Here is a 281,859-nt window from a genome sequence, read left to right as displayed (position 1 = left end):
GAGAAGAAGAATGGTGAGAACAGTCAAGGACAATCCACAGACCACCTCCAAAGAGCTGCAGCATCATCTTGCTGCAGATGGTGTCACTGTGCATCGGTCAACTATACAGCGCACTTTGCACAAATAGAAGCTGTATGGGAGAGTGATGAGAAAGAAGCCGTTTCTGCACGTACGCCACAAATAGAGTTGCCTGAGGTATGAAAAAGCACATTTGGACAAGGCAGCTTCATTTTGGAAACAAAAATTGAGTTGTTTGGTTATAAAAAAAGGCGTTATGCATGGCGTCCAAAAAGAAACAGCATTCCAAGAAAAACACATGCTACCCACTGTAAAATTTGGTGGAGGTTCCATCATGCTTTGGGGCTGTGTGGCCAATGCCGGCATCGGGAATCTTGTTAAAGTTGAGGGTCGCATGGATTCCACTCAGTATCAGCAGATTCTTGAGAATAATGTTCAAGAATCAGTGACGAAGTTGAAGTTACGCCGGGGATGGATATTTCAGCAAGACAATGATCCAAAACACTGCTCCAAATCAACTCAGGCATTCATGCAGAGGAACAATTACAATGTTCTGGAATGGCCATCCCAGTCCCCAGACCTGAATATCATTGAACATCTGTGGGATGATTTGAAGCGGGCTGTCCATGCTCGGCGACCATCTAACTTAACTGAACTTGAATTGTTTGTCCAAAATACCTTTATCCAGGATCCAGGAACTGATTAAAAGCTACAGGAAGCGACTAGAGGCTGTTATCTTTGCAAAAGGAGGATCTACTAAATATTAATGTCACTTTTCTGTTGAGGTGCCCATACTTTTGCACCGGTCAAATTTTGGTTTAATGCATATTGCACATTTTCTGTTAGTACAATAAACCTCATTTCAATCCTGAAATATTACTGTGTCCATCAGTTATTAGATATATCAAACTGAAATGGCTGTTATAAACACCAAAATATTTAGAACTAAAAATGATTAAGATTAATAGGGGTGCCCAAATTTTTTCATAGGACTGTATATATATATATATATATATATATATATATATATATATATATATATATATATATTTCAAATGCAGTTTTATTGTACAATACTGGCAAAGCATAAAAAACTATACAAAATAGGCATCACATCATAATCATACTGATCCACAGAATATAGAAAAAAAATTCATAAATGTAAGTACGCCTTAAAATGGTCCCATCCCAAATACAACTCCCTGATCCGTTAACCAAAAAGAATAAGGGGTGCTGGACAGTATGACGGGCAGTTAATATGGCTAAGCTGTTGTTTGTGACTTATATGGTTGCTTCAGGATTTTTGAGGGGTGATTTGTTTTTATCCATATCGCTGTAGCTTTTTCCCTATCAGTATGTCTTTGGAGTATGGGAGGAAATCCACACAAACACGGAGAGAACATACAAACTCATTGCAGATGTTGTCCTTGGCAGGATTTGAACCCAGGACTCCAGCACTGCAAGGGTGCAGTGGTAACCACTGAGCCACCATGTTGCCCTGGTAACCACTTTTGAAGCGGATTGGGTCTCTGTTTTTCGAGTCCCCAAGTGGATCCAAAGAACGGAAACCCCACTATTTGTAAATTATTGCGCCGTTTAGGTAACTTTGTGTGTGGTTATTGTACCGCACTATGTCACGGCCAATCAGTACTGTAGAAAGAGCGTCTCCAGCGCCACGCAGTGGTGATATGCCGCCCTTCTCTCCTTATTAAGAATACCCACTAATAAAGGTCATACCTGTCTGAAACGTCTGGAGGCCATACTCAGTGTGAATATTTTCGATATCTACGGCCTGGATGATAAATAGAGATGAGCGAACACTGTTAGGATCAGACGATCCGAACAGCACGCTCCCATAGAAATGAATGGAAGCACCTGGTACGTACACTTTGCCGGCGGCCGGTCGCTGTGCCAGGTGCTTCCATTCATTTCTATGGGTGCGTGCTGTTCGGATTGGCTGATCCGAACAGTGTTCGCTCATCTCTAATGATAAACTTTGTTTCTAACATTTGTCTTCAATACACACATCATTGCACTGAATTGTGTGCCGTGAATCTGTTCAGGTAACTTTATTCTTACTATATATGAGGCAGGGGCCCTACATAGCGTAAACGCTGTTTTATGGTACCTGCAAAGTGGATGAGATTCTGGCTATTCCCATCCACACATTGTAGAAAAATATCCGCAGTGGAAATGCTACGATTATAAAAAAAAAAAAAGGTCATGATAGTCTATCTCTATGGTTATTATATTTAAAAGTTACATTAAAGGGTTTACTGGAGAGTTCATATTGCAGGAGGTCATGGATATGGTATCAGTAGGGGTCCAACACCAGGCACCCCACTGATCAGTCAGTATTTGCACAGTATATGGCGCTATTTGCTTAGGCTCCATACCATACAAATAACTGATGGAGTGCTGCTTCTCTATTCCCCGCTGGCCCCATAGTAAGGAGTGATGTTATCAATTGAACTTTAAGATTACCCTTTTAGGCCACGTTGTGTAAAAGCTGCTTTTTTGTTGCAGATTTTGCTGTGGTTTTTTTTGAGCCAAAGCCAGGAGTGGATTGAGCAGAAGATATAAGTATAAAACCTTCCTTTATCCTAATCCCCTTCCTTCTGTAGCCACAACTAAGTTTGGATCAAAAACCGCAGCAACATCTGCAAGAATAAAAAGCAGCGTTTCCGCAACGTGAGACCTTAGCCTTAAACTTTACTCTGGATATGATGTGAAGACAGGGGAAAACCCGGATATTTTTGGACTCTGCTCTTCCATCTATATATATCTTTATTACATAGACATGTGTCCATAAACTGGCAGCGATATACTGCAAACACATAATAAGTTTACATTGCAATTGATGGAAATTAGGGACAGTAACAATTTGTGGAGGGAGATGGAAGTCGCTTGTACATACGTGCTGCATTTCCACCCTACTTCGCTATTATTAGCAGCACTCTCTCATGTGTTATGAATGGACAGGGCGGAGGACACAGTGAGAAAAACAAATAACAAGAAGCTTCACTGGGACACGTACAAGTTACTTTTGAATGGCCTAATATTAACCCCTTCCCACCACAGCCAATATTGAATGTTTTATTTTTGTTTTTTTTCCATTCTGCCTTTTTTTGATGCCGCTATTTAATGTTCTATACAATTTATTGTGAAAAGGTAAAAACATGATTTGCAGGATAAAGTGGGGAGAAAATACAAGAGATTGCTTACATAGCGCCATCATATTCTGCAGCACTTTACAGATGCCGTCATGACATAGTAACTTTATTATATATATATCAGTAGCATCATAATAATACCAAATGGATATTGTTCTTGTTATACTATACCACTTATTAATAAAAAAATACGTAACGCATCACGTTTTTTCCCGAAGTTCTTGGTTAACCCTATTGCTCTTTTTGGATTGTTGTTATACTTGTACAACCACTTATTTGACAGTAGTTTTTGGACTATCACCATATAATGACACTCATAACTTTATGGAACTGTGTAAGCAGGGTCGGACTGGCCCGCCGGAGCACCGGGGAATCCCCCAGTGGGCCCCAGGCCCCGACTATATATTGCTGCATGTTTTAAGAAAAAGCATAGGCAGGAGAAGCACTGGTCAGGGGCCCGATCAGGATGTCAGGGGCTGGTTCGGGCCCCTGTCCAGTGCATTTGCATGGATAAACTGAGCGCTGCTAGTGGCAGGGGCTGGATCAGTAAGCTCGGGGCCCCAGGCTGCTGGCAGCGCTGTAATGAATAAAGAAGCACGGCTGCCGTCAGTTTCCCAGGGCCCCGACACTTACACAGAGGGGCCTCCTGCCAGTGCAATCTTAGGAAGCGATCTCTCTGCAAGCCGGGACTTTCCCCCCTCCCCCTCCACTTCAGAGTGAGTCATCGCTTACATCGGCCTGTGTGGGGACAGAGGAGTCTGCTGCTGCTGCTGCTTCACAAATGTGAGTATATTTTTTTCTTTTTTTTTGGTAAAATGTAATATTTAATATGTATGTGTGTATATTTGTTTAACCCTTAAGTGCTATCATGGTGTCTATCATACACCACTATCACACACACATCATTATGATAGACGCCATGATAGTACTTAAGGGTTAAAGCATGTGTCTTGTATACTGTGTGAGGACTGTATGTTTGTATACAGGTATGTGTGCGTGTATACAGTATGCTATAATAATGTGTGAGTGTATGTATATATGTTAGTATATATGGTATATGAATGTATATAAATGTGTATATGCTAGATATATATATATATATATATATATATATATTATTATTGTTTATTTATAATAATAATAATAATAATAATATATATATATATCTAGCATATACACATTTATATACATTCATATACCATATATACCATATATACTAACATATATACACATATATACATATAGATAGATAGATAGATATATACTGTATATATATGTGTGTATGTGTGTGAGTATATATGAATGTATATGTGTGTGTGTGCGTGTGAATATATATGAATGTATATGTATGAGTGTGTAGGTAAATGTTGCAGTTTTTGGAAATCGCAGCACTTATACCTACGGAAACACCTACAGTGTCCCTATAGGTATAATGGAAGCAGAAAGTCCACAGAGGAAACCTCTGTGGAGTTTCTGCAAAAAGCGCTGCAAGAAAACTGATGTGTTGCCGCCGGGGGTTTTCCTGCAGAGCTTTTTGGCTGTCGGACGCTGTGTTAGGTCTTATCCTTATAGTGTGATGTACAGTATATTGAGATGTTAAGGAGGACCTTTCACCTCCTGGGGCACATGCGGTTTTATATACCGCTAGAAAGCTGACAGTGCGCTGAATTCAGTGCAGCTTTCCCATTCTGTGCCCCCGGTGAAGAGCTATATGTCCCGGTACCGTAGCTCTTCAATGTCAGAAGGGCGTTTCTCACAGTCAGTCAGGAACGTCCTTCTTCCCAGCAGCGCCTATTGTGCTGTACTATGAGATCGGGGAGGAACGCCCACTCCCCTCCTGATAATGTTTGTCCATAGACGTGTACTGGGGGTGGTAGCGTTCCTCACCGCTCAACGTCATCACTAGGCGGTAAGCAAAGCCCCCTCACACAGTACAGCGCAATAGACGCTACTGTGAGGAAGGGCGTTACTGATTGACTGTCAGACACGCCTTCTGACAGTGAAGAGCTATGGTACCGGCACCGATAGCTCTTCACCTGGGGCACAGAACGTGAAAGCTGCACTGAATTCAGCGCACTGTCCGCTTTCTAGCGGTGTATTAAACCGCATGTGCCCCAAATGGTGAAAGGTCCTCTTTAAGGATTAGGCGCAACAGAGAGACGCAGTGTTTTTCATTGAGCGTTTGTCCCCAGCACCCCGTTATCCTCCTGCCTGTGTCTGTTCAGTCTCATGGCCTTATTTCTGGAAATCCTGTATCTAATTGGTTTCAGTGGTCCCATGAGGTGCAGGACTCCCAGCAAGGAGGCGCCGGCATGAGACTAAATGGACACTGGCGGCGGACAATGGAGCAATGGGAACAGGTGAAGGCACTTTTTATTTTTTTATTTTACACCTCCCGCCAGGCAAATGGGTTGATCCAATTCCTGGACAAATCTTTAAAGGATTTATCCAACTTTATAATATTGATGGTCTGTCCTTAGGATAGGCCATCAATATTACATCTGTGATGATACAACAGCCAGGACCTCTGCAGATCAGCTCTTCCAGGACAGCGCGGCTACAGGTAATGGTAACATTTCTAGGAGCCGCGTTGTTCACTTTCCATACAGAGTGTAGCAGTAGGTTTAGGTAGTATGTTGTTGCACATTGTATGGCAGATGAGCAACATGGCTCCCGAGATGGTATTACCTTTAGCTGCCCTGTCTCGGCATCGCTGGTCTGCAGGGTCCTGGTGGTGGGCCCCTAGAAACAATTCCACTGGCGGGCCCTAGACACCCCAGTCCGACCCTGTGTGTAAGGCCTCGTTTTTCGTGGGAAAAGTTTGGTTTTTTTATTAGTACAATTTTAGTACACTTTTAGATAATTATTTAATTCTTACTTGGGCACAGCAGGGAGCATTGGAGCGAAAGCAATACGGAATCAGGGAGAAGAGAGTAACATTTTATTATAGGGTCCCCATGTTTACATGTTTTAGGCTGGGGCCCCACATAGCGTAAATGCTGCAATTTTGTAAATCGTAGCATGTCAATTACACTTACGCAAACGCTGCCATTTTCCTGTATGGGTATAATAGAAAAGTTGAAAGTCCGTAGGGGAAAACTCTGCAGAAAAACGCTGCTGGAAAAAACATGGTCTCCGATGCATTTTTTTCCATAGTGCATTTTGCCTACGATTCGCTATATAGGACCTTAGCCTTCAGGTTTTGTTTTTTTTTTTCCACTGGAAACCCTTTTTAAATCTTGTCTGACAGAATATGCTGGGAAATGAAGTTTGATTCCCAATGGAAAGAGCCAAAAATTTTTTCTTTTTTTTCGCCTATATATTTTATGTCCTATGTCAAATCTAGCGAATACGAGTTAGGCTCTGTTCACATCTGCAGTGAAGGTTTGGTTAAAAATCATAGCTGTAAAAGGAATAGAGAAAGTCCTGCATGGAGAATACTAAGTGCACACTCAGTGGCCCCCTTTATAGGCAATAGGGTCGATCGGTCTCTGTGGGGAACCTCCATTTTAACGGTCCAGCTATCCGTCGTTCGGTTTCCCTTGGCAAACCCATCTGAAAGAGACCATAGTGCAGATGTGAACTTATCCTAAGCGAAATCTGATAGACCACACTATCGTCAATGGGGTCCATAGGGATCAGTTTGTTTCCATCATTTGGCAAATCCAACCACAGTTTAGTTTTTCTGTTCCTATAGTGAGACAGAACTGAAATCCCAAAGAAGATGCGAACAGAATGTTATCGGGGACTAATTCCAACTCTGCAATGTACAAAAAAAACAAGTAGAAGCTGCAAATGATATAGAAAATGTGTGCTGTACAATGCTGACATATGACGTCCATTAGGGTATGCATCTAGTATTTCACATACAATGTAATCTATGATATCTTCAAAAGGGAAAAGGGCCACTATACAAATATATCCCTACCAACTGCTGATAAAAACTTCATTAACTGTTATAGTTAGTATTAATCCCTGGAGTTCACTGTGAGCGCACATGACTACACAGATACGTATCAGAACCTTACAGTGCATATGGAAGTTGAGCAATGTTGTGTCCCCTCCTCCTAAAAATGTGACCTCTTTCACCTCTTTTTAATTCTATACATAATATGGTTTGTATGACGTTCATGCTGCTCTGAAACGTTACGTAGTTCTATCTGCAATAGTAGCAGAGACAATGCGTCAAGCCTTCTATTTTTGGAGAATTGGGGAAATTCACTGATACCAATAAATAGTCCATACTTAAGGCTAAGGCCCCAGGGGGCATCCCGCAGCAAAAAAATGCTATGGGAAAACCACGGCAGCAACGTATCGCTGTTCTTCCCGCATCGCTTTAAACAGAAAGTCCGCTGAGTTTTCCTCTGTAGATGCAATGTTACAATTATAACTATGGGGAGACCGCCGGCGTATCCGTAGGTATAATTGACATACTGCGATTTCCAAAACCGTCCCGGCTGTGTAAATCGCGGAGTGTCCGCATGGCGGATTTTACCGCAAAGTGGGCAGGAGATTTGGTAGAATCCCATCCACTTTGCCCGTACTGTAAAACACTCGCCACGTGTGGGGTAAAAAAGTGTGTAAATGGAAAAGGGCGTGACGTCAGATTCCTGGTGTAAATGATGCCTGAAATCTATGCCAGTTATGAGCCCTGCGAGAGGATGAGCCTAATTTATGACAAGGCACCCGCTATACTGTACCACATAACATACACTGATCCGCAGTAGAGATGAGTGATTTGTAATACAGGCATGTAAGTCAGGTTTAGGGCCTCATGAGAGGTATGTACCAGGATGGTGCAGTAATGTAGCCAAACAGTATGGAGTGTATTTAGGGTTTGTGGCAACAAGCCTTGAGGTGACAGAGGTCTTACAAGAAGCAGGATTCTTGGCAGTTATTAACAGTCTGAGAGGGCACAGGCTTTACAGTAACATGTCTTTACAGAGGCACTGTTCTTAGTGGGTTCATCTTTACAGAGGCTCAGAGCTTGAGATAACGCCTCTATCATATAATTATTTTTAAAACAATTTTTTTATGTATATTTTGGGCCCCATATAGGGCTCACAATGTACATTTTTTTCCTATAAGTATGTCTTTGTAGAATGGGAGGAAATCCACACAAACACAGGGAGAACATACAAACTCCTTGCAGATGTTGTTCCTGGCAGGATTTGAACCCAGGACTCCAGTGCTGCAAGGCTGCAGTGCTAACCACTGAGCCAGTGCATTGCCCCTTATCATATAATTCTATACAGTAACAGCATACAGTTCAATAATAGCCCACCTGGCTGGCACAGTTTGCACATATACTGAGCGCTTTCAGCTCTGAAGCATGCTGTAATGTAAATGCAACTCTAAAGAATTTAAATCTAAACCGGTCAGGAACTGGCTTCTATTTCCTATATAAGGCCTGGTTCACATCTGCGTTCAGTATTCCATTCGGGGAGTCTGCATGGGGATCCCCTGAAAGGAATACCGAACACATTGACAAGCAGTGAGCTTATGAAAGCACACGGATCCCATAGACTATGATAGGGTCCGTGTGTTTTCCATACGGTGTCCGCACGGTACATGCAGAGAGAAAAGTACTTCATTTCCTACTTTCCACATGAGTCGTGCGGACACCGTGCGGAAAACACACAGACCCCATTATAGTCTATAGGGTCTGTGTGCTTTCACTGCTCACTGCTTGTCAATGGCTTCAGTATTCCGTTCAGGGGGTTCTCATGCGGACTCCCCGAATGGAATACCGAATGCAGATGTGAACGAGGCCTAACTCACATCAGAAAAGTTGTGTAAGTTCTAGGTCAGGGGTGCTCACACTTTTTCAGCATGTGAGCTACTTTATTAGCTGACCAAGGCAAAAGATCTACGAGGGCGGGGCCAGGGCGGGCCTGTGGGTGGGACTGGGTATGTCTGTGGGTGGGGCCGAGCATGTGGGCGGGGCCAAGCGGATCGTGAGCTCAGGAGATAGCGGCGTTCTGTGGCCACCCAGGGATCCCCGGTGTCTGTTTGTTCATAGCGCAGGCTGAGAGTTATCTCTGGACACTGGCAGGCTGGGGCTGCGGCAGCCCCGCCTGCCAGTATCTGGAGATAACTCTCAGCCTGCACTGTGAACAAGCAGACACCGGGGATCCCTGCATCCCGCGATCGACCCATATGTCCTTTGCGATCTACCAGTAGATCACAATCGACGTATTGGGCACCCCTGCTCTAGGTAATATGATGGCTTGAGGTTTTAAAAGAAAGGGTCCTGTGCCACATTATCATTATCTATGCCAGAAAACTGCTGAAAAGGCATTCCCCCATTGTGTCTAGTAATTATTGGGAAAACCCATTTCAAGTACCTATTAGGGAATTCTGATTTTATAGAGGGGAGGTCCTCTGTCCTGGACATTAATTGATTTATGGAGGACTCATTGATCTACCAATTTCATTGGAAACTGCGTAATACCCCACTTCACCTGCAGTGGTGCTACAGGCAGATTGAAAGCTTACTGCATCTTACCTATACAGATCAGCTGATCACTGAGGGTCCTGGCAGCAGGACACCCTTTGATCAAAGGACCCTGATCGCAAATATGAATTTTTCAAAAGCAGACTATGACTACAGGCTGCATCTCCACATTTAGGTTTTCCATGTGGTTTTATGGATTGTGCTACTCTTCCTCCTTTTTCCCAGTCCATTCCTGGTTTTGGTTTTAAAACTGCAGACAAAAACCTGAATGTGTAACTGCACCCCTGAATGGGCCTTGAGTCATTTACTTTCATAAACCTCATATGTATAACAGACGTCATAGACGGTTGCCATCCAGCTTCCTTAATTTCCTTGCACAAGACCCTGGAAGTTTGAGATACTTCCTATATTCTGTGGGTGGTGATAGTTAGTCAGCGGTTACAGAGATAATACTGATGAGACATCTTACCACTATCCAAGTCAAATGTCTGAGCTTATAGAAATCTCCACCAAAACCTATTCACAATACACATGACTAATGCAAATGTATGAATAACAGGGATGAAGAAAGGCACCTGCCAAATGTCTGCCCTTTCTTTGCCCTCAGTTCAACAAGGATTTTCTTCTTTTTTTTCTAGTTTCTAAGTAAACTATGACAGATCAATTACTAGGACTGTACTGTCAGATGTTTCTAGGCTGAATCCATAGAAACCGGTGTATCTCATATTACTCAAAATAGAGATGGGCGAATCGGTTTGCAACGAACTTGATTCGACCCGAATATTCCAAATTGTTTGGTTTTTAATAAAAATGAACAATTTAAGATTCGTCTCGGACCACCGCCGGTAAATGATATACTATACTCTGAAGAGACTCCATTGTATAATAATTTCTCTTCCAATTGAGTTTCAACACAAGAAAAAATGTATCATGGCGCCTCGGGAAATGGTGCTAGGATGAAGTATGGAGCACCCAATGGTATACCAGTTACGGAGACGGCTGCTACACATCCCAGGGACCGACCAACATCAAGCTGATGGAATTACAATAGACACAGGCATATGTGGAAAAAAATGGGATATAGATGAGTGCGCTGCTGAGGTTGTGGATAGAAGGCACAGGGAATAGAACGATTATACAATAATAATCCTTTATTGCTTCATATAAACTGTCAACGCGCTTCAACGCTCAACTGGCATCTTCCTCAGACCATCCAATAGGATGGAGGAATATAAAATTCAATTTCTCTTCCAGTTCTATCTGGACAAGTTCGGACTAAACTGGACTAGGGTTTCGCTTCATTGGAACACAGGACAAAAGAAATCTGAGGTTCGCCCATTTTTACTCTTACATTTAAAGTACAACACGTATGTATATATTGGTAAACATTTGCAAATTTTACCAAATTCCGAAACCCGTACAAATATTCTGTAACAAAATTGTAGAACAAACATTGCGGAGGATAGCATTGTCAGTAAAAAGTGATATGTTACAGTATGCCTGCAAGTAGTAAAAAATTTTTTTTAAAAAAGTAAAGTAACAAACAACAACAAACACAGTTAGTTCACCAAGATATAAGAATAAAAGCAGGTAGAATTAGGTTAGATCCAAAACGGGAGAGGAGAGACGGGACGTTCGCCAGCAATTCCATTCTTCCTGGAATTTAGATTGTTTGTGTTGCCTACACGTGTACATGTATTCATAGTGCTTATTTCTATTAATTCTTTGTATTATGTAGCTTTCCAGTGAAATATTAATTGATTTTCAGTTTTGGGTAAATATGTGGCAAAGAACTGTTCGGAATGTTTTTGGAAAAATCCTGTGTCCAGTTTGGCTAATTCTGGTGTAAGAGATCTCATGCAATGGGTTATTTTTTATACTATACTAGCCTCTGCCCGCGACTTTGTCAGTGTGTTGTTGGTGTTGATGATCCGCCTATATTCAGCAATTTTCTGCTGTGGATGATCCGCCTACACCAGCATTTTGGCAGCTCTCAAGCTGGCCTACCGCTGAACTTGTTGTCTCTGATTGTTGCGGCATCTAAGCAGCTCGCTGTGCCACCATATAATGATTGTGTTGCTGGCGTCGATGATTCCCCGGCTCCGGCGTTTCGGCAGCTCTCAAGGCGCTGAATCCTCCTCAGCTCCGCTTGAGCAAAAATCTGTTGACTTCTGGCTATCTTCATAGCTCTGTTTTTTTGGGAAATTTGTGACAAATTCAATTTTCGTTTCCTCGGCATGTTTAAAATTGGGAAACTGCCAATTTGTATTAAAGGTGTTTTCTCAAGTCAGTTTCTGAACACACTGCCTCCAGAGTTTGCTTCTGACTTTCTGTATTTGTGTCTCCCCCTCCTCCCTCTGGCTCAACTGGACACAGAAGAATTACTTATGCAGAGTCTTCTGTTATTAGCTGTGTGTATACACAGAAAGATAACAGAACTGGCTTTATCAGAACCTGAGATAAGCTACTGCAAGAGCAGTGTAATATAGTACATGAACATAAATTCATAACAGTCATTTACCGGGATAAAAAGTAGCCTATATGTTAATCGAGGTTACAATCTATCTATGTGCCAAATTTCATTCAAATTCATTCAGCCGTTTTTGCGTGATTGAATAACAAACCCACAAACTTTCACTTTTATAATATTAGTAGAAAGGAGTTTGGATGGAATGCCATAGAGGTTTTAATAATGTGTGTTCCCAACATATATGTAATAAGGTTCCAATTTGGTCACACTTGCTCCAGCATTGGGCTGGATTTGTTGGGTACTTTTTAGATAATACGTAAGGTGTCATATACCTTCTATGAAGTTCTTTTATAGTATAATTTGTGATGCTTCAGTGAAAAAAATGGATTCATTGGTCTTTCATTTTTGACCCAACCAACTGCTCTATTTTTTAATGGATGTAAAATGGATGTCAGTCTGTTAAAAACATATCCATTGATCACTATTGGGTCCGTGTGTCTGTGAAAATGGACAGAGATAATGCATATTAGTTTTTTGATAGTCTTTTCTGAGTTCGTATTTGGTCTTGTAGATAGAAGAATATTATTTTATGTATAATTAGAAATGGATAAAGAAGTTTTATTTGTATAGGGCAAATATACAGAAATCTATCAAATTCTTTTTTGCTTATATTACATTTGTGAGCGATATCTGAGAAACAGCTTATGTGAGTTTTGTTTTATATGTCATTGATATAAAATATTCCCATCTCTTTCCAAGGAGAGATTTTGATACATGGCGATATCGTTTCAATTTAGTGTATTGATATTTTTACTTTCTTCTAGTGTAGGCTATGGTTGGTTTTCTTTATCATTTGATTCCATGCTTTTATATTATTAAAAATTGTCCACCAAATATCTCAAACGCGCCTTTGGCAATATACAAATACGTCTTGAACATTCGGGCACTCCCTATAGCATAAGGTAGAGAGTAGAGACCTCTTGGTAAATTCAGTGTAGCCTGGCTAGAACCATATATGTTTTATGTAATACTTTTAAGGATGTTTCCATAAGCGATACCTGCCAACTTCCTTTACTGATATGGGTGCAACACTTTTGTCTTTAGTCCAACAACAGATTGGACTCTAAGTTGGTCTCCCAACCATTCAATAAAGCCAGCTTAACAGTCTGAGATGGGGCGTTGAATAAGCTATATATTAAATAGAGTGGCCCTCTGTCCAAGGCCCTATATAAGCAGAGATCCCCGAAGCTCGGAAGCACTGCATATATTTAGCATGGACAACATTTTGATATTGTTGTTACCATTCTGGAACATTATACTGGTCATTAAAGTAGGCTGTATCATCTTACTGCGACTTAATGTGTAGGAGTCGCCATCACCATCTCACCACATGGCCTGGGCAGCCGAAGAAATGCAGAGTAATACCCTAGCACCCCCTTCCCCATAGAAGGTATAGATTGAAATTTCTCTCATATCAAAAGTCCAAGATATGCCATATTTATTAATAGTCATGCTACTCTTAAAGGGGTTGTACCAACTTTTCCTAGAAGGCTGTCTAACCATTAGAACCCCCACTCAGGGATGTAAATTGAGGGGGGTGCAGATGCACCAGGGCCCAGGAGCTTTAGGGGCCCCATAGTGCCCATATAGACTGGCATCATTATTGAGATTGCAGCTTCCTTCTGGCCAAGGAGACCCACAGATTACCCTAACCACACTAAAATTCCTTAGCTCCCATAACCATCACTATCACTGTAGGGATGAGATAGTGTCCCCAGACAAAAGACTGCAGAGGGGCCCACAAGACTTTAGTTGCGCCACTGCCCCCACTGATCCTGATTATGAGGGTCTGGTTTTCTTCTGCTGATGGAGTAAAAGGTTGAGCAGATCCCCTACTGCTCCATTCATTCTCTATTGGAGTTCTGGAGATAGTTCGGCACTGTACTTGGCTTTCTCCTGTGCTCCCATAGCATATGAATAGTGCTGCAGGCAGCATGATCGACCTGCCGCTCCATCAGGATAAGGGAACTAGACATTGCTCTTTGGATCGGTGGGCTTTCCAGTGGTTGGTCTTCTACCAGTCATGAAGTTATCCCCTACCCTATCAATAATGGATAATGTCAAAAGTTGCTATAACCTGTTTAATAAATTTGATGCATCTTACTCCCACATATTGGTTTCAGTCTATGATATGAAATGCCATCCGTAATGAATCCCTCTCATAATAAGCAACGGATACTGATTTTACAGCATATTTGTGGCAAAGTCCATGGTGTTAAAAGTCTACTTGTGGAAGTCTTCTCCTATTGTGGAGAAATCTGATACTATACTACTATGCAGACCTGAATATCTTAAAAAATTGTAGTTTTTCCAGACAGTTCATACATTAGAAGGGAAGGGGCAAATATCAAGATGGGCCCTTAGTGTAGTTCTGGTGATTATTTAACCCTACGTGCCCTTTTGATGACCCTTGAGCCAATTCCCCTTGGCCAATTTGCTAACAATACAGTTCCTTTAGACAAGGGGGCCCTGCAGTGGTTCTTGCTACCTAAAAGCAACACAGACTGACCCCCCCTCCAAAATGTCTTCCTGTATAGTATGTATACCTTTGATGTCCAAATAATAGAGATGAGTGAGTAGTATTCGATCGAATACTACGGTATTCAAAATACTTGTACTCGATCGAGTACCACTCGCTATTCGAATGTAAAAGTCCGATGCAGAACCAGCATTGATTGGCCGAATGCTATACACTCGGCCAATCAACGCTGGTTCTTCTCCTACCTTTAGAAGTCTTCTCCGTGCAGCTTCCCCGCGGCGTCTTCCGACTCTGAATTCACTCTGCCAGGCATCGGGCCTGGACAGAGCCGACTGCACATGTCCGCTTGTAGTACGGGCATGCGCAGTCGGTTCTGCCCAGGCCCGATGCCTGGCAGAGTGAATTCAGAGCTGGAAGATGCCGCAGGGACGCTGCAAGGAGAAGACTTCTCGAAGGATCCAGCCCGACCCTCACTGGTGGACTTGGTAAGTATAATTTGATCGAACGTTGCCTACCCCTGAAACGAGCATTTTCCCCCCATAGACTATAATGGGGTTCGATATTCGATTCGAGTAGTCGAATATTGAGGGTCTACTCGAAACGAATATCGAACCTCGAACATTTTACTGTTCGCTCATCTCTACCAAATAACCCTTAGATTTACAAAAGTTATCATTTGGGCATTTATTGACAACGCGTCTTAAACCCTATCTTGGCCAATTATACTTCGTTCCGAGGCTTTTGGGTCCTTACCCCTTGTTTTATTCAGAGAAAAATAGAGAAAATACATTGAATTTATTACTTATGACACTCTCGCAGATGGGGCCCCTTTTTCGATCTGGCATTAATTAGGGGATTTTTTTTTTTTTGTATATTTCACAATTCAGAAGGTATGAGCTGTCCATGATGTCAGTGAAGGTGGTGCGGACAGAATGTGCGTATCTCTGTGAGTTCTAGGCACCCCCTAAGTAATTAGAATCATCACTTTGCTGGCTGCACGGGGCTGGACCTCATTCCTTGTATTTCTTAAATGACCTCATGTTTCCTGTAACTCTATATGCATTTAACCCCGTGTGTATTTCTTTGGGATCTTCAGCAAACTGCTTTGTGTATTGCGCTGTGCTCTCATAATTGAAAGCATACATGCATACATTATCACTGACCCCAAGGCTGCGGGAGACATGTGGGCTATGTAGTTAATGAAGTGGCTGTCATATGTTATCAACTTTATTATTTGTTCACTTTATCTTTTTTTTTCTCTAGCCGGATTAACGGAAAGATTTCAACAGTGATGATTAACATTTAAGCAAAAAAAAAAAAGAGGAAAATGTTCTACGAATGTCTGGCCTGTTTATGTAATAGTGATGATATTATGGTTGCCTGGTCACTAGTACTTTGGTGTGTACCCACCCTCTTGGGATCAAGGCTAAGGATGATTAAGACCTGCCTATTCTAAGAATACAGCTCTCCTTGTCACAAGATGTACAAAATACTTCAATGACAGTTTACAAGTGTAAGAAAGTTTCAGACTGGTCTTTCTGGATTTTTTGCATATTCGGTATCTTCATACGCAGTGGCGTAAGTAGCAAAGACTGGGCCCTCCAGCAAAGTTTTTACTTGGGGCCCCCCCAAGGCATAGAGCCCCCTTTCCTGGCCCCCACACAGTATAACACCCCATTTACACACACTATATTGTCCCAAAGTGTGCTCCAGACAATATAATGTCCCATAGGGGCCCCTCCACACAGTATAATGTTCTATGTATAATGACGCAGGCCTGGCCCATGTGACGTCTGGGACGTCATCAAAGGGCCCAAAGATTGCTTTAGCATAGGAGAGATAAGTAATAGTGTTTTTATATTCCCTCACCTGCCCTTCATTATAATCCGGGGTCTGAAAAGACCCCAGAGTATAATGAAAGCAATGTTTGTTGGAGTTCGCGGGCCTGTGGCGTCACTTACTGATCCACGCTCCTGATCACAGCCGTCTCTGCTACCCATGAACAAGAGCAGGGATTGGTAAGGAGATGGGGCCTACTGGGATTCTTCGGCCTATTAACAAAAAAGCAAAAAATAAATAAATCAGGGACCCGTCGGGCCCCTTATTGCCTAGGCTCTATGGCAGTGGCAAACGCTGTACCCCGGTATTTATGCCACTGTTGATATGCATAACAATAACAATAAATTCCACATGGTGATATTGCATTGTAACTGTATTCCTTCTAGAGTTCAAATATATCAAGAGCAAGTTTAGATGCCCCTAAAAATGATTCCTAATAATCTATTCCTTACTCTAGATTAACATTAGTGTTGCTTCTCTGTTGACCTGATTCTTCGGGAGACCCGAACAATAGAGATGTGGACCGCTAAAACAGCAACACTGAGCCTGGCAAATCCCATTGATTATAATGGGATCCATTGGGTATCCGTCATTTTTAAACTGATAATGGTGCTTTTCAGTCGAGACTGCAACGGATAATCTGGTGCAAATATGAATCTAGTCTTAGCCTGAAGACATAAGATTTCAAAGAGCAATAAAGACTTACAAATAAAAGAGTTATGGTACTTAAGGCATTTGTCTGTGTCCTTAAGGGGGTTACCTAAATATTTTTTAAAAACCTTTCTAAATATTTCTACAAAATTTGATCAGATTTTAAAGAGGACCTTTCATCAGATTGGGCACAGGCAGTTCCATATACTGCTGGAAAGCTGACAGTGTGCTGAATTCAGCGCACTATTGGCTTTCCCGATCTGTGCCCCGGGTAAAGCGCTATCGGTCCCGGTACTGTAGCGTTTTACTGTCAGAAGGGCGTTCCTGACACTCTGTCAGGAACGTCCTTCTCCACAGCAGCGCCTATTACACTGTACAGTGTGAGCGGGGAGGAACGCCCCCTCCCCTCCTGATAATACTCGTCTATGGACGAGCACTATGAGCAGAGGCAGGGGGCGTTCCTCCCCGCTCACACTGTGCAGCGCGATAGACTCTGCCGTGGAGAAGGACGTTCCTGACAGACGATCAGGAATGCCCTTCTGACTGTAAAGCACTACGGTACCGGAACTGATAGCTCTTTACACCGGGCACAGATCGGGAAAGCCGATAGTGTGCTGAATTCAGCACACTGTCAGATTTCCAGCAGTATATAGAACTGCCTGTGCCCAATCTGATGAAAGGCCCTCTTTAAGGATTATATCAAAGCCATCAAAAGTAAACTTGAGCATGATAATCCAGATATAGTGAGGCTGAGGCCCCACATTGAGGAAATGCATTTTTTGTTGCAGATTTTGCTGTATTTTTTTGAGCCAAAATCAGGAGTGGCTTGAAAAGAAATGGAAACTTAGACATTTCCCTTCTGTTTAATTCACTCCTGACTTTGGCTAAAAAAAAAAATGCAGGGAAATCTGCAACAAAAAAACCTTGTTAAGCTGAGGGCCCATGTTGTGGAAACGCAGCTTTTTTTTTTTATTGCAAATCCTGTTGCGGTTTTTTGAGTCAAAGCCAAGAATGGTTACAAAAGGAATGGGAAATATTTAGGAAGGGTTTATACTTCCACCTTCTGCTCAATCCACTCCTGACTTTGGGTCAAAAAACCGCAACAAAATCTGCAACAAAAAAAGCTGCTTTTCCGCAACATGGGGCCTTAGCCTAAGGGTCCATTCACATGGAGGAAAATGATGAGGAATTTGGTGTGGAATTTCAGTGCTGAAAAAAAGTCTCCCATTGACTTCAGTGGATTCCTTTTTCTGAAGTCAATGGGAGGCTTTTTTTTCAGCGCTGAAATTCCACACCAAATTCCTCACCATTTTCCTCCATGGAATGAACCCTTAATGACTGTTGCTGCAGGAAAAATCAAAGAAATTCTTGTAAACTTCAAAAATTAAAGGGATCCTATCACTCAGACATGATTTTTTCTAAGTATCACATAGGAATAGCCTTAAGAAAGGCTATTCTTTTCCTGCCTTTCGTCATCTTCTCCGCGCTGCCGTTTGCCTACAATACCGATTTTTCTCTATATGCAAATTAGCTCTCTCGCAGCACTGGGGGCAGGACCCAGTTGCCAGACAGCACTGGGGGTGTCCCCAATGCTGTGAGAGAACTCTCTCCATGTTCGTCAGCAGCGTCCTCTTCAGCCTCTTCTTCCAGCGGTGGCTTGTAACTTCTAGGCCTTGTGCCTTGGGCAGAGCAGACTGCGCATGCCCACAGGCCACGGGAAAATGGCCGCTTGCATAGTATTGTAAGCGGCCATTTTCAGTGTGCCCGTGCTCCAATAAACTGGTGTAAATTATATTAAATGTAGCACAACACCCATGCCATGAACGTGGCATTGGAGGTGCAAAGATGCCAGTTGCAACAATTATTGTTGTAACTATTGCTTAAAAAGTTGCAAATTTCAAAATTGCTAATTTTTTTAACGTCATATATTCATAATAATGAATTCAGAAGGTAAAGGGGATCTTCTAGATGTCCGTGAGGGTGGAATAATAGCTTATTTGACTTTCTTCAGTGAGGGCCTGTACATTTAAATATTCTAAAAACTTGGATCATGTGTCATCAATCTGCTGCTTTTTCACATATGTAAAACACTAGGATTAAACAAAGCAAAGTATACACCCCCCAAAAATCAGCTCAGATTAATAGATTCTGACTATTAGTTCTTTAAATGATATAACTGAATTTATTTACATAATTTAGGAAACACAACTCATATATTTCTACTTTTCTGTGATACCATTGTGTCCCCTAAAGCTAGAAGGAGGTAAGAGAAAGGTTCTCATTATCTACAAGGACCATTTCAATTTGCCTCAATGATTTCCAAATGGGCCATCTAATGACACAAGGGACTACACCCATCCGGCAGGATGTGACAAGCGATGCCCTCATCTTATATACACACATTATCTCACTATGCGGCAGGTCAGCCGTCTACATTACACCAAGGACTATCCTGTTGCCTATGGAATTTTTTAACCCTTTACAAAAATCTTGGGTGGACTATAAGTTAATTCACTCACAACCTTGACTTTGGCAGAAGGCCCACATCATTTCTCCACTTTAACATTAAAACGTGCAGTATGTGTTTCTGATCCCGACATTTACCACCTTCAAATGGTACACAAGATCAATAGCCTCAGATGACGCCTTCCAGCAAAAAAGCTAGTGTGCACCAGAACTGCACCGTGCACCGTTCATTGGACTCTATGCCAATTAGAATTGGATTTTGTCATATAGACATGTTCACTAGGCACTAAACTGATCATTATAACACTTATATGGATTCACTCAACAAGACTTATTGAAGAAGGAGACTCCATCTCAAGATGATTTTTCATGTCTTAAAAAGTAAAGGTAGCCATTCTCCACTCGGTCTCATTGATGTGCTGCTCAGTCGTACACATGCGTCGGTTCGCATACCCCTATCCAATGTCAATATTTTGTAGACTTCCCAATGTTCTTCCCACAGTGCTCTCCTTCAGAGCTATAGCATTTTTTGCATTTCCATCAGTTCATTGCTCTTTCCCAACCCAACTAGTTGATTTGATCACATCTTCTTGTCCGTTGCCCCTCCTGACCTCTGCCCCTTGATGAGATTTAGGGTGAATGACTCACAATCCCTTACAATCTTCTCCCTGGTTTAGCTTTATGATTAAATGCTGGCACCCCAATGGGTCCACATTCACCCCCTTGGTCAATGTTGTTGCCAAGCTGGAAATACGTTCCGTACAATGAACTTGGTGCTGTCGTAATGTAAATAGATCTTGGGTTAGAAATCGCAACTCACCGCTGCATGGAAAACTTTCTGTTTCTGTATCATTTGCTCTTTCTTTTTACTCTTTATGTACCTTTTTTTTTTTTCTCCTGCCCCTTTTTATTGCAGAAATATTTTTATGTAATTTTCAAAGACGGTTCACATTGCGTTCAAGTCTTCCTTTGGAAGTACCGTATATATTGGAAAGACTTCTCGACAGTCACAAAGAAAACAATGTACATCCTCTTTGAATTCCATTGTTTCATGTATCAGGACACAAAAATCTAGTCTTTAAAAGGTCTTAATATTAAGTAAGTGCAACCTCAGATGAACAACAACGCGTGAAAAATTACATCTTGTCTAGAGATGAGCGAACACTGTTCGGAACAGCCGTTCCGAACAGCACGCTCACAGCGCGCTCCCATAGAAATGAATGGAAACGGCCGGCACACGGGGGTTAAGTCTGCGTGCCAGGTGCTTCCATTCATTTCTATGGGAGCGTGCTGTTCGGATCGGCTGATCCGAACAGTGTTCGCTCATCTCTAATCTTGTCATTTTTTATTTAGCAAAAACTAGACCATAATGCAGAAGCCGTGTGTGACAAATTGCAGACACCCTTACTGCTGCCATAGGAATTAAGAGAGTAAGTAGTAGCTGGGTGCTGTGAATCAGATACCCTAGATTAATTGGTCACCAGATATGACCTCCTCTATGTATGCACATATATATATGCTAGCCATACCCGCGACTTTGTCCGCGGCCCCCTCGCCCCTTGTGTGCCCCATCTGCAGTGCCTCCCCGCCTTTGCCTTGTGGGCTCAGGTATCAGGTGTGTGTTAACACAATGTTAAGGAGGAAAGATGTCAGCAATGATCTTAGAGAAGCAATTGTTCCTGCTCATCTATCTGGGAAAAGCTATAAGGTCATTTCCAAACAATTTGAAATCCATCATTGTACAGTGAGAAAGATTATTCACAAATGGAAACATTTAAAGGGGTTGTCCCATAACAAGGATCCTATCTATACTGCTAGTTTATGTGGATATAAGACTTTTCCTAAATACATTGCTTTATCAAAATTGCTTTGTTTGGCCGCTATCTTAATTTATTCACTTCATTGTTGACACTGGCCCTTGGGATTATCTACTCATTTGTCAAGTGACATAGCTGCCTGCTCTCAAGGGGGAGGGAGGGGCTGACAATCAATGGATCTCCTCATATAGGGGAGGGGGAAGGTGAGAGCTCTGGGATTATTGTGCTGTCTATCTTCAGCTTTTCCACTTATCAGCCGGTTTAATTGAATTTGGCTGATAAGGGCTGAGATAAGGAGTCCGGTACCTCTGTATGTAATACAAGCTGACTCAAATCCAGCTCTGCTACATCAGTTTCCACATCAGCGTCATACTGTGGATCATAGCAGATAGCAGAGCAAGTGAAACCCCACCCACCAATGTGCGAGAAATCCAGGAAGTGAAGAGAGTACAGAGCCTTCAGGCTGACAGAACAAGAGTTATGGGAATACCCCTTTAAGACAGTTGACAATCTTCCCAGCAGTGGAGATCCCAGCAAATTCACTCACAGGTCAGACTATGCAATGGCAAACTCCCCAAGAGCTACATGTAAGACTCTACAAGCCCAGTTAGCATGTTAAATAGTCAAGTTCACGACAGTAGAATTAGAAAGAAAGTGAACAAATATGGCTTTTGTAAAAAGGTTGCCAGGTGAAAGTTTCTTCTTTCTAAAATGAACATGGCAGCACAGCTTCATATTCTGAAAAGTTCTCAAGACTTTTGTAAGAACAAACACTTCATGCTTACTTACGATCAAGCAAAGTGAGAGATACTTCAGGCTTGTTTTGCAGCCACAGGACCTGGGTACTCTGTGGTCATTGAGTTGACGATAAATTCCATGTATACTAATGTTTTCTAGAGTAACATGAGGAGTAGGGTTGAGCCAATCTTGAGATTTCAGGATCAATTTTAAAATCTGATTTCCGATCATTTTCCAGCCGATCGTGAAATTTGCTTGCTCGACGATTGGAATCCGATCTTTTCTGATCCCTCAACCCTAATGAGTAGTCATCTATCCAACAGCTAAAGCTTGGCTTAAATTGGACCAACAGGACTATCACCCGGAGCACAGCAGCAAATCTGCAACAGAATGGCTGAAAATGATAGGAATCAAATATGTTGCAATGGCCTACTCAGAATCCAGACCTCAACAAAGCGGAAATGTTGTGGTGGGACCATATGGAGCAGTGCATAAACAAAAAGCAATGAACCGAAGCAACATTGTAAAGAAGAGTGGGCCAAAATTCTTCCAGAACAATGTGAGACACTGATAAAGTCATACAGATTACTATTACTTTATGTTATTGCTGCTAAAGGTGATTCTACGAGCAATGTATGGGGTGCACTTAATTTTTCACATGTGCTTTTTTACATTTTGGCTTAATTCATGTTAAATAAATAACAACAACATCATTACGCACAGGCCAAACTTGTGGATGGAGTGGGGTTTATTACATATATATCTAAACATATAGATATACATACACATTTATATAAAGACATAAGCAGAGACCCTGATTACCCCCCCTTCCAGCGACCGATGATGGGTGTGTCACCCTGAGTGCCAGCCACCGCCTCCAGGTGGGCATGCGTTGAATGTTCCTCTGGTGGTGACCCGTCAGTAGTCTTCATCGTTGAAGAGGGTTTCCCCGCCCAGCGCCGACCTGGATATAGCTTGGAGGGGGCCTACTGGGAGGAGGCTTCGCCCCCTACCCGTCACCAGCCAATCGATCGGCTGGCGAAGGGGAAAGGGGAGCCAAATCATGGCCACTCAATATCCAGCAGGTTTATGCAGCCTGGCCAGCTTGCAAACTTCAAGACTTCCTAAGTACTATATGTTTTTTTTAATTTTGTCCTGCAACTGCGTAGCTATACCGTGCTATATGCTGCCAATGCCGGCTCCTATGTTTAAAAAGTATATGCCATATTGTGTACTATTTTTGTAGGATGTCCCTATGAAGAAAAGCATAATCTGCTCTGCTATTCTATGGAATTTACTAGCAGATGTCAACCTAGCGTAGACCAGTACACTCTTTAGGCCATTGCTGGGCGAATGGCAGCTTGAACACCAATGTGTCCAGATACAGTTATTTAGATGTTTCAGTCTGGACTCTGAGGATAAGTTCACACAGAGGAGGCCGCCTCAGGTTCCGATCCAAAAGCCGGGTAGCCACAACTGAAAGCCGGTGCATTGCACTGGTATCCAGCCGTGCACTCCGCTCCGTTATAGGAGTTGCTTTACTGTATTCCACACTTGGCTAATATGCCTATAAACATGTTTTGTAGTTAGATGACGGCTTTGTCATCACATGTACTATTGGGCCTCTACATTCTTGATTTCCCTATAAACATTTCCTTTCTGGAATATGTTCCCTATTCTTTGAATTCCTATACAATGTGTGACTATCATTCTTCTTGATACACAAATCGTACATAAAAGCATATGCTTGGGAAATGTACGCCCTCCACAGCCTAGCATACTTTGTTTTGTTCTGAACTAACCGGATTGGTATATTTTTCTCCTTTCTCCGTAGAGCTTTGAGTGCTTGTATATGTTCCCAGGGGGTGTAAAGTAATATGCGGAAAGTTTATATTTTGCTGTTAACATGTTGATAGGTGACTCTTTTATACTGTGCATGAATTCAAGAGAATTCCTCATCTTTCAACTACAGTGTTGGCCAAAAGTATTGGCACCCCTGCAATTCTGTCAGATAATACTCAGTTTCTTCCAGAAAATAATTGCAATCACAAATACTTTGGTATTATTATCATCATTTAATTTGTCTTCAATGGAAAACCACAAAAAGAATTGTCAAAAAGCCAAATTGGATATAATTCCACAGCAAACATAAAAAGGGGGTGGACAAAAGTATTGGCAATGTTTGAAAAATCATGTGATGCTTCTCTAATTTGTGTAATTAATAGCACCTGTTACTTACCTGAGGCACCTAACAGGTGGTGGCAATAACTAAATCACACTTGCAGCCAGTTGAAATGGATTAAAGTTGACTCAACCTCTGTCCTGTGTCCTTGTGTGTACCACATTGAGCAAGGAGAAAAGAAAGAAGACCAAAGAACTGTCTGGGGACTCGAGAAGCAAAATTGTGAGGACGTATGAGCAATCTCAAGGCTACAAGGCCATCTCCAAAGACCTGAATGTTCCTGTGTCTACCATGCGCAGTGTCATCAAGAAGTTTAATGCCCATGGCACTGTGGCTAACCTCCCTAGATGTGGACGGAAAAGAAAAATTGACGAGAAATTTCAATGCAAGATTGTGCGGATGGTGGATAAAGAACTTCGACTAACATCCAAACAAGCTCAAGCTGCTCTGCAGTCCGAGGGTACAACAGTGTCACCCTGTACTATCCATCAGCGTCTGAATGAAAAGGGACTGTATGGTAGGATACCAAGGAAGACCCCACTTCTTACCCAGAGACATAAAAAAGCCAGGCTGGAGTTTGCCAAAACTTACCTGAGAAAGCCAAAAACGTTTTGGAAGAATGTTCTCTGGTCAGAAGAGACAAAAGTAGAACTTTTTGGGAAACGGCATCAACATAGAGTTTACAGGAAAAAAAAAAAAAAGAGGCCTTCAAAGAAAAGAACACGGTCCCTACAGTCAAACATGGCGGAGGTTCCCTGATGTTTTGGGGTTGCTTTGCTGCCTCTGGCACTGGACTGCTTGACTGTGTGCATGGCATTATGAAGTCTGAAGACTACCAACAAATTTTGCAGCATAATGTAGGGCCCAGTGTGAGAAAGCTGGGTCTCTCCAGAGGTCATGGGTCTTCCAGTAGGACAATTACCCAAAACACACTTCAAAAAGCACTAGAAAATGGTTTGAGAGAAAGCACTGGAGACTTGTAAAGTGGCAGCAATGAGTCCAGACCTGAACCCCATAGAACACCTGTGGGGGAGAGATCTCTTGATGGCAGTTTGGAGAAGGCCCCCTTCACATCTCAGGGACCTGGAGCAGTTTGCCAAAGAAGAATGGTCTAAAATTCCAGCAGAGCCTTGTAAGAAACTCATTGCTGGTTACCGGAAGCGGTTGTGCGCAGTTATTGTGTCTAAAGGTTGTGCTACCAAGTATTAGGCTGAGGGGACCAATACTTTTGTCTGGCCCATTTTTGGAGTTTTGTGTAAAACGATCAATGATTTGACTTTTTTTCATTCTCTTTTGTGTTTTTTTCATTGCAAGCAAAATAAATGAAGATATTACCAAAGAGTTTGTGCTTGCAATCATTTTCTGGAATACGTTTGGCCATCATTGTAAATTTATTGGTCAATAAATGTGTTTATTTTCAGTTTTCTGCGTGACATTTTATTGATGGAAACCACCTAAAATAATAAAGTATAAAAAAAAAAAATCTGTGTATCAAACTGAGAAGGGTATGGAGTAAAGCGGATCACTAGGATAATGTCACCCAAACAGCATTTTTTGCTGCCGCATATACTGCCAACTATCAAAAATAAATTCCTTTATTGAATACACACATATAGTAAAACCTAAAATAAAACCAAACCAGGGTCCCCTAAGTAACAATATAGCAGCGCTGGAGTCCTGGGTTCAAATCCTGCTAAAGACCTCTGCAAGGAGGTTGTATGTTCTCCACGTGTTTGTGTGGATTTCCTCCCACACTCCAAAAGACATACTGATAGGGAATGTAGAATTCTTCTTCTACCTTTAGATGTCTCCTCCGCGCCGCCGTTCGGTAGAAATCCCATTTTTTCTTCGGTATGAAAATGAGTTCTCTCTCAGCAATGGGGGCGGTCCTCAGCGCTCAAACAGCACTGTGGGCGTCCGTAAAGTTTCGAGAGAAATCTCCAGCGCTGCCTCTATTTTCAACTGGAACGGCCTCTCCCTACGTCTTCTTCCGGCGCTGGCTTCAAACTTCTAGGCATACGTAGTTGGCTATGCCGTTGGGCCTCGGGCAGAGCCAACTGCGCATGTCCATGGCAATTTTCCTGTGTAAGTGGCCATTTTCTTGTATCTACTTGCACAGTAAGCTGGGAATGCGGGTTTAGCTTAAGTCACTTGGGAATATTTGGGGGATATATTGATTTTTTGGGGATTCCTTTGGGTATACAATTGCTTATTTTTTCTGAAGGTGTAAATTTTCCTAAGTGTTGTATGTTAATTCTGAGTTACAATGGTCCATAAAATACCATTGTGTGCTGAAAACACTGTATCCTGAGGCCACTGTCACTGGAATAACCACTGTAATTGCGTTTGGAGAATGATAGGGAAAATCCTAGCTACACAATTCTTACAAAGAGACACCTAACAACAAAGAATTCTTCAATTTACATACAAAGGTAATTATTTTGGCTCAGATGTAAGGTAAAAAGTTTATCTAATGTCTTTCTACATACTAGTACACAGGTGTGTCTTAATCCTTTTATGCACACGGATCATTTACTGAAGCCATCATTTCCTCCTTCATGGTGTCTGTTTTACAGCTGGAGAATGACTTTTTATTTTGCTGAATATCTGGAGCTATTGTCTAGTCTTAAACTGACCATAGGTAGATTTTGAGAAGATTGTGGTGAAGAGATGATCCGCAAACACTCCAGGAGCCGCTGGTAAAATTTCCAATGCTTTATTCCATTAAAGTTAAAAATGACAGCGTACAAAAATAGGTAGGAAGACACACATAGTGACTAAAAGAATCGCTTACGCGTTTCGGGGTTACCCCCTTAATCATAGCATGTTGTATGTTAGAAAGTACGAGATATATATATGCTAAACACAGGTGTTCCTGTTCATTACTCAGTCACGTGCAGTGTTCGTTATTTTGGAGAACAATAAATTGTTGGAGTGATTGCGGATCATCTCTTCACCACAATCTTCTCACGATTTCCCTCACAGTCCGGAGGAAAGGTCTTGCATCTCCAGAGGAAGCCCAAGGATGTGGTAGGACTTAACCCATACTACTTCTTTTCACAATAGGTAGATTTTACTTATACGTTACATCATGTTCACAGTAGTGATGGCCTTTTTGTTCTTTTGGTCTGTCAGAGGACCATAACATCCGATAGGTAGACCGCGACAATAGTTGTCATATATGGAGTCCATGAACTATAATGGGGTTTGTTCTTTAAAACTGAAAACATCGGACTTGCTGGAATTTTTTTGTCTGGCGATTTTGGAAACACACTACAATGGAGTCCAGAATGCAGATGTCAATGTAGCCTTAGTCAGGATATAATTTTAATCTTGTCATGGACATCACACGCTCGTAAAAACCCCTGCTGGTGGGCCCCTACAGTGGCTTAACTAGGAATGGTGGGGCCCTGTGGCGAACTTTTGACATTGCCCGCACCCCCCCTCCCCCCGACCGACGCCCGCCGAAGACCCCAACCGCCCTCCCCGCACATTCCTGCACTTTCTATTATGCCCCATAGTGGTCCCTGCACACATTGTTATGCCTCATAGTGGTCCATGTACACAGTATTATACCCCATAGTGGCCCCTGCACATAATATTATGCCCCATAGTGGCCCCTACACACAGTATTATGCCCCACAGTGGAGACTCCAGAGTATAATAATTGGAGATTGAAGGGGGGTACCAACATAAACCATGTTACTTACCTATCTCCGACTCTGCTGCAGTCCTCGGTGGTGTTGGCCATCTTCAATGATGTCCAGGACGTCACATGACCCAGGACGCAGGCCCCAGTCATGTGATGTCAGGGAGAGTCACAGAAGTAGGCTCGAACCCTGCCCAGAGAGGTAAGTAACACGTTTTTTTATGTTACCTTACTGCCCCTGGACCTCTGATCATTATACTTGGGGGTCTAAAAAGACCCCTGAGTATAATAATGATGTTTGTGGGGCCCGTGGCGTCACTTACAAGTAAATAGGGCCTGTTATCTAACGTCCTATTAAGAAAAGAAAAAAAATGCAGTGGTAGCGGCTGTCACCGGGCCCCTAATGTCCCGGGCCCTGTGACAGCCGCTACCTCTGCTAGCCTGGTAGTTACGTCACTGGCCCCCTATCAAAAAGGTTTGAGAAAGTTCCTGAGACTGTATAACTAAAACGCTGGTGAAGATGTTGTGTAGACACTAGATATTGACAGCCATGAGGAGGAGTGCAAGTTGTTCTTGTTTGTGACTTTGTATGGAAACTTCTTATAGATAACTCCCTGAATAGGTGATGAATCTACAGGATAGGTGATAAGTGTCTCTATACTGTATGCCTGTCCATTGGATTTCCCTCCACAATCACAAGAACATAGCTGCAGTCTGCCCCATTTACATGCACGCCATAAGACTGCCACAGATATCCAAGCACTAGTTCAAAGTATAACTTGCCCAAGATAGCTGAACGTCCCGTGTTTAGTTTACGCCAGGTTCACACTAGCTCAGCATCTCCGTTGTTCAGGTCTGTCGAGAGTTTCAAACCAGAACTAGAACAGCGGTCACATTCGGAGCCCGGCGAACCCCGTTGACTCTAATTTCTTTAAAATGAAAATGGCAGAGAAAAATGTCCTCCATGTAAGACTTTTACCTCCTCTGATTTTCAGCTGACTCTGCAATGGAAACTGTGAACATAGCCTTAGAGTTGTACTGCGAGTATAATTGGCGATACGCTGTGCAGCATGATAAAAAAATCTGTTTTGGTGACATAGAGCATTTAGTCATAGTCTCAGATCACTAGCCTATGTCACTTTATTGGTTTTATGTCATCTTATTTTGACTTAATGGCTCTTAATGGCTTATGAGATGTTCATTTCCCAGTTTCTGCCCAGTGACCTTTTTGCTCCTAATGCAATAGGAAAACAACTTGATAAAATTCATGTTAACAGTTCACTGGGCACCTGGCTCTACTGCCAAAATCTTAAACTAGAGTTGCAGTCACAGAATTAAAGCCCCACTGTAAGGATATATTTTAGTTTTTAGCCCTGTAGTACGGGATATACTGATATGCAGTGAGTGATGCTGGCACTAACTCTCTGCATCATTCACAGGCAGTTCTATATACTGCTGGAAAGCCGACAGTGCGCTGAATTTCCCATTCTGTGCCCTGGGTGAAGAGCTATTGGTGCCGGTACTGTAGCTCTTCACAGTCAGAATGGCGTTCCTGACATTCAGTCCTTCACAGCAGAGCCTATAGCGCTGTATAGAGTGAGAGGGGCGGAACGCCCCCTCCCCTCCTGATAGTGCTCGTCCATAGTACTTATTCCCTCTGACAATATAACGCTACAGACAGACTGTCAGGAGGGACATTCCCAGTTAGACTGTCAGAAACACCCTTCTGATAGTGAAGAGATACAGTACCGGCACCGATAGCTCTTCACCGGGGGCAGACTGATGTGCCGATTCCCACACAAGCCGAAAGCCATGTTTTCTGTGTTACACTACATTCATACCTGTGTTCCAGTTCCCATTCGGGGGGTCTGCTCGGGGACCCTCTGAACCTACAACTAATCCACTTAAAAAAAACTTTTACCTGTGGAAACTTACAGACCCCATAGACTATAATGGGGTTCGCCAGAGTTCCGCATGAAGAAGGCGAAAAATATTGAGAGAAAATTCTGCTTGTAACGGAACGGAATCCCCGACGCTGGTGTGAACCCAGCCTTAAGCTACATTCACTTTACTGTACGTTGCTTCAGAGTCTCCATTCAGAGCTTCCTACGCAAAGTCTGTCTAAAATCATAAAAGAAAAAATCCTGCAAGCCCATTTTTTTCATTTGGCGATGTCATGGAGAAAACACCACATAGCCACGGACTCCATTAGAGGTTGTTGTCTCTATTAAAACAGATCTTTAATAGTTAATCCGTTCTTCTGTTCCCACTACAGAGTAGATTAAACCTTGCAAGTGTGAATGCACCTTAAGTCTATTAGAACCTGGATGTTACACTCTCTTAGATCTACACTAGCATCTGCCCGCGACTTCCTCCGCGTGCTGCTTGTTGACGCGACCCATGTGTACGTATGAAATGGGTGCTGGCAATAATCTGCCTGGGTTTGCGTCCTAGTTCTGCAACATCTAAGTATATGCGCAGTATCCGCAGGTGCGGCCCGGCTCCCCCAATTCCTCCCGCCACCTGCGCACGCGCGACACCCACTTCTCGTGCATTCTCGGCGGCCCCCACAACCACCCTGCTGCGTCCCCACATTTCAAAGCGCACCCCCCCCAGCGGACTCTCACCCCCACCTCTCCCCCCTCCAGAAAAACTACAAGACCCCTCCCCCCTCTCCAGCAGGCTCCCGGCACCCCCCCTCTCTAGCAGTCTCCCGGCACCAAACCCCCCCCCTATCTAGCAGACTCCCGGCACCCCCCCTCCAGCCGTCTCCCGGCAATAAACCCTGCTCCTTTAGCAGGCTCCCGGCATACCATTAACCCCCCCCATGCTGTCGGCTGAAGAGGCGCTACCCCCGTCGTACTCAACGTACTCACACAGTATGTGGAGCCGAGGCGTGCCGCCGGCATTTCTGCTACTGTCACTCCCCGCCGGCAGAGGCTGAATAGTGAGGAGGCACGCCGTGCGCATACAGCCGACAGACGCCGCGGAGTCACACACCAAGGCTGCATGGCGGCAGCAGCTCGGAGTATCGCGACGCCATATTCCTGAGCCCGCACACTACTATATAGTGCCGCCCAAACACTTGCGCGATCCTATGGGTGAAGGGCCTGAGATGACGTCATCTTGGGTCCTTTAGCTCAGTATGAACATGAATTCGGCGACTACGGTAGCGAGGTACGGGCATTTAGCCGCATAAGTAGCCTATGTTTCCTTCGCAGTTCCACTGTATGTGTGTGCCAATTGTGAGGCTAATCCGTGCAGGCGTATTGGCGTGGTTGAGGAACAAACATCCAAACTTATAAACATCCAAACATCATAACATCCAAACACACAAGCTTTCACATCATATTAGTAGGATAGAAATCAGGCACTTCCAGCTGGGGTGTGAATCGGCAGGTCAGTCCAGTCTGCCATGACATGACCAGGACCCTTTCAATAACGTGAAAGATGACGTGGGTAGGTGCAGCATCATTGACTACATATCTGTGCCCTGGAAAAAGAACAAAATATCTAGCCGGGGTGGAGCTTTAATATTTGATTTAGTGACGCCTGTCAAGTGTATTGTTTGATGTAGACATTGCCGTCTATTACTTCATACTCCTGGAGAATGTGCAATAGACAGATCACAGTTTTATCACTATCATTGTATTGGTAACAGTTTCTACCAATGCTAAGGTGACGTTACAGAGAATATCTAGTCTTACTAATATAAAACGCACCTTGGAGTGAGCAGATGCTTTGTTTAAGGTGCATTACTTGGTAAAATAATACTTGGTGCGAAGACATTTCCTGTAATATACTCCATGGAGGATAATGTGGCGTGGCGTGCCAGTCCTAATCCCTTTGTGTTCTGGCGCCATAATTATTAAGAGGCTCCAACATGCCGGACCGTGACAGAAATGGACACCACCTCTAGTTTGGGACTGCTAGAACTTTCGCCAGTTTTCTAGGGTAAGATCTAGTAAATTTGGTGCACTGAGGCATCCCTGCCTTCATCTTAGGCCTGTGGAGTGGGAGTCGGAGTCAGTCGACGAAAAATAAAGGTGTCAAAGTCAGGCTGTGGAAAACTGACTCCACTGGGCCCCATCCCACTCTGCAGCCAATTGCAAATGCGCTCCTTTGGAATTGACGTCCAATTTACTCCTTTTAGTCATGATTGACCTTCTCAGCCTCCGTCTACATCCGGACCCTCCTCCGATGCACTTGAGGCTGATTTGCATATTAATAAGACAATGATTATCTTTGTATTGCTTTGTTATTTTGTGTATTTTCCGGTTCCTAATAAAGCATACTTGTCAACTTTGGAGGACAATATGGCGGACTTAGTGTACTGCCCAATTTTTTTGGGGGTGGTCCCTTCTGGGAATGTTCCATACCATTTTTCGTGATAACTTGATGCCATGCATAGAACAAGAGAGGGCCCCGCAGATTTACGAGCAGCTCATTGACTCCTGGATGTGACACTTTATTTCAGGAGACTGCTAGACACATGGGGAAGGTTGGCAACAGTGGTGTAACTACTGGGGTAGCGGCTGCCACAGGGCCCCGGACATTAGGGGCCCGGCGACAGCCGCTACCGCTGCGTTTTTTTTTCTTAACAGGCTGTTACTCCAGCTGGTAACGGGCCCTATTTACTTACCGATCCTGGTCTGAAAAGACCCCAGAGTATGATAATTGTTCATGGGTGTTCATTATGGGGCAATAATAGTGTGTGCAGGGGCCACAAAGGGGCATAATACTGTGTGTAGGGGCCACTATGGGGCATAATAGAGTGTGCAGGAACGCGTGTGTGTGGGGGGTAATTGGTCGAGGTCTTCGGCGATGGTCAGGGGGCCCCCCCATGTCAAAAGTTGGCCACAGGGCCCCACCATTCCTAGTTACGCCACTGTATGTATAAAAGACCCCTACATGGCACTAGTACTGGTTTGGGAGGTATGGGGCACCTAATAGACCCCTCGTTACCACGGCTTAGGGATACTATGTTCCTGTAATCTAACTGGTCAGCTTTTGTCAGCTCATTAACCTTTGACTGTTTGCTGCATAATATGTCCGACCTATTGCCCAGCATCAGTGTCAGACCGTAATCAAGGTTATTCATTCCTCCTCTCAGAGGTTTTAATGTTATGGCTAGGCAGTCCTTGCATGATGTCAGTGACTACCTGGGGCAGAGATATAGGGGGTGCAGTGGTAGCGATTGCTACTGGGCCTTGGAGCCTGAGGAGGGCCCAAAGGCCTCTCTGCAACATAAGAAGATAGCAGTATTCTAGATAGCACATGGGGGCCCCATGACATATTTTGCATTGGGGCCCACGAGCTACCAGTTACACCTCACTTCATCCTATGTAATAACAAGTTTCCAGGTTACAGGCTTTTGCCATCAGACGCCCCCTACAGACAGGTCTCGTGTATGACTAGCACCCTCACAGTCTCGAGACTACAATCCCCTTCTCATCTCTTCTCGGAACGCGCGAAAGGGTTAACACTCGGCACTCCCCGTCCCCATGACGTAAAATCCCCGCCCATCCTCTCCCTTTCGGCCCCGCCCATCCTCCCCCTTTCGGCCCCGCCCACTCTGCGGAGTCACCGCTCGATCGTGGCTTCACAGTGTTGGATCCGGCCACGTCACTCCTGCCAACAGCAAGCCACGCCTTTCCACCACTTTCACCAATCAGCGCTAGAATCCGCCATGGAGGCGGGAAGAACGTTAGGGGAGTGCCCAATGGGAAGGCTTACTGTGATTGACCGGCATGGAGGCGACCAATAGGAAGAATCAGGTTGTTGTAATGACGTCAAAGGCACGGTTTGTGGTCCTTATGTAGGGTCGGTGAGGCTGTACTAGCTGCAGACTGAGTGTGAGATTGTGACATCTATTAGTGAGCGGCAGGCAGAGGAAGAACCAGCATGTGTGGTGAGTATGAGGGCACTTCCTGGTGGGCTGCCATTCATCAGGGGCATCAGTGTGGGAGCCTTGTGAGTGTGCCCGGCATCATGAGGCTCCTGGGCATCTAACACTGCCCATATCATGCACATGATGGTTTGTTGCTCGTGTGCAGATCATTTCCTCATCCTGATGATCATTTCTGTGCCATTTACACCCCCAAATGGTTCTTGTCTATTATTATTGACATTGTCGCTTTTACCGTCAGCCGATCAAATCTTGTCTTTCCAGTTATCTGTCTGATGTGATTGTGATGAGATTCGCTCTTGGCCGTAAGGGTCTAGTCACATGTGCAGGTTTTTTTCCATGCAGTTTTTGAAGCTAATCTCAGATGACAAGCAGTATTGTCCCTGTGATCATCTGCAACCGATTCAGACTCCAAAAAAAACCTGATCACGATCTGCTGGTGTGAATAGATCCGAACATTCAGCTGATTGACAGAACCTTTGTCTTTAATATAGGATTCTTTTGTCATTGGTGCCCCCATGTATTTCAGTTCACTGTTGGTACTACCGTGATGCCTCGCAGGTGCATTGGCATCTCTGTATAACCCGGTTGGTGTTGTATGACGCTGTTACGTGTTGCCTTCCCTTGTATACACTTGATGCATGTATGTATATTGTCTTGTCACATTGTATCATCTACTCTTCCCAGGGTTGTCGGTGTTGTTATACAATCAGGTGACCTAGACAGGGAGCGCTTTATTGATCTATTGTGTAATAATTTCCTTTACAATCTAATTACCTTCATTAACTTAATAGTCCGGTATGATTAGAACATAAGTGGATACAATTATCTGTAAAATTCCAAAAAAGGTCACAAAAATGGTCCTTTAAGTAAGTCTGTCCTAGTGTTTTTCTTGTTCTACTCCATTTATTGGCGTAAAACAATAAAAAATAAAGAAACACTGGATCCTCTGCATGATGGATGTGAACAGCGCCCACTAGACCCCATTGACTATAATGGGGACTGAAGGGTTGCTATAATAGAACCAGGTAGTTCCAGTGAAATGGATGTGATTTATAGGCTGGTCTTACACGGCCGTAATGCTTTTACGGTCTGCAAGTTGCTGATCAGCAACATAGACTCCGCAGATGCCCGTATACTGCCGCACTCACCCATAGAGTTCTATGGGTGAGTCCGTGCAGTGCCGTGAATTACGGCTGTTCTATAAAGTGCGGACCTTGGTTGCAGCCCGACACACCACGGATAAAATATCCGGTGGTATAAGAGGCCGCACTAATTATAATGTGTCAATTGAAAACCCACAATTGCGGACCATTTGCGGTCTTAAACTACGGTCGTGTAAGAGCAGCCTTAGTATAGAGGGCAATGATATTCCAACATGAGACATTATATTTTTCTGTCTCAGAGAATATGGGTTGTCTACATCCCTTCTCCCCATTATTAGTATCCACATAGTCCTAGAATTGGGTAACATCTTCCCTACTTGAGAATTTGGAAGTTACCCAGTAGCTCAGAGGTTAGCACTGCAGCTTTGCAGCGCTGGAGCTCTGGGTTTGAATCTAGCCAAGAACAACATTTGCAAGGAGTTTGTAAGTTCTGTTTGTGTAGGTTTCTTCCCACACTCCTAAGATATACTGATAGGGAATGTAGATTGTGAGACCTATATGGGACAATGTGCTTCATTGTTTGTAGAAGCGCTGCTGAATAGGTTGGCGCTATATAAGTAAGCAAAATAAATAAGACAGTCTGGGACATGTTTGTAGGATACAAGTCTTTGGTAGGTAAGGCAGAGACTTGGTTGCTTCTTATCTAGATCCTGTTTTCCAGGATGTGGGGCTAGTCCTATTTATCCAGCTACAGCCAGGTCTCATTGACCTAATAGAGTGGATTTTCATGTTGTGGGGCCCCATGGGGAGGTAAATAATGCCCTCCTATTGTTGACTTTGCTAATTTGTGTCATTTAACCCTATTTTGTTTTTCAGAAGGCTTTTTAGTGTTGATAGTGATGCAAATGGGACTTATCAGGATCTAAGTCAGATGGACTTGTCTCTGTTCTTTGTCAGGTCCCAGTAGGTGGTGTCCAGGTCTCTGGTCACCCTACTATTGTGGTGGTGTTTATTTTGTCTGGTCATTGTCACTGCAATGGTGACATTGTAACGTGTGGGTGTCACATTAATCAGGACGAAGCCTTAATGTTTTTGGGAATACTTTAGGTCTTGTGAAATTGGGTTTTGTTTGATGATAGGGATCTCTTGGCTGATCTTTTGGACAACCTATGTACAGAGAAATTTTTGATATGTGATCAGTGTTAGATACTCCGAAAGTATTACAAGTGATATGTTCTGAGGTTTATCCTTATTTGGGGGCTGTTTTTGAAAATACCTTTACATGGTCCCATAAGCAACGTGTGTGTGTGTGTGTGTGTGTGTGTGTATATATATATATATATATATATATATATATATATGTATATATGTATGTATGTGTCAGGATTCAGCCAGAAAACCTGAACATGTGAACTCCTTATGTGGACCAGCCATTCTCTGAGATGGGTATAGTGAAATCATCTGGTGACAACCAACCCATTTGATATTGGGGGCAAGGGCCATTGGCATTGCACTAATCTCATAGAGGGGGCGCGCTCAGAGCGATTCCTTCCCTTACATCTGGGAGCTGCAAATCAACATTACTGTTAATGACCTGCGACTCCTTAACATAGAGTCAATGTGACCCATAGGATGCTGTTACCATGGCTAGTTGCAAAACATCAAGAATTGCTCAGATTAGTTATTTTTTTCCCAGCTAGAAGCATCTTCTGTTGCAAGGCGACTCCATTTCACCAAAATCACCATCTAACCCCAACTATTAGGGTTTATGGTCCTGATGGGACTTTCCCTTTCACTATAATAGTTGTCCAGCCTAACATGACTACCAGTTGTAGGAATGCAAGTTGTGCCACCTTGGCATTCAGATATTTACTCCATGTACAGTAATGTGTTATTGTGTAAAACAGGAGTTCAGAGGTTCTTGGAAGCCTTTAATATCTGGGTGGGAGACTTGAGTCAGATTGCGCTTAAGTGCAAGGATTTTGTTTTCTTATGAGCAGATTTCCCCGAAACTACAAAGTTGCTAAACTGGAACAAATCTATAGTTGCCTTTTGTAACGAATGCTGGATGGATAATGTTATGTTAGTGTTAACCATCTGTTGGTCAAGGTTGCCATAAACATGGCAACAATCCAATGTTGGGTTACTGAACTGGGCTTGGATCTTTAGGTCAGGAAATTGTCAAAGAACCGCTTATCTGGCTGACTACTCTATCTCCTAACCACTTGACCAAACCACCATAGGTCTAAGAAGTATTAAGATGTCCTTAGTAGATGGGGGGGAGATACGCCGTTGCCAGATGACACTGGCATTGGCTTATCTCTTGAGGATTGGCATGCTCAAATCCAACAGAGTTTGGATACCTCCATAGACGTGACAGTCCTCTTGAAATTCGTCACCCTGATAGACATTCACCTAAATGCGTGACCACCTTCATAATGGAATTTGACGCTTCCACTACTCTAGTTTTAGTAAATCTCTTCTTGGTTTACTATAGACGTTATACTTTGGGCTTATTTTGAGCCCCTTTAAATGCTGCGTTCATAGCTTCGACCATGCATTGGGCCTAGACCTCAGTTATGTATCAATACTTGGATGGTTCCATATCTGTGACCCCTTTAATATTACGCCCTTTTATTATTTCGCCCTTCGGCGTCTCTAGTGAACTTTGGCCCTGGCGATAGAGTCAATAGGTGTGTGTGACTATTCCCTCAGCACAAGCATCTGAAACCAGGAAGAGCTGATAGAGATTTTTACGACACCTATTTCCGTCATAGTGAGGAGACGATACTTGTGGCCACCTCGCAATCACGACTTGTTCACTATGTAACGTGACCCTTCTCGGCCGGCCACATCAATCGGCCCTATTCAGCTAGGTTTCTGCGTTTCTGCCTTTCATTATACAGGCACGTACATTCTTTTTCTGCAGACCATTAAGCTTTGCACCCATACAGGGACCTCATTGTACCCTGCTCAGAAAAAAAAAAATCTGCATTTCTTAATCCTCGGGATGTTTTATGACTGATAACACGACACATATTGGTAAACCATACACTTGTTGAGGAATAAGTTTAACCTGAGTTTCTTAAGACTCTTATTAAGCTACTCAGCTATTATACACCCATAGATATCATATTTCTATATGAATGCAAGGCATTGCATGTGTGCGTGCCATGTCATATGTCTGTGCTATTGCGATTGCAAAAAATCTAAGTGTTGGAGTATTTGCAGTAATTCCATAAGAACTATTGGTTACATTTACCACACTTGCGCTAGGTTCACAACTGTGTTTGGGGGGTTCGTTCGCTTGTAAAATCTGCAACAAAAAAAGCAGTTTTTCCACAAAACGGGGCCTTAGATTCAAGTGGATCTCTGGCCCCAAATTGGGCGTCCGACACCTGGACCCTGCACCAAAAAGCGGTTGCAGAAGCCTCCAGGTACTGTAAGCATCTGGTGGACGAGCTACACATGCAGCAATGCTACTGTTCAAGCATGCAGGGGACAAACATGGCTGTGTGAACTTGTCCTCAGTGCATATAAGTAGATTCCACCTCAAAATGTGCTCCAAAGATTGTTCAGATTCTGCCACTCATTGCTTTCAAAGGGAAGTAAGGATGGACAAATTCAGAAAAGGATTCAGTAGGAAGAAGTATAAATCTGGCCATACATGTTAGGGTTGGCCCTAATTGGCGTATGTGTTCCATCCGGTTAGAGTCTGCATGGAGACCCCCCAGTCGGAATACAATCGCAATAGCAAGCAATGTGTTGTAAAAGCACACGGATCCCATAGATTATAATGGGGTCCGTGTGCTTTTACAGCACAGCGCTTGCAATTGCAATTGTATTTCGTACAGGGGGGGTCTCCATGCAGACTCTAAAGGTAAGTTCACACAGGGATTTTTGGTCAGGATTTTGAGGCCGTATCCGCCTCAAAATCCTTATCAAAAAGATGGCTCTCATTGAAATCAATCAGGTCATTTTTTTCAGGAGCCGTTTTTTTCCTCCGCCTCAGGTTCCAGACCAAAAAACCCTGTGAACTTACCCTAACCGGACGGAACACATACACTAATGTGAACCAGGGTCAGATGGGGTCAGCAGGGCCTGTCATGTTTGATGGAACTTGATGACCAGGTAATGTGTATGGGGTCTCCCAACGTTCCCCTTCAGCAGATGTTGTGGAGATGAAACCCTTTTCTGGGGGACGTATGCAGAAGTGTCTCCCATCCTGAGTTCAGTATACACACATAGCTTCACCGAGCATGCATGTATATGGGTAAGTTGAGTGAAATAGCTTTCAATTGAGTTTGTGTTCTCATGACAGCTATCTAAAGTGCGGTATATGGATGACCTTAAGGTTCATGCTCACAATAGTATGTGCAGCCTGAGGGCTTCCGACTTTTAATGGAAAAAGTCAGACGACACTTGGATAACATCTAAATGACTTCCATGGTTCAGATTCACTTTCACAGATCTGGATAGGACATGTTCTATGTGCTCTTGGAATGGACCATCGGAAACCCCTTGAAACGACGATCACTTGTCATGTTCATGAAGCCTAATTCAGCACTCTGCATCAAAAACTGCCTGTGTGATTTTGGCCTATTACTGTCCATCAGAGATGTGAAGTGTGTTCCTAATCTACAGCCACCCTGAGCTGCTTGTAGAACTCCTTCCAGATTTCTCCAGCTGTTGGCTCCTTCATGGTCATCATTCAAGTATTTAGTATTACAGATACATGTTTTTGGAAGTCTCCACACTTTTCACATCTGTGTATGGAAGTTAAGATATACTAAAGGCTTCTTGGAAAAATGACTAGAAAATCCTTGCATCACATTGACATGCATCTGTTGCATCGTCTCTTGGATTGTCAATATTGTATTCCTTAAAGAGGTTTTCCCTAAGGAAATAAGGATTGCACTCACACGAATGCTGCAGCCTCTTCAAACAGCTGATTGGGCAGGGGCCCCCCGGGGTTGGACCTGTACTAATCTTTAGTGGATGACCTATGGGATGACTGATGTTGCAGTCCAGACCTATTGAAGTTAATGGGGCTGTGTTGCAATACCACACACAACCTGTGGGCAAGTGTGGCATAGTTTGTGGAATAAATCAGCTATTTTTATCTAATCCAGGTTTAATAACCCTTAATTGTACTGTAAAAGTATTATAGACTTGTAGCTATTAATAAGGAAATCCTAGTAGCTTGTGATAGTAAAGGTCAGTGTGACGCTAGCATCGCTTATGATGCAGGTAATTATTATTCAGCATGCTATGACGGAGGAATGCCGAGTCCTTGCACTGTCTGTATATGCAGGGACACACCTGTTTTTGTCCTCGGGCACTCTTGCTTCACGTTTTTCTTGTTTCTGTCACCTTGGTGAAAATGACAGGTGTACGTCTAGTTTATTGAGGGTTTTACAAGGATATGTATATGTAAAATGTATGTCCTATAAAGCGGAGGAAATGTATGTCTGGTCGCCTTTCTTTGCCTATAGGAATTATGTAGTTGTTTCTGCGTGTGCTCATTGCGGTTTTATTTATTTAAGGACAATCGGTATGTATGGGTCATCCACAGCGACCTATAGCATGTGATCGGGTAGACTTTCTTGTCGGCACGGTACCGGAGCACAATGTCTATGGAGTCGTCTGAAACGCTTGTGACCATTTTACAGGAATGTATAAAGGACTGGGAATTGGAGGAAATTGATTAGAAAGGGGGGTTCGCCAAAGAATATATAAACACTTACTACTTCCGGGGTTTTATATGCAACAAACCATGGGGTTCCGGGTTGGTTCGAGTTCACGGGATCAGTACTAGCACTTGCTGCCTGAGTGCTTCACCTCCTGCATTCATTGCTAGTTACCTGTATCTGGAAAGGGAAGGGGGGTAGCTGAATTTATTATTATAATAGTAAATCCAGCCCCCAAGGTACAGGTAACATGGGAGAGTACAGAGGAAGAGGAGCGATTTGCTGGTTCTGATGACATGACCCGAGGTCTTAACCAGCCCCCAGTTTTGTCATATACAAAACCCTGGAGCAAGTAAGTGATAGAATCCCCTTTAAAAACGAAAGCACCAGGTATAATAAGGGCTAGTTCACACAAGGCACGGGACCGCGTATTTTGGTCCTGATTTTGATGCGGGAAACCGCCCCAGAATAGGACCAAAATGTGCCTGTCGCGGCTTCTGACAGTCACGGCTTCCCGCTCCGGAGTAGGCCCAAATGAATGGGCCTAGTCCGGAGGGTGACGTTGGCGGTCTACATAGACCTCTATTGTGAGGCGGTGGATTCAGCGTCAGAATCCACCCCGTGTGAACGAGTGTCGCATTGCTGTAATATTAAAGTCATGCCCAGGATTAATTCTGTTACTTCCAATAGAGAAGACTATTGTCATTATTAATTGTACAGAATGGTTTGCGGTAATGACATTGTGTGGTTACCCTCTAAATGCCAAGTGATCAGTGTCTTCGCCGTCTAATGTCTCTAATTGACAGATTAGACGGGCGTTCCCTTGGAGAAAGTGAAGTCATTATTTTGATAGCGGGCCACAGTGTAAGTGATCTGTGAAACAGGGGCCTTTCCCAGGGGAGTCCAGTCATCCTATATCCCTGTCCGGCTGGAAACTTTCCCATAACTTGTCTCTGACTACTGTAGAGAAGAGACAAATAGGATGAGTGAGATAAATAAAGGGAACACTTCATCATTTTAAGGGTCTGTTTACACAGAGCAGATTGGTTGTATACATTGCTGTGACTTATACGTCTGAATAGGGTTTGCAGAGTTGAAGTCTAAATTTATGACCGTATATCCATGTATCTGCTGATCCAGGACTCTCTTCGGTCCGGGGAGTCCGGTGGTTGTGGTCTTATGGGCATATGGGGTACATGGCAACCAAAAAGTTGTGAGCCAATGTCTGACTAAAATATATGGCCAAGAATATTGTGGGATGGGGGTCCTGCTTCTGTGGAGACCTCTTGAGGCACCCTCTGATGGATACGTAGTCACAGGAACTCCATAAGTCCCTATACAGTCTTCAGTCTTTTTGGATTCTCAATGAAGTCCCAAAGGGCCGAGTATAAATGGATGCCTGGTGGATATCGGCCTGTTATGGCTGCTCTGCAGTGTAGACTGTTGAGCTCTATGTATATACAGTTGCCTCTGGGTAGCTTCTATATGTCTCTATGTATTACAGTGATCGAACTCTATGACGTTACATTAGCCGACAGCATTACCCTCTGACAAGTTCATGCCTGGACTGTTTTTGGATCTCGTGCTCTTGCATTGCCAGATCTTTTGTGCCTGAAGTTGACAGATGACAGAATTCATTGTATCATGGGGATTTAATAACCGGCTAGTCTTGTTTACCCTGATGGGTAACTGTCCTCCCCCGGGGCGGGCGTGCGTCCACGTCCAAGCACAGGAATGGCGTTGTCAGAGTTCAGGGCCTAACTGTGCATCTTCTATAGCTAAGTCCATGGATGGAATATCACTAGGATATGTCATTACTTTGTGGGGATCTGACCCATGGGGTCCCCACAGATCCTGAGAATGAAGGAGTCAGATCTCCACTATCCTTGTCATATGGAAATGTGTATGCAGACCTTAGAATTTCATGTAGTACAAGAAGCACTTGAAGGTGTTGGGAGAAGCCTTAGTATTTTCCCCTGTAAAAGGCGTCCTGTGTTCTGAGCGGCTCGGCCTCTTGTGAATAGCGTTTTAGTCCGGGATGTGAAGTGAATAGTCTTGGCCTGGCAGCGATCCACGTTTGCTATAAAGATTACTTTTCAGTCCTGGAAACCACATGTCCCACACAGACAACGGTCCATAGAGCGTTCCTGGTGTCTGCACCCTGGCAGAATGAGTACCTGGGTTATGCCGTGATTCCTGAAGGCCAAAGAGCCGACATTTTTAATTTAATTCCAGCACGTAGCATGCTCAGAATGTGCTTTACGTGGAATTTATGACCGTATAGACTTTATATAGGGGTAAGTTTAGTGTTACATTGTAGCTGTTACTTTGCACATTAACCAATTGCTTGACCTCCATTGTAGTGTGGTTGTGCGACCATGACCCATGAGAAAACCCCTTTATAACATAAAGTAATGCAGTGCATTCTTTCCCCTTAAATTTTTTTTTTTTTTTTTTACTGTATATAAAATAATCCGGTGGTTTTTCTGCAGAACCTCTGTGGCTTTCAACCTATGCACTGCTTATGGATGAAATTTAGTTTAAAGGGGTCTTCCAGTTTTGGCAAATAAATGTTATGATTATTTGTGTGGCGAAAAGTTGTAGAATATTCCAATATACTATCCATATCAATTAACCTCCACTTTAAGTAAGTGGAATGAATGACAGCAAGCAAAGACTGAGGAATTGATACAGGAAGGATATTGGGGGGGGGGGGGGGGGATACATAACTTTCCATTATGCAAACAATAACATTTATTTGCTAAAAATGGAAAACTCCTTTAGATGTCACCCAGAGCTCAGCTACTGTAGGTCGCAGCCAGTTTGTGGCCGCCTGTGATCATGTGCTGTAGGGTCCCAGCCTTAAGCATCAATGTTTCCTGTAACTGAATAGTATAAATCGTGATAAGATATTTTGGTACAGGATAATGCCACTTGTAGACTCCACTCCTTTTTCTGCTTCCTGGTAAAATCTGTCTTGATAAGAAGAGACAAGACAGATTATCCTCGCTGAGGGATCAGGTTACAGTTGCTGCCCATAGAAGCTTATGGAAAGGGGAAGGAGGAGGAAAGAGAGGGCAACAGGCAAACAGAAGCTGCTGCTTGCAGTAAGTGTTTTACATCTGAGATGGGTACTTGTTTATGGTGTCCTCTGTGTTGTTGCTGCTGTGAGAGAGATGCAGGAGCAAGATCTCCTCTGGGGGACTACAGTACATAGGAGATAGTCTATGACTACTGTGGAACTCGGCTTAGGTACAATTGTGAATTATAGCTGCTGATATAATAATAATAATAATAATAAGTTGTATTTATATAGCGCCAACATATTCCGCAGTGCTGTACAATTTGTAGGGTTCAAATACAGACAGATACATAACAAAGAAATAGTCACTTCACACAATGGGACTGAGGGCCCTGCTCGCAAGAGCTTACAATCTATGAGGTAGAGGGGGTGACAAGAGGTAGCAGGGGCGGTATTGCTTATGCAGAGGTCAGACAATGAGAGGTGACTGTCATTACACAAACATAAAACTCTGAGCCATCACTAGTGGTGTCCTTTTACATGTGAATGGAGCTTGGACATATAAAGTTAGCCTGAAATGGCATCATATCATGTGGGGAAATGTGGGAGCGGGGGCAGAGGAGGGTTAGATTTTGGGGATTCTAATGACGGTACGGAAGGGTTTACATTAGGAATTGTGATAGGCCTGTCTGAAAAGATGTGTCTTTAGGTTGCGCTTGAAGCTGTAGAAATTGGGAGTTAATCTGATTGTCCGGGGTAGAGCATTCCATATATGTCATCCACTGTATAGTAGTGGGTGTGTACACACACGACACCCTGTCCCGGAGTCACCTGAAATGACAGGTATGCCAAGTACCAAATACATAGGATAATGTCATGTAAATTCCCTCCTGGCCTCATTTTTCACATAGTTCACCTTTTAAATAGAACTGTAAATTGCTAAAAAAAAAGTTCTCACTCCTGAAGAAATTATGTCAGACAGTGTGTAGCTGATGGCATTGTGTATATTGTGTCACCTGCCATGGCGGAGCTTGTAGCCTGTAGCATTTAGGCCAGGTCTGCAGCCTCTCTGCATGCTCTTATGTGTTGTGCTTGTGTTCACACCTGAGATACGCAGTGCACATATGTGTGTATGCTCACACTGGTCCATATGGTAACAGGTAGATGGCCCAGTGGGGGCTAGTGGGATCCTAGACCCATAACCCCTACAAGAGTGGCGCTTAGCAATCGCAGCACTGCATACAGATAGCATCTCACCTATGTGCCCATATAATAAACTGGGTAGAATATTTAACAATTTACATAGTTTGTTATATATGCATTGGATGGCTGAGATTACACCTGGGCACAGAGTATGGCCAACCTCTGGCATCCCTCCTGGGCCCCGTCTACCTTCTGGCACTGTGGGCCCCCATCACTAGTGCTCACAGAGCTAAGGGGGCCCGAGTTTAAGGTAAGCGCAAGTCCGCAGGCTACTGAGAGGGCCGCAGGACATAAAAGGCCCATGGTAAGGACTAGCTAGCCAGACTATACAGAACAATGTGTGTAGGTACAGTTTGATGAATTGGTAGGCAACTAATATTTGTGATCGGCAGGTTATATTTACACTTAGCTGTACAGTGGGCCCCAGAATTGAATCTACTGGTGGATCCTAGGCACCCCCGTCTGACACTGCCGCTGTGCCATGTCACCACTTGGCTCCAGCCTTGCTTAGGGCTTCAGTATACCTGGGGTACCGTGTCCTAAATGCTAAATATGTTTATTCAGAGCATGCTCACAATGTGGGCTTTGGGCAAAAAAAATTTGGGTACCCCGTCCTGTATTCTATCTATCTATCTATCTATCTATCTATCTATCTATCTATGTTATAACTATAGATAAATCATGATTTAAAACCTAAATCTTTTGGGGATGAATTCTTTAGTTCAGCTTTTGTATTCTCGTGGATGAGTAACCTGTAGCTCCAGGGACACAATCCAACATCTGTAACAGGGCACCCACCTCTTAGACCAGAGGTGTATCTATAGGGGGAACACATTAGGCAATCACACCCAGGTCTTGATACCCGAGGAGACCCCTCTAACACAAAGACACCAATATATATATACACCAATGATATACATTGGTGTCTTTGTGTTAGAGGGGTCTCCTCGGGTATCAAGACCTGGGTGTGATTGCCTAATGTGTTCCCCCTATAGATACACCTCTGAATAAAATCCTAGTAAAACAGGCTAAGTAGACGGGTTTGCAGAATTGGGTTATAAAAGCCATTTGTGATCATTGCAGCTGCCTCTTGTGTCCGACTACAGCTGATCTCCCCCAACAACAGAACTATTGTCTGACAGTAATGGGTATAAGTACACCTGCATCAGATGGACGGAGACAGATCATGGCCATGAATTGACTTGCATTGAGGCCGTACACTGCTGGGGAAAAAGGCGTTTTACAGTCTCATTTCATTTAATCTCATCCACACATTGTAGAAACTTCATCGTGTCAACTCTTACCTTTTCAAGATGCTAGACTTACACGTGGGGAGGCAAAAATGCAAAATGAAGCATAAAAGTAGAGAAAAACGTGCCACATTCTTGTTTTTTTGGTATTCCCCAAACTTCTGCAATTGGTTAAACTTCTGCAATGTGATCTTATCACAGAAGACTCCAAAAACCAATGAAAAATAAATAAAATTTTTTTTAGTGTCTTGTTGCAGAAGTTGGGGTTAACTCTGCTACATGCGTCCTGCTTCAGATTATGATTGTGCTGTGGCACCCCTAGTGGTGACAGAGTATATTTGTAATCTGATTTATTAAATTAAGATTAGATGTTATAATAATATGCTGTCTAGCAACTGCTAATGTTAGATCTGTAACCAGTCAGACCGCCGCTAGGATTAATGATAATTGTGCAAGATGTAATGTGATGGTAAGAAGCGCCTCATGTATATGAGAAAATTAAATTAAAATAATTTATTTTAATAAAATGTAATCTTATATATAATGTATGTATATTGGAGTCAATCATTGATCTGTTCTGTATAATACGTGCTGGCCTTCTGCTTCTTACCGCAGTCTATATTTCGGTACGTTTATTAACCTCTTCCATGGCCTGGACTTCTTATCTATACGTTTGGATTTGGCCAGACCCAGAAGCCATGGAGGTGTTTCTGCCGGGCCGGCTAATCTCGGTCTTTGACCTATTTACAGACCGGAATAGCTATTTATAACGAGGCGGTATAGCGGCGGGATGGCGACGACGTGTAAGCTGTTAATTAGAAGCTGTCAGTGACAGAACGTGACAGTATCTGCCCTCGTGGCAAGGAAGTCATTGTAAGATCTAATTTAAGTATAAGGTTTTTCAGTCTAGTTATAACTGTTAGTTTTCTGTGTTGCGGTACAGGTACAGTATATCATATACTGATGACGACATATTTTCTGTTCCAGGAATATTTGCATACCTCAACTACCACGTGCCTCGCACCAGGCGGGAAATCCTTGAGAGACTGATCAAAGGTCTTCAGAGATTGGAGTACAGAGGATATGATTCTGCAGGTAAGTTACATGGAATTATGTACACCGCCATGTTATATGTGCTGAATGGTCAGTAAAATATTATAATGAACGAAAGAAAAATCTAATGTATATGTACACACTATAAGTGGCTCTCATCCAAAAGGCTGGACAGACCCTTATACAGTGTCTATACACTACCAAGACCATGACATGTATGGTTTGCCATGTAAATGGTTATGGCCTACACCTGTACCCAAGCTACAATCACTTATAAAGGGGGTTGTGTCACTATTAACGCTTGTCCCCTAGACACAGATTAGGTCGGTAAGGGTCTGAATGTTGGGGCTGTCACCGTAGTCCTGTAGCTGTTGACTTCAATGGAGTACCACAGACATGCAGCGTCCATCACACCATTCAAGTCAGTTGGGTTGCTGGAGATAGCCAAGAGCTATTACTTGGCTATCTAATGCTTGTGTATCCATCACATGGCTACAGCACCTCTCTTGTGCAGATTGGGTGGGGGTCAATGGCGGCACAACCCCTTTTCAGCTTAGATTCTTGGGAGGATCTGACATGGTCTACAGTTCTTTCTGCCTCTCCCTCATACTTTACACTGTCAGTAAACCGCCACAAATATACTGGTGTCTACAAGCCACAATACAATAAATCTCTGGGATATGCTTTGCAGTCTTGTTAGTTTTACCTGAAGATGTGTAAGCTGGCCACATATATGGGATAGCCACCAAATGGCTATTTTAGGTTGTGTTCAAGCTGCACTGGAACGTCTTTCGCAGGTTCCATCAAAAATGCCCAACCCCATTATAGTAAATTGGGTACCATTATGTAAGGGATCCAACAATGCTGTCATTTTGACATGATGGGAATCTGCAACACAGATGTGAACAGAGCCCCAGCTTAGTTCCTCCATGCAGGATTTATAGAATTTCAATATAATATTCTGTCTGTCTTAGGTGTTGGAATCGATGGCGGAAATGAAAAGAACTGGGAGAACAACGCTAACCAGATCCAGCTTATCAAGAAGAAGGGGAAAGTCAAGGCCTTGGATGAAGAGATAAACAGTATGTAGTTCTTATGTTTGTGAATGCAGATGGGTGAAGGGCTGAGGTCTGTGTCCTGGTTAAGATTGGGTCTTTGCCAATTCTGGTTTTGGTCTCCTACACTTGTAGGTTAGGAGTTCCATACTTGGCTGTCTTTATCTGTCCTGTAGACTGCAGTGCTCAGTACGTAACTGCAGATTCACTCTAAAGGTTGTCACAGACCCCTGTTCTTGACAGTGAGGGTCTCTGTGATCTTTTAGACCATAGCCCATAGAAGCGGAACGGCAATACGTCTGCCCGACCACATCTCAATCAGACTAAGATGGGGGTTCTCATGATAGGTGTAGGTCCCAGCAGTCCAACAACCACCCGTCTGCAACTTATCCTTGTCCTTTAGAATGGGGATAAGTTGCATTGGGAGGTAACCCATTTAAGCCTTACGACTATTCATGACTTTTCTCCTACAATATGCCCCGTTGTCTCCTATGAGGTGTACAGGAGATGGCGACATAGTAGAGAACGTGGCATCTTTACATAGTCTATACCGGTGACTGTGCTGCCACCTTCACACTGTAGGAAAGAAGATTCAGGGAGCAAACAGTTAAAATAAAAGCAAAATAAAAATCTGGACAATCCCTTTAAATCTATTCCTGATTGTATACATCTGCCAGGAGGTAATGTTCCTCTTCTGTATATGTGATCCCCTCTGGAATCTGGCAGCAGAGCCGCCTTATGATTTATTCTTCCCCTGTCTACGTTTCCCTGAAAAGTTTTCGTCTCCTGCTGGGCCACAATATGGAGTGTACACATGACTTTAATAAGATCCTCTCCTCCTTGTTGCCCCCCTGGATTTATTTTCTTAGTACATTGTTCAGTACATATGAGTACCTGGGGTCTTAAGATGGCTGCTCCCAGTGGCCATATACTATATTTAGTAGTCATGTACTAGGAATTTTTTTAAAAAATTTCCATTAAAAAAGTGAATTGGTTAGCAGGAATCCTGTGTGATGAGACCGGAGGGGTTAATGTTCACCCTTCGGGAACTCAAACGTGATCAGTTAAAGGGTTACTCCACCCAGTCATCTGCATACGTGGAGCCTTAATGGACGTACAATGGCAAGGTTTCTGTCGAGTCTCTTAATGACATGAAACCTAACACGCTGTAAGCCTTTCGCTGGGCCCAAGTCTCCTGCCAGATATTTGTTTTCCAACAAAAACAGTTTCAGGAAAATGTCATTTATTCACATTACTCCCCCCTTACCCCCCAGCTCCCCTGCCGCTCCAGCCCCCCCACTAAACTTAGGGCCTGCCAGAGGATTTCATAATGGAATCACGCGTTTAAGTAAATCCAAATCCATGGAGAATTCCAGGAAATCCAACCTATACAGGGTAAATAACACATTTTGCTTGCAGAGCTGGATTCTCCTCCTATACTAGTTTCTGCAGTATAATCCAGCTTTCTTGTGCTGGAATTGCTTTAAGATCATTTTTCTCACATTAAAGGTAAAACTCAGTAAATTCTTCTATTTAGGTGTCAGAAATACTACTCCATATTTTTCCATTTGGGAAAGTTGACTGACCGTGGGGTATAGCTTATGTAGATATGTTTGATTGCTGACTGAAGTTGTCACCCAGCTTTCCCAAATATGGCCGGTTAGGAAGTCTATCTATTCTATCAGAGTGACCGGTACTGTTATTGCCATCTAGATGACGAAAATCATGCCGGAGCTTTGAAGTACACCGGTATAATCTAATGGTAGCTGGTAAACAATGGGTTCAATTTAGCGTTGCATCTTCCATCTTCAAAGGAAGCCATGGAGCATGAGGAATGCTTAAAGGGTTTTCCCAGGCTAAAATTATTGGTGACTTATCCAAAGAATAGGTTATTAATCAGATCAATGGCGGTCTGGCATCTAGAACCCCCACTGACCAGCTGTTCTGGGAAGCTGATACACAGAGAATGGAGCAGAAAGCAGACAGCACTGTTCCCTATGTGGTGGCAATCCAAGTTACTGCAGCTTGGCTCCCATTCACTTCAATGGGATCCAAGACAACATTGCTGTCTGCTTCCTATTCCATTTTCTGTGCTGAAAATATATTTTTGGGGGTGTCTGGTGTCCGATCCCCAACAATCTGATGCTGATCAACTATCATTATGATAAGTCATCAATATTTTTAACCTGAAAAATTCCTGGTCATGCATTCAAGGTTTGATGAGGTTTTTAGTGCAGAATCCTTATCAAAGCCATTACATGCAAGTAGGATTTAGTAACCTCGATTTGTATTGTAGGAACACAATCTGGGCATACGGTAGTCACAATTGTATTGTAGGGACACAATCTGGGTATATTGTAGTCACAATTGTATTGTAGGGACACAATCTGGATATATTGTAGTCACAATTGTATTGTAGGAACACAAAGCCAGTGGTTTAGCCCCTTTGACGGTGGCTAATCCTCATGCAGATCCTTGGCACATCAAGAGTCAACTTTAAGATCCTCTTATGTGTGAACATACCCTAAGAAATTCCAATGTCGAATTTTTTTGAAACCGCTGAATTGAGTAGGAAACCAGTGCGACTACATAGCACAATGTGGGTCATTACCTATAACCGTAAATGAATGCTCCTGATTGGAAGTCATTACCAACCTTAGATGTGGGTATTTTACTTGGACGACTTCTCCTCCCTCACATTATCGCTAAAGAAAAGCAAATCCGACATCACCCCCCTGTCAGGAATTCTTCAGCATTACAAAATGTTAACACATGAACCTATCCCCCGCATTGTAATAGTAACCTATACTTAACCCTCCTTTCCTGCCTTCTGTTCTCCTTTCTAACCCCCCCTGACTCGAGGGAGATGAAAATGGTAACAGATCATTTTGGTTTTGTTAAATTAAAAACATTCGCAGTTCGTGAACACAATGGCCAGTAAAATATCTGCACGTAAAAGAGACTTTACCTACGGACCCCTGTAAAGAATAGACCAGGGGATACATACCGTAGCAATTCCATATGATAAAAAAATTTTTTGTCAAAGTTATTCACACAAACAATCTTTGCTACATTTAAGATCTTCCATTAATTATAGGAAATTGGAAATTTTTGGGCAGTTTCTGGTATATAATAGTGTAAATGCGGGACCTTCAGAGAAGGTAAGTTGCTAGGTCAATCAGACGGAGGCAAGGATATCAGCTCTCAGTTGTAGTCAGTTTATTGGAGGCAGTTCACACAGTCCACAGAATGTAAATCAAAAACCGCTTTCTTCAGCAAAAGGATAACACAAAGGAGCTTTCTTCAGCAGGGTACAAAAATGAAACAACAAAACAGTCCTTACTTCAGGATGTAAAGAAGGTAAGTCTTCAGGCTTTCCTCACCCACACACAAGGTGAATTTTAAGGTTTTATCCTCCAGACACACACACAGGGCAGTGTGTACAACAGGTTTCTCCTCCAAGAGACGACCACACCCCCACTTCCCTTGAGCAGCCTCAGCTCTTTTACAGCTGATCCTTGGGTCACCTACCAAACCAGGACTGGAGTATAGGCCTGGGTCTACAACAATTCCTAAATCCTGGACCCATACTCCAGGTAGTCACCATGTGGACACCAGCCACCTCAGTGGAAGATACCTGCCATCTACCACTTTTCCATCTGCCTGTTTACAATAGATATAATGCCCATGATAGCTGTGTAGGTGTAGCCTCAGTTCATTGTTGCCCTAGGTAGGTGGGTACAAAGCAGCCATGCACATTAAATTACTGTTCGCTGAACTCAATGTTTTTGGTAACACTGGACAGCCATATAACTTGTATGGAGAGTGTCCAATTTTTCCCAACAACAGATGACCGGGGAGAGAAGGAGCGGGTTGGTGGATTTCAACATGCCTGATCATTTTGTTCTCTGCCACCACCAGAGCAGCGTTACAACAGATTATTCCCTTTTTCCCATTCTGAACACATGCACCCTCGCTCAATATGAGAAAGGGGGTCGTGATGAATAACCATCAGCCAAAAGGGTGTTTGGCCCATAACTGCTAAAGTGTATGGCCAGACCTGGCAGTGCCGTAACAGGGTGCTGTATCAAGTACCATGAGTTTTGCCAGATTATTGATTTTATTTATTAATTTTTATGTATTTATTTTTTTACAGAGCAAGAAAACCTTGATCTAGACATTGAATTTGATGTTCACATAGGAATTGCACACACCCGTTGGGCCACCCATGGAGAGCCCAGCCCCACAAACAGTCACCCACAGCGTTCTGACAAAAACAACGGTATGTAAGCTTTGTATTATAAATTATATTGTGATTTTTGAAGCTAATTGTGAATTGCATATATCATTCATAATTCTACTAGTTACTATTGCAAACAGTCAGCAAGCTTGTTGTCAGACTCTCCTGTCTGCTTAGCTGAGCTCCTATGATATTACAGGAGAATACGTTTTCCCTACATCACATTGCTGTACACTTCCAGTGCGAAATCTGTGAAGACATTCATCGATGTTAGGCGATTTCAGCTCTGAAGCCTACAGACTTGTAAATGCAGCGCTGCATAATAAAAAGGCTGTAAGGCCTGGTTCACATCCGCGTTTGGTATTCCATTCGGAGGGTCCCCATGTGAATACCGAACGCATTGACAAGCGGTGAGCTTATGAAAGTATAATGAAAGTATAATGGGATCAATGTGTTTTCCACGTGATGTCCGCACGAGTCATGTGGACAGAACCGTACTTCATGAACTACTTTCCTCTCCACATGCCTCGTGTGGAGACCGCGTGGAAATCACACGGACCTGATTACAATCTATGGGGTCCGAGTGCTTTCATAAACTCGCCGCTTGTCAATGCGTTTGGTATTCCGTTTGGGAGGTCTTCAAGCAGAATACCGAATGCAGAGGTGAATCAGGCCGTAACTCTGTATCGCTGCAACATGAGTAGCCCTATATATGTACTATGTTACATGTAGTTTGATTCTATGTGTATAGTAGACATATAATTTATAGGTCTCCACAAGTAGTTTATTCTGTATCAGGGGTAATCATGTTTAGGGATTTATTGCTTCCAGTCCTGCTACTTTCCCTCTCCAGTGTTTCCTGGCATCAATTACGTGACATGCCTCCCTGCAGGGGTTAACAGATGTGCAGAAGTGTTCAGTTTGTAGCATCAGGACGCTATACACAGAGGATTTGTGACTCTCGTACATTAAATGAACGGTAACGCTTTGGGTTAACATAAATATACTGTATGTTCCTCACATGTGGCCTCCAGATTTCTCTGGTTCAGATCTTTCATCATGGCTTGTTTTTTTTACTTTAGCGTCAGGAAATGATGTCATTTTTCTCTCTTTCCTTCTAGAGTTCATAGTTATCCACAACGGAATCATCACAAACTATAAGGACCTGAAGAAGTTTTTGGTGAGTGGCTTTGTGTAAGGACCATCTGGGTCTAAGCACCTCTAGTATCATAGAAGGTCCATATGGAGATGGCAGGGGTGCCCACTAGGTCTGAAACCCCGATGATCTATATCATCCGATAGGTGCTTGACTCTGACTAGTTTGGGGTTTATCCAAATCTATTCCGCCATTCCAAAGATAGAAGCCCTTTTAGTATTGATGTAAATTGGAATATACTAGCCAAGTGGGCTAGCATGTCAGTGGACTTTTTAGACCTGGTGACTTCTACTTCTCATGAGGTAACATTTCGTGAGAATCCTTTCTTTGACCTCTATATTCTACCGTAACTCTCTTATTCCTCCTATAAACTTGTGTATAAAAATTGGCATGAATTACATGGTGGTGGTATTATTGTTCTGCAGGAGAGCAAGGGCTATGAGTTTGAATCTGAGACTGACACGGAAACCATTGCCAAGCTCGCCAAGTATATGTACGACAATCGGGAGAAAGATGGCATCAGCTTTGCCACCCTTGTGGAGAGAGTCATCCAGCAGCTGGTAAGTATAGCCCACTCCCCTATTCACTTACCTACGGGTTAGGGGTGAAGGTAATCCCCTTAGGGGCTGGGCATGTTGGATTATATAATGCTCAAACCTGTATTCCATGGAAGGTGAGCCACTTTCATACCCCCATATCATGGTTATATTTCTTGCTTTAGCATCATCTGATTTTTGGAAAACTGGTTGACCATCATAATGGCCCCCATTACACGACCACAAGGGTTGCCCTTTCTCCATAAAGCAAACCTGTGTAATTGCCAACCTATATGTCCATGGCCACCCTATTGGGGCATAGTGATATCTGACATTCAGGACTTCGGACACCACCTGCGTAGACCCCGTAATGAAGACCATCTTGGCTGGATATAGCTTTCAATAACCTCTTCCATATCGCTTTCCTATACCTTTTCTTTATTATAACCATGTTCCTCCATCTTTCTTTTGCAGGAAGGTGCGTTCGCCTTAGTATTTAAGAGCGTGCACTATCCCGGCCAGGCTGTTGGGACCAGGTAACCTCATGTGTGACCCCCGCCCCCCAGTCCCCATAAAGAATAGTTGTATTATCAGTTTGTCATTCTAATGCTATTGTCTATGTGTTCTTATCCTGTAATTGCCTAATAGGAGGGGCAGCCCACTTCTGATGGGTGTACGGAGCGAACACAAGCTGTCTACTGACCACATCCCAGTTCTCTACCGCTCAGGTAAATATACTTGGCTGAACCAGTGCCAGGCTGTACAGGGACCTATGGCCTTGGCATCATTCACGTTAGCAGCCTTGGCATGAATAACCTAGGTAACATTGTCAGAATGGCTGCCGCCATGAGCTGTATTGAAGCGATATATACCCTACTGTTTGATTTCATAGCAGGCCTGGCTTTTGCTAAGCATGTCTAGATCTAGCTTCCTATTGATATGTCTATTATCACATAGATCACCAGTGAAATGTAAGAATTGTGCTAGGCATACTATGATGGAGAGGGAGGGGGAATTATTAAATTGTATATTGTCTTTATTAATTATTACTGATTATTCACGATTTTCTATAAACCGCAGTCCAGTTACAATTGCCATTGTGTCATTGTAACACATACGTCCTCTATCAGTCTGCTCCTATCATGTGTTTAGCTGCTTGGCATACCTAGGTGACCCTGGTCGGCGTATGTGAGATATGCATTTCAGAGTACTGCAATGCATAGTTTGCCCTTGTCTTTGACTTATTGTCTGATTCGTGCTGTCGCATTTCTCATTGTCATTTTCAGTGTCACAAAGCTACGATTATCCACTAGAGGGACTGGCCATTGTAGTGGATGAAGGTGCCTGTCCAGCCTCGTATTACATTATATACCTTCTCTTAGAAAGAGACTATATTCATATTATCGGTTTCTGGTACTGTTCTCCATGCAGGTCAATCTGTGTGCCATCCAATAATAAATAATACCGCACTATAGCCAACCAAGTTTCAAAGTTTCATCATACAATTTTTACTTTGTGGTTATTTCTTATCTGGTAATAACCAGATACTAACAAATATCATAAAACCCAATGATTTCTGATACATTGAGTAGAGTAGAATCCAAATTAAAAAAAAAATAAAAAAAAAAATTATATATATTTTTTATTACAATTATAATAGGGTTTTTTTGTTTTGTTTTGTTTTTTTTTTACTTTGGGCAGTTCACTTTTTGCACAGCAGGTGGTGCTCTTTACTCAGAAATTGAAATTTTTTTACTGAAAAAATTTGAAAATTAAGTGACTGCCATGAATTACCCCACCACATTTAAGATCAGTTTTTCTTACTGGATTTCAGGAAAAAAAAATTTCTATAATTTTTTTTTTTTTTTTTTTTTTTTTTTTTTTAGTATAGGAGTGTCCTATAGCATAGATTCTGCCCCTACATTACTGGAAACCGTACCAGAACAAGAAACAAATGCTCCTTACCTTTTCTATCCCTCTCGGGGCATGTGAAATGAGATCATGTTATTTTCTTCTTCATTGCTTATATTTCAGGGTATTTTTGCATTTGCTAAATTAATGGAGGACCTTTATATGGGGAACTAATCACAGAATGCTGCGAACTACAAGCTTTCATAACCCCTGCCATTTCTTATGTTGTGGATTGGCTCCGCTGCCAGGCTTTGACCAACTTGGCATCCAGCTGGTACATTATGGGTATAGTTGTACATTTCCTTTGGCCAACCTTTATGAAGGGTCCATTCAAATGATATAGTTCAGAAAGGCAATAGACACATTGATTTCTGTGTGTTATTGTCTGAATAGTAATTCTGCAATTGTGTTTAATTACGATTTTTGGATCGTTTTGTCTTCTGCAGCTTGCCTGTATCACAATACATAGCAAGCTGCAGAATGCCATTCTGTGCAAAATCCAATAGACATGCCGTGATGGCGCCAAATGACGAGTCTTAATGCCCATAACCGTCTATAGATATGGCAGCTCTGCTAGTACCAGACTGTCAGCTCTATACCCTGTGTACCAATCTGGGGTAGACGCCTTTCCCACAACTTAAACTGAATGCTCGAATGCTTTCCGTAACAGACTCTGCATTTTTTTCCTGCTACAAGCTGCATTTCCTCCGGTTGGGCTGAATCTCAGACTAAGGACTCTTCTTGCCCTTCTATCACTATCTTCATCTACAAACACTAACAGGGGAAAAAACTTTGTTATGTTCACTTTTGCAGGTTTGGAAAAGAAAGGAAGTTGCTCCCTGACCAGAGTGGACAGCACCACCTGCCTGTTCCCCGTGGATGAAAAGGCCGTGGAATATTACTTTGCCTCCGATGCCAGGTTAGGAGTGTACAGTGTTATCCGGGCGGGCTTATACTGTGCCAATGGGATAATATAGGCTGTATTTGCGTTATATACTGTGTGTCACGTGCCCATGCCATGGTCCATAGGACCTCCATGGTGAAATAGAATCCTTACGTTGGTGGATACATGATTTCTTCCTATGTAGATTTCAGTGTAACACCCTTTGGGGATCCCTTCATAATAAATTTTGATGTTGATGATCCCAATAGTATTGGGTAAGAGTACGTGTAGTAAGCCCACACAATCCTTTGTCTTGTAGTGCCGTCATTGAGCACACCAACAGAGTGATCTTCCTTGAAGATGATGATGTGGCTGCTGTTGTGGATGGGCGTCTCTCTATCCACCGCATCAAGAGAAATGCCGGAGATCACCCTGCACGTGCCATTCAGACTCTACAGATGGAGCTGCAGCAGATCATGAAGGGTACGTGCCAGGCTCATGCTGTTTAGGTGGACAAACAAGGTTCTCCTCCATATCTTGGATTTCTGCGTCTTCTTAAGAGACACAAATCTAAGACTTTGCTAAGGAGCATATGAAACTCATGTTGTTCACGGTGTATGTTCTAAAGTGTTAAAGGGGATGTCCAGGGTCATAGAAGCAAAGGCAAGCAATAGGGGGAACTAAAAAAATTAAAAATAAATTCATACTTGCATCCTCCTCTCCATTCCTGCGCTGGGCCAGCTGTCAATGCCTCTACTGTGTTTGCATACAGAATGGCTGCAGTCACTCGCTTTTCTTGGCAGTATATTGATGAGAGTGGTGTCATACATGTGACATATAAGTGAAGGTGACAAGGCTTGAAGGTGAAGATGTATGAACATATGATCTTTAAGGTGGTAACGCTTGTCAGATGCTGAGGAGAGAAGGATTGGGCATGCCAATCCTTTATCCCTAGAGGCAGTGACTTCTGTGCACCTTCCCATTGAGAGCATGTGCACCATCATCTTAGCCGAGCCTGGACTTATATAGGGGAGTGCTCCCAAGCACTTATAACTTAAAGGTTAACAAAACAGGAATGACTAATCGTTGCATCACTCTCTAGAATTCTCCTATAGAACAAGTACTATAGACATGAGGTAGAGCTACGTAGACAAAGGTCTCCTCGAAAGGAGGTGTGTCTTAAAGGGAACTATTGTTATATACCTGGGAGGGTCTGTAGATGCAAGAATGAGGTGCAGCCACATGGGGTGTGTTGTCAAACCTATAAGACTAGAATAGAGTACAGTAGGTGTCACTACTTATTGTGCGGAGGACGGTCTGGTGTCAGTTTGCAGGTCCGGGGATTCATTCATCACTCTAAAGGTAAATGTCGAATGTATAAATGGACATGGAGGTTGCTGAAGATGGAATGGAAAGCCGCAGAAGACATGTTACGTGTTGCTTAGAGATCGTGATGGCTTCTGGTTTACATTCTCTCTCGTTTGCTCGGCAGGCAACTTCAGCTCCTTCATGCAGAAAGAAATCTTTGAGCAACCGGAATCGGTTGTCAACACCATGAGGGGTCGTGTAAACTTTGATGACCTAACAGGTAAAACCCACCGGCCCTTATAGATTTACTTGCTACCTGATAAACTGGTTCTCAGGTCTTTATCCTCATATATGTGACTTCTCATTTATATGAAGACTTACTACTGATGTCCTCTGCTGTTTGTTACATGGACAATACCGATTCTGTTTTTACAGTGAACTTGGGAGGTTTGAAGGATCACCTCAAAGAAATCCAGAGATGTCGGCGACTAATCCTCATTGCTTGTGGGACGAGTTACCATGCTGGAGTGGCTGTGAGTATTGCGCCATGATGATCTATGTATATACACATGTCTATTAACTGGGGATTATTTTTATTATATTGAAAAATTTCAGCATTTTAATCTCGAATGAACTTGAAATCCTCATGGCTGGGGTCTAGGGGAGGGTAGCTGGTAAGACAAGTATCCTTGGTGTGTTGGTCTGCTTATTTAGGTACAAGGCTAGGGTAGGAAATAAAAGCTTTTCCTGGGGTTAAGGGCATCCTACCTATTACACTGCATTTTGGCGTGCTACCCTTTTTACAAGTTATCCAATGGCCTGTATGATAACTTGTGCTAGACTTTATTTTTAAGCCATCTCTGGCCATGTGTATGCAATGCAGCAGTCAGTAAGGGGCTAGGAAGGCCTATCATAACAGAGGGACTGTGGGATTGCTAACGGTTAACACCCCCCTCCCATATAATTGCAATACATGGTCCTGATGCTCACATGTGGGGTACCCTGCATGACATTAGAACACATGTAACTGCCTATTAGACAGTTCAGTCTTCTTCGTGGCATAAAACCATAGACCTTTATGTCTATGACCTTTATGTCTATGGGTAGAGTCACGGAAAAAGTTGCTCTGCTTTGTTGAAAATATTCCATATTGGCGGCCGGCTGAGTTTCGCGGTCAGTTTCCACCCTACACTAATTCTTTCAATTTGGTAATGAGAAAGTGCTTTGTTATTCTGCTTATAGCATCCAGCGTCTATATACTGCCTGTAAACTTTATGGTTTCTTCCCCTGCTATCCTTCTGCACAGTTTTATTGCATTTCTATGTGGAAATACAATTTGTCTTTGCTTTATTTTTTCCGAGCATCCCCTCTGGGTCTGTTCATACTGGTGTCATGGTTTGAAGTATAATGGGGGAACCAATGAGGTCACTATTACTCTTACTACAGGAAGACCATTGCATGATGCCATATTCTTGTTGTGCAAAGTGCCTGACCGTATGCCTTTTTAAAAAATTTTTTATTTCCATAGACACGCCAAATTTTAGAAGAGCTGACAGAACTGCCCGTCATGGTGGAGCTGGCTAGCGACTTTTTGGACAGGAACACCCCTGTCTTCAGAGATGATGTATGCTTTTTCATCAGCCAGTCAGGTAAGTTGATCACCCATATTGGTTTTTCTAATATGCCTTGTTTCCCAATTTATGCCACTCTATACCCAAACTGTGGCATCCACTGGCCACAGAGGTTAGAAAAAATGGTATTCCATTGTGGGCCACTTTTGTCCCCCATCAGGTAAATGGGGCTGTATGGCAATATTCAACATTTACGCCATGTGCTCTCCTATCACCTACACCAAACATGTCCACCGCTGTAAATAACATTCTTCATGGTCCCCATCCTCTGAGACTTGCAATCTTTTTTTCCAGGAGAGACAGCAGACACCTTACTCGCCCTGCGTTACTGCAAAGAACGCGGCGCCCTGACCGTAGGGATTACAAACACTGTTGGCAGTTCCATTTCCCGAGAGACAGATTGTGGGGTTCACATTAATGCCGGACCCGAGATTGGTGTTGCCAGCACCAAGGTAAGTGCTGACCTGCGGAGCTACTGAGCATATTACATTGTGTCTTCTTCTATTTAGTGTAATGGTCAATCTATTCTAGTATTATAACACCAGTGTTCTCTTTCTAGGCCTACACAAGTCAGTTTGTGGCACTTGTCATGTTTGCCCTCATGGTTTGTGATGATCGCATATCTATGCAGGACAGACGTAAGCAGATCCTACATGGTCTGAAGATTTTACCAGGTAAGATAGTCCTTTGTGTAGTGTTTGTTACATATTGTTCCTGGAATACAACTGCCTACTCTTATCTCGCCTGACATCTGTTGTTGGAGAAGAATCAGATGTACGCTGTACACATTAGATAACAGCAAGTTTCCACTGCAGTATCATAACAGAGGAAATGAAGCATTACATAGTTTCCATTGAAATCAATGGGGTCCTGCAGATCAAGAACACTACTTGTAGCTTGTAAATAATGGTCCTCTATTAACCCAACTTTCCTATAGGGACTGGAAAATGGCATTTTCTGGGTAAAAATATTGATGAAATATCCTGAAAATAAGCCATCAACATCCATACTAAGACCCTGCATCCCACCAATCAGCTGTTCTCAGCAGATGATACACAGAGAACGGAGCGGGAAGCAGACAGCTGTGCTTTCTATGTAATGGCCATGTATGGGAACACATCTGCAGTAACCTGGTCTGACCACTAGGTGGAGAACAGATCTGTCTGCTTCCTGCTCCATTCTTTGTGCTTCAGCTACTAAGAAAAGTTAATCGATGGGACCCTTAGGTGGCAGACCCCTACCAATCTCTTGTTGATGACTTATTGTTTGGATCAGTCATCAAAATCTTTTTAGCCCGGAAAACTCTTACGAAAAGCTAACCTTATTTAAAATTGTAAGCAAGTAAGAACATTTTTGTATATATAAATAATTAAAAACTTTGCAGAGTTTTATAGATTTTCTCTGTTCATCTTCATGGCGACATCTTTTTTTTCTTGATCTGTTGCCAATGGACATGACCATCAATGCAGAAACGTTCTTTATTCTGAAGTCCAGCCATGGTGTCCTTATTGTGTCCTGGGTATATTCTCATACATGTAGTGTCCCTGTCTGATAACCTGTCCACAATGAAGACATCATGGCTGGGTTTCGTACAGGAATTGTGATGCTGACAGCGTGATAACACCTGAACAGTTTTATGCACTTTCTTGGAGGTAACGTCTCTTTTTCGTCGGTTTTGACAGATAACATTAAAGAAGTCCTGAGCCTGGATGATGAGATACAGAAGCTGGCGGCCGAGCTGTACCAGCAGAAATCCGTCCTCATTATGGGTCGTGGATATCACTATGCAACCTGCTTGGAAGGAGCCCTGGTAAGTGGAGTCACGTTGCCGGCTAATATTCTGAGACGGCGACACGATAACAGATGAAGTCTTGCTTACAGACAATACATTTGACAATGATGCCCATTAGAGCAACCCTTAGAAGACTGATCTTGAGGGGGATAAAGAATCCTTGGATAGGAGGATTTTCTACATCACTCCTTTTATAAGGATGGTTTGTATGTTGACCAGTCCTTAGAATAGGCTAACCATATGTGCATGATGGGATCCAACATCCAGGAACCCTACAGATCAGTTTGTTGAAGAGGCTGCAATGCTTGGGTGAGTACTGCAGCCTCTTCACTAAATAGCAGGCCCAATACCATACATATCGTAGGATATGTATTCAGTATTGCACATGATTGGGACTGAGCTGTTCCTGTACCATATGACTAATGTATGTGATATTATTGACACAATAAAGAGCCTACGTTGCTTGTGAGTGCTCCGGCCTCTTGAAACAGATGATCGGTGGGACAGCGGGTGTACTAGGAACAGGTCATGTAGCGTTGTATTCACCCCAGCTGTAGTTAGACACTTGTACTCTGGGTCTTTCTCTTCACTTTCATAGTATATCTTTATATAATATGTTTCTTTTTCCTGCAGAAAATTAAGGAAATCACATACATGCATTCGGAAGGCATCTTGGCTGGAGAACTGAAGCATGGTCCATTGGCTCTGGTAGACAAACTCATGCCAGTTATAATGATCATCATGAGAGATCACGCCTACACCAAATGCCAAAATGCATTGCAGCAAGTGGTGGCAAGACAGGTAGGTCCTAAACGTGACCCTTGCAGAGTGCGAGTGATCCTTGTATTATTTTCAAGTTTTTACATATTTGTTCCATTCCCCAGGGTCGGCCAGTAGTAATCTGTGACAAAGAGGATACAGAAACCATTAACACAATCAAACGTACAATAAAGGTGCCTCACACAGTGGACTGTCTGCAAGGAATCCTGAGCGTCATCCCCTTGCAGCTCCTTGCCTTCCATCTTGCTGTGCTTAGAGGATATGATGTGAGTTTTATATGTATAAATTTTATTTAGTTTTTGTTAGGAAATTGTGGGTATACTTAAAGGACCTCTTGGTCTGTACACAGTATTTTAGAAGATCTGCATGTTCTGACCTGGACATCATTATTGGCTTCCTATAACCCTCTCCTTCTTTTTCTCTTAGGTGGATTGTCCTAGAAACTTAGCCAAGTCAGTGACCGTGGAATAAGCTGAGGCTGTCGCACCGCAAGACACTATTTCTACATTAATTTTTTTTTTATCCCAATTTTTACTTTTGTATTTATGTTTCTGTGTTTTTTGTTTTTTTTCTTTTGTTGTTTAGATCCTTTTGCAGTTCATTTTGGCTGCACCTTGTAAATGATGAAGGGCAGAATATTGTACAATCGTAGTTTCTATGGTAATCACATGATCTTGTAGAGTAGCCATTTCCTTCAGCTGCAGTAACCTTGACAGAGGTCTAGTGATTTGGGAATGACCCCCCCCCCCCCCCCCCGACATGCCAAATCCAGCACTTTATAACTCTGTCTGTTTACTCTCCGGCCACCCCAGTATAGACATGGCCTGTCCACCTAGGAATATGTGCCAAGAAGTTGTCTCGTGTCCTTGCACGTAGGCAGGCCATGCGACGCTTGTCTCCTTATTCCTAACATGAATTGAAGCAATCCTTTAGCATTCTAATACCATGACACAAGCACAAGTGGTTATGTCGGACGCCTGGCGGCAGATCTTGTATGGACGCATTTGGGCCAACCTGTGCTGTTTTGATCTGTTAGTAAGTCGCCGTGTTACAATAATAGAAAAAGCTCCTCCTCTCATGGACCCACAGTCCTGAATTCCCAGGAGGCCGGGACTGCACATTCCATATAGGTTCAGACAATCGGTCTGGTTCATATTCCTGCCATATTGTTTTTATGTTTCTTTTGGCTTCATGTTTGTCCTTGTGCAGTTGCATGGCCTCCTCCAAGGCTCCCTTAGTCTTGCCGCGAAGGCTGCAACACTACTTGCTACTTTACCTCCTGGTGACATAGGATAGAGATTCTCCATAGATAATGGTTTTTCTATATTTTTTTGCAGGTACTAGATATTTCCTTCTTGTTTTAGCAGTTGCACATTTGATCCTCATGTTTTTAATACGTTCGGCCCTAATAATTGGCATTTTATCTTGACCTGTACGGTTGCTATTTATATGCCTAAGTGCATACTAAAAACTACTTTTTCACACCTTCAGTTTACGCTTTATTATGGGCTTGTCCTTGAGCCACCATAGAAATCTGGAATCGACTAACTGTGAAATTGTCCTGTTAAGGTCTCTGGTTCTGAAGCCATTTGTAAGGGTGCAATGAGGCACCCAATGGGTGCCAGTACTGGGCATCATCTTGCAAAGGCTATTTCAATACAGCACATCATTGTCTCACGTGTGGAATATTGCTGTGCTTTTCCAAGACACATTAAAGGGGTCATATAGGAATGGGAAAAATAATCTATTATATAATATATATATTTTCTTTTCTATACCGCCCTTGTCTTTGGGTTGTGTCGGATATTGCAGCCCATTGAAATGAATGGAGTCAAGTTGCAATACCTGATGCAATGTATGGGCAACGGGTGACTTTTCTGAATAAAATCCCTTTTTCTTGGGGCAACCCCTTTAACAATCCTCCCAACAGACAGACTCCATACGATATGAAATGAAGGCTTTCTGAGACCTCTACATGCACTACTAGCGATGAAGATTTATAGGAAAGACAATGTGACTTATTACGTTCTCGCGTCCCTTGTATTTTTTTTTCCTTTATCTATTTTGTATTCTATATAAGATGTTGGTACTTTAATGTTTGATTATGTATTGTCTATTATTTTCTGTTTTAACTGGAAGAAAGTGTAAAAGTTTCCATTAGATGGAAAGATGCTGTTCTATTAATGTAAAAGAAGTTTACAAAGGACCAAAGATGCGTACAGTGCTTGTAAAAACACTTGGATTCTGTGAAACAATAAAGATTTGGACATGTACATGCATTTAGCTATCGCTCGGTCTGTGTGGATTTCATTATTACAAGTATGAGGTTCGAAAAAATTGCATAAAAATTAAGATTATGACATGAATCCAAGTGGTTATGGCTGCTGTGGGTTGGTGAAGGGGTTACGTATGGTATTTATGTAATAACTAGAGATGCGCGAACAGTGATATATTCGATATTCGTTTTTAGTAGAGCCTCAATATTCGACTACTCGATCGAATATCGAATCCTATTATAGTCTATGGGAAAAAAAATGCTTGTTTCAGGGGAAACCACAATTTGACTAAAGGAGAGTCACCAAGTCCATGAGTAGCAGGAGGAGAGTGTTTAGGAGGAGCACTGTGCAGTTAAAGCACATGGACCCCATTATAGTCTATGGGGTCCGTGCACTTTAACTGCACAGCACTTGCAGTTGCGCTGATAAAAAGTAAGCTCCCTCGTAACCGCAAGCTGTCTGCTCCTAGTAAGGACAAGCCTGCTGCAGAACCAGCGTTGATTTGCCGAATGCTATACACTGGGAGGGGAATCAAATTTTTAGTGAGTTTGCCACGTGGTGTTCAACTGGAATTGAACATCACAAACAGCCTGATATCCGATCGAACACGTACTCGGTCGAACGCTGTTCGCTCATCTCTAGTAATAACCAATTTTATTATCCCCATAATCTGGTCTCTCAGCCTCTCACTTAAACCATATCAATTCTCTCTATGCTGAGCTGATGAAAGTCCAAAGAGACAGAAACAGTGCCGTCCGTAGCTGAGAAATTGATTTGGTTATAACCTCGCATCATGCAGTGAAGACTTCTGGGAAGTCGGGCATGTTGTTCAGGGTGCTTGCTATAGAGGGCAGCATAACGAGGCACTGTCTCCCTGTTTACATCTTGGGAGACAGATTTGCATATTCTTCCCATGTTCCCTTGCAGTGGAGCAACTATGGCTGTATAAGTCTCCACACACCTGAGAAGGTGGTCTCTCCCTAAGGATAGACATTATCCCCACAATTTTATTAAAATCATTCTGCAGTTCCTCATTGTAGGCTGTAGGTGGCACTGTTGGTATTGAAGTGTTGGTAGAGCTTATAGACTTATTGGCAACTGACTGCAAATAACAACAATTGCATCATCCTGCATGCCTCATGCGAAAGCGACTGCATAAACCTACAGGCTATTTTATATCCGAAGTACTATGTAGGCTAATGAATCTATTAATCCCTGTTATCAGCCATGTCCGAGCATACTGAATGTAGAGGTTGCACTTGCACATGGGACCCAGCGGTCTTTCCAAGGAGCCCATTACTATAAAGTGCTTTCATACAAACGATCAATTCTGCAGATTAGAAAACAGACGTACATCCCATATATATATGGGATGTATGTATATATGATATATGTGATATGTGTATGTATATGTTACTGCATTGCGACCCTGGTCTCAAGTTGTCCCTTTAGAACATAGGTTACAAAAAATGGGAATGTTGAAGCAAGCAGATCTCCATCAACTGGATATAAATGGTATCCATCTTTATATGGAACAGATAAGCAAAAATTGTGCACATGTGTCAGGTCTGTGGTGAAAATGCACAAATAGCAGATTTGATATTTGTTTTGAGTAGAGCCTCGATATTCGACTACTCGATCGAATATGGAATCCCATTATAGTCTATGGGAAAAAATGCTTGTTTCAGGGGAAACCACTATTCGACTAAAGGAGAGTCACCAAGTCCACGAATAGCAGGAGGAGAGTGTTTAGAAGGAGCACTGTGCATTCTAGTGTATGGGGTTCGTGCGCTTTAACTGCACAGCACTTGCAGTTGCGCTGATAAAAAGTAAGCTCCCTCGTAACCGCAAGCTGCCAGCTCTCCCGCCAAGCAAAGACGAGCCTGCGGCAAATCAACGCTGGTTCTGCAGCAGGCTCGTCCTTGCTAGTCAGGAGAGTTGACAGCTTTTAAACCTTTTTAAAGGCTATTCATGCATATGTGGGGCTTGATCAGCATAATTTTGATGATAGAGCCTCTTTAATAAACATGACACATTCTCAATGAATTTTTTTTTTTAGGGAAAAAAAAGTATTGCTGATAGAGCCGCTTTAATGTAATGCCTTTTGAAGATAATTTTATCTTCAATTCACTTAATTGTTCACAATAACAGTCACTTTGTCCAGGGGTGTCCAAACTTTTGCAAGCCACTGTACTGTATATTGCAAAATTTGTTCCCTTCACCTGTACTATAGATTTATAAAATAAAAAAATTAAAAAAATAAAGTTTACGCCTTACGCTTTAAATGTTATGCCTTTGGATAATCCTTCTTGTTCTAGAACATTCCAGATTATCAGGATTCTATTGTACTTTGTCTTTTTGTTGCATTTATTTGTGTAATGTTATCAGCTCATGGGACAGGAAAGAGTGGTGTAGTGAATGTTAAAGCCCAGATGGGTTTTATTTGGTGATGACAAGTGTCTATAAAATCCGATTTTTTTTTTTTTTTATTTTTTATTTTTTTTCCCCTTAGATCTGACCTAAATCTCGGAGCAGACAGTCTGTAATAAATACCTTTCCCTGCTTGTATAAAATACGTTTTACCTTAATGTCCTGATATTACCTTTCAAGCTGTAGAACTTGGCAGGCTTTCTACAGAGAGACTTGAAAAGACTTCCGGAGTTGAACCAGGTTAGCAGAGCCATATACTGCACATAAATTCTACACACCAGTAAGATTAATGTACCATGACAATACTAAATGCGTAAGTCTACGGTTTGGAGGAACAGTGCATGGTTCTGGTAGCTATCCAGATTTCTCATCATCGGATACGTTCGGATAAGTTATATGACCAGATGGCCGCCGGGGCGTTGCTTGTTGTAAAAGCGAGCATTGTTCTAGCACGGCGCAGATGAAGTAATAGCCAACAAGGATGTGATTTGTGTTTCAGGTAACTTAACTTGTGCCATTGAATTCAGTCAAGATGTAAGACCAATATGCTGGATTGCTGGGTGAATTAGTAGAACATGATGTTGAAGATTGAAAAAAAAACTATAGCTAATGAGGCTAAGCTGCAGTATCGCACACAACCTGTAGACATGTGTGGTGCTGTTTGAGGTAGAAAGCAGCAGTGTTATTCTAAGGGTGAATTCACACTGAGTAAACGCTAGCTTATTCTGAACGTAAAACACGTTCAGAATAAGCGGCGTCTAAAGCAGCTCCATTCATTTCTATGGGAGCGGGGATACGAGCGCTCCCCATAGAAATGAATGGGCTGCTTCTTTCACTCCGTGCAGTCCCATTGAAGTGAATGGGGAGTGCCGGCGTATACGGCAAGCTCTGCTCATGCCGGAGCGTACACGCCGGCACTCCCCATTCACTTCAATGGGACTGCACGGAGTGAAAGAAGCAGCCCATTCATTTCTATGGGGAGCGCTCGTATCCCCGCTCCCATAGAAATGAATGGAGCTGCTTTAGACGCCGCTTATTCTGAACGTGTTTTACGTTCAGAATAAGCTAGCGTTTACTCAGTGTGAATGCACCCTAATCCTGTACAGATTCTTTAAAGGGATCCTATCATTCAGACATTTTTTCTAAGTAACACGTCAGAATAGCCTTAAGAAAGGCTATTTGTCTCCTATCTTTTGTCGTCTTCTCCACGTTGCCGTTCGTCTACAATCTCAGTTTTTCTCGGTATGCAAATTAGCTCTCTCGCAGCACTGGGGGCGGGCCCCAGCGCTCAGACAGCACTGGGGGCGTTCCCAATGCTGCGAGAGAATTCTCTCCAGCGCCGCCTCCATCTTCTTCAGGAACGGCCTCTTCATCCTCTTCTTCCGGTGATGTCTTCTTACTTCTAGGCCTCGGGCAGAGCATACTGTGCATGCCCATAGGCCCTGAGAAAATGGACACTTACAGTACTGTGCAAGCGGCCATTTTCTCGTGGCCTATGGGCATGCGCAGTCTGCTCTGCCCGAGGCCTAGAAGTAAGAAGACACTGCCGGAAGAAGAGGATGAAGAGGACGCTGCTGACGAAGATGGAGGCGGCGCTGGAGAGAGTTCTCTCACAGCATTGGGGAAGCCCCCAAAGCTGTCTGAGCGCTGGGGCCCACCTCGAGTGCTGCGAGAGAGCTAATTTGCATACCGAGAAAAACCGGGATTGTAGGTGAACAGCGGCGCGAAGACGATGAAAGGTAGGAGACAAATAGCCTTTCTTAAGGTTATTCCGACGTGGTACTTAGAAAAAAATGTCGTCTGAATGATAGGATCCCTTTAATTCTTTCCATTCACTGCCATACAATTACAGTATATTGTGCTGAACGTATAGTTAGAGGGAATGTAGCAGTAGCAATCGCTACCTGGCCCCATAACACATAAAATATACCACTATTATAAAGGGCACAAGATAAGCAAGGCGCCCCATTAAGGATTTTGCACTGAGGCTCAAGAACATCAAGCTACGTCTCCATAATGATTCTCCATAATGGAATAGTACAGCACTAGAATGTAGCAGACAACAAAGCAGTACCTGCTGCATATCTGCTGGTTTCTGGCGGTATTATACAGACAGGACCCGGCATTTTCATGGACTTGAACTACCATTCCGGCAGATTACCCACGTTTTTGCTATGATTAGTGACTTTAGTATCTAAGGGTAAATTCACACTGAGTTTTTTGGTCAGGGTTTTGAGGCCGCATTCACCTCAAAACCCTGACCAAAAAGACGACTCCCATTGAAATCAATGGGAGCCACTTAAGTCTCTTTTCCGGGAGCCGTTTCTTCCGGCTCCTGGAAAAAAGAAGCAAGATGCTCATTCTTCAGGCTGAGTTGCCTCGCGATTCGGCCTGAAGACACTCCCTCCTCTGGACTAGGCCCATTCATTGGGCCTAATCCGGAGCATAATGCGGGGCTGGATGCTGATGCAGTGCACTGGCTTTCAGTTGCAGCTACCCAGTTTTTGGATTGGAACCTGAGGCGGCCTCCGGCTCAGGTCCGATCTAGATTCTAGAAGGACAACCGAGTTGTTGATTTAAAGGGAGTCTGTCAGCAGAACCCAGTATATCCACACTGCTTGCAGATAGGGTAGGGTTAACTGAATAAAACAGTGTTTTTCTATTGTGAATTGGGGGCTCCATTGCTAACATATTGCCATTTTTGGGAATGTGGTTTAATATTGTTATATGGGATTTGGATATATGTAACTGTGCCCTTTTATAAAGGCCATGCCCCTTAATAAGCCCACTTGCACTTTTGCCACGACTTGCCATTCGCAAATCACCCTAGGAAGGGCTCTTCCAAGTTGACATCTCTGGCTTTAGCCCTACGTAGGCCTTTGTCAATGAGACTGTGTGTCATGTGGGTGTCTGGAAGTAACACTATGCAGGGAAAAAACTGCTAAATCTGGACTGCTTGGGGCAGGCATTAATGTTTTGTATTGGGGGAACCTAAACGAATCCTTGCCCTGGCTGAAGGAATGTCTAGCAACATCTCTGCTTTGATGCACACAGTAGTTTATTGGTCCGCCATGTTGATACGTGGCACTCCGGACAGTTACCTGTTTTTCTATATAATAAATACCCCTTCAATTATTTTTGGCTGCCTTATGTATCTTTTTATTAACCTGGCCGAACCATCAAAAGTGATTTCCCACGTCAGTCAGTGAACCTGGAAGAATGTATTTACATTCATGCGTCAGAAGACAATGAGAGATACCTGAAGGTTCCTTGAGCAGAGATGTCCAATGATGTTTGATGAAGGACCTATTGTCAGGCAGCTGTTCCAAGGTGACATTTAAAATCGGGCGTGTATATGAGCGTATGAACGTACAGGTGTATACAAGGACTGAAGCTGAACAGAGGACATTGCGTAGATACACACCTGCTTCTTCTGAAGTTCCTTGATACATCATACAAACTTCAAAAAGAAATAAAAAATATAATATCTATTTATCTATGATGTCCACACAGGTTGGTGGTGCAGTATAGTCAAAAAAAACATCCAACTAGTCATATACCTTTATTAGACTTTAATGTTGAATGATGACATATTATGGCATACACAACATTCAGCTCTTGAAAAGACAGGAGAATTCCTTTTATATAGCGTCTTCGCATTGGCATAACCTAAGCTCCAGCCAAGGACTGCCCAAGGACAAGCCAAATGTACCTATCAAGACAAGACAGCAACCAACACATTCTATTAGTTTAGCTGTATACAGTACATCTATACGATGATCAAATCTATCTATCTATCTATCTATCTATCTATCTATCTATCTATCTATCTATCTATCTATCTATCTCCTATCTATCTATCTATCTATCTATCTATCTCCTATCTCTCTCTCTCATATCTATCTATCTCCTATCTCTCTCTCTCTCTCTCTCTCTCTCTCTCTCATATCTATCTATCTATCTATCTATCTATCTCCTATCTCATATCTATCTATCTCCTATCTCTCTCTCTCTCTCATATCTATCTATCTATCTATCTATCTATCTATCTATCTATCTCCTATCTATCTATCTATCTATCTATCTATCTATCTCCTATCTATCTATCTATCTATCTATCTATCTATCTATCTATCTCATATCTATCTATCTCCTATCTATCTATCTATCTATCTATCTATCTCATATCTATCTATCTATCTGTCTGTCTGTCTGTCTGTCTGTCTGTCTGTCTGTCTGTCTCTATCATTTATCTTTGTCATTGGTAAGCCAAGTTTCTGGTCCTGCACTGTCCACCCTAGATCTTCACGAGGACCTCTAATCTTCTGTCCCGATACTTTTTTTTGCAATAAGCTTATACTAGACTTGGGTTTCTTGTGAAGTTTCTGTAATGTACAAGTCTTATCTCTTCTACGCTGAGTTCACTTATAGTCCACATCTGTTTCGACTTACACTTTAATTATCATACAGTATTTAGAGCGTGTTTACTTCATCTGCAATAAGGATCAATTTCAGATGTTGGAATCGGGTAAAGGATAACTTCAGGCAACAATGTCATTCTGGGACTTGATTTTTCATCTGTCACCATATTGTGAAGAGGTCATCTGGAGCAGATTCCCTACATTGCCACTAATCCATGAAGGAAATGAACTGTAGTGGGAATATATACCTTCTGATATACCAGGGGTCCCCATAAGAGAACTTGGAAGTCACTACTGAATCTGCACATATTCTTCATGTGTTAGAGACTTTGGAGCAGATTGAAGTAATAACTAGATCATTACTACTGAGAAGGACAATTTGCTCAACAAGATGTGAATGGAGCCAACAAAAATAATAAATCATATTGCTGAGGTCCAGTAAATAGGATGGGAGATACACAACCTGCAGGGACTATATACATATGTTCTACTACAGGCCTCTCTCATTGGTTTAGAAACACATATCTATGAATTGACAGCTTTAATGGGGATTCAGATAGACATGCAGATACATGTACATTTCTGAAGATACCTGTAACAACTGTGAGAAGGTGACCGGTGAGATTCTGGAAGGTCGCTATATCTCCCCCAGATTCCTCACTTGTGTGGCAAGTCGGGCTACAATTCAGGTAACACCTTAGCTATGAGATGGCTCTTTCTGTTAACTACTTCTTGTCCTACTAGGGAGGAGCCTTCAAACAAAGATGGGATCTGGGCCTCATTAAAGGCCTATAAAAGGTTGCCAAGACCTCAGTCCTGGGCAGTTCCTGGGGGAGAGAGGAGGAGGTGGGTCCTGTCCTAACTCACTATAATCTGGTGAGAGTCCAGTCTGAACTATTGCCATTACTGTGCTCTGTGTTGACCGTGTGGCTGAAGCAAGCCACATGTAAATTTAGGGTTTTTGATTTATACATTTAGTTAGTAGCTCAGACGAGCAGGATTTCTGTTATTGTTCTGCCTAAAGTCAAGGCTTAGTCTGTTTTGCCGTTTTTGCAAAATAAATGTACAGGGTAAAACCTGTTTGTACCTGAATTTTTGTGTCCGTCTCTGACTGTCTGGGTTCACTACTGCTACCACTGAGTCTTTCCTCCCACACAACCTTTTGTGGCGGTCCACATGTATCAGCCGTGGTAAAGAGAAGTACAGCATGTAGCATTGGAGCAGAGACAGGTAAGTACATACTTAACATCTGTCCCAAATGTGACACATTCCCTAATTTTCAGGAACATTCCTGACAATGACAATTGGGAAAATGGCCTAAAAACCCAAATTCTGTTTGTTTAGACCAGACCCAGCAGTGAATGTTCATAAGACTCATTGGACCCATCTATGTGTATAAAAACCCCTTTTTGGTGACTATTCACTAACAATAAAGACCATCAGAAACTTAAGTGTGGTATAAGTGGGGTAGGCCACAGCTTTATTTATACCTGATAACAGAAGGTAAATAAAAACCTCATAACGGGAACCAAAAGATAGACCGTCCATGCCCGCCTCCAGCTCTTCTTCTTCCTGTCTTCTTAATTCGCCCTGAATGCTCCGCTGCGATCCAGCGAGCATGTAGGTTACCATACTTCAAATTGGGCATGGACACCCCCGCCAGCTGTGACAACGAACCTGAAAGAAAAAGAAGACGAAACAACAAAAGAAAAAACCAGTCCACAAAACCAAAGCCAGAAGGGCAGGGTGGGCGGGTGTTCCTCTCACCACGCGTCCTGGTAGAAGGTGAGTGACCCGCCTACGTGCCCCCTTTTTATGGACTAATACTAAAAACGTCACCAATATTTTGTAAATAGAATAAGAAAACCAGCCAATGAGTCCAAAGCCCTTTCCTTAAACAGTCTAGGGCTATCTAGACTCATTGGACCCATCTATGTGTATAAAAACCCCTTTTTGGTGACTATTCACTAACAATAAAGACCATCAGAAACTTAAGTGTGGTATAAGTGGGGTAGGCCACAGCTTTATTTGTACCTGATAACAGAAGGTAAATAAAAACCTCATAACGGGAACCAAAAGATAGACCGTCCATGCCCGCCTCCAGCTCTTCTTCTTCCTGTCTTCTTAATTCGCCCTGAATGCTCCGCTGCGATCCAGCGAGCATGTAGGTTACCATACTTCAAATTGGGCATGGACACCCCCGCCACACAACAGGCAGTGTACCGCTCCCTCCCTACACCTGCCTGTTGGCCCCCCCACCCAAAAGAACCAGGGCCCTCTCAAGCCCATCCTGCAGCCCAGAAAGAAAAATATCAGACCCTATGGGGTTGAGATGCACCCCGTCCCTCATTAACAACTTCTCGTTATCACCCTCCAAATCCAAGTGTCGTATGGTTACCCCACCCAAAGACCTAACAAATTTGGAGACCCGGATGTTCAGCACCCGCCGAGCCCTATCGATCGCGGCGACATCTCGCGCGCCTCTCCAACAAAGGCGAGGCACAACCTCCGACCACACCAGGACCACCTTACCGAAAAAGTCATATACTCGGCGGAGATCCTGCTTTACCATGGTAATGAGTTCGGCTAACTTCACATGACCCAGATCATTACCTCCGGCATGGACTAAAATAATTGCAGGACCTGCCGTCAAACGGCTTGCGGCCACAATTTCGGGCAGAACCTGCCTCCACTGCAGACCTCGACAACCTCTCCAACGAACGTCCACTCCGTCCAGGCCGAAATGTAGACCCCCAGGCCGAACCGCCGCTCTCCTCTCCGCCCAATACAGGAAAGAGTGGCCTATGAGCCACACCACCACCGGAACAGCCTCTACAGAGAAAACAGAGAACAACGGCACAAGACATAGAAGAAAAATGCAAGAAAAAGACATAAAGGCCCAGATCAGCACCCCATCGCACTCAGCGGACGCCGAGGCTTAGGGAGTCATCAGGTCGGGCCGAATGTAAGACCGGAAGCAGTCGGATCTCCAGCGCCCCAATCGTTTTACCGCCTCATCGCCCAAACCACAAGCATCGGCCGTCGTGGCGGCTCCGATGCGGAAGGAATGGGTGCCGAAGTCCCGAGGCTCCAGCCCCACAGCAACTAAACATGCACGAAAAACAGACAGGAATTGGAAACGAGTGAGAGGTGAACCAGATTCATGCAATAAGAGGACGTCCCCTGCGGGACGCCTAGCACAATAATCCCGAATCAAAACCACGGGGCAAAACTCAGACCCCGTGCGACCAATGGTAATCCACGTACCCCGCCCGAAAACATCCGTTTTCGAGCGGCGAAGACAAATTTTAACCTCTGCATCGGAAACAACCACATCACCCGCGCCCAAACCCCCGGGCCTAGTTTTACTGGGACTGACTAACTCCCCAATACGGAGGGCCGCGAAAAAGGCTAAAGCGAAAGCGGCCCTCAGCAAAACCAACTCAAAACCATCCGGACACACGACCTCCAGAACCCCAAACAAGCGAGTTAACAAACCAAAAGAGACCGGCCGCCGCCGATCCCCCCCACACTTCTCCTTCCTCCATCCCTTCAGAACCTGTCGGATAGCAAAGTGCTTTGTAACATCCAAACGACCAAATAACTTGAGCATAAATGCAACCCCAGCTAACCTTTTAACAACCGCGCAATAGGACAGCCCCTGGCTCCTCAGTTTGACTAAAAATTCCAAAGAAACATCTAACAACATCTGAGCGTCCGCGGGTACTGAACCGCCAGACACGGACAACCAAAGGACCCAGGCACTGTGGTGGCTCTTCCACGTAGACGCAGATACCGACCCCCGAATGAGCTCTAGCAGCTGTTCCCTACCAGGCTCCACAAGGAATCGGGGCAACTCCAACCCTCTGTCTTCGCCGACGGATGCAGGGCACGGAAGACCTGAAAACGTGAGCGAGACAAAGCATCAGCAATCCTATTCCGCACCCCAGGCACATGGCGCGCTTTAAACCAAATGTTACGCTGCAAACAAACCAGAACTAAATGCCGAAGCAGCGCCAGCACCGGGGGTGAGGAGGAAGACTGACTATTTATAACCTGCACTACCGAAAGGTTATCACACCAAAAAACTATCCTACGGTTGGACATCCCATCACCCCAAAGCTCTATCGCGGCCACAATCGGGAAAAATTCCAACAGGGCCATGTTCTTAACCAAGCCCAATTCAACCCACTGCGGAGGCCAAGACCCCCTGCACCACTCATCCCCGAAGACAGCCGCGAAACCGTCGCCCCCAGCCGCGTCCGTAAACAAAGATAGCTCTGCATTTGTAACCTCCTCCTGCTGACAAACCGCCCGACCGTTAAACTGAGAAAGAAAAACGCTCCAAACACGCAAATCCTCCTTCAGTGTACGCGTAATGCGAATAAAATGGTCGGGGTGGAGCACGCCCTTCGTAGCCAGCGACAGCCGGCGACAAAAGGCGCGCCCCATGGGCAGAACCCGGCATGCGAATGTCAGCAGGCCGAGGAGACACTGCATCTGGTGCAACGTAACTTTTTTGGCGAGAAGGAAATCCCCAATCATACCCATCAAACGGTCGAGCTTGTCAGGCGGGAGCCTGAACACCATGTCGACCGAGTCTATCTCGATGCCGAGAAAGGACAGCCGCGTACACGGGCCCTCCGTCTTCTCGGCAGAAAGGGGAACACCCAGCCGGGACATCAAGGACCTAAAGGTAGCTATCAAATATGCGCAAACAGGCGAACCGCCCGGACCAACAAACAAGAAATCGTCGAGATAGTGCAAAACTGATGGGATGCCCGATTCATAACGCAAAGACCACTCCAAAAAGGAGCTAAAAAGCTCGAAATAATAGCATGAAATAGAGCACCCCATAGGCAAGCACATGTCGACGAAAAAACTGTCCTTAACCCTACAACCTAACAAGTGGAAACAGTCGGGGTGCACCGGAAGCAGCCGGAAAGCCGACTCAATGTCGGACTTAGCCAACAGAGCCCCCGGCCCAGCCCTACCAACCAGAAAAACAGCCTTGTCGAAAGAGGTGTACGACACTGCCGCATCCTCTTTCGAAATGCCGTCGTTAACCGACGACCCAGGAGGGTAAGAGAGATGATGAATGAGCCGGAATTTGCCCGTCTCCTTCTTGGGCACCAGGCCCAAAGGGGAGACCCGTAAATTCAACAGCGGGGGATCCGAAAAGGGGCCGGCCATCCGGCCCAACATCACCTCCTTCATGACCTTCTCCCACGCCATCTCCTCATTATCCCTGACAGACTTCAAATTAGAGGAAAGAAACATAACCGAAGAAGGGGCGTGGGGAATATAAAAACCGTTGTAGAAACCCTCAAGAAGCAGGCTTGCCTCCCGCCTCCTGGGGTAGAGGGCGAGCCACCGTTCCAGCAGCCGCACGTTCACCGGCGTTCTCTGTGGTGCCGGTAGCACCCAGCTTGCCGCCTTGCCGATTACGGCGGAAGCAGCGCAAGGCAGAGTGCGACCCGCCACAGATCGAACACTCGTGCTTGAAGCGGCAGGAAGAGTGAAATCTGCAGTGGCCCTCATTGTAGAGCCAGCAGGTTCCACTCTGACGCTGTGCCGTCGCTGCGGGCTGCTGCCCCGCACCGGCGGCACCTGGCTGAAAAGGCCGCTGGGGGCGTTGGGAAAGGATCAACTGGATCCAAACGTCGGTAGCCTTAGAGGCCCAACCGACGGAGGGGGTCAGAGCCAGACGGCGACGGTACTCCTCATCGTACCGCCACCAGGCCGAACCCCCATGCAATTTATACGCACTGTAAACTGTATCCATATAAACGAAGAGCTCAGGGCCCTTCATCGGAGAAGCCTGACACGTAATATAAGCAAGAGTGGCGAAGGCCTGTAACCAGTTGCCAAAAGTTTTCGCCACTCTCTGCTTACGTTCCGAACCTTTTTCAAAAGTCCGCTCCTTATCGACGGCAATATGGTCTGCCGACAACAAGGACCAGATGTCTATGAACTCTCCCTTGACAATCTTCTCCCTAAGCTCCGCTGGGACGTGTGTCCCCAGTGGAGCGACTCCGCAGAACATAGTGTCCCGGAGCATGCAACTCGATGCCAAATCCGCGACCGGGGCAGGAGCAGCCCCCCCGGGTGCAGCGGCGGACACCGGGTCCGCCCTAACCTGAGAACTACCTGAAACTTCTAACAAATGCTTAATGAAGGAGGAAAGATCCTGGCCAGGTGCAAGTGTCGGTGTGGGTGTCGTGGTGTGAGGTGCCCAAGCCGTGCGGCAGGCGTACTCACCGGGTTGCGGCCCCGAATGGACCGGAAGAGGAGCCTGGACAGGAGCGGTCGGTAGAGGCTGTGCGTCTTGAAGTCGTAGTCCAGCCGCAGAAGATGTAGCCCTCTCCGGACGGCCGTCCACTGCAGAACCCCGACGACTCTCCCGATGCGAAGAGGCACGATGCGACCCGTCCCGCAGCCTTCGGTCTGAACGACTGTAGCTCCGCCTTGACCTGGAGGACGAACGACTGCGCGGGGTGCGATGTCTTGTACGGCTCCTGCGACTACGAGAACTCCTCCGGCTGCTGTGTCTTCGCGATGCATCCAAGTGACGCCCACTTCCGCGGCGGTACCTGTCGTCTTCTGATGAAGACTCAGAGAAAGACGAAATGTTAGAGCGATGACGCGAGCCCCTGCCCTCCCGCACCCAGTCCCCTACACCCGCAGACGCCCCGCTGCGAAGGAGGGCCGACCGAACCCCTCGGGTGACCACTTGACCCCTGTGACCTGCGGGACCCTCCCCCACCGCCGCAGAACGCGCCACCCCCACCGCACCGTCGGCCGCAACATCATGTAGGCCCGCCCCCCCGCCGACCCCGGAAGCCCCGCCCCCATGGCCCGCGCCATCCACACCCACCTGAACAATAGGAGCAGAGCCCGCAGGACGAGGAGGATCCATGCCGCCGCCCGAGGGGCCTGCGGCAGCAGCTGTGGCAGAAAAAACAGCCGGAGCTGCGTCTCCAGCAGCTCCGGCGAGGGAAACGCTAAGCCCCGCCCCTTCCGCCCCGTCATTTCCGGCCGCTTCGGCGACGCGCGCCAGGGGCACGCCCCCCGGCGACGCGTCATCAAAGAGCAGGGGGGAAGCACCACCCACAGCAGCCGCGGCAGCGACCGTTGCTTCAGGCCGCGTGGCAGCGGCCATATTGGCATCAGAGGAGGCGCGCAGAGGCAACGCTGGGGACCCTCCCCCACCCCCCCACCCGGGCACGCATAGAAGGTCTCCCGGAACGCTCACCTGTGCTGCCGCTGCCAGAGGCTGACTGCCGACCACGAACCCCGGCCTCCCTTCTCTGCCTCACAGCGCCGACACCCCCGCGCGCCGGCGGGCTGGGACTCAGCCGAGATGGAGGGCGAGATACCCTCAGCGGCCGCCCGTCCGCCCTGAAAGCCGATCCGCTGGCCCCCGACTCGCATGACCGCTGAAGGAGGCTAAGCAACCAGCCAGGGCCCTGGCTGGCCACCCTCTCCTGGATCAGTTGCTCCAAAGAGTCCGCCATCTGCAGGTCCTGTTCCTCTCACCACGCGTCCTGGTAGAAGGTGAGTGACCCGCCTACGTGCCCCCTTTTTATGGACTAATACTAAAAACGTCACCAATATTTTGTAAATAGAATAAGAAAACCAGCCAATGAGTCCAAAGCCCTTTCCTTAAACAGTCTAGGGCTATCTAGGAGACAGGCAACATAACTTTTATTAAAGAAGAGGGGGAGGCAGTAGAGGTGAGGGGTCATAAGCAATATCATTATATTTATTGAAGATGCAAGAAGTGGAGGCGACATAAAGAGCAATATAACCTTTATTAAATTTGAACATGGCCTTTAAGGGGTGGGGTCGCAAGTGTCCCTAGTTTACTTAGGAATGTGGGGTACAATGAAGCAAAATACTCTTTGTTAAAGAATTAAGGGGGGCAGTTGAAAGATTGGAGGGCACAAATGTTGCAATTATGCTTATTGAAGATGTGGAGGGGTCATAGGGGGAGATTTGGGATTAGTGGACAGGGGGCTATATGGGCCCATTATTGAAGATGCAGATGGAAGGGGGAAGAGTGATCATGTGATGGGGAGTGAAGATTGGGGAGCTGTTTGCATATTGTGTGCTTGTACTGTATGCTGGTGGGGTGGGCTGGGACTGGTGACAATTTTTTAAAAGTCTATAGATGAGTTTTTTTAATCAATTATTCGCGACAAAAAAACCAAAAAAAACCAACCAGATAGAAATATCAGACTGCTGTAAGAGTCTGCATGCACATACTTGTCAGGCAGACATGTAAAATACTACAGGTATGGTGTGGGTAGACACTGGGGGTTGCTACAAGGGACCTGAGTGTGCTTTCCCTGCTGCCCCATAAAAAGGCACACAGTGGGTACTTTTGGGTAGTGTAACTTTTGGTGAAAAATCGCTAAATGATAGATATGCCTCTGTGACACACTCAAAGACATTTTGCTCAATTGACTTTGATAGTGGCGTATCATTGGACTGAGAGAAGCATGATGAATGGTTTGATGAATTGCCTGCCATCTAGCTGTTAGAAAGTGTTAGAGTAATGGTTACGCGAAGACACAAAGATGGCGAATAGGTTCTTCACTGCTCATATAGACCACCAGTAGGGAGGATTGTTTGATCCACCCACAAGCATGAATAGCTAACATAAATGGCACCATCAATACATATCCAAGTCTATGCCTGGACCATCATTTCCAGGTGCTCATTAGAAGGAAATTTGATGTCCTGGTGCCCATTATGTGTTCCTACATTGACATTGCCTTAATTTGCAGTGGTGTTGTTCCAGGACTGCTATGGACTGGAACTATATCATCTTTAGTACTGAATCCAGGTTCTGTTTGGTTCAAATGATGATGGGTCAGTTTGGTTCAGATAAGATAAGATATTCCTTTAATAGTCCCACAATGGGGAAATTTCAGTGATACAGTTTCATAGATGGTACAGTAGTATATAACAAGAGAGAAACACATAGAAGCTCATGGCAGATAGAGAAATCCTAGGAATCAGAGCAAGTAAAAAGAAAGAAACACAGACACACTGCAGGATCATTTAGTTCTCTGTGCGGATTGATGTTAATAATAATAATAATAATAATAATAATAATAATAATACAGCCGACTTGGTTGTAGGACACGAGGAGGGGGGTCACAGCATGTAGATATAACAAGCAGAACTTTTTGCAGAGGTGGGGGACATAGTCAGCTATTATGATAACATGTGGTAGTTCTTGGTAGGTAGTGAGATCTCCTGCTCACAGCTGATAGTTCGGTATCTTGTATCAGCACTATTGTCCTTTAACCACAAAAAAAAAAAATAATGGGTCAGCATGTTCAGTCTGTAACCCCTAATAGTGATATGAGGGACACCATATTAGTAGGACATCCTGCAACCACACGTGTTGTTTCTTATGGCAGGACAGACAACTGGTATTTTTCAGAAGCATTAGGGCTTCCCAGGAATATCTCTGCCAGATTGCAACACTTCCTTGGCTTGCCTGGTTGGCAGATTTATTCACACAGTTTTGTTCTATTCCAAAAACTTCTTCTTGGTGCGTTATTTTTGTCATTGAGTGTATGAGGACTGCTCTGGGGTCTATATACAGGAGGAAATGGTGTGGGACCTGTAAACAATGGAGTGCTGGCTAACAATGTTGTCCTTCAAGGTCTGAATGCGGTGTCTGTCATTTTGATAGAAATAGTGGCACTGCTTGTTGCATTCTTCTTTCCATCAGGTAATAGTGCCTTAAGGTGGACATAAACCTTAAGTAGCTGTCAGTTGAATGCTTGCTTGGACAGCGTGTATTCCACCTGAAGCTGTATATGTTTTCTCAGTAGGGCAAAGGCAATGAGCAGCTGTCAGATGAGCAGCTTATCTCCTGTGCGAACAAAGAATTGGGTGTGTTAAAATCCAACACACCTAATCCTTCTTCCAATTTTTTGTAAGAAGACTCCATATGATAAGGGAATGTCCATTGTGGACATATGGTGGGTACAACAACAGACACCTGGTGGCTGTGGCACCTGCTCAGTTCCAAAGGGGATGCCATATTTAACTTAACTGCATTACTGTCTCTTTGGCTTGGCTTACTTACAAGTCGAAAAATAATTCCTATTGTAGCCTTGATTTTCCTCTGAGGAAAATGGTGAGGAATTTGGTGTAGAATTTCAGTGCTGAAAAAAAGCCTCCCATTGACTTCAATGGGTTCCTTTTTCTGCTATCACCTGTGCTCTGACGCATAAGGACCCAAGCTTGGCCCAAGTGACGTCACCAAATAGGCCTGAAGCCTTCTGGAGAGCAGGAGAGGTAAGTAGCAGTGTTTTTTTATGCTCTCTCACCTCTCCTAGCCCTCAGATCATTATACTTGGGGGTCTGAAAAGACTCGGAGTATAATGATAGCAGCGTTTGTGGGGTTTGCGGGCCAGTGACCTTACTTACCAATCCCTTCTCCTGATCACAGCCGCCTCCACGGAAGTGAGGATCAGTCAGTAAATAGGGCCTGTTACCTATTTACATATGTCCCGGGGCCCTGTGGCAGTGGCTACAGCTGCTACCCCAGTAGTTATGCCCCTGCGTGACGTATATCTAGAATTACATATTTGCATGAAGTGCACTTGTAGTGCACTTGCACTCACTGTCTATTGGTTGAGAGACTGTCAGATGTTACTATCACATAATGTGAGTCCCTGCACATATGACATTGTCTGCTTTGTATTTTCAGGTCTAACATGAGGCAGAGGCCATTTTTGTTCATGAGAAATAAAACGCCATTTCCGCAGTTTCGTAAAAAAACTAACAATTTGGAATAGTTGGAACAAACCCAACTTAGACAGAGCCAATTCGCTCATCTCTACTCACAATATAGGACCTTTCTCAGGACCAAGTATATGTACTGTATAATATGACAAGTATATATACTGTATATATAAGGTAGAATTAGGCAAACACATTAATTGATAGTCAGGTTAATGATACAAACAAATACAAAAAATATAATATATAAATACAATATATGTAACCAATTGCATTAATTTGGCTTACGAAAGTGCAAGTTATTACCTCACCTTATCAGGACTAGCCCCCACTGTAAGGACTGCTTTTATCACAGGAGGAGTCCCAACATCTCATACAATACACTGTGATATGCATATTAATTGGGGGCGGAGCTAGTGCACTCATACATTATACCATGTTTGCATCTCAGTAATGTAAATTCAGGTTGCAATGAATGTGCATGGTCACACATGTGCAGTTACAACCTGTGAAGCTGCAGCCACCATATTTGAAAGGGAACACATTACCCTATTAGTGAATAAAGCGCCATATAAAAAACAAAATAAAAGTAAATTGAGGTATTGAAAGAACTGGCAATGAGTCTTTCACATCTCTATGGAGGAATGTTAACCCACTCTTCTTCTCTTCAGAATTGTTTGAATTTAATACCATTTAAGCATATAAAATATACTCAATGTCAGTTGTAAAATGTCCTCTTTGAATGTACCATCATCTGATCTCACATTTCAAGAAAAACAGCTTGTCTATTGAAGTTCACCAAACTGCAATGATAACCCCTCTGCAACAATGTATCACTCATATAGTCCAATTGGTTACACAACTGAGTAACAACACTCACACTTCTCATTGGCTCTTCCTATGGACTTTCTTGATGATTGACCATGAATGAATAAATGTCTAGACAATCACACATTGACGAGGGGAACCTTCGTGCTACCGGATAATGGTGGTAGTAGTTCAGTTGCAGAGGGGTCCTCTCTTACCCTGAGCTGGCATGATGATATTTGGAAGGGCCCTAATGGTAACAGCAGGAATGTCAGGAGGCAGCAGTGCAGAAACAGGATCATCTTTACTGTGGCACCTGTAAACCTGTACAGCATCCTGATGGGGTTAGTAGTCTCCCAAGCGTTTGATATGCCCAGACTTAGCAATGAGGGATGCCCAGAGCTGATGTACTTCACTACAACAAATCTCTCAGTATCTTAGCCTTAGGCAGTAGATGGTTCTGGGAGCTGTTAATAAGAAAGTCCTTTCTGGGCACAGTAACCCTATGAGGTGGGCAGACAGTACTTCTTCTCTCCTCCTGGCAGTGTTTCTGATAGAAAAAGCTGCAAAAAAATAAAATACATAAAACACATGATATAACCAGCGGTCACGAGGGGTACATAGCAGCGTAACTAGGAGTGGTGGGGCCCCGTGGTGAACTTTTGACATGGGCCCCCCCACCGACCGACACCGACGTCGAAGACCTCGACCGGCTCCCTCCTACGCATTCCTACGCCCCATAGTGGCCCCGGCACACAGTATTATGTCCCTTAATGGCCCCTGCACACAGTATTATGTCCCTCAGTGGCCTCTCCACACAGTATTATCCCCCACAGTGGCCCCTCCACACAGTATTATCCCCCATAGTGGCCCCTGTACACAGTATTATGTCCCTTAGTGACCCCTACACACAGTATTATGTCCCATAGTGGCCCCTGTACACAGTATTATGCCCCATAGTGGCCCCTGCACACAGTATTATATCCCACTGTGAACACCCATAAACAATTATTATACTCTGGGGTCTTTTCAGTCATTAACCAAAAAACCCTATACATATATACCATATACTCTGTTCCTAGGGGAGGCCTCTTTCGCATTATCTCTCAATCACACTGCCACCATGCTTTCAGTGTAGATAGCAGGGCAGATTTTCTGGGTTCTGATGCCGGCCATGACTCCCTGACTGCTTATGGCAGCGGTGCAGGGATCTACAGCAAAAATAACATATTACTGTGCTCTGGGGCAGGGAATACAGACCTGGGAGGCAGCTTGTGGCAATTTTGAGTAAAATTTAAGGGGTATAGCATAGGGAGACTATTTTGGCCAGATTTATTGACCTGGTAATAGGGTGCAGTTCCTGTAAACATGAGGCGTGGCCTAAACATATTAAGTAAGGACACCCCCACATATAACTTTGCTTGGGGCCCCAGAGATGCCAACTCAGTAACCTGCACATTACCCAGACTGTATAAACCGATTGGAGATTTGCAGGACTGATGTTGTCCATTACAGCCAATCAGATTGCAGCTTTCACTATTGCAATACAGTTTTAAAAGCAGTGATCTGATTGGTTGCCATGGTTAGCTATGGTACGTCTTGTCTCTAGGCATAAGCCCCGCCCCCTCGTTCTTTTCCAACTGCCATCTCTTCTGGCCAACACCGGTTTGGAGAAAAGAAAATACAAGAGCAGCAGAGCCCGGCCTGAGCCAGCAAGAAACAGGGCCCAAAGCCTGACAACATGGAGGTAAGGTCAGCTCTGACACTGGGGGGTTCCTTCAGGGCGGCGAAATAATCATATGGGTAAGGGGAGTGGCTAAATGATGATGCAGGGCGTCAGTGGGTGGAGCTAAAAGGGGGAGACAAGGGGTTAATGACAATAGCTTTGTATCCTCTCACAATCACAGACAAGACTGTGGCTGGGGGTGCGTGTCCAGCAAACCCCAAAACTATGCCCCTATCTAAGGGTAAAATATACCTAATGCTACTACTGAAGCCACAGGACAGTCATAGGGACAGTGTAGGCATTATATGGGGGGCAGTGGTGTGCTGGTTGCAATGTGGAAAATGTAGAGTTTATTCCAGGATTATACAAGGGGCTCAATATCACATCAATGACCCTGATGGCAACTGTAAATAGTAAAATAACTGAAGAATGCACCCCCTGTAGTCAGCTTAGGTAACTGCAGAGTATCAGTGTTGGCCATAATGGCTGATAATAATAATAATAATAATAATAATAATAATAATGATAATAATAAGTAATACACCTCTGTCCACACATCTTATAATAGCGGATACTTCCCATGATGCATCGTCTCCCACCATTTCTTTCAGTCTTTTCCAGTCTGGGCAAAGCTTAAGTTTCTCAAGACAATAGAGAAGAAGAACCTGTAAGGAGGAGAAGAGTCCTGATCGCCATCACTATGGAATACCAACATGGCTGCCACAATGAAGAATCCCCAACACAAGCTAATATATGGAGCATAAGATTGTAACCACGTAAAGGTAAGGTCAGATTTGGGACTGAATGAAGAATAACTGTAAGGTGGGTCAGCGGGAGCTCTAAGAGGGTGAGAGAGGTGAGGGGTCAGGAGGGCACTCTGTTACCCAAATGTACACAGAAATAGTCTGTCCATGCTCCCAAACATTGTAGATCAGGACATTCATAGGGACAGTTTAGGCATTATATGGAACTATATCTCCATTGTTGCACTGGTCGCTATGGTATTGGCAGCCATTTGAGATAGTTGGAGGGAGTCTAAGTAATAGGAAGGAATCTGGAATATATTTAGCCCAATATACAGTCCTATGAAAAAGTTTGGGCACCCCTATTAATCTTAATCATTTTTAGTTCTAAATATTTTGGTGTTTGCAACAGCCATTTCAGTTTGATATATCTAATAACTGATGGACACAGTAATATTTCAGGATTGAAATGAGGTTTATTGTACTAACAGAAAATGCGCAATATGCATTAAACCAAAATTTGACCGGTGCAAAAATATGGGAACCTCAACAGAAAAGTGACATTAATATTTAGTACATCCTCCTTTTGCAAAGATAACAGCCTCTAGTCGCTTCCTGTAGCTTTTAATCAGTTCCTGGATCCTGGATGAAGGTATTTTGGACCATTTCTTTCTACAAAACAATTCAAGTTCAGTTAAGTTTGATGGTCGCCGAACATGGACAGCCCGCTCTCAAATGATCTGAAAACAAAGATTGTTCAACATAGTTGTTCAGGGGAAGGATACAAAAAGTTGTCTCAGAGATTTAACCTGTCAGTTTCCACTGTGAGGAACATAGTAAGGAAATGGAAGACCACAGGGACAGTTCTTGTTAAGCCCAGAAGTGGCAGGCCAAGAAAAATATCAGAAAGGCAGAGAAGAAGAATGGTGAGAACAGTCAAGGACAATCCACAGACCACCTCCAAAGAGCTGCAGCATCATCTTGCTGCAGATGGTGTCACTGTGCATCGGTCAACTATACAGCGCACTTTGCACAAATAGAAGCTGTATGGGAGAGTGATGAGAAAGAAGCCGTTTCTGCACGTACGCCACAAATAGAGTTGCCTGAGGTATGAAAAAGCACATTTGGACAAGGCAGCTTCATTTTGGAAACAAAAATTGAGTTGTTTGGTTATAAAAAAAGGCGTTATGCATGGCGTCCAAAAAGAAACAGCATTCCAAGAAAAACACATGCTACCCACTGTAAAATTTGGTGGAGGTTCCATCATGCTTTGGGGCTGTGTGGCCAATGCCGGCACCGGGAATCTTGTTAAAGTTGAGGGTCGCATGGATTCCACTCAGTATCAGCAGATTCTTGAGAATAATGTTCAAGAATCAGTGACGAAGTTGAAGTTACGCCGGGGATGGATATTTCAGCAAGACAATGATCCAAAACACCGCTCCAAATCCTCAGGCATTCATGCAGAGGAACAATTACAATGTTCTGGAATGGCCATCCCAGTCCCCAGACCTGAATATCATTGAACATCTGTGGGATGATTTGAAGCGGGCTGTCCATGCTCGGCGACCATCTAACTTAACTGAACTTGAATTGTTTGTCCAAAATACCTTTATCCAGGATCCAGGAACTGATTAAAAGCTACAGGAAGCGACTAGAGGCTGTTATCTTTGCAAAAGGAGGATGTACTAAATATTAATGTCACTTTTCTGTTGAGGTGCCCATACTTTTGCACCGGTCAAATTTTGGTTTAATGCATATTGCACATTTTCTGTTAGTACAATAAACCTCATTTCAATCCTGAAATATTACTGTGTCCATCAGTTATTAGATATATCAAACTGAAATGGCTGTTGCAAATACCAAAATATTTAGAACTAAAAATGATTAAGATTAATAGGGGTGCCCAAACTTTTTCATAGGACTGTACTTAGCAGTGCTGTACAATGTATGGCAGAGCTTAATGTAATGGACCCCTACACAGACTGACCACTGCTAGGTGGATCCATACACAGGTGGCTGCAGCCGAACAGACCTGCACACAAGGAAGTCTGTCACCCCATCCCAGTATATCAGCCCAGCCCTGCACATAGATAGGCTATGACTAAGTTGTTTCTTTGTATTGTACCAATGAAGTGTTTGCTGGGTATTGTAGTCCGCCTGTGCTAATACTGAGGACTAGGACTTTGTTGTGGTGATGTTTTTCTTTCTGATTCATTTCTAGATTGTGAAGTGTGAGAGGAGCGATACTAGGATCCATAGAAGACAGCTGCTTGTACTATGGAGACCACAGTCACTACAGACCTGCAAACATGGACCTGACCCTAGACTGAGAAGAACTCTACCTCACTACAGCCGGAGTCCTGATCCTCAGCAGCGAGCGACAACCCCAAGACACTTGGGCTCCGACCAGAGGAAGGACTCTCACATCTCCTGGTGTTAGGTCTCCATTATCGTATGGCATTATATATTGTAGATTGGTACATGTGCACATGACTTGTTTGACAACACTTTTAAGCAACTTAATTGTTGCTTGAAATAGTTGTCATGGATTTAAAGGCAAACTGTCACCTATATTATGCGTTGTATCCGCTCACTAACACCCCACAGTGCTCTTAAAAGGGAATGTGTCACCAAATGAATGTAAATTAATTAGTATGTATTTATATATATTTAGGATTCTTTGGAATTTTTTTTTATTTTTCAGGAAATAGTAAAAATAATAACATAATCTTTGAATATTTCCCAGGGTTTGCCCCTAGAGAGAGCATCATCTCTGTACTGTGCTAATGGGGTTGTCTCAGGCGCTATGTATATTGGATAGTGATGAACTGTCCGCAGGATAGGTCATAGGTATCAGAATGGTGGAGGCCCAACACAGAGACCCTGCAATAAACAACTGAATATATGGTATACAGGTGGCAGCAGCTCTACCACTATTCAAGTGCAGTTCCACAGCTCCACCACTACAGTGTACGGTTCAGTGGCAGTGTTGCTGTAGAACTGCAGCTCTGTTGCCATTCACTTGCATAGAAGACGAGCAGCTTCTGGCAGTATAGCATGTATACAGCTTCTGGTGCTCTGATACAGGTGGATCAGCAGATCAGTGTGGGGTTTGGGCATGAGACCCCCACCTATCAGGTACTGATGGCCGATTCTGTAGCTGTGGTGTGTATGTGTTGTACATGTCGTTGGGCTGTGTTTATAATGCAGCCCTGACACAAGCACACACAGCAGGACTTATCCTATCCTCTAATCATGGCGTCACCAGAGGTCCTATAGCAACTAGAGATAATCTATGTACTGTGTGGTGCATTGGCACAGTACACACGATGCTTCCCTTTAGTGACCAATAATGGGAAAGATTAAAAACTATTATATAGATTTCCTGAAATGTGAAAAAATAAATATACTAAATATCCTAAAATTAATAATCTGCACAATATATATAACAGCTTCCTAGTCATGTTAGGTCAAAATTAATTTTACTGTAGAAACAAAACTCTTTTCTTGAATATACCAATTCCCCATCTAGTCAATGGGGCGGGTCTGTTGCATCAAACAGTCCTGGTGTCAGAATTCCACGTCCATTGTGGTATGATTGACAAGGAAGTTCAGAGCACAACATCTTAAAGAGGACCTTTCATGTCGTCAGACACATGCGGTTTTATATACCGCATGCAGTGTCGGCTTTCCTGTTATGTGCCCTGGGGCTGGAGATATCGGTGCTGTTACAATGGCAGCAATCTCTGCCCACCGTCAGAAAGGCGCTCATGACAGTCTAGCTGGGCTGTGAGGAACGTCCCCACCCTCAGACAGAATTCATCCATAGCCCTATACCGTCAGAGGAGGCGTTATATACCGCCCAGGGATGATGCTAAGCTGTGAGGAACTTCAGTCCGACTGTCCTCATCCATAGGCTAGGAAGAAACACTGGTAGACAAATCCATGGCCAGTGAGAGAGCAAAGGACATAGTGATAGTAGAGATAATTTATTCAATGCAAAGAATGGTTATGCTCAATCAGGATGTCGGTAGCAAATATCATAGCGGTAAAAGGTCAGTTATCCCAAATACTAGCTACCGTATTTTCCGGACTATAAGCCGCACATAAAAACCTACGATTTCCTCAGAAATCGTAAGTGCGCCTTATAGTCCGGTGCGCCTTATATATGGATGGAAGCGGCGGCAAAGACTGCGTGTCGCTTCCATACATACATAAAAGGCACTGTAAGGGTGCATTCACACTACGGAACGCCAGCGTGTATCACAGCCGTACACGCCGGCGTTACAGCACGGCTGCCGGACACTTCCCATTCATTTCTATGGGAGCCGGCATGTGAGCGCTCCCCATAGAAATGAATGGAAAAAAGCAGTCCATTCATTTCTATGGGGAGCGCTCGCATGCCGGCTCCCATAGAAATGAATGGGAAGTGTCCGGCAGCCCTGCTGTAACGCCGGCGTGTACGGCTGTGATACACGCTGGCGTTCCGTAGTGTGAATGCACCCTTAAAAGTTATATTAAACTACCCCCCCGTTTTAAAATAAAACCCTGAAACAGAATGTGAAACTTACCGAACGGTGCAGGGTGGGCGGGCATTCAGGCCTCCTCTTCCTCCGATGTCCTGACCACTTCCTCCGGCACTCGCGAACTGATAACGGCCTGGGCGCATGCGCAATATCATAATGCTTCTACTAGAGCTACTGCGCATGCGCCCAGGCCATTATCAGTTCGCGAGCGCCGGAGGAGGACGGAACATTGGAGGAAGAGGAGGCCTGAATGCCCGCCCACCCTGCACCACTCGGTAAGTTTCACATTCTGTTTCAGGGTTTTATTTTAAAACGGGGGGGGGGGGGGGGGAGGGGGTAGTTTAATATAACTTTTACGGTTGGGCTCTATCAGCATGATTTTGCTGATAGAGCCCCTCCTCGCCTGCCGAGCGGCTGGCACGCGGGGGGTTAAGTAGCCGCTGGCAAAGTCTGCGTGCCGCCGCTTTCAATAACATATAATGCGCACCGGACTGCGCCTTATAGTCCGGTGCGCCTTATATATGACCCGAGACGGACTATAAGGCGCTCATGGGCAATGCGCCTTATAGTCCAGTGCGCCTTATAGTCCGTAAAATACGTATATATATATATATATATATATATATATATATATATATTGTCCAGGAATAAACAGATGACGCAAATATAATATAGAGGTAAGTACAAGGAAAGGACATGTATAATAGATGGATAGAGCACAAAATTTCACAGATGCTGCAACTGGAACTGGTAAGTATAGCAATATAATACCAATTGGCAAGTAATCGCAAAACATTGAGCACAAAAGGAATCGTAGCCAAAGTGAAGGAGATCAAATAGACTTATAAAAGGTCAAGAAGTTATACTGGCCAAATAGAGCAGCATATAGACATCTAAACATACCCATCATATAGCAATGGTGTCCACGTCTCAGTCACAGAGCCCACCCTGACGCGCGTTTTGGCTTTAGTGCCTTTATCAGAGGGTAGCGCCACAGTGTAGGAACAAGAAGTTAAATAACAAGAGTGGACCAATACAGAGATAGATAGCAGTCACATGGGGAGTGATACCCACGCAAAGAAACCGGATGGCCACAACCGAAAGTGATGTAAAGATCATGTGATACCATCTCCTATTGACACAGGCCACGGTATCACATGACAAGAAGTCACATGACCACGCCAGAGAGCAGGCCGCACAACTCGGCCTGTTAAAACTTGAGTCACATGATCATATTATTCATTTAGACCCACTTTATTTTCATCAAAATTTATCCTCATGAGGTTCGGTTATGTCTAGCTCTGATGCCATGACTGTTTGATGCTGCGGTCCTGTCCCAATGGGGTATCAAGCATATTGAATAAAAAAATTTTTGCACTAATGCTTTTTCACTTGATTTAGGCAATCACATGATTAGGAAGCTACAAAAGAGCCTTCTAGCAGTATGGTGGGGATTATAATGCAGAATTCAGGTGACAGGTTCCCTGTATAAAACGCTGTGGTTCTCTATTTTACTAATCACCATTGAAGTGTGTAGCCATGTAGCTTTAATCTACAGTGTCCTATATCTATTAGTATCACTGGAGAAAGTTATTATTGCTGAAGGCTAGTTATATAAAATGCCATACAAACCGTACAGGAGACAACAATTCATGTAAATTAATGCTTATTAGTTTTAGGATTGTTTAACATTTTATTTTTTTCCACAGCTTTTATGAAATATTTTAAAAATACAGGATTAAGACAACCGCCTGTGGCTTTGGCCCGACTGCCCCTTTCTTTGAGTGGCCCCTCAATGTTTTGGAAATGGGTGGAGGACATTGTCTTCATTAGAATGGGCCCCCATGAGGTGCTGATGCAGTTTGGACTCTGCCACGACATGAAGGTTTAGAGGAATGGTGATTTCCCAGACCCTAGAACCCGATGTGGACTCTGTGCATTAGCACCGCATGGGCAAACTGTATTTAGAAGTTTAGATTGTGAGCCCTAATAGGGAGAGAGACTTATTTGAGTAATGAATATCTGTACAGTGCTGTATAATACTTTGATAAAATAACTTTGATAAAATACATTTTGGTTTGTATTTTGTTTAGATTGTGAGCCCTAAAAGGGACAGGAACTTATTTGAATTATGACAATGTACAGTCCTGCCAAATGTACTATCTGTGCTAGCATTTGAAACTAAATTGTATTTAGGACAATAACTTTCAACTTAAAGGGGTTTTCCGGGATTTTTTTTTAAAAGTCTGTTAGTGCTATTTATGGGTTAATCAGTGCAGCCATATAACTTTAGGGGTGATTTTAGTCATTTCTGGGTTTCTCTGGCAGTATCTAGCATCTTCTGCAGATATTTGCATGATGTAGCTTCCTGCTGCAATGCATTCCGGTAGCTGTAGGCTCTCATACTATCTTCCTCTCACTCCTCCCCCTCTCCCTAACACTCCCTCCCTGTCTCCCTAGTTATTCCTCCCACTGCTAGCCCTTCCCAACTATCTCAGCGCACCCCCTACCCTATTATACTTTACCTGTCTTCTTTCTGACTTCCCTCTGCGGGGAACGTGCAGCACTGTGCTGTAACCTTCAGTACATCTCTATTGCACAGACGCCCGTGCTTGCGCAATATAGATGTACTGTCGGCTTCAGCGCTAAGCCAGGACTCTGGCTCTGTTGTGCACGCATGTGCCAACGTCGAGGAAGGAGGAGGGCCGTTCCTCGGGGAAGGAAGCCTAGACAGGAAGAAGATAGGTAAGTATGATGGAGTGGATTGGGTGGGGGGAGTAATAGTGACAATCCATTTCTGGAAACGGGGAAATGAATTGTCACCGGATAAATGTACCTGGGGTAGTCACCTGACCGCACCAGGGATATGGGTAAATATACATTTTTGATTAATAATGTAATTTAGAAAGTAGGATGGGGAGGATGTTTAGATTAGTGTAGGATTTTATAGTTATCCAGGATATCCCCTTTAAAGAGTTTATCCACTTTCTGCAATCCTTAGGATAGGCCATTAGATTGGTGGGGGTCTGACATCCAGGACCCATTATATCAGCAGTGCTACTCACTTGCTATACAAACTCTAGTGGCAAGTGTAGGCACGGTAGCACTGCCCGATTGAAGTCTATAGTACAGCACTGCAGTACCTTCATTCGGTGATACAGATTTTAGGGCATGTGAACAGCATGGCAAGAGCTGCTCTGTCTTGATACTGGTGATGTGTGAGGGTTCTGGGTGTTGGACCCTTGCAGATCTGATATTGATGGCCTATCCTAGGGATAGGCCATAAAATGCAAAAAGTGGATAACCTCAGTCATGTATATTAGGATTCTATAACATTTAAATTTTTCTTTACAGATTTTAGAACTAAGAATTATAAAATATAATTAAAAAATACAGGATGAAGACAACCGCCTGTGGCTTTGGCCCGACTGTCCCTTTCTTTGAGTGGCCCCTCAATGTTTTGGAAATGGGTGGAGGACATTGTCTTCATTAGAATGGGCTCCCCTGAGGTGCTGATGAAGTTTGGACTCTGCCACGACATGAAGGTTTAGAGGAATGGTGTTTTCCCAGACCCTAGAACCCGGTGTGGACTCTGTGTATCAGCATCGCATGGGCAAACTGTATTTTGTTTAGATTGTGAGCCCTAATGGGGACAGGATCTGATGTGACTCATTATAATGTACTGTGCTGCAGAATGAAATGTGCATTGAAACTCACAGCAAATTGTATTTAGGTCAATAAGTTTCAACTTAAGAAAACCTTGCTAAAAAGTAATAGGATTATTTAACATTTTATTTCTTTTCAGATTTACATAAAATAGATTATAAAAATACAGGATGAAGACAAACGTCTGTGGCTTCGGTCCGACTGCCCCTTTCTTTGAGTGGCCCCTCAATGTTTTGGAAACATTGTTTGGAGGACATTGTCTTCATTAGAATGGGCTCCCCTGAAGTGCTGATGCAGTTTGGACTCTGCCACGACATGAAGGTTTAGAGGAATGGTGATTTCCCAGACCCTAGAACCCGGTGTGGACTCTGTGCATTAGCACCGCATGGGCAAACTGTATTTAGAAGTTTAGATTGTGAGCCCTAATAGGGAGAGAGACTTATTTGAGTAATGAATATCTGTACAGTGCTGTATAATACTTTGATAAAATAACTTTGATAAAATACATTTTTGGTTTGTATGTGAGTCAACAAGGGTTGGACCTTCATTGTTATTGACTTACAATGTAAATGAGAAATGATATATTCCTAAATAAAAGTTATATTGTAACTTCTTGTATCTGAACTCTTTATGAACACTCATGTGTTTTGAAATTACACCACACTCATTGTACAGTGATATGATTTAGTATGGCTTAGATGTAGTGACCTCTAAGGGGATAAACTACAGAGTAATTTGCCTCCGGCAGCTGCAGCAGGAACCTAGCTTTATATGTCTGCTGGGCTCCTAACGGCTAGTTCACACTGAGTGTTTTGGCAGCAGATTTTGACACAGAATCCGCCTCAAAATCTGATGCCAAAAACGGCTCCAATTGACTTCAATGGGAGCCGCTCACTTCGTTCTTCCGCTAGCTAGTAGTGGCATGCCCCTTCTTCCCGCGGATTTCGCGGCTGACTCAGCCGAGGAGTAAATCTCTTTCCCGATTAGGCCCATTCATTCGGACCTAATCTGGAGCCGAATGCCGCGACGGGATGTCAGTGCCCTGCATTGGCATTCCATCGTGGCTAGCCTCGCGATAAGTTCACACGCGGAATTTATTTTCCACCGTGTGAACATACCTAACAAAGAACATGCAGGTTCAACGGCAGTGACATCATAGAGCATTATCTGACCCTGGCTCATGATGGATATATCCGTCATGCAGAATTAAGGGTATATTCACACAATGGAAAAGCTAAAAATTTCAGCTTCAGGTATTTAAATCAGAATTTTTCTGCTTGATCTAATTCCAACTTGTCATTCACAAATTTCACATTGGCCAGACAGTATATTTCTACCTTCTATTTATTTCCAGATAAGTTATCAGGTGGAATCTGCCTAAAGATCGAGTGGAGGCTTATTTTTTCCCGCTAGCTGAAAAACTAAGAGTAAAAAAAACAGCATTTATTTTAACTTAATGAAATTAATAGGAGACAGATTTCAGGTGGAATCAGGAGCTGATTTTGAAGCAAAATCCAACTCAAATTCAGCCATGTGAATATAACACGATGATTTATACAATATTTGTATATTTTAAATCCTTTAGTGGAGAGAATTTGGTGATATAGTAGTCGCCACACATACTCTAGTGGTGAGTGTAGGTACTGCAGCTTTGCACCAGTGAAGTCTATGGGACAAAGAAAAACTCCTTGATTAATTGTGTGTTATAATACTTTGAAATTGCCTATATTTCTTCTGAGAATTTCTAAACTAGAGATACACATGGCAGGACACCTCTGGTCTGTAGGCAATTTGGCCAAAATATCAGGGATTATAAAGTGAACTCTCTCTTAATACTGTACTTAGCTATCTGGTAAATTGCCTCTACTGCCGGTAAATACAATAACATGGCTATAGCCATAAACGCTCATTGGCTTGTATGTTTAGTTCAGCTCCCTGTGCATTAGGAAGAGGGATATATGTGGAATTAGAACAGTCTGTCAGCGGAGAATATTTGTATCGGACAGTCAGGAAGCCCCCAGCCCCCATGTTTAGTGTGCAGACACAGTACGATCGCCTAGTACTTCAATTCTTCTATCTTCAGCTGGTTGTGTAATTGGAATAGCGCTACATAATCACGTATTATATATATGATATAAATAATATATACCATATAGTGGTAGTGCGGTAGAGGAGGCAAGAGACAAGCCTGGAGACTTCTTGTGATACTGTCCCTCCACCCCCAGCATCACCATACATTTTGGTGGCTTTGCATTGTGGCTATTGGCCTCATATTTACAGATTTATTCAATGGAAAAAACCCACAGGGCCAATAACTGCATTACAAAATGACAGCGAATTATGGTAAAACATATACAAGGATTTTTTACCACATGGGACATGTGGTTAAGAACGACGTGTGAAGCAGATTAGGTGGCGGATCAGGACTTGAGGTGCACGTTTGGTGCAAGAAAGGGCCTTGTGCCATATGTGAGACTCCATATCATCCCTCTATCATTCATTTATTCCTATGATTTGGTGAGTGTACCTTCACCGTAACTTTCATATGGAGGGAGGATCAGGGGTTCATCATTTTGCTATAGGGCCTATAACTTTTACGGTTATGTATCTACAGTTACGTCATGGTTTTTGCAAACATGTAAGCCCTGACACCAGGTATACTGGGAAACTACAGGCTCAAGTTCTTACCGCCTCTTACTTATTTTTGAGAGACACAAGAGTTGACCCTTTTCTGATTCACTCATCTCTAGAATTGTACCAGGATAATGGGTCCGTAGAGAAGTAGTAACAGAAAAGACCTATTGGCTCCCATTCGGAGGGTCAAGTTCTGCAGATAGTCTCTATGTGAGAGAGGTAAAGGTTAACCAAGGACAAAGAATAAGCCACAATACTGAAGATGACAAAAGATTTAATACTGCTTTTAAAAGAACTTTGATATAAGAGAGACATGTCCCATGGGCACTGCTAACATGGAGGGATAGGAGGGCACTGTTATCACCATAAATAAATTGGTGCAGCTTCCCCCTCGTACTGTATATAAATTGTGAGGTGACAAGCAGAGTGCTGGAGTCTCAGTATATCTCCCCCAGGTTTCTGACATATGTGTCGCCCAGTGCGGGTCTTGAGTAGACCTCAGCCCAGCCCATAAAAGGCTGCAAAGCCTGCACTTCAGGGCTGATTCTGGAAGCGAGAAGAAACGCCTGGGCCTGCCCTGAAATACTGAGAGTCTGGTGAGATTGTACTATGCTATTTTGTTTGTTCATGTAGTTGATAATAAACTACACATATAGTTAGCTTTTTACTGTTTAGTTAGTGCTCAGACGAGCAGGGTTTTCTTTGACGTTTTGCCTAAAGTTAAGGCTGTATTTATTTTGCTTGTTCTGTACTTGGAGTGAAAGTATATTTGTATATTTGTTTTGCTGTTTATCCAAATAAACCTTTTGCATCCGACATTGTGTCGCTGTCTCTGACTGGTTGGGTCCGCACCATTTCTGCTACGGAGCTACCTTTCCCACTATATATATATATATATATACACTCACCGGCCACTTTATTAGGTACACCTGTCCAACTGCTCGTTAACACTTAATTTCTAATCAGCCAATCACATGGCGGCAACTCAGTGCATTTAGGCATGTAGACATGGTCAAGACAATCTCCTGCAGTTCAAACCGAGCATCAGTATGGGGAAGAAAGGTGATTTGAGTGCCTTTGAACGTGGCATGGTTGTTGGTGCCAGAAGGGCTGGTCTGAGTATTTCAGAAACTGCTGATCTACTGGGATTTTCACGCACAACCATCTCTAGGGTTTACAGAGAATGGTCCGAAAAAGAAAAAACATCCAGTGAGCGGCAGTTCTGTGGGCGGAAATGCGTTGTTGATGCCAGAGGTCAGAGGAGAATGGCCAGACTGGTTCGAGCTGATAGAAAGGCAACAGTGACTCAAATAGCCACCCGTTACAACCAAGGTAGCCAGAAGAGCATCTCTGAATGCACAGTACGTCGAACTTTGAGGCAGATGGGCTACAGCAGCAGAAGACCACACCGGGTGCCACTCCTTTCAGCTAAGAACAGGAAACTGAGGCTACAATTTGCGCAAGCTCATCGAAATTGGACAATTGAAGATTGGAAAAACGTTGCCTGGTCTGATGAGTCTCGATTTCTGCTGCGACATTCGGAGGGTAGGGTCAGAATTTGGCGCCAACAACATGAAAGCATGGATCCATCCTGCCTTGTATCAACGGTTCAGGCTGGTGGTGGTGTCATGGTGTGGGGAATATTTTCTTGGCACTCTTTGGGCCCCTTGGTACCAATTGAGCATCGTTGCAATGCCAAAGCCTACCTGAGTATTGTTGCTGACCATGTCCATCCCTTTATGACCACAATGTACCCAACATCTGATGGCTACTTTCAGCAGGATAATGCAATGCCATGTCATAAAGCTGGAATCATGTCAGACTGGTTTCTTGAACATGACAATGAGTTCACTGTACTCCAATGGCCTTCACAGTCACCAGATCTCAATCCAATAGAGCATCTTTGGGATGTGGTGGAACGGGAGATTCGCATCATGGATGTGCAGCCGACAAATCTGCGGCAACTGTGTGATGCCATCATGTCAATATGGATCAAAATCTCTGAGGAATGCTTCCAGCACCTTGTTGAATCTATGCCACGAAGAATTGAGGCAGTGCTGAAGGCAAAAGGGGGTCCAACCCGTTACTAGCATGGTGTACCTAATAAAGTGGCCGGTGAGTGTGTATATATATATATATATATATATATGCCCCTGTTGCTTGTATGGCACTCTCATCTTGTCCTTCTAACTTAAAATAGGAAGGGTCCATTGGTCGTGATGCACCTTTGGCTTCTGATTGCGTGAGCATGTGGTAATGGTTCAGCAGAAAACTTCCATCTTTCTCTCTCTGGATCTGCATTCCCAGATAATACGTCGCATTTACAAGATCCTTTGTTTCAGAATCTTGGTTCAGAACTTTACTTAACTTTGTAATTTCTGTCTGTTCTTGCTGAGCTTTTATCACATCATCAACATAGAGAAGAATGTACGTGCACCTCTCAGCTGCACATTATGTATATAAACATGGATTAGCTTGACTTCCCATAAATCCCTCTTCTAACAAAACTTTGTCCGCCTTAGTGTTCCATGCTCTCAACAACTGTTTTAGGCCATAAGGAGATTTTTGCAATTTACAAACAAGGTGCTCTATCCCCTTTTTAAAGGGATCCAATCATTGGATTCCATTTTTTCTTCCTAACACGTAGGAATAGCCTTTAGAAAGGCTATTTTTCTCCTACCTTTAGAAGTCTCCATTCGGTCGAAATCTCAGTTTTTCCAGTTTACCATTCGGTAGAAATCCCAGTTTTCTTCTGTATGCAAATGAGTTCTCTTGCAGCACTGGGGGCAGTCCCCAGCGCTGAAACAGCACTGGGGGCGTCCTCAATGCTGTGAGAGAACTCTTCAGTGATGCCTCTATCTTCGTTTGAAACACCTCTCCTTGCGTCTTCTTCTGGTGGTGCGTTTCAAACTTCTAGGCATGCACAGTCAGCTCTTCCATTGGGCCTTGGGCAGAGCCTACTGCGCATGCCTGCGGCCATTTTCTTGTGGCCACTTACACAGTAATGGTCTTTCTTAAGGCTATTCCTACATGTTAAGGAGAAAAAAAGGGATCCAATGATTAGATCCCTTTAATATAACCTTCCGATTGGGACATATACAACTCTTCTTCAATGTCACCATTTAATAAGGCCATTTTAATGTCAGAATGTCTCAGTCATCTTTGGCAAAGCTGATCCGGCCATTAAAGTCCTCAATGTTATTTATTGCCAGGCATATTGAATTTCATCTCATAACTGCAATTAATCTCACCTTAAATCTGTGAACTTCACCTTCAGGGTCATACTTGGTGAGCTTCCTTATTTGAAGTTGGTGAAGGGACTTCATCTCTTGTGCAGCTTTCATCACAGGTATTTTGCTACTCCTCCCATAGCGGTAGCCCTGGTAGCTGGGATGCAGTCGTATAACTTCAAGGGCTGCCCAGAAACTAAGGGGGCCATGAAGGATAGGAGGATAAGTCATGTCGGGAGACCAAGCTGAATTTTTGTACCAGGACCTGCGAGACTTGAGTTATGCCCCTGGTGGGATGCCTTTGTCTCTAGGTGCCTTTGACTCTGGTACTATTACCTCTTCTTTAGTGGTTGGAGAACCCACCCAAACTTCAGTGTCTTCTTCATTGTTATGAATTTATTGTCATGAATGTTATATCTCTGACCTAATCTCACGCTACCTGCCCACACGTAACCAGGACCACACCATGGAATTAATATAATAATATACATCACCAATGGAAAATATCTCCCCTTTCCAGGTGTTTGAGTATTTATTAGTCCAAATACATCAATTAGCTCTGCAGGGCTGGTGCAGTGAAGAGAGGACCTGCAGTGTGGAGCTTCATGGTTGTAGGATTCCCTGGAACCTGAACCTGCGGTGAGCCTCCCTGAGCCTGATGGTGTTTGGAGTGCCCTTGATGGTGTGTGCAGGATGGAAGACTCAGGAGACAATGTTTTGTAAAGTGGTAAATCACAATTTTACTTGTAGAAAATGGGCAATAAATAGAGATGAGCTAGTACTATTCGAAACGGCCGTTTTTCGAATAGCACACACCCATAGGAATGAATGGAAGTGGCCGGCAAACCGACTTTGCCGGCTGTCGGCCGCTTAACCCCCTGCGTGTCGGCTGCGTCCATTCATTCCTACGGGTACGTGCTATTCCTCCCCGCTCACACTCTACAGTGCGATAGGCGCTGCTGTGGAGAAGGACGTTCCTGACTGTCAGAAACGCCCTTCTGACTGTAAAGCGCTACGGTACCGGGACCGATAGCGCTTTACCTGGGGCACAGATCGGGAAAGCCGATAGTGCGTTGAACTCAGCGCACTGTCGGCTTTCCAGCAGTATATAGAACTGCCTGTGCCCAATCTGATGAAAGGTCCTGGGGTTAGTGGCACATATATGCAATTATGCAGTCTTACTTCCATTGCTGCCACTGGAATACCAAACAGTGATTTCTTTGTCAATTTTGCCTTTTGTCAAGGGCTGTGTTAGGCAGAGGGTGTGATTCAGATCTCCATTCAGAGACAGCCAGTGTCAGAGCTCAGAATAATTCCCCCTGCCTGATACTGACAGTATAGATCCTAAGTAGCACCAAAATCAAAATTAGCAGCAGCACTGATTGCTCCAGAATGGTGGGTGCTAGAGAAAAAAATTCAGTTGTGTCAGAATCAGTGGGGTGGCAGCTATTAATTGATGTAAAGCGCTGGACTTGGTGGAGGAGGTGAAAGGTCCTCTTTAAAACTTCAATAGATTTCCACAATACAGTTAGGAGAGTGCATTCCCAATGTATATAGAATAATATTCTACCCTGGCCACATCCTCTCCAGCATATTTCAGGGACATTTGTATACATTTAATATTTAAAAGACTCCTATCATTCAATCACTTTTTTTCTAACACGTCGGAATAGCCTTAAGAAAGGCTATTCGTCTCCTACCTTTCGTCGTCTTTTCCGCACCGCCGTTCGCCTAAAATACTATTTTTTCTCGGTATGTAAATGAGTTCTTTCGCAGCACTGGGGGCGGGCCCCAGTGATCAGACAGTACTGGGGGCGGCCCCAATGATGCGAAAAAACTCTCTCCAGCGCCGCCTCCTCTTGTTCTGCAGTGAGGTCTTCACCACATCTTCTTCCGGGGCGGCTTGTAACTTCTAGGCCTCGGGTCTAGGGCAAGCTGACTACGCATGCTCGCAGCCACAACAAAAATGGCCGCTTGCATAGTATTGTAGGTGGCCATTTTCTCATGGCTGGCGGGCATGCGCAGTCGGCTTGCCCTAGGTGCCCTTGGCTGGCTAAATCAGTATTATTATTATTTCAGTATTATTATTATTGCTGCTGTTGCTAGCAGTAATAATGATAATAATAATAATAATAATAATAATCATGCTGGGACTTGGGTGTGTTAGATGCCCCCAGAAATGCTTCCCCTGCTGTCCCAGTTGCATTCCAGAGGTGTTGGCATCATTTCCTGAGCTGTCATTGTGGACATGGTGACTCCAATTGGTCGAATTTTGGTTTCTCTGAAATGAGCATGTTATTCCCATAGACTATAATGGGATTCGATATTCGAACGAATAGTCTGAGGTCTACTCGAATCGAATTTCTGAATATTTCACTACTCGCTCATCTCTAGCTAAGATGACGGCTTTGGTTGAGGATGGAGAAGAAGTTCCATACCATGCCATACCATACCATACCATACCGCAGCTTCATTTTAACTTTATAGCACTTTTAGCCTTTTGATCATTACCTTTTTCTTTTTCAGCTGATTCATTTCAGCTTTCCAGACTCTGCAATCCTCCTCTATGTGGCTAGGTTTCTTGCATACAAAACAATTATGTGTTTCCCTTGGATGACCTTTAAAATCCTGTGTTTTTAATGCAGATTCTGCTCTGGACACATCACTGCTGCTTGCACTCTTTGTTTTTCACTTATACTGTACTCTTTTACTTTAGCATATTCTAAGGTGAGTTTATCATCTGGTTGTACATCTTGTGCAGTCACAAACAGTGGTGTAACTAAAGTCTTGTGGGCCCTGGTGCAATCTTGTGTCCAGAGCCCCCTACCTCATCCCTACAGTGAAATCTTGATAGTGATGGTTACGGGTGATAAGGAGTTTAATCCACCTTAGTGTGGTTAGGGCAATCTGTGGGTCTCCTTGGTTTATGGGCCAGATGGATGCCAGTGCTTATGGGCCCCCTAAGGCTCCTGGGCCCTGGTGCGACTGCACCCTCTCAAGTTACGCCACTAGTCACAAGTCTGTCATAGCTCAGAGGCGTCGCCTGAGGCTCCTTGGTCCCAATGAAGAATATACAATGGGGCCTCTACCTACCTTGTGCCATATAGAATGATGCTATATTTTAAATGGCAGAGGGATCTTTGGGGCCTCCTCAGGGTCCTGGTCTTGGCAGTGACCATGAGATCTACTACATTCTGCCTTCTCACCCCCTTTACAATGATAGGAAAAGCTTTAAAGATATGATGTTAGAGGTCAGACCATGCAGTTGATGCATGGAGAGAAGTACTAAGTTGTCACCCAGCACTATGCGTGATTTGTTAGCTTGCTGTTGAGGGTAAGTGATGTGTAGCATGCGCCACCCTTAGGGTTTAGTTAGTCACAGCAGAACCCAACCATTGTGACAGACTGTGGGAAAGAGAGGCCGAACACTGGTGTGAGATCTGTTCGTGGACAGTCACTAGCCACAGATAGAGAGATACGGAGTATGTGAGGCCCCATATGTCGGTGCAAGAGAGATAAGCCACATCAGACTGGGGTATAAGCTTACATTCCTCAAGTGAAATATCCCCCCAAAGAAGGTGAGGCCACACCAGAAATGTTGCATGACTGAATGCCCAAATGTGAAGGCACTGCTTTTTACCATGAGGGTAGGCCGCAGCTGCACAACTACTACCTTGACTACTCAAGATATTGCTTGCCCTTAAAGGTGAACATCAACAGGGACTACACTGTGACCCAGTACCAGGGACTGGAGTCTACATTAAATTGCATGGTTGGACTGAATTTACTTTACATCGTACATTGAACCGCTGCATATTATTTTGTGTCACATAAGAACAGAAACTGTTACAAGCATGTTGCTACTCGAACACCACCAATTCAAGATGTCTCCTTATGAGTAAAGTTTCCTTGAACTGTCATTGGAGGACATCTCCATACGTATTAGAAGGTTGGTGGGTATGGCCAATGCTCGCCTTTTGTTTTTGGCTACCTTTCAAATGCTCCCCTAGTAGTCTATAATTGACTGTTAGTCCAGGTTCTCCATTGTTCTGCTCTGTTGGACAACCAGAACAATGAAGAGGCAGAGCACTAAAATAGTCTGATGGACACCATTGACTATAGTGAGATCCACTGGGTGTCCAACATCAGGTGACCATCGGAGTTTCTGGTACCAATGTGAGTGTAGCCTTACAGCAGCTATGGCTGTGCACTGTCTTGCTGTGACGAAGGACATAGGAAAAGTGCGCTCTCAGAATCTTACAATTTCTTGAGTTGAGCTTTAACTCTATGGGCTAGTTCACACGTAAAAACCTCCTGGCTTATTTTGGTCCTGAAAAAAACCGCTTCCTAATTAGGAAGCTTTTTTTTGACATTGCCAGGCTTTTTTTGGAGCTTTTTTTTGTAAAAACCGCTTCCAAAAAAAGCCAGGCTGTTTTCCCCTCCCATAGAAGTGAATGGGCTAAAAAAAACCGCTAGCGGTTTTTTCCGCGTGGTTTTTTGCAAAAAAAACCGCGCTGAAAAAAACCTGCGCTGTTTTTGCCTCCCATTCACTTCTATTGCTTTCTTCAGGCGGAAAACGCCTGAAGAAAGGTCATGTCGCTTCTTTTTTCTGCTAGCTGAAAAATAACTAGCAGAAAAAAAAAGCTAGTGGAAAAAAAAGCTAGCGGAAAAAAAAAGCTAGCTGTTCACATAGGGCTCCATTGTAAAGGGGCTGATTTTGAAGCGAAATCCGCTGTCAAAAAACTCCCCTTTGCCCACGTGTGAACTAGCCCATATCACTACCATAACTTTAGAATAAATCTCTTCCCCATGAGCGCCCATACTGTACGACACAGTTTTAAGTCTGCAATTTTAATTTCCGAATTCCATATTTTTGGCAGATAATAAATAGGAAAAAAATGCCAGGAAATAAACTATATGAACTGGGCGTTGGCTGTAGGAAAGTAATCTATAGCGCAGTTGCTGTGGCACTTTGTTTTGGATAAATAGAAAACGTCAATGCTTAGAAATTCGTCTTCCACTTTCTTTGTCCTAAAATACAATTTTTTTTTTACAGCCAGGGTGATGAAAGCCATAAAGCAGGTGTTTCATGGCTGCTCTGCCCCATAAAACTATTCAATTCTGGCTCTATATGAAAAGAAGAGAATTCCAGTGAAGATTCATACGTCGCTCTTATACCATGCTTAGAAAAACAAGCTTGTGGCTACATGCAGAGGTGTAACGTGAAGCTCCTGGGTCCCAATACAAAATCTGTAACCGGACCCCGAATACCATTTAATATCTTCCTATATTGTAAAGAGGCTTTAAGGCCCCCCTTAGAGTCCAGGGCCCCGTTAGCAATGTCTACCACTACATCCCCTACAGCTACATCTCTGATTTATAAAATGCAACTTTTACTACATTTGCAAATTTGTTTGGGCCCGACGGCACCCTTCATTGTGATAAATGTAAATTGTAAGGGTTTGCATTCTTAGTTCCTGGGGAGATATGTGATTTGATAAGAATTTATTTTGTGTTCCCTTCTATTGAATGCACAGAAACATTACTATAGAAATATCATAACCAAGACTGACAGACATGAAGAAAGGAATTAGGAAGCTGGAAGGTTTGCATAGGGAAGGCTTTGTACGTATAATTTGGTGGCAGGTTTGGTGACGGGGTAACTAGAAAACTCACCTTTATAAGTCCAGATTGGCATCCTCGGCCTACATCTTTTTGATCACAGTTCCAGTAAACTGAGGAGGTTCTGTGCGCATTAGAGACTATGTGAGGTATCATGAGATTACATAAGAGATCTATGGAGGCAACAACTTATGGATGGCTTTGGAAGTCACAGTTTCATGGTTTATCCACCTTTTAAAAATTGATGAAAAGCCATCCATTTTAGGTTAGAGGGGTTCACACCTGCACCCGATCTCCGCTTTGCAGGTTTCCGTCTTCTGCCCGAGAAACTGGACAGGAGACGGAAACCCGGCGGTCAGTTTTCAAACTCATTCACTTGACCGCCCATGAGTGTCTCGTTCCTCTTCGCAGCAAAACTGTTTTTTTTAACTGGACACAAAGTCGGACATGCAGGGCTTTGTGTCCAGTTAAAAAAAAACCAGTTTTGCCATGGACAGGCCCAAGACGCTCATGGGCGGTCACTTTGCAAACCCATTCACGTGAATGGGTTTGAAACTGACCGCCGGGTTTCCGTCCCCTGTCCAGTTTCTCGGACAGAAGACGGAAACCTGCAAAGCGGAGACCGGGTGCAGGGGTGAACCCGCCTTCAACTGTATATATACAGTCCTATGAAAAAGTTTGGGCACCCCTATTAATCTTAATCATTTTTAGTTCTAAATATTTTGGTGTTTGCAGCAGCCATTTCAGTTTGATATATCTAATAACTGATGGACACAGTAATATTTCAGGATTGAAATGAGGTTTATTGCACTAAAAGAAAATGCGCAATATGCATTAAACCAAAATTTGACCGGTGCAAAAGTATGGGCACCTCAACAGAAAAGTGACATTAATATTTAGTAGATCCTCCTTTTGCAAAGATAACAGCCTCTAGTCGCTTCCTGTAGCTTTTAATCAGTTCCTGGATCCTGGATGAAGGTATTTTGGACCATTTCTTTCTACAAAACAATTCAAGTTCAGTTAAGTTTGATGGTCGCCGAACATGGACAGCCCGCTCTCAAATGATCTGAAAACAAAGATTGTTCAACATAGTTGTTCAGGGGAAGGATACAAAACGTCTCAGAGATTTAACCTGTCAGTTTCCACTGTGAGGAACATAGTAATGGAAATGGAAGACCACAGGGACAGTTCTTGTTAAGCCCAGAAGTGGCAGGCCAAGAAAAATATCAGAAAGGCAGAGAAGAATGGTGAGAACAGTCAAGGACAATCCACAGACCACCTCCAAAGAGCTGCAGCATCATCTTGCTGCAGATGGTGTTACTGTGCATCGGTCAACTATACAGCGCACTTTGCACAAGGAGAAGCTGTATGGGAGAGTGATGAGAAAGAAGCCGTTTCTGCACGTACGCCACAAATAGAGTTGCCTGAGGTATGAAAAAGCACATTTGGACAAGGTAGCTTCATTTTGGAAACAAAAATTGAGTTGTTTGGTTATAAAAAAAAGGCGTTATGCATGGCGTCCAAAAAGAAACAGCATTCCAAGAAAAACACATGCTACCCACTGTAAAATTTGGTGGAGGTTCCATCATGCTTTGGGGCTGTGTGGCCAATGCCGGCATCGGGAATCTTGTTAAAGTTGAGGGTCACATGGATTCCACTCAGTATCAGCAGATTCTTGAGAATAATGTTCAAGAATCAGTGACGAAGTTGAAGTTACGCCGGGGATGGATATTTCAGCAAGACAATGATCCAAAACACCGCTCCAAATCAACTCAGGCATTCATGCAGAGGAACAATTACAATGTTCTGGAATGGCCATCCCAGTCCCCAGACCTGAATATCATTGAACATCTGTGGGATGTTTTGAAGCGGGCTGTCCATGCTCGGCGACCATCTAACTTAACTGAACTTGAATTGTTTGTCCAAAATACCTTCATCCAGGATCCAGGAACTGATTAAAAGCTACAGGAAGCGACTAGAGGCTGTTATCTTTGCAAAAGGAGGATCTACTAAATATTAATGTCACTTTTCTGTTGAGGTGCCCATACTTTTGCACCGGTCAAATTTTGGTTTAATGCATATTGCACATTTTCTGTTAGTACAATAAACCTAATTTCAATCCTGAAATATTACTGTGTCCATCAGTTATTAGATATATCAAACTGAAATGGCTGCTGCAAACACCAAAATGATTAAGATTAATAGGGGTGCCCAAACTTTTTCATAGGACTGTATATATATATATATATATATATATATATATATATATATATATATATATATATAATGGAATGAAAGCAGTTCCAAATAATTTTAGAAACTATGAATCAAAATACATGTCACCACAGTGGGAGTGTTACTCTTACTTGATGAGACACGAGGCACCTCCTTGCGTCAATATGTGTAGCCTTTAAAGATCATCAGGCACACGCCTGTGTATGTGACGTCTTCTAATATGACATTAGTTTAGTACATGACAGGAAGGAGTGGAGACACAATGTCACATGACTGCACCTTGTTGCTTTTTGTATTTTTGTATTAATAAAACATTTTCTGCTCTCAGGTAAATAACAGATTACTATACCGTACGTAGACATTCCTGAGTCATGTTACACCCATAAGCTCTCACACAGGGTGGTAAAGCTAGATGTGGAACAGGTCTGAGTGTCACACCTGCTAAGATTGTCATTTAATTTTCACACAGAATTCTACATTTACAGTCCTATGAAAAAGTTTGTGCCCCCCTATTAATCTTAATCATTTTTAGTTCTAAATATTTTGGTGTTTGCAACAGCCATTTCACTTTGATATATCTAATAACTGATGGACACAGGAATATTTCAGGATTGAAATGAGGTTTCTTGTACTAACATATAATGTGCAATATGCATTAAACCAAAATTTGACCGATGCAAAAGTATGGGCACCTCAACAGAAAAGTGACATTAATATTTAGTAGATCCTCCTTTTGCCTCTAGTCGCTGCCTGTAGCTTTTAATCAGTTCCTGGATCCTGGATGAAGGTATTTTGGACAATTCCTCTTTACAAAACAATTCAAGTTCAGTTAAGTTTGATGGTCGCCGAGCATGGACAGCCCGCTTCAAATCATCCCATAGATGTTCAATGATATTCAGGTCTGGGGACTGGGATGGCCATTCCAGAACATTGTAATTGTTCCTCTGCATGAATGCCTGAGTCGATTTGGAGCGGTGTTTTGGATCATTGTCTTGCTGAAATATCCATCCCCGGCGTAACTTCAACTTTGTCACTGATTCTTGAACATTATTCCCAAGAATCTGCTGATACTGAGTGGAATCCATGTGACCCTCAACTTTAACAAGATTCCCGATGCCGGCATTGGCCACACAGCCCCAAAGCATGATGGAACCTCCACCAAATTTTACAGTGGGTAGCAAGTGTTTTTCTTGGAATGCTGTTTTTTTTGGACGCCATGCATAACGCCTTTTTGTATGACCAAACAACTCAATCTTTGTTTCATCAGTCCATAGGACCTTCTTCCAAAATGAAGCTGGCTCGTCCAAATGTGCTTTTACATACCTCAGGAGACTCTGTTTGTAGCATGCTTGCAGAAACGGCTTCTTTCTCATCACTCTCCCATACAGCTTCTCCTTGTGCAAAGTGCGCTGTATAGTTGACCGATGCACAGTGACACCATCTGAAGCAAGATGATGCTGCAGCTCTTTGGAGGTGGTCTGTGGTTTGTCCTTGACTGTTCTCACCATTCTTCTCTGCCTTTCTGATATTTTTCTTGGCCTGCCACTTCTGGGCTTAACAGGAACTGTCCCTGTGGTCTTCCATTTCCTTACTATGTTCCTCACAGTGGAAACTGACAGGTTAAATATCTGAGACAACTTTTTGTATCCTTCCCCTGAACAACTATGTTGAACAATCTTTGTTTTCAGATCATTTGAGAGCGGGCTGTCCATGCTCGGCGACCATCAAACTTAACTGAACTTGAATTGTTTTGTAAAGAGGAATGGTCCAAAATACCTTCATCCAGGATCCAGGAACTGATTAAAAGCTACAGGAAGCGACTAGAGGCAAAATATTATTGTCACTTTTCTGTTGAGGTGTCCATACTTTTGCATCGGTCAAATTTTGGTTTAATGCATATTGCACATTTTCTGTTAGTACAATAAACCTCATTTCAATCCTGAAATATTACTGTGTCCATCAGTTATTAGATATATCAAACTGAAATGGCTGTTGCAAACACCAAAATATTTAGAACTAAAAATGATTAAGATTAATAGGGGTGCCCAAACTTTTTCATAGGACTGTATTTTTTGCTGTATAAACTTCAAGATTAAGCAAAGTTATTACTCATCACACATATTACTTATCATACTCGTCTTATATGTCATCATATAATCCTAGGGCCACTCTATTAGACATATTGGAGAGCAAATAACACATGTATTATATGGTCAGCCATTCAGTTACATGGACAACATGTAATGCCACATCTCACCTGTAGTGGCCACTGCAGGACAATTACATGAAAGGAAATAGGTTTCCCTGGTAGTAACTGGCAATGATTGCCAAGTCAGCAGTGATTTCTGGGTTGGCTTCATTTTTAATAGTGGTATTCTAGATAAGAACAGTATTTTAGGTAGGGGGTTCCCCTGTACATCAACCGTGGGCACAGTACCCACTGCTGAAATCTCCCACATGATCAGCCCTTCACTATAGTCATGTGACAGAATTGCCTGAATAGTAATTATTTAAGGTATATACTGTTATATATACTATTGTATGTCATTCAAGAAAGAGACTAATGGAGATCTAGCAACAGTCTTTATTGCACTATTTTTTGCTGTCAAGAGTTATGGAAGCCTATTTGCAACAAGAAGCAGGGATGTTGTATGGACAACAGATTTGGGACATAAGCCATAGACGTTTTGCCTAGGGTCCCAAATGTCCTTGTCCATATAATCAACTATGTCGGCTTTCGCTGATACAGCCAATAACTGCAGCCTTTTTTTTTTTTTTTAGGCGCCGCCCCCCTGAGAGGCTGGCTGCCTTGATGCAGTGCTCCAAGCTGGGAGCAAACTTTTCTTTCCTTTTTCACTCTTTTTCTCTGTAACTTCAAGAATCCGGTAACCAAGCAATCTAGCACTATGAATTTAGCAACTATAAATCGAATGGAAGACCCTGTGGAGTTTTTTGTTCCTTTTGTTTCCATTGTAAAGCATGGACTCAAGACCTGGTTCAGCTGGTTTCCACATGTGCCTGTTACCATCCCCCCAGCTAGGACAGCATGGCTCAACATGCGGCATGGAAGAGAAACCTACATGGAAATGCGGACTTCTTCCTTCAAGGAGATGATTTCTGGCGTCAATTGCTGTTGTTTGAAGATGCTACAGCTGACTGGTATTTCTTTCTATTACTGTGGACACGTGGGACACTGTTACAACCTGGGAACCTACAATCACCCACCTACCCCAGGAGTTATGGAAGCTTGGCAAGAGAGCAGCACCATGTATACCTGGATGGTCTCTGACTTCCTTGGGGCAGTAGAACACTGTGGTAAGGAGGAGGAGGAGGAGGGCTTGTGATGAAGGACATTTGGGGCATTTTTTGTGGTTAAAAGGACAATAGTGCTGATACAAGATACCGAACTATCAGCTGTGAGCAGGAGATCTCACCACCTACCAAAGGAACTACCACATGTTATCATGATAGCTGCATATGTCCCCCACCTCTGCAAAATTTCTGCTTGTTATATCCACATGCTGTGACCCCCCTCCTCGTGTCCTACAACCAAGTCGGCTGTATTATTATTATTATTATAATTATTATTATTAACATCACTCCGCACAGAGAACTAAATGATCCTGCAGTGTGTCTGTGTTTCTTTCTTTTTTTTTAGTTGCTATGATTCCTAGGATTTCTCTATCTGCCATGAGCTTCTATGTGTTTCTCTCTTGTTATATACTACTGTACCATCTATGAAACTGTATCACTGAAATTTCCCCATTGTGGGACTATTAAAGGAATATCTTATCTTATCTTATCTTATGAGGTAGCACATCACTGGGAGTCCGCGCAATGACATCATCACGCCACCAGACCAGGCCGTGACAGACAGGCCAAAGGCTGGAAGAGACCTGAAGCTTGTATTGCAGGGCACATACATAAGGAAATAAGAGTGAAGTTAATATTTCTTATTTTTATATTTTGTGCGGGCCAATAAGGGGCATTATACTGTGTGTAGGACAGCTGAAGGGCATTATACTATATATGGGCCACTGAGAGAGCCTTATACTGTGTGGGGGTGGGGGAGGAACTGAGGAGCAAGATACAGTGTGATGATCACTGAGAGGGCATTATACTATATGGGGGCCACTGAGAGGGCATTATACTGTGTGAGGGCCACTGAGAGGGCATTATACTGTGTGAGGGCCACTGAGAGGGCATTATACTGTGTGGGGGCCACTGAGAGGGCATTATACTGTGTGGGGACCACTGAGAGGGCATTATACTGTGTGGGGACCACTGAGAGGGCATTACACTGTGTGGGGGTGGGGGAGGAACTGCAGAGCAAGATACAGTGTGGGGACCACTGAGAGGGCATTATACTATATGGGGGCCACTGAGAGGGCATTATACTGTGTGGGGACCACTGAAAGGGCATTATACTATATGGGGGCCACTGAGAGGGCATTACACTGTGTGAGGGTGGGAGAGGAACTGCAGAGCAAGATACAGTGTGGGGACCACTGAGAGGGCATTATACTATATGGGGGCCACTGAGAGGACATTATACTGTGTGGGGACTACTGAGAGGGCATTATATTGTGTGGGAGGGGAACTGAGGAGCATGATACTGTGTGGGGGCAAGTCACATCCCCAAAGCACTTCCCCATTGTGTCTCGCCCATATATATTCTTTTGCTTCTAGTATCCCAATGGCATGACAGAACTGCTTTATATCCCCTGCTGTTTTGACAGCCCACTGGTTCCTCATCGGTGTGTGGTTACATTCTGGTACTATCATGTGATTGTCCCTGTCATTCAACGGCCGTATTGATCATATCAATATTTCACTCTTCAGTCAGTAAATCAGAGCTCAATCTCCTGACAATGAATAACACGACACGTTACATGTAAGATATTTCTGTGGAAACAAATAAAGGTTATTAAACTGTGAAATAACTTCTAAGTACAGTCCAAAAAATCCCCCAAAACATCAACTTTAAAGACACTTGCTGTAACTTAATAAAATTTTAAATAGCACAATGGCAGCACTTTCTTGGCATTTAGCTGGCTCCGTTCTGTTAGGTTTTGTTGGCCGAGTCCTCCCTTGGCCCCGCCATCATTTTCTTTGGCTTGTGTTTTCCATCTGATATTACTGGGAATATTTAACAATTCTGACTAATGTTTGTTCGCTCGGGGAGAGATCTTGCCATTCCTTAACTTTTCCCTTTCATATCTTCCTTGAACGTATTTTGATGAGTGAAGTTCTGAAGACGTGCCCTTGAATAGTCTATAGCATAGACCCCAGTATAGTGTCAAGTTTTAAGCCCCCTGTCAATGAATATAAGCATCAGAATATTCCGTTCCATGTCCACAAGACCCGACAGGCTTTCATAGGCCCAACCTTGAAATTTTTTGGAAAATATTTTCTAAAACGGTTGATAAATCTGTTCTGATTTATTCATTAAAGCTGCTAAACTGTCATGTCATATACAGTAAACGGTTCATATCCTTATCATGTACCAAGCTCTTCAATAGGGATTAGAGAACCAATTTGTTTAGAATCTGATGTGATATGAAATTTGCAAAAGGGTTAGGTTTGCACCAATCTGAAATTTTTGGGATTCATCACCGACAAAACTCTCTTATACTCTGAGGTCTACTTAGACCCCATAGTATAGTAAGTGGAGGCCCAGGGTAGGTGAAGGAAAATAACAAACACTTATATTCATCTTACCTCACTTCTGCAGTATCTGAGAGGTTTCTTGTCATCCTCTTCAGGCCTCTGGCGGGGTCACGGCAGAGTCCTGTGATTTGGCATCTGCAGTCGAGTGGGGCACGTCAATGTTACAATGTTAGGGCTTGTTCACACGGGGGGGGAGGATTTTGACCATATTTTGACTTGGGGAGCCAAGTCAAAATATGGTCAAAACCCGCCTGCCACGATGTCGCGGTCGTGGCTTTCCCCACCCCGGAGTCGGCTCAAATGAATGGACCGACGCCAGAGGTTGTGGCTGCCGGTGGAAGCCACGGCTCAGCGAACCGCGAAAGCCGCCTGAAGAAAGGGCAGATCACTTCTTTTTTTCCGCTATCGGCAACTGCTAGAACACTAGTGGTCACCATAGACCACCATTGTAAAGGGGCGGATTATGACGTGGATTCCGCTGTTAAAATCCGCCCCTTCGGCCCCGTGTGAACTAGCCCTTGGACTTGTGATGTGGAAATTCCCCACTTGACCTTCAAAGATGCCCTCGGGAGGTGAGGCAAGTAGCATGGCAGTATAGCTGAGGACACTTCCTCGCCACTTAGGTGACAGAGTGGGAAGGAGACTGATTTTTTTTTTAATGTAGATTGTGGGCCCCATATAGGGATCACAATGTACATTTTTTTTCCTATTAGTATGTCTTTTGTAGACTGGGAGGACATCCAAGCAAACACGGGGAGAATATACAAAACCATTGCTGACTTTGTACCGGGCAGGATTTGAACTTAGGACTCCAGCGCTGCAAGGCTGCAGTGCAAACCACTGAGCCACTATGTTGCCCCTGGAAGGAGACTGATTTTGGCCAGAGCCTCCAGTAACACATATTATCAGCAGCACCAATGGTGGACAAAAGGAAGCCAAAAATAATGAAAAAGGTATTGTTTTTGTGCTAGAAACAGTGTAAATTTCTTTAAACAACTTCACCGGACTTTGGTATGATAATAATTGACTGGTCACTCCTTTAAGGAATGTACCTTGTATACCAGTGTTCTTCAATCGAGAACACTAAAACCCAACACAAAATAAGTGGTTTGCCCCAATAGAAATTGACTGACTTCTTATCAAAATCTTGAACTCCAGCAATTGCTCTGTTACTTCAGGCTAGTTTTACATCTCATGTATATCTATGTATTGTATAGTTAGACTGTATATGTTGATGTCATGTTTACTACATGTTCTCTGCATTATAGCTCCACCTTGTGGTATACCTTGGTTGTACAATAGGTGGTTAGCCTGGAATGAAAGGTGAAAATTACAAAAATTAAATATGGTGGTTGACCCAAGTAGTTTGCAGATATCTCCAGGGAGTTGTCGATCACAACTTATAGAAATAGGCACGCCATTATGTGATAGTGGATTATACAAAAAGGAACAGAATAAAATAAACAATATACTAGATCATATATAGAGTTAAAAGAGAAAAGGGATCATTGCAGCCATATTGTTAATAACTAATAAAGGCCTAAGGGCTCGTTCACACCTGCGCCCAATAGTCTGTTCTGCAGATTTCCGTTTCCTGCACAAAACTGGACAGGAGATGGAAACCTGCAGACATCTTTCAAACCCATTCATTGGAATGGGTTTGAAAAGTGTCTGGCCGTGAGCGCCGGTGAGCGTTTTATGCTCTCCGCGGTGAAACCATTTTTTAAAAATCGGACACAGAGTCGGACATGCAGTACTCTGTGTCTGGTTTAAAAAAAACGGTTTGGCTGCGGAGAGCATAAAATGCCCACCGGCGCTCACAGCCGGACTCGATATGACAGATTTCCGTCTTCTGCATGCAGAAGACGGAAACCTGAGAATGGAGATCAAACGCTGGTGTGAACCTAGCGTAAGCAGAACATAACAGAATTGGATTTACAGGATATTTCCCAGGGATTTCAGTGGGAATATTTCTAACTGCTGCATGGGAACTCATCAAACTAAAGACTTGAGATGTAATAAATTTCCATACATATCCATCCAAGTGCGACTCTGGTGCAGTTACAGAATTTTGTCATTTATAATGTTTTTAGACCCCCCTCCCCAGCCTCTTAGACCGATCCCTATCATCCATCAGACTAATGACTGTATAATTATTGCCGCTCATAACTACAGTTACGTGAGATATTGTACATGTATGGAAATAAGAACATTTTTACAACCCTAGAAAGAGTAAGAGAACATTCCAGTTACTGTTACATACTAGTGTAGCCATTATAGGGACTGTACCGTAACATTTATATTCCATCTCATAGATAAATGGGCTCTCAGTTTCTCTTTGTAAGAGATACTTACACAGAGTTTTTCTCTGGACATTCAGCCCCAAGTCTACCTATATGGAAACCACCAGTGTATCCGCCGGTATAATTGACATGCTGCGATATACAAAAATGTGACGGCTTTTGAAAACGCAGCTGCTCAGTTGCGGTTATTTTTCTGCAATGTATGGATGAGATTAGCCAGAATCCCATACACTTTGCAGGTACTGTAAAATGTCGCGGTTTTGGTTGCGACGTTTCTGCTGTGGTGTAAAATAGCTATTTGCACTGGGCCCGCCTATACAATGGGGCCACTTTTACAATTTTTCGAGGGCCACTTTCAGGTCCCAGTTGGCCCTTGCACTTCACTGTACTGACCTGAGAGACATTTCCACTTGAAGCTTTGTAGCAATAACTGGAAATACAGTTTTGTATAAAGAAAATATCCAAATCTCATAAGTGCGTTTTCCATGATGTCACTTTATTTAACTTTGGCAGGACGCATCCCACAAGTCCTGTATCCCTCGCATTCCTTACATGTCTCTGTAGACCCACCTATCATTCTTCCCTGGAGTCTCCTAGGACTTGTCACAGTTCGGTTACACTCTGTTCTGTCTGTGTGACGTTTGGCTCAGTGTCACGTATTACACAGTGTGTATTAGCCCCATATGAAATGCAGCATCCAGAATTGATGGTGCGTTGCCTGGTGCAATCAGTTCTGTTTGTTCCTTTACAGGAGGATCATAATGTGACATAAACGCTGGGACACAAAGGGAATTTTGTCTGTACAATTTCCATCTTATCAAGCCTAGAGAAAATGTTCCATTGCTTAGCGTGTCCAATAGAAGATAAACTATACAACATGGGCAAAAAATTATTTAATGCACTTTTGCAAAGAAAAATGTTCACAAGTTAAAAATAGTGTAGGCTAGAGCAATATGGCTGACACTGGGGGAGAGTTACTTTGCATAATCCAGAGTACTGGGTAAATTGGCACCAAAACTTTCATATTTGGGCCATAGCTTGGAATGCAAGATGGGCTGAAACTGTGCCAAAATTCAGTCCATTAGAATGAAAAAAACCATTACTAGTCGCCAGACAACAGGAGTCACCATAACTGACTGACACCTCGGAATCTCCAGGCAATGGCATTCAATACAGAGTCGAAGCAGAGGCATAATTTGAAGTTTCTGTCCCGGGGCTCAGGAGCCTTAGAGGCCCATAAATATTGACATCAGTATTGAGATTGCAGCTTCCATCTGGCCCATAAACCAAGGAGAGCCACAGATTACCCGAACCACACTAAGGGGGATTAAACTCCTTATCACCCATAACCATCACTATCAAGAATTCGCTGTAGGGATGATGTAGGGGCCCCGGATAAAAGATTGCACCTGAGCCCACAAGATTTTAGTTACGCCACTGCCCTGAGGTTCCTGGTCCTGGGAGTGATGATCCTGCACTCCCCTATAGGTACCCCCCTGAGCAGAAGTGATGGTAGAAGATATTTATTTATGATTGATGCTAGCTTTTCAATCCAATGTTTATCACTTGGGAAGATGACCATAGGCCATTGCCACTGCATTGTTGTTACATAATTGCCTTATTGCCTGCACAGTTGCATCATGGCACTTTAGGAACTTAGTGCGCAATGTGAAACTACGCTTCTATTGTGTCAGCACGAGGCTGGTCAGTCCATTGGAGGGCCATGATGCAGGCGCAGTTATACATGTGAATATACGTGAGTCGCCCCGGCTCGGTCTCTGTGGATGCACGGCGCGAGCAGGCCTGACACCAGGGCGGCAGCGCCTTGAAAAAGGGGAGTTTTAAGCAAAAATGGATTAAAGAAAAATAAAGAAAAAATAAAAATAAAAGTTTGTCGTGACACCAGTTGGGGTTTCGGCTTGGAGTGAAGCCGGGCACTGTAGACAGGGCCTCTGGGAATAGGTGGTGATGCAGTGCCAGATGTTATACCCTCCCCAACCAGGGCAGGTCCCAGGGCCAGATGATATAGGTGAGAAGGGGTGATTTACAGGAGGAGTAACAGAGGGATGATCAGTAAAGGAATACAGTCCAGACAGGGGTTAACCAAACACAGTTTACTTCTGTAGTCAGCAGGAGGTAACAGATGTTACAGGAGGATTCACCTTGCTCCAGTATAGTGAGATGCCAGTCTTCCCTTTTACCACTAGTATGATTCAGCCTTCCTCTGCTGCTCACACTCTCTAATAGATTTCCTCTGGTCCTGGAGCTCAGAAGTTAAGGGGGCTCTATCAGCAAAATTATGCTAATAGAGCCCCACATATGCGTGAATAGCCTTTAAAAAGGCTATTCAGGCACCGTAAATGTTACATTAAATCCCGATCCCGTTTTTAAATAAAAGTATTAAAACATATATGCAAAACTTACCTATCGTGCACCATGGGCGGGGATAAACGATGCAACGTCAGCTTCGGGCACGCCTGCCTCTTCTGTCTTCTTGGAGCGACGCCCTCTGGTTCTGTGTCTTCTGGCTTCTTCTCTTTAGATCCCGCACCTGCGTAGTAGCGCTTCCCTCCGAAGCGCCATTAAGTAAAATGGCGAGTGAGCCTGCGCTGTAGTGCTTCGGAGGGAAGTGCTACTACGCAGGCGCGGGATTTAATGAGAAGAAGCCGGAAGACACGGAACCAGAGGGCATTGCTCCAAGAAGACAGAAGAGGTAGGCGTGCCCGAAGCTGACGTTGCATCGATTATCCCCGCCTATCGTGCATCGATAGGTAAGTTTTGCATATATGTTTTAATACTTTTATTTAAAAACGGGACCGGGATTTAATATAACATTTACGGTGCCTGAATAGCCTTTTTAAAGGCTATTCACGCATATGTGGGTCTCTATTAGCACAATTTTGCTGATAGAGCCCCTTTAAATACAACTGGGTAGATCCCCCTTCTGGACAGCAGGTAACGCAAGTTCTTTGGGATTCTGCATGCACACACTCACCCCAACTCTGTTACTGAGCCTCCAGGAATCCTGCATTCACTAGGCCTTGGTCCAGTGAGTTTCTCAATTCTCTAAGTGTTTCTCACACTAGTTAGGAATTGCTGGTCCTATGACTGCAGCTCTGTCCCTGCAAGGTCTTGTCCCACCTCTGCAGGTCTCCGGCCTCCTGTGCTGTGCACACCATGCGGCTGCAGCACACACTGCACCTTCACACACCTCTCCTCTCTCCTGCACTCTCTGACCTGGAACTCAAAGAGAGGCTCCAGTCTGTAGTTCCTAAAGGGGCAGTGTCTGTGGAACTGTGTATGCTAACAGGTTGCCTGGATCTCACTATACCTTCACAGTACACAGTGTAGATCACATACACATACGCATGCGCTGTCTGATTCCTTGCGTAGGCTCTTATGTATTTTTGGCACTTAGTCTTTTGTTATTGACTATATGTGTCCTTAATATCACTAACCCTTTAATTTTCAATTTATGTATTTTTGGGGTTTTACCGGGAATTTAGATATTAATGACCTATCCTTTGGACAGGTCACCAATATAAAAGTGTTAGTGGCCTGACACCTAGCAACAGAATTGGCTGAAGAAGCCAAAGAGCTGCAACCTCTTAAGTACTTACCAATTATATCGGCTGTGCGTGGTATGGTAGCAGAGCCATATTCACTTGAATGAGACTGAGCTACAGACAGATCATAGGACCAATGAACATGACTATGCTCACCCAAGCTGATATGTGGGGGTTCTAATATTGACGCCTATCCTAAGGATTCAGCAAAACGCCTTACAAAACTAGGGCTGTTCGGAGCTAACTAATGGTCCAGGCAGTGCGGTCCAGATAATAGGTGCAGAACAGATGAATGAGAGGATGTAATGAAGGCGGATGAGCGTTGTGGCTCATTAGCTGAGTGAAATGCACAAGCGGGTTGAATGAGTATTATATACACCACATTTCTGCTGTCAATGCCATGTTGTGGCACTCAGCGACGTGCCAGCAGGTCCTATAAACTGTCCGCTCCCAGCTGCTTACATTTTTCACCCTATTAATGACAATGTATTAATGAACACTCACTTCATTCCCACTCCAGAGACGGCAGCATGCTTCAATTGTCCTTATATTATTGCAAGAGGAAAAATGAAGACAAAAAAAGTTTCCCTTCCAGGGAATATGCGGACTTTCATCCATGGCTTAAGCACATTTCCATGGCAGCTCGTTTCTACATGGCTGTAATGAGGCACAGAAGATTTTTGGCTTCTCCCTGGGTCTCTGCTGAATGAATTGAGAAGGTCTTCTGTTAAATGCTTAGTTAGCGGCGTCCAATTTTTATATGGAATCTCAGTCGCTGACAAGAAGCAGCTGTTCCGGGAGCCAGAGGAGAAGCAATATTGTGTAATTGCATTATATGGGAGGATCCTGAGTGTTATAGAGCATTTCCCTCCTTCTATGTTTTATCTGTTCAGGGAAAAGTTGGGTGGCTGACAATATGACCCTATAAAACTTATCCCCCAGTTTTCAAAGGGTCCTTAAAATGCAAATACGTCCAATTGGGCCCCCAACTCACGTATACCAATCTTATCACTATATGGTGACTGTATAATGGTATATACCGGCTCTGCAGATAACTTAGGTGAATACAGTACAGGAAACATTTTGGGACATCTCTGACTATAATCATTCACATTCCGTCTCCTTCTGGACTGGACTGCCATGATCACTTCTTACAGCTTTTACTTGTCTCTGTAAAATTTGCAACACAGACATCTTTGGCTCCTTTTCCAATAAAAAAAATATATGAAGTTCCGACACCCGGGAACCCCACTGAACAGCTGTTTGAATGGGAACAAAGCACTTGTGCAAGAGCCATGAGCCCTTCTCTATGTATATTGTAATGTTCGTTTCATATTGGCCATGCAGTGTAACTGCAGCCTCGTCCTATACGTTTCTATAGGACGAGGCTGATTGGGTCACAGGGGCCACATTGGCATCATTATGCGTAATGATGCTGGCCGTGACGCCTGAGGCCCTATCAGTGGTCAGAAGCGCCAAAGAGAACAGAGCAGGGAAGGTAAGTAACAATGTTTTTTTTCTATGTTTCATCACCTCCCCTGGGTCTGAAGAAACCCCAGAGTATAATAATAGCAGTTTCTGTTCGGTCGTGTGTGATCCCATCGAAACAGCTAGGCGAAGACTCGTTCTGTCCATGCCAGGGAAATGAACCTAGCCTGTCACTCTTGGGGGTTGCTGACCCCTGGTCTATGGGGTTTGTGGGTATGTGTATGTAACCGCTTTTTAACCAATTCAGTAGCGGGCCAATTTGTGGTGTAGGACCAGACACATTTTAGGTTTATTTTGTATGTGCGGTGTTGAGGTCTGTAACATTTTTCTCATACGTCTCAGTCAATTAATTTTTGCGTCTTTTTTTCGGGGACACATAGGGCTTTATTTTTATGTTGTTTTTTATTTTTGAATGTGTTTTAATTTTTTTTTTTATATCCGGGAAAATAGAAACATAATAGGAGGGATATTGTGTCTGGATTTTACTTTATTTATTTTTATTTAATAACACAAAACGCTACTAAAAAACTTTATAAAATAGTTTTTCCTCTCCGTTACGGTAATTTTTATTTTGTATGGTGTTGTCGGGGGCGGGGCTATAACCTTTAATAACGGCTTTTTATTAGCGTATTATTTTATTTATTTATTTTTAACTTTTTTTATTATATTTTATTTTTTAAGATTGTGTCCCCATAATGTCATAAGAGACCTTTAGGGACATCTGATCACTTATTTTTTTGTACTGGAGGCTGATTTCTCCTATAACTGGGGCTGGTACATTTAGCCCCAGTTGCAGGAGGAATCCAGCCTCCTGTACACTGTTCTTTAGACTTACAGAGCTGATCTGGGTCCTGTAGGACCCAGCAGCTCTTATAAGACACTGCTCCCGGCGGATCACGTGACCGCCGGGTCAGAGGGCGGCCGCAAGATGGCGGCGCCCATAGCCGTGTATACAGCGCCTATTGAGCGCTGTATACACAGCAATCAAGAAGACAGGGAAGGGAATAAACCTTCCCTGTCATCTCTCTGGGAGCTCCAGCTGAAGTTACAGCCGGCTCCCAGTATCAGCAGCTGCACGATCTCCGTGCAGCTGCTGTGTTCTAATTTGACGTACCGGTACGTCCTGTCAGAACTAGGCAACCACTTCCCGGACGTATATAGTCTATGGGCGGTCCGGAAGTGGTTAAGCAGATGGGGTTTCCATCTTATGGATCCCCATGTGGACCCGAAGGACAGAATCCCGAATTCTAGTGTGAGCCTATCATAAATCAGTCAATGGTCGTAACAAGCAAAGACGCTTCCTGCAAAAGTGACCAGTGATAGACGATGGTTATAATTATATTTTGTACAAAATAATTCAGTAAACGTGATTTGTTAACATTTTTTAATATAAAAAAAAACACAATAGATGAGATTTAAAATGTGACAACATATTGCAGCACAGAACTTCTAGAAAGTTCCAACTATGTCCTGGGGTTCAATAATCGAATGTATCATCCAGCATTCTTGTGGGGAGGGATGGAAGATAAAAAGTAAGTGAAAGTAATGTACCATACAGAGTACCAAATAAAACAAGGCCCTCTGCTCATTGTAACATAGAGACAGTAGATCTAAGCTAAATGCCCTCAGAGGACCATGACAGGGGTATTACTATTACAGAGTTGGTGTTCCCATTACGTCAGAGTCTTCTTGGTACACATACGTGTTTAAACACAATGCTTTGTTACTTATCTGATTGACAAGGCATAATAGGGATTGACAAAATGGCTGCCATTTACTAGTCTTGTAAATTAAAGGGAAATTCCACTTTTGCACAAAATCATTAAAATTCACCATTTTAAAGGGGTTTTCCAAGAGTCATCTGTTTGCTATCCTTCACTAAAAATCAAGCACAGCGCCCACAATGCATAGGGGCTGTGCTTGGTATTGCAGGTCAGCTCTATTTTGTTGAACAGGGCTGATGAACATGATGCCATTGGAACAGGGAAGAGGGCCCAGTGCTTATGAGGGCCATAGCCTCTTCAAACAGCTGATGGGCAGGGGTCCAGGGTGTTGGACCCCCATCAAACTAATATTAATATAAACCTTTTTATATCAGTCCTGAAAAACCCTTTTAAAATGCTGAAATCTTTGTAAATTCTTTGCTTTAGTTCTGCTTTTCAATTATATAATATTCCAGTCTCAATTTAGACACAACACTACACTGAAGGTTCTGGAAGCGTCTTGCAAACAGAGATCAGACTTAACACTGCAAAACTTTGACATAAAAAATCCAGGAGGAAAAGAGTCGTCTGCTTGCCCTTTATGCTTTGGAAAGGAATCCCCTGAACCAGGGTGAGCCCCTGACCCTTGACCACCCCCTGCACCCAATCTCCCATATACAGATAGGCAACATTCCAACCAGCCTATGTGTCAATATAAGTGTAATGTCCCGGTACTGCTCATCCCAATCCCTTTAATAGTCCTTGCAGACCGAGATGGTATGGACATTTGCATATAAGGTAAAGAGTTTCCTCCCCCTTCATTCCTTCTATATATTACCAGAGCCAGCACACAGGGGGTCTATTAATGCGCCATCTAGTGGATGTTTCTGTGAACTACACCTGCCTATACTTACCATTGTAATTTGAGTTGGCACTGTAAATGAGTGTCCAGTATGATCAGGTGACCTTCAGGACCCATCAAGCTCCCTTGACTGGCCTGGAGGAGGAGGAGTTACAGCCCCCTCTAGGGGGGTTGGGGACCTTTTGTCTGAGTCCTTTGTGTGAAGACAGCTGTAGAGCAGCACATGGAGAGCTGAAAATGGCAGCCAAGTCTGAGAGCACCTCCAACAGAGATGGCTTTTCCTCTGTACTCAGAATTCTCCTCAGAGTGTTTTCCTCTGAAGCTCCAAGCCTACAAGCACTAAAGTTGACGGACCTGGTTATCCATACATCTGGGACCTCACACGTATCTCTCTATTCAAGTAAGTCTTTGGGACAGATCTATATTTAAGAAGCCCATAGCTAGTCTGGCAGAATTCGAGGGTCTGACACCCCTGTATTTTCTCTTCTACATACATGTACCCAGTTTGTTGAGGACTAACCCCCTGGATACAGGCCATCTTTACAAGTATATACAAGTTTAACTACCCAAGCAACTACTAATTAAACTATCCAAAGCATTCCTGCTCCAAACTCTATCACCTGCTCAATTGGACACTACCTACAAAGATCGCTGTATTGTATGTGAAGAATTACTCCATATGTACATTTGTATTACCTTGTCCTGCTAGTAAAAGAGCAACGGCTACCCCCGAAACCTGGTTGTCTGTTGTCATAGTCAGATATCACGTGGGGGTTGGTAGTCGGGGACATCAAAAAGGAGATTTTGTGCACATTTGGGACCCAGGGACCCCCTGAAAGCCGGCCACAACTGATATATTACCCGTGATACCAGCCCTGGCCCTCCTGAGTGTTACATAAGTCATTGGGTGGATTATTAACAACCACTGTATAGGTGTACCAGGTGTCTGAGATGACATCAAGGCACATGGGTAGCTCACTATTGTAGCCCTCTCAGGCCTACAACCATCTTGCAGTATATCAGGTCTTCTTGTGTGTAAGCATATATCAAATATCAGGTAACATTTTCATGTAGCTTTCCATGGGGTCCCAGAATGAATTTTACTGCTTGGCCCTAAACATGCCATACCAACATTGATAGGGTAAAATCAGTAGCCAAAATCTGCTCAACTTTTTGCACTAATTTAATCTATGAGGACAATAAAATGTAGAAATTTAGGGATCTTGGACACACCAGTAGTATCTCTCTCTATTATATGGACCCATAATATGGTGCTAACGCTTTTTTAAGGACCATGTATACTACTTTTTCTTATATAAAGTTCATGGATGAAGTTCTCCTCTAGAAGCTTTGTCTTGTGGGTTATTATGGCCCATGAGGCCTTGTAGGGGCATGTGTATTTTACTGGAGACGGTCAAAGAAATACAGAGCTAAATTCAGTGATGTCCTTAATCAGTTTTCTGACTCAACAGATCTATATAAGAAATAAAAACACTACTCTCCTTGTCCTCTGTTTCCAGTTACCTCAGTTCTTGTCTTCTGTTTACAGGTCCCCAGGCTGAGGTCGGCACTGATGCACCGTTTGTGCCAGGTGACCACTGCAACCAGTCATAGGATTCAGCAGTGACCTCATCACAAATGGCATGTGATTGACAGTGACGTGTAAAAAAGTCACCATTGAGGCCTGTGATTGGTTGCAGTAGTCAATTAGCACAAACAGAACGGCTCTGCTAATGTCAGCCTAGGGACCTGTAAACGGAAGGCAGGACTTCTCACCACTGGAAAGGTGGACTGAGTGGTGGTGTGTAATGGTGTTTTATTATACTGACCCTGTCAGCAGGGCCACTTTAACTATAGACGCCCTGGGCGCTTTGGTTGCAGGAGCCTCCTCAACTGCTCCAGATCGAGAGGGACAGTCCCACATTTTGGGTGCTGTCCCGCTGTTCTGCACGGCAGACAGTGATTTCAGGTTGAGCTATTAGCTCCATGTTCCATTATTCAGCCTTTGGCTGATACTATCTGTGGCAGGGAAGCACAATGAGCACCAATCTACAGACATTACAGTCGGGGCCTGCATTTCTACGTGAATAAAGTTTGGTGAGTATTCATTTATTTATTTATTTTAAATGTAACATTGGTGCTTCTTAGTAAAGCGCCTTGCTGGAATATCATGAACTCTCTTTTTCCCAACCTGAATACCTATTTTGAAGTTGCATTCCTAGGACACAACCCATAAAGACTAGCAGAATCTTGAGTGTGGCCACTACAGATGCATTTCAGTATCATGAGAGCTTCTTGCATTAGTTAAGATGACTTGAAGCTGCTGTGACAGGTCTCTTCAGCTATAATGCATAATTTATAGGACTGGTCTTTCTATATGGGGAAGAGACCTTTGGGTCCTGCAAGACTTTACGGACTGATACGATTTCAGCATCCTTGTTCTTGATAGTTACACCCTGGATGAAATCGGAGCAGGACCAATAGAAGTGATCAGTATTATGTCATTGGCATCACTAGTTGTCATATATAATCAAACCAGTTACAAAGTACAGCATGGGAGTAGCTAAAAGTTCATGGGCCCAGGTACAAAAGCACATCTTGGTCCCCTCTGCACACCCTCATCTGATGGCTGTCTTTCACTATTTGAATCTAGATCACCCTGAAGACATATTTGCAACGTGCCTCTGCACAAAATCTCCCTAATATTCCTTTTTGGTGCCCCCCCCTTCCCCACATAATAATCATGCCCTCTTTTGTGCAATAATACTCACAAGACTCGCACAGAGTAATAGCTGGTTACATGTTTTTCCTAAACCCATGGCAAGAAAGACATCTTTCTGTTTCAAGACTACCAAACTTCCTGCTCCTACTGTGCACGGCTATCTTTAAAACCTTTTGTGCCAGTGACCATGCAGTTTCAGTTTCCCGTGTAGTAAATCCTGAGACACATTGGCTCACACTTACTAATAGTTAGAAAGAGTAAACTTAGTCTGAGAATTCACCAGATTTATCACAGTGACCGATGCCGGATGATAAATCTGGCGGCGTATCTTTCGGCTGTTTAATCTACGTTTTTCCACCTTTTAATTTGAGCCAGAATTTTATGATACAATCTTGGCGCATTGTAGAACATTTAAGCCGGGCATGGATTTTTTTGAGAATCCACACCCACACATGAGAAATTTCAGCCCAAACAAGGTGCGCCAAAAATGCACCACACTGTGCCAAAGACGCGTGACATTTACGTCCGTGTCTAGTTGTAACCATAATAATAAATGTGGGCCATTACCTAATATAGCATATGAAAGGGGTTGTCCAGAATTTATAAAAAAGATGTACCATATACAGTAACTGAGATTTCAGAGGTGCAGTCAGCCTCTCTACCTTTGATATTTGAAAGCTTCCCCCCCATCAGTATGCAAACACAGGGTAAACATCCATTGTAGATGTTGCCCTTGAGAGGATTCGAACCCAGGACTCCAGCTCTGCAAGGCCAACCACTGAGCCACCATGCTGCCCAAGCATTGTGATATACCTCTACAAAGTCCAAGTAGCATTTTCTGAAAATCTGTGCCTGTGTGTAAGCATACACATAGTGAAAACCATTCCCAGAATATACTCTTAGGGCTAGTTCACACGAGGGCACCATTGTATGAAGGCAGATTTTGAGGCGAAATCCGTTGTCAAAATCCGCCTTCATACAATGGTGGTCTATGGAGACTACTAGCGTTCTTTTTTCCGCTAGCGGCATGTTGCCGCTAGCAGAAAAAAGAAGCGAGCTGCCCTTTCTTCAGGCGGATTCCGCGGCTCGCTTAGTCGCAGCTTCCGCCTAGCGGCAGCAACTTTCGGTGTCAGCTCATTCGTTTGAGCCGACTCCAGAGGGGGAACCTGTGACCACGACGGTCGTGGCTGGCGGGTTTTGACCTGAGAGTGACGCGGCTCCCTGCGTCACTCTTTGTGCCAAAATCCACCCCACCGCCCCCCTGTGTGAATGAGCCCTTAGTGGTGTATTGGGCACCATGATGTAAAGCTGTGAGTTAGACTCCAATGAAAAAGAAATTAAAAACTTATTTATAAAGATTTCTTTGGCATCATAAAATATTTCATTAAAGGTCTCCGGCCAGGAAAGTTATGGTGATGTAACAGTTTATTGTGTATAGACAGATGTTTGTCAGTACAAGGATAGTGAATACTCTAACAATTTCCAGTAATAGGGAAACTTGTATGACAATATTCCATACGACAAGTCCCGCTTGGGCGCAAAAATATCTTACATCTGCTATCCAGACAGGTATGAAGTAATATCAGTTATAGGAGCAATGTATACTATATACAGCAGAGACACAAGTACACAAAATAGGTTTCAAATTGTTGCACTGGAAAACTTTGTATGGACAGACAGATCAAGGTCATCATTCATGGCAGACATCCATTAGTTATTACGTAGTGATCCCACACAATTTTAATCACTGGTCCGTCTGATAAGTAAGTGATGTAAGTTGTAATGAAGGTGATCTTCTTACTGGCGGCTGAATTTGTGATTTATGCATTCCCAAGCGGTCCTGAGCTTTGTCACATGACCGCCATTCTGACTACAACTAACATGGTGTATTATCTGCAGCCAGGAAGTCAGTTTCTTAAGTCATCCCTTGAGACTCAGGCCTCGTTCACATCTGTGTCAGTAATCCGTTCGGGGGAATCAGCATGGGGACTCCCCGCTGAACGGGCTACCGAATGCATATGCAAGCGGTGTGCAGTCAAAGCACATGGATAACCATAGACTATAATGGGGTCCATGTGCTTGCTGCGAAATCTCCACATTGAACATGCAGACAGGAAAGTACTTTACAATCTACTTTCCTGTCCGCATGACTCGTGCAGAGATCTCTCGGCAAGCACACAGACCCCATTATAGTCTATGGGGTCCATGTGCTTTCACTGGCACGCTGCTTGCAAATACGTTCGGTAGTCTGTTCAGGGGGTCCCCATGCGGGCTCTCCGAACGGATTACCAAACGGTAACCAATGTAACCAAGGGTCACATTGAGGTTCTTATAGATATGGTAAATTAAATTCCTATGTACAAATGAGATTGTGTGTCACTTGAAGAGTCTTAATACTGGTCACATGATACATCTGAGGACCAATGCTAAGTGGATTACTCACAAATACAGCCACTGCTAAGAAGATTCCCTCTACTACAGTTTATATCAGGGGTAGGGAATGTACGGCTCTCCAGCTGTTGCAAAACTACAACTTCCAGCATGCATACTTGTTCTTCTGTTCTTGGAACTCCCATGGAAGTGAATGGAGCATGTTGGGAGTTGTAGTTTCACAGCAGCTGGAGAGCCGAAGGTTCCCTACCCCTGGTTTATATCATGTACCTTTCTAACTGGTCAGAGAATATTTTTTATGGGAGTTCTACATCAATATTCAATATGCTTTGAATAATTCAGAAGGAAAAAGTTATGTGGTTCCTATAACACAGACTACAGTTTTTACTTGCACTACAAATTCACTTTTAGGCACTTTAAGGGCTGCATATCACTACATCATAGAAACAAAGGGTTATATATCGCTCCGGCTCTGGCTTGTGGGAAATACTACATAAACATACATAAGAGCTCATGCACACACCTGTGTACATATCACCTTCTCCAAGAATCAGGGGACATTTTGGAATTTTTTTTTTGGCACCTGTTTTCACGTATTTTCACTCACTGACTTGAGTCTATTAAGTGATCTGTGAAAACAACCAAATAGGACCTAAATATTTGGTGGCCTTCTAAAATAAACATATTCATGTGAATAATCCCAACCGTCTGACAGATGATAAAAATAAAACTTAATGACGGGTGAACAGAACCTTAAAGAGTGCCCAAAATCTCTTGTCAACTGCCAATCGCCATCTTGGGCAGTATCTTACAAGATTGGGCCCTATTGCACAGTATTCCATTAAATATAGCACATACATATTATATTATCCCTGTTTCTCACTTCATAGAAGCCTCCATTCAATAAAAAAGTACCCTCTATTCCCAGTACCCACCAAGTCTACAAGATAGGGTATAACTTAGAAAGGGACACATCTGAAGGAATCTATTGGGTTCTGAAGCAACATATGTGTTCCGTCTTGGAGTCAGGACCAAGCGATAAATAACCAATTGTTATGTCTACGAATTTGTAAACTTCCCTGCGGCCAGAAGTAATATTTTATAGCGTTTGTTCCCAATTGTCTATATAGATCTGAAAATGTTTACTCCAAATTTTTTGGTCTCATGGCGGCTTTTCAAGCAATGTCCAATATTCTGGCATCAATCTAGATCCATCTCATGTTGCTTCATCCAAGTATCAAAAGAACAAAACCCAAAAGGTAAAAACACATCTGAAAACAAAGTTTAATTGTTGTCCAGAGTAACCGCCAAAAGCTGCAACATTTGCAAACCTGCTCGGGAATTACTAACGCTGGGGTCCGCCTAGTTCCTAAGGGCACCATTGGCACTTTATTTTTTATCACCGTATTTCACATCCATTTTAAAAGGTGACAGTAAGCTGTAGGTTCACCGAAAAAAACATATAAAAATTTTCACATGTAAACTAAAAAAGCCAATAAAAATGTAAAATAAACAGCCTGACTGAGTAGTCTAGATTTGCCCCCATGACAGCGGTCTGACTGTGTAGTCTGGACTGCCCCCTGTAAAGGACGTAGTTTGGCTTTGTAGTGTGGACCTTCCCCTGAAATAGCAGTCTGGCTGTGTAGTCTGGCCCTGTTCCGATGACAGCTGTCTGCCTGTATGGTCTGGACCTACCCCCTCCCCTGATAACAGATTGGTCATTACATTGGCAATAAATAAGTCCAGTTTACACAACCAGACTGGTGTTTTAAGGGGTGTCCCAGACTACAAAGCCAAATAAGTGAATAAGGAAGCGGTCCAGACTGCTTAAAGAGGTAGTCCAGACAAAATGGGCTGTGGGGATGTGAAAAATTAAAAAAAAAAAATCACACTCATCTGTCCCTGGTGCTCTGCTGTCCTCCCAGTGTGGTATGGTCCTGCTGATATGGCGTCTTTTCAAAGTGGAACTGCTCATGTCTGTGACGTCGCAGATCCCTTCCACCAAAGCCACTGATTCAGCAGGTACGTGACTGCTGAGGCCAATCAGTGGCCTCAGCAAGAGACCCGTGTTGTCACAGGTAGTGACATCTCAAGCCCTTTGCTGAGGCCTATGATTGGGATCAGCGGTCACGTGTGGCTGGGACTTCCGCCACATGTCAACATTGGACCGAGAATACCAGACCGCACTGGGAGGTACCAAAGCATCAGAAAGAGAGGAGAGTATAATTTTTTAAAACATTTTTTCACTGACCTCGGCCTATTTGAATAGTTTAATGTCCAGTTTTGCCTGGATAACTCCTTTAACCTGACATTATATTTGTGTACACTCAAGACTGCTGTTACAAGATTTCAATACATTATTAAGGACACGTTGATCCAAGTTTTTTATACTGACTGCCAGATTGGAGTCAGGAATGATTTTTTTCCCTGAAATGGGGCAATTGGACATCAGCCCCTCTGGATCAACACTGTAGGGATTGTAGGGTTATAGGTTGGACTTGATGGACTAATGTCTTCATCCAACCTCATCTACTATGTAACTATGTATTATGGACAGGTAGCCATTATAGTCAAGGCTACGCATTAAGATTGCCATTACTGATATGTAATAAGACTTGTGTTCTGGGGAAATCCAAACTTAAAAGTCAGACTAGACTTCTACTTCTGCAGCTGGTATACTATTATAGAGAGAGATTTAGACTTCACAGTCTGACTACTGCTATAAGGGTATTCCAGACTACTGTTATAGGCAGCGCTCCAGATTTCACACCTGCACTACTGTTATAGGAGGCGTATAAAATATAATGGAAATCATGCATCCAATATGGTGGACAAAAGTGTCTATGTTGCCCTTAGAAATCAGTTTCTAGCTTTAATTTCACATGTAATTAACATAAAACAGATTAATATTAATTTCCATGCATGAGAGGGCACCACCTGTAGGCTACACAGCAGTTTAAATAGTGTTGAACATGAAGGTTGGGGTCCTTGTACACCTACGCCACATGATCGCCTAGACTATCTAGTGTTTGGAGGAGCACTAAACCAAAGCCAGCAGCAGCTTAAAGCTTACGAAACCGCTTCTGGGTTACATATCTATCATTTTAGAATTTTTTAGAAACTGATCAGCATTGACTATGTTGGAAGTCTTTAGGTTTAGTGTACCTTTAAGGATGTGCAACGCATAATAAATCCAATGGCTAAACAGATCTCTTATAAAGACAATAGTTACATAGTACTACTATCTGTGAGAAATTACGAGATAGCGGGTTGAAAAAGTCCCTACAGTATATGTTGTCAGTATGTTTCCGTCTGTTTTATGTTCCATTTTCCGTTCCACTTACACTTTCCGCTGTCACCAGTCACCACTTTGCATACCAGACAGCAATTATTAACAACACCATCACTTTTACTCTCTTCCTTCTACATTTCCCTCTTTTCTTTTCCAGATTCACTCCATTGCACATTGCTCGTATACCGCCATGTAACGCCCAAATAACTTAAACGCACTGGTAGCCATTACTGTAGTAAAACCAGTCACCGTGTAATAATGCAAAATGTGTTCCACATAGGAAGCAGATGATAGACAAGACATGACCCCTATAAGCAATGCCCAGTGCCCCATATACTACAATAAGCAATACCTTCTACATTACAGCTATTTCAAAAAGACAATGCAAGTGTATACATAATATTGGTTAACCCATGATTCCTCTGTGGCAGAGGCCCCAGCAACGCGTCGCGAAGCTCTAAAGTAATCTTTCATAGAATCTGCTATAGCAGTTTTTTTTCTCTTTTCATTGCAAAGGTCCAGCCTTCCGCTGATCTCATAAATTTCCATATGGAATATAATCCCTTTCTCTGGTGGGATTTAATACTTTTCACTTTATATTTCCATTGAAAGCCCAACAGAAACCCATTAAGAAGATGACAATCTGTGAATCTTCCATGTTGGTAAAACACGTGTACACCTATAGATGGCAAAGCCATTTATTAAGAAGGACTCAGGTTTGTCCAAAGCTCATTGTGATCCACCAGGAAACCAATGAGGTCTTCTGCAGTCTAGATAATTTTGTAGAAATTGGCCAGTAGGTGCTGTCATTTCTTGGTTTTTCGTGCGAGGAACATCTTGAATATATTAAAATAGCATACTCAATGTATCAAATGGCAGAATTCGCTTGATCTTGAGCATGTCTTCAAAACTGTCCCATCAATCCATAGTGGTCAATAGTTGATGCAGTTTTTTGGCAATTAAATAGTTTCATACTTTCTTTTGTATGAAAACCACCCTAGATATTTTAGTAAGAAGTTGCATCAACGCATTTCATAAGGTGACTTTCTATGTGACTCTTCAATTACAGCAAACTTCTCAATTTGCTCCCTCGAAGATTACTTTAAGATGATGAGACTTTCTTACACTTATCGAATTAGATTTGTTGTCCATTGGATCCATTGTCTCACTCTAGTCAAGTTTCTTCTTCGCTACCAATTTGCTAAAGTAGAGAACTTTAATGATTTTTTTTGGTGGTGGGGTGGGGGAAAATTCAGTTTCATCTTCTTTAGTCAACCCAATTCTTCAATGGTTTCCACAGTTGACCAAATATACAACGATGGCAATTAGTCTAAGTATGGATCCACAAATCAAGATGGTTAAAATCTAGGAGTGGTTAGATAAGTGGTTTTGGTCAAAGGTGCTCCAATGAACATCCATTCAAGATGAAGAGCTTCTCAAAATGTATCCCCAGGGGTACAGGAGAAAAAAGGCTGCACAGATCTTCTATAGTGAAGGTCGAGGTGGTGGCCTACTGGGTGGTGGAGCTCTACATGGAGGTGAAGCCAAAGGTGGAGGTGGAAGACAGATGGTTGGAGATGGAACAGGTGGGGGAGAATGTGTTGGTTGAGGAGGTGGCGTTATTGGAGGTGGAGGGGTATAAATTGGGCTATGAGGTGGTGTGTAGATTGGACTAGATGATGGCGTATTATGAGAAGCATTATTTAATGGGTATCTTGGCGGCATTGATTTCTTTTCTCTTGTGAAATTGATGCATCTTCCCTGAAATCATAAAAAGTAGAGAGAAATGAATACATTTGTTAGAAACAAAGCAAAGTAACTTGTATTCCAAGTGGCCGATAAAGCATGCAAAGCATGAACTGTGACATAACATTGCAACATCAGGTAATGTCATTTGTCAAGCCATAAAACTATTAATACAATGAACAGCATAGAAAGGGTTAGGCTTTCCTGCTAGCCGGACTTGCCTTGTAGCTACTTTCCAAAAATGACACAACTGCCTCAAACACTTAAACCAGCTGCTGGAACCGAGAGGCTAAATAGAGCCCAAATAAATTGCACTGAGATTTGAAAATATGTGAATTATATGGCAGATTCTTTGGCTGCACTCGGGGTGGAAATCTGTCAGCTGAGGGTCATGTAAGGATATTAACTCACTATAGCAAGTTCTGCAACATTTCAACTGGCCTGTCCTAACATTTATCTGATTCTAGGATGGTTTTCTAATGGCACGGGACTTGGAACGCTATGGATTCAATTTCTTCCCCTTCTCAGCAAAATGTTACTCTATGAGTGATGGGCCTGGTCTCCAAATGTGTTCCTCATGGTGAAGGTGTTAAACAATTCCCTTGGAGTTTTGAAGAGCATGTCTGGAAAGTATTATGTAAGTGGTTCTTGTAGGAATGCATTAATGTGCCATCTAATAAACACAGTTGTCGATTCAGGCCCTGACAAATTCAGTCATGCCCCTAACCCCACCCTTTTCTCTTTGTGCCCTCCACACAGTAATAGTGCATTTTTCAATGTATCACACAGTATAATGCCCCCTTAGTAACCCCCGTACATTTCAATGCTCCATAAGTGGCTTACACACTGTTTAAAGCCCTCTTAGAGGCCCCCACGTAGTGAGATAGCCCTGAATGAACTCCCTTATTGCCCCTCACACAGTATAATGCTTCCTTAATGTCCTCTTCATGGTTTGATGCAACCTTAGTGAACCCCACTCAATATAATACTTCCATAGTACATTCCTCAATAGTAAAAATGCTCTTTAAAGGGATTCTACCATTAAAACTTTTTTTTTTTTTGTGGATAAGATGTCGGAATAGCCTTTAGAAAGGCTATTCGTCTCTTACCTTTAGATGTGGTCTCCGCTCCACCGTTCCTCAGAAATACCGTTTTTTACTGGTATGCAAATGAGTTCCCTCACAGTGATGGGGGTGGGCCCCAGAGCTCAAACAGTGATGAGGGCGTCCCCACCGCTGCCAGAGAAGTGTCTCCAAGCGCCTCCTTCTTCGTCCGTCGCGTCATGTTCAATTTCTTCTTCCGGCGCAGGCTCGTAATCTAGCAGAGCAGAGCAGACTGTGCAGGCGCACAGGCCACTGGAAAATGGACGCTAACAATACTGTGCAAGCGGCCATTTTCCTGTGACGTGTGCACCTGCGCAGTCTGCTCTGCTCTGCTAGAAGTTACGAGTCTGCGCTGGAAGACATTGAAGATGACACGGCAGACGAAGAAGGAGGCGGCGCTTGGAGACACTTCTCTGGCAGCGGTGGGGATGCTCTCATCGCTGTTTGAGCGCTGTGGCCCGCCCCCATCGTGGCGGGAGAACTCATTTGCACACCGGTAAAAAACGGTATTTCTAAGGAACGGCGCGGCGGAGACCACATCTAAAGGTAAGAGACAAATAGCCTTTCTAAAGGCTATTCCGACATCTTATCCACAAAATTTTTTTTTAATGGTAGAATCCCTTTAAGAGAAGAAGTATTGCCATAAAAAAATATGCCAAGTATACCAAATATATTATATACCAGAAGAGAACTGATGACGCTCTTTCACCATTGTATTCAGCTTTATCTACATCCTGAGGATGCAGATAGTGTTGAAGTTGAAATATCTAGAATGCATAGGTTTGAGGCTCAGTGGGGGGCAGCAGGACAGCCCTGGTCTGTAATATTGGACTGTGAGAAATCTAGCAGGAGATGAAAAGGTGTGGATTTAACTGTGAAACTCTCCCCTTATAGGATAATGTCAGTATTTCTATGGCATAGTGTGCTAGGCATTATATAAGATACAGTTCTTAGTTCTCATGTGGCACTAAATTGGCGCTGAATCCCTTCAAACCCAACCAGCATCACCAATGCATACAGTGAGTCCTCTGCTTACTCCTTATACAAAGACTGATTGACCACTTTCTCTGATCAGTGTCTATTGATGTGGCTGTCAATCATCTTGTGTGGGCGAGATAATCAGAACTCTCACTGTCTCTCCTAGGAGTCCTGCACCAAATGTCTCTGCCTCTCCTTCTCCATCATACAATACTGTAAGACAGGGTAATAGAAATCACCTGACAGGTTTTAGGCAATGCGACAGTAGATTGAAAATCATTACTGCCACCATTGCATGACCTCAATATTACTCTAGGGGAAAATATTGTTTCAGTAATTGCAAAAATTCCCACCATGTTTCTCAATTGTCACTTGACTTTTCACCCCATTTTATTGTAACTTTAAACACTACTTTGGAGTGGCCAATATCATAACGAATTAGAAAACATATCAAAGCCAAATAACGTAGCGCTGTATGCAGAATGCGCGTTTACATGACTAAACCATCCATAATTTCCTGCCATTACAGGTTATTTCTAGAAATCATACAAAACTTAACCTTAAAATGGTTTTCCAGGATAAATGAAAAATCCAGGGTAGTGGGACGTGGTGTAATTTTTTTTTAAAAAAAAGGCAATATTCACCTACCCAGGTCTTCTATTTGGGTGGGGTATTCTCTGTTGTCTCTATGGTCTTTGGACTGGCCAGGCTGGAAGTCATGCTCATGTAACTGCTGAGATTAGTGATTGGCCAAAGTGGTCACATGAGCCTTAGCACTTCTGGCCCTGCACGTAAAAGCACTGGAGGGATTAAAGAACATGACCCCCAAATGGAAGCCACCCATGGATTTCTTATTTATCTTGCAAAACCCCTTTAATACATTGCACATAGTAAGAAAACAGTATGGTAAGTTTTTAAGCTTTCACTATTGGATGCTTCTGGCAGCTAGATGTTTATCATGTAAAGTATATGTGTCACCAATTTTGCCCCCTCCCTCAAAGCACCATGACCACTAGATAGATGGTAAAAATAAGTGTAAAGATGCCTATGACGCCCATCATGTGCCTCACATAACTGGGAAAATAACATTTTAATTGCTCGCTTACGTAGATGCCAAGTGTCCAGGAGTTAGATATTGTCCTGGCTTCCCTGACCAATTCCACCGCTCTACTCTTAAGTGATGGATCTAGCAGATTTCTACATCATGGCAAACTATTGGCTATCGACATGGCTGAACTTTACATATGCGGATAACCTGTCCTGAGTTTTTTTCTTGTGTATGCATATAAAAATAAAATTGTACACACAAGTAAATGTGTGAAAGGTCTTAACAACCTGAAGAATTACAGCGTTTCTCAATATCTGTCAGTAATGCCAGGTACTCGCTTGACTTCCAGGAATCGGTCAATGACGACATTAAGCCATAATCTTCCACCGAAGAAAATGTTATTTAATAGTCAGAAGGACAGGTCTTGGCATCGGTCGTGTTCACTGGGCCTTCCTGCAGCTGCTCATAAACTACAAGAGCTATTTTCCCCTAAAACTTGAACCATGTACACTACACTATACACATCTGCTTCTTCTTGTTTAACTCATTCATGGTGTTTGAATGGTGGAACTAAGACACATACCGTAGATGCACAGAGATGCAGACTGATATTAAGTTTCTGCCAATGTGGCCTCTTACACCACCGGATATTTTATCCGTGGTGTGCTGGGCCGCAACCGAGGTCTGCAATTTTTAGAACATGTCCGTAATGGCTGCAATTCACGGCACTGCACGGACTCGCCCATAGAATTCGGCATAGAGTGCAGCAGTTTACGGGCATCTGTGGAGTCTATGTTGCTGATCAGCAACATGTGGACCGTAAAAGTATTACGGTCGTGTAAGACCAGCCTAAGAGAACTCAAAGCGTACCTCCAATTCTAAAACTACTTTCCATAAATGAATAGTACAGGAGAATATAAGAAACTTTGTAATATATCTTATGAAAGAAATCTGTTTCCTTCTCCACTTAAGCTGCTCTCCTTCTCCTTATCTTCACTCAGACTCTGTTTACACAGAGCTTGTCATTGTATTCATTTCAGACACAGAAGTCTATGGAGAGGGGACGATGAGGCTGTTAATTGATTTACTCCCTCATTCTGTGCAGCAGTAGGCTTCTATGATAAAGCATAACAGGGTTAAATGAGTTCTCTCACAGATTAGCAGAGTGTAGCAGCTATAGTTATTTATATGTCTTTCACAGCAGCCACGTCCTCCTCCTTCCTCTCTCCATAGACCACTGTGTCTGAGATGAATACAATGACAGGCTCTGTGTAAACAGAGACTAATATGTAAAAGGTAACTCAGCCTGATAAATGGAGAAATAAAATATACCGGGGTTTCCTGGACTCCTTGAATGGAATACCGAACGCAGATGTAAACCTGGCCTAACTTAGGCTGGCCAAACACATTAGTCATGGCTAGGCCAAGCATGTGTTCTCAAGAGGCAGAAGGGGAAGCCAATGCCAGACATCTCCAGTAGTGGCTTATATCGCTTGTGAACAAAAGGATTGGGCATGATGAAATCCAAAAAAGCCTGATTCTTAGGGCCCTTTCACACGGCGTAAGCACTCGGCTCATTCCGAGTCGTACACACGAGTGCTTCTAAACACTTCCCATTCACTTCAATGGGAGAGCTTGTAAAGCCGACTTTACGCGCGCTCCAATTGAAGTGAATGGGAAGTGTTTAGAAGTGCTCGCGTGTACAGCTCAGAATGAGCCGAGCGCTTACGCCGTGTGAAAGGGCCCTAATCTGCCATGTGGTCTTGGTCTCTTTCTGCTGTCTATTTCTCTCTGTTTCTATATAGATAGCAATGAATGTAGATTCACATGCATTACATAGCTGTCCTTTAGCTACTCTTCCCAATGCACATACACTTGGTGCTGGGTTGAACATGCACGTGTGTGCAATAAGGAAAGGGGAGACATTTCTAGTAGCTGATTATTTTGAGTATAAAAGGATTGGGCAGGTTGAAATCCAACAGCCTGATCCTAATCTCCATTAACATCTTCTCCCACTCACATAACATAATTGACAAATCCTGCTAAAATCTGTGGCTTCAGACAATATTGGTCCGATTTACATAGCTTGGTTAACTATACCTATTGAGATCTCTGGGGGTGAGAGGCTTGAGTGACTGCCGAAAACCCCATGGTCTGCTCATCTGTCCGCGAAACTGGGCAGTAGACAGAAACCCGGCGGTCAGCTTTCAAACCTATTCACCTAAATGGTTTTGCAAAAGTGACTTCCCGTGTGCATCTTCTGCCTGTCCACGGGGAAACAGTTTTTTTTTTAACTGGACACAAAGTCCTGCATGTCAGACTTTGTGTCCGGCGAAAAAAAATGGTTTCCCTGCGCACAGGCAGAAGATGCACACGGGCAGTCACTTTTGCACACCCATTCAAGTGAATGGTTTTGTAAGCTGACCGCCGGGTTTCCGCCTCCTGTCCAGTTTCGTGGGGCAGAAGATGAAAATCGGCTGATCCGGAGACCGGGCACAGATGTGAACCCACCCTTACATCTTGTGTTTTCCTCCGCTTTGCAGACCTATATGTCTCCATGGTTAAAGACTACAAACAAACCCTGTGTGTGGTCAGATCTGAAAGTTACTCCCTTCTGCCCCACTCTTCTTGCCAACAGTCATAAACAGGTTGCAGAGGGAATAGAGTACCCATATATGCTGGATTGGATTATATGCAGGTATATAGGTCAAGATAGAAGCTGCATACACAAAATAGGAAGCTGTAGGTTAGATGCACTGGTGCAATAGAGACAGGGGTTGCAAATATACACCTAGCCTTAAACTGTGGCATTTCACAGATTTGGAGAATAGTCGAGTTCGCATAGTAAAGTTGGAGAAAAACTCAAAGAAAGAAGCAGAGGTGTAGTATTTGGATCTGGATCTTGGCTTCTGTGACTGCTATGGATTCTGGCAGCTAAAATCTTGAAATGAAGTGTAAAATGTAATATTAATATTTATAGTGATTTAACTTCAATTCACCAAAATATACCATGTTTTCTCAGGAAGAAGTTTCTTCACTGCTAAACTGTAGAGAAGTAGCTGAGCATTGCGGTGGAGCTGAAGTGTCACCTCCAAATCTGGAACAGTCTAGAGGTAGACGTATGAGTATAAATGGCCATAGGCCAACCCGGACCTGGATTTAGACTAACAAAGCCAATCTAAGTTGAACTTGGCAAACTGACCGAGACTGCCGCCAAGTCTATTATATAGGATAGAAACAGTTTCACATACTATGGAAGTGTCAGTAAAGTCAGAGAGAAGCTTTAGACTTTGTAGGAAGACTTTATGGGCTATGCTGTATAAATCTGGCATAGAGTGCAAGGAAACAAAGGGTTAACTTTTACTTCATGCGACAGATTGTGACGGTTTTCTTATCTAGTTGCATAAAACCAGGATAAGTAGCCTTTGAAGATGTTGTTCATCGCAGTTTCCTACCCTTCTGTAGTTAAATCATTGTAAAAATACTCCATTAATGATGTAGGAGAATGGAGAATGTCGAGCTTCCGAACATGTGAGAAAACCGCAGGAATCCCCATGTGACCTGCGCTCAGATGTTATTGGAAGCAGCTGGGACTGATAATGACCTATAACAACCCCCTTCTCCCTCTTGCTGCAGGCAACGGAATAACAGAGCGGACTTTTGTTTTTTAATCGTATTGGTTATGTCTCTCCAACAGGGGGCGTTGTGGTCTTAAAATAACAGGATTTGTTCAATGACAGCTCTCATTTCCAGTAAGGTTAGGTAGCTGTATGGAAAAAATAAGTATGGAGCAATCGACAGCATCATCATTAGAAGCTAACAACTTACACCGAGTATTTTTTCGGAGACCATTCGCCAATACACTGCAGTATTACAACTGGGTTTTGTATACATTACAGTTTAGAGTGAGTTCACTATTGTTATATCCAGACAAGCAATATAACAAAGGAATAAATCCCTCAAACTGCTGCCTACAAATTGGGGTCCATTTTTTTGGAGGAGACTAAAATCCCCAATCATGTTTCAAGGTTCTTTAACGGACCAAGTGTGTTATCTATAGGTGGCACTAGAGAAAGGTTCTTGTTTTTTTGGAGGAGGGCTTATAAGCATAGATTTCCTAGGAAGCATTGTTAGTAAGTAGAGATGAGCGAACACTGTTCGGATCAGCCGTTCCGAACAGCACGCTCCCATAGAAATGAATGGAAGCACCTGGTACGTACACTTTGCCGGCATCGGGTCGCCGTGCCAGGTGCTTCCATTCATTTCTATGGGAGCGTGCTGTTCGGAACGGCTGATCCGAACAGTGTTCGCTCATCTCTATTAGTAAGATTATAAGACTGCCAACACTAGCTAGCATCTGTACAATGACTAACAGACCCCACAGAAAATATTGCAAAAACACGGCTCCCTTAGGCTCCATACTTGCTTCTGTCACCAAAACAGTGCCATCCCAATGGACCAAGACTGTCATCAAAACACTTGCCACACTTTCATTTCCCCTATTTCTACCGTGCCTTACTTACTATGGGCGGGTTCACACCCACACCCAGTCTTCGCTTTGTGGGTTTCCATCTTCTGCCCGAGAACCTGGACAGGAGATGGAAACCCGGCAGTCAGTGAGTGCCCATGAGCGTCTTTTGGTCTCCGCGGTGAAACCATTATTTTTTAACTGGACACAAAGTCCTGCATGCCCGACTTTGTGCCCGGTTAAAGAAAACGAAGAGACAGAAGACGCCCACGGGCGGACACTTTGCAAACCCATTCATATAAATGGGTTTGAAAACTGACTGCTGGTTTCTGTTTCCTGTCCAGTTTCTCGGGCAGAAGATGGAAACTTGCAAAACGGAGACCGGGCACAGGTGTGAACCCGCCCTAAGCAAAATTTGACAGAATTATGGTATAATTTGCAAAAAAACTGTCTTGTTAGACACTTTTATGACTTCTAGAAAAAGGGACAGGACTTATCAGGGCTTAGCTACCAAAAAATGCACCAGAATTTTGGTAAATTTGGTGTAAACTAAGCCAATTTATAGGCAGTACAAAGTCAGACTAGGAAGTCTAATAATGTGACAGGTGTATTTATCTATGATAAATCAGGCGCATCTTAAGATTATCTAGTCTAACTTTTATACAGTATAAGTAACTCTGCGCCAATGTTTGTAAATGCGTGGATTAAAAGAATATTTTTTGGACTGGGGCTATCTCCCATATCCGTTTCTGTCTTCCTAGGTAGGTAGGCATCTTTCTCTCATTTTTTTGTGACCAAGACAGTAAAATTAGTTAGGCGGAAACTAGACTCTTACCACTGAGACAGGAAGTGATGTCATTGGATTGAAAGATACAAGACAGGAGGATATGTCCTTTTTGGACAGAAGGAAAATAACTGCCATGATGTTGCACGACATATTATATCTGGTACACAAGTCACAAGTTGTTTTGTCACTGAACTTTAGGAAACAGGCATTTTGCAATACCTTATGTTTTGAGTTACAGGACATTAAAAGATTCTACAGACCATAAGACACATGAAAAATTGGAAAGCGTAAAAAAGGAAAAAAACTAAATATTGTGTAATATTGCTTTCAGGTAATATGCTGTGCTGGGAAATATAACAGTAGACACGGAAATCTTCTTAACGAAAAGGGACTTGATAAGAACGTTTTTTTCAAATCAGTTAAAGGGGCTCTATCATTGGCTCTAGTGACTTTTAACTAAGCATATATTTGCATAGCCTTTAGAAAGGCTATTCCAGACATACCTTCTGTTTAGTAATCCTCTCAGCCATTTTTGAACAAGCCTGCTTTTATTGATATGCTAATTAACCAGCACGGAGCCCCAGAAGTTCAATGAGCACTGTCTGATGTGTATAAACAGGAGGAGGTGAGAGCAAGGAGGTTGATGGGTCATCATCATCATCATCATCAGCAGCAGCAGCAGCCTCCCTGCTCTCACTTTCCCCAGTGTACACACATCAGACAGTGCTCACTGAACTTCCGGTGCTCTATGCTGGTTAATTAGCATATCAATAAAAGTGGGCTAATTCAAAAGCGTCTGGGAGGATTAACAAACAAAAGGTATGTTTGGAATAGCCTTTCTAAAGGCTATGCAAATATATGCTTAGTCAAAAATCACTAGAGCAATGATAGAATCCCTTTAAAAGACATGGGTAACTAGGATTGTTCCCTATTTCTTCTTGGGGCATCTGCAGCAAAAAAACCATGGCAAATTATTGACAACATTAAAGAGGACCTTTCATCAGATTGGGCACAGGCAGTTCCATATACTGCTGGAAAACCGACAGTGCGCTGAATTCAGCGCACTATCGGCTTTCCCGATCTGTGCCCCGGGTAAAGAGCTTTCGGTCCCGGTACCGTAGCACTTTACAGTCAGAAGGGCGTTTCTGACAGTCAGTCATGAACGTCCGTCTCCACAGCAGCGCCTATCGCGGTGTACAGTGTGAGTGGGGAGGAACGCGATAGGCGCTGCTGTGGAGAAGGATGTCCCTGACTGACTGTCAGGAGCGCCCTTCTGACTGTAAAGAGCTACGGTACCGGGACCGATAGCGCTTTACACGGGGCACAGATCGGGAAAGCCGATAGTGAATTCAGCGCACTGTCGGCTTTGCAGCAGTATATGGAACTGCCTGTGCCCAATCTGATGAAAGGTCCTCTTTAAGAGAATATCTTAGCTCCCTCTTCACCCTTTCAATTGTCCCTTGTCCCCTTGTATCCTTAGCTACCATAATACTACAAACACAATACATGAACAGCACAGGCAAAATACTTCTTTCTCCTCTTTTCAGGCTATATCCCTTCTCTACCTTCCTTTGTTTACATGACTTTCCATCTGGAAACTCTGGTATATTCATCTGTCAATGAGCTGCATGTCACAAGAGAAGAGAGCACAGGAAGAGAGACAGCAGCAGCAATACAAGTTTTATGTGATGCTGGAGCTAAATAGGAGCTTTCTATCACAAACAAAGTACTTTGTTCACACCAGTACAGGTTAGTACTTCTATATAAACATTGTTCATGATCCTGGGGTTGTGTGTGCAAGAGTGAGTTACGGAACAGATTCTCCTCTACTTACTGTGCACAGTATATAGCAGCTAGCTTCCACCCATTAGTTCAGAAAATAATACTAACAACATATATAGCTTGCAGAGTGGGGCACTGCTAATAACTTCTTAATACAAGTCATAGTTTTAGTCCTAATGTACACATACATAACACCTTATCCTAAAAAGTCATGCTTCTCGCTCACGTACCATTTTCTGTACCATACCTACATCACGTTTACTAATAAGACAAAGACAAACTCAATGTAAAAAACGCTAAAGACCATCATGACAATGAAGACCACTCCACAAAATATCTCTTGGTTGTAGCTCATGTAGTTTTACTTTCACAATTTATGAGTCAACCTTCCAAAGAAAGCATCCCCCATTCCCCCGGCTACCGATCTGTTCCAGGACTGTTGAAGGTTCCAAGATTTGAGAATTAAATGTAATTTTTTTTCTACCACATAAATTTAAGCATGACCTCATGTTAAGATTCCTCAGCGATAGCCGCAAACAAAAGAGAAATAATTGAGACTCCAGCTCATTGCCAGGAGTTTCGTAACTCTACTTCATTACTTCATTGTAGATAACAACCCTTACGGAGATGAACCTTTGGAATTATGTAGATTTTGGAATTTTATTCTATTTGCTTCATGTCGGAACAATATTCCAAATTACTTCCTTTTATAAAGAGTATGCAGGGTAGCTAGATGAGGCTGCAATCACAATGGGTCCATAAAAGCAGAATTATAGGAAGGTGGTGCGATGATTTCTAAATTGACAATGGAATCTTCTCAGATGGCTCTATGGTTACCTTAAAATGTATGTTCTGTCATTATTATGTGTCTACCACAGGGCTCCCAAACATATACCAGACTCAGGGACCTCTGAAGAGTGTTTGCAATACTGTGTAAGTACTGGAGATACTACTATACGCCATTGTGAAGATCTGCCTTGACCTCCTTTCATGTATGATGCCTGACTAGACTTCATAAGTATCTGCCATCAGTTGTAAGTAGATATGGTGGGGATACTGTCGACTACCAAAAATAAGTACAACCGTTTATTTTTCCTGAAACAATTTTCTGGGTGTTCTGTGTTCAGGCGACCAACTGGGCATTGCAGGGCCTTGGCAATTTCCAGGGTTTGCCCTTCTTTAGTAATGGCCTTGTGTTGACATATAGGTGGAGAGCCCATGTATAGATTTTGCACCAGGAAACCATCTGAGCTACAATTCTGGATAAGGTCCACTCTTTTCATTTTTCTTACCCTCCTGTCCCAGGCCATTAAAACCAATATTATGCAAAAATTTAAGATAAGACCATCCTGTATACCATAAAGATGAGCCCTATTGCCGTGGTCCATGGCTTATACATAATCACCATGATAATCAATAGGAGAAATGACTAGGGCATTAGACAAGGGTAGAGTGGTCATTCTCTAGAAAAACTGACTTTCCAGTCCTTAGTAGGGACTGACTTTAAGTCAATTTTTTGTACCAATCATATAACATTTTTCTTCAATTTAGGGAATATATTTCGGAAATAACAAGTCGAAACAGTGAATTCACTGCAGAATCGGAGTTCAGAAACTTCTAGCACTCTGCAGATCTAATAATCAGGATGTCGAGGTACTGTCATCTGTATGAGCAAGGCTTCTTATCCAGAGCAAGTTTTTATATTCCCCCCAAATCCTTTAGTGTAGAAATGATAGCAGATAACCTTACCTTATCTCCAGGTTGTGGCCTCATTACTGACACTCGACTGTAGCCCTTCCTTAGGAGAACCCACAAAGCATCAAGTTTACCCTGAATTAACAGAAACATCTTTATTAGTATTGTATGAATGATCAACAAATGGAGAAAAGAACATAACATCGCACAAATAAAATAACACAGCAAAGCGACTGACAACAGTAAAAGATGGGCTACTTGTGTCCAAAATTAGCCAAAGTGTAGTCATTGATGGATAAAACTCATCTGTCTCTCAATGACCCATGGAAGCAATGGGTGGATCTATTGGACTGTTGGGTAAAGGGGAACTAACTATTATCATAGCAGCTTTTACTGGACCCGACACAAAATACCCTAACAACACCCTAGCAGTAGCCAGGTCCTGTTGCTGACCATGGTTAGGAGATTTGGTGGCAATGCTGGTGCTAGGTGTTTCAGTAATGCTGGAAGTCAAGTGGACCAAGAAGACCCCTGATAATGAGACTGGTAAGAAAACTGGGGTCTGGTCTGACGTATGATAATAACTTATTATCATAAGGTGCTCTAGTCGGATGTCTTATAAGTAACGGGTCTAGTATTGGGTTTGGTAGTGTGGGGTCTGGTCTGGATTCTGAAATGTTCCACACCTTATAATTAAACAGTCTGGTGTCAGGTCTGATCAGAAGGTGCTCTAGCTTGAGGACTTATGAATAATGGGTCCAGTAGGGGATCTGATAGTTTAGGGTCTGGTTTGAGATCTGATTTTGGGCACCTAAACTATCAAACCCCTGAATTATCATATGCTAGATCAGGTCTTTAAAATAGAGATCCAATAATTTAAGGTTCAGATACATTTGAAAGTACTTTCTAATAATTTAGGTGTGTGGTTTTGGTTCTGAGTAAGTGCTTAAATTTTGTTATGCTCTTCCTAAACCTGAGGTTAAGGGTACACTTCAATCTTTTTTAATGAGACTTGGTGGGAAAGTGGGGATTTTTTGCCTTAACTCCCACATAGAGCTTGTAGACATTCACACTCGTGAGAGGCGCTTTAAAATTTTGCTATGGACCCGACTATTTTTAGAAATTCCCCTGGTTGATTAGATCTTCTCAGAAGAATCCGTTACATCAATCCTTGATCCAAGAAAGCAATAAAGAGTAGAACAAACTGTGTCATCCAAAAAATCAAGATGAGGGTAAGGAACTACTTAATAACAACTTACTGTAGAAATATCCAATATAGTAAAGAAAGCCTGTGTTTAGTACAAATCCTCCAGTCCCACCATAATCCGTAGAATAGTAGAATACAACCAGCATTGTCAATGAAAAATGGAAATGTTTCTATAGATTTATCCAGACATTTTCCCAGGATTTCTTATGATTGATGCTAGGTTCACATTAGCTTTTGGCTTTGTGTTCTTCTGGTCCACTTGGGGACTCAAATAATGGAATCCTAACCAGATTAAAACCTGTGAAGCCCATACACTATAATGGGGTCTGCCGGGTTTCCGCCCAGTTTCCACCTGGAAAATGCATTGTTCAAGCCGAACGGATTTTGAAAGCTGGTGTGAATCCAGCCTTAGGGTAAGTTCACACGGAGTAACGTGCCGCGTGATGTGGCACGTATTTAGCGTGTGAGACTTTGAGCGCCATATACGCTCCCGCAAAATCACGGCTGCAAAATAACGCCGCGTATACGATCCCAGCTCCTATTGAAATCAATGGGAGCGTATACGGCGCTCAAATCTCACACGGCGTATACGTGCCAGGTCACGCGGGAATGCACCCTAAGGTGTTTGAAGTCAGAACAAACTTCTCAAGCTTTACTTGGTGCTCCTAGGCAGACATGGCAGATTGCGTCTTCATCTGTATGCATCACAATATAATTTTCTAATTCTAAATCTACTCAGAAAATCTAATGTTATAGCAGGCCTATCAGAATGTATAGCAGTATACGGCTGGTCGTACACCTCATATAGCTTTTGGTCTAATACTCAATAATTCAGCCAACAGCAATTTCCCCTTTTGTCCTGAATGGGTAGAAGGGAGAAAATCATTGCCAGACTCTTCTGGCAGTGGACAACCTGTTTGAGAACAAAGGGATCAGATAGTTGAAATTCAGGTGCCCGATCTTTACTTCCCCATTCATTTCATATGATCGGCCTCATTGATTGAAATTGGTGGGATCTATCAATACACGTAATGTGTATGGCCAGTTTAAGGATTCCATACAAACTTCATGCAGATGTTGCACTTTAGAATTGGATTTGAACCCAGGACCCCAGCGCTACAGGGCAACAGTCCTAACCACAATTTTATTTTCTCAAGCAAGTACACTTCATACAGCCCATGCTGTTTAATTATATTCTGCTTTTATGTTTGGCTGACAAATTCTGGGAGTAGAGGATCCTGGGAATTCACAAAGCAGAATGGAAACTTACTGGACTAAGGCCTAATATTTCCCTTTCCCGCTGTGCAAACTGGAGAAGTCTTTCCTTGGCAGATGGATGAACATCTAATACAGGGAAAATATTTTGTGAGTGCTCCCTTCTCAATTTTCATGACAGATTATTTTCATGACAAAGAAATCTAGAGACTTGTAGTTGTAGAGGATTGGTTTTCTGGCTACTAGATATAGGAAAACTACAATCTGTGTTTTCAGTCTTGAAATAAGAAGCTTCTATACCTTCTTTCTAGCAGATTTATTTAGATTTCGATTATGATCCCCACTTGGGATAGTGATGACAATATCTGTAAAGCGCTGCGGAATGTGATGTCTCTATATACATAAGCAAAGTATATAAATCTATTCATGTAGTGCTGGGCTATGGGACTAATCTACTGAGGAATCTCCAACATAGATGTGAATGTAACCTCAGAGGGTACATGATATCTGACATTACAATGTGGCAAAGAAATGAACATATCGAACAATAGTTGTGAAAAATGGACACAAACGGATCACTATACTTTGGGAATCCATTTATGTCTGCCTTCCATAGCTCTCAGTGTGAAAAAAATGGATTCATTGCGGTCTGTCGTGTTTCCTTATTCCTTATACACAGATAGAAATACTCCAAACAAACACCTACAAATGGTCTTCAAAACCTATTGAAATCAATGGGCTTTTTTTATAATTGACCCATTCTAATCAGTTTCTATGATCTTTTGACAAATTGCAGAAACAGATTCCATGTAGAGAGGCCAACGTTGATGTGAACCTAGCCTAAGGTGATCCAAACAGCTTTATGAGGTCCATTCACTTTATGGTATCAGATCTATGTCCTAGTCATCTAAATAGGTTCAGATTTCTTTTGAGGGTATACAACTCTGTTTTTCTAATCCCTTACCCCCTGTTTCCCTTTACACAAGTATTAAAATTAAAAGGGTTACCCACAAAAAAGATTTATTACCTATATAGGGGATCACTAGAATTTGGGTCCCAAGCCCCTCGTTCTTCCTTACTACATGATAACAGTAATACCTTACCTAGCACTGCCAGCCCTATAGATTGAGCTAAATCTTTATATATTTTCTGTTATTTAGTATATCTGGCATATACCATTTAATTCGCCCTGTGGTCTCTATAACTCATTTATTTTATGACATCACTGATGAATTGTGTGATATCACTAGTGAGTTATGAACGTTATAAGGACCCACCACATACAAGTAGCAGGTAGGGTTGAGCCGATCTTGACTTTTCAGGATCGATTTTAAAATACGATTTCGGATAATTTTTCATTCGAACCCGATCTCGATCCCAATTCCGATCCCAATGCAAGTCAATGGGATTTTTTTATTAATTGTCCTATTCACTATACAGCATGAAATCTAACAATTGAACACTTTAATTGTTAGAATCCACGCTGTGTAGTGAATCACTAAGTAGCCAGAGGATTTTTTTTTCAATCCTCTGGCTACTTAGTCCCCCCTGGTGTCCACTTACCTGCAGAGATCGCTGCTCCGGTGCCTGGTGTTCTTCTTTGCCTCGCTGCCACTCCACGCTGCTCTTCTCGCCTCGTTGCCTCCTGCCTCCCAGATTAGGAGAGTGTGGGCGGGTTAGGAGAGTGTGGGCGGGTACTAGGAGGGGAGACGTCTCCTAAGCCACAAGCCCCGCCTTCCTAGCTCTTTAAAGAGTAATCTAGGAGGTGGTGGCAGCGAGGCGAGAAGAGCAGCATGGAGCAGCAGCGAGGCGAAGAAGAAGGAGAACACCGAGTACCGGAGCAGCCATCTCTGGAGGTAAGTAGCTACTAGAGATGTTAGTTTAGTCTCCCATTAGAATGAATGGAGGCAGCAGGCGCGCAGGGGGTTAAGGCTGTGTGCCGGCTGCTTCCATTCATTCCTATGGAACCGCAGCGGAGTCTTCACACTGAGTATACACTCCACTCAGAATGAGCGGAGCGTATACTCAGTGTGAAGGCTAAGCAAAGCATTGTGGGAAATAGTACCGATCTAGATCCCACCTAAAAAGATCGTTTTCGGAATTCGCTCAACCCTAGTAGCAGGCAATTTCTTTTGGTACAGGAATATCAGCATTTCTTATTTCCACATTGAAGAGACAGTTGTCGTCCTGTGACTTGTCATGCTAGATTTATTAACAAAGACTAGCAGAAGTGTTGGCTCTGTTGAGCCTGCATGTGTTCTGAATAGGGAAATGGGACTAAGCAGCTGCCAAACACATCTGACTGTGGCTTATCTTCTCTGGGAACAAAAGGATCAGGCATATTGAAATTCAGCAAAACCAACCTGATCTTTGGTGTTGCGGAGGGGTGGGACACTGCCATATGCATTATATAGGTCTCTGTCCCACCTACAGTATACCGAGGAACGGGATTAGGCAGGTGGGGAAATAACGCTGCAAAGCAAGAATGCTTTCAAAAGCAAAATCCTATTAATATTTAGTGTGATCACCCTTTGCCTTCCATTACTTCTCCTCGGTACACTTGCAGACAGTTTTTCAAGGAACTCATTGAGGGGTTGTCCAAAGCATCTTGGACTATTAAGCATAGATCCTCTGGAACTAGGCTTGCTCCAATCCTTCTGTCTCTTCATGTAATCCCAGACAGACTGAATGATGTTGAGATGAGAGCTCTGTGGGGTCCATATCATCACTTCCAGGACTCCTGGATTATGTCCACCTTAACTGTTTTACTCTTCTTAAAAAGTGGAAGACTGGGTAAACTGGGTGCCTAATGATTTCAATGGGTGTATATCAGTTTACCTGCAATTTCCAATCTTGGAATCTCCAAGGACCAATCTTTGAGAAATAAAAAACCTAAATTGCAAACTAAACTTCTTATAACGTATTAGATATCCAAAATGCTAGTAAAGTAACAACTTCTAAACATACAACCTGATACAAAAATCCAAATAAGGGCGGGTTCACCCCTGTGCTCAGTGTCTGGTTTAGCAAGTCCTGTATGTGTCCAGTAACAAAAAACGGTTTCGCCATGGACAGGTGGAAGACGCACACAGGCGGTCACTTTGCAAACCCGTTCAAGTGAATGGGTTTGAAAACTGACCGCCGGGTTTCCGTCCCCTGTCCACTTTCTCGGGGCAGAAGACAAAAAACCACCGCATTGCCTAAGCGGAGACCGGGCGCAGATGTGAACCCGCCCTAACAGTTTGTACTCTTTTGGCATCCATATATGATCAGTGAGGGTCGGGTGTTGGACCTCCACCCTAATCTCATATTGCTACCTATTCTGAGCATCAGCCATCACCGTAGAATCTTCCCTAACTCCATTAAGTTCATTATTATTTTTACGTAACTTTTCTTGATATTTTTTGCAAATGTTATTACTAGACAGAACTTTTCTTTTAATGAGAACCAATACACAAGATTCAAATATGGAAAATCGAGGCTCTTAGTAACTTTGAGAACAGCATTGGACAGCAGCACTGAAAATACAGAGTTAATCTAACGCATCATCTTCTTATAATCAGATAAAGATCTTCTTCTGAAGGATGAAGATGCTGTATACGTTACAAAAAACTGTCTTACAGTCTATAAACATTTTCCATTTCTAAAAATCCTTGTTGTCAACTGTAGAATTTCCTGTTTCTGGAAAGTTATGGTACGTTCCATAACTTCCTCTTGGCATAGGACCCAATAGTGTCCATAACATGTTTTGCTCACGTTTCCAAGGAGGAGAAAACACATTTCAGGTTCACATGATCCAAAGTCTGCTGCCAAGCTGCAGTCTGGAGGGGCTGAGCTTGATGTCAACAATGAGGAACATATGGTTCATATCAAATGGCAGAATGTTGGGAGGTCTGAGGCATCCTTGTCGTGGGCATTGCATCAGAGCCTATTCTCAGAATCAGGGTCGTACTTATTGGAGGAGTGGAAGTCAAACCTAAGCCCAAGGACCCCTCTGCCATATAAGATGACGCCAGTATTATAAATGCCACATGGTATAAGGGGTTCCATTCTAAGACACTGTTATTAATAAAGCTCAATTGCTTCTTCCACGTGATAATAAATTATTATTTCTATAAACATAATATGCAGTACATTACACATCATAGGGTTCGTGTACAGACAAAATAAGACAGGGTAATCTATCAATTCAGACAGTAGGAGTGAGGGCCCAGCTCGTGAGCTAACCACAAACTAAAACCTAGATGGGTCTTAAGAACTGCCTTATTGACCTTATGTATGTTGGACAGAAATCTTCAGTCTCTGACATCAGACTTAAGACTTTTTGTTTTACTTATTGGTAGAAGAAATCCTTTAACAAAACTGTATTCCTCTGCCCTGCCGGTTTGTTCATGCAATTGTTTATAGGAGATATTGGACAGATCTATGTCTCTGCTAAGTCTCTGGAATTAGCATCTTGAGGTGCTCATAACATCTTAATTTTATGAGACCACGTTATTCCATGAAGCTTTCACTTGGATGTTACTGCATCCAGTTCCATTTGTTATATTGCAAGTCATTGTTGTAGGTTACAGCTTTATAATGCATTTTCCAAGGTCCTTTGTCAGCCATTAAGCATGGGTTTCCATCATTAACGTGTCCTTGACTGTGTCAATAAAGCTTGTTTTGCATTCCCGTGGATTTAATACAACTTCAGTTTTCTCTCAAGGGTTCTAGTTTGTATAGCTGCCATTATGAATAACATTTTCTATCATGGAAGTCGTGACCTTACAATATCAATTGAGCAACTCAGAAATTCAACGCGAACATCGAATGGTCAATACGTTGAGTGGCAAATTGTTCAATTCCTAAGTTATATTCACAGTGCCACATGGCAAAAATGGAAGAGGACTTCTTTTTGAGACTTCCTCCTCAAATTTCTCTTCCATTTCCGCTACCCTGGCTTCCTGCTTTAACCTCAGTTTCCAGTTGACAATAATGGAAGTCAGGTTCGGTTGGTGACCAATTCACCTCGTAATCTGCTGTGTGAATGGATGTACAAAAATAAATATTATATACTGTTTTGAGAACAATTAGAAATTATGAAGCCAATGGGTAGAGGTTGAGGAATTGCTAGTGGGGTATGGTGGGCAATACAACCTGCTGAGGACCCCTGTGCAAGAACAGTCTTGGGTCTTGTTTTCCAATATCTCAGCACCCCATTCCATCTCTCTAGTAAGTAGTTGTTTTCCATAACATTTATTAACTTAGGTATTTACCTGCAATCTAATAGACCACATAAAGCTGCTGGTACAGTGTTAGGACCCGCCTGACCTCCTGGGCCACTGTGCAGTTACAATGGTATGTCCGCACCTGGTTATGGCATCAGCAAGGTATGCAACTTGGTACTTGATACCAAGGGATCACTGACAAATCACTCTTTGTTGACATGGAGAATGAAATCCAAAATGAATTCTTGCCCCATGAGAAAACCTTGCTAAAACTTTGGCGTAAGAGACCTGGAAACAGCTTGAATTGAGTCCTGGTCAGAAAAAGCAGGTACTGACAAAATTCATGGCTCTCTCTAAATGTACATTCTCAGTTGAGCTGAGTGATTCAAGACAGACTGGTTGCTAGACACATGTTTCCGGACAACATAGAATGATTGTGGTTGTTAGGCAGCGTGTCCCTTAGAAACCACACATGACGCTGCTTCACAGCTTAAAGGGGTTGTCCAGGATAAATTAATCTTCGTAATCTATGCTAAACACTGTCCCCCTCCCCCACCTACCTTCTAAATTACCTAGGTTGCCGGGGAGGTCATATGACTACCCCAAGATACACTTTCTGGTTTTACGGTGACGTTCCTTTTGTGGAAGGGGAAGGGGGGAATATAACATCACCTATACTAACCTTCCACCCCCACCCCATTAGACTTACCTGTCTTCTGGTCCGGATCTTCTATGCACGGGACGTCACTTCTTCTAGGCGTCCAGCAGCACCTCCTCTTCTTGATGTCTGCTGGCCAGCCACGCCTGTGCAATAGAGCTGGAGTGTCGTAATGTGCCCAGAAGAAGTGACATCTCATGCCCAGTTGTGGACCAGAAGACAGGTAAGTATGATGGGGTAGAGGGGGAGGAGTTGAGTTAGCTAGGGAAACAGGGAGGGGGAGGGAGTGAGAGAGGGAGGTAGTGTGAGTCAGCTCTGAGTGAAGCCCAAGTTATCATGGTAGTTGTAGGAAAACACAGACCGTGAAGACTCCTAAGTAAACAAATGCCGAAGATACTAGGAGCTCACATAGAAACCCAGAAATCACTCAAAACACTGCTAAAGGTATTTTGGTGCACATATTAACCTATTAATAGCACTAACAGACCTTTTTTGAAAAACTATTTTTTGCCCGGAAAACCCTTTAATGTTTCATTGGCACTGTGCCAACAGCAGGGAAGAGGAAAACCAGTCTTATTCCAGTTAGGCCATTAGTGAATCCACACGTAGAAGATTTGTTGTAGAAATTTCTGCAATTAGGAATGAAGTTTGCAACAATACATAACCAAATTATTTTTATCTGCAGAAATATCAGTGACAAATCTACTCCATGTGAAAATTCTAATTTTCCACCTCTTTTACAGCGCAAACACCTGCCTATGTGATAAATATGCAAATAAAGCCCGTAGCTATGAGATTTTTTGAGCAAAAAAACACATTCCAAATCTGCATATAATGCATAAAAAATTGTAACATAAAATGTACAAAATCTGTCAAATTCCATAAAAGGTAATAAAATATTTTTTTGTGATGTCTAAACATAAATCACTCACATTGTAATAACAAGTCAATTGTGTAATAGAAAAAAATGTTCCGAGTATTGGCCCTATTTCATGAGCACATTGAAGAATTTAAATGTTTGCAAGTTGTGTGTGTTCCCAATGGCTCCGTTATTAGCAGCGTTGTGGTTTTAGGTTTAATTTCCATTTACAATAACAATGTTGTAAGAGTTAGAAGACCTGTAATGTTTTGTGTGTATTCTAAATTGTTTACGCATGTCTCTGAGCGTGTGTTGTGTTGCCTTGTTGTCCGGCTTAATGAATTAACGGGAAATTTTACACAAAAACAAAACAAATATACAAAGATGGACAATACTTGTAAATATAAGACATATAAGAACTTAAGTAAGAACTTTATTAGTAATGGCACTGGAAAAACCTATACTAACAGAGGATTTATCAACTGTACCACTACAGGAGTTATCTATCTAGCCACGTGCACCGCATGCAAAACACAATACGTCGGCAAAACCTCACGCGAATTCCGCAGAAGGATTAGAGAGCATGTTCTTGACATAGAGCATGTGGCTGATACCTCAATTGCGCGTCATTTTTGTACCCATCATGAAGGGGATACATCCCTATTGAGATTTCAGGGAATTGAAAAAGTATGGCCATCACCCAGAGGGGGTAATTTTGATCAACGTCTATTACAGAGAGAGGCGCGATGGACCTTTTTGTTAAGGACGTACAAACCATGGGGCCTTAATGATACAATTTCTTATGCATGTTTTATTTCAATCTTTTTGAGATTCATGTATCTCTATTATCATCTAGTGGTATCCTCTATAATATTCAATAACCTTCACAACACCGAGTTTATAAAATCTATTATATGAGAAGTCTATGGTATGCGGGATCTACTTATTATCAATTGACTGTATGATGCTATTTTACATTCATATAACATCTCTTCTATAATAGGTTGATCTGTTCACCTTAGAGTGCATACTGAAATATTGACTATATCTCCGGTGATTTACCTATATAGGGTTGCAGTATATATGCACTTTTGTGGTTTTGATTTTGAGCTTTGGCTTGGTGGTTAGGGTTAATCTTGCTTCGTGTAATCCTAATCAAAAAATATCTCTTCTATAATAGGTTGATCTTTTCACCTCATAGTGCATACTGATATATTGGCTAGATTTCCAGTGATTTACTTATGTAGGGTTGCATTATATATGCACTTATATGGTTTTGATTTTTAACTTTGGCTTGGTGGTTAGGGTTAATCTTGCTTCATGGAATCCTTCCTGTATAATCTGCTTATTATATCATCTCTGTTTTTGAACGTAGCTAGGGCTGGATACTTACCTGCACAGGCATTCCTCCCTCTATTGGATCAGCAGCTTTATCATTGCTGGTCATAATGTAACCTCAAAGTACAAGGTTGTGTAGTTTAGGAGCTGCCCCTTGTTTACTTTGTGTGATGGGCGCTGTCTCCTACAGTGGCATCTATTGGTTAAGCTTGAGGGGTGGGCGTGGCCTAAGTTGGTAACGTTAGATATCCCCTTTCCAGAAACTATTGGCCAGTTTATGGAGCATGTGCTCTGATGTTTTCTCCACCCCACGCCCCCCCCCCCCCCCTTCTAACATCAGCTGTGAACAATTCCAGCTACTGGTGGTGACCAGTATTTTGGTGTCTCTAGGGGTGGAGTTTATTGTTTAAAACATCAAAACCCTGGTGGCGGCCCATACGGCCATACATCAGTGCCGGCAGGGCTGCATGGGGGAACTATGTTTGACTTAGAAAGATAATATCTGAGCAGTCAATACCCATCTTACTAATAGCCTCTGATGAATCTGTCTCACATACTAGTGTAGATAGAGGAAACGTGTCAGGCTAATCTGAGCAGTCAGTGAAGACTAGCAAAGTGTAGATAAGGGGCTACAATTGAACCAGTGTACTATGGAGTACTACAGTGTACTACTAGGCATGGTGTGATAAGGAAAGCAGATAAGCAATACAGCAGTCTATAGGAATCAGCACCTAGCCCCTAGATAATGCTCTGAGCAGGTAAATCTCTAGTAGGCAGAGCATTGCACCAATGACACTGGCAGTTTTAATGGACTGAGGGAATTTTCTGATAGAGTCTATTGCTCCTTAGTCATAGTATTTAGTGACTTTCTATATGAGCAGAGGAGAAAAATTCTCTCTTTTGTTGGACTGAATTAGTTTTTCTGTGGGTTTTAAAATATTCCCACAGAAGTGAAACCATGAATTATTCAGTCCTTTTTCCTTCCCCTTTTTGTTTTGGAAATTGAAGACTTGGGTGGTTGTTTTTTTGTTTTGTTTTTTTGAATGATTTACTTTTAATAGATACTAATAAAGTTTCAAGTTTTAATACGTCCAAATAATAGACTACTCATCTATTTCTACAATTAAATATAGGACATGTTACATTTTATATAGTTTGTATAAAATGAGAGTAACAGCGAAATCCTTACATATTTATAGCGTGCACTACTTTATTAACATTAAAAACGCTGCTTGTTCTCCAGGGTGGCCGAGTAAGATCAGGTTCCTTGTGCTATTTAACCGGATTCAAAACATTCCTGCCGTCCAACACCCTCATGTAATTTTTTGGATTCTGTATCTTTGGGAGCATTCACACGGCGTAACATCCCGCGAGATTTGGCACGTGTACGCCGCGTGACCCTTTGCGTGCCGTACGGCACGCAAAGGGTCACGCGGCGTACACGTGCCAAATCTCGCGGGACGTTACGCCGTGTGAATGCTCCCTAACAGAGTATTTGATGAAATACAATCATGCTCATCACATACAGAGCAGCAGGCCAGATCCCATATATACAGAGTTAGGGTGCATTCACACGGAGTAAAATGGAGTGTAATCTGGAGTGTAGTTTTTACACGTGTAAAAAATTTACGCGCGTATTTTGGAGCGTTTTTTTACACGTGGCGTTTACGGAGCGTGTTTTTCTACACGCGTAAATGCTCCAAAAAACGTTCCGTTCTTCCACATTTTATTTTTCCTGCAATGTGAGGATGTGGTAAATTGATTACATTTCATTCAGTTTGCTGGTTGTGTAAAACACTTATTTTTTCTGCAGTAGACAAAAACACTGTGTTTCTGCGATGTAGGATTGTGCCTAAAAAAAAAAAAAGCTACTATTTTTTGTTGCAGATTTTGCTGAGGTTTTCTGAGTCAAAGCCGGGAGAGGACTGAGCAGGAGGTAGAAGTATAAGAGATTCCTATATATTTCCCATTTGTATTGTAGCCACTCCTGGGTTTGTCTCAAAAAAAAAAAAAAAATGCAGCAAAATCTGCAACAAAAAAGTTGCAATTTCGCAATGTGGAGCCTCAGCATAAAGCGAACCTTTCATGTCCTCAGAGATGGATGGTATTATATACCACTACAAAGACGACAGTGCACTGAATTACACTGCTCCTATTAACCACTTCTTGACATCCGCCGTACTAGTACTAGTTCTACTACAGGACTACTTCTGTCCTGCCTGTGGTGGACGGTCAAAAGACGGCACCCCCCTCCCCCTTCAGTATTCAATCTGGGGGGGGGGGCATCTGCCTCAGGCAGCAGAGAGGCTAGGTTCACCATTGCCAATACTAGAAGGATCACAACAGAAGATCATAGCCCTACAAGCAACACCAACAAGTGTCACCTTCCTTTTAAGGATAGACTATCGATTATGTTAAGGTTTCAGCACTGGATGTGGCATTCTCACCAACACTTATATCTCTACATATATTTTTTTATGTAGCTTGATTTTAAGACTTAATGTAAAATAGAAATGTGATAAGGTCACAAAAGGTAATGTATCCCAAAATACATCCATGAAAATATGACCTTCTTATTTAAGACAGATATAGCTACTTAGGATGTCGTATGAGGCTCCCCAGATGGAAAGTATAATATACATTAAAACATGTGGTCTGAAAGTCTTTTCAGTACGAGGTTATATGGGGGGAAATGTCTGATGATAGTTCTGGCTCCTCAATTATTTGTATTCCATCCATCAAGATGATCCATGTCAGATCTTGGCCAAAGTAAGGTCAACATTGTTTTTATTAAAGATGATTTTCTGTTGTAGGCCTATAGGGGATCTTTCACCTCTCCTGACTCTTGTATTCTAGAAAATATGTTTATTCACCATAAAATAACATTATTACATTTATTTAAGTTGTATTGTTCCTCCATCTCACTGGCAAGATTGGCAATGTATGCACCTCTCTATTCATTTCAATGGGAGTTCTGGAGATACTGTAGCTGGAAAACAGTCTTTGGATATATCCGGCGCTCCCACTAAAATGAGAGGATCCTTTCTGATGAGCAGACAGTGTACAGTCAAGCAGACTGCAGAAAAATACGATTTTGATGTTTCAACTAAAACTGATGTCCCTTATCACAGATGGGCTATAACAGCAGCTCAAGTGCCATTGTTGTCTAAGGGAAACAATGGCAAAGGGTCAGAAATTTAGGCAAGTGACATGAACTCTTCCTGTCTAGTGTCTCCAGTTCAGGTCGTTGAAGGTTGGGAAATTTCTTGGCACACTTCAGTCTTCAAGGTCAAAGGAGGTCCAATGTGCTACTGGATGGGCATCTCTAATAAAGTGGCCATTTAGTGTATAACATTTGTGCAGATGCTGCTTGGGAATTACCTCTTTGGTGCCACACTATGGCACCATCTCTCCTGGCCTTGGAATCCATGATCTCACTAGTCTTTACCTATTATATTAGTATCCAATAACGTGTGTGCTGTTTAGCCTTGTTGTCCATCAACTATTATAAACACATGATTTCTAAAGAAGACCGTCTCCTATTCAGTAAACCTCTTAAATCATTGTGCAACAAATCCATGAAAATGTTACGAAATTGTTCTACGTTAATCAAAATCCTTAATCCTTTCCCTCTGCTCCAAAAAAGTATTCAAGGAAAAGCAGGCAAAATTACCAGAAAAAAACTGTATTTTGTACCGCTTGCTAAGAAGAATCTTAAGAAATCAATAAGGTGTAGGTCGACAGGTTGGAAAGGCGAATGATTTATGTATGAAAGTCTATAGTGATACAGACTCTTCTCCAAAACAGGAGAACCGGGGCACATGGCCAGTATGTTTTGCCAACATTATTCTCAGCATTTGCAGAAAACCTAAAATACAATCTTACCAATCTGCTTTGCATGGAAGACAATTTTCCAGAGTTGATGTTAAAGCTGCTTGACGTTTAAAGCCATTGCTAGGCCTTACAACAAACTTCCTATAATACATTCTCCATATATATAGATCTATGTTGAACCTATCACTGAACATTTATGGCCGCTCAGTTATTTGCAGAACTACTGTATGAGTGGAGAGACTTGGGCACCTAGAACACCTCTCCATTCAATTAGGGCCCTGTTCTTGAGAAAGTTGAGGGTCCTCAAGGTATGACCTGGGTCTATCAGACACTTATGGAGTGTTGTATGGATATAGCCATAAATTCTAAGACAAATAACCTTAGGATTTAGTGTCTTCACATTTTATCTCATCTAAGAGCCAGGAGAAAATCTCCTGGTGCCCAAAACGTACTCCACTACTCTTGGTCTCATAAGTTCAATGTAAAACACATATTTCCCTCTATCCATAAATCCTCCACATATGCAGTATCCACCCTAGTAGGGTTCAACACCTACATCATTACTTTAGCTTAGATACATCGTCCAAATGGCTAACCAAAGATACAAAGCATTTTACAATTCTGAAGCATCTTCCCTTAGAACTTTAAGTTCTTCCATTCCTTTGTAAAAAGGGATTTATCCATCTAAAGCTTAGTTCACACATGGGGCGTAATGGCAGATTTTGGCTCCCCGCGTTACTCTCAGCTCAAAACCCGACTGCCATAACTGTTGCGGCTTCCTACAGTCGCAGCTTCACCCTCTGGAGCAGGCTCAAATGAATGGTCCGCCTCCGGAGGTTGCTGCCGCGAGGCGGACACCGCGGCTCAACGAGCCACAATAACTGCCTAAGGAAAGGGCAGCCTGCTTCTTTTTTCCATGTGTGGCAACATGCCGCTCACGGAAAAAAGTAGCCTGGTGGTCTCCATAGACCACCATTTTGAGGGGGCGGATTATGATGTGGATTACACGCCCATGCCCATGAGAACGAGCCCTTAGTGTTGGTAGTGCTGCCATTGTTCCTTCAATATGGAGGCTTCGGGTGCCTACTTGGCATAGCGTAAGTCTATAAAGTGTAGTCAATGTCCTAAAGTTCCATATCTTTGGATGTCCACTCCTAAGCCTCCCAATCTGTATCCTTCCTGGTGATGTGAATGCCATAAATAAAAAAGTGTCCTTGGCTGGTTTGGAAGCCCCCATTAAAAGTGAATAGTGAAATGCAAATATGAAATGGACATTTATGACATAACTCATGTATATCCCATAAATGTCTAGCACGAGGAATAACCCTTTATGATGCTCTACCTTTTCGACCTCCAGAAGTGGAAACAGTACCTTCCAAATGAATCTACTGTGGTGATCTGTATTAGAGGGTAATAGTAGTAGCAGGTATAGCTAGTAAAAGGCAGGGGTTACTAAGGACAGGGGCACCATGAAGTCACTCTCCATATCACGGACTCATCCCATCATGTTGGAGAGCACTGAACATTTTTTTTATATTATTTTAGCCACTATGAGTGCCCCTGCCGGAGAATGTGCCTGGTGCATAGCAAGAAATCTTTTAGACGTCTGTGACCTCTTCTTCTGGCCTAGATAAATTTTGCAAGCATGTACAAAAATATCTCTGAACATTTCCTTTCGCCATGGTTTCACTCTAGCTTCTCCTGCCAAACGTGAGGTGTAAGATTTATTTTGGGCACAAAGATATAATTTGAGAACCATTTTTATAAAATTTGCATGGAACTCATGCCCGGCAACTTGTGTGTTTAGTAAATTCCAGTTACATACATGCTCCAAACTTTTTATCAGAGTGGTTTAGGTACATGACGTCGTTTCATTAACCCATTGAAAGGGTTGTTGAAATTAGACAAAATATAGTCATAAAAATGACCATTTTTTCTTTTTAGGGGTTTTCTGGGATCAACATATGAATGGCCTGTCCTCAAATATCCTATCCTTCTCTTGGCACCCCAAACGATCAGCTATTTGAAGGGGCCGTGCTGCTTGTGTGAACGCTATAGCCTCTTCATTAGACTGTCTCCAAATGACTTGTCTTCAAATTAGAATTTGTACTTATATATATGTAGCTGCAAATACAAAAAAAAATTCAAATCATCCCATACAAAACACGGCCCCATACAATTACGTCAATAAAAATAATTGTAAAAAGCAAAAACAAAAAAATTATGATGTTATTAAAACTATAATTGGCTGCATTATATAATACTTCATCAACCTAATGACAAAAAAAAATATAAAAAAAAAATATATACACATATATATATATATATATATATATATATATATCTCAAATGCTTGAAATACATATCATACTCCGTCCTAAAATTCTTTGGCCATTTTCAATAACTCCATAATTTATGCTTCTGTGGTCGTCCTAAAAAATGTTAGACATTTCAAGCTTAATCTGACATGGGTCTATATTTGCACCATGATAGATTATCGGTAATTTCAGATTCCTGATGCATTGCAGATATAGTATTTTCTTAAAATCCTGGGAACATTTTGCCAACATCTGCATTGCTGTAATTTGTCACCAAATGTCTGTTAAATTTGGTGAGGGTCCCCCAACACTCCAATTAAAGGAGCGCAGTGGAGTTCCAGATGTCTTGATGCTCAGCACTCCATCTCTCTATGACATGACAAACTCTACTCTACTCCAGCTGCATGCACATTTAGTAGAGCAGAGTCAGTCATGTGACCAAGAGTCAGAGTGTCAGCAGGGGGGCTACAATCTGCAGATCTATTAATCGGGTCACTAGGGATCCCTCATCTAGTCAATGCACAGTGAAAACTTTTCTTTTCCTTTTTTTTTTTTGTAGATTGTGAGCCCCACATAAGGCTCACAATGTACGTTTTTTCCCTATCAGTATGTCTTTTTGGAGAATGGGATGGAAATCCATGCAAACACGGGGAGAACATACAAACTCCTTGCAGATGGTTTTTTGCCCTTGACAGGATTCAAACCAAGGACTCCAGCGCTGCAAGGCTGCAGTGCTAACCACTGAGCCACTGTGTGGCCTCTCGCACAGTGAAAACTTTTCTATCCTCATATAACGGCTTTTGGTTTGCGGCTTGGTAGTAATTTTTCTTATAGTTGTGTACTCGAGGCCATACCATGACTTTATAGGATTATTTATGAACACATTATATTCTGATCCTACCTTAATTGGAGAGTACCACTTCCTAGAAGAGTTCGACCTTCCATAATTGGTGTTGAGAATCTTTGGAGAAGGAAACTCATACTCTTGCTCTGGCATCTTCACCTTGGCATTCTTGGCTTTCTCTAATTTAGCTCCTTCTTCTGTGGAACCCCTTTCCCCCCAACGTACCTAAGGAATCAGATAAAAAAGTATTAGCACCAAAGACACTAAAATCTGCAAACTAATAATACACTTTGGTAGTAGAGTATTAAAGCATTGATTAGTCATGAATAGTTAGAGAGGGGTCATCAGGATGGCTCAGTGGTTAAAATTGTTACCAGCAGAATGTGGGTCCTGTCTATATGTCCGACATAGAACATCTACGTGAGGTAGCTTACACAAAAATTTGCATCTTTTTGATACCAGAAAACTGGGACTATACTAGACTGGTGCTGTGGACTTGATACGTCTCTCCTGTAGAATATGCATTAGGTTATATGAATTTGGCCCTAGTATTCGTATGTCGGTAATAGAAGAAAAGATTGTAAGACCCTTTTTGAAAAAGGGACTAAAGTGAATAGCAAAATTTTCTTGGTAACACATCCATTGTAAGTCTATGTGGTTAGTAAAAATAACGTAAGAATTTATAGTTACTCTTAAGGTACAGTAGCCTAAGTCGAACATTTCCCACGATACATTCACGTATCTTTGCCTAACTAAAAAGTCAGGATTTTCATAAAGCTTTGGTTGGCATTGGGTGTATTCCATAATTTGAAGTTGAGAATATTGAAGAACGAAAGTTTTTCAAAGGCAGAAAAACTTTGATCTTCTAGTTCTAGATACTCCCATGGGTCAATAAATATATCAAAGTAGAGCAAGAAGCCATGGCCTGGGCTTACAAATTCCCATTTGTAGAATCCTCCCTTATTTTGGTTCCAGAAGGATATTTCATGCAGTTCACTTCATGGGAATAGACTGGACTTGATGACTTTTCCAAAACGACAATCTAATTTTTATGCATTGGAATATATAAAAAGGGAGCCTGTCAAAAGAAACTGGATCCTCAACCCAACACTAAACTGTTATCCATGATGGCGACAGGTTCCCGATTATATTGTACTTTTTGGCAGGGTCAGAATCATAAAGAAATCCAACTGTATTCCCCTGTCTATATAATGTGACAAGGGTGTGTGAGGGTAGCCAGCCCCCCTTCCAAACTGACCAATGTCCTACAGGCCATGTATGTCAACACAAGTCATATCTGGCTCATGCATGGTGGATCAAGGCGTACTAGTCTTAGCTTTATCTATACATTGTGCAGACATACTGGTTGAAGCTTTTGTTGACGTACCTAGCCACAAGAAATACAGACAGATAGAAAAAAGATGTTACATATACCTCCATTCTTTTGATTCCTCCAACTCCTCGTCCTCCATAGTAAGATGCATCCACTGTAGGCCACTTCTTTTTAGGTAATCCATCATCTTCTTCTTCCTGTGAAGAAAAATAGAAGATATATTTTTGGTCTTAAATCCTAAATAGTCATTCTATGGTTGGTTAAAGGGGGAATCACTCTGGGGCAATGAGACATTATGGCCATGTTTTTAATTGTAAACTAATATATTCTGCATATATTGAATAAATATTTTTTCACATTGGGAGTCAATCTTATAGGTAGTGGCATATAATATTGGTCGATCACAGTGATCACAGTTGTACGTGTGACCTGGCCTCAGTGGTAACAGAAAGAATCCATGTGATACATATAGTCCACGGACTGTTATACCCCAAACCACCCGCCCCACCCCACCTCCCCATATAGCTGTCACCAACTAAGAGGAAGATGAGACTCCATGGACTGTTATACCCCAAATCAGCCACCCCACCCCACCCCCCCATACTCTCCCCCTCGACTCCAACTCCCCCCCCCACACACACACACTTTACTAGCTTTGGCAATGCCGAATATCCATTCGGACGTGCCAGTAAAGCCTATTTGATTTGATTTAGCCCTTTGTTTATAGTACATCAATAGGTTTATCAGAGGACTTGATATGCCTTTACTAATGATCAATAAAGTACTATGCAATGTTTAGTGCTAATAATGCCCTTTATCAGGTTATATAGTGTGCCTAACACAAATAGATGGAGGAGGTAGTAATAGGCTATAGTAAATCCCACAAGGCTCCACCGCTGGTGAGTGGGTAGAAGGCGTAAGAAGCATATGAGTCTTGTGCACCCCCCCTTCCCCCATGGTACTAGGAGAGTGCTGCCTGTCTCTATCCAGTACTTTCCTGCAATGTCCTATATAATCCTGCTGATACATCTGGGTAAGGCCCAGTTCACATCTGTGTTTAGGAAGTCCGCTTGGGGATCCCCGAATGGAAACCCATCTGCATAAAAAAGCAGTTACCTAAGGAAACCCGCGAACCCCATAGACTATAATGGGATCCGGGTGGTTTCCGCACAAAAAATGTGGAGAGAAAAGTGCTGCTTGCAGGAACGAACAGAATGACCTGAATGCAGATGTGAACTGGGCAGTTAAATCAGCAGATTCTCCTTTACTTTCTGTGTGCAGTGTATGGGAGACAACATAGCAACTAGACCACACCCCTGGCTCAGGGATAACTAAACATTACAGATTAGATTGACTATAGTGATAAAACTGCTATAAATGCAGACTTCACATCATATAGTGACTAGAAATAGTTATTCCTCATGTGGATACACTGTACTATTGATTTATGCAACTATTCTCGGATGGTTCAGTATATAAAGGAAGGTAAGATGCTGAAGCAATATATACATGGCCTGGTTATTGCAGGCAATATTTCACAGTATTATGCAGATCTGGATGGCAAATAAATGAGTGGAGACAAAAGAAATCGAGAAGCTTTAATATCCTCCTGGTACATTCCATTCCTGTAATAAATAACCATTAAAGCCCTGCTTGTAAAATCCAGTCTAATAGCTCTTGCACAATCAACTTTACTTTGGACTACAGCAAAGATAATGAGAACCTATGGGCTGTGAATAGATAAAGGACATCTCAGAAATGGCAAGCAATTGTGTACATAACATACAGTAAGTACATATATATATATATATATATATATATATATATATATATATATATATATATGGGAAGTTAGTTCAGTAGAAGCAGTGGTGCGGACCCAAACGGTCAAGAAAGGGACACAAAATATGCAGCAAACTGGTTTATTTAGAAAAAAAAAACCCAACAAAGTAAATAAACCTTAACTTCAGGCAGAAACAAAATAAAAACCTGCTCCTCTGAGCAATTAACTAAAAAGAAATGATAACCTAACTATACGTGTGGCTTACTTCCAGCCACACGCACAAAACAAGCGCAATATTGTCTCACTGGACTTAGGATTACAGAACAGAACCATACACCTCCTTTCACTCCATGGATCTGCATTGGAGTGCAAAATCTGTAGCCTTTTTCTGGCCCAGTAATGAGCCAAGAATATACACCTGGGCTGAGGACTACTCCAGATCCGCCCTGGACCACGCATATGTCGGAAACCTGGGGCTAATATATCTGGATTTTAGCACTTTGCCTGTCACCTTCTTACAAGGCTGTCAATCATCCTGTGTGGGTGGAGTAATCAGGACTCTCACTGTCTCTCCTAGGAGTCCTGTTAGGATTTGCTCTGCATTTACAGAAATCCTGCTCCAAACCATATGAACCTATATATCAAACAGCTCATCTTCTCTCCCTCTATCATATCCAGCTCTCAATCATATAGCAGAAATCACTTGATAGATTTACTTTAAAAGGAATCTGTCACGCTGAAAGTGCTGTGCAACCTATAAACATGTTGTAAAGCTGGAGTATTGTTATGAAGTTTATATACTATATACACCATAACTATGCATAGCAACCCCATCGAAGAACCTTGGTACTTACTTATGAAGTTGTAGTTGTGCAATGAATTGGGTTTATTATCCGGAAGAATCAATAAATTGACAATATTTTCTCTGAAAGAGAGCACATCTACTATGTAGCAGTTGCACATATTACACACAAAGGAATGGAAATGTAATGATATGGCGGTGGATTATTTTATCTTTGTACTTTAATTCTCTTCTATGTGCTTTTCTCCTCCACTCGTCTTCCCTACCTCTCTAGACTGAATCTCTCACAACAGGAAATACCAAGGCTAAGGAGATCTTCCTCCTAATCTTATGACACGGCAGCGCTCTACCTACCAGCCAAACTAGGAACACAATCACAACAGGCTCGAAAAAAACCCCTCCAATGTGTTTACCACGGTCACTGGCTGGGAAACATAACCACAACTATTACCAAGCAGAATAAATACATTACTGCTCCCAGTTATCACACCTCATTATTCAATGCAAGGTCATGGGCAGGCCAGGAATTAAAGATGTCCTCCTTCAAGCTCCGTGTAGATAAATCAAATGATAAATTGCAGATCCTATGCCCGTAGAAGACCCTAGAGCACGATTTATCCTCCATTACTTTACAATGTCCTTTCCATCTGATATACACAGTCTAAGAGACTACTTTTGGCTTTCAGACAGTATCCTGCAGTTACATTATATTCCGTGACTTATATTACTGCACCTAACATTACCTAATGCTGAGCAGATAATCCTGAAAAATATGGCAAAATACAATGTTCAGTAGTTTTTTGGGGGCAAGAAATGCTGACAGAGTACATGTTGTTAAGTTTGATCTGAGACAGTCATCTTGTAATGGAAACAATTTTAACAGAATGCAGCTTGTAAATATCCTCGGAAATAATGACGCTTCTAAGGAACGAGGGTCTGCGGTCTTTTTCCCTTAGATATGTTAATAATTCCCATTAAGTTGGTTGACTGAAGTTGTTTCTGCACTGGAACATGGCTGACTCTACTGTTTGTAGATTTCCGACACATTTTAAGCAATGAGCTACCTATAGGAGGCACTAGAGAGACAGTCCGCCTCCTTCTTGAAGAAACATACTTTGTGTACCATTACACAGGGAACATTTCCCATAAGACGTCCTACCAAAGCTAGGTCTTTGTAAGATGAGCTCAAGTTAGAGGTGGAACTCTTCTGATAAAGAAAGGGTAACATCTACATTATTTGGAACCCATCTTGCCCTCATCCCTGTAATCCTCTACAAGGTTCTGTATCGAGACTTTTCTTTTCTTCCCTTTCACTACTATATGGTTGGTGACTAGGGTTGAGCAATCGTGTTCGGTAAAGATCGGATTTCGATCGTCGATCAAGAAAATTTTACGATCGCGATCAGAATTCCGAACACAATCTTTTTAGGTGGGATGGAGATCGGTACTATTTCCCACCATACTTTGCTTAGCCTTCACACTGAGTATATAGTGTATACTCAGTGTGAAGGCTCCTCTGCGGTTCCATACTAATGAATGGAAGCAGCTGGCACACAGCCTTAACCCCCTGTGCGCCGGCTGCCTCCATTTATTCTAATGGGAGACTAAACTAACATCTCTAGTAGCTACTTACCTCCAGAGATGGCTGCTCCAGTCCCGGTGTTCTTCTTCGCCTCGCTGCCGCTCCACGCTGCTCTTCTCGCCTCACTGCCGTCGCCTCTCAGGTTAGTGTTTAAAGAGCTAGGAAGGCGGGGCTTGTGGCTTAGGAGAGTGTGTGTGGGTACAGGGCGGGGAGACGTGATGTCTCCCCTCCCTGTACCCGCCCACACTCTCGTAACCCGCCCACACTCTCCTAATCTGGGAGGCAGCGAGGCGAGAAGAGCAGCGTGGAGCAGCAGCAAGGTGAAGAAGAACACCGGAGCAGCCATCTCTGCAGGTAAGTGGACACCAGGGGGGACTAAGTAGCCAGAGGATTAAAAAAAAATCCTCTGGCTACTTAGTGATTCACTACACAGCGTGGATTCTAACAATTAAAGCGTTTAATTGTCAGGTTCCATGCTGTATAGTGAATAGGATTGCTTTTAAAATCCGATCTCCGATTAATTAAAAAAATCCCATTGACTTGCATTGGGATCGGAATTGGGATCGAGATCGGGTTCGAATGAAAAATGATTGGAAATCGGATTTTAAAATCGATCCTGAAAAGTCAAGATCGGCTCAACCCTATTGGTGACAGTTTTGTTGGTAATGCTTCATGTGTCAACCATATTCATGTAGGTGTCTACACTCAGCAGGAGAAAAGATGGAGGAGATAAAATGGATGCCTTCAAGAAAATAAAAATAGAAAGTATAGAAGACTCAGCAGATCCCAGCTTGGCACATGCTAGATGTTGAGGAACCTGCCAGAATGTATGAACAATACGCCAAAAAATAACGTTGTCAGTATTTCTGGAGAACTGCCTTTTGCCTTTATCTTTTAAAGAGAACCAGTCGAATAATTTGGGGCTACTAAACCATCAGCATATCCAAGGCCTGCCTATGTAATATGCAGTAGTCCCATGGGTGTTTCGATAAACATGTTAATATTTACTGAGATGTCCTGACCTCGGCATCATGTACCAAGTGTGCATGCGGTGGGATCACCACAGTTCAGTGCAAGTCACCGAATCATCTCTTGGAAAGTATGTGTTTTATGATGTCTTTTAGGCTACATGCACATGACTATGTGTCGTGAATGGGTCCTTGAAAAAAACAGAATAGACCGCACACAGAAACCAAGTTCTCCATAGACCAATAAACTGGTATGACTTACCCTTGGTTCACATCTGTGTCGGTAATCCATTCAGGGGAGTCTGCATGGGAACCCCCCGAACGGACTACCGTACGCATTTGCAAGCGATGTGCAGTGAAAGCACACGGACCCCATAGACTAGAATGGTGTCCGTGTGCTTACTGTGCGCTGCTCGCACATATCATGCGGCCAGGAAACGAGATTGTCAAGTACTTTCCTGTTCACATGTTCCCTGCAGAGATCTCTCGGCAAGCACACGGACCCCATTATAGTCTATGGAGATCCATGTGCTTTCACTGGACACCGCTTGCAAATGCGTTTGGTATTCCGTTCGAGGGGGGTCCCCCTACGGACTCCCCCGAACGGATTACCAAGGCAGATGTGAATGAGGCCTTATTCTAGCTTTACACTTGAACTCTGGTTTCTCTTCTTCGGGTCGATTTGGGGATCTGAAAAACGGAAACCCAATCCTCTGAAAAAGAGGTTACCCTTGAAAAGGGTTTCCACTAAAAAAATGCCTGCAGGACTTTTCTCTTTGCATTTTTCAACCGCATTCGTGGATGGAATCCCCAGCCATAGAGCGAGCGCTGCTGTGAATCCAGCCTGAGCCCGGATGAAATAACATAAACAGGAATAGGACCGAAGCTGAGTTGTGTTAAGTAAATAATAATATGCTATTCCTTATATATCTTTATAAGTGGTGAGATGAGATTAGAAAAATGCTCTTCTCTTTTTTACAGAAACAATGGGGGAGGCTTAGTAAGAAAAATGCACCATAATTCTGGTGTAGTCCGTGCCAAAAACCGCCTAACATTCTGGACGCCACATTTTATCAAGTCTTTTGGACAACTTTTAGCTACTTTTACAGCTTGTATGAATATTGCTGGGGTTTAACTGAAAAGAGGCTGTGTGTTAAAAATGTGACATTTTTGTGTATTTTTTGACAGAGACCATAACAATACGCCAGATTTATCAAACAGAATTAGGTCCTTTAATGAATATGGAGTGGTTTAAGTCAAGATAGTCTTAGGGTAAGTTCACACGAGTTTTTTGAGCAGGATTTTGACATGGAATCCACATCAGAATCTGGCTCAAAAAACCGCCTCGCATTGAAATCAATGGGAGATGGTCATTTCCTTTTTCGCGAGCGGATTGTTCCTGCTCGCGGAAAAAAGAAGCGACCTGACCTTTCTTCAGGTGGATTCGGCGGATGTCCACCTTGTGACACTTCCCTCCCGACTAGGCTTATTCAATTTGGGCCTAATCCGGAGCGGAATGCCACGACTGGATGCCGCTGCACTGCCGGTTTTTGGACCAGAATCTGAGGTGGCCTCCCTTATCCTAAGGGTCCATTCACACAAAGGAAAATAGTGAGGAATTTGGTGTGGAATTTCAGCACTGAAAAAAAAACCCAATTGACTTCAATGGGTTCCTTTTTCTGCTATTTATTAGACCCCCTAGGGGTCTTGAACCCCAGGGGGTCTGATCACTAATGCAATGCATTACAATGCTAATGCATTTCAAAAAGCAGCTATTCTATTGCAGGCTACACAGAGTAGCCTGCAATAGATTCCATTGAAAGCCTTTACAAGGCTTTCCGATGTCATGGCAATGGGATCCCGGACCTGGGGCTTGCACCAGGTGCCATTGATCGCTGGGAAAATGGTGCCTCAGTCAGCTTTGACCGAGGTGCCAAAGGCGTTAATGCCCACAATCGGTGTGGGCACTGACTGGGGATATTAGTGCTGGGTGTCTGCTGTATAAAACAGTAGACACCCGCTGGTCGCCATGTTTAAACACAAGGCATCCACCGTACTAGTACGGTGGATGTCGGGAAGCAGTTAAAGACTATTGATCTGTGAAATTTTCACGGACCCAAAGACATTGAAAAGTATAAGAAATTATTTAAAACAAAAAAAGTGATCTGTTATTCACGGACACAGTCAGCACCACCTACAGATCAGGAGGGTAGGGTGCTGTCCGTGAATGTCAGTCCTTACACATCAACAAATGAACTGTGAAGATTGCAGATTTGTGAATAAGGCCTACATGTGCACTTTCTAAAACTATCGTCCCTGCAAGTGACTCCCATCCACATGTTGCAGAAAAATACATGCAATGGAAATGCTGCGATTTCCAAAACCGTTGTGTTTTTGCAAATCGCAGCATGTTAATTATACGCGGCGTCTTTTTAGACCCCAAGAATAATAATCGGAGGCCCAGGAGAGGTGAGGGAAAGGAAAAAACACTGTTACTTACCTCTCCGGGCTCCAGTCAAGCTTAGGGCCTACTTCTATGACGTCCCTGACGTCACATGACCAGGGCCTGCGTTCCGGGTCATGTGACGTACCGGACGTGATTGAAGATGGCTGACACCACCGAGGAATGCAGCAGAGCCAGGGATAGGTAAGTAACAGTGTTTTTTATGTTGGTATCCCCTCTCGGTCTCCGGTTATTATACTCGGGGATCTGAAAATACCCCAGAGTATAATAATTTTTCATGGGTGTTCAGAATGGGGCATAATATTGTATGCAGGGGACACTATGGGGCATAATAGTATGTGCAGGGGCCACTATGGGGCATAATACTGTGTGCAGGAGTCACTATGGGGCATAATACTGTGTGCAGGGGCCACTATGGGGCATAATACTGTGTGCAGGGGCCACTATGGAGCATAATACTGTGTGCAGGGGCCACTATGGGGCGTAATACTGCGTGCAGGGGCCACTATGGAGCATAATACTGCATGCAGGGGCCACTATGGAGCATAATACTGTGTGCAGGGGCCACTATGGAGCATAATACTGTGTGCAGGGGCCACTATGGAGCATAATACTGTGTGCAGGAGTCACTATGGAGCATAATACTGTGTGCAGGGCCACTATGAGGCATAATAGAGCACACAGGAATGCGAGGGGGGGTCTTCAGCATCGGTCGGGGGGCCCATGTCAAAAGTTCGCCACGGGGCCACACCATTCCTAGTTATGCCACTGCCACTTATACTCATTGCAGCTCTATGTGAGGTATTCTAAGCTTCTCTATAGACAACTTTATATATTTTTTGGCCGTGACCGGATGCAAACAAAAAGCCAATCCCTCCTCATTCACAATGCAAGTATGCAGAGAAATATAACAGGACCTATGTGAACTTATAAACAGCCGGCGTGTGTGTGTCCTGCATCTCAATTCATATATGTGGACATCCAAAGGAGTAACAGGAAGGGTTTGATCTTCTTCCCCGCTGGGTTTTTGGTCCATTGTGCACATTCCTCACATAAAAGCAAGCTGGGGACAGATACCTTTGACTTTAACCCTCCTGTCTCCAGATCTGACTGCACAGCGACGTCTACGACAGTCACACGCACATGACACTCTCATGATGGTGTTTTCAGACGCTTCATAGCAAGACTCTAATGAATTGTGAGGTTTTTCTCCACACCCTCTCCATTCCATTAAACCTTCTCCTCATCTGTTTCTAATCTGTAAACCCAACTCGATTTTCCCTTCTGTAATGAGAAGTGGAAACTGTTGACTTTCTTCTTTTTTTTTTCCTTGTCGATATCTGGCAGAGAAACTAATTTTTCTTTTATGTATTTTAAACTTTGCAAATTTTTTAGCATTAAAGCAAATATGTAAACTCTAAAGGAAAAGAGAAAATACACGGGAAGGTTTTAGGATAATAATAGAATGGGAACAAAAATAAATGCATGTAAGGTAAGATTCTGAATTGTTGCAAAGATATTGTAAATTCTAGAGTTTTTCCAATTATGTCTATGCTTTGTCCATCATACAATGACTCAAAGTTCGTCCCCGTGCACACTACTGTATCCGTATATTATGGATCTTTCATTACAGATAGTATACAGTCCCATTCATGTCTACAGTCCCATTCATGTCTACAGTCCTATACCGTACATACTTCTTTGATTTTTACAGATCACCGTAGAAATCATCCATGAACTATGGAGCTGGTCTTATTCCTATAGGTATTTGTGTAATAACCATACAAGTATTTGGGATCATACTCGTCTTTTTGAGGATCCATGATGGATGACATATTGATAGGATGTGGACATGGTTCATGGGGAGTACATATCTGTATTTGTCGGCAGTAAAAATCACTATGGTCGCATCCTTAGGGTTTATTTACACATCTCCATATTGAGTGGATTATTGATGCCCGGTTAATGAACATGAAAAATAGATAGAACATGGAGGATCTGTGTGTTGTCATGATTTTCAGGGATCCATAGAATAGCATGGTGCTCTATGGCCTACAGAATGGACCAAATTGGGCATGTCTGTCTGTATGAGCCCAATTAAAACCAGTGCTGTGGCCAAATCCCTCTAGCTGGGGCAACATGCAGCAAATTCTACAGTGAAATTCTGTACCATGTTGCTCTTAAAGCCACTAGAGCTAAAACTACCCAAAATGGGATGGGTTTTTGCTGAAGCTCATCTGCAGGTTTCTCTGCAAGCATCACACAGCTTTCAGCCTTTACAATGCAAAGTCAGGAAGCTGCAAGTGAATCCCATAGTAATAACGGACATGTTGCAGTTTTACAACCCTCAGTGCAAGTTGCTGTGGCAGAATGGTTTAAAGAGGACCTTTCACCATATCCGGGCACAGGCAGTTCTATATACTGGCAGAAAGCTGACAGTGCGCTGAATTCAGCGCACTGTCGGCTTTCCCGATCTGTGCCCGGTGTGAAGAGCTTACGGCCCGATACCGTAGCTCTTCTATGGTCAGAAGGGCGTTTCTGACCATTAGCCAGAGACGTCCTTCTGCCTCGTGGCGCCTATCGCGCTGTGCTGTGGAGCGGGGAGGAACGCCCCCTCACTCTACTCACACAGCTTGTCCGTAGACGAGTATTATCAGGAGAGGGAGGGGGCGTTCCTCCCGGCTCCACAGCACAGCGCGATTGGCGCCGCGAGGCAGAAGGACGTCTCTGGCTAATGGTCAGAAACGCCCTTCTGACTGTAAAGCGCTACGGTACCGATAGCGCTTTACACCGGACACGGATCGGGAAAGCCGACAGTGCGCTGAATTCAGCGCACTGTCAGCTTTCTGGCAGTATATAACACTGCCTGTGCCCAGATATGGTGAAAGGTCCTCTTTAAAGGGGCTCTACCACTAGGAAAAGTCATTTTTAACTAATCACACCTTTGCATAGCCCTTAGAAAGTCTATTTCACACCTACCTTTTGTATGTAGATTGCCTCAATGGTTTCTGAATAAGTCCGTTTATATTCATATGCTAATTAGACTGGTGCACGATAGAAGGTGCACACCTCTCCTATTGTCTTCTATGGGAGACGGCTCCTGCTGCTGCTGATGACTCGCTTCCTGTTTGCTTCACACACATAGAAGATAATGGGAGAGAGGAGGCTGCTGGGAACTTCCTGTACTGGCTGGAGGCTCATTAGCATATGAATAAAAACGGACTTATTCAGAGACCACTGAAGCAATCTACATACAAAAGGTAAGTGTGGAATAGCCTTTCTAAAGCCTATGCAAGCATGTGTTTAGATAAAAATGACTTTTCCCAGTGATAGAGCCCCTTTAATCTATTATGTTTCTGCTATATATCCCTGCAGGTAAGCTGCTCTTGAGTTAATGGCAGCTGCTGCAATTGCTGCCCAGGTGACTCCAGCCTTAGGTCAAGGCCACATGAAGCGAAAGAACAGTATTTTGGGGGGTGTTTTTGAAAATGCAGGGGATTTTTTCTGCATTGTGTGGATGGGATTAGCCAGAATCTCATCGACTTTGCAGGTAGTGTAAAATTCAGCACTTTTTGCCGTGGTAAAAACACTGTGTTTTCACAATGTGGCTGAGGCCCTACTATGCGGAAATGCAACTTTTTGTTGTTGCAGATTTGGCTGCATGTTTTAAAATGAAGCCAAGAATGTCTACAAAAGGAATGAGAAATATATAGGAAGTCCTTATACTTCTCCCTTCTGCTCAATCCTCTCCTGGCTTTGGCTCAAAAAAAAGCAGCTAAATCTGCAACAACAAAAGCTGCGTTTCTGCAACGTGGGGCCTCTATCCTACCAGGTGCAGGATAAAGTAATGTCCTTTCTTCTGTTGCCACAAAGTGAAGTTATTAGGCCAGGGCTACATGAAAACTTTGGCAGAGACTGTCCGGGTCGCAGCGTGACTCCAATCACTATCATGAGTGAAAGTGTTGAGGTCACTCCTGGAGTTGTGGCCAAAGTTGCCATTTATCTCTAGCCTAAATGTTTGAAGCATAAAAAATCATATGCAAATGAACCTAATTAGTCACAGTAGGTGGAGAGGAAATTCAGCCTAGTCACACCATCCATTGCTATTCCCACCCCCTGGGCATGAGTGACATCTCCCCTACAGTCCTTTCACTCCCTGATGTCACAAGGAGGTGTTCTTAGGGAGGCCATTATGTACCTTGTTATGTAATTCCATTTCATGAGAACTCTGGTCAAAATCCTGTCTGTACGGATAACATTAGATGGGGAGATTTTGGTTTTGGACGGCAATGCAGAAGAGAAATGAATGTGTCCACATGTGGGTTCTGGGTGTCCATGCGGCTCCTCCAGCAAGCCAACCAACACTATGAAAATTATTAGAGATGAGCGAACACTAAAATGTTCGAGGTTCGAAATTCGATTCGAACAGCCGCTCAATGTTCGTGTGTTCGAACGGGTTTCGAACCCCATTATAGTCTATGGGGAACAGATACTCGTTAAGGGGGAAACCCAAATCCGTGTCTGGAGGGTCACCAAGTCCACTATGACACCCCAGGAAATGATGCCAACACCTCTGGAATGACACTGGGACAGCAGGGGAAGCATGTCTGGGGGCATCTAACACACCAAAGACCCTCTATTACCCCAACATCACAGCCTAACAACTACACACTTTACACACTCAATACCACCTCTCTGACAGTAGGAAAACACCTTGAAACATGTGTATTTGGCACTTGCAGTGAGGAGAGCTTGTCACCAGCAGTGAATTTGGCCCTTGTAGTAAGTTGAGGTTGGCACCAACATTTGTTTTGAAAATCAGGGTGGATTGAGCCTCTAACCAGCAGAGTTTGGGCAAATTCATGGTGGAGGGAGCCTCTAAAAACCCCAGTTTGGACCAATTCATGGTGGAGGGAGCCTCTAACCAGCCCAGTTTGGGCAAATTCATGGTGGAGGGAGCCTCTAAAAAACCCAGTTTGGACCAATTCATGGTGGAGGGAGCCTCTAACCAGCCCAGTTTGGGCAAATTCATGGTGGAGGGAGCCTCTAACCAGCCCAGTTTGGACCAATTAATGGTGGAGGGAGCCTCTAACCAGCCCAGTTTGGACCAATTAATGGTGGAGGGAGCCTCTAAAAAACCCAGTTTGGACCAATTCATGGTGGAGGGAGCCTCTAAACAGCCCAGTTTGGGCAAATTCATGGTGGAGGGAGCCTCTAAAAAACCCAGTTTGGACCAATTCATGGTGGAGGGAGCCTCTAACCAGCCCAGTTTGGACCAATTAATGGTGGAGGGAGCCTCTAAACAGCCAAGTTTGGACCAATTCATGGTGGAGGGAGCCTCTAAAAAACCCAGTTTGGACCAATTCATGGTGGAGGGAGCCTCTAAACAGCCCAGTTTGGGCAAATTCATGGTGGAGGGAGCCTCTAAAAAACCCAGTTTGGACCAATTCATGGTGGAGGGAGCCTCTAACCAGCCCAGTTTGGACCAATTAATGGTGGAGGGAGCCTCTAAACAGCCAAGTTTGGACCAATTCATGGTGGAGGGAGCCTCTAAAAACCCCAGTTTGGACCAATTCATGGTGGAGGGAGCCTCTAACCAGCCCAGTTTGGACCAATTAATGGTGGAGGGAGCCTCTAACCACCCCAGTTTGGACCAATTCATGGTGGAGGGAGCCTCTAACCAGCCCAGTTTGGGCAAATTCATGGTGGAGGGAGCCTCTAAACAGCCCAGTTTGGGCAAATTCATGGTGGAGGGAGCCTCTAACCAGCCCAGTTTGGACCAATTAATGGTGGAGGGAGCCTCTAACCAGCCCAGTTTGGACCAATTAATGGTGGAGGGAGCCTCTAACCACCCCAGTTTGGACCAATTCATGGTGGAGGGAGCCTCTAAACAGCCAAGTTTGGACCAATTCATGGTGGAGGGAGCCTCTAAAAACCCCAGTTTGGACCAATTCATGGTGGAGGGAGCCTCTAACCAGCCCAGTTTGGGCAAATTCATGGTGGAGGGAGCCTCTAAACAGCCCAGTTTGGGCAAATTCATGGTGGAGGGAGCCTCTAACCAGCCCAGTTTGGACCAATTAATGGTGGAGGGAGCCTCTAACCAGCCCAGTTTGGACCAATTAATGGTGGAGGGAGCCTCTAACCACCCCAGTTTGGACCAATTCATGGTGGAGGGAGCCTCTAAAAACCCCAGTTTGGACCAATTCATGGTGGAGGGAGCCTCTAACCAGCCCAGTTTGGGCAAATTCATGGTGGAGGGAGCCTCTAAACAGCCCAGTTTGGGCAAATTCATGGTGGAGGGAGCCTCTAACCAGCCCAGTTTGGACCAATTAATGGTGGAGGGAGCCTCTAACCAGCCCAGTTTGGACCAATTAATGGTGGAGGGAGCCTCTAACCACCCCAGTTTGGACCAATTCATGGTGGAGGGAGCCTCTAAACAGCCAAGTTTGGACCAATTCATGGTGGAGGGAGCCTCTAAAAACCCCAGTTTGGACCAATTCATGGTGGAGGGAGCCTCTAACCAGCCCAGTTTGGGCAAATTCATGGTGGAGGGAGCCTCTAAACAGCCCAGTTTGGGCAAATTCATGGTGGAGGGAGCCTCTAACCAGCCCAGTTTGGACCAATTAATGGTGGAGGGAGCCTCTAACCAGCCCAGTTTGGACCAATTAATGGTGGAGGGAGCCTCTAAAAAACCCAGTTTGGACCAATTCATGGTGGAGGGAGCCTCTAAACAGCCCAGTTTGGGCAAATTCATGGTGGAGGGAGCCTCTAAAAAACCCAGTTTGGACCAATTCATAGTGGAGGGAGCCTCTAACCAGCCCAGTTTGGACCAATTAATGGTGGAGGGAGCCTCTAAACAGCCAAGTTTGGACCAATTCATGGTGGAGGGAGCCTCTAAAAAACCCAGTTTGGACCAATTCATGGTGGAGGGAGCCTCTAAACAGCCCAGTTTGGGCAAATTCATGGTGGAGGGAGCCTCTAAAAAACCCAGTTTGGACCAATTCATGGTGGAGGGAGCCTCTAACCAGCCCAGTTTGGACCAATTAATGGTGGAGGGAGCCTCTAAACAGCCAAGTTTGGACCAATTCATGGTGGAGGGAGCCTCTAAAAACCCCAGTTTGGACCAATTCATGGTGGAGGGAGCCTCTAACCAGCCCAGTTTGGACCAATTAATGGTGGAGGGAGCCTCTAACCACCCCAGTTTGGACCAATTCATGGTGGAGGGAGCCTCTAACCAGCCCAGTTTGGGCAAATTCATGGTGGAGGGAGCCTCTAAACAGCCCAGTTTGGGCAAATTCATGGTGGAGGGAGCCTCTAACCAGCCCAGTTTGGACCAATTAATGGTGGAGGGAGCCTCTAACCAGCCCAGTTTGGACCAATTAATGGTGGAGGGAGCCTCTAACCACCCCAGTTTGGACCAATTCATGGTGGAGGGAGCCTCTAAACAGCCAAGTTTGGACCAATTCATGGTGGAGGGAGCCTCTAAAAACCCCAGTTTGGACCAATTCATGGTGGAGGGAGCCTCTAACCAGCCCAGTTTGGGCAAATTCATGGTGGAGGGAGCCTCTAAACAGCCCAGTTTGGGCAAATTCATGGTGGAGGGAGCCTCTAACCAGCCCAGTTTGGACCAATTAATGGTGGAGGGAGCCTCTAACCAGCCCAGTTTGGACCAATTAATGGTGGAGGGAGCCTCTAACCACCCCAGTTTGGACCAATTCATGGTGGAGGGAGCCTCTAAAAACCCCAGTTTGGACCAATTCATGGTGGAGGGAGCCTCTAACCAGCCCAGTTTGGGCAAATTCATGGTGGAGGGAGCCTCTAAACAGCCCAGTTTGGGCAAATTCATGGTGGAGGGAGCCTCTAACCAGCCCAGTTTGGACCAATTAATGGTGGAGGGAGCCTCTAACCAGCCCAGTTTGGACCAATTAATGGTGGAGGGAGCCTCTAACCACCCCAGTTTGGACCAATTCATGGTGGAGGGAGCCTCTAAACAGCCAAGTTTGGACCAATTCATGGTGGAGGGAGCCTCTAAAAACCCCAGTTTGGACCAATTCATGGTGGAGGGAGCCTCTAACCAGCCCAGTTTGGGCAAATTCATGGTGGAGGGAGCCTCTAAACAGCCCAGTTTGGGCAAATTCATGGTGGAGGGAGCCTCTAACCAGCCCAGTTTGGACCAATTAATGGTGGAGGGAGCCTCTAACCAGCCCAGTTTGGACCAATTAATGGTGGAGGGAGCCTCTAACCACCCCAGTTTGGACCAATTCATGGTGGAGGGAGCCTCTAAAAACCCCAGTTTGGACCAATTCATGGTGGAGGGAGCCTCTAACCAGCCCAGTTTGGGCAAATTCATGGTGGAGGGAGCCTCTAAACAGCCCAGTTTGGGCAAATTCATGGTGGAGGGAGCCTCTAACCAGCCCAGTTTGGACCAATTAATGGTGGAGGGAGCCTCTAACCAGCCCAGTTTGGACCAATTAATGGTGGAGGGAGCCTCTAACCACCCCAGTTTGGACCAATTCATGGTGGAGGGAGCCTCTAAACAGCCAAGTTTGGACCAATTCATGGTGGAGGGAGCCTCTAAAAACCCCAGTTTGGACCAATTCATGGTGGAGGGAGCCTCTAACCAGCCCAGTTTGGGCAAATTCATGGTGGAGGGAGCCTCTAAACAGCCCAGTTTGGGCAAATTCATGGTGGAGGGAGCCTCTAACCAGCCCAGTTTGGACCAATTAATGGTGGAGGGAGCCTCTAACCAGCCCAGTTTGGACCAATTAATGGTGGAGGGAGCCTCTAAAAACCCCAGTTTGGACCAATTCATGGTGGAGGGAGCCTCTAACCAGCCCAGTTTGGGCAAATTCATGGTGGAGGGAGCCTCTAAACAGCCCAGTTTGGGCAAATTCATGGTGGAGGGAGCCTCTAACCAGCCCAGTTTGGACCAATTAATGGTGGAGGGAGCCTCTAACCAGCCCAGTTTGGACCAATTAATGGTGGAGGGAGCCTCTAACCAGCCCAGTTTGGACCAATTAATGGTGGAGGGAGCCTCTAACCACCCCAGTTTGGACAAATTCATGGTGGAGGGAGCCTCTAAAAAACCCAGTTTGGACCAATTCATGGTGGAGGGAGCCTCTAAACAGCCCAGTTTGGGCAAATTCATGGTGGAGGGAGCCTCTAAACAGCCCAGTTTGGGCAAATTCATGGTGGAGGGAGCCTCTAACCAGCCCAGTTTGGACCAATTAATGGTGGAGGGAGCCTCTAACCAGCCCAGTTTGGACCAATTCATGGTGGAGGGAGCCTCTAAACAGCCCAGTTTGGGCAAATTCATGGTGGAAGGAGCCTCTAACCAGCAGAGTTGTGGGAAAGCAGGGTGGAGGGAGCCTCTAACCAGCAGAGTTGGTGGAAATCAGGGTGGAGGGAGCCTCTAACCAGCAGAGTTGGGGGAAATCATGTTGGAGGGAGCCTAGTATTAGCAGAATTGTGCAACGCTTATGGTGGATGAGTATGAGGATGCGGAGGAATTGGAGAGGTTGAGTACAGACATGGAGTTTCATGTTGGGGTGCTTTACACAGGTGGGCACAAAAATGAAGGCTCTATCCAGTGGTGGTTCATTTTTATCAAAGTGAGCCGGTCGGCACTCTCAGCTGACAGACGGGTGCGCTTGTCAGTGATGATGCCACCGGCTGCACTGAACACCCTCTCAGATAGGACGCTGGCGGCAGGACAGGACAGCACCTCCAAGGCATATAGGGCAAGTTCAAGCCACAGGTCCAACTTCGACACCCAATACGTGTAGGGCGCAGAGGGGTCGGAGAGGACAGGGCTGTGGTCGGAAAGGTATTCCCGCAACATGCGCCTATACTTCTCACGCCTGGTGACACTAGGACCCTCCGTGGCGGCACTTTGGCGAGGGGGTGCCATCAAGGTGTCCCAGACCTTAGACAGTGTGCCCCTCGTTTGTGTGGACCGGTGAGAACTTGGTTGCCTACTGGAGGAACTGCCCTCCCTGCCGCCACTGTCACATGCTGGAAACATCTCCATCATATTCTGCACCAATTGCCTGTGGCAAGCATTGATGCGATTGGCCCTCCCCTCTACCGGAATAAAAGACGAGATGTTGTTTTTATACCGGGGGTCAAGGATAGCAAAGATCCAGTACTGGTTGTCCTCCATGATTTTGACAATACGCTTGTCGGTTGTAAAGCACCCCAACATGAACTCAGCCATGTCTGCCACAGTGTTAGTTGGCATGACTCCTCTGGCCCCACCGGAAAGTTCAATCTCCATTTCCTCCTCATCCTCCATGTCTACCCATCCGCGCTGCAACAATGGGACGATTCGAAGTTGCCCGGAAGCCTCCTGTATCACCATCACATCATCGGACAACTCTTCTTCCTCCTCCTCCTCCTCCTCCTCCATTAAACGCAGTGAAGCGGACAGATGTGTGGACCTACTCTCCAGCTGTGACGGATCGGATGCTATCCCTAACTCCTCTGTGTGATCTGAGTTATCCCTGATGTCAATCAGGGATTCTCTCAGAACACACAAGAGCGGGATTGTAAGGCTCACCATCGCATCCTCAGAGCTCACCCTCCTTGTGGACTCCTCAAAGACCCGTAGGATGTCACAAAGGTCTCTCATCCATGGCCACTCATGGATGTGAAACTGAGGCAGCTGACTTTGTGGCACCCTAGGGTTTTGTAGCTGGTATTCCATCAAAGGTCTCTGCTGCTCAACCACTCTATTCAACATCTGAAACGTTGAGTTCCAGCGTGTGGGGACGTCGCACAAAAGCCGGTGTTGTGGCACATGCAGGCGTTGCTGGAGAGATTTTAAGCTAGCAGCGGCTACTGTCGACTTGCGAAAGTGGGCGCACATGCGCCGCACTTTCACCAGTAGCTCTGGAACATTGGGGTAGCTCTTTAGGAAACGTTGCACCACTAGGTTGAAGACGTGGGCCAGGCATGGAACATGTTGGAGTCCGGCAAGCTCCAGAGCTGCTACCAGGTTCCGGCCGTTATCACAAACGACCATGCCTGGGCCCAGGTGCAGCGGCTCAAACCATATTGCCGTCTCATCGAGGAGGGCATCCCTCACCTCGGAGGCAGTGTGCTGTCTGTCCCCCAAGCTGATCAGCTTCAGCACAGCCTGCTGACGTCTACCAACGCCAGTGCTGCAACGTTTCCAACTCGTAGCTGGGGTCAATCTAACAGCGGAGGAGGAGGCGGTGGCGGAGGAGGAGGCGGTGGCGGAGGAGGAGGCGGTAGAGGAGGAGGAGGAGGGGGGTGTTCTTCTCGTGTCCCTGCCAGGAATGTTAGGCGGGGAGACGAGGTACACCGGGCCAGTTTGGGAAGCAGTCCCAGCCTCAACTACATTCACCCAGTGTGCCGTCAGTGAAATGTAGCGTCCCTGTCCGCATGCACTTGTCCACGCGTCGGTGGTCAAGTGGACCTTTGTGCAAAGCGCGGAACTAAGGGCCCGCCTGATGTTGAGTGACACGTGCTGGTGCAAGGCGGGGACGGCACACCGGGAGAAGTAGTGACGGCTAGGGACGGCATAGCGAGGTGCCGCAGTTGCCATCAGGTCCAGGAAGGCGGGAGTTTCAACAAGTCGGAACGCCAACATCTCCTGGGCCAGCAGTTTAGCGATGTTGGCGTTCAAGGCTTGCGCGTGTGGGTGGTTAGCAGTGTATTTCTGCCGCCGCTCCAATGTCTGAGAGATGGTGGGTTGTTGTAAAGAAACGCCTGATGGTGCCTTTGATGGTGCAGGAGAAGGAGATAAGACAGGACCAGGGGAGGATGAGGTAGAAGTCAACAAAGTGGCGGAGGCAGATGAAGTGGTGTCCTGGCTCGTCCTCTGGAGTGCATCGCCAGCACAGTCAGCAGTGGCAGTGGCAGAGGCAGAGGCAGAGGCAGTGGCAGTGGCGTGAACGGCAGGCGGCCTTTGTCCTGCCGTTGCTGCCTGCCACTGATTCCAGTGCTTGGATTCCAAATGACGGCGCATTGAAGTGGTGGACAGGTTGCTCTTCTCAGAGCCCCTAATCAATTTCGAGAGGCAAATTGTGCAGACAACACTATATCTGTCCTCGGCGCATTCCTTGAAAAAACTCCACACCTTCGAGAAACGTGCCCTCGAGGTGGGAGTTTTTCGGGGCTGGGTACGAACTGGAACATCTTGGGAGATTCCGGGTGTGGCCTGGCTTCGCCTAAGCTGCTGACCTCTGCCTCTGCCTCTAGCTACCCTTTTTGGTGCTGCACCTGCCTCAACATCCACACTACTTTCCCCGCTTGACATCCCCCCTGTCCAGGTCGGGTCAGTGTCCTCATCATCCACCACTTCCTCTTCCAACTCCTGTCTCATCTCCTCCTCCCGCACAATGCGCCAGTCAACTGGATGCCCTGACGGCAACTGCGTCACATCATCGTCGATGAGGGTGGGTTGCTGGTCATCCACCACCAAATCGAACGGAGATGGAGGAGACTCTAGTGTTTGAGCATCTGGACACAGATGCTCCTCTGTTAGGTTCGTGGAATCGTGACGTGGAGAGGCAGGTTGAGGGACAATGAAAGGAGCGGAGAACAGCTCTGGGGAGCAGGGACAGTTTGGGTTATTGTTCTGTAAAGCTTCGGAATTTTGGGAGGAAGGAAGACAAGACTGTTGGGTAATAGGAGGAGAGGAGGCAGAGTCTGACTGGCTGCTGGACAATGTGCTGTAAGCGTTCTCTGACAGCCATTGCAAGACCTGTTCCTGGTTCTCGGGCCTACTAAGGTTTGTACCCTGCAGTTTAGTTAATGTGGCAAGCAACCCTGGCACTGTGGAGTGGCGCAATGCTTGCTGCCCCACAGGAGTAGGCACGGGACGCCCTGTGGCTTCACTGCTACCTTGCTCCCCAGAACCATTCCCCCGACCTCGCCCACGGCCTCGTCCACGTCCCTTTCCGGGAGCCTTGCGCATTTTGAATTCCTAGTTAGAAATTGGCACTGTATACCAGTAGTAAAAATTGTGGGTGCACGTAACCCCAATATATTCTTTGAATTCCCAGTCAGACACTGGCACTATATGGCAGTAGCAAGAAATGAGGGTATTTGTATTCCCAATATACTCTTTGAATTCCCAGTCAGACAATGGCACTGTATACCAGTAGTAAAAATTGTGGGTGCACGTAACCCCAATATATTCTTTGAATTACCAGTCAGAAACTGGCACTATATGGCAGTAGCAAGAAATGAGGGTATTTATAACCCCAATATATTCTTTGAATTCCCAGTCAGACAATGGCACTGTATACCAGTAGTAAAAATTGAGGGTGCACGTAACCCCAATATATTCTTTGAATTACCAGTCAGAAACTGGCACTATATGGCAGTAGCAAGAAATGAGGGTATTTATAACCCCAATATATTCTTTGAATTCCCAGTCAGACAATGGCACTGTATACCAGTAGTAAAAATTGTGGGTGCACGTAACCCCAATATATTCTTTGAATTCCCAGTCAGACACTGGCACTATATGGCAGTAGCAAGAAATGAGGGTATTTGTATTCCCAATATACTCTTTGAATTCCCAGTCAGACAATGGCACTGTATACCAGTAGTAAAAATTGTGGGTGCACGTAACCCCAATATATTCTTTGAATTACCAGTCAGAAACTGGCACTATATGGCAGTAGCAAGAAATGAGGGTATTTATAACCCCAATATATTCTTTGAATTCCCAGTCAGACAATGGCACTGTATACCAGTAGTAAAAATTGTGGGTGCACGTAACCCCAATATATTCTTTGAATTCCCAGTCAGACACTGGCACTATATGGCAGTAGCAAGAAATGAGGGTATTTGTATTCCCAATATATTCTTTGAATTCCCAGTCAGACAATGGCACTGTATACCAGTAGTAAAAATTGTGGGTGCACGTAACCCCAATATATTCTTTGAATTACCAGTCAGAAACTGGCACTATATGGCAGTAGCAAGAAATGAGGGTATTTATAACCCCAATATATTCTTTGAATTCCCAGTCAGACAATGGCACTGTATACCAGTAGTAAAAATTGTGGGTGCACGTAACCCCAATATATTCTTTGAATTACCAGTCAGAAACTGGCACTATATGGCAGTAGCAAGAAATGAGGGTATTTGTATTCCCAATATACTCTTTGAATTCCCAGTCAGACAATGGCACTGTATACCAGTAGTAAAAATTGTGGGTGCACGTAACCCCAATATATTCTTTGAATTCCCAGTCAGAAACTGGCACTATATGGCAGTAGCAAGAAATGAGGGTATTTGTATTCCCAATATATTCTTTGAATTCCCAGTCAGACAATGGCACTGTATACCAGTAGTAAAAATTGTGGGTGCACGTAACCCCAATATATTCTTTGAATTACCAGTCAGAAACTGGCACTATATGGCAGTAGCAAGAAATGAGGGTATTTATAACCCCAATATATTCTTTGAATTCCCAGTCAGACAATGGCACTGTATACCAGTAGTAAAAATTGTGGGTGCACGTAACCCCAATATATTCTTTGAATTCCCAGTCAGAAACTGGCACTATATGGCAGTAGCAAGAAATGAGGGTATTTGTATTCCCAATATATTCTTTGAATTCCCAGTCAGACAATGGCACTGTATACCAGTAGTAAAAATTGTGGGTGCACGTAACCCCAATATATTCTTTGAATTACCAGTCAGAAACTGGCACTATATGGCAGTAGCAAGAAATGAGGGTATTTATAACCCCAATATATTCTTTGAATTCCCAGTCAGACAATGGCACTGTATACCAGTAGTAAAAATTGTGGGTGCACGTAACCCCAATATATTCTTTGAATTCCCAGTCAGAAACTGGCACTATATGGCAGTAGCAAGAAATGAGGGTATTTGTATTCCCAATATATTCTTTGAATTCCCAGTCAGACAATGGCACTGTATACCAGTAGTAAAAATTGTGGGTGCACGTAACCCCAATATATTCTTTGAATTACCAGTCAGAAACTGGCACTATATGGCAGTAGCAAGAAATGAGGGTATTTATAACCCCAATATATTCTTTGAATTCCCAGTCAGACAATGGCACTGTATACCAGTAGTAAAAATTGTGGGTGCACGTAACCCCAATATATTCTTTGAATTACCAGTCAGAAACTGGCACTATATGGCAGTAGCAAGAAATGAGGGTATTTGTATTCCCAATATACTCTTTGAATTCCCAGTCAGACAATGGCACTGTATACCAGTAGTAAAAATTGTGGGTGCACGTAACCCCAATATATTCTTTGAATTCCCAGTCAGAAACTGGCACTATATGGCAGTAGCAAGAAATGAGGGTATTTGTATTCCCAATATATTCTTTGAATTCCCAGTCAGACAATGGCACTGTATACCAGTAGTAAAAATTGTGGGTGCACGTAACCCCAATATATTCTTTGAATTACCAGTCAGAAACTGGCACTATATGGCAGTAGCAAGAAATGAGGGTATTTGTATTCCCAATATACTCTTTGAATTCCCAGTCAGACAATGGCACTGTATACCAGTAGTAAAAATTGTGGGTGCACGTAACCCCAATATATTCTTTGAATTCCAAGTCAGAAACTGGCACTATATGGCAGTAGCAAGAAATGAGGGTATTTGTATTCCCAATATATTCTTTGAATTCCCAGTCAGACAATGGCACTGTATACCAGTAGTAAAAATTGTGGGTGCACGTAACCCCAATATATTCTTTGAATTACCAGTCAGACACTGGCACTATATGGCAGTAGCAAGAAATGAGGGTATTTGTATTCCCAATATATTCTTTGAATTCCCAGTCAGACAATGGCACTGTATACCAGTAGTAAAAATTGTGGGTGCACGTAACCCCAATATATTCTTTGAATTACCAGTCAGAAACTGGCACTATATGGCAGTAGCAAGAAATGAGGGTATTTGTATTCCCAATATATTCTTTGAATTCCCAGTCAGACAATGGCACTGTATACCAGTAGTAAAAATTGTGGGTGTATATAGCCCCAATTCTATTGCTAGGGGACTTGCAGGGTATTTCTGGGGTGAAGGTGGGGGGGCACACCGTTGGAACGGGTATCGGGGTATATATCGGGTATACGGGAATACACTGACAGTGTATTCCATTCAGGATCCTGGGAAAGCTGGGTTGCGGCGATTGAGCCCGTCAGTGCCACGTTACACTGACAAGCTTCTCCCTGGAATTTAGCTCTTACAAGAGCTGTTGGTTGTCTTCTCCTTCCTATCCTAGCCTGTCCCTGCCTACCCAGAATCTAAGCCCTAGCTAGCTGGACGGAAACCTCCGTCCTCGGTGAATTGCAAGCTCAGAATGACGCGAAGCTGGGCGTCGCTGTTCTTTTAAATTAGAGGTCACATGTTTTCGGCAGCCAATGGGTTTTGCCTACTTTTTTCAACGTCACCGGTGTCGTAGTTCCTGTCCCACCTACCCTGCGCTGTTATTGGAGCAAAAAAGGCGCCAGGGAAGGTGGGAGGGGAATCGAGTAATGGCGCACTTTACCACGCGGTGTTCGATTCGATTCGAACATGCCGAACAGCCTAATATCCGATCGAACATGAGTTCGATAGAACACTGTTCGCTCATCTCTAAAAATTATACTTCTGATAGTGGGATCTGGCTCAGTAACAGCGGCTCACTGGAAATATAGCTCTTGTATAGTAATACGTGACTCTATGACTGTAAAGATTATTGCAACAACAATTGCAATTATTGCAATTGCAATTATTGCAACAACAATGATGTTGTTTCTTCCCTTCCTTTTGTAATGATCAAACAGGACCTTCTTCATGTATCTTTCCACACATATATTCAGATCCACTTAAAACATTGATTTACTAAGCTATACGTGCCAGAATTTTGACAGAGGCCTTACCTAGGACCCCTCCTGTTCTCCATCTACACCCTCGGCCTGGGCCAACTCATAGAACCTCATGGCTTTCAGTACCACTGCTATGCCGATGACACCCAAATCTACATCTCTGGACCAGACATTACCTCCCTGCTGACCAGAGTTCCAGATTGTTTATCAGCTGTAGCCTCCTTCCTCTCCTCCTGCTTTCTCAAACTCAACATGGATAAAACAGAGTTCATCATCTTCACCCCACCCTGTATGGCCCCTCCACCTGACCCATCTGTCAAAGTTAACGGAACCACAATTACCCCTGTCCTAAAGGCCCGATGCCTTGGGGTAACCCTGGACTCTGAACTATCCTTCAAGTCACACGTTCAAACCCTCAACACCTCCTGCCGCCTCCAACTCAAAAACATCCACCGAATCCGCTACTTCCTCACCCCTGCAGTGCCTCCACCCCAGGTTCCGATCCAAAAAACCCTGTGTGAACTTACCCTAAACCAGCCCCTGACCCATGCAAAAGAGCAGGGTGGGGTTCTGTCAGTGATGCAGATGTATGAATGAGGCCCGAATTTGCACTTGTCACATTTATATTTTAGCCACTTGACAAGGAGGTTTGGGTTAGCAGAAAAGAGGCATGACTCAAGTTACACTATAAAATGAGTCCATATTTGACGCAAAATTTTGACATAAAGTAAGCCAAGCAGTAGGTGGTGTAAATGTAAAGTATCTAAGGATGCACCAAGTTAACCAGCATGAGGCTACGCTCACATTTGCATAAAAGTCTCGCATGCACAGTTTTTCTTCCGCCACTTTAAGTTTAAAAACAACAGAAACCCCATGGACCCTATTATAGTCAATGGGGTCCATCATGATCCATATTTAACTACTATTTTAGCTGAGCCACTTTTAAGGGACACTCCAGGGAATTTTTATTTATTTGTTTTTATTCTGTTATTGGTTGGTTATAATGATCGCTGTTTTATTTCACCCATTTAAAAATTATTTGGTTGGCATTACCAATTTTGACTAATGTGTGTGGCCTCCTTTAGCATCTTGCCAAGTTTTGGATGGTAAGATTTGGGACATTTGAGCCTTGTTCCTGGTGTTGCCTGACCAGCCCGGAACTATTGGCACTGATGCTATGACATAATACTGGTTCCAAATTGGCAGCAAGTTGAACAATGCTACTACTATCATAATACTAGTGTAACCTGTATCCAGACTCATAAAGAAAAAAACAGGACTGGAGAGAAGATTCTTAAGTTAAAGAAGGTTGTAATGAATACAATTTAATAACATAGTAATACTGAATGAATGAATGAATGAATGAATGAATGAAACAAAGACTATTAAATCAGAAGGGACTGTTGACTTTAGAGTTGATAGTGGAAAATAGCAGAACCTTAGATCAAAGACTTCGAGAAGATCAGAAATGAGAATGATGTGTCTGTGGCCCGGTTCACACCTGCATCGGTATTCCGTTCGGGAAGTCCGCTTTTCTCTCTGCATGCTTTATGTGGGAACTGAATGGAAACCACACAGACCTCATTATAGTGTATGGGGTCAGTGTGTCCTAGGTAACCACTTTTCTATGCGTATAGTTTTCCTTTTGAATAGTACTGAATGCAAATGTGAACCAGGCCTATCAAAGGTCCAAGGCTGTCTAGTTTATGATATAGTCTGTATTTTTGGGGGGATGAGAAAAACAAAAACACTCACCCTTTGCAAGTTCCCCCATTGCAAAAATGCTGCTCTTACAACACCATTGACTTTTCTGGTGCACCCTAAGTTAAAAGTGATGATGTCCAATGCACAAGATCCCTGTAGCCAATCATTGGTGTCAGCGTGAATGATATGTACAGTAACTGCTGAGGCTAGTTGGTCACAAGTGCATAGATGGCCTGCGATTGTTTACAGTAGTGACATGATAGAACCAGTGTCCTTCACTTATACAGTACTTTTTATATATCTTGGACAACCATTTCATTTTTAAGGAGATCTTGTAGAGATCCAGCTGGTGTAGGGAGTCTTATATACTCAATACTCTTGGGGAAAATGTATACAAACTAGCAATTCTCCATAAGTAAAAATATTATCTCTATAGTACCCACTGACAGTAACTACCTGAAGTCAATGTCCGACTCATTAAAGGGGTATTCCCATGACGCTTGTTCACTAACCTGCAGGCTGTTGTGCTCTCTGCACTTCCTGCTTCTCTCGGCACATAGGTGGGCGGGGTTTCACTTGTACGGTATGGGTTGTAAATGAATTACCATAGTGTGAAGCTGATGTAGCAGAGCTGGATTTGAGTCAGTTTGCATTACATACAGAGGTAATGGACTCCCTATCTCAGCCCTTATCAGCCAAATTCAATTAAACCGACTGATAAGAGCTCAGAAATCCCGGAGCTCTCACCTCCCGTATCTGAGAAGCTCCGCTACTTATCAGACACAAACAGCTCAGAGCTGCTCCCAGCCCCTCCCTCCCCCTGAGAGCAGGCAGCTACATCACTTGACAAATGTGCAGATAATCCCAAGGGCCATAGAAATGAAGTGTAAACAATGAAGTGAATAAATTAAGATAGCAGCCAAACAAAGCAGTTTTGATAAAGCAATGTATATAGGAAAAGTCTTATATCCACATAAACTAGCAGTATAGATAGGATCCTTGTGATGGGACAACCCCTTTAAAGAGCGTCAAACCATAACAAGTGACACTAGTAAGGCAAAGTTTTATTTTTGGATCAGTCTACAACTGTAAAAATGGTTGTAAGGGGTTCTATGACATAACACTATCTAATCCATCTCTTGAAGTTGCTAGAACCTACGACTATGTCCAAGCTGGAAGCCATCCGTCTGCCTCAATGCAAATATCAAACATCAGTCACTGAGCAAAAACTTTTCTCTTCTGTGAGCTATGAAATACTTTCATTGCTCACAATTATATACCCAGTATTCCAGATAGTGTATGTGGACTTGGAGGGGTCTGTATGAGATATTGTTCGGAAACCGAGGGGGAGAAGTGTCTTAGACAATTGTGTGGGGTTCAGCTGGGATGCTTGGTGAACATATCTTGTTGAGGAAATAGTATATTGGGGAATGTGTCTGAGATGACTGTGGAGGGTCACGGGAGTATTTGGGGCATGTGCCTGTGAGTACTGTGTGAGCAGTGCCGCACCTCTCATGAGGCGACCTGAAGCGACTGGGGGGGGGGGGGGCGCATTTTCACTGACCTAAGCCAGTCCAGGACAATCTGTCCTGGACTTGCTTAGCGTCACCGTCTCGCCAGCCCAGCAGGGGAAGCGAGCAGTTGTTTGGGGCAGCCCTGTGGACGCCAGCGTCCAGCGGCCGCCCCTTACGCTTTGCAGAGAGCAGGTCCTCTCCCTGCCTGCTCTCTGCATACTAACGCCGCCCCCTCCACTCCGCCCCCTCCTCTCCACACGCCGGGTGACGTGGCCACATAATCAGGCCCGCACCTGACGTGTGCCTGCGTCCTACACAGGGGGGCTCTGAAGATCGTCGTCCGCCTCAGGCGGCAAAAAGGCTAGGTTCACCCTTGTGTGTGAGGCCCCTATGGGATGGGGCAGTATGTTATATCGAATGTGCCATGAGGGAGGAGACGGACAAAAGTTTACTATGGGGTGCAGTCTTATCTAGTTATGCCCCTGGTCCGACTAAAACATTAGACTGCTTTTGATCTTATATCACCTGATCAGTACCATGGAGAGAGAATATGCACATGCAAGTTTTTCCGGGTGCCTGAAGCAGATGATAATGTATATCCATACCCGTTTGATATGTTAGCATTATCATAAAATGTTAGAAAATTACCACCAAATAATTGTAAGAGACTGCGCCCTCGCAGTAAGTTAGGTGCATGAATGTAATGACATCTGCCTCTATTAATTCTGGGCAGAAAGACTGACAACATGCCCAAAAAAGTTACCGGCAACCTCCCAAAGGATCTTTCATCTCTGTCGATCAGATGCTGTTTTGACCTATTTCTGCCTGCCTATTCTTGCTTCTTACTTGAGCTGGAAGGGGAAATCCATGAGCGAATCTGGAATAAATGCTGCTTATTCAGCATTGGATTCTAATTAAAACATGTGCGCTAATGATAAAGCGGAGAAGAATTGCCGCCAGCTATGGCCTGTAATGAGTTCAAGCAGCCACAAGCTTACACAGGAACAAAATATATTTATAGTTCCTATCGTAGGGAGGAAAGGCTGCACGTCCTGTGCACAAAAATATTTGTGTGTTTGTTTACTGGCATGGTCCGTCTTACAGGACACGTACAGCTGGAGCATCCAAGTATTCCATGACCTTCTTGGAGATGTGCAATAGCTGAAGTTTATTACAAAGCAAAACAAAGTGGGAAAGTTACTAACAAATCTAATAAATGGATTATGGAGATGACAAAGGGGGCTTCTATGTGCAAGTTGTCCTTTGTTGACATGGCTCCATTTACAGATGAGCAAACCAGTTCTTGGTGAATTTTCCCCAAAAAATTTAGACCCCAAAGTAAAAAATTGGAGACAGATAAATGGTGCAGAAATCCAATGAACAGTCATGCTCACTTTCCCTCATAGTGGCTGATGTTCATTTTCCAGTATCTTCTGGCCTCCTGGGTGACGTCACTGCTGAGGACTCTGATTGGGTTGCGTGATGTTTCATGTTGGCATCATGATTAGAGATGAGCGAACACTAAAATGTTCGGGGTTCCAAATCCGATTCAAACAGCCGCACACTGTTCGACTGTTCGAACGGGTTTCGAACCCCATTATAGTCTATGGGGGGAAATGCTCGTTTCAGGGGTATGCAACATTCGATCAAATTCTACTTACCAAGTCTATGAGTGAGGGTCGGGCTGGATTCTTCTCCCTGCGCAGTGTCCTCGCGTCCTCTTCCGGCCTTGAATTCACTCTGCTAGGCATCGGGCCTGGGCAGAGCCGACTGCGCATGTCCGCTTGTAGTGTGGGCACTGGCAGATGCCTGGCAGAGTGAATTCAGAGCCGGAAGAGGACGGGGGACGCTGCGCAGGGAGAAGACTTCTAAAGGTAAGAGAAGAACCAGCGTTGATTGGCAATGTATAGCATTCTGCCAATCAACGCTGGTTCTGCATCGAATCTTAACTTCGAACAGCTAGTAGTACTCGAACACCTACTCGATCGAGTACTACTCGCTCATCTCTAATCATGATGCTTTGTGACAAGTATCATGATATTGGCCAGTGGGGCCCAATCACAAACCTCAGTGGTCCACCAGTGTTGCTGGAGTCAGCCAAGAGGACTGAAGAGGTCAGAAGAAGACTGAAGAGATTAAAGAGGAGCAAAAGAGCACCAGATACTGCAAGGGATTCCAGGAAGGTTGATGAAGCTGAGTATGAGATAGCACTACCAGTAATGAAACTGGTGGGTGAGCCTTGCTAATATGTGCGAATCGAATCTTGCAAGGCTCAACTATCTCTACTGTCAATCTATGCAACCTTGTAAACACAGTCTTACAGATCCGTTGTGTTCATACTTTAATTGTATACAGTACATCATGGCAGGAACGTAAAACCACGCTGTTCTTTTTCAAGTTAGATAAAACACAAACCACTAGACTTCAAAAAGGGGGATAAAAAAAGACAATTTTTTTTAAAAGTAAGGGAATTCACAAGACCACAGCTGACAACTTGTGCTTACTCCACAAGAAGATAAAAATAACTTCAAACATTTTAAGGGTAAACAAGAAAACAGAACGCCACAAACAGCAATCCAGCAATGGCACATGTTTACGGGTCTCGAGATCTGGACCCAACACCACTGACGCACTGAGCTATAGGCATTGTATCTTTTTTTTTTGTCATTGTCAGATGAACCATCTTTGGCCTAAGATGACTCGGGGATAACAAACCCAACACTGGTCAAAAGATTTCAATTTAAAAAAAAAAATAAATAAAAAAAAAAAAAATATATATATATATATATATATATATATATATATATATATATTACTTTATATAATATTATACTTTATTAGCTAAGACACTAATGGCCAACTAGCTGAGTGCATCCCTATTTAGGTTTTTATTTATTTATTTATTTTTTTTATGTAGATTGTGAGCCCCACATAGAGCTCACAATGTACATTTTCCCTATCAGTATGTCTTTGGAATATGGGATGGAAATCCATGCAAACATGGGGAGAACATACAAACTCCTTGCAGATGGTTTTATGCCCTTGGCGGGATTTGAACACCAGGGCTCCAGTGCTGCACAGTGCTAACCACTGAGCCACCGTGTGGCCCCTCTATTTAGGTTTTTATGACCTTCAGCTTTTTTGTGACACAACATTGACATAGAAAGAGGGGGCGCCATAGCAAAGATCATTATCGGCTATGATAAAGGCCTTTGCAACCAAGGATAGAAAAGCCTTCTCCTTAGTTTTTTCCCTCCGTTTTTCCATGCCCTTGGTCCAGTTTCTCACCCCACTTAACTACTAACAAAGAAGTTCCTCTGGAAAGAGGATTTGGCCCAAGGAGGAAAAATAATTGTAGAGGTCACTGAACCAACAAGGGATGTGTCCCTTCTCTTCAAGGGCTAAATACAACACTACATATGGTAAGGAGGTGACCCTCACCAGAGAACGTATTTACAGACGGTCCTGTAACTATAATTGACAAGTCCCTATAGCATAATAGTCTCTACCTAGTGACGGGAAACTGAAACCAAAGTATAGGTAGCAGTCTTTAATGGTATTGATAATAACACCACATTTTAGAGAACCCAAATAGTAAATAACCCCAGTTGAGAATTTGCTATTTTCAACTGAATGAGAATAATGCCACGTGCTTCTAGGTTTAACCTACTGCGCATGCCCACCCACTATATTCATTGCTGTGCGCGCAGGAATAGTTGCGCATGCGCGGTATGTTAAAACCAATGCTGAGCGGCACTGTTCTCTCTTATGAATCTATTACGCCAAACCCAGGCTTTGTGTTTTTCACGGTCTCTCCAAGTGAAAATTCAATGTAAAACATTTGTGAGAAAATGTGTATTAGGCGAGTTTTTTGGGTGAAGCTTCCAATATTATATTATATACATATGTCCTATATTCCCCCATACTGAGTTACATTCCTCTTTAGTCTCCATCTATATGTCTTTGCTTTTCCTAACATGATTTCTGCAGGCACACCCAGGTAAACACAACACAATGCTCGGATTAATGACTAATGCCCCCTAATGGTTATGAAAGTATTTTTTTCTCTTTATCATCCTTGTCCTCACAGCACCTCACACTTTCCTTCTATAAAAGGTATGTGCCATAAACAGGCATGCTCTCCAGATGCGGAGGATCCTGTCATCTCAGGTCATGGCCGTATCCAATACCCCCGTGCTGCCACTCCGAATTCAACTCCCTCCACAAGGGTGCAAAACATCATCTGGTTGGTTTTATACTTCACGTCCATAAAAAGAATCCAATTAAAATATTTCCAGCCGGAATCTATATAGAAATGCTAAGGCATACATTCCCAGACGAAGCAATACGATAGCCAGGCAAGGCAGGAATTAAACTATCAAAGAGCTTAGTGGATTAATGTTTTATTACAGACATGTGATACCACGGCGGCGCGGTGTCAGTTAAAGCCGCCCCCCCATAGATGGTAGATATCACATGCTAGTTCAGCCATTGGCATCCATGACATGGTTAGAGTGCTTAACAATCATGGACCCAAATATTCCTGTTCAACACAAGCAACCAGAAGCCACAATAATACAGCATACATACCGTACATACACACATGCACAGACGTATACAACATATTCATACATATTACATTTAGTACGCCATACTTGCTGAATTTTTAATCAGGGTGCGTCCAATAAACACATGACACAGAATTTTTTCAATATTCACTCATCTAGCTTATAAAATATCGATGTTGCAGCTTCTTGCAGAAATCAGTGTCCCCCGTATGCTTTCGTGAGCCTTGCATGCTCTTTTGCATGCGTGAAGTCAATGGAACAGTGCTGCAGCTACATCCGCAGCTACAGTTTGTATGTCGAGTGACCAGTGCAGCTCATGCCATTGTAAGCTGAACTGCGGGGTCCTGGGTTTTGGACCCTCTCAGAACTAATATAGCTATAAGGAGTGCAGAGGTATCAATTGCTACGGTCCCTAGGGCTTCTGGGGTCCAAACACCTCTTTACAACATAAGACGATACCAATATTTAACATTCCACATGACAAATGGGTTCCCAGTTACATATTTTGCATTGGGCTCAGTAGCTTCAAGTTTTGCGTTTCTATCCTAATGCTAGTCCATTAATAGCAGAATTCGGATGACCCCTTTACTCCTTTGGTAAAACAACTGCATAGTTACTAACCACAAACTGTGAACATAACTCTTGGGCAGACCCATCAAAACAGACCCCAGACCTATAATCCAAAATAAATATGATGCAAACCCCAGACCCCAAACAAGGTATTGACCCACATCCCATATCAAATGCAGACCCTAAAATAACTGTAGACCTCATGCCGAGTATAAGTAGAGACTGAGAATTACACCCAATGTATGGAGCAAGACCAATAGTACCATGCACCGTCCATCTATACAGAATAAGAGCCGACTCTGCAAATTATGACCAGAATACAGGCCAAGAGAAGTTTCATGCCAAGTTCACACTAGTTGGCATGGGGACCCGAGTGATGGAGAGCCTGTCCATTAAATATACAGTTACCTTTGGACCCCATGGACTATAATGTGGTGTCCATATATGTATATATATATATATATATATATATATATATATATATATATACATACCTCCCAACCGTCCCGATTTCCGCGGGACAGTCATGATTTGGGTGACATGTCCCGCGGTCCCGGTTGGAGGGAGGTATGTCCCGATTTCAACTCAGATTTGCGTCCAGAGGACGCAGATCTGAGTTGAACACATATGCGGCTGAAGCAAGGAGCTGACACAGGTCAGCTCCTCGCTTCGCCGCTGCCCGCCTCTCTCCCTGACACATGCGGCTGAAGCTGCTCGCGTGCTCGCTTCGCCGCTGCGTCTCTCTCTCGCTGACACTTGCGGCTGAAGCGAGGAGCTGACCTGTGTCAGCTCCTCGCTTCGCTGCTGCCGCCGGCTCCTGGCTTGTAGACGCGATGTACAAGCCTGGAGCCGGCGGCAGCGGCGAAGCGAGGAGCTGACACAGGTCAGCTCCTCGCTTCAGCCGCATGTGTCAGCGAGAGAGAGACGCAGCGGCGAAGCGAGCATGCGAGCAGCTTCAGCCGCATATGTCAGGGAGAGAGGCGGGCAGAGAGCGGCGAGGGAGCGGAGGAGAAGGTAAGTTTAATGTGGAGGTGGAACGTGAATCTGGGGGCAGATGACGGAGAGGACGGCATGACACTGGGGGCAGAGATGGAGAGGACATGAATCTGGGGGCAGATATGGAGGGACATGAATCTGGGGGCAGAGATGGAGTGGACATGAAACTGGGGGCAGAGATGGGGGACATGAATCTGGGGGCAGAGATGGAGAGCACATGAATCTGAGGGCAGAGATGGGGGACATGAATCTGGGGGCAGAGATGGAGAGGACATTAATTTGGGGGCAGAGATGGAGGGACATGAATCTGGGGGCAGAGATGGAGGGACATGAATCTGGGGGCAGAGATGTGGGACATGAATCTGGGGGCAGAGATGTGGGACATGAATCTGGGGGCAGAGATGGGGGGACATGAATCTGGGGGCAGAGATGGAGGGACATGAATCTGGGGGCAGAGATGTGGGGACATGAATCTGGGGGCAGAGATGGAGAGGACATGAATCTGAGGGCAGAGATGGGGGACATGAATCTGGGGGCAGAGATGGAGTGGACATGAAACTGGGGGCAGAGATGGGGGACATGAATCTGGGGGCAGAGATGGAGAGGACATGAATCTGAGGGCAGAGATGGGGGACATGAAACTGGGGGCAGAGATGGGGGACATGAATCTGGGGGCAGAGATGGAGGGACATGAATCTGAGGGCAGAGATGTGGGACATGAATCTGGGGGCAGAGATGTGGGGACATGAATCTGGGGGCAGAGATGGAGGGGACATGAATCTGGGGGCAGAGATGGAAGAGGGACATGAAACTGGGGGCAGATGAAGGGTGTATATGAAACTGGGGGAGAGATAGAGGGGGGATATATAATTTACGGGTGACTGTAGGAGGATTATACTGTGTGTGGGCACATGAAAAATTAACGACTGGGCGGAGTCAACACAAAAGTGGGCGGGGCTAAATTTGCCGCGGCGCACTAAGCGCACCGCACATTTTGTCCCTCTTTCGGTTCTTCAAAAGTTCGGAGGTATGTATATATATATACATATAAAGCAGATATTGAGAAATACATCAAGCGTACATGGTAAGAGAGGTGGTAATGCGCACTGTCCATATATACAGAATAAAAGCAGATAATGAGAGTTACTCCCTACATACAGGACAAGAGAAATGGTACTGTGCCAGGTCCAAAAATACAGAATATGAGCAATCAGCGAAAAACTAACAAAACTCAGACTTTAAAACAATCGACAGATGGAACACAGATGTTTAAAAATGGACGTGTAAATGTATATTATAAAAACAAAAAAATCAATTTTTTTTTAATAATAATAAAAATAATAATAATAACAGGTTTTACTTATCCCCTTTGCTATATTATAATGAATTCAACTAAAGTCGTGAACTTCATACAAAAAACAACAGAGGGCTATTGTGATATCACACGGGAACATGACATCATAGGCACCACATGACATCACAATTGATGTAGAATGTGTAAAATTCTGAACCTGTCATCTTGTGTCACTTGAGCATTCAGAATTGCACCAATAACCACCAAACGGGAAGACATTTCCAAAAAATGTTCCTCAATTTGATTCAAAATGTAGGCATTGGGGCTCTGTGTATTTGCCCCTTCAAAATGTATAAGATAAGTCATTTGTGAATGTGGCCTTACAGGTTTTGTCCCATCTAGATTGAACTTAATGAAGGACTACTGGTGAACAGCTGATTGTCATGTGTTTGGGAGTTGTAATCCCTCTCTGGGGAGGTTGTGTCCTCTCTAGGACACTTGTGGTATTGCATGGCCCTCTTACAATGAGTCAACAGGACAACAATGCTTTATGTGTCGTTACTTAATGTTTCTATCTTATTACATACATATATGTTTGGAAGAATCTTACCACTGGCATATGCTTCCTCACAAGATTGCAGTTTCATTACTATATGTGACTAAGGATAGTACTGTCACCCTGTTACCCACAGCCACCAGAAGTAGTTGGAAGAGCCGGGTACAGGCAGAACCCGACCATCTGAAGTATGACAACAAACTGATTTTTTTTACTGCCTTATATAAGTCTCAGGTGGTGGTGGTTGGGTGTTTCTTCACCATCCTGAACCTTTGGGGGTCTGGTGTCTCTTTTCTCTGTTGAATAGGTCTGAATGACTGCACTGTGACCATTACTTAATTTGAGGGGCAGGTAATATTTTCCCTACAATGTTCCCTTATTGCTATGGAATAAAAGCAATTCAACTACCTGGTAGAGAACTGAAGTCAACAAGAGCGACTGCATACAACAGAGACAGGGGGTCTTGTCTAAAAATAGGAAACATTCTAAAGTGGCATCATTGACAGAAGTGCAATAAGTAGCAATGGGGCCGCATAAGAAAATGTGAAAGGTGACCCCATTTAGTAATGACCACTTTACCAGACATTGACTCATATTTACTAAGATTGGTATATCATAAGTCACTCTAAATGAAGGAGATATTTGGAGTTATTTATGCTAAATATACTAAAATGTGAACGTGTCTTATTAAATGCAAAGCTTCAGTGGTGTAACTAAAGTCTTGTGGGCCCTGGGTGCAATCTTATGTCCGGGCCCCCTACCTCATCTCTACAATGAATTCTTAGTAGTGATGGTTACGGTGTTAAGGAGTTTAATCCCCCTTAGTGTGGTTAGGGTAATCTGTGGGTCTTCTTTGTTTATGGGCCAGATGGAAGCTGCAATCTCAATACTGATACCAGTGCTTATGGGCCCCTAAGGCTCCTGAACCCAATGTGACTGCACCCTCTGCACCCCCTCAAGTTACACCCCTGCACAGCTTAATGCACGGCAGGCAGGAAAGAGTCGGGCATATCAGGTTAAAGGAGGCAATACGGCAAGACATTGTTTCTTCCCTATGAAATAGTGCCCCATCTTGGCTGTTACAAGATGTCACCCAACGTGATTGCCTACTCCCACTGATTCCTCATCCTAGCCCTAATAGATGTGAAGACATAGGAAAGAAGAACATTGAAAGTTCCTTACCTCACTGTCTTCTTCTGGAGGTGGAGGAGGGGCTTTGATCATCTAAATTAAAGACAAATAGAATATGTTAGTCTAGTTACAGACATTTTGCTTAATTTTCTTAGTTGAATTGTAACAGTTTATTTTTGCAATTTGTTAGTTACATACAATATTTAGAGATACAAGTAAAAAACATTATATTATATTATATTATATTATATTATATTATATTATATTATATATGATGCAAGGGAAGTGGTGACCTGGGCACAGATTTTGGTTTCAGAGCTTGAAATTGCACCGCTACTCTCTATACCTCCACGCTCAGAGTCTATATTTTTTTTAATAACATATAGATATACAATGTAAGCCCATAGAAGTCTATGGATACTAATTACAGATCCACGGTATATTACAGCTTATCATGTCCCAAATGACTAAAACTGGCCACACACAATCTAATAATGTTGGATGACCACCAAATGTGATCGGGGTTAGTAAGACTCTTCCCTGACGGCAGATACCAATGGAGAGAAGGATCGGTCAGTAGAATTTCAGACAGAGTTGTTGGCAGCGACTTTCTCCTATTCAGAACATATGGACATTCTGGCTAGCCGAGCATGTATGTGTATTGGGATGTCGGGTTGAAAGCTGACAGTTCTATAAAATATCTGTCCAGCTTATGCATACAAGAGAATCATGGAAGAATTCGCAGTCATGTCATCATTTTAATATTTCTTGGTGTGAAAATGACGTGAGGACTAAGACATGAACATTACATAATGGCAAGCATGCACACAGGCCTATCCAAGATGTATAGACCTAAATCAGGCAATCAGGACGCCCCCTAGAGACAGGACTGGATTTCATCACTCTCCTCGCAGCGCAGCATCTGGACTGCTTTCTGTATGTCAGTCCTGATTCTTTAAACATGTCAGATTTCCAGGAATCCTTATTGCATAAGCACAGCCATAAAGTGCGATAATGAACTGTGACCTTACATATTGTGAAGTGCTTAGATTGGGTCAATCTTATTCTATTATTTTCTAGGGTCTTTTAATTTTGCTTGTACTTAGTAGATGACCTTTTATTCTTAGATTTTTTCATGTACACAGTTGATGATCTTTTATTTTCTATGTTATTTTATGGACATACTGCTGAACAAGAATGTCCACATCCTTTTTACGGGTTCAGAAACATTTGCTCTACCAAATATAGAACCGCCACATAAGTAAATCTTAGGACTACCATATCTAAGTAGTCAGCTTGTTTAACAATAATAAAAGTAGATTTACGGGACGTGTGCTATGTGCAGAGAAGTACGCTTTCCTGACATAGAGGGAGGATAAACCGATGATTCTCCACCGCAATGCATGCTGTTTATACAAAAGCAACCAGCAGTACTAAAACACTGGATGCAAGAAAACAATTGAGGTTAAGCACATTCCACCAGCACCGGGTCACATCAGGTCCCTGTAATGTTATATGACAATGAGATCTGACACTTACCACAGTACAGCACAGAGGCCAGAACCACCACAGCAAGGCCAGAACCAGCAGGAGAAATAGGATAAGCAGGGCGATCGCCAAGATGGTACCATCTGCCTGTAGGACATAACAATATGGTGAATTCTCATTGGCTCCTATCCCACCTATGGCTCCCTATAGCTACCAATAGAAGAGTCTTCAGGACCTTCAAGAAGTACATTGGGCATGGTGCCGTACATTATTGTATTAATTCCACGGTGCTTTACATTTGGGGGTTACATACAGTACACAAAATATACAAACAGATATAATACTAACAATGACTGGCTGGCATAGTGGGGTAGAGGGCCCTGCCCGCAAGGGCTTACAATCTATGGGGAAAGGGGGATAGAGACAGAAGGAGAGGTGGAGACTGTACAGATGGCAGTGCGGTGATAGTGTTATTGGAGGTTGTAGGCCTTCCTGAATAGGTGAGTCTTCAGGGCCTTCTTGAAGCCTGTGATTGTGGGGATCAGTCTTATGTGTCTTGGTAGGGAGTTCCAGAGTATGGGGGATGCACGGGAAAAATCTTGGATACGGTTGTGTGAGGAGCAGATGAGAGGAGAGCAGAGTAGGAGGTCATTGGAGGATCTGAGGTTACGTGTGGGCAGGTAGCGGGAGATTAGGTCAGAGATATATGGAGGGGACAGGTTGTGGATGGCTTTGTATGTCAGTGTTAGTAACTTGAACTCTATTTTCTGGACAATGGGTAGCCAGTGGAGGGACTGGCAGAGGGGAGCAGCGATGAAGATCGGGGGGCAAGGTGTATTAAGTGAGCAGCACAGTTTAAGGTGGACTAGAGGGGGCCGAGAGTGTTCAAGGGGAGGTCATGGAGAAGGGTGTTTCAGTAACCTAAGCAGGAGATTAGTAGGGCATGGACTAACGTCTTTGCAGTTTCTGGGTTGAGGAAGGAGCGGATTCGATGGATGTTCTTCATTTGGAGGCAACAGGAGGTGTTGAGGGGATATGTAGTAATACATGGCTACTAGAGATGAGCGAATAGCATTCAAAATTGCCATTTCGAATACCTCGCTCCATAGGAATGAATGGACGCAGCCGGCACTATCGTCTGGCCGCTTAACGCCCCGCGTGATGGCCGCTCCCATTCATTCCTATGCGAGCGTGGTATTCGAAACGGCCGTTTCGAATAGTATTCACTCATCTCTAATGGCTACTAGTCAACAGGATGGCTGTCAATATAATACAAGTATAGTGTGAGACAACCAGAATGGAAGTCATTCCTTCTCTTATGAGTCTATGCACAGGCGTTATGAGAAAACATTGTGCCTTTGCTCTCTTGCTGCACCTGTACTTTCTGTGGACAGCAAAGAGACCCATCTAACCCACCATTTGTGCACACCCCTACTTCAGTCTAAATCACAAAACTCCACATCGAGACACCCGTCTTTCTAATTATCATTCCAAGATGTGTTGGAAATCTTCCAGCCTCTGCTTTGCATCACCGCCTCTACTTCATTATAACACATTTATAACAAAGTGTCACCAATCAAAAAGAATTCCTACATGTAAATGTCCATTTATTGCCTGTCTGCTCTTGTATGGAAAAAGGATTAAAAACAACATAAAAAAGAAAGATTAGGGAAATGTACACGGAAGACTGACTGTGACTTGTGTCTGTCTAAGCAAACGTTCATTTCATTTTAATCCTTGCAGCGCTAGACTGAGCCATAGTGCAAGAAAAGGTTACCAGGACAATCCCCGGAGGACTGAGGAAGAAATAATGTTACACAAAACGGTTCCACTCTGGTGATGTCATCTGTCCAGAAGCGTATTGTAAAAATTGTCCACAAATGAGAGAACCTACAGTGAAAACTTGTGCATGGATCATTTTAAAAGCCTCATTGGTTTTTTTGCCTTCCCCTGGATCAACAATGTAAGCGATTATAGGGTTATAGGTTGGACTTGATGGACTGATGTCTTCATCCAACCTCATCTATTATGTCACTATAAATTTGATACTTCAAGTGATCCTATGAAAATTGGGTAAATACCAAGGCAGATTCTCAAGTGCTTATGTCTTTATATGACCATGTAGCCTTATAAGAGAATATTAGAAGTGAATTTACTGACCATCTTTGTGATTCACCATTAAATATAAAGATAGTAAAATCAATGGTCAAATTCAACTTTATAAACTAAATCCATGTGAGGTCCATGCGGAGAATGTAAGATTGTGTAGTGTCCATTAGTCCAGCTTGACTAGTCCCATGCACATGGCTGCATCCGATGTGGAGTTGAGTTTACAATGGAATAAACATGGATGACACATAGCGTGTTATCCGAGTATCATCCTCTTGCATTCTGTTTTGCATTCACGTCTATGAGGGCTTTGGATTTATTCTGTTCTTTTATTTTATTCTTTCAAATATTCTTTATTAAAAATGGATGTAAAAAAACATCCGTTTTTTACTCTTGTGCACATGATGTCTTAAAGTCAGATCAAGTTTCCAGTTTGTGAGGGTAACAGAAGACCAGCATAGTCTATGGCACAGCATGGTAGAGTTATTCTCCCCTACAAAGAGTTAACCTCAAATATTCCAGAGCCCTCCTAAGTATTTACTGGCAGTAGCTTCCTAAATAAAGTTTGCAGTCACAGCTAAGTTGCTGCAGCTAAAGTTTGGTTTCTCGGTTCCAGATGTGTCACAAAATAAAAACACAAGAAAGAAAGATGCTCTCGGTGGGAGGTATGGTGGCAAATAGTTTCTTGTCACAAGAACTTGTAGCACAGAGCCTTATAACGCTCATTGGATGGTAGAAAACACTCAAACTTGGCCATAAACATTAAAAGGGTTCTACAGGATTTTTCTTTTTGATGGCCTATCGCTATGTGCTGACACACACCCCCACACCGATGGCCTATGGCTCTGTACACTGTATAGTAGCCTTGCTCCATTACTGCCTCTCTGCTCTCATTTAAGTGAACCAGAGCTGAGTTGCGATGGCATGGTTTGGTTATCTCCGTCTGACTCCGTACACTGTATGGACTTGGCAGACATCCCAAACTGTGGCCAGGACCTTCACTGATCAGATATTGATGGCCTATGCTAAGGACAGACCATAAATAAAATCCCAGTCAATGATATTACCAATTTATATGGCATCCACCAACAATGGGAAAGGGAGAGACTAATTTTCCTATATGCCCCCTGGAAACAAGGGTCGGGTAGTCTGGATCATAATCTTTGACTATCACAGATGTAGGCAATTGACAGTCACTTATCCAACCTGGTACCCCTCCATCAATAAAACACATGCTCATAGGAGATGATAGTGTTGTCGAGAAACATAGCTACGAGTTCGTTTATGTGTATGGACAGGCTATAGTAACCCAGTTCTCTATGTAACTTTGATAGCGTACTTTATCTAATATGGAAGGGATAAAATAGTTACAATCCAGGTTGTGTTACTTACACAGTGTGAGCTGGTGATGATGACCGAACTGGAGATGAAGCTTAGGCCGTCGTTCATGCTGACGTGGAGGGTAGCTGTCCTGTGAACACAAAACAGCACTGACAATCAGATCTGGAATTTTCATGTTATGTAACTATCCAATAAATCTGAATTGTATCTCTAGCAAATCTGTCCACGTGTATGGACAGTACAATGCAAGTGGCGGCCAAAATTGTGTTCTGTTAATTGTGCATTGTCAGATAGAATAAGCACTGAAAACCATCAGAGCTGGCCTGTCCATTCCCATAATGTAGTGAGGGCTGGTAACAGGTCAGTTTGGTGCTTGTCTCTTACATGCCAACGTCTTCTAGAACTGGTGCAGGGCACAGCAGGTAGGTGTCTTCCACAACAAGGGGCTTCTCGTCTATAAGACAAACCAAACATCACATAAACATGTGGAATAATAAGCTAGCTTATATATCACTGATATTGTAAGAAAGTATATGTGAATACAGTCCTGTCTAGTTTATACTGGAAGTCTTTATTATAAGGTTACTGACCACTGGAACAGGGGTCCTGAGCTCCACATCATCTCTTACTGCCTACACAACTGCAGTGAGATGGAGCTTGAGTAGGACAGCGGTGAGAATTGCACTCTGATGTTCAGCTCAGTATACAGGGCTGCCCTAGAAAAAGCCCTACATCTATATTCAGCTGTTTCTACCCCATAGACACTAAATAGGTCTTCATGTTTGGACACTGCTCCATTCAAGCACCTCATTATTGCAGTCGTGTAGTTAGGAAAAATGAGGAACTTGCAACCCATCTTCTAGTGATAGTTGGGACTCCATAAATCAAACATCCACAGGGTGATAATTCTCTTTGAAGGGGGTTATGCCACCAAAATTATTTATCTTCTAACCATAGGGTAGAGGATCAATACCTCATTGGTTGGAGTTTGAGACCCGAACGATCCCAAGAACAGAGGGTCCTTTTTCCCCCTCACCACATTCAGCCTTCTTGATGCTGGATGGCGCTCCCATTCATTTCAAAGTACAGAACTCGCTCACGTCGTCCACCAATTGTCATGCCTAAATTCAGCCCAACTGGCTGAGTGTGTAGTGGAGAGAAAGGACCTCCTATTCTCGACTCCAAGCATAAACTGTTTAAAGGAAGTGAATCTAGTCTTTCTAACAATAGTGCAGTTCTTGGGTTGTGTCTGGTATTACAGCTCAACTCTTATTGAAGTGAATTCAGTTGGGGTGCAATACCAGACACAACCCATAAACCAGGGGGGAGCTGTGTGTATAAAAAATAAAGAAGACCCATTTCTTAATCTTAGGCCCAGTTCACATCTGCATTTGGGGATTCCGTTCTCTCCGCATGAAAAATCTCTCAGCATTTTTCGTGTGGAAACCGAGCGGAAACCACATGGACCCCTTTATAGTCTATGGGTTCCGTGGGTTTCCTAAGGTGACCGCTTTTTTATGTGTATTAGGCTTAAAAAGCGGACCCCCTGAACGGAAACCAAGCGCAGATGTGAACCAGGCAGTACCCAAGCCTTCATCATTTAGTCATACACAGCGTAAAGAACACACGAGCCATAACTCTAAGGGTGACTCATTTTTATCTGTATCATGATTTTGGAAAGACCCTTCTTTACATGAAGGAGGAGGTATCATTAAGAACGAAAAATATACTTACTGAGGGACGTTGTATCATTGATTCTAAAGCTGCAGAGAACTCGATCAACATTGCGGGCGTATCGAAATCCATTTCCCCTTACAACCACTTGAAAGGACTCTACAAGCAGATGTCGCAAATCATACACATATATACGGAATATTTTATGACTTTTCTCTTCTTGAAACCCCTGCTCAGACACAGCCAAGCACTGAATCCATTTCTAACTCCAGTATCTCCCATCATTTACTTATTGCTGATTATTCCCAGAATTAATATATAGAATTAGAACATGTTTATGTATCCTATAGACTGCGTCCCATACTTATACTTACAAATACAACCCCCCTCTAATCTCCATCTATTAAAATGTAAAGTGTAACTAAACTTTATTTATTTCTACATAAATCCATAGTGCAGGTAAAGGGAACAAAAGTTTGCAATATACTTTGCTATATTATATTGTGTCTTTACCCATTACTCCCGTCTCTACTCTTTACACAACCATTGTCAGTTTACAATGAAGTGTATGGAGTATAACAGTAAAAAAGATACAGAATATGGTTATTAACCATTCCAGTGCCCAACAGCTCAGCCTGTGGGATGCTTATACTATGTATTAGTATCCATGATTATTTAGGCTAGGGCTGTATAGTTAAGTAACATATGAGTCGATGTCACACTATGACAAAGAGCTTAGTGACTAGAGTCTCATTGCAACTTACATGATGCATCAGTAATGTAACCCTGCTGGATTTCAGTACATTTACATTCACATTATTGTGGTTGGATCAATTCAAGACTGTAAATATTGCACAGCCAAACAGTCATCATGTAGCCCTGGTGTGATAGTGTGATGAATATGGTACTTACCTCCAGCACATATACTGGAAGGCTCTGCAGCCAGGATTTCTATACAGGACATCTTTAGGATCTGCATGTCATAGAAATATATAATGGGGTCAGTATTATGGAAGCATTTCAGTATCCGATTAATTTCTTGTATTATACACTTATTATTTATGATTATTACTATTTATTTTAGAGCATCATTAAATTTAATGGCGCTATGCATACGAAGATGCTTTAGGCCAAACTCAAATCTCATCTTTGGCTCAGGCTAAATGTATATGTCAGGAAAAAGGGATGCAAAAAGCATAGCCAAGTACACTTTTCCTTTCTGTATACTTTTTGTTACAACACTTTTTGCTCCAATGGAGGAACCCATTAAATGGATCCATCATGTGCTTCTGTTAAGACCTGAGCTAAAGACAAGAAGTGAATGAAGCCTTATATACATAGTACAAAAAAACAAGTACAAGGAAGATATACTGAGGCCTGGTTCACATCTGCATCGGTAATCTGTTCGAGGAAGTCCACATGGGGACCCCTGAAAGAACTACTGAACGCATTCACAAGCGGTGTGCAGTGAAAGCACATGGACCCCATAGACTATAATGGGGTCCGTGTGCTTTTGACAGTCTCCACACGAGTTATGCAGACAGGAAAGTAGATCGTGAACTACTTTTCAGTCCGCATGTTCCATGTAGAGACCATGCAGAAAGCACATGATCCCCATTATAGTCTATGGGGTCTGTGTGCTTTCACTGCACACCGCTTGTCAATGCGTTCAGTAGTCCGCTCAGGGGGGTCCCTCGATCGGATTACCGATGCAGATGTCAACCAGGCCTACATGATTGAACTGGTATGGTAGGAGAGAGCACACGGTCCATGAGGGCTAACAATGTATGAGAGAAGAAAGATGGAGACAGTAGGTAAGGGTAGCAGGGTGGTGGCAGCAAGGGTGCTGTAGGCTGTATGCTTCCTTGAAGTGGTAGGTTTTCCTGGTGCGGTCAACCTGTTTGATCATGGGCGACAGTCTTATCAGTTGTGATAGTGACCTCTAAAGTTTAGGAGATGATGAAATCTTGGAGACGTTGTGGAAGAAGAAAACCAGAGGAAAATGAAGCAGGACGTGTTTTGAGATTATACAGTATATGGGGACTGTGAGATGAAGGAACAGGATGTGGACACTAGACAGCCTTCTATGATGTGGATTTGAGTGACTATATTGGCAGAGGAGAGAGATAGAGGAACAACAAGAGGCTGAAGAATTGGTGGAGAGCAAGAGCGATAGATGGGAAACCACAGAGAAGACTATTACAGTAATCTAACAGTCCATCTGTAATTTTATGGGAACCTGTCAGGTGGTTTTTCAAGTCTAAACTGACCCCAGTGTGGGCAGCATCAAGTAATGATGTTTCCAATGGTGCCCTTCTCTAAGATTTCTTTTGCTCAAAAGTCATAAGATCTTAGAACCTTAGGTCAACATATACAAATGTATCTTCACTATTCATGTTGCCAGAGCTAACTATAGTCTTATCTTGTTAGAAATGACTATACAAACTGCTATAATGTTATATAGTATGGCGTGCGCGGCTAATACTGTAGTTATCTGCTAAAGAAAATGTCCCTGTGAAAATATGCAAAATATGTATGAAGATATAATGGTTATTGCGAGGACTAGTCATGGGTCACATTCTGAATACTTTCACTTAAGAGTGTAGATATCCTCACTATCCTCACATTTTTGCACCAAAGAGTTTTTCCAAGAATATAATCTGTAAATTAAATTATTAGTCTATTAAAAGAAAATATTAAGAATATTCGTTAATGTATTTGGCTATAATAAACATTGTACTCACTTCTTATATCTCTATGAACGGAATTATTTATTATGGACTATATTATGGATTTATTTTAATGTTATATACTATACTATGGACATAGTAAAGGAAGGAAACAGCAATTTGTCCTATTAGTCTAAGGGATCAGGACAAAAAAATGCAGTCTGCATTGGGCAATGAAGTCCGTCAAAATTTGTGTAGGACCAACCACTGGATTCCTACAATACAATATGACACTTTAATTTCTTGGCCACCCTTTCAGCCCAATGATTATCTATCAACCTAAACATAGTCTCAGAGAAATATAGATAGACTATAAGTGCTTGTGAACTGACATTGCTAAAAAAAAATGGCCTGGGCGCATGCGCAGTAGCCGTAGTAGAAGCAGCATGCTACTGCGCATGCGCCCAGGCCATTTTTTTTTAGCAATGTCAGTTCGCGAGCGCCGGAAGAAGACGGGACCCGAGGACATCAGAGGAAGAGGAGGTGTGGCTGAAGAAGACGGCGGACCCTGAATGCCCACCCACCGTGCACGATGGGTAAGTAGATCACATTCTGTTTTAGGGTATTATTTTAAAACTGGGGGGTAGTTTAATATAACATTTACGGTGCCTGAATAGCCTTTTTAAAGGCTATTCACGCATATGTGGGGCTCTATCAGAATGATTTTGCTGATAGAGCCCCTTTAAGTCAAAACACAACCTATTGAACTCTATAGAAGAGTGCTGTGAGCATTCTCTGTGCAAACAGTGGAAGGAATGATCTGGCTCCATCACCTATTTTCAGTGGCGGATCCTGTGTTATCATCATATTTAATCTCCAAGTGGTCATTGCGAAAACTGGAAATTTTCCTGATTTTTTCCAATAAAGGTAGTGGCAAATTAATAAAAACAAGAACTAAAAACTAAAAAGATAAAAATTGTTGCCTTAAAAATTGCTTGAAACAAAAGGTTCTCATTCAAGATGACTCATCAATTCTCTTGACATGTCTGTTGTATTACATAGTTGAATCCTTCAAGAACTAACAATTCTGGATAATCTTTTCTTATAGCTCTGTGTTGCGTCTCTTTTACACCGACTAGAAATTTTTAAATTGACATATGGGCGCGTGTTTCTTCATACTTTGACATTGTCCAATCAGTGCTGACCATGCCAGACTGTATATGGACACGCCTCTTTGACAGGGAAAATGGTAACATCCAGTTGTCAATTTATTTATGAACATCTGCATCAGAGTCTGTCCAGTGCAGAATCCATCTGAAATCAGAGATGAAAAAGTCCTGGAAGTCTGATAGTTTTCCATCAGTCAAGGTCAGTGAGAAGATAAAGGATACCCAATGGACCTCATTTTAGTCAAGGAGTCCCTCAAGATCAGTTGTTGTCCATCATTGTTAAATCCGTTGCAACCAGAAGAACAGAGGAAGCATCACAGATGTGAACTCACTAGATTTTTTTTCTCATGGGAAATGCAAATAATTATTAAACCAGACGTATCAGAAGTGGTGAGATGTCCTCTTTAGACCCTATAGAGCGTGCGGTAAAACTATCCATCACCAATCTAGTCTTCATTCTTTGGTCTATACATAAATTCTAAATTGAAGATCAAAGATTCTTGGGTCAAGGATTGTAGACCCGTAACATTGATGCATTGGACTACGTTGCGACATGAAGTCTGCTGTTTGTAACAAAAGAAAACACCCCTCGTACTTTATTGGGTGCCTTGCACAGTAATGAAACAGTCATATGATACCACATGTAGCTTCTGGAAAAACAATTATCCCAAGTTGCAGATTTTCCCGAAGACATTTTATGCAGGATTTTGGACTGTAGCCATGACTCCTTCTGCTACCTCATGGAGCCCCTGACTTTAATATTCTGCTAGACAACCTACAATTATTGCTTTTTCTATATATTTTACAGCATTTAGCCCACTAACCCACTAGTGACACTTTTGAGAAGACGGTATCTTCTGAGATTTGTTTTTCTCATTGACTGCTCCTGCATGCCTGAATCTGCTTGGAACTTCCATACTTGCCTTCAGGGCTCGACAGATACAGATCACAATCCTTGGCTATGATGAGATTGTGTTCTGCTGGAACCTGCTCTTATCGTCGTATTACTAGCAATTATGTAGGGTTTCGCATTTGCTATTTAAGGTAAACCTAAGCAAACCTGCCTATGGAGCCATAATACTGACTAAATCTAAACTGCTGGAGGGATTCTTCTAAGGTTAGACATCTCCTCGCCTTTGTGTTAAAGGTGAAGTGACATCTTAAAATAACTCTTCACATTCTTTCCAAGTACAGATATAGAGTATTGAACGTGGAACAGTCTTGCTAACTTTTTATACATGAACATGGCAGCTGCTAATTTTGTAAAAAAATAAAAAAATTTATTATTACTTCCATGTGGTCTGTGCACCTGGATCTCCACCAGTTACATTGTTGCTCCAGTCCCATTCAGTACAGGTCATGAACATGATCAGAAATCTCTCAATGGTCCACATTTATTAAGTCAATATCAGTTGTTGGTATAAATGACTCAAGAAAAAGTGAGAAATCATAAAATGTACCCATTCTGAAATGTGATGAGAAAAGTAGTGGGCCCTCTAATACTCAATACTACAGTTTTTGGCATTAATCTATGCTTGCTCATAACAGGCACAGATTTGATAGACTGCTGTGCACCCATTTTTTATGAGATGTGTTGGCAATAATGGATGCAATAGCAGTTGTACCGTAGTTGTCGGTTGTGCAGAGGCAGCAGTTGCACCCCGGCTTTGGTGTCTGTGAAATGTGAGAAGACATATAGGCATGTTGTAGACCAATACTTGTTTTTATTCACAATTATTAGCAAAAACAAACTATTACCCCCACAACTTCTGACTCCCTTGTGCCATTTATAATACTGGTATCTCCCTTTGTAGCACTGGTCACCTTTTATGCCCCACAGACACCAAAGCCGGGGTGCAACTGCTGCCTCTGCACAACCGACAGCTACAATACAACTGCTATTGAAGCCAGTATTGCCAACACATCTCATAATCATAATCCATCATTATTATTACCTTAATAATATAATAATAATACATTTTATTTATATAGCGCCAACATATTCCACAGCGCTGTACAATTTGTAGGGTTCAAATACAGACAGAAAGATGCATTACAAAGAACGTCATTTCACACAATGGGACTGAGGGCCCTGCTCGCAAGAGCTTACAATCTATGAGGTAGAGGGGGTGACACAAGAGGTAGCGGGGCAGCATTGCTTATACAGAGGTCAGACACTTTTGTAATAGAGGTTACTGTCATTACATAAACATAAAACTGTATGAGCCGTCACCAGTCGTGTCCTTTAACATGTGGATGGAGCTTGGACCTATAAGGTTAGCCTGAAATGGCATCATACCATGTGGGGAAATGTGGGAGAGGGGACAGAGGAGGGTTAAATTTTGGGGATTCTAATTATAGTACGGAAGGGTTTATGTTAGAAATTGTGATAGGCCTGTCTGAAAAGATGTGTCTTTAGTTTGCGTTTGAAACTGTAGAAAGTGGGAGTTAATCTGATTGTCTGGGGCAGAGCATTCCAGAGAAGTGCTGCAGCTCGGGAGAAGTCTTGTATACGAGCGTGGGAGGTTCTGATAATAGAGGATGTAAGTGTTAGGTCATTGAGTGAACGGAGAACACGAGTAGTCAGTGTTAACAATTTCCATATTATTTTGTGTACACAGCTCCTGTGCAGACCAATGTGTCTCAGTAGTTACTGACTGGAAAGAAAGCCCTATCTAGGTTATGTTTGAAGTTATGCCCCTTTCTGTTCATCTTCTACACTCACACAGTATATTCAGAATATATAAAGGACACCTGTAAGAAAGTATGACTACTGTATAAAATTATACATGCTTTTTGCAACCATGGAGAGACATAGAAGCTGCAAACAAAATGACAATATTTATAATGAAGACTATTTGCAAAAGTTCTGTCATTTTTTTAATTTTAGATTCACTGGACCAAAATGATGGATACTTCAAGAAATGTATTTTCCATTACCCCATCACTTTATATTTTCACATTTCTCTGGAACATTGTTATACTCATAATTATGCAAAATATGCAAGAAGGTAACATCGATCTTAGTCAGATCACTCTGTTCTTATGTGAGGATAAAATGATTCTAATGAAGACATTATATCCAAATTGGTGTTACTCACCGAGCCTATGACATCATGAAGAGCCTCAAAACCTCCATTTACAGGAAAGACATGGTCCTTGCTGTCAGCTATCCGAGCCAGCTGTGTACATAGGAGGAACGAGAGAGAAATGATGTAACAGATCAAGAATCACACAGGACACATTGTTGGCCAGTATTATGCCTGTACAGATACCAAGGAAAGAGTTTTAGTAAGACTTAAAGAGAGTTTTCCTACCCCCTACCCAAGCATAGTCAGCCACCTTTGGTAGATCTGAAGAAAGGAACTTTGAAGTCTTATGCAAATGAGGCAGTTGGAGCACTAGAGGCGGGCCTTCAAGTCCAGAAAACTGCTCCTGCTGCTCAAGTAGAATGGGCCATGTCATAGCAATGGATCAACTCTCAGTGCACAGGAGTGGTAGGTGTGTTCCAGGGTGCTGAAGGCCCGCCCCCAGTACGTCAACGGTTGTTTATCACTGCTATGTGCTCTATAACATTGTGGTGACAGCTGAATATGCTTTGGGGAGGTGTCAGACATCCTTTGACTTTTACTAAGAAATAGTAATAATAATCTATCTATAATGTTCCTTAACACCCATGTTCAGAAAAATATATGAATATGCACCATCCAATTCAACATGTGACAAGAGCCCTGACTAAACATGAATAACACAATGGGGGGAATTTACTAAGACTGGTGTTTCGCATCCCTGTCTTAGGCCTAGTTCACATCTGCATTCGGTATTCCTTTTGGGGAGTCCGCTTGGGAACTTCCCGAATGGAACGCAAGTGGTGAGCTTATGAAAGCACATGGACCCCATAGACTATAATGGGGTCAGTGTATTTCCCACGCACCGTCTGCACGAGTCATGCAGGGAGAGAAGTACTTCATGAACTACTTTCCTCTCCACATGACTCTTGCAGAGACCATGCTGAAAACACATGGACCCCATTATAGTCTATGGGGTCTATGTACTTTCAGTGCTCACTGCTTGTCAGTGCGTTCAGTATTCCGCTGCAATACCTCTGCATGGGAACTATATAACATATGGATCATCTACTACCTGCTCAGTACACTATAGTATTTGGCCTGACAGCAGCCCCATACAGCTGATTGGTCAGGGGACCAGGTATATGGTCAGATGTTATCCTATCCTAACACTAGGCCATCAAATAAAAAAAAATATCCTACAAAGCCTGGATAAATTATCTGGAGATATCTGTGATTTTCTTTCCCTGATGAAACAGTAGCCCTGGACGGTTATAAAGTGTTACATAATCCCGTGAGATCACTATTCTGTATGTAATGTCAGATTCAGGGGAGTATACTAGGAGTGAATTGTTGCATCGATATTACACTCCCAAGTTCTTACCCGTCTACCATTCTAATGACCTGTACTTACAGCAGCATAGATCCCTATCATATACAAGAGTATGGCAGCATCTCTGGTGCTTTACTGTATTAAAAAGCCATAATAGTAAAGAGGCCATTGAATACCTGCCAGTACAACTGCCTGCAATACATCATCTGCTACACTGTAATATAATATGTGTTATACTATTTATCTGAATATACACTTCTATAATTCTGTGTATTTATCTAAAACATTGTGTCATATTTTTGGTTTGCAGCCAGGCATAGGTGGCGTCAGGAAAAAATAACTGCAAGGCATGAATTCAACTGAAAACACAAAGGATATTATTATTTTCTCCTACGGCTTCAGAGCAGATTATACAGACAGAATACCTGCGTCTCATTGAAGTCTTTCACCCCCACACAATACACCTGGGCTCCCAAGTCACGCGATCTGTTTGCCTAAAAGATCACAAAATTTGTACGAAATGTTAATAAACAAAAGATTAACCTTTTAATGCCATAATAAATAGTTTGTTTCATTCTATTCAGTGAAAAAAAAAAAAGGCTTCAGTTTTATGAAAGTGGATAATCCCTTTAAGGTTTCGGGCCAAAGAGAGGTGTGTGTCATAGTTACTCAACAGGTCATATGCACACAAATATGTCGTTGCCATCCAGATTGCTATCTATCTCACTCATATCTATCTATCTCCTATCTATCTATCTATCTATCTATCTATCTATCTATCTATCTATATATCTATCTATCAATCTATGTCATATCTATCTATCTATCTCATATCTATCTATCTATCTATCTATCTATCTATCTATCTCCTATCTATCTATCTATCTATCTATCTATCTATCTATCTATCTATCTATCATCTATCTATCTATCTATCTATTATCATCTATCTATCTCATATCTATCTATCTATCTATCTATCTATCTATTATCTATCTATCTATCTATCTATCTATCTATCTATGATCATCTATCTATCTATCTATCTATCTATTTATCTATCTATCTCCTATCTATCTAAATATCTATCTATCTATCTATCTCCTATCTATCTATCTATCTATCTATCTATCTATCTGTCTGTCTATATATCTATCTCATATCTATCTTTCTATCAATCAATGCCAAATTCTCCCATGAATCGGCAGACATCGAAACAGAATACAGAACCTGCGGCACGAGACACTTGGCTGATTCACCCCATTCATCCGAGACTAATCTGCCAGTGAAAGTTGAACCAGAGAGCTGGGGAGGGGAGGGGGGGGGGGGGGGCAGAAAACGGAGAGGAATTTGTGGCACTTGAGGATCCATTCACACGGAGTTTTTTGGCACTGATTTTGACGCTGAATCCGCATCAGAATCCATGTGGAAAAAAGCCTCCCATTGACTTCAATGTATTCCTTTTTCCGCTAGCGGAATGAACATGGAGTTTTTGGAATCCGCATTAGAATCCATGCCCAAAAACTCTGTGTGCATTGACCCTTAGAAGTAGACAGTTCCTAAAATGCAATATAATTTCGGCACCTGCCATGTACTATATAGCACAAAATGCATTTGTAATTTGCATATGAGGCTCAGTAAACCTTCCAAAGTGTCTCATATGGCGTTGTATGTTCCATCCATCACAAAAAGTTTTCTCGATTTTACACAGTGATCTGTACCTCTCGTTCTGCATAATAAAAGAGGTCCTCGTGCAGCTCCCCGTCCGTCAGTGCAATGATAACACTCGCCGTCCTGTAACCTACACAGATGAAAACATGAAATAGGGTTATTTGTCTGGAATCATCTGTACTAAACCTGGGAAACAAAGCTTGAATAGAACACAGATATAGGCTAAGTAACATGGTGTTTCCTAGTCTTTACTGGCAATGTGAGAAAAGACTAAGAAACAATTTAAAGGGACAGCATATAATTAGTTCCACTGGAATCTTTCCTATATCTAGATATGACTGTTCTATACTTGGTATGGTGCCCCCTGGTGTTCTTTAGATTGCTTCTTGCAAAGGCTTTCGAATGCGTCCTGTGGCAGAGGTCGCACACGCTCAGTAGCTTAGTCAGACTGCTTAGATACATAGGTGGTGAAGTGATAATAAGAGTTAGAAGTGGCTTCTATGCACCATGAATGAATACATTATTTGGACATCCTAAGAGGGAATAGAAAGAATACATAGCCACTTGTAATGCACCACGCATGATGTCACAATACACAGCTAATGTGCACAGTAGCGTAACAAAAATACAGAAAATCATATCTCCATGCCTGGATAATGTAGTCAGTGATGTCACAGAACAGGAATAATGCCACAAGTGATGTCAGGGCAAGGGGTGATACACAGAGCTACAGCAATGTGAGGCTGTCGGCTCCAAATCTAAATTCAACTCAAGCATCAATACCTATGTATAATATATTAAATACATAAAAAATATTCACATACCTTTGTGGTTTTCATGATAAATCTGTTCACTAGCCTGGATAAATCAGAAAAAATATCCATTTCAGTCTTAAGGAGGTATTCCAGGACTTTTATATTGAGAGTCTTAAGGGTGTAACTTGAAGTTCTTAGGCCCCAATGCAGATTCTGTAGTGGTGCCCCTACTTACCTTGTGCCATTTAGAATAGTGGTATATTTATGTGGCAGATGGATCTTTGGGGCTGCTCAGGATCCAGGGCGCTAGAACGACTGCTACCACTACATCCCCTATAGCTACACCCCTGGATAACGTATCCTTAGGGCAGGTCATCGATATCAAATTGGCGGGATTTTGACTCTCAACACCCACACTGATCAGATGATTGAAGGGTCTATGGGTCAGTCAAGGGCTGGAATCTCTTTCTAGCAATGTCTATTAGTCGAATGATCCTTCTGCAGTTCAGTCCCATGCAAATTAATGTGACTGAGTCAATGCCAAGCACAGCCACTTCACTATGTACAGCATTGTGCCTGCTATACATTGAATAGGCTGCAGCCTCTTCAATCAGCTGATCATTGGGGTGCCAGGTGTCAAACTCAACTATCCTAAACAACAGCCATTAATATAAAAGTCCCAGAATACCTTTGACAAAAAATAAGCCGGTTCTTGTTCTTTGGCCACTCTCGTTTAGGCCCCCTGTGACTGTGTTACCCTTCGTTCACATCTGCATTCAGTATTCCGTTCGGGGAGTCTGCATGGGGAGCCCCCGAACGGAATACCGAACGCAACTGCAAGAGGAATGCAGTGGAAGCACAAGGACCCCATAGACTATAATGGGGTTTGTGTGCTGGTCGTGTGCTGCCCGCACAAATCATGCAGGCAGGAAAGTAGATTGTGAACTACTTTCCTGTTCACATGATCCCTGCTGAGATCTGGTGGCAAGCACGCGGACCCCATTATAGTCTATGGGGTCCGTGTGCTTTCACTGCATTCCTCTTGCAGTTGTGTTCGGTATTCCGTTCGGGGGTCCGCATGTGAATAAGGCCTTAATTGTTCTGTTTCAGTGAAAAACTAGTTATTGGGCACTTCAGTGATGTCGGCCATATTGACATCTGCCTGTAACTTGTGATATATCATCCCTATGGATAAATACAGACATATAAACAGAGATGTGGCAGAAATAGAAGGGTTAATAGTTGACTTTCAATTAGCAAAATAAAGTGAATTAATAAAAAAGAAATGTAAATCACATCAATATTTGGTGTGACCTTTGCTCTTTGGAGGAGTCCTGGAAGTGATGATACGGCCCCGGCAGAGCCCTGATCTCAACATCATCCAGTTTGTCTGGGATTACATGAAGAGACAGAAGGATTGGATCAAGTCTAAATCCACAGAAGATCTTTGCTTAGTTTTCCAAGATGGCGGGAACAACCTCCCTGCCGAGTTTCTTCAAAAAGTGTCTGCAAGTACTGAGAAGAACTGATGGAAGGCAAAGGTCACACCAAATATTGATGGGATTTAGATTTCTCTTTTCTTCATTCACTTCTTACTTTGAAGCCTTTTTTCACATCTGCCTAAAACAGTAATGTACAGTACTTGCCCCAGTGTCCTCATGGACTAGACTGTGACCTAAAATGACCCACTTGCCCATTGACTCATGTTGTAAGATGTCTAATTGATGGGTTATCATCACCACATTTTTCTGATCATCGCATTTCCAAGTTCTTCAGTCAGTTTTCTCTAATTTTATTCATGTGTCACTTGTTAACGGACGAGGTTACTGCAGGGCTTGGGTGGATTGTCAGATCTTGGCCCTTCGTTATCCTCTATTTATAAGACTCATGTAACCACAGTGTAATTCCCCATTCTATTACAAAATTAAAGGGAAGGATTTCAATTTTATGTTGTATAATAAACTGGGAGCAATTTCTAGATCACTACCATTCCTGGATTAGAGAAATGGACAAATACAGATGGAGCTGAGTTTAGTTTGTCTATTACCAGTAGTGTCATGACTAGGCTTTCCATCATTCAGTTTGCTGTCCCACTATTGTCAATTTTAGCTGTGGAAATGCGAACATTTTTACTATAGATTAAATAAGAGAAGAAAAACTGCAGAGAAAAATTCAGCAAAACCAAAATTCTATAAAAATAATTGCAGCACGTGGGGCCTTAGTGGGGTTTTTTTTGGGTTGAGCAGAAGGTAGAAGTATAAGATCTTCCTATATATTCTCCATTCCTTTTGTAGCCATTCTTGGCTTTGGCTAAAAAAAAAACCTCAGGAAAATCTGTAACAAAAGAAACGGTGTTCTGCTATGTGGGGACTTAGCCTAATAGAATTTGTAGTCAGAAATTAAATGGGACTGTCATCCTGTAAAAGAATGGGTTTCACTTAGTTATAGAAGTCTTTGGGGGTGGGGAGGAGCTGCTGCTGCAGAGAGCCTGATAAATGGGGAAAGAAGCATTTTTTTCTTTAATAAGGTATATTGCAGAGTTTCTCATATTCACTTGTACTACATGCATATCTAGTAATAAATGTATTGAGGGTTACAACTAATCTAAAATATAATGATGTATAATTGTTCGGGGAAGGTAGAATGTAATAGACCTGTGTCTGTTTTCAACCTAGTTGTAATACAATCAATGGGATCTGTTTGTGTCCTTCATAGATCGGATCAGTTTTTGTCCATTTTTCCATTCTTCTGGTCCTCCAAAGCAGCAGTCCCACTTGGTCACGTGCACTAGGCCTTGGGCTGGACGTTGTGTAGCATTTGTGATCTTTTTACTGGTGTTTTATTAGGGAAAAAGCCATATAAAAGAATATGAAGAAACTACTTAAAAAATACTTGAAAATACTTAATATTTTTTCTTACCCTCTCAATCCCTTCGTGCATATAAGTGTCTCCTCCAGGGAGAACTTTCTGTAATTCATCCAGACCCAGCTTGATCTGCTCTCTGCATAAAAATTGCAAGAAAAAACCCCAGCATAACTAAATATGACCATAAACAGAGAAAAACGTCCCATCCATTTCTCGTTGAGTACACTCTGCACCACACATCTCACACCCCCCGGAACACCCATGTACCCCACAACTCCCCCCACACAGTACACCCTACACCCCACATCTCCCCCCACACAGTACACCCTACACCCCACATCTCTCCCCACACAGTACACCCTGCACTCCACATTTGCACCTCTTGTGGCCTACAAACACTGGTGCTAAATATATACTAACTATGTTAAGGCCACATTCACACACTGTTTTCTGGTGTATCAGTATTTGTAAGCCAAAACTAGTAGTGGGTCTGAAACACAAATGTGCAAATATCTAACTTCTGAATATAACAAGAATATTCCCGCTCACTAGTAGCAAGTAATCTCAAAACCAGCAAGGAATTGAAATCAGAGCAGCCTTTGTAACTGAATGTGAGTGCTGAGCTGCAATGCCGGACACAGCCAGTAGGAAACCTTGGCGCTGTCTATGGAAAATAAAGTATTAATCTAATAACATGATAAGTGATGAAGGTGACATTAATAACGTAATGAATAATGCTCACAAAGCCGCCAGCTCCTTTTGTACCATATGCAATTGTTCTGTAGACTAGTAAAGCCAAACATTCCTTGTAGTAAAAAATATAGAAGAAAAAAGTGTTTTATATAAGACACGGCTCAAACCACAGGTTTTATAGAAAACATAAGTCCAGTTAAGACTCTTCGCCAAATCTGAGGCCTGGTCTCTTAATGCTCACCTGTCATCTGTCAGCCGCATTAGCGTTGTTCCTCTTGTGGAGAACACAATGAAAGACATTCGGAGCTGAGGGCTATAAAGAAGGACAAAACACAGGAAATTGCTTCATGACATGAGTCTTGGATATATGTAGAAGCTTTGGACTAATCCCCCAACCTCCGAAAAAGTAGGATACCTGATGTACTGAACAGCCCATGGAAACCCCTGAACCAGTCTACTTTCCTTCTGGTTCTCTTGGCAAGTAACAACATTAGACCAATATATAGTAGTAAGGCCTGGTATACATCTGCGTTGGGTATTCCGTTCGGAGAGTCCTCTTAGGGACCCCCCAATGGAATACCGAATGCGTTAATAAGTGCTTAGCTAAGAAACCACACAGGCCCCATAGACTATTGTGGGGTCCGTATGTTTTCTGCCCGGGTCCACACTAAGCATGCGGAGAGAAAAGTACTACAAGCAGACTCCCCAAATGCAAATGTGAACCAGGCCCTAGACAGAATCTGTTTAGATACCACAACTGGGTGGCCCCAGGTGTAGGCGCAGAGAACAGGCGAACCCCCGGCGGAATAACATTCTTATGCACTTGATAAAGGGTAGTATGACCCAAAATGCGTTGTGTTCTGAACCTCAATAAAATTGTATGAAGTTGATTGAAACCTATTGGGTGAAGCGCGGTCCTCTGTTTATAGTCTTTGGCAATTATGTTTAGATACCACATCACCACACCATGCTGCTTAGATACCACACCAAGCTGTTTAGATACCACACCACAACAAGCAATGACATTCATCTATTTTGTCTCATAGCTTCTTCAGCAAAAGGCTATCAATTTTGACTTAAATTTTGGCAAGGAGGAGACACTGAGTCCTTGTTCTTCCGTACAGCCGTATACTTCAGAGCACTAGCCATTCCATATGCCACCATATGTTCCAACTGATGGAGCATACAATGCAGAATCTATAAAATACCTCTATTAGGGGCCAATAAAAGTCTTGGCATCTGTGGCATCTCGGAGGTTGAACAGGCCCGTTCCACCACTATACGTACAAGACTTACTTTGGCCATATACATCATAATTGTTGTCTAAATGTTTGTTCAGTTGTTGCTTCCATTTCCCACCATACACATGTACACATGCAGATTTTCTATAGGGATAGACATAAGGAGAGCGGAATAATCCTCCACCAGAGAACTTTGGCAGTAAATTATATTCTCGAAATCAAAGGATTGCTTATGTTAAAATCCAATTGCCTGAATTGCCATCAAGGTTCAGTCAGGAAGACCCAAAATATGGTCATCTGATCCCTTAAAAAAATTGGTGGGTTCAGTTGTTTTAAAAATAATATGTATGGCCACCTTTTCAGTAGGTAAAGCCAGATCATTTTGGGGGTTTAGAGCATACCTGACCACATTTGGGTTGGGCTGGTAGGCAGAATTGCACATGAAGCTTTGCCCCTTATGAGCCTGGCCATGGCAAGTATGGTTTAGAGGAAAACTGACCTGATAAACCTCTCTGCCAAATGTTCCACAAAGTTATAGATTTCACTCCAGTGGTGCAGGACACTTCCAGACCTATGGAAAAAAAAAGATACAAGGTTTATGAAGATTAATACTTGTAGATTGCTCAAGAGTCTTTCTACCAATGAACAATTCGGGCTGAGACTTTATTTTTAATACCAAACACTTGTTGGTGTGCTTAAACATATGAGATGTTGGACTATGGCTTGGGAAACTAACCATCAGCCCAACACATTGATGGTAATATACTAGGAACCTTTCGTCTTGGAAATGCTGAGCAATTTCCAGGTAGCATGTTATAGAGCAGGAGGAGTTGGTTTATGGGCCAGATAGAAACTGCAATCTCAATACTGCTGCCAGTGCTTATGGGCGCCCTAAGGTTCCTGGGCCCTGCTGCGACTGAACCCTCTGCACCACCTCAAGTTACGCTCCTGTCTATCTAGACCCAGACTGCCATGAAGACTTTTCTATGCAAACAAACTTTTATGGTTCCCCCACATATTCATTTTGCCCCCTCCCCCTTCATGTCACAGTCTCCTCATTGACTATATGCTATTATCCAACTTTTTGGTTCATTTTCTCCTTTCTGACAGCAAAAGCCTATGTATACCAAATCTCCTTCACCCCTCTTACTCCAGTGCACCAGAGAGCAGGGGTAATACATTTACTTTATCTAGACTGATAACTATCAAAGGAATTTAGAAAGGAGATCAAAGAACTTTAATCGGCCATAGTGTAATGAGGGTGACCTGTGACCCCTCTTGTTTATCGGCCCAGTGGTAAATTTATAGTTATGCCAATACTTATGGCCCCCTAAAGCTCCTGGACCTAGATGCAACTGCACCCTCTGCACTCCATCGCATTACACCTTGCCTATCAGTGATTGCCTTCTCAGTATAGTGTGCATACAGAGATAACGGTCACTGATTAGGACCGCCCACTGGACTCCTAAGACCAGAATGAGACTTTAAATAATGTAACTGAATAAGTAACAATTTACCCGGAATTTCTTCCCACAAATCTATACATCAATCTGATGATCTCCTGCACTATAAGATATTGCTGGGAGATCTGACGCCTGGTTCAGTGAGGCAGGGTCCCTTTAATAATGCACTGATCAATGTATAATCAATCCAAGAAAAAAAAGTCCTACTAAATCCGCACATTATCTTTAGATTGTTAACATACTCTTATGGGATTATAGCAACCGAGAAAAGTCAAGTAATACTGAAAATATGTCATCTGATAAAGTTTCAGGCTGAAGATCTCAATTTCAGTCGGTAGAATTAAAACCACTCTGTAACTTTAGTTTCGCTGAAAAGTTCCACTTCTTGTAACCTCAGATCCTTGGACCTTTAAGGACACAGAGCGTTAGAAGGACAATGAATCCCAGGCCTCCATATCTCTACAGTACACTGTTTATTCCAGTCATGCTGGCCAACTTTATAGCTGAGATACATCATGTGGATTTAATGAGTTACCATAAATATTGTGAACTGCGAGCTGCTGACTGAGCAGATCCTCCGCGCGTCGCTGCCAAGACATGCGAGAAAAGGATAGACTGTAAATTCCTGTATGGAATCCATTCCATAAGAAAAGCCATAGCAGCAGTGGTGATACTGTGCCGATACACTGCGTTCTTGGTAGGGTCCTTAAGCTACTTTCTAAGGATCCTTTACAAAGCCAAGTCCTCCAGGTGGCAGAACACGGAACGCGTAAATAGGAAATTGCAAGTGGTAATCTGATATGGGCACTGCCATGATATTCCTACAAGACTATATTAATATATATTCAACATCCAAAATCTGCATATTCAGAAAGTTAACATCTTGTCTGAGGACAGCACTCCTCTGAGCGTGGCCAAGAACAGCTGGAGAACCTAAAGCTGCCAAAGTAAAATAATTATATGAAGATGTAATTTGGCTGTAAAGTAAGCCTAGTTATTTTCATTTAGAACTTTATATATTTCTAAAAAGCTGCCACGTGGGCAGCAAACGGGAACAGGGCACAACTTTTTGAAACGCACCTTGTCTCCCTAGTCTGACGGTGGCACTTTCAAAACCACATTCTGTCTTTTAAGGCTACATGCACACAATTAAAAAAGAAAAAAAAAAAAAAGAAAGAAAAAAAAAATCTCAATGCTCATCCCAAATTGTAAAAATAAGTAAGGGGCAATTTGCCTTGAAACGCGTAAGCTACTTGTGTTATTCTTCATGGTTTTTGCAATTTGGGATTTTTTTTTTTTGAACTATAGGTTAAAATTATTTTTTATATGAAATTTTTATTGGATGTTGGAATTTTATTTGAAACTCTCAAGAGTACAGGCACTCAATGTTTATAAAAAACAGCCAATAAAAATGGATGAAATGGCCTGTTTTTACCATCAATTGTCATCCATTTATCATCCAATTTTTAAGTGTTTGTAAAAAAAAATGTACTTTCCTTAACGCAACCCATTGATGCATTCTTAACGCAAATCCGTTTTGACGTATGTTAGAAACGAACCCATTGACTTGTATTGGGTCTATCTGGCCGTGAAAATGCCCAAAAATTGGCCTTTCACAAACAGAAAAAGAGAGATGTTGAGCGTCACGTAGTGTGACACAGATTTTTAATAATGAAAATAGTGAGGTAAGAATGGCAGGGGTAGGGAACCTCGGCTCTCCAGCTGTTGCAAAGCTACAACTCCTAACATGCATACTTGCTCTTCTGATCTTAGAACTCCCATGGAAGTCAATGGAGAATGTTGTGAGTTGTAGTTTCACCCGATAGGGTTCCCTACTCCTGCCTTATGGGGTTGTGAGTAGTCACAACAACCAAATCACTTAGAAGCCCAAATTATGGTGGCAGCGACCTTGTCCTTACGCCAACAATGTGTGGCGTCAATCGAAAGGGTACATCAGGGTCAAAAACCCATTGGAAAAGCAGGACAATGCGCGCACTTGAACATGTGATATGTCAGAATCCGTAGATTTTGAAACAGGTACAATCTTTATTCGGGTAATGATATTATGCATTTCGGGAAACATCCCTTTCTCAAGTGTATAAGATAACTAGCTGATACTAGCTGCTACATTATTTTTTTAACGCATGTTTTTCACAGTCTGTTAAAGAACAACTTGTTTTAATATAACCATTGATTTAGATCATTCTGAAAACAGATTTGTGATAGCTGTTATAAAATTGTCCATCATGCGTCCATTTCTCATTGTTGTGTGAATGGCGCTTAAACCTTGCGGGAGAGTTGCCTAAACCCCACACCTCCTGGATGATCAGGAGGATCTAAGGTGTATCTTCAGGATGTGTATAAAGATAGCAGTTGTACCTGGGCACTGGTGTTTTAGGGGGCCCAAAGATCCTCTGTGACCTTATTGGGTCACCTGTACTATAAATGGCTCAGGCAAGGTGGGCACCTCGGAGAAGAGTTCTTTTATCTCGTCATGTTTGTTCTGTCCACCATTTTGGAAAGTGCACCGTGTCATTCACTGCCTGTAAAGAGGCATTTTCTTAAAGTATTGTTCCTAGACTTTTTGATTTATACCTTTCTAACAACCACAAAGACCACGGTCCCATGTTTTTTCGTTATTTTAGAGCCTTCTGCATAGCTATACTTTAGAAATCTAATAACATTAACATTAGCTTATCTACCTTTCATCTCTCTCCAGTTTTCCAGTAATAATAAAACCGGTGACTGTAGTCTAGCCTTCTGTTGTGATCTGTGCCATTTGGCAGTGTCGGGAAATTTTCTCGCTGGCCCTTCCTGTGTGTGGTCATGCAGCTAAGACATTACATGGATGGCTCATGTTTCCCAGAAACACTCCTGAGACGTCTCCTCTACAGAAACTGTATTTCTCCTCTTTCCAGTAACAGAAACGAAATCCACCATGGGACCGGCAAAGATTTTTCTGCTTATACAACAATTCCCTGTTCCGCTTCAGATGCCTTTGTGAAGAGTTCACAGTTTTGGCCTATTAACGTCTTCAGCTAAACCACTTCACATAGTGATTGTGTACAGCTCATCCTTCCTGCTGAGGCTAGCAAAGAAAGACATGCCTTCTGACATCTGAAGAAACTCTAAAAACACTCTATACACTTTTACTGGACTAGGTCAATTATATGATGAATCACTTTATATGTTCTAGACCTGTTGGGACCTATAGAAGTTGGGTCATTAAAGAGTCAGAAGACACGGCGCTTATTGCCTCCAGTTTATTGAACCAGGTTACTCGTTGCAGACTTCCTTACACCATCTCACAACTGGCAAAATATAAGATAAGATAACCCTTTAAAGGGGTATTCCCATAACTCTTGTTCACTAACCTGCAGGCTGTTGTGCTCTCTTCACTTCCTGCTTTTCTCGGCACATAGGTGGGCGAGGTTTCCCTTACACGGGATTGGTTGTAAATGAATTACCACAGTGTGAAGCTGATGTAGCAGAGTTGGATTTGAGTCAGTTTGCGTTACATACAGAGGTAATGGACTCCCTATCTCAGCCCTTATCAGCCAAATTCAATTAAACCGACTGATAAGAGCTCAGAAATCCCGGAGCTCTCACCTCCCCTATTTGAGAAGCTCCGCTACTTAAAAAACACAAACAGCTCAGAGGGGGACTCTGAGAGCAGGCAGCTACATCACTTGACAAATGAGCAGATAATCCCAAGGGCCATAGAAACGGAGTGTAAACAATGAAGTGAATAAATTAAGATAGCGGCCAAACAAAGCAGTTTTGATAACGCAATGCATTTAGAAAAAGTCTTAAATCCACATAAACTAGCAGTATAGATAGGATCCTTGTGATGGGACAACCCCTTTAATAGTCCCACCATGGGGAAATTCAGTGTGTTACAGCAGCCTGGATAATACAGTGATATATTACAAGAAAGAACACATACAAGCTCATAGCAGATAGAAAAGATACTAGGAGTCATAGCAACTAAAAGAAAAGAAGGACTCAGGATCATTTAGTTCTCTGTGCGGAGTGATCTTTGCTTAGCCTGATGTTGATTATACAGCCTGACTGCAGTTGGGGGGAAGGAGCTCCGGTAACACTCCTTCTCATACACCATCTCACGAATGGCAAAATATAGCTGGCACTGATATAATAAATTTGGCACATTTTTGACTCATCTTAGTTGCACAACTTTTTCCTTCAATAGCAACGTAGATGTAATAAAAAAAAAAAACTAACAATAAAAATTTGGGACGCACTATGCACTTTTTTGCAACTTTTTTTAAGTAAATTTTTCCCAATTTCAAAATGTAGACAATTGCATAAAATGTGACCAAGCATGGCCAATATTTTCATTCCTACTGACTATAGATACATACATCTATAAAATTTACCTTCTAAGGATCGGTTCATATATTCAGGGTTTTCTGCAGATTTTGGTCTTCATCTGCTCCAAAATCCTGCACCCCATTCACACACAACAGAAAATTTACATGTGGACTTGTTGCAGAAAAAAGGTATGTGTGAGATGCTACCTACTCATGTGGATTCTGAATGACTAGAAAATCCAATGGGTTAGCCATATGTGGATTATTTATATTGAACCCCTGCACATTCATGGCACAAATTGGGGTTTTAGCTTCAAATTTCAGTGGCAGATCCTGTAGTAAATTTATGTTCGGATTCACAATATACAAATCTGATATATGTGAAGGTAGATCACAATGTAAATCACTCTGATATGCTGCAAATCTCACAGTTGATGCTATCACTTTTATACAGATGTACATAGGCCATGATGCTAGCACAGTAAACAATTGTGCATGATACCAGGCCAAATAGGGGACAACCATATCTCTCTGCCATGGTACATCCTATGGATGTTTTTTTTTTTTTTTTTTTGTTGATTGTGAGTCCCATATAGGGCTCACAATGTACTTTTTTTTTAATCCTATCAGTATGATTTTATAGTATTGGAGGAAATCCACGCAAACACAGGGAGAACATACAAACTCCTTGCAGATGTTGTCCTTGCAGGATTCGAACCCAGGACTCCAGCACTGCAAGGCTGTAGTGCTAATCACTGGGCCACCGTGTTGCCCCCCCATCCTATGGATATTCTGTCATGAATATCCCTTTAAAGGGGATCAGTCACGAAGTCTGAACATCCCACTAACATACATAATTTAATAGTCACTGTCACCCTGAGCATTTTGGTGTTGTGTTTATCCAAATCTGATCAGCCATTCCAAAGCTATAAGCCCGGTTAGTCTTGACACAAATAAAGGTATACCAGTTAAGTGGGCGGTAACCCTGTGTGAACTACATAACACAGAGACCCCGCCCCCAGTGGTATCACCTACTTTGCTAGTTTACCCTCATTTACATCAACACTAAGGCGGCTTATATCTTTGGAATGGCTGAACAGATTTCGATAAACAAAGCATCAAAACGCTTAGGGTGATGAAGCCTATCACATGATATATGTCATTGGGCTTTTCAGACTTGGTGACAGGTCCTTTTTAAGTAAATTTAATTTATTGAGGAAGATGAGTTATCCAATTCTACTAAGCACAAGCTAGAACCAAACCCTTTGTCCCATCGTCGTACACACCCTACAGCTATATGAATAATATGCTAATTTACAGGTCAGCCTAGGTAAGCTCAGTACATATGAACACTGCTTTCTTTCTTGATCCTCATCTTCCTGCTTTCTTTAACCAATTTCTTGGACAGAGTGTATTCCCTGAACTATTCACAGTGAAGTAATGTCCTTCATAGATATTCTTCACATTAGATCATCATTTGCTGTATAATAACCTAAATGCTATGCAAGTATCATTTTGGCCTCAGATTTCAGTAGACTATTTGTTTGGGTCTTGTATTATTGTGTTGACTCAACCTTAAGATTCTTGGAGGAAGGGTTGGATTACTCAATTGTATTTGGTCAATGTAGAACTGACCATAGACATTACGTAAAAATAACCTAAAATGAATGACTTGTATCTGCTGAATGTGTAGTTATGACCTGCAGGACTTTTTCCAAATGTCAGTGACTATCTATATTAGATTGTATTACTATCATATAGTAATTGCCTATCACTACAGACTATGAATTGGGTTGAGCTGATCTTAAGATTTCAGGATCGATTTTGAAATCTGATTTCCGATCATGATCGTGAAATTTGCTCTATTGCCGATTGGGATCCGATCTTTCCCGATCCCAAGTGCTCAACCCTAACTATGAATGATGAATGCATTGACAGATGGTAAAATAAAGGATCTTGTTTTGTAGAGCACAATACAGTATTCATGGGCATACAATGCATAGGGGAAAGTTCAATGTGCTTTTGTGTCTTCACCTTCATGTCCCTCTATGACCACTGGGCCGGTTCTGTTTACCTAATCATATTGTGAAGATGTCTTTACATATGGTGAAGATAGGCCATGTACAGATTCATTGTGGCCATGGTTAAGGCTCTTATGGCAACTTAAAGGGGTTGTCCAGTTTAGAAAAACAATCCCTTTTCATATGTACTATTCTGCACTAAAAGATGAGAGTCTTTATGGAGGACCTGTCCTTGTCACTGCCATTTTTTTTTTTTAAATAACAGCCATAACATAACTGCATTAAAACCAATAAGATAAGATAAGATAATCCTTTAATAGTCCCACAGTGGGGAAATTTCAGTATGAATGCCTTGCTATGGGGCTATTCGCACGTCTCTTTTTTCACTGACTGTTGGACAGTCCATGAGAGATCCATGAAAATGGGTCCCTCACAGATGCAAATGGACAATATGCATCATGGCCATCGGAATAGAGCCAACTTAGGGCCTTACTGTGTGATTTCCCCTGGGGTGGCACTTCAAGGAAACGGAACACTATGGCTATGTTCACATCTATGTCTAATGGAGCCTTTGTCATAGAATCCATATAGAACTGAAGGCAATAATAATCCTGCATGCAGATATTTTTCGTCTAGAGAACAACAGAGAACATAGCGGGTACCCGACATGCCCCATAAGATGGTCATTAGATAGTTTTGTCTCACTTATGACAGAACAATAGAGCGGACTGCAGTAAAGCTAGCCTTTCTGGTAGGTTTCCATCCAGTGGTGTACCAGGAGGCTTAAGGGCCCTGGTGCAAAAGTCCAGCTTGGGCCCTCCATCAATTTTCTCCCCTTAGAATCTGTCCTTGACTATACTCTGACCAGTTGTTCCATTTGGCATGGATAGGTTAATTTTTTTTCCAGAAACAGCGCCACTAGTGTTCTTGGGCCGTGTCTGGTATTGCATCCCAATAAAGGAAAGGCTAGTGTTGAAAAACTTGACAAAACCTCAGCTATAGCCTACAACACGAGGTGACAGGGTGGTTTCTGTAAAAGTGTGAAAATGACTTTACGTATCTTCAAAACAATTTGGTTGGAAATCTCACTTATGTCACACAAGGCTCAGACGTACATATAATATAATATAACCCTTGTGCATTGTGTGGGTTGGGATTCATATAACACGCAATATCCTACAGAGCCGGACCATAAAAAGCTGTAATTCTGCACTCAATGGTGGCGCGATCCTCCAGTAATTTCATATGTTCTATATAATAGATAGCTTACATTTTTCTTAGGCCAATGGAGAATACTTATGGCTGATGATAAGATCTCGCCAATAATGATCTTATTAAAATCATATGGGTAATAACACATTATCTTCATTTTTAGGTCATCAAAGACTAATACAACATTTTTCTATTACGCCAACAGTTTGGGTGTAACCAATTGGACGCTATAACCTGGCGCCAGAATAAAGAAGAGGCCGCTTCACAGTGACACTATAGCTGTAATGGACTAATATCCATGGCGTCCTGTGTAGATCTCTAGTATTTGGGACGGAGATCAGTTCGCTCATGGCGCTGCTAATAAAGAGTTAACTTTAAGCCCTTGGCGTACCAATCTGCCGATTTAGTATTCACTTTCGGAAGTGGACGGAACAGACACATGTGGTGTTTGTTAGCACGATGGTTCGGTGATAATTGTATCGATGACATCACATACTACACTGAGTAAATGCTTAAAGACTTCCTAAACTCCATAATGACAGACGGATCGCTGTACGGAATCTACAGACAATTACCCCGAAACGCTCGGTTTATATCGTACATTCTGAACTGGCGACGGACAGAACCATGATGTCACCCCTGAAAACACAATGGATACCCCTTTAAAATAAACCTGCTAAAGTCTAACCAGTGGAAGTATCAGACCTATGTAAATGATTGTTACTTTTATAGCACCAACATATGCTGCAGCGCTGCCGTCATTACTAACATCAGTCCCTTCTAGGGGGCATCTATCAAAGCCTGTATCTTTTTTGAAGTTTGGTAGGAAACTAGAGAACTGAGAGGATATTCGTGCACACCTGCAGAGAACATTACAACCCCATGCAGATTTTAAGGAGATTGGTGGAGGTCAGACATCCAGGAACCCCACTGATCAGCTGTTTGAAGAGACTGTAGCATGTGGGTTACCTCTGCGGTCTCTTCTCTACATACCGAGCACAGTGTCACACATTTTATAGCTTGGGCTCATTTACTTGAGTTGGTGCTTACCAGAGATGCATTGATCAGCTGATCTGTGGGGGTCCTGGGTGTCGTGCCCCCAGCAATTTAAAGGGATTGTTCAACTAAAATTCTTATTATTTAAGAGTTCTACTGGTGGAACCATGACACACCAGTACTCACCTCCTCCCAGGCCTCCGCTTCCAGGCAGCTCCATTTGTCTGTATACAGGTCCTCCATTTACTGACATCCCATTTGTTCGAGGAAACTGCCTCAGCAGTGACCTCTTCACAAATGGCATGGGGACCTGTATACGAATGAACAGAACTGTTGCTTCTGGAAGTGGAGGTGCGGGGAGAGGTGAGTACTGGTACTTCATGGTTATGACTTCCCTAGCACTATTAAGGCTGGTCTTACACGACTGTAGTGGTTTTTGCGGTCTGCAATTTGCGGATTCGCAACACAAATTTCACTTTAAAAATTAATTCCGCAGACATCCGCAAAGTGCATCCGCAACGTTCCGTGTGTATCAGTATTATGCGGATCCACAAAAAACAAAACACACCACAAAACACACATGTTGATATCTGCAATTGCGGATGTACACTGATGTATGTTCAATGTATATCTGCAAAAATGCACGCGCCCATAGACTTCTATTGGACCTTCCATGCCGTGCCGTAAAAGCACGGCCATTACGGACATGCGGTATACTGTCCGGACCACGGTTGTGGCACACCACACCACTGACAAAATCTACGATCGTGTAAGAGGCCTCATAGAAAATTATGGGACCGTAAATGGTCCGCAATTTTGAACCCGCAATTGCGGACCATTTGCGGTGCAAAACTACGGTCGTGTAAGACCAGTCTAAATAATACAAATACGACAACCCCTTTAATAATGATGACTAGTCCTAGGGATAGGCCATTCATATTTTAATCCTGCAAACCCCTTTAGGCTAAGGCCCCATATAGTGAAACACCCAAAAATGCAACACTGGATCGGTATAAGGCCGGTGTGTAATGAAACAGCCTTCAAATGGCCGTTTTTAGTACAAATTGATCTCAATAGGGCTATGCACCTAGGCTATGTCCATTTTCACAGATCTGTCAATAGACTCATATCTATGAGGGCCACATGAAAATGGATGCCCCACAAATGTAAAATGTCTGTGAAAAAAACAGACATTTCATCTGTTTTTAATCCGTTTTTTTTCAATGTACATGAGACCTTAGACATTATGCTGTAGGGGTATGTTCCCATAATGGAATTTCCAGTGGAATTTTGGCACTGCCATCCACATCCAATATATCCATCCCTGTTTGGAAAGTTTTGCTGCAGCTTTAACATCACAGAAAGGTGTCCTGCGGCTTATTTTGGGCAGAAATTATCCCAAATAATGACAACTAGTCCAATGCTCGTATTGCAAACGGCAAATCCACAGCAGTAATTCGGATTTCTACATGATAAATACACATGGGCAGGGGCGTAACTACCATAGAGGCAGCGGAGGTGGCTGCCACAGGGCCCGGGCCATTAGGGGGCCCGGTGACAGCCGCTACCGCTGCGTTTTTTGTTTTTTTTTAAAAAAATAGGCCGTTACGGGCCCTATTCACTTGCCGATCCTGGCTGGGCCGGGATCGGTAAGTGACACCGCGGGCCCCACAAATACTATCATTATACTCGGGGGTCTTTGCAGACCCTCGAGTATAATGATCGGCGGATTGGGAGAGGTAAGGGAACATAACAAACACTGTTACTTACCTCTCCACGATTCTGCCAGGCCTCCTTCCTGACGTCCTTTCTGACGTCACATGAACCCGGCCTGCGTCCTGGGTCATGTGACGTCTGACGTCATTTCATAAGGACGCCAGTGGAGAAGACAGTGTAGGAGCTGGGGACAGGTAAGAAACAGTAATTTTTTATGTTTTTATCCCTCTGGATCTCCGATTATTATACTCTGGGGTCTGAAAAGACCCGAGTATAATAATTGTTTATGGGTGTCCACTATGGGGCATAATACTGTGTGCAGGGGCCAGTAAGGGGGATAATACTGTGTGCAGGGGCCACTATGGGGGTAATACTGTGTGCAGGGGCCACTATGGGGGATAATACTGTGTGCAGGGGCCACTATGGGGGATAATACTGTGTGCAGGGGCCACTATGGGGGATAATACTGTGTGCAGGGGCCACTATGGGACATAATACTGTGTGCAGGGCTTATTAAGGGACATAATAGAGTGCGGAGGAGGAGGTCAGTCGAGGTCTTCGATGTCGGTGTCGGTTGGGGAGGGGGGGCCCCTGGGAGGGGGGGGCCCCATGTCAAAAGTTTCCCACGGGGCCCCGCCATTCCTAGTTACGCCACTGCACATGGGTTAACATGAAGCTGATTTATCGTTCACATTTCTGTCATTCATCTGTATGGGGTTTGCAGATCTTCACTGAGGCCTTATTCACATGTCCGCATTTTGTGGATGTGTGATGTCCATGAAAATCATGGATAGCCATCCATCCTGCTTATTTGCGGGTTATGTAGGGTCTGTGCTTGATCTGTTTTTTACGTCTGTTAAAAATGAATCGATTTTTTTTACCATTTTATATTTTCATGGACCTACAATGAGTGAAATAAGAATGGATGTCCAAATAAGTACATTGAAACTAATAGTGAAAACTGAAAAATACAGACGGAATCCATATGTAAAATGCAAACGTGTGAATAAGGCCTGAGTTGTTAGAAGAGGATTTGCAGTTTAATAAATTTCAGTAGCAAAGTTGCCCCATGTGAACCTATCCTAAGACATCCCTTTGCTTTTGTACTATTCTGCCATATGAAGCCATAGAAGCAGAGGTGTAACTTGAGTCTTCAAGTGCAAGATCTGTAATGAGTCCATGTGCTATGTATAATAGTGGTGTCTTCTTATATTGTAGAGAGGCCTTTGGGCCCTTCAGGCTCCAGGGTCTGGTAGTGATTTCTACCTCTGCACCCCCTATAGCTACGCCCCTGCCTTGAAGCAATGCACCTGATGTAACATGTCTGGGAGAAAATTGAGACTCCAAAAAATTTTACAAAAAACCACACTCCCTGTGACCCTGTGTGAAATCACGTAGACGTGAACTATTGACCCATACACAGGTTTCTGCCTGTGAAAATCAGAAATGAAAATTGACAAGAAATATATTTCTCCTTGGAGGCAATGTATCTTATAGAGATCACATCTAGTGTATCATGCAATATAACAGGCCAATATTTCCTTTCTCACCAATTCATTGGGAAAGATGAACAGTACTGGGACATAGATTGGTATGGTGCTGTAATATAGATCTGTAACCGTGTGTAGGAGACCTAAAAGCAGTGGCGGATCCAGGGTTTGTGGGGCCCTGGGCAATTGACTTTGGCGGGGCCCTACTTACCGGGGGGTCTCGCACTTCTAACCTGTACCTCCCAACTTTTGAAGACTAGAAAGAGGGAATAAAACATGCGGCGCACGAAGCGCGATGCAGCAAATTAGGCCCCTCCCACTTTTATGTTGACTCCGCCCATTCTCATTCATTTTTCATGTGATTCCACACAGTATAATCCTCCTACAGTCACCTGTAAATTATATGTTCCCCCTCCATCTCTCCCCCATTTTCATATACACCCTTCATCTACCCCCAGTTTCATGTCCCCCCCTCTATCTCTGTCCCCAGTTTCATCCCATTTTCCCCCTTCATCTGCCCACAGTTTCATGTCCCCTCGTCTCTGCCCCAGTGTCATGCTGTTCTCCCCCCTTCATCTGCCCCAGTGTCATGCTGTTCTCCCCCCCTCCATCTGCCCCAGTATCATGCCGTTCTCCCTCCGTTCATCTGCCCCGGCGTCATACTGTTCTCTCCCCCTTCATCTGCCCCAGTGTCATGCCGTTCTCCCCTCCTTCATCTGCCCCAGTGTCATGCCGTTCCCCCCCCCTCCCTCATCTGCCCCCAGTTTCATGGGCCCCCTACATTATTTTCCACCTAAATGTTTAACACACACAAAAAAAAACACACTCACCTTCCCTTGCTCCCCCGCAGCTCTCTCCGCTCTCTCCCTCATACACATATGGAGCTCAGCGTTAAAGCAGGAGCTGAGCTGTGACAGCTCCTGCTTTAAACACCTATGTATTCAGCTCATCGGTGTTAGATCCGGGCCGCGCGCTCGCCCGGCCCTGGATCCGCCCCTGCCTAAAAGTCACCTCAGTCCAAAAATGAAGATGTATAGTATGAGACAGATTTGGGACCCCAATGCAAAATCTGTAATGTGGCCCCCAAGTACCTTGTACAATTTAGAATAGAGGTACATTTCATGGAGCAAAGGTTCCTTTATGGCCCTCTTAGGCTCCAGGGCCCTGCAGACTATAGCTACGCCTTTGGGTATAGGAGGTAAGAAGCATTGACCACTTTTATATCTTCTGATTTTCCAAAGTGTTTGCTTCTTTATGCTACTTTATATTAAAATGTGATTTTTAAGGAGCGTCTGCTGTGGCGGCTGTTACTATTGTATTAGTATACAGTGGGAGTGTTGTGCTATTTGTGCTATGTTTTTGATATCAGGAAGCCGCGCAGACGTGCACCCCTATGAAACTCTCCCAAGCATCTGTTTTAATAGAGCGTATATAGAGCTGAACAAACCTTGCAATGCCCCCAGGACCAATCTGCTGTAATGTTTTGGATCCCATCCAGACCAGCTGGCTTGGATGCTAAAATGATTCTTAACACACACACACCTACAAGGTTTCAGTCTCTCGATTTCCCAAAGGCATTAAAAACCTCTGCAGGAATCGGAATTAAATAAAAAACAACAAAAAGTAAACTTTAGAGATTTACACGTATGTCTGGGTAGTTACCATAGCATTGTAATTACTTCAATATGGTGCGAAAAGTGAAGAGTCATAGTGATAGTTTTTATAATATTGCTCCATCTACAGCACTCAAAATTTCTATATATCATTCCGGATCAGTGAAATGTACATGGAGGAGGGGGGGGGATATCAAGATATTGATTTAAAGGGGATTATTGGGCACACTAGGTTCAAACCAAAGTTGGGGGTTCTGTTCTTTTAGAAAACCCTGCTTGGAAAACTGTGGACCCAATAGCACGGGCGAACCTACCTTTTTTGCCGCCCGAGGCGGATGACAGAAAGCTCCCCCCCCGGGAGGAGGGGGTGGAGCGGAGGGGGTGGAGCGAAGGGGGCGGAGTGAAGCGGCGTTAGCAGGCAGAGAGCAGGCAGGGAGAGGACCTGCTCTCTGCCTGAGCGTGAGGGGAGGCTGCTGGAGCAGCACTGCGTCCACAGGGCCTCCCCAATCCACCGCTCGGTGATGGTGACGCTAAGCCAGTCCAGGACAGCTTGTCCTGGACTGGCTTAGGTAAGCAAAAATGCCGGGGCCCTGGCATAGCGCCGCCTGAAGTGGTCGCTTCAGGTCGCCTCATGGGAGGTGTGGCGCTGCCCAATAGACTATAATTGGGTCTCCCAGGTTTCCACCCGCAAAATGCATATTTCTACATTTTTCAAGCTGAATGGGGAACGGAATCCCCGAAAGGTGGTCAAGCGCAGATGCAAACTAAGCCATATTGATAGGATAGTAAAATACCTCTGTTCTTGGTCTCAGTAGTCAGACCCCTACAGGGTGTTTTTTTTCTTCTATCCAGAAGGTGGTAGATGCAGAATGTGTCCCCCCCCCATTCTGAATACTGTACTTTGGCTATAAAATAAATGAGGCGCTAGCACTCATTCTGTGTCCACCGATACTCTGAACAGTGACGTTCTCGGCATTGGTGGGGATCCCAGCCATCAAAACCAAACTGATCAGCAATTTATCCTCTATTCTAGGGATAGAAATAAAACATTCTTATTATATAACCCCTAAAAATTATCAATGAAACAAGTAGAACCAAATTTGGGTCATCAGACCCCATGCATATACCTTGCCAGAGTGGGCCCGAGACTCATCTCCAGTAAGTCCTCAATGAAGCAAGAAGTACAGTCTTCGGCTTCAATGGAGCAATCCACATGCATAGATTAAATAATTACTCATAGTTTGCCTCGGTCTCTCGATTATAATAACTCCATTCCAAGACTGACTCATGAGTGATGCAAGTCTTGTATTATTTGGTCTCCCAAATACAGTAACTAATTTGCTTTGCAAAACCAACCATTCTATTGGAGCCAAGTACCAAAATCTTTTCGACCGGAGAAGACTGCATGGCATCAAAGTAATAATTTCCCTAATGCACAGAGAGCATACATGTGAAGTCTAAGCTCATGCATAGTATACACATATGGATATACTTAGTGTAAATACAAAGAGAATTTAAGATAGTTTCCTTCAAGCGTGTTCAGGTTTCGGAGTCAAAGGACTTCCAGAAAGGGTTAATTCTTTGAAGTCTAAAGGTATAGTAACTTGGGACTACATCTTTATTGTGGGCCACAAACTACAATTTCCCAGCAGCGATTATCAGAAGGCTGTAAATTCTCAGATAAGGGATTAGGTAAAAATTATAGTAGCCCAGTTGTCATCAAGATGGGTCATAGTCGGCAATGAGTAAGAGAGAAGATCAGATGATCAAAGTCAAGGCAAAAGTGATGCAACATCTTGTTTGTGTTCAGGAGGACATTTCTTGGCTATGATCTTTAACAACAAAGTATTTTAGAACTGTCCATATGTCGGCTCCTACGACCATATGGAACTGTACATCTGAAAGGTCATCCAGTATTCTACCGAGAAAAAACATTAAGTCACTGTTAAACTCAACTACTTTAGATATTTGAGGTTTTATTGTTGCACTTATTGGGCTTGTTATGTACTTAGTCTACATCCTGCCTCTATGCAAAGGTATGAATTCCTGTAAAATGTATTAATTCACACAAAATATATGAAGTGACTCACAGAAAAAGTTTAGGATCCATAGACTGGGCTGATCACCTGGAGGCGCTGCACAGAAAGGGTCACAGCAGAATCTACCTGCTCAGGAGGCTGAGGGCCTTCGGAGTCCAGGGGCCACTTCTTAGGGCCTTTTTCAACTCTGTGGTTGCTTCAGCCATCTTTTTCGGTGTAGCCTGCTGGGGGAGCAGTATATCAACCAGGGACAGAAATAGACTTGACAGGCTGATCAGAAGGGCCAGCTCTGTCCTGGGGAGCCCCCTGGATCCAGTACAGGTGGTGGGTGACAGAAGGATACTGTCCGTGGTGACCTCCATGTGGGAGAACAAATCCCACCCCATGTATGGGACCTTGATGGCACTTGGCAGCATTGTAAGTGACCGTCTGCTTCACCCCAAGTGTGAGAAGGAGCACTATCAAAGGTCCCTCCTTCCAACCGCGACCAGGCTGTATAATCAACATCAGACCAAGCGAAGATCACTCCGCACAGAGAACTAACGATTATGAAGTATTCCTTCTTTCTTCTTCTGTTCCATAGCTGCTATGGACTATAAGTATATCTTCTCTTCTCAGTATATGGTTGTTTGCTTCCATATTATATTACTGTGTATTATCCTGTACCTGTATTACTATGCTGCTGTAACATACTGAAATTTCCCCACTGTGGGACTATTAAAGGATTATGTTATCTTATCTTATTGTACACCGACACTCTCTGAAAGATCTGAAAGATCGGCTACTGAAATTCAGTAGTCCTCCAAGCCAGATGTCTTTACTTGGGTCAAAAAATAGTATTTTCTTTCACCAAAGAACAGGTAGGCCTACATATGTCCTTTCATATACCTGGATTTAATCCCTGGGTGACGCTCTTTTTGGGAAGCAGAGTAAGGGAAATCTGATGGCCTTCCCCTCTCAATTATAAAGTTGTAGAAATGTGCTTTTAGTCAGTGGGATCTGTCGTGCGCCTTGGTGGTGATGTGGATCCAATGAATTGCTAGAGACTTGTCTTTCAGCTAATACCAGGAGTATTTACCAAGTCACCTCAGTACAAGGGTGAGGTCTTTTCTGCCTGGTTTTCCCAGGTCGCTACCTCCATTAATAATATCTGGTTTGAGCAGATGAGGCCAGGACCAGAGTAGATGATACCAAGGAATCAGGCACAACTCATGATCATATCCTGTATGTCCATTATATGATGTTGGAAATGGTGGTAGTAGTAGTTCCCCAGTGCACTTCCCTAGTAAGGATCCTTGAACCTGATGGTGGTTGAAGTTCCCTTGAGGTGAATACAGGATAGAGGACTCGGGATACAGTATTGAACAATGCTAGTAGTGACCATTTGCTTGGAGTTAAAAAGGTAAAACAACAGCAATTTCTTCAATATAATGGACATACAGTTCTTAAGATAGTTCTTATGGTGGATATGAGGACCGGTTCACATCTGCATCAGTATTCCGTTCAGAGAGTCCTTTTGGGGACCCCCCAAACGGAATACCAAAAGCATTAAAAAGCGGTGAGCAATGAAAGCACACGGACCCCATAGACTATGATGGGGTCCGTGTATTTTCCGCGTGGTACCCGAATGAGTCATGCGGTGAGAACAATACTTCAAGAACTACTTGAAGAACTACTGGGGTCCGTGTGCTTTCATTGCTCACCGCTTTTCAATGTATTCAGTATTCCGTTCTGGTGATCCCCGATGGACTCCCCGAATGGAATACCAATGCAGATTTGAACCAGACCTGAGGCTGAGAGATTGTATTACTGGGGTCAGCCGGTGTCTCCCTTGCGGGGACAGTCTTCTTCCACAAAGTGAGCTTACAGCCGCAAAAAACACAAAATTCCTGTAAGGCCGGCATTGTGGGCTGCAGGTCACAAAATGGTGTTCAGCCTGGCCTGTGGCTCATAGGAAGGATGGTAGATATGAGATCTATCCAAAATTACCCTCACAGTTGTCACATACACAAAGTCCATAAAAGTGAGCAGGGCTATGGCCCATCTCCTTACTATGCATCGACATATCTCATCCCCCCCTCCCCGCACTAGAAAGTCCTAAGTTGATGGATGTCCTAGATCCTCAGCTCAGCCAAATTGGTTGTCCCACTTAAGGCAATATAGTTTTATTACATAATGACAGTGCAAATTCGCTTAAAGAGACAGTAAGATATAAGCGCAATAAATCAGTTGTGGGATGCCACAGATGTAGGGCTCATTGTGCACAGATGTGGGACCAGGAGAACAGTGGCAGGGAGGAGGAGGAGGAGGTCAGGGATGGAAGCCATAGCAAACCAGAGGAGGTGGATGCCAGACACCAAAACCTTGTAGTTGGGCCTTGGTTGTAACAGGACCCCATTCCTTGTATTTTAAGGCACCCTTTATGTCTCTAGAGCACTATTAGCTTACAATCTCCTCTAACCATGCTTTTGATTTGGCGTTGGCTAGTTACCTATGATGGTTAACAATATACAGATTTTGCCAAGTTAATCACTTTAAGTCAACTTTTTTCATTGCTTTCAATGACTTTTATAGTGAGTTCTTATGGTGATGTGAGTTATCAGATGGCTACATCTGTACGCCAGACCCTCCCGATCCTACAAACATGTGTAGACCCATTTTATACCAATAGCCTGCCTACTGATAAAAACAGATGCTAAACTGATCTTAACCTAAAAGCTGAGTATGGAATATTTTCCCAGCTCAATACTCCGGGGGAATTTATCTTTTTTCAGACTTATTAAGGATATAATTACATACTACAAATTTGTTGCGACAATCTGTTCCATACATGTGAACAGGGTTTTTCTTGTGGCATGCACATAAATCTTTGCAAACCCAATGCATAAGAATGGGACAGTCAGAGACACTTCTGCAACAACACTGCTGCGTGTGGACATACCCCTAAGGCCTCATGCAGGCAAATGTTTCTTTGCAGCGTTTTTTGCATCTTTGGGGAATCCAAAAATGATCTGCAGCAGTGCCAAATACTCACTTTCCCTTGTGCACCCTTTGCTTGGCTTTATTTTACTTGCCGTTCCCTGTATCACTGTTATCTACATGCTCTGAATACGTGGACAATTTACATTTCCCATAATACATCTGCCTGCTTTCACTCTTCTCCACTCTCCCCTATGTGCAGATTCCCTCCCTGCTGCAGGCTGTTTTGTGTCACAGTGTCTGTCTTGTATCTAACTTCTTCATTCCATGCGGCATAGCTCTCCTCCACATATCTGACCAGGTTATATATCATTTCCATATGTGATTTCAAGGTGCAAGAAGGTCAAGTGCTGCTGTGACATTTCATTTACTGGCTGAACAGCTCATACAGTGGCGTAACTAGGAATGGCGGGGCCCCGTAGCGAACTTTTGACTTGGGCCCCTACCTTTCCCGACCACCTATTCCCCCCAACCCGACCCCCCGAATACCCCAACCAACCGATTCCTTCCCCCGCATTCCTGCATGCACTATTATGCCGCATAGTGGCCCCTGTACACAGTATTATACCCCATAGTGGTCCTTGCACACAGTATTATGCCCCACGGTGGCCCCTGCACACAGTATTATGCCCCATAGTGGCCCCTGCACACAGTATTATGCCCCATAGTGGCCCCTGTACTCAGTATTATACCCCATAGTGGTCCTTGCACACAGTATTATGCCCCATAGTGGTCCTTGCACACAGTAGTATACCCCATAGTGGCCCCTGCACACAGTATTATCCCCCATAGTGGTCCTTGCACACAGTATTATACCCCATAGTGGCCCCTGCACACAGTATTATGCCCCATTGTGGACCATCCATGTACAATTATTATACTCTGGGTACTTTACTTACCTCTCCCTGTCTCCAGCGCATTTTCTGCTGACGTCAGCAATCTTCAAATGTCACTTGATAGATCAGACATCACTTGAGCCGAGCTTGTGTCGCGACACATAAGGATGCAAGCCCCGGCTCATCTGACGTCTGGAACATCATACAAGTAGGCCTGAAGCCTTCTGGAACTAGGAGAATTAGTAACAGTATTTAATATGTTCACCTCCCCCGGCCCTCTGATCATTATACTTGAGGGTCTGAAAAGACGCCCTGAGTATAATGATAGTGTTTGTGGGTTCGGTGGCCCCCGACCTTACTTACCAATCCCGGCTCCTAATCACAGCCCTCACAGAAAGGGAAAGTGCCGGCGGCCGTGAGCAGGAGCCAGGATAGGTAAGTAAATAGGGGTAACTCCAGCAGGTAATGGCCTGTTAAAAAAAAAGATCTGCAGCGGTAGCAGCTGCTGCCGAGCCGCCTAATGTCCCGGGCCCTGTGGCAGCCACTACCGCTGCCACCCCAGTAGTTATGCCTCGTGAACAAAATGTCACTGCTGTGGTTAATGGCCTGAAAATAAATCAGATAAATGGTGCTGAATTTGTACCAGATATATATTAGGAAGTATTTTGCATTGATGCATCCTATTATTTGCCCCATGTGTTTTAAAAACTGGATAACCCCTTTAATCTACCCTAGATTACTGCCCTGCTTTGCCCACTGTTTAAAAAAGCATGCCAAAAATTAGACACTTTTACGGCCACTTTCTAGGTGTGTTAACTTTAGCAGTGTTCCGGGCCCTGTGGTAGCCGCTACCGCAGCTACCCCGGTAATTACCCCCTGTTTCTATCCAAGAGCCTAAACCTGTGATGCAGTTGGTGCAACGTGCTAAATTCATAGAAACCGATCACATGCCTTACTATATCCACCAGAGTCAGACGTTTCATAGTGGTCTTTCTTTTAGATCTCATATACCAGTTGTTGTGCAATGTCTGACAGCACAACAAGGGTTAAGAGATGTTGTGTGGGCTGGACATTTAGAAAGCCCAGTGGGAAATAGATGATCTGCGCTGAACGTCAGTGGGACGGAGCCGGCTCTGAATGGTTTATGTCAATGATTAGCTCGGGCATAATTATATATTTTTCTTGGCATCTTCACAAGTCATGACCTCATCGCACCGTTGTACAGAATTAACTCTGGAACAAGAAACATTTCTGGGTTCATTTTTACCTCTGATGCATCTGACAAATAACATATGAACTAGTGTGACTGGAGCAGAAATCTGCAAAATCAATATTCCCCAACTTGGAAGAAAGATCGTAACCTCAGTTTGGCTCATTGAAAAGACATGCAAAATGAATATCGAAATTTATTACAAATGCAGAAAGTAAAGTTATGTAACCTCTGGATGCTGGACATGTATGACCCATACTATTGGCGGTCTGACGGACATATCATGTGTACAGGGGCCCAGTTATCAAAGGGGCCAAACATTTTAACTCAATTATAGTACTTTTTACTACTTTGCATATAAATCAATAAAATAATTGTTCCCAGGCACTGTCGTTTCAACAAAGTTTGCATACATTATTAGTGTGTGTGTGTGTGTGTGTGTGTGTGTGGGGGGGAATTATAGGAAACTTTGTCATATATTTTCTTATCTTTCTTCATATCGTTCTTATTAGGATGTTTTCCCTGTTCCTCCTCCCCTCTTCTAAACTGACTTTTGCTCTGAAAATTTTTTCTATATCCATCTTAAGATGAATTACAGTTCATGGACTGAGATTGCACATGTCCACAGAAGTCTATGGAGAGGGGAGAAGGAGGAATGAACAGGAAGTGCAGGAGACAAGATGGCAGGGTGCAGCTTATTTATCTGTCCATCACAACCAAAGTACTTTAGTCACATCAGTACAGGTTAGTGTTTCTCTATATGCTGCAGAGAGACACCGTTATAGAGCAGATTCTCCTCCACTTACTGAGTGCAGTGTAGGCAATTGGCCTCCATATAGCAGCTCAGAGAAAACTGCAAACTAGAGAGAGACTGAATAGGAGGGAACTGCTAAATATTGCAAAAGAAAAGTTAGATAATGGACAGATATAGTGTTGCCCCACATGTACACACAGGTGACAACTAGACAAAAATCAAATTAAACACCAGATAAACCTTAAGGTTTGCACTCCATCAAAGCATTGCAAGAAAACCAACAAGGCGGTAATTAACAATAAACACTTCACTCTTTACCAGTTGGCTGTTGGAGACCACAAATCCCTCCATTGATTAACCCTTTTCTGATCCACACAGACTGCTGTATTGGATTGTATCATACTTTCTATGAGATATCCTCTGAACTGATCTCAATGATTGTCAGTTCTATTATGTCATTTTAGACAGGGAAGACCCGAGCTGCTTGGCAGCCACTTATCTTACCTTATACTATACTAGTAATGTCAGGGGTGTAGTTCTAAGTATTATTGAAGTCGCTACCAGGCCCTGAACAGAGGGGGCCCCAAAGGTCCCTCTGTCACATAAAATATACTCTTAGAGTAAATTACACAACATGGGTAGGAGCCCCGTTTTAAATTTTGCATTGGGGCCCAAGAGCTACAAACCGTCACAATTCAACTCTATAAAACATTGCACTTCTCAAGAGTTTTATTTCTACTGCCTCTGAGGAAAATAAAGTATCACATAATATTAGAAGTCACCAAGACATTCTGTGACTGAACAGATGTTTCCTTTCTTACCCTGGCTTGAATTTAAGCCTTAACTTCTCATTAAACTGGTTCAATTCAATATTGTAACATGCTATCAAGATTCCCACTGGATGCAATACACAAAACAACCACTGGGCGGCTACAAAATAACACTAACAGGATAGACATCTTGTGACTGGTTGTGAAATCATGTTGTTTTGAAAAGGTCATCCACTTGTGAAACACATATCTGGGCATGTGTGATAAAGGGGAACGTAAAAGGTAGGACACGTTATAGTATATATATCAAATATAATAATAAAAGACTGCCAGCTAAATGCATCTATACAAGTCTGTTCACCATTGATTCATTGATATGAAACTCTTTCATCCTTTTTCTGCATCCATCATCCCGGGTATATCCGATTAACAGAATTGCATGACTCTCATAAGGAACCGTGCTGCCCATGTGATGAACACATGACCAAAACACATTTTTCTCCTCTGTTAAGTAAACACTGAAGACTCCCATTCAATAACTACAAATCAGATCTGAAAATAATGAATCATACTAGAAAATTGCACAACATTCCACTGGAAATACATTATATAATTCTTGTAAAAAACTGGATAAGTCTTGACGTAAATGGATCTTCATGTCTTAAGTGGTCATCATGAATATAAGATTAATTTTGGATGTTGAGTTTGGCAGGATTAATCAGTCTACTGTGTATAGAAGTGTCTTGACTTTCCCCTGATAGCAGATGTTGGATTTCAACATGCCTGATCCTTTTGACCTTATGCCTCCTTCTAGAGATGACCTTTTCGGATATAGGGAGATTTAAAGGCCCTGGGAATTCTAGGATAAGAAATGCACAATCTGCAACCAGGTCCATGCTTTGCACTGAAAAGGGGCAAGTACCATGAAACAACAGCTAACTGCAGATATGGCTTTGGCCATATCCCAAGTCATGCTCCAAGACTTCTTTGTAAGTCAAACCTGTACTTATAGGAGTTACCTTCCAAAAGCTGGAGCAGGAGGGAAATTGATTTGCATTTTGTTTTCCAGAATTCCCATTCACATTCTACACCTGAAAAAGGTGGTCTACCCAAGAAGACATAGTATCTTCTTAATCTACATCAATGAACTTACCCTTAGCACACTGTTCTGCACTAACAAGGAGCAGAGCAGGGTGTCTGCAGATGGGGGTCTGTTACTTTTTAATGAGACATAATGGCTTGGTTCATATCTCAAGTCATGTTCCAAAACCCCTTTGTAAATCAGATATGTAGATATCAGGAGTTACTTTCCAAAATGTGGCATTGAAAGACTACTAATATACAGGTCACAGGAGAAATAAACTGAAGTCAGAAGTGTCTGGCAGTGGTTTACTCCCTTCTCCCTATTGAGGATACATGCATGCTTGGCTCAACCAAGTGTATATGTGTAAAAGGGAATATGAATGACTTGCTGTCAGCCATATGACCAGTCTTTTACTTTAACTTCTCCTACTACTTTGTTAACTGTAGATAATGCAGATGGGGCTCCCTGCCATTGTACATCAAATGGAACAACATCGTACAATGTAACACATATTACACCTCCCTCCGCTCGCTCCCAACATGATTATACGTTTCCCTCCATAGCGTTCTATTTACGTATTACCTATTATCATTGGCATAACTTTATAGATTAGAATGTGCTCCCGGGTATTGTATGAGCAGGAATAGTGTAATATATTTATATCTCATGAAGCAAGCCTTTCATCTAGCCGGGATAGAGCAACCTTTCTTATACATGGCTTCTATCTGCTATTGCAGCTAAAACCCCTTGTCTAGAATGGGGCTGACACTCAGTGGCAATCAGTCGCTCACAACAAAGTGACAAAGGTGGGACTATTAGGGGGCGTTCACACTACTGTCTGTGTTCGATGGCTAGTGTCCGCTCAAAATCTGGCACGGACATTAGGAGCGGACACTAGCTGTTGGACACAGACGGTAGTGTGATCACTCCCTTAAGAAGACAGCCATGTTTTCCTAATCCAACAAGGCTGTATAGCGTCTACTCACAGCATTCTTATGCAAAAAAATAGGATCTCCGCTTGCACTGTTTGAAGCGTATTTTAATATGTTGTCTCAGAAAATAAACCCTTTACTGTATGCAATGCAAGACACTGTGGTTTACTTAAGATAGGAATGCCCTGATCCTCCCGCTTTCATCCAGCTGCTCCCCTAAGGAGTTATGAACGTCTCAAACCACCCAAAGTCAATACCATTGTGATACCTACATACTATGTGTATATATTTCTACTGGGGTACCATAAGGTATTTATGTAAAAGTGGAAAGAGACACCGTCCCCTAAGGCAGGATACAGATCATTGCAAACTATGACTATAGTTACATTTGAGATTTAACCATTTATAAGCTTGCACCTAAAAGCAAGAAGCTATTTTAGGGAAAACTGAATGTGAAGAAAAATGCTGGATTCATATGGCCATAATAAATCCATTTTATACAGATGCCACATACAACTCATTGGAGGGAACCAGATAATGGGAGTAGTAGTTGTAGTATAGTCAATGGTAGGCCAAGGACACTTAACCACTTTGTGGTTGTGAATGGAGCATAGATAGCTGAGCACTTTACTTTGGCTATCTTTGGCAGTCACATTAAAATGAATGGAGCAACGTATGCGCCAGTCCGACAAAATCCCCCCGTGCTCCTGATCAGTGGGGAGATCTGAGCCTATATAGCCGAGCACTGTACTTGGCTATCTTCCGAGCCTTATTAAAGTGAATGGAGCAGTGCATGCACCAACCCGACAAATCTGAGCAGTTAGTCCGCCACTAATTCAGAATAAGATGGGAATACTCCTTTAAGTTCATTAAAATAATTTGCTTTGGTAATTAGTGTTAGAAAGCTTTTCCAGGAAAAGTAAAATCAAAATTCCTGGCAGGAATTGCTATAGAGTAAGAAAAAGAGTGTTAGTCACCTTCTTCCCCGCACCAGTGCTGTGACAGGGCTCTGATGCTTCCCACCAGTCTATTTCCATCTGTTACAGCCAATCACTGGCCTCAGTGGTCACATGGGGTAGTCATTTAGGTCATCGTTGTGGCACCTGATTCACTTATTAATTAAATTATTTTAGAACATTACCTGCCAGTAGATCATTTTGGTGTTCCCAGAAAAACCCTTTAAAGGGATTCTACCATTAAAACCTCTTTTTTTGTGGATAACACGTCGGAATAGCCTTTAGAAAGGCTATTCGTCTCTTACCTTTAGATGTGATCTCCGCTGCGCCGTTCCTTAGAAATACCGTTTTTTACCGGTATGCAAATTAATTCTCTCACAGTGATGGGGCGGGCCCCAGCGCTGAAAATGCGATGGGGGCGTCGCCACTGAAGTTCGAGAACACGAGCCTCTATCTTCGGCTGGATCCTCCCCTTCTCTGTCGTCTTCCTCCTGCGTCACCTCCGACACCTGCACAGTTGGCTCTGCCAGTGAGACACCAACAGAGCCGAGTGCGAATGCCGGCCGGCGACCAAAAATGGCTGCCGGCCGGCATGCGCAGTCGGCTCTACTAGTATCTCACTGGCAGAGCCAACTGCGCAGGCGTCGGAGATGATGCAGGAGGAAGACGACAGAGAAGGGGAGGATCCAGCCGAAGATAGAGGCGCGCAGGATCGCGTTCTCAAGTAGCAGTGGGGACGCCCCCATCGCATTTTCAGTGCTGGGGCCGGCCCCCATCGCTGCCAGAGAACTAATTTGCGTACCAGTAAAAACGGTATTTCTAAGGAACGGCGCGGCGGAGATCACATCTAAAGGTAAGAGTTGAATAGTCTTTCTAAAGGCTATTCCGACGTCTTATCCATAAAAAAAGAAGTTTTAATGGTAGAATCTCTTTAAGATAGGCGTAGTCTTTCCATCAGGCATTATACAGTAGTGATATGGAGTATGCAAAAAAAATTTACTGTATCGTGGCTAAGCTGTTGGGATAGGTATGGTGACAAGTTTGCTGACTGTTTCCAGTTACCTCCAAAAGATGTGAATTCAGTTCTGATATGTAGCAGTGTTCAGTGTAAACATACCTCTTAAAGGCGTTTTTTGGGATTTAAAAAATAATGGCTTAAAGGTACGGAATCATCACATTGGTGAGTGTCCATCAAGGAATCATCACATTAGTGAGTGTCCAACTCTCAACACTCCCATGAAACTGAGAGTCACAGCCACAAATCTGACTTTTTCCAACTTCACCCCAAACTAGTCCCGACTACTCCAATCCTAAACAGCATAGATTAAGAATTTTGTGTGCCCATATTATTGCTCCTTTGGCTTCGGACACTGGCATAAAAAGTCAAACAGAATTTTATATCCTAAAGGGTTGTGATACATAAAGCCACTAGATTTGAGAATTGCCATTTCAGTCTTTGATATATTTTTGCGGTTTCCTCAAAGGTGACTCTCACAAAATTTCAAACACTTTAAGATTCGCCATCATTCTTAGCAGAGTGACTGTATGCCTTTAAGTGATCTTGAGCACAGTAATTGAACACATAGGGACCTACGTAAGAGCGGGATTGGGGGAAGATTACATTTCACATCTTGGACCCATTCTCCTTAAATCACCAGAATGGTTTACTCTTTTCACGACCTCTGCATCTAATTTGTGAGCAACTGAGAAGTATTAGCTTTTAATCCGAGGGATATCCACAGTACTTTATATTTTGGCAAGTTTCTTTGGATTAACATCATACCTTCCTTGGAAAACATACACAACCGAATACCAGTCTGTAATAAAATGTAATACTATTATTTAAAGTGGAGCATCAATCTTAGTGGTCGATGATCTTAGCGCAATTCATTCCACTAGGTGGCAGTGCTAATTAAAACTGGCAGCTCTTAGCGACTCTTTCGAAACCTGATCAGTGGAATATTCTTTACAACCACTTTCTAGGTCAGGAATGAGAAATACTTGGCAGCTCTGCTAATACCGAACTACATCTTCCATAATGCTCAGCCAGTTGTTCCTCCCATGCTTGGGTTGGGTCATTTATTGTCCCTCTCTTGCGCATTATAGCCTATTAGGTTATGAGTCAATCAAAAATACACCAACCAAGAACTCTTTGGAAGCCAAACATTAGTAACGTCACTAGCAGTCATCCAATAAATTATAGTCGATAAATCTTGGAAAAAGCCAAAGTCCACACTAGTTTATGGAGGTTGTGTAGGGTCAATGCCTAAAGAGCTGGCAGGCTTTCCAGTGAGGCTCTTCCAAGGAGGGAGGAGGGAACTCCACCAGTGTTTAACATGATCAGATGGCAGATTAATAAATATGTCTTCAAAGGGAGTCGAACCCCCAACACCCGCTCAATTAGGGTGCCATTGCCAATAAGGTTGGAGCAGGGGACATGACCAAATAAGTGAAGTATGTTAGCTAAATGGGCACCACACCTCCAGCAATTATCTGGTATGGCTGCGTTATCTGAGGTATGGAACCAATCTGCAACATTTTGTCAAAATTTTCTTTGAAAGTAACACAGCTGGTCACCTCCAGATCAAGGTCCAAGACATGTCTGATATGAGTTCTCTCAAGTAGCCCTCCTACTTACGTATATAGGGATGACTGGGTAGGGTCAGAAAGAATCCCATTTATGTCCAACATAAAGCCCGTGGTGGAACAGTCAGATGTATAAAGCCATTCAAAATACATTCAAGCATTCAAGATACTCTTGTGCCCCTAAAAACGAAGTTGGCCAAATGGGAGAGCTGAATATATGGGAATAGATTTGAAGGGGGAAGATAAAATTTACATTATAGGTCAACAAATGAGAGGAGAGGGCAAGTTCGGTAATGTCTACAAAATGGAATAAACCTGCCCTTAGCCATAGACCCGAGACTGCCGCTGTCAGCCCTGGTGGGAATTGCAGGTGAAAGAGAAAGTCTAAAATAGAGGAGATGAGGAAGACAAAGGGAAACGAGCCGCACATGTATGCCAGATGTCCTACGTTAGTGCCATAGGACCCAGGAGTGCACCTATAGGAGGATTATTAGGATTTGTACAAAGTAGTGAGTTAGGATGTTAGTGGGCCAAACATACCGTAGTTGTTCAATCCCCATCCACTTGGAGTAGGCCAATAGAGTGGACCACGCCAATACCCTTTGTAGTTGAGCAACCCAATAATATAGGATCAAATTAGGGCGAGCTAGACCCCTTTTGGCTTTCGGGTCATCATTATTAGTCTAGAAAGCCTGTGTCTCCTTCTGGCCCAAAAAACAGCAATATGGAGCCCTGCAATGACCGAAGGGTCTTCAAGGGATCCAGAATTGGGAGTGTCTTATATAGATAAAGCAATTTAGGCAGGATAGTCATATTTACTGTGGAGATCCGTCCAAAAAGGGACAGCATCAGTATCAGCCACTTAGTGAGACGGGCTCTATGAGATATATATATATCCAATGACAAGATAAGAGCCTTACAAGGGCCCCATCATCTTTATAACCGTCCCAGACTAACACTGCAATCCTCTATAACAACTCATAACATAACTGTAACATAAGACAACTAAATTCTTATGTAAGACCATAGATAACACATCATTACATCATTATAAGTTGTGCCAAACTCAGCGCTGGCATACATAGCAGATACATACATCACTCTGTTCCAATGAAATCCATAAATTCTGTAGTCAAAGCTTCACTGACTTCTCCAGTCTTCAAGAGACACATTTATCCTCTGAAATAACTTTGTGACTGCTAGACCTTTCTAGGAAGAATCATTTGGGAAACTCTTGGCTATATAGTGATGTCATGAAGTTATTTTGTGTTATAGATACAATGACTATGGAATACTGCGTCCATGGCAGACTGATGCATCTGACGTATATACTGCATACTTATTGATCCTGAATACAAAGAAGCACATGGAAAGGAGTATAAAGCCCATGCACTATACACAGAATATTCTATTAACACATCTCAGTTAAAAATGCCACGGGCCAGAAATTCTGTGATATCTTCCATGAGCACAGCTGGCAGATCTGCAGCAGGAACGCTCAGCTGAAGAAGGAAAACAGCTGGCTCAGCTAATTTTTCAGCCTCCGGCTATGTGCACTCAGTCCGCGCTGATCCATAGTAATCTCTGAATTTCACAGGGAATCTTAGAAGAAGAAAGTTTAGAAACTGTGATAGAATGTATTAAATACCCCTATAATACCCGACTACAGTACCACTCAGAGGTGTAACAAAAAACCATGGAATGAAGCCCCGCCGCATTAGTACATGAAAGGCTCACGATTATTTTGGGTAGGTTTGCCCATGGTGCCATTATGCCAGTATGCCCAACAAGACACTTTAACTAATCCATACATTGCACATGGTTTGATGTATCACTTCTTATATGCTGGCTATACAATGCCCATCCCATATATCTACTGACTATTGTACCCTATAATAGGCCCACCTATGTATATCATCAGTCTATTAGCGCCGCTTTCATATTATGTAATATTATGTATTGAGTAAATATGGAGGAGGCGAACGTGATGTATCCTGTTGAGGTATTGTTTGTCCAAGTTCACATCTGCATACCATTTGCCCTGCATGTGTGGGTTTGCAAGCAGCTTTTTAGCCTCTTACTGGTAAAAAGAAAAAAAAACTAGCTACGTGTTCATTAAAAACCTTTCTGCCCCATCCAATACAGTTAATATCTTCAACATCGGCAACCCTACTTTGCATTTTGACCAGCAGATTTGCCAATATGGAACTAGATTTGCATAATTTATGCAGAATTATAGCTGTTTAATTCAAGAAAATATAACACATTTTCCAACCACATCTCCATAAGTGGTACCACATGGCAAACTCAGAGCTTCTATATCTGTCCACAAGTCACCTGCAAATCTACCAGCTTGCTTTTCATTTTCAGACCCTACTAAATTGTATGTCAAGTCACAAAAAATAGAACTAAAGTGTCCTGTAGGTCAATGTCACCAGAAATGGACATTAAGTATGTCTAGATATACTGAAATAATCCACAAGATCAGGTTTTCTTAAGGCAAAAATATCCTGGAGAGCTTCCGACTCTGTTACCTTAAATCTCCTATTGGTCATCGTCTTGGAGTAGGTCATGAGCTGACCCATATCTGGAGCAGTACACTTAAGTCTGCTCTTGACTTTAGGCCAAGAATCCAACTGCATTAGAAATTTAGAAAAGTTCTGCAACCGTAAGACAATCTGTAGTATTTCCACTATTATTCTGGAAAATTTTTCAATTAACCTCTTGCAACCCGTCTTACGACTAAGAAGTTCTTTCTATACATTGCATATACTGTACATTAGTCAATGGCATAAAGTTTAACCAGCACTTACTTGTCCAACACGAAGTACAGGTCAAAACCTCCATAGCAAGAAGGTCGACCACTCTCTTCAGTACTACTTTGACCATCACAAACCAAGAAAAGTGTAAGAAAGAGAAGGGACTTGAGACCCAAATGGAAGGCGCATAATGCAGCCATGGTTATTCTGAACGTCCAGAAACCTGGAGGAAAGTTTCTTCTTATAGATGCTCAATCCACACAAAAAATTGTGTCCTTCACTTGAAGATCTGCCCTTGATTCTCCACGTTCTTCCTTCCTTTCCACCTTCTGTCTTGGGTTGCAGGACTAGTCCAGTGCTGTCTTCCTATCTTTGTTGTTGTCAATGATTTGCATCACATTTGTATGCTGCTCAGAGGAGGCACTGCTGTGCACTTTGTAATGGGATGAAAACTTTTCCCGAGAAGCTTGCTTTGTCTAAACCTGCAGATTTTTTTTTCTCTTGTAAGTGCGTGGAGCAAGAATAATAGAAATCCTGACATCTTGTGATGACAGAGCAGAATGCAACATCCTAGACGGAATAGGAAAGTTAATGCTCTGTATGAAGAACCTTTGAAGGTTCTGTAAGATGGTTTATAGGGAGTCTGTCAGCAGTAAATTGGTTAGAAACCTAACCCCAATACCTAGTGAAGCTAAGGTCCCACGTTGCAGAAACGCAGCTTATTTTGTTGCAGATTTTGTTGCAGTTTTTGCGCCACAACCAAGAGTAGCTACAAAGGGAATCGGAAATATATAGAAAGCTCTTATACTTCTAACTTCTGCTAATTCTAGTCCTGGCTTTGGATCAAAAAAATGCAACAAAATCTGCAAAAAAAAAATGTGTTTCCGCAACTTGGGGTCTTAGCCTAAAAGTGATTCTACAGTTTCCAAATATAACTCTGTTATTCGGTTTCAGAGCCCCATTTTAATTGCAGGTTTATTCATATGCAAATAAGAGGATATACTTTTTTTACCAGGAATCTAAAGCTAGACACTAGAGATGAGCGAGTAGTATTCGATCTAGTAGGTATTCGATCGAATATTACAGTATTCGAAATACTTGTACTCGATCGAGTACCACTCGCTATTCGAATGGAAAAGTTTGATGCAGAACCAGCATTGATTGGCCGAATGCTATACACTCGGCCAATCAACGCTGGTTCTTCTCCTACCTTTAGAAGTCTTCTCCATGCAGCTTCCCCGCGGCGTCTTCCGGCTCTGAATTCACTCTGTCAGGCATCGGGCCTGGGCAGAGCCGACTGCACATGTCCGCTTGTAGTGCGGGCATGCGCAGTCGGCTCTGCCCAGGCCCGATGCCTGGCAGAGTGAATTCAGAGCCGGAAGATGCCGCGGGGACGCTGCAAGGAGAAGACTGCTCGGAGGATCCAGCCCGACCCTCACTCGTGGACTTGGAAAGTATAATTTGATCGAACGTTGCCTACCCCTGAAATGAGCATTCCCCCCCGTTTACTTCCCATGGGGCCTTAGCCTAACCCTGTTTTTGGTTTCTCTACAGCGCCCTCTAGGTTCAAACCTTCACATAGTCCACCAGCCACTTCATTGCGACCTCTTTGTAGTGGGTCCCTACTCTACTGGGTGCAGCACTGAGTAGCGACCGTCACCACCGCAATACAGCGTCCACAGGGAGAGTAACCCAGCAACCCAGCAACACCCCTGCCACCAGGCTATAATATGTATACTAAATGATCAGTATTGTAGATTTTGCTGAGAACCATTAGATCAATGTATAAGATCCATATCTTTTTTTCTTTATAAGTGTATTATTTATAACCCCGTATACAAAATTCAATACTTCATAAAAACAAACAAAACACCCCATTTTCTTAAAGTCGCCATATTCAGACACCCATAACTCATTTATATTTCCATGTAAAGCAATGCGCAGGGTGTCTTTTTTCTTTTTGCTGGGCCTGGTGTACTTTTTTAGTTATACCATTTTAGGGAATGTCAATTGATTTTATCCCTTTTTAGCCAAATTTTTAAGGGAAGTAAAACAGCGAAGCAAAACCGCGGTTTGGCTCTTTTTATTTACCGTATTTTACGGACTATAAGGCGCACTGGACTATAAGCCGCATTGCCCATGAGCGCCTTATAGTCCGTCTCGGTTCATATATAAGGCGCACCGGACTATAAGCCGCAGTCCGGTGTGCATTATATCTTATTGAAAGCGGCGGCAGGCAGACTTTGCCAGCGGCCGCTTAACCCCCCGCGTGCCAGCCGCTTCTATTGGAAGCGCTCGGCAGGCGAGGAGGGGCTCTATCAGCAAAATCATGCTGATAGAGCCCAACCGTAAACGTTAGGTTAAACTACCCCCCCCCCCCCCCCCGTTTTAAAATAAAAGCCTGAAACAGAATGTCAAACTTACCGAGCGGTGTAGGGTGGGCGGGCATTCAGGCCTCCTCTTCCTCCGATGTTCCGTCCTCCTCCGGCGCTCGCAAGCTGATAATGGCCAGGGCACATGCGCAGTAGAAGCATTATGATATTGCGCATGCGCCCCGGCCATTATCAGCGAGCGCCGGAGGAGAAGGACAGAACATCGGAGGCAGAGGAGGCCTGAATGCCCGCCCGCCCTGCACCGCTGGCTAAGTTTCACGTTCTGTTTCAGGCCGGCGTGACAGCAGGGCTGCCGGACACTTCCTATTCATTTCTATGGGAGCCGACATGCGAGCGCTCCCCATAGAAATGAATGGACTGCTTTTTTCCATTCATTTCTATAGGGAGCGCTCGCATGCCGGCTCCCATAGAAATGAATGGGAAGTGTCTGTCCATTCATTTCTATGGGGAGCGCTCGCATGCCTGCTCCCATAGAAATGAATAGGAAGTGTCCGGCAGCCCTGCTGTAACGCCGGCGTGTACGGCTGTGATACACGCCGGCGTTCGGTAGTGTGAATGCACCCTTACGGTGCCTTTTATGTATGTATGGAAGCGGCACGCAGTCTTTGCCGCCGCTTCCATCCATATATAAGCCGCACCGGACTATAAGCCGCACTTACGATTTCTGAGGAAATCGTAGGTTTTTATGTGCGGCTTATAGTCCGGAAAATACGGTATTTTATTTTTTTTCCACTATGGCATTCATTGTATGGAAAAAATGTTTTTAGGCGTTTGTAGATCCGGCATTTTTGAAAAGAGGGAACGAAATGTATATCTGTACATCTGTTTAACTTTATTTATTTATTGTTCCACGTGATCTATGGAAAGGAGGGGGTGGTTAGAATTTTTAATTTGAAATTTTCTTTTTTACATTTTTTTTTTTACTAAAGTACGGTAATTTTCAGATTCTCCAGGGGTCTGATCACTAATGCAATGTATTATAATTATTACTATTGTATTACTAAATGTATTGCAATGCAGTACAAAATGACAGCACTTCTTTTACAAGCTGCATAGAGCAGCTCTTTTGCTCCTAAAAGCTACTCTTTCCCTCCTGCCCTCTGGGTCAGTACACACAGAGTTTTTGGGCAAGGATTTTTTGATCTGCCTCAAAATCATCCTCCAAAAAAAGTCTCCCAATAGAAATAGGAGCTATACTGAAATCCACCTAGCCATGTGTTCTTGCATTTGCTCCGGCACTGTGGGGTGTAGTAGTTTGGAGAAATGAAGCCACCCTAAGTGCCCCAGATTACTAATTTGCAACGGAGGTCTGAATTTTCATGGGTAAACCAGCATTTCATTCAGTGGGCCTAACCTATCTGTGGTGTTGGTTTAATATGCTTTACCCTGGAGACAGACTCCCTTTAAGTACCCAGCGCCCAGCAGAATGGATAAGGTTTCAAAAACTTTTTACATTTATTTTAGGTGTTAATAGCTCCCTCAAATATTTAAGTGCTTGTATATGTGACCAGCAACATGGAAAGTAATTTAGCAATTTAGTAAAGTATTACAATATTTGATTTTGCTTGCGGATCTTGTATGAATAGCCATCTAACCGTACATATACCCAACCATATGTCCCATTGAGAGGAGAGGGGAACATATGTGATTACCCAGAACCAAAGCCATAGCAACATGAACGTGTTTAGAAAATAGCGCTATGACTGAGATTAAAGGGAATGGCCCAAGTTTTAATATTATTCCCCATCCACAGGATAAGCACAAAACAATGTGATCGGTGGGGGTCCAACAAGAACTAATGGAGCAAAAAGCTAAGCATGCATTGTACTGCTCCATTCACTGGTCATGGTACTGCCAGAGATAGCTAAGCAGAATACGTGACTATATCTGGCAGTGCTCTAGAGTATGAATAGATGGGGCAAAGGTACCCAGTGGTCTGCTCACCATCAATCAATATGATATCCCCTATCCTATGGAAGTAGTTAGAAACAATAGCCAGGCAGGGACTGTAAAATAAACATTACTTACAGATTCTATTCACTGTATAGGGGTCTTTGGAGTGCATATATTGTACAGGTAATCTAGAAAGCCTACCTCTAATGCTGGCTATACACAGTTCCTATATTACATGCTGTGTACAGAAGGCCTTACTATAGCAATGCTAAATTAGAACACTGCTAAGAAGAGACTTTAAGGCCGGGGCCCCACGTGGCATAAACACCGCAGAAAAAATCCACTGAATTTTACAGTCGCTGCAGAGTGGAAGAGATTCTAGCAAATCCCATCCACACCTTGCGAAAAAATATGAGAAAAAACTATACAACTGTTATAGGTTTAGAAATCACAGCATGTCAATTATACCTACGGAAATGCCGGAGATTTCCCTATTAGAGATGAGCGAGTAGTGAAATATTCGATATTTGTTTCAAGTAGAACCTCAATATTCGACTACTCGATCGAATATCGAATCCCATTATAGTCTATGGAAAAAAATGCTCGTTTCAGGGGAAACCACTATTTGACTAAGGGGAGTCACCAAGTCCACGAGTAGCAGGAGGAGAGTGTTTAGGAGGAGCACTGTGCAGTTAAAGCACACAGACCCCATTATAGTCTATGGGATACATGCACTTTAACTGCACAGCACTTGCAGTTGTGCTGATATTCTGTTCGGGGGGGATCCTCCTGCTGATTCCTCCCGGACAGGAGGCAAGCGCTAATGTGAACCGGCCCTTACTCGTCCTGCAGAACCAGCATTGATTGGCCGAATACTGTATACTGGCCTGGAAAAAGAAGCGAGATGCTCATTCTTCAGGCCATTTCACCTCGCAATTCGGCCTGAAGACACACCCTTCTCCGGACTAGGCCCATTCATTGGGCCTAATCCGGAGTTCCGCGCGGCTGGATGCCGATGCAGCGCATCGGCTTTCAGTAGCGGCTACCCGCCTCAGTTTCTGATCCAAAAAGTTCCATGTAAACTTACCCTAATGAAGACAGAAAGTTTTTCTGTGAAAAGTGCTGCTGGGAAACCATGATGCGTTGCGACAATGGTTTTTCCCACAATATTTTTGTGCTGCGGACCGCAATGTGAGGCCTTAGCCTTAAGCATGTTTTGTACTAAAAGAAAGTAAAATAAGTGCATAAAGTATATTAGAAAAAAGTTCCCTGTACACAATAACAAAATAAATAAATAAATCCATTTTAGCATTTTTCGCACACTGACCATTCTGGACTATCAAGCTCCAGATAACTGTAATTGTACTGTATATTGTGTTCCTATTTTAGATCATGGCATGTATCATGTCTGACGTGTTATGGTGGGGATTATCTCCCGTCTGTTATAGTTCAGCAGGATTACAGATTTCTGGCACTAACAATACGTGGATATAAATGTTTACTTTAGCCAGATAAATCTGTTATAGATCTCAGCACTGTTGGGTTATATACGGTGGATTCCTTCAGTTGCAGAATTATTAATACGTTTTTCTTCCAATGGTGATTTAAGAGCAGATTTCAGCAGCTGTATATATATTATATTTGACAGGTATTGCTACTACACATACTGCACGGTCTGAAGACGGACAGGTTGCAGACAAGTCTCAGTTGCACACAACTTCCATCCTAAAAGTGCATGACAACTAGGCTCTACTATTCACTATGTGTGAAAATCTTGAGCTAGCCTGAAGTGCTGAGCAATGAAGTACTCCGATGACTCTGCAATAGTAGGCCTCATCACAGACAGAGACTACAGGGAATACAGAGGTTTAAACCGGAATTTTGTGGACTGGTGCCAGCAGAACCACCTCAGGATTAATGCTGGGAAGAACAAGGAGATGGTCTTTAGTAAGCGGAGACGTTCTCCGAACCCGGTGAACATCCAGGGAACAGGCAATGAGATAGTCAAGTACTTGGGTGTGCTCCTCAATCATAAATTGGACTGGGCTGATCACCTGGATGCACAGAAAGGCTGCATTCACACTGAGTAACGCTGGCGTTTTTTGTGCTTATTTTTGCACATAGCGCCGCGTTAACGCCGCGTATACACCGCGTTAACGCCGGTCAACGCCACCGCAAAATAGCGCGGTGTTAACGCAGCGTTAACGCAGCGCTATGCGGCGTTAACGCGGCGCTATGTGCAAAGATAAGCACAAAAAACGCCAGCGTTACTCAGTGTGAATACAGCCAAAGGGTCACTGCAGGCTCTACCTGCTCAGGAGGCTGAGGGCCTTTGGATTCCAGGAGCCACTTCTTAGGGTCTTTTTCAACTCTGTGGTTGCTTCAGCCATCTTCTTCAGAGTGGCCTACTGGGGGAGTAGTATACCAGTCAGGGACATAAATAGACTTTACAGGCTGATCAGAAGGGTCAGCTCTGTCCTGGGGGGCCCCCTGGACCCAGTACAGGTGGTGGGTGACAGAAGGATGCTGTCCGTGGTGACCTCCATGCTGGAGAACAATTCCCATCCCAAGTATGGGACTGTGATAGCCCTGGGCAGCACTGTCAGTGACCGACTGCTTCACCCCAAGTCTGAGAAGGAGCGCTATCGGAGATCCTTTCTCCCAACCACAGTCAGGCTGTATAATCAACATCAGGCTAAGCGAAGATCACTCCGCACAGAGAACTAAATGATCCTGAAGTCTTTCTTTTCTTCTTAGTTGCTATGACTCCTAGTATCTTTTCTATCTGCTATGAGCTTGTATGTGTTCTTTCTTATAATATATTACTGTATTATCCATGCTGCTGTCACACACTGAATTTCACCATGGTGGGACTATTAAAAGATTCTTATCTTATCGCTTATCTTCACTGGGCTGTAGGAGTGGATTAACTACTTAAAGAGGAGAAGGGTGGGTTTTACTGCTCAACCTCATCACTGGGCTGTGAGGAATGCCCCCTGACATTACTCTTCCATAGACAAGAGCACTGCCGGGGATGGGGAAGTTCCTCACAACCCAGCAATGATGCCAGGCTGTAAGACCCTTCTGACCTTCTCTGGCACTCAGGCACATACCCTCAAAGCTGACTCTACGCTAAATTCAGTGCACTGTCAGATTTCCATTTAACTGCTCTATATAGAGCACTCAGGATCACTAGACCAACAAGTTATCATTAACTCATAAATCAACCTATACCAATAGCAATATTTAGTATTAACCCCTAAGGGAGCCTTCACACGATGTAACGCTGCGCTCATTCTGATCGTAAAAACACGTTCAGAATGAGTGCGTAAAAAGCAACTCCCATTGACTTGAATGGGAGCCGGCATACGTGCGCTCCCCATTGAAATCAATGGGAGGCTTTTTTCCCTATGCTTTCAATGTATTACGCGCGTATCACAGTGAAAGCATAGAGAAAAAGCCTCCCATTGATTTCAATGGGGAGCGCACGTATGCCGGCTCCCATTCAAGTCAATGGGATCTGCTTTTTACGCGCTCATTCTGAACGTGTTTTTACGATCAGAATGAGCGCAGCGTTACATCGTGTGAAGGCTCCCTAAGGCAACCCCACTGCCAGGAACCTCAATGAATTAACCAAAAATGTCTACCAAAATGCTTTTTGGATCCGGTTGTCTCTAATGATCTGGCAGATTCTATTTGATCCAAGTTTATTTGGTGTAAATCAAATCCTTGATTACGCATTTATTGGACTTTTTGAGCAACAAGTAACTCGTGGACATTGTCCAATGATATCTATAAGTTCATTACGACTTACAATGGTTGGTTTTGACCATGTGGTCCACTGACCTAGTTTCAGAGACTTGCTCCCTATGTTGACTTATTGGGGGTCCAGATGTTCTAGGATTGGGACCAGGTCTTTTACCAGTGCCAGAATTTATGGAACTGATTAAAATATCTTAAGATGTAAAACATATACATAAGTATAGTTAATGGATAATGGGTCCTATTCGGCAGACCTCATCTAGGAGCGGGAGCTACAGATACTCTGCAGGGGAGAATTCTTAATTTCTAACTACATTAAGTCACCCAGCATGAATGCTCGCCTTTAGAGAAATGCGGCTATGCATTGGTAATAGAAAACACATGATTTGTTAACAATGATTTTGCTTAAATTAATTACATTTTACGCAAACTTTTTTTTTTCCTTTTAACGTGAATTTTTGTGAACAGATTGTGAGGCTCATTGTAGTGACAGTAGATTTATGTCGAGTATAATGGAACAAAGACTCTATGGGACCGCATCAAACACAGGATGTGAGAAGACAGAGTAAATGTATGGCGTTCTGGCAACGAATGAACAGAATTCTCACTTAAGTCATGCCAAATGTGACTGTACTTGGCTGAGATGTGTGTGATCCATATGACGGTTACATCTTTAAGGAAAAACCAGAACAAACGATTGCTTGACATCCTGTACATGTTGTTAATCCCAGTTTTACTTATTTTGATGTACATTGTTTAATTCTCATGCATCTGTGTCTGCTTTACTGTTTGGATGGTATACAAATGTAGGGCTCAGGATTCTGCCTTCGCTGCTAAGTCAGGGTTTATACGAGGTCATGTGCAGTAAGAAGACATTACAGGTGCCAGATTATTAAAAGTCTTGAATTATCATAAAGCCATAGAATTACATATAAAGTATACTTGTAAGTCTATAGAACCTCCGGGAATACAGTCTGAGATTGGATACTAGAAATATATATTTCATTCTATCAAATGCCAGACATAAGTGACAGCTCTGACCACTGGGATAAAGAAGAGCCCTGGTGTGACTACTAAGGAAAGAAGGGGAGCCTTGTTCTAGAAGGAATCGCTGTTGTGGGAAGCTATTCTAAGGCCTGATTCACATCTGCGTTTGGAAACCTATACGCATTACAAAGAGGTTAGCTAAGAAATTATACGGAACCCATAGACTATAATGGGGTCCGTGTGGTTTCCTCTCGGTGTCCGCACGAATCATGCGGAGAGAAAAGTACTGCATGTTTCGTGCTGAAATCACACGGACCCCATTACAGCCTATGGGGTCCATGTGGTTTCTTAGCTCACCGATTTTTAATTTGTATAGGTTTCCATTCGGGGGGTCGCCAAATGGACTCACGAATGGAATACCAAACGCAGATGTGAACCGGGCCTAAGAAGCATGGTGAATTGCTATGGCTACTAAGAGAATGAGGAACCCTACTCTGGTTACAGGGGGGCTTCCTGCTTGCCTAAACCAGGAAGCCATTGACAGGTGGTCTTTCTCCTCTAACTGAGTGGTCTGAGTTCCTTTTGGTCAGTGGCCACATTCAGGTTTTGTCCCTACACCCCCTTTACTGTTGGTCGCAAGGGTGGGCTTATCCTTTTGGATCTGCTCTGCAGCTAAAGAGGTAAACATCCCCATCCCTAGGCATGCCCTCAAGGCCGGGGCCCCACGGGCCGGAAAAGCCACGGGAAAAGTCGCGGCATTTTACAGTACTTGGATGGGAGTACACAAAGTGGATGGGATTCATTCATTTCAAGGCGATGCGGGAAGAACCGTGCCGCGTTCGGTTGCTCCCGCAGCGCGTTAGCCCTGCGTTTCCGGCCCGTGAAGCCTACGCTTAAGAAGTTTTTGGAATAGGTTTTGCACAATGCTGTTCTCTCACATAATGTTGGATTGCACTTATGTAGGGAATGCATTTCTAATGGCTTGGTTTTACACAGTTTTATGGTTGTATTAAGAGTATGTCTCTTTGTAGGCTACTATTCAATATACAGAGAATTAATGACCAGAAATAATGTGCTAAGGATTCTGGGAAAAGAATAGGCAAATCATTTCTCCATAGTGGAAAAAGGAAAACATTCTCTAGCGCCACCTTTTGGATGGTAACTGCCTATAGATCATTACCTAGTGGAATGATCTGGGATTAAAGCCAAGTCAGAACGTCTCTTCTTAAAGGAATAGAGACCCATCCACAGACAGCTGTCTCAGGTTTGTTGCTCGTCATCAGTCCGAGGCTAGGTACTGATTGGCTAAGTGAGGGGTCATAGATATTGGTCATAAGGGGTACCGTGTCCCCTTAAGGAGATTGCCCTTTAGGCCACCTTTCAGTGTACTAATACTTACAGAAGATGGTGCTAGAGAAAGGTTTCTTCTTTGGTGGTGCTAGAGAAAGTTTTCTTTTTCCCACCAAGGTAAACTTATTTGCATTTGTTTCATAGTAATTTTGAAGACACATGAGATCTGTTCGTATGGGTTGGTAAAAGCGGCAGACAGAAGGCTATACAGTATTTCTTGGGGAAGTCACATATGTGTGAAAGGGCTCTTAGAGAAAATAAAAATTGTTCTAAGACTTGTGGGAGAGATTGGCAGTAGGTACTTAGAAGTCACTGTACTATGCCTACTGTGGACAATGAGGGATCCTGGCAACAATGTAAAAGTTAAAAAAATTTGGCTTGAGCTCATTTTATACTTTTCTTTTCTTGTAGGATGACACAAATTGTGCCCTTCCCTATGATTATATGTAATGTTAGTAAGCCTGCAAGAACAATTTCCTTATTAAGGCCTGGGGTAAGTAATGTACAGCGCCTATCAATTGTCATAGTCACAAAACTGTTCACATTCCTTCTTAATAAACTGTATTTTTTTTTTACTCTTCAGTCCTAAAACTCTCGTAACTGGAATATTGCTCCATCTGGTGGACACTTTATGCATTTCAGCATGAATTTTTGTAATTTTTGACTTCTGACCATTGTTTTCTTGCTTTCTGATTCTATTGACTTAGGCAATGTTTATGCACATCAGATGAAGACCACCGAATGATGGGGTTGTGACCATCACTATACTATCATATGAAGCTACTCTGCATCACTGACAAAGTAAAAACCTTTCTCGTGTTCTTAGTTTCAGTCAGATGACACAAACAGATTGAAGTTTTTTCTTTTTATTATTTGTCTGTAACCATAGAAAGTGACATATAGCTTACTGCCAGGGATGCGATTGTATTTGGCTAGTAATATAATGTGGGCAGTGTCAAAATGGTTGTAGAAGGAGATTACAGGTGGAATCCAGCGCAGAGACCAATATGGAGGCAGAAGAGATGAATGCCAGCACATCCGTCAGCTCCAAAGCCTTGTCTTGGACCTGTAAAAATAAGACGGTGTCAGTTTTAATGTATTCATCATTCAGTTTTATACCCCATGGTTTATTTTATGGCTGAAGGAATCACCCAAATGTAAAGCACCATAAAATTAATGGTGCTATATAAATATACAATAATAATAATAATAATAATAATAATAATAATAATTACTTAGACTTAATAAATATGTGTACTCTACTCAGGACCTCTTGCCATACGCCATAGTGGAAAGTAGCTATAAGAGCAATTCTCAATTTTAAAGGTGCTAGCATTTCATTAATCTCAATAAGTGAGTCTCAATGAGTACCATGTAATACCTCCTTTCTCCTATAGGGGCAGTGTAGGAGAACTGAATACCCGCTGCTGAGTTTCATGAAGGGCAACAATTGATAGTTTACTAGTAGCTGGACACCACAAAGTGATTGTACCAACTAGACAAGCCCTAATGTGAAGATTTGCGGATACAGACATTGGGCACTACCGATACAGTGCAGTTACAAGGAATCTCTGATATCAATGAAGTGCTTGGCACAAATAGTTGGTTACAACAAGAAGGCCATGTTTTTACTTACTAGCATATTCACGAGCCCAGTAGGTTGGGATTCCCCAGCAAAGACTTTGCACAGCAGTGCTAAACTGGGACATATCGTTCACTTGCTGGTTGGTCACAAAGTAATGTTTGCGCAGCTCTTCCAGATCCTTCTTCTGTTCCTGTAGGAGCAGAACATCAACATCTATATCAACAACTTTGCATTACTTGTTCAAATATTGGGAACCTGGTATTGTATCATATGGAAGTATCACATCTAAGTATAATTTTGTCTCTATAATGTAATTGGAAACGGACGTTTTCCTGTTTTATACATCTTGGTTGGACATTAAGGTCTTCTCACTGTGAATTTAACTGTTGTTCTGCTGGCAATAATAGAATCTGATCACTTTAAGACATTACAGATCATCTTCAAGGTCTTCAACATTTATTCTAGAAGTAGCAGTCCAGTTCCAATGGAAGAGTAAGGCATTTTTAAATATTTCTAGAAAAATATCTGGATGGATCCGGGCTGGGTGGACTGTTTTCAACTCTTCAGCCCAATGTATGCATTAGGTCCAAGTTGATATGGTATTTAACACCAACTCTTGCAGGCCCTGCACATTTTAGGAAGTCAAGTATTCCCAAATGTCCTCCCAAGTACCTTGCAGTGTCATAAATTAGATGGCCATTCACATTAGATACTTGTCAGCTAATCCAGTATTTGGCCTACAGCTTTGTACTAGGTATGGCCAACTATGTCTTCCAACACTTCACCATAGACATGCTGAAGGTGCATGTATTCTGAATGGGGAGAGGGGAGGAAATTGCTACCTAACCCCTCTGGTAGCAGCTTATTTCGCTGACAACAAATGGATTTCACATGTTAAAATCCAGTAGTATCTTTTTCCTGACCTCTGCAGTTGGGAAAGAGTCGGCAGGCTCCCATATGCATTAGATGGGCGACCTATCCTGCGGTTGTGATGGCTTCGTCAAACAATGATCTAACATGTAGGGCCAGCTTAAAACATGTTTATCTTCAATGGATATTTACCCTCTTGGTGTGAATCCACTCATTAATTCGTCCAAGTCCTGGAAAGGTAGCAATGTCCATGTGTGCCACCACACAGATTCCTCTGTAGGGCATATGGTAGGCAACAATGTTCTGGAAAGAAAGGAATGGCCATTATCAGTACAAGTATTACAATTATAGGGGATCTGTCACTTCTCCTGACATGTCTGTTCTAAGGTCTGGAATTTTGATGACCATTATAATTCCGGGGCATGTTTTCCGATGACTCTACTTTGTGACCACTTTCTATATATTACTAATAGATGAGTCCTAAAGTGAGGTTTGTGTTCCCAGACACCTACCTGGCTGTAATCGAAGACGGCATTGGCGGACTGTCTTCCAGAGTAGACATTGAACACGGCAATCTTGACTTGCTCATTGACATTCACGGTGTGGTATTCGTTCTCTCCATTGTACCCTGTGCTGAGGTACTGGAAGGACTGAAAGACACATTTATTACATGGGGTTATGCACTGTATGGGCAGGGGACAGACTTTGGGACATAAAATTTTTATCCTATTCGGTTTCTATAGTTTTTTTCTTATTCAGTACACCTGCTCTATATCATGTAATTTTATATCATAGGCAGAAATCACATAACAGGTTTGCTTTAATTATTTCTTGACTATATTTCCTATTAGGAGATTTTGGGAATGTTCTCCTTACTATCTTAGTGATAACTAATACCTACATACAGAACTGGCATCAGTAATGGGTAAACCTACTCAGATGCCATGGCACACTGGGATTATGGTGATTTGGAATACACATGCTCTATGCATGGCCAGTGTAGGGTAGATGGGGCAAATGTGACCCTAATGTACTTGGAGTTCCCCCTGTGTATGTTATCTGGTTGTGTTAGACATAGAAGGGTCCTCAAATATTAGTAGAACCAGATTAGATCTATAGAAAAAGGACCAACCATACATATAATGGAAGTTAGGGACAATCTGTATAGATGATACAGTCACCAGTAAACAATGAGGTTACTGCAGACATGGCAAGCTGGATCTTCTTACACATAATTGATCAAAATTCCCATGAAAACAAAATATTGTTGCAAATACTGAATGCAGTATGCCACAAAAGGCTCATAAAACAATTTAAGGATTAGTAATCTCTTACCTCATCTCCCTGTAGTGGGTTTATAAAGACGGCCAAAAAGCCCAGAAGCAGCAGCTATGGAAAATGGGAAAAAGGAAAAATGTAACAAAGAATTTTCTCCATGTGAAAAGTAAAGAATAAAAAAGAAAGAATATTTAAAAATGTATCAAATGATAAATATAGATTGAAAAGTACATTACATTACAGATACATGAGATAGCAATTGCCTATACTATCTAATTAGTTAATTAATTAATTATTTGGGGCCGGTGGTGGTCGAGTTGTACCAGAAATGACATGACTCTTGTCCATATTCAATTTTGTCATATATTCAATTTTATTAGCAATACACCAAAACGTTTCGGTCCCTGAGGAACCTTTCTCAGATATAGGATTGCCTGGAGAGAACAACCTTTGGGGAGCACCAGAGTAATAGGTGGCTGTGCTATCATATGGACTGTGCAATGTCTGAGGAAACGTCATGTGCTAAGTGAGTTTATTTCCAGGCACAACCATATACTTATACAGGAGAGCCATGTCAATTGCATTCCTCGGTCATATTGTGGATCATCCCCATGCTTTTAACATTATACTGACCACAGGCATTAAAAAATTATTTTGATAGTCCTTGTCCTTACTCAATGCACCCTAATAATTTTGTCTAATAATCCCATGGGCCCACATTGACTAATGTTATCTATTAGTCAGAAAAATATCCAGCAAAGCGTAAGAATCTGCTCTATCTAAGCTTATTTGGTGCAAAAAAGGGTCCAACCTAGGGCAGGGTTCTGACACCAGGACCTTAGTCAATGTAAGCCATTACTCCTGAGACTAAAGCCTGGTTCACATCTGCATTCCGTAATCCATTCGGGGAGTCCGCTTGACAAGCGGTCAGCAATGAAAGCACACAGACCCTATGGACTGTAATGGGGTCCGTGGAAAACACACTGGACCCCACTATAGTGTACGGGGTCCGTGTGCTTTCATTGCTGACCACTTGTCAAGCGGACTCCCCAAATGGATTACCGAATGCAGATGTGAACCAGACCTAAGAGTTACTCTAGTGGGGAAAACAAAAGAGGCTAACACGGTACAAAAACAACATTTTCCTTACACTAGAACAATGTGGACAACATAAAAATCAATAAGGGGTTCACATCACCAAAAATAAAGCAGGAAAGGTAACTCTTCCAGTGTACATATATAACATTTAATACCACTATACATTACATAAACTTTCAACTTATTATCCCATTATTAAATGCCATAATAACACCAGAATATACCATAATATACAGATACATATACGTATACGCTGATATTGGCCACTTACCATTGTGCCCATGTTCAGTGTTGTCTTCAGATGGAGAATGGAGGGTTAGTGCGCCCTGCACTTTTATATGTTCCAGCCAGAACCTCTGAACAATGAGGTAAGATAAGCCCGAGTTCCAATCTGTGATACACCAGAGTAAACCCTACGTGCAGGTGATACATGTTTGTTAAATAGGTTTGGTTTAAAATTCCACACTTCTGACCCTTTCCCTCCATAGACATGTTAAACTAGGCATAAAACATAACAGCAAACAGAATGAGGGTGTGGAGGTGTCATGGAAAATGGAATGAGTATTTAATTATAAGGGAGAACATATGTTTTCTAGAAAGTGATGTCCCAAAAAGTAAAGACGTGAATCATAATCTAGTGATGGAAACCTGTAATAATAGGCAGGGCTCCTGGTCGCACCTCCTAGAATCTGATCAATACTTGTAATGTACAGCACATCTATCATCATAATAGTCTGTACTGCCTGACCTCACTCACTATGGGATACCGAGAAGTCTGCAGATCAGACTAATAGCCTATAATTGGTGTGTCCAAGGTTTAATAACTATGGGACCAACCAATAGAAATCTATTCCATCAGATAGTAAATGTACCAGGCTTGTTCACTTACAGTATTATTCATTGTTACTATATTTCAGCTGTTGGAATGATCTTTGCAACACATTTATTTTATTAAGTTACCAGAAATATGAATGTTTTTGTGGTCTAAAGCTGAATTTTTGTTTTCTTTCATTTTTGTCTCTCTGTCCTATCTATCTATCTATCTATCTATCTATCTATCTATCTCATATCTATCTATTTATCTATCATCTATCTATCTATCTTCCTATCTATCTATCTATCTATCTATCTATCTCCTATCTATCTATCTATCTATCTATCTATCTATCTCCTATCTATCTATCTATCTATCTATCTATCTCCTATCTATCTATCTATCTATCTATCTATCTATCTATCATCTATCTATCTATCTATTTATTTATCTATCATCTATCTATCTATCTATCTATTTATCTATCTCCTATCTATCTATCTATCTATCTATCTATCTATCTATCTTTCTATCTATCTATCTATCTATCTATCTATCTATCTATCTCCTATCTCTCTATCTATCTATCTATCTATCTATCTATCTATCTCCTATCTCTCTATCTATCTATCTATCTATCTATCTATCTATCTTCCTATCTATCTATCTATCTATCTATCTATCTATCTATCTCCTATCTATCTATCTATCTATCTATCTATCTATCTATCTCCTATCTATCTATCTATCTATCTATCTATCTATCTCCTATCTATCTATCTATCTATCTATCTATCTATCTATCTAGCTATAGATCATGTAGAGGAAGGCAAAAATGGAAAGCAGTGTGCTGCTGGTTGGAATCGTAGAATAGTAAATTAGTTCAGTTCAACTTCCTCAAAAATTGGGGGACAATTTACTGTTCCTGGTAAAGGCTAAATCTTTGTAGCAATGGCAGAAAGAGCCTGAAATGGGGGTCGCATCCAGCTGGATAAACAGCTGTCCCAAGAACTGTGGCTGCTGTAGTAGTATATGGGTGGAGGCTATGATTCCAGGTAGCCAAAACCAGGGATTGCGCTCTTCCCAACTCAAATAACCAGATGTCCAATTAGAAAAAAAGGATTGTGAGGAGAAAATTGTTCAATGTTTATTGAGATTGTGTTTCGGGGTATCACAATATTCAAAAACTTGCACCCCTTCGTCAGATCTCTATAGTGGTTGTATAGGCTAACACGTAATGGACGTAGATGTTGGTAGCACTCTATGCCTTAAATGCAAGCTAAAATGTCATATCTATCTTTCTATCAGATCCACCCACAGTTCATTTGGACCTAATCCGTAGCAGAATACCGCGATGCACTGCATCGGCATCCAGTTGCGGCTAGCCGTTTTTTGGACTGGATTCTGAGGTGGCCTCCATGTCAAAATCCAGCCCAAAAATCCCAGTGTGAACTTACCCTTAGTGTGCCGGAAGCGTCTGCAGTGGAGAAGGAACGGAAGCAGCTTAGGTTATTTGAGTGGTAGACCTACATGTGCACCCCAGCCACAGCAGCTGATCTGTGCGAGGTCTGGGTGTTTGACCCCCTCAGATTAGATACTGATGACCTAACCATGTGATAGGTCATCATCAGTATGAAACGTGCATTAGGGACCCCTCTATTATGCATACTTTGCCAGGCCAAGCATATATATAGTGTAGGGTTTTCCATGTGGGTAATATTTAAACGGAAACAATTGCAAACCATATACAGTCAGGGTACATGGTCGGTGACTTTTCAACAAACTTTGCATAAATGACTAGCACAGGAGATAATATGGAACCTTGTGATATATCTTATTAGAGAGAAATCTCTCCCTTTGCTGTTATCAGGCTCTCTCCCTGCGCCCACTCCCTCCCTTTAGTCCCTGATAAACTGGACTAAACAGTGTTTTGGATTGGAGACAATTCTGATCACCGGCATTTAACCTCTCAGAGGCCGTGGTCTATTGTGACCACACCTAACAGGTCATTTAAACAGAGAGGACCTATTTCGCAATCAAATAGATATACCCTCCCTCCCCACTTCGAGATTGTAGGAACTCTTTGGTTATAGCTTGGAACTTTACAAAGTTCCCATTAAGTCCTACCTATAAAAATGTAAAAATTCGATTCACCACCACATAACAAATAAAAATAAATATACAAAAAATCTAAAGATTTCATCTCTGCATCCAAATATTCCTTAAGTATTAACATATGAATTCTGGGTCAGGGACTAGGAGAGTGCCTTTTCAGGCGGCCTTTACAGGCATATGGAGATTTACAAGTCATTTTTGCACCACTGAGGGATTCTGGGGAATATGCAAATCTGTTTTCCAAGATGTAATTGGGAAAACAATGCCTCTGCTTACTGCCCTCTAGGGACAGCTCCTTAAACATCATGCATGACTTTTTCAGTAAGCCTTATACCAAGGGTTATGGAACAGGGATGTAATGTTATCACTTTATAAGTCATTGGCGCAGCCCCATCTGGAATATGCAGTTCTGGTCTGGATATCGGTTCATAGAAAGGATGTCCTAGAGTTGGAAAAACTTCAATGGAGGGTCACAAAACTGATATGGGGCATGGAGGACCTCAGTTATGAGGAGAGACTTAGACTAAGATCCCACTAGTGTCCCACAACAACAAAAACTGCAGCAAAAAACAGCAGTGCATCACAGTTTTTCCTGCTACTCTTCACAGAAAGTGAATTTCTGCTTCTATTGTGTGAATGGGCCAACAGGAGTTACATGGGTACACCGAGCATCATCATGTCAGTCACAGACCTCAGTGGTGACCATGGGCGGATGATGTCACCGAGGAGGCAGAGAGAGAGAGTACTGGATGCCATGAGGAGGCCCAAAAGAGGTAAGGGAGGATGAATATTAATATTTTATTTTACTCTGGATTCTCTTTCACTTTGACAGAACTTCGGCTGTGTTTGCCTTAGAGCGCTAGAAAATGGGTAGAATTGGATTTCTAGTAGCCCTGAGAGTTTTCTACACTATGTTTTTATAGATCGGTTCCTAGGAGCCCTGACAGTGTTATACACTATGTTTTATAGATAGGTCCCTAAGAGTCCTGACAGTGTTATACACTATGTTTTATAGATAGGCTCCTAGGAGTCCTGACAATGTTCTACACTATGTTTTATAGACATGTTCCTAGGATCCCAGACAGTGTTGCATGCTATGTTTTATAGATAGGTTCCTAGGAACCCTGACAGTATTCTGCACTATGTTTTATAGATAGGTTCCTAGGAGCCCTGACACTGTTATACAGTATGTTTTATAGATAGGTTCCTAAGAGCCCTGTCACTGTTCTACACTATGTTTTATAGATAGGTTCCTAGGAGCCCTGACAGTGTTCCACACCATGTTTTATAGATAGGTTCCTAGGAGCCCTGACAGTGTTCTACACTATGTTTTATAGATAGGCTCCTAGGAGTCCTGACAATGTTCTACACTATGTTTTATAGACATGTTCCTAGGATCCCTGACAGTGTTGCACGCTATGTTTTATAGATAGGTTCCTAGGAACCCTGACAGTGTTCTACACTATGTTTTATAGATAGGTTCCTAGGAGCCCTGACAGTGCTCTACACTATGTTTTATAGATAGGTTCCTAGGAGCCTTGACAGTGTTCTACACTATGTTTTATAGATTGGTTCCAAGGAGCCCTGACAGTGCTCTACACTATGTTTTATAGATAGGTTCCTAGGAGCCCTGACAGTATTCTACACTATGTTTTATAGATTGGTTCCAAGGAGCCCTGACAGTGCTCTACACTATGTTTTATAGATAGGTTCCTAGGAGCCCTGACAGTATTCTACATTGTTTTATAGATAGGTTCCTAGTAGCCCTGACAGTGTTCTACACTATGTTTTATAGATAGGTTCCTAGGAGCCCTGACAGTGCTCTACACTATGTTTTATAGATAGGTTCCTAGGAGCCCTGACAGTGCTCTACACTATGTTTTATAGATAGGTTCCTAGGAGCCCTGACAGTGTTCTACACTATGTTTTATAGATAGGTTCCAAGGAGCCCTGACAGTGCTCTACACTATGTTTTATAGATAGGTTCCTAGGAGCCCTGACAGTATTCTACACTATTTTTTATAGATAGGTTCCTAGTAGAGATGAGCGAACAGTGTTCTATCGAACTCATGTTCGATCGGATATTAGGCTGTTCGGCATGTTCGAATCGAATCGAACACCGCGTGGTAAAGTGCGCCATTACTCGATTCCCCTCCCACCTTCCCTGGCGCCTTTTTTGCTCCAATAACAGCGCTGGGTAGGTGGGACAGGAACTACGACACCGGTGACGTTGAAAAAAGTAGGCAAAACCCATTGGCTGCCGAAAACATGTGACCTCTAATTTAAAAGAACAGCGACGCCCAGCTTCGCGTCATTCTGAGCTTGCAATTCACCGAGGACGGAGGTTTCCGTCCAGCTAGCTAGGGCTTAGATTCTGGGTAGGCAGGGACAGGCTAGGATAGGAAGGAGAAGACAACCAACAGCTCTTGTAAGAGCTAAATTCCAGGGAGAAGCTTGTCAGTGTAACGTGGCACTGACGGGCTCAATCGCCGCAACCCAGCTTTCCCAGGATCCTGAATGGAATACACTGTCAGTGTATTCCCGTATACCCGATATATACCCCGATACCCGTTCCAACGGTGTGCCCCCCCACCTTCACCCCAGAAATACCCTGCAAGTCCCCTAGCAATAGAATTGGGGCTATATACACCCACAATTTTTACTACTGGTATACAGTGCCATTGTCTGACTGGGAATTCAAAGAATATATTGGGAATACAAATACCCTCATTTCTTGCTACTGCCATATAGTGCCAGTTTCTGACTGGTAATTCAAAGAATATATTGGGGTTACGTGCACCCACAATTTTTACTACTGGTATACAGTGCCATTGTCTGACTGGGAATTCAAAGAATATATTGGGAATACAAATACCCTCATTTCTTGCTACTGCCATATAGTGCCAGTGTCTGACTGGGAATTCAAAGAATATATTGGGGTTACGTGCACCCACAATTTTTACTACTGGTATACAGTGCCATTGTCTGACTGGGAATTCAAAGAGTATATTGGGAATACAAATACCCTCATTTCTTGCTACTGCCATATAGTGCCAGTTTCTGACTGGGAATTCAAAGAATATATTGGGGTTACGTGCACCCACAATTTTTACTACTGGTATACAGTGCCATTGTCTGACTGGGAATTCAAAGAATATATTGGGGTTATAAATACCCTCATTTCTTGCTACTGCCATATAGTGCCAGTTTCTGACTGGTAATTCAAAGAATATATTGGGGTTACGTGCACCCACAATTTTTACTACTGGTATACAGTGCCATTGTCTGACTGGGAATTCAAAGAGTATATTGGGAATACAAATACCCTCATTTCTTGCTACTGCCATATAGTGCCAGTGTCTGACTGGGAATTCAAAGAATATATTGGGGTTACGTGCACCCACAATTTTTACTACTGGTATACAGTGCCATTGTCTGACTGGGAATTCAAAGAGTATATTGGGAATACAAATACCCTCATTTCTTGCTACTGCCATATAGTGCCAGTTTCTGACTGGGAATTCAAAGAATATATTGGGGTTACGTGCACCCACAATTTTTACTACTGGTATACAGTGCCATTGTCTGACTGGGAATTCAAAGAGTATATTGGGAATACAAATACCCTCATTTCTTGCTACTGCCATATAGTGCCAGTTTCTGACTGGGAATTCAAAGAATATATTGGGGTTACGTGCACCCACAATTTTTACTACTGGTATACAGTGCCATTGTCTGACTGGGAATTCAAAGAATATATTGGGGTTATAAATACCCTCATTTCTTGCTACTGCCATATAGTGCCAGTTTCTGACTGGGAATTCAAAGAATATATTGGGGTTACGTGCACCCACAATTTTTACTACTGGTATACAGTGCCATTGTCTGACTGGGAATTCAAAGAATATATTGGGGTTATAAATACCCTCATTTCTTGCTACTGCCATATAGTGCCAGTTTCTGACTGGTAATTCAAAGAATATATTGGGGTTACGTGCACCCACAATTTTTACTACTGGTATACAGTGCCATTGTCTGACTGGGAATTCAAAGAATATATTGGGAATACAAATACCCTCATTTCTTGCTACTGCCATATAGTGCCAGTTTCTGACTGGTAATTCAAAGAATATATTGGGGTTACGTGCACCCACAATTTTTACTACTGGTATACAGTGCCATTGTCTGACTGGGAATTCAAAGAATATATTGGGAATACAAATACCCTCATTTCTTGCTACTGCCATATAGTGCCAGTGTCTGACTGGGAATTCAAAGAATATATTGGGGTTACGTGCACCCACAATTTTTACTACTGGTATACAGTGCCATTGTCTGACTGGGAATTCAAAGAGTATATTGGGAATACAAATACCCTCATTTCTTGCTACTGCCATATAGTGCCAGTTTCTGACTGGGAATTCAAAGAATATATTGGGGTTACGTGCACCCACAATTTTTACTACTGGTATACAGTGCCATTGTCTGACTGGGAATTCAAAGAATATATTGGGGTTATAAATACCCTCATTTCTTGCTACTGCCATATAGTGCCAGTTTCTGACTGGTAATTCAAAGAATATATTGGGGTTACGTGCACCCACAATTTTTACTACTGGTATACAGTGCCATTGTCTGACTGGGAATTCAAAGAGTATATTGGGAATACAAATACCCTCATTTCTTGCTACTGCCATATAGTGCCAGTGTCTGACTGGGAATTCAAAGAATATATTGGGGTTACGTGCACCCACAATTTTTACTACTGGTATACAGTGCCATTGTCTGACTGGGAATTCAAAGAGTATATTGGGAATACAAATACCCTCATTTCTTGCTACTGCCATATAGTGCCAGTTTCTGACTGGGAATTCAAAGAATATATTGGGGTTACGTGCACCCACAATTTTTACTACTGGTATACAGTGCCATTGTCTGACTGGGAATTCAAAGAGTATATTGGGAATACAAATACCCTCATTTCTTGCTACTGCCATATAGTGCCAGTTTCTGACTGGGAATTCAAAGAATATATTGGGGTTACGTGCACCCACAATTTTTACTACTGGTATACAGTGCCATTGTCTGACTGGGAATTCAAAGAATATATTGGGGTTATAAATACCCTCATTTCTTGCTACTGCCATATAGTGCCAGTTTCTGACTGGTAATTCAAAGAATATATTGGGGTTACGTGCACCCACAATTTTTACTACTGGTATACAGTGCCATTGTCTGACTGGGAATTCAAAGAATATATTGGGAATACAAATACCCTCATTTCTTGCTACTGCCATATAGTGCCAGTGTCTGACTGGGAATTCAAAGAATATATTGGGGTTACGTGCACCCACAATTTTTACTACTGGTATACAGTGCCATTGTCTGACTGGGAATTCAAAGAGTATATTGGGAATACAAATACCCTCATTTCTTGCTACTGCCATATAGTGCCAGTTTCTGACTGGGAATTCAAAGAATATATTGGGGTTACGTGCACCCACAATTTTTACTACTGGTATACAGTGCCATTGTCTGACTGGGAATTCAAAGAATATATTGGGGTTATAAATACCCTCATTTCTTGCTACTGCCATATAGTGCCAGTTTCTGACTGGTAATTCAAAGAATATATTGGGGTTACGTGCACCCACAATTTTTACTACTGGTATACAGTGCCATTGTCTGACTGGGAATTCAAAGAGTATATTGGGAATACAAATACCCTCATTTCTTGCTACTGCCATATAGTGCCAGTGTCTGACTGGGAATTCAAAGAATATATTGGGGTTACGTGCACCCACAATTTTTACTACTGGTATACAGTGCCATTGTCTGACTGGGAATTCAAAGAGTATATTGGGAATACAAATACCCTCATTTCTTGCTACTGCCATATAGTGCCAGTTTCTGACTGGGAATTCAAAGAATATATTGGGGTTACGTGCACCCACAATTTTTACTACTGGTATACAGTGCCATTGTCTGACTGGGAATTCAAAGAGTATATTGGGAATACAAATACCCTCATTTCTTGCTACTGCCATATAGTGCCAGTTTCTGACTGGGAATTCAAAGAATATATTGGGGTTACGTGCACCCACAATTTTTACTACTGGTATACAGTGCCATTGTCTGACTGGGAATTCAAAGAATATATTGGGGTTATAAATACCCTCATTTCTTGCTACTGCCATATAGTGCCAGTTTCTGACTGGGAATTCAAAGAATATATTGGGGTTACGTGCACCCACAATTTTTACTACTGGTATACAGTGCCATTGTCTGACTGGGAATTCAAAGAATATATTGGGGTTATAAATACCCTCATTTCTTGCTACTGCCATATAGTGCCAGTTTCTGACTGGTAATTCAAAGAATATATTGGGGTTACGTGCACCCACAATTTTTACTACTGGTATACAGTGCCATTGTCTGACTGGGAATTCAAAGAATATATTGGGAATACAAATACCCTCATTTCTTGCTACTGCCATATAGTGCCAGTGTCTGACTGGGAATTCAAAGAATATATTGGGGTTACGTGCACCCACAATTTTTACTACTGGTATACAGTGCCATTGTCTGACTGGGAATTCAAAGAGTATATTGGGAATACAAATACCCTCATTTCTTGCTACTGCCATATAGTGCCAGTTTCTGACTGGGAATTCAAAGAATATATTGGGGTTACGTGCACCCACAATTTTTACTACTGGTATACAGTGCCATTGTCTGACTGGGAATTCAAAGAATATATTGGGGTTATAAATACCCTCATTTCTTGCTACTGCCATATAGTGCCAGTTTCTGACTGGTAATTCAAAGAATATATTGGGGTTACGTGCACCCACAATTTTTACTACTGGTATACAGTGCCATTGTCTGACTGGGAATTCAAAGAGTATATTGGGAATACAAATACCCTCATTTCTTGCTACTGCCATATAGTGCCAGTTTCTGACTGGGAATTCAAAGAATATATTGGGGTTACGTGCACCCACAATTTTTACTACTGGTATACAGTGCCAATTTCTAACTAGGAATTCAAAATGCGCAAGGCTCCCGGAAAGGGACGTGGACGAGGCCGTGGGCGAGGTCGGGGGAATGGTTCTGGGGAGCAAGGTAGCAGTGAAGCCACAGGGCGTCCCGTGCCTACTCCTGTGGGGCAGCAAGCATTGCGCCACTCCACAGTGCCAGGGTTGCTTGCCACATTAACTAAACTGCAGGGTACAAACCTTAGTAGGCCCGAGAACCAGGAACAGGTCTTGCAATGGCTGTCAGAGAACGCTTACAGCACATTGTCCAGCAGCCAGTCAGACTCTGCCTCCTCTCCTCCTATTACCCAACAGTCTTGTCTTCCTTCCTCCCAAAATTCCGAAGCTTTACAGAACAATAACCCAAACTGTCCCTGCTCCCCAGAGCTGTTCTCCGCTCCTTTCATTGTCCCTCAACCTGCCTCTCCACGTCACGATTCCACGAACCTAACAGAGGAGCATCTGTATCCAGATGCTCAAACACTAGAGTCTCCTCCATCTCCGTTCGATTTGGTGGTGGATGACCAGCAACCCACCCTCATCGACGATGATGTGACGCAGTTGCCGTCAGGGCATCCAGTTGACCGGCGCATTGTGCGGGAGGAGGAGATGAGACAGGAGTTGGAAGAGGAAGTGGTGGATGATGAGGACACTGACCCGACCTGGACAGGGGGGATGTCAAGCGGGGAAAGTAGTGTGGATGTTGAGGCAGGTGCAGCACCAAAAAGGGTAGCTAGAGGCAGAGGCAGAGGTCAGCAGCTTAGGCGAAGCCAGGCCACACCCGGAATCTCCCAAGATGTTCCAGTTCGTACCCAGCCCCGAAAAACTCCCACCTCGAGGGCACGTTTCTCGAAGGTGTGGAGTTTTTTCAAGGAATGCGCCGAGGACAGATATAGTGTTGTCTGCACAATTTGCCTCTCGAAATTGATTAGGGGCTCTGAGAAGAGCAACCTGTCCACCACTTCAATGCGCCGTCATTTGGAATCCAAGCACTGGAATCAGTGGCAGGCAGCAACGGCAGGACAAAGGCCGACTGCCGTTCACGCCACTGCCACTGCCTCTGCCTCTGCCTCTGCCACTGCCACTGCTGACTGTGCTGGCGATGCACTCCAGAGGACGAGCCAGGACACCACTTCATCTGCCTCCGCCACTTTGTTGACTTCTACCTCATCCTCCCCTGGTCCTGTCTTATCTCCTTCTCCTGCACCATCAAAGGCACCATCAGGCGTTTCTTTACAACAACCCACCATCTCTCAGACATTGGAGCGGCGGCAGAAATACACTGCTAACCACCCACACGCGCAAGCCTTGAACGCCAACATCGCTAAACTGCTGGCCCAGGAGATGTTGGCGTTCCGGCTTGTTGAAACTCCCGCCTTCCTGGACCTGATGGCAACTGCGGCACCTCGCTATGCCGTCCCTAGCCGTCACTACTTCTCCCGGTGTGCCGTCCCCGCCTTGCACCAGCACGTGTCACTCAACATCAGGCGGGCCCTTAGTTCCGCGCTTTGCACAAAGGTCCACTTGACCACCGACGCGTGGACAAGTGCATGCGGACAGGGACGCTACATTTCACTGACGGCACACTGGGTGAATGTAGTTGAGGCTGGGACTGCTTCCCAAACTGGCCCGGTGTACCTCGTCTCCCCGCCTAACATTCCTGGCAGGGACACGAGAAGAACACCCCCCTCCTCCTCCTCTTCTACCGCCTCCTCCTCCGCCACCGCCTCCTCCTCCGCCACCGCCTCCTCCTCCGCTGTTAGATTGACCCCAGCTACGAGTTGGAAACGTTGCAGCACTGGCGTTGGTAGACGTCAGCAGGCTGTGCTGAAGCTGATCAGCTTGGGGGACAGACAGCACACTGCCTCCGAGGTGAGGGATGCCCTCCTCGATGAGACGGCAATATGGTTTGAGCCGCTGCACCTGGGCCCAGGCATGGTCATTTGTGATAACGGCCGGAACCTGGTAGCAGCTCTGGAGCTTGCCGGACTCCAACATGTTCCATGCCTGGCCCACGTCTTCAACCTAGTGGTGCAACGTTTCCTAAAGAGCTAC

The 281,859-nt window shown here is 43.1% G+C and overlaps 2 protein-coding genes across 3 annotated transcripts; one reads left to right on the top strand and one right to left on the bottom strand.

Annotated features, from left to right (window-relative positions):
* The first annotated feature begins 33,782 nt into the window (after positions 1-33,782).
* Positions 33,783-64,806, top strand: GFPT1 (glutamine--fructose-6-phosphate transaminase 1). 2 transcript variants are annotated; one of them, XM_075273025.1, is made up of 20 exons: positions 33,783-33,910; positions 47,166-47,273; positions 48,206-48,313; positions 52,443-52,568; positions 53,648-53,706; positions 54,108-54,242; positions 54,693-54,754; positions 54,867-54,946; positions 55,505-55,558; positions 56,943-57,048; positions 57,332-57,495; positions 58,505-58,600; positions 58,756-58,853; positions 59,849-59,969; positions 60,246-60,403; positions 60,511-60,625; positions 61,634-61,761; positions 62,377-62,544; positions 62,628-62,789; positions 62,950-64,806. In XM_075273025.1, exons 1-20 carry the CDS (start codon positions 33,904-33,906, stop codon positions 62,992-62,994), a joined length of 2,100 nt encoding a protein of 699 aa, XP_075129126.1. In that variant the 5' UTR covers positions 33,783-33,903; the 3' UTR covers positions 62,995-64,806. The 2 variants fall into 2 exon arrangements, with proteins under 2 accessions (XP_075129126.1, XP_075129128.1); XM_075273027.1 differs by lacking the exon at positions 55,505-55,558.
* Positions 64,807-132,685: 67,879 nt separating this feature from the next.
* ANTXR1 (ANTXR cell adhesion molecule 1) lies at positions 132,686-255,060 on the bottom strand. The gene is made up of 18 exons (XM_075273035.1): positions 254,677-255,060; positions 223,375-223,446; positions 221,876-221,947; positions 220,996-221,077; positions 218,146-218,179; positions 217,372-217,451; positions 216,076-216,144; positions 214,351-214,431; positions 208,324-208,384; positions 207,472-207,570; positions 206,122-206,191; positions 205,789-205,867; positions 202,339-202,434; positions 200,851-200,892; positions 164,131-164,226; positions 162,754-162,921; positions 145,268-145,348; positions 132,686-133,367 (listed from the first exon to the last, which is right to left on the bottom strand). Exons 1-18 carry the CDS (start codon positions 254,820-254,822, stop codon positions 133,092-133,094), a joined length of 1,704 nt encoding a protein of 567 aa, XP_075129136.1. The 5' UTR covers positions 254,823-255,060; the 3' UTR covers positions 132,686-133,091.
* Positions 255,061-281,859: the final 26,799 nt, after the last annotated feature.

The sequence above is a fragment of the Leptodactylus fuscus genome, chromosome 5 (genome assembly GCF_031893055.1).
Source record: "Leptodactylus fuscus isolate aLepFus1 chromosome 5, aLepFus1.hap2, whole genome shotgun sequence".
Taxonomy (NCBI): domain Eukaryota; kingdom Metazoa; phylum Chordata; class Amphibia; order Anura; family Leptodactylidae; genus Leptodactylus; species Leptodactylus fuscus.
This window is presented reverse-complemented; position numbering and strand designations above follow the sequence as displayed.

Excerpts from the sequence above, each read along its gene's own strand:
- ANTXR1 (XM_075273035.1), bottom strand. The coding sequence starts at position 254,822 with ATGGCTGCATTATGCGCCTTCCATTTGGGTCTCAAGTCCCTTCTCTTT. Across the intron at positions 218,180-220,995 it reads TGCACGAAGGGATTGAGAGG|GCTAGTGAACAGATTTATCA; the intron begins GTAAGAAAAAAT and ends TGATTTATCCAG. Across the intron at positions 216,145-217,371 it reads TTTATTATGCAGAACGAGAG|GCAAACAGATCGCGTGACTT; the intron begins GTACAGATCACT and ends GTGATCTTTTAG.
- GFPT1 (XM_075273025.1), top strand. Across the intron at positions 47,274-48,205 it reads CAGAGGATATGATTCTGCAG|GTGTTGGAATCGATGGCGGA; the intron begins GTAAGTTACATG and ends TGTCTGTCTTAG. Across the intron at positions 60,404-60,510 it reads TTGGTGTTGCCAGCACCAAG|GCCTACACAAGTCAGTTTGT; the intron begins GTAAGTGCTGAC and ends TTCTCTTTCTAG.